Consider the following 241,141-nt stretch of genomic DNA (forward strand, 5'->3'; position numbering starts at 1 on the left):
CACTGCTGTGATGTTTATATTACTGAAAATGGACGAATGGGGTATCAAAATGCGCGTAAATAAATCGTCCTTCTTTCTATGTTGAAATATTGTGAACACAATTATTAGTTCTGAAGATATAGGCGTATTTATAACAGCTGCGTTACTTTTTGTGCAGTCTTTATAACTAAGGCTTGATATGGATGCAGTATTTTCAACACATGTGCATGATCTTTCTCAGATGGGTGAAACGCCCTAAAACATTCGTTTTGATGTATTATTGGCCTTAACTCAAGAACTGCAGGACTGATGGAAATACAAGTGTGATTATTGGCCGCCTTGGCTCATTTCCTATAAAATCAATCTGTCCCAAAAAAGAGGCCCCTCATTGCGCAATCTTTTTCTCCTATTTCAACAAAAAAGTTGATGAAGTATATGTTGGTATATAAAGAAGCCTTTACCCGTTAGCCTTAATAAACCGAAACAATTATTTCAATCGGCTCATAACTTAAGATATGCCCGTTTAAAGAAATGTATCCGTTTTTCACTCTATCCACGGAGGTTTGGCTACTTACATATACCATGTATATGACTAACAAAAGTTCATCTGTGAGGTCCAATTTGGACCAAAATGCTCATTTTTGGCCCCAAATCCCAAAAAAACGGTTTTTTGGCCCACTTTTTTTTCGTGCAACGTAAAAAAAAAAAAATTCTTGGGCCAAAATTTTTTATTAATTTTTAAAAACTAGATAAAAATATCTAAGAGCCGTTTTTTCATTTTTTTTTTCAATTTTGACCAACTTCACCAAAAATATTTGAAATTTGGACGAAAATCGGGCTTTTTATGATTTTTTGAAAATTCAGCATTTTTGACCATTTTGGTGCAAATTTCTCGAAGTTGGTCGAAATTCAAAAAAATGAAAAAACGGCTCCTAAATATTTTTATCTACAATCAACGAAAAAAGTCTTGAAACGCTTGCGTGTAAATAACGGAAAACTGTCACCCCCTCTCCCCCGTGCAATGTTGAGAAATACCACAGTCTTCAGCGGTTTCCCAATGTGTTCCAACATTGATTGATGGGGAGAGGGAAGGGTAAATCATTGTTGTAGATGTCATGCTTGTTCCCAGGCAAAATATACGTCATTTCCATGATCATATGAAATTCTGCACGGAATTTCGACAGAGTGTACCAAGCGTTCCAAGGACTTTTTTCGTAGATTGTCTCTGCCGAATGCAAAATATTTCATCTAAATTTCGTTTTTGTCTCATAACTCAAAAATGGAATGTCGTATGAGCTTCTCATTGCACACGATTTGAGAGTGGATTATATGCTTTGGAATCATAACAAAATTGTTGATAAAGAAATTGGTTTCTTTAGGAAGTGGTCACTGGAATCACCCCTATGCTAAAATACACACATTTCGCAATTATAGCTCTAAACTGCTCTAAAATGTCGTTTTTGTCCCATAACTCAAAAACAGAATGTTGTATGATCTTCATATTTCACAGGATTTGGAGGTAGACCATGTACTTAGGAATCATAATACAATTGTTGATAAAGAAATTGGTTGGTTCAGGGAGTGGACACTGAAACACCCCATACCCTAACATACACGCATTTAATGAAATTTTTATGCTATATCTCAAAACCGAGAAATCGTATCGCGGCTCTAAGGTGCATGATTCCGAGTTGTTTAATTTATTTTTGAAATTAATATTTAAAGTTCACCTTCATAGCACTTGTCAGATAGGTGAACGAACGTTACAAAACAGAAAAATGAGTTTTAATTAAATATTAAAACCGCATGTACGTTAAGATTGTAAGGAAGTCAATAATAAACTACGACTATCTTCAGTAGATAGCATTGACTTGTTGTTGACATGATGTAACAACTATCTTCAGCAGATTTGTGCTTCACATGTTTGTGTATGGTGTGTGTATAATGTGGGGGTGTGTGCGTGCGAGGTGTTGGGCGTGGGATGTATGTGAGGTAGGGCGGAGGGAGTTTGTAGGACTATTATAAGATCACATTTAAATCGGAAAGTATTTCATTTGGGGCTTTTGGGAAAGAAAGAAAGAAATAATTTAATTAATTAATCAAACATAGAGAAAGAAAGGAAGAAAGAAAGACAGAAAAATTAATCAAAATGTATACTTCATGTATTTATAATAAACAAATATTTTCACCGGGTTCACCGTCACAAATGATAAATGAAACAGAAAAAGTAATACCGCCTGGGAATCGAACCCAGGACCTCATGTTTACAAGACCTATGCCTTAACCACTCGGCCACGTGAGCTTCGTGATTAAGCTGCTTGCAATTTGAACATATAAGCGGTCACTTCAACCTTTTTCCACGTTCATGTTTTTATTTATGTCAAATGTCTTTCGTTCATTCATTCATTCATTCATTCATTCATTCATTCATTCATTCATTCATTTTTCTTTCCTTCTTTCTTTCTTTTTTTTCTTTCTTTCTTCTTTCTTTCTTTCTTTCTTTCTTTCTTTCTTTCTTTCTTTCTTTCTTTCTTTCTTTCTTTCTTTCTTTCTTTCTTTCTTTCTTTCTTTATTGATTTATTTATTTATAATACAAAAAAAAAAAAAAAAGAAGCATTGAAAATAATGAATGCATAATTTAGCGATGATTCACGCAATTCAAACACGAATAGTCAAAGGGTGTAAAGTAAACCCATAATGGTAATCTGTAATGGTAAACTGCTGCATTGAATAGCGTGCATACTGAGCAGTTTGCCCTGCATTGATATTAATATATACGTATAGATATTTATTTCAATTCAAAATGGCAAACTGTTAACAAATGTCATAAATGCGATCAATTTGTCATTCCTTTTGTATTCAAACATTCTCAATTGCTGTAGCCAAGGTAAACGAACGTCAGGCTCCATGAGATACGGCCTAAAAACCATAAAATGTGGATTTTGGACCATTTTGTCATTATGGTAAACTGATCCACTTTGCCATTTGCACTATGCAGCTTTACACTTTCCCCGATACCTGACTACTATAAAAGACCAAAACTGATTACTTCGATTGCGAAATGGCAGCGTGGCGCAACGGCTTAGTCCTTCGACTGGTAATCTTTTGACTATTCATTGATGCGAATGGTTCGAGTCCCCGTGGTGGTCGATTTTTTTTCTTTAAGTGTATTCAATTGTTGTTTTCTTTTTTCTTTTTTTTTCTCACCGCAAAAGCGTATCTTATTATAAATAATATTCAGAAATGAGTTGTTTCAAATTGTTACATCACAATCTTTCTGATTCGTTCGGATAAGCCTATACTCAGCAAACGCAAGTTTTACAGAAAACATTTACATGTTGGATTATATTATAAAGGGTACAGAACGTTTTAATAAAATTCAAAAACATTTTGGAAAACATGCTGCAAAACATTGTAATATTTTTAAACCTATATTTGTAGTGTTTTTGAATTATGAGACAAACACGAGATTTTAGTAATAATTACGAAATGTGTGTAATTTAGCATAGGAGGTGTTTTCAGTGACCATTCCTAAATAATCCAACATCTTTATCAACAATTTTATTGTGATTCAAAGGGATATTATATACTCCCAAATCGTGTGCAATATGACGCTCATACAACATTTTGTTTTTTAAGTTATGGGACAAAAATGACATTTTAGAGCAGTTTAGAGCCATAATTACGAAACGTGTGTTGTTTAGCATAGGGGATGATTTTAGTGACCACTCCCTTAATAAACCAATTTCTTTATTAACAATTTTGTTATGATTTCAAAGCATATAATCCACTCTCAAATCGTGTGCAATATGAAGCTCATACGACATTCCGTTTTTGAGTTATGACACAAAAACGAAATTTAGATGAAATATTTTGCATTCGGTAGAGACAATCAACGAAAAAAGTCTTGAAACGCTTGCGTGTAAATAACGGAAAACTGTCACCCCTCTCCCCGTGCAATGTTGAGAAATACCACAGTCTTCAGCGGTTTCCCAATGTGTTCCAACATTGATTGATGGGGAGAGGGAAGGTAAATCATTGTTGTAGATGTCATGCTTGTTCCCAGGCAAAATATACGTCATTTCCATGATCATATGAAATTCTGCACGGAATTTCGACAGAGTGTACCAAGCGTTCCAAGGACTTTTTTCGTAGATTGTCTCTGCCGAATGCAAAATATTTCATCTAAATTTCGTTTTTGTCTCATAACTCAAAAATGGAATGTCGTATGAGCTTCTCATTGCACACGATTTGAGAGTGGATTATATGCTTTGGAATCATAACAAAATTGTTGATAAAGAAATTGGTTTCTTTAGGAAGTGGTCACTGGAATCACTCCCTATGCTAAAATACACACATTTCGCAATTATAGCTCTAAACTGCTCTAAAATGTCGTTTTTGTCCCATAACTCAAAAACAGAATGTTGTATGATCTTCATATTTCACAGGATTTGGAGGTAGACCATGTACTTAGGAATCATAATACAATTGTTGATAAAGAAATTGGTTGGTTCAGGGAGTGGACACTGAAACACCCCATACCCTAACATACACGCATTTAATGAAATTTTTATGCTATATCTCAAAACCGAGAAATCGTATCGCGGCTCTAAGGTGCATGATTCCGAGTTGTTTAATTTATTTTTGAAATTAATATTTAAAGTTCACCTTCATAGCACTTGTCAGATAGGTGAACGAACGTTACAAAACAGAAAAATGAGTTTTAATTAAATATTAAAACCGCATGTACGTTAAGATTGTAAGGAAGTCAATAATAAACTACGACTATCTTCAGTAGATAGCATTGACTTGTTGTTGACATGATGTAACAACTATCTTCAGCAGATTTGTGCTTCACATGTTTGTGTATGGGGTGTGTGTATAATGTGGGGGTGTGTGCGTGCGAGGTGTTGGGCGTGGGATGTATGTGAGGTAGGGCGGAGGGAGTGTGTAGGACTATTATAAGATCACATTTAAATCGGAAAGTATTTCATTTGGGGCTTTTGGGAAAGAAAGAAAGAAATAATTTAATTAATTAATCAAACATAGAGAAAGAAAGGAAGAAAGAAAGACAGAAAAAAAAAATCAAAAATGTATACTTCATGTATTTATAATAAACAAATATTTTCACCGGGTTCACCGTCACAAATGATAAATGAAACAGAAAAAGTAATACCGCCTGGGAATCGAACCCAGGACCTCATGTTTACAAGACCTATGCCTTAACCACTCGGCCACGTGAGCTTCGTGATTAAGCTGCTTGCAATTTGAACATATAAGCGGTCACTTCAACCTTTTTCTACGTTCATGTTTTTATTTATGTCAAATGTCTTTCGTTCATTCATTCATTCATTCATTCATTCATTCATTCATTCATTCATTCATTTTTCTTTCCTTCTTTCTTTCTTTTGTCTTTCTTTCCTTTTTTCTTTCTTTTCTTTCTTTCTTTCTTTCTTTCTTTCTTTCTTTCTTTCTTTCTTTCTTTCTTTCTTTCTTTCTTTCTTTCTTTCTTTATTGATTTATTTATTTATAATACAAAGAAAGAAAAAAAAAGCATTGAAAATAATGAATGCATAATTTAGCGATGATTCACGCAATTCAAACACGAATAGTCAAAGGGTGTAAAGTGTAAACCCATAATGGTAATCTGTAATGGTAAACTGCTGCATTGAATAGCGTGCATACTGAGCAGTTTGCCCTGCATTGATATTAATATATACGTATAGATATTTATTTCAATTCAAAATGGCAAACTGTTAACAAATGTCATAAATGCGATCAATTTGTCATTCCTTTTGTATTCAAACATTCTCAATTGCTGTAGCCAAGGTAAACGAACGTCAGGCTCCATGAGATACGGCCTAAAAACCATAAAATGTGGATTTTGGACCATTTTGTCATTATGGTAAACTGATCCACTTTGCCATTTGCACTATGCAGCTTTACACTTTCCCCGATACCTGACTACTATAAAAGACCAAAACTGATTACTTCGATTGCGAAATGGCAGCGTGGCGCAACGGCTTAGTCCTTCGACTGGTAATCTTTTGACTATTCATTGATGCGAATGGTTCGAGTCCCCGTGGTGGTCGATTTTTTTCTTTAAGTGTATTCAATTGTTGTTTTCTTTTTTTTTTTTTCTCACCGCAAAAGCGTATCTTATTATAAATAATATTCAGAAATGAGTTGTTTCAAATTGTTACATCACAATCTTTCTGATTCGTTCGGATAAGCCTATACTCAGCAAACGCAAGTTTTACAGAAAACATTTACATGTTGGATTATATTATAAAGGGTACAGAACGTTTTAATAAAATTCAAAAACATTTTGGAAAACATGCTGCAAAACATTGTAATATTTTTAAAAACTATATTTGTAGTGTTTTTGAATTATGAGACAAACACGAGATTTTAGTAATAATTACGAAATGTGTGTAATTTAGCATAGGAGGTGTTTTCAGTGACCATTCCCTAAATAATCCAACATCTTTATCAACAATTTTATTGTGATTCAAAGGATATTATATACTCCCAAATCGTGTGCAATATGACGCTCATACAACATTTTGTTTTTAAGTTATGGGACAAAAATGACATTTTAGAGCAGTTTAGAGCCATAATTACGAAACGTGTGTTGTTTAGCATAGGGGATGGTTTCAGTGACCACTCCTAAATAAACCAATTTCTTTATTAACAATTTTGTTATGATTTCAAAGCATATAATCCACTCTCAAATCGTGTGCAATATGAAGCTCATACGACATTCCGTTTTTGAGTTATGACACAAAAACGAAATTTAGATGAAATATTTTGCATTCGGTAGAGACAATCAACGAAAAAAGTCTTGAAACGCTTGCGTGTAAATAACGGAAAACTGTCACCCCCTCTCCCCCGTGCAATGTTGAGAAATACCACAGTCTTCAGCGGTTTCCCAATGTGTTCCAACATTGATTGATGGGGAGAGGGAAGGGTAAATCATTGTTGTAGATGTCATGCTTGTTCCCAGGCAAAATATACGTCATTTCCATGATCATATGAAATTCTGCACGGAATTTCGACAGAGTGTACCAAGCGTTCCAAGGACTTTTTCGTAGATTGTCTCTGCCGAATGCAAAATATTTCATCTAAATTTCGTTTTTGTCTCATAACTCAAAAATGGAATGTCGTATGAGCTTCTCATTGCACACGATTTGAGAGTGGATTATATGCTTTGGAATCATAACAAAATTGTTGATAAAGAAATTGGTTTCTTTAGGAAGTGGTCACTGAATCACCCCCTATGCTAAAATACACACATTTCACAATTATAGCGCTAAACTGCTCTAAAATGTCGTTTTTGTCCCATAACTCAAAAACAGAATGTTGTATGATCTTCATATTTCACAGGATTTGGAGGTAGACCATGTACTTAGGAATCATAATACAATTGTTGATAAAGAAATTGGTTGGTTCAGGGAGTGGACACTGAAACACCCCATACCCTAACATACACGCATTTAATGAAATTTTTATGCTATATCTCAAAACCGAGAAATCGTATCGCGGCTCTAAGGTGCATGATTCCGAGTTGTTTAATTTATTTTTGAAATTAATATTTAAAGTTCACCTTCATAGCACTTGTCAGATAGGTGAACGAACGTTACAAAACAGAAAAATGAGTTTTAATTAAATATTAAAACCGCATGTACGTTAAGATTGTAAGGAAGTCAATAATAAACTACGACTATCTTCAGTAGATAGCATTGACTTGTTGTTGACATGATGTAACAACTATCTTCAGCAGATTTGTGCTTCACATGTTTGTGTATGGGGTGTGTGTATAATGTGGGGGTGTGTGCGTGCGAGGTGTTGGGCGTGGGATGTATGTGAGGTAGGGCGGAGGGAGTTTGTAGGACTATTATAAGATCACATTTAAATCGGAAAGTATTTCATTTGGGGCTTTTGGGAAAGAAAGAAAGAAATAATTTAATTAATTAATCAAACATAGAGAAAGAAAGGAAGAAAGAAAGACAGAAAAAATTAATCAAAATGTATACTTCATGTATTTATAATAAACAAATATTTTCACCGGGTTCACCGTCACAAATGATAAATGAAACAGAAAAAGTAATACCGCCTGGGAATCGAACCCAGGACCTCATGTTTACAAGACCTATGCCTTAACCACTCGGCCACGTGAGCTTCGTGATTAAGCTGCTTGCAATTTGAACATATAAGCGGTCACTTCAACCTTTTTCCACGTTCATGTTTTTATTTATGTCAAATGTCTTTCGTTCATTCATTCATTCATTCATTCATTCATTCATTCATTCATTCATTCATTTTTCTTTCCTTCTTTCTTTCTTTTTTCTTTCTTTCCTTTTTTTCTTTCTTTCTTTCTTTCTTTCTTTCTTTCTTTCTTTCTTTCTTTCTTTCTTTCTTTCTTTCTTTCTTTCTTTCTTTCTTTCTTTCTTTATTGATTTATTTATTTATAATACAAAGAAAGAAAAAAAAAAGCATTGAAAATAATGAATGCATAATTTAGCGATGATTCACGCAATTCAAACACGAATAGTCAAAGGGTGTAAAGTGTAAACCCATAATGGTAATCTGTAATGGTAAACTGCTGCATTGAATAGCGTGCATACTGAGCAGTTTGCCCTGCATTGATATTAATATATACGTATAGATATTTATTTCAATTCAAAATGGCAAACTGTTAACAAATGTCATAAATGCGATCAATTTGTCATTCCTTTTGTATTCAAACATTCTCAATTGCTGTAGCCAAGGTAAACGAACGTCAGGCTCCATGAGATACGGCCTAAAAACCATAAAATGTGGATTTTGGACCATTTTGTCATTATGGTAAACTGATCCACTTTGCCATTTGCACTATGCAGCTTTACACTTTCCCCGATACCTGACTACTATAAAAGACCAAAACTGATTACTTCGATTGCGAAATGGCAGCGTGGCGCAACGGCTTAGTCCTTCGACTGGTAATCTTTTGACTATTCATTGATGCGAATGGTTCGAGTCCCCGTGGTGGTCGATTTTTTTTCTTTAAGTGTATTCAATTGTTGTTTTCTTTTTTTTCTCACCGCAAAAGCGTATCTTATTATAAATAATATTCAGAAATGAGTTGTTTCAAATTGTTACATCACAATCTTTCTGATTCGTTCGGATAAGCCTATACTCAGCAAACGCAAGTTTTACAGAAAACATTTACATGTTGGATTATATTATAAAGGGTACAGAACGTTTTAATAAAATTCAAAAACATTTTGGAAAACATGCTGCAAAACATTGTAATATTTTTTAAAAACTATATTTGTAGTGTTTTTGAATTATGAGACAAACACGAGATTTTAGTAATAATTACGAAATGTGTGTAATTTAGCATAGGAGGTGTTTTCAGTGACCATCCCTAAATAATCCAACATCTTTATCAACAATTTTATTGTGATTCAAAGGGATATTATATACTCCCAAATCGTGTGCAATATGACGCTCATACAACATTTTGTTTTTAAGTTATGGGACAAAAATGACATTTTAGAGCAGTTTAGAGCCATAATTACGAAACGTGTGTTGTTTAGCATAGGGGATGGTTTCAGTGACCACTCCCTAAATAAACCAATTTCTTTATTAACAATTTTGTTATGATTTCAAAGCATATAATCCACTCTCAAATCGTGTGCAATATGAAGCTCATACGACATTCCGTTTTTGAGTTATGACACAAAAACGAAATTTAGATGAAATATTTTGCATTCGGTAGAGACAATCAACGAAAAAAGTCTTGAAACGCTTGCGTGTAAATAACGGAAAACTGTCACCCCTCTCCCCGTGCAATGTTGAGAAATACCACAGTCTTCAGCGGTTTCCCAATGTGTTCCAACATTGATTGATGGGGAGAGGGAAGGTAAATCATTGTTGTAGATGTCATGCTTGTTCCCAGGCAAAATATACGTCATTTCCATGATCATATGAAATTCTGCACGGAATTTCGACAGAGTGTACCAAGCGTTCCAAGGACTTTTTTCGTAGATTGTCTCTGCCGAATGCAAAATATTTCATCTAAATTTCGTTTTTGTCTCATAACTCAAAAATGGAATGTCGTATGAGCTTCTCATTGCACACGATTTGAGAGTGGATTATATGCTTTGGAATCATAACAAAATTGTTGATAAAGAAATTGGTTTCTTTAGGAAGTGGTCACTGGAATCACCCCTATGCTAAAATACACACATTTCGCAATTATAGCTCTAAACTGTTCTAAATGTCGTTTTTGTCCCATAACTCAAAAACAGAATGTTGTATGATCTTCATATTTCACAGGATTTGGAGGTAGACCATGTACTTAGGAATCATAATACAATTGTTGATAAAGAAATTGGTTGGTTCAGGGAGTGGACACTGAAACACCCCATACCCTAACATACACGCATTTAATGAAATTTTTATGCTATATCTCAAAACCGAGAAATCGTATCGCGGCTCTAAGGTGCATGATTCCGAGTTGTTTAATTTATTTTGAAATTAATATTTAAAGTTCACCTTCATAGCACTTGTCAGATAGGTGAACGAACGTTACAAAACAGAAAAATGAGTTTTAATTAAATATTAAAACCGCATGTACGTTAAGATTGTAAGGAAGTCAATAATAAACTACGACTATCTTCAGTAGATAGCATTGACTTGTTGTTGACATGATGTAACAACTATCTTCAGCAGATTTGTGCTTCACATGTTTGTGTATGGGGTGTGTGTATAATGTGGGGTGTGTGCGTGCGAGGTGTTGGGCGTGGGATGTATGTGAGGTAGGGCGGAGGGAGTTTGTAGGACTATTATAAGATCACATTTAAATCGGAAAGTATTTCATTTGGGGCTTTTGGGAAAGAAAGAAAGAAATAATTTAATTAATTAATCAAACATAGAGAAAGAAAGGAAGAAAGAAAGACAGAAAAATTAATCAAAATGTATACTTCATGTATTTATAATAAACAAATATTTTCACCGGGTTCACCGTCACAAATGATAAATGAAACAGAAAAAATGTAATACCGCCTGGGAATCGAACCCAGGACCTCATGTTTACAAGACCTATGCCTTAACCACTCGGCCACGTGAGCTTCGTGATTAAGCTGCTTGCAATTTGAACATATAAGCGGTCACTTCAACCTTTTTCCACGTTCATGTTTTTATTTATGTCAAATGTCTTTCGTTCATTCATTCATTCATTCATTCATTCATTCATTCATTCATTCATTCATTTTTCTTTCCTTCTTTCTTTCTTTTTTCTTTCTTTCCTTTTTTCTTTCTTTCTTTCTTTCTTTCTTTCTTTCTTTCTTTCTTTCTTTCTTTCTTTCTTTCTTTCTTTCTTTCTTTCTTTCTTTCTTTCTTTCTTTATTGATTTATTTATTTATAATACAAAGAAAGAAAAAAGAAGCATATGAAAATAATGAATGCATAATTTAGCGATGATTCACGCAATTCAAACACGAATAGTCAAAGGGTGTAAAGTGTAAACCCATAATGGTAATCTGTAATGGTAAACTGCTGCATTGAATAGCGTGCATACTGAGCAGTTTGCCCTGCATTGATATTAATATATACGTATAGATATTTATTTCAATTCAAAATGGCAAACTGTTAACAAATGTCATAAATGCGATCAATTTGTCATTCCTTTTGTATTCAAACATTCTCAATTGCTGTAGCCAAGGTAAACGAACGTCAGGCTCCATGAGATACGGCCTAAAAACCATAAAATGTGGATTTTGGACCATTTTGTCATTATGGTAAACTGATCCACTTTGCCATTTGCACTATGCAGCTTTACACTTTCCCCGATACCTGACTACTATAAAAGACCAAAACTGATTACTTCGATTGCGAAATGGCAGCGTGGCGCAACGGCTTAGTCCTTCGACTGGTAATCTTTTGACTATTCATTGATGCGAATGGTTCGAGTCCCCGTGGTGGTCGATTTTTTTCTTTAAGTGTATTCAATTGTTGTTTTCTTTTTTCTTTTTTTTCTCACCGCAAAAGCGTATCTTATTATAAATAATATTCAGAAATGAGTTGTTTCAAATTGTTACATCACAATCTTTCTGATTCGTTCGGATAAGCCTATACTCAGCAAACGCAAGTTTTACAGAAAACATTTACATGTTGGATTATATTATAAAGGGTACAGAACGTTTTAATAAAATTCAAAAACATTTTGGAAAACATGCTGCAAAACATTGTAATATTTTTAAAAACCATATTTGTAGTGTTTTTGAATTATGAGACAAACACGAGATTTTAGTAATAATTACGAAATGTGTGTAATTTAGCATAGGAGGTGTTTTCAGTGACCATTCCTAAATAATCCAACATCTTTATCAACAATTTTATTGTGATTCAAAGGGATATTATATACTCCCAAATCGTGTGCAATATGACGCTCATACAACATTTTGTTTTTTAAGTTATGGGACAAAAATGACATTTTAGAGCAGTTTAGAGCCATAATTACGAAACGTGTGTTGTTTAGCATAGGGGATGGTTTCAGTGACCACTCCCTAAATAAACCAATTTCTTTATTAACAATTTTGTTATGATTTCAAAGCATATAATCCACTCTCAAATCGTGTGCAATATGAAGCTCATACGACATTCCGTTTTTGAGTTATGACACAAAAACGAAATTTAGATGAAATATTTTGCATTCGGTAGAGACAATCAACGAAAAAGTCTTGAAACGCTTGCGTGTAAATAACGGAAAACTGTCACCCCTCTCCCCGTGCAATGTTGAGAAATACCACAGTCTTCAGCGGTTTCCCAATGTGTTCCAACATTGATTGATGGGGAGAGGGAAGGGTAAATCATTGTTGTAGATGTCATGCTTGTTCCCAGGCAAAATATACGTCATTTCCATGATCATATGAAATTCTGCACGGAATTTCGACAGAGTGTACCAAGCGTTCCAAGGACTTTTTTCGTAGATTGTCTCTGCCGAATGCAAAATATTTCATCTAAATTTCGTTTTTGTCTCATAACTCAAAAATGGAATGTCGTATGAGCTTCTCATTGCACACGATTTGAGAGTGGATTATATGCTTTGGAATCATAACAAAATTGTTGATAAAGAAATTGGTTTCTTTAGGAAGTGGTCACTGAATCACCCCCTATGCTAAAATACACACATTTCGCAATTATAGCTCTAAACTGCTCTAAAATGTCGTTTTTGTCCCATAACTCAAAAACAGAATGTTGTATGATCTTCATATTTCACAGGATTTGGAGGTAGACCATGTACTTAGGAATCATAATACAATTGTTGATAAAGAAATTGGTTGGTTCAGGGAGTGGACACTGAAACACCCCATACCCTAACATACACGCATTTAATGAAATTTTTATGCTATATCTCAAAACCGAGAAATCGTATCGCGGCTCTAAGGTGCATGATTCCGAGTTGTTTAATTTATTTTGAAATTAATATTTAAAGTTCACCTTCATAGCACTTGTCAGATAGGTGAACGAACGTTACAAAACAGAAAAATGAGTTTTAATTAAATATTAAAACCGCATGTACGTTAAGATTGTAAGGAAGTCAATAATAAACTACGACTATCTTCAGTAGATAGCATTGACTTGTTGTTGACATGATGTAACAACTATCTTCAGCAGATTTGTGCTTCACATGTTTGTGTATGGGGTGTGTGTATAATGTGGGGTGTGTGCGTGCGAGGTGTTGGGCGTGGGATGTATGTGAGGTAGGGCGGAGGGAGTTTGTAGGACTATTATAAGATCACATTTAAATCGGAAAGTATTTCATTTGGGGCTTTTGGGAAAGAAAGAAAGAAATAATTTAATTAATTAATCAAACATAGAGAAAGAAAGGAAGAAAGAAAGACAGAAAAATTAATCAAAATGTATACTTCATGTATTTATAATAAACAAATATTTTCACCGGGTTCACCGTCACAAATGATAAATGAAACAGAAAAAGTAATACCGCCGGGGAATCAAACCCAGGACCTCATGTTTACAAGACCTATGCCTTAACCACTCGGCCACGTGAGCTTCGTGATTAAGCTGCTTGCAATTTGAACATATAAGCGGTCACTTCAACCTTTTTCCACGTTCATGTTTTTATTTATGTCAAATGTCTTTCGTTCATTCATTCATTCATTCATTCATTCATTCATTCATTCATTCATTCATTTTTCTTTCCTTCTTTCTTTCTTTTTTTTCTTTTTCCTTTTTTTTCTTTTTCTTTCTTTCTTTCTTTCTTTCTTTCTTTCTTTCTTTCTTTCTTTCTTTCTTTCTTTCTTTCTTTCTTTTCTTTCTTTCTTTCTTTCTTTATTGATTTATTTATTTATAATACAAAGAAAGAAAAAAAAAAAGCATTGAAAATAATGAATGCATAATTTAGCGATGATTCACGCAATTCAAACACGAATAGTCAAAGGGTGTAAAGTGTAAACCCATAATGGTAATCTGTAATGGTAAACTGCTGCATTGAATAGCGTGCATACTGAGCAGTTTGCCCTGCATTGATATTAATATATACGTATAGATATTTATTTCAATTCAAAATGGCAAACTGTTAACAAATGTCATAAATGCGATCAATTTGTCATTCCTTTTGTATTCAAACATTCTCAATTGCTGTAGCCAAGGTAAACGAACGTCAGGCTCCATGAGATACGGCCTAAAAACCATAAAATGTGGATTTTGGACCATTTTGTCATTATGGTAAACTGATCCACTTTGCCATTTGCACTATGCAGCTTTACACTTTCCCCGATACCTGACTACTATAAAAGACCAAAACTGATTACTTCGATTGCGAAATGGCAGCGTGGCGCAACGGCTTAGTCCTTCGACTGGTAATCTTTTGACTATTCATTGATGCGAATGGTTCGAGTCCCCGTGGTGGTCGATTTTTTTTCTTTAAGTGTATTCAATTGTTGTTTTCTTTTTTCTTTTTTTTCTCACCGCAAAAGCGTATCTTATTATAAATAATATTCAGAAATGAGTTGTTTCAAATTGTTACATCACAATCTTTCTGATTCGTTCGGATAAGCCTATACTCAGCAAACGCAAGTTTTACAGAAAACATTTACATGTTGGATTATATTATAAAGGGTACAGAACGTTTTAATAAAATTCAAAAACATTTTGGAAAACATGCTGCAAAACATTGTAATATTTTTTAAAAACTATATTTGTAGTGTTTTTGAATTATGAGACAAACACGAGATTTTAGTAATAATTACGAAATGTGTGTAATTTAGCATAGGAGGTGTTTTCAGTGACCATTCCTAAATAATCCAACATCTTTATCAACAATTTTATTGTGATTCAAAGGGATATTATATACTCCCAAATCGTGTGCAATATGACGCTCATACAACATTTTGTTTTTAAGTTATGGGACAAAAATGACATTTTAGAGCAGTTTAGAGCCATAATTACGAAACGTGTGTTGTTTAGCATAGGGGATGGTTTCAGTGACCACTACCTAAAAAAACCAATTTCTTTATTAACAATTTTGTTATGATTTCAAAGCATATAATCCACTCTCAAATCGTGTGCAATATGAAGCTCATACGACATTCCGTTTTTGAGTTATGACACAAAAACGAAATTTAGATGAAATATTTTGCATTCGGTAGAGACAATCAACGAAAAAAGTCTTGAAACGCTTGCGTGTAAATAACGGAAAACTGTCACCCCTCTCCCCGTGCAATGTTGAGAAATACCACAGTCTTCAGCGGTTTCCCAATGTGTTCCAACATTGATTGCTGGGGAGAGGGGAAGGGTACATCATTGTTGTAGATGTCATGCTCGTTCCCAGGCAAAATATACGTCATTTCCATGATCATATGAAATTCTGCACGGAATTTCGACAGAGTGTACCAAGCGTTCCAAGGAATTTTTCGTAGATTGTCTCTGCCGAATGCAAAATATTTCATCTAAATTTCGTTTTTGTCTCATAACTCAAAAATGGAATGTCGTATGAGCTTCTCATTGCACACGATTTGAGAGTGGATTATATGCTTTGGAATCATAACAAAATTGTTGATAAAGAAATTGGTTTCTTTAGGAAGTGGTCACTGGAATCACCCCCTATGCTAAAATACACACATTTCGCAATTATAGCTCTAAACTGCTCTAAAATGTCGTTTTTGTCCCATAACTCAAAAACAGAATGTTGTATGATCTTCATATTTCACAGGATTTGGAGGTAGACCATGTACTTAGGAATCATAATACAATTGTTGATAAAGAAATTGGTTGGTTCAGGGAGTGGACACTGAAACACCCCATACCCTAACATACACGCATTTAATGAAATTTTTATGCTATATCTCAAAACCGAGAAATCGTATCGCGGCTCTAAGGTGCATGATTCCGAGTTGTTTAATTTATTTTTGAAATTAATATTTAAAGTTCACCTTCATAGCACTTGTCAGATAGGTGAACGAACGTTACAAAACAGAAAAATGAGTTTTAATTAAATATTAAAACCGCATGTACGTTAAGATTGTAAGGAAGTCAATAATAAACTACGACTATCTTCAGTAGATAGCATTGACTTGTTGTTGACATGATGTAACAACTATCTTCAGCAGATTTGTGCTTCACATGTTTGTGTATGGGGTGTGTGTATAATGTGGGGGAGAGTGCGTGCGAGGTGTTGGGCGTGGGATGTATGTGAGGTAGGGCGGAGGGAGTTTGTAGGACTATTATAAGATCACATTTAAATCGGAAAGTATTTCATTTGGGGCTTTTGGGAAAGAAAGAAAGAAATAATTTAATTAATTAATCAAACATAGAGAAAGAAAGGAAGAAAGAAAGACAGAAAAAATTAATCAAAAATGTATACTTCATGTATTTATAATAAACAAATATTTTCACCGGGTTCACCGTCACAAATGATAAATGAAACAGAAAAAGTAATACCGCCTGGGAATCGAACCCAGGACCTCATGTTTACAAGACCTATGCCTTAACCACTCGGCCACGTGAGCTTCGTGATTAAGCTGCTTGCAATTTGAACATATAAGCGGTCACTTCAACCTTTTTCCACGTTCATGTTTTTATTTATGTCAAATGTCTTTCGTTCATTCATTCATTCATTCATTCATTCATTCATTCATTCATTCATTCATTCATTCATTTTCTTTCCTTCTTTCTTTCTTTTTCTTTCTTTCCTTTTTTTTCTTTCTTTCTTTCTTTCTTTCTTTCTTTCTTTCTTTCTTTCTTTCTTTCTTTCTTTCTTTCTTTCTTTCTTTCTTTCTTTCTTTATTGATTTATTTATTTATAATACAAAGAAAGAAAAAAAAGAAGCATTGAAAATAATGAATGCATAATTTAGCGATGATTCACGCAATTCAAACACGAATAGTCAAAGGGTGTAAAGTGTAAACCCATAATGGTAATCTGTAATGGTAAACTGCTGCATTGAATAGCGTGCATACTGAGCAGTTTGCCCTGCATTGATATTAATATATACGTATAGATATTTATTTCAATTCAAAATGGCAAACTGTTAACAAATGTCATAAATGCGATCAATTTGTCATTCCTTTTGTATTCAAACATTCTCAATTGCTGTAGCCAAGGTAAACGAACGTCAGGCTCCATGAGATACGGCCTAAAAACCATAAAATGTGGATTTTGGACCATTTTGTCATTATGGTAAACTGATCCACTTTGCCATTTGCACTATGCAGCTTTACACTTTCCCCGATACCTGACTACTATAAAAGACCAAAACTGATTACTTCGATTGCGAAATGGCAGCGTGGCGCAACGGCTTAGTCCTTCGACTGGTAATCTTTTGACTATTCATTGATGCGAATGGTTCGAGTCCCCGTGGTGGTCGATTTTTTTTCTTTAAGTGTATTCAATTGTTGTTTTCTTTTTTCTTTTTTTTCTCACCGCAAAAGCGTATCTTATTATAAATAATATTCAGAAATGAGTTGTTTCAAATTGTTACATCACAATCTTTCTGATTCGTTCGGATAAGCCTATACTCAGCAAACGCAAGTTTTACAGAAAACATTTACATGTTGGATTATATTATAAAGGGTACAGAACGTTTTAATAAAATTCAAAAACATTTTGGAAAACATGCTGCAAAACATTGTAATATTTTTTAAAAACTATATTTGTAGTGTTTTTGAATTATGAGACAAACACGAGATTTTAGTAATAATTACGAAATGTGTGTAATTTAGCATAGGAGGTGTTTTCAGTGACCATTCCTAAATAATCCAACATCTTTATCAACAATTTTATTGTGATTCAAAGGGATATTATATACTCCCAAATCGTGTGCAATATGACGCTCATACAACATTTTGTTTTTAAGTTATGGGACAAAAATGACATTTTAGAGCAGTTTAGAGCCATAATTACGAAACGTGTGTTGTTTAGCATAGGGGATGGTTTCAGTGACCACTCCCTAAATAAACCAATTTCTTTATTAACAATTTTGTTATGATTTCAAAGCATATAATCCACTCTCAAATCGTGTGCAATATGAAGCTCATACGACATTCCGTTTTTGAGTTATGACACAAAAACGAAATTTAGATGAAATATTTTGCATTCGGTAGAGACAATCAACGAAAAAAGTCTTGAAACGCTTGCGTGTAAATAACGGAAAACTGTCACCCCTCTCCCCGTGCAATGTTGAGAAATACCACAGTCTTCAGCGGTTTCCCAATGTGTTCCAACATTGATTGATGGGGAGAGGGAAGGGTAAATCATTGTTGTAGATGTCATGCTTGTTCCCAGGCAAAATATACGTCATTTCCATGATCATATGAAATTCTGCACGGAATTTCGACAGAGTGTACCAAGCGTTCCAAGGACTTTTTTCGTAGATTGTCTCTGCCGAATGCAAAATATTTCATCTAAATTTCGTTTTTGTCTCATAACTCAAAAATGGAATGTCGTATGAGCTTCATATTGCACACGATTTGAGAGTGGATTATATGCTTTGGAATCATAACAAAATTGTTGATAAAGAAATTGGTTTCTTTAGGAAGTGGTCACTGCAATCACCCCCTATGCTAAAATACACACATTTCGCAATTATAGCTCTAAACTGCTCTAAAATGTCGTTTTTTTTTTTTATCTCAAAAAACAGAATGTTGTATGATCTTCATATTTCACAGGATTTGGAGGTAGACCATGTACTTAGGAATCATAATACAATTGTTGATAAAGAAATTGGTTGGTTCAGGGAGTGGACACTGAAACACCCCATACCCTAACATACACGCATTTAATGAAATTTTTATGCTATATCTCAAAACCGAGAAATCGTATCGCGGCTCTAAGGTGCATGATTCCGAGTTGTTTAATTTATTTTGAAATTAATATTTAAAGTTCACCTTCATAGCACTTGTCAGATAGGTGAACGAACGTTACAAAACAGAAAAATGAGTTTTAATTAAATATTAAAACCGCATGTACGTTAAGATTGTAAGGAAGTCAATAATAAACTACGACTATCTTCAGTAGATAGCATTGACTTGTTGTTGACATGATGTAACAACTATCTTCAGCAGATTTGTGCTTCACATGTTTGTGTATGGGGTGTGTGTGTATAATGTGGGGGTGTGTGCGTGCGAGGTGTTGGGCGTGGGATGTATGTGAGGTAGGGCGGAGGGAGTTTGTAGGACTATTATAAGATCACATTTAAATCGGAAAGTATTTCATTTGGGGCTTTTGGGAAAGAAAGAAAGAAATAATTTAATTAATTAATCAAACATAGAGAAAGAAAGGAAGAAAGAAAGACAGAAAAATTAATCAAAATGTATACTTCATGTATTTATAATAAACAAATATTTTCACCGGGTTCACCGTCACAAATGATAAATGAAACAGAAAAAGTAATACCGCCTGGGAATCGAACCCAGGACCTCATGTTTACAAGACCTATGCCTTAACCACTCGGCCACGTGAGCTTCGTGATTAAGCTGCTTGCAATTTGAACATATAAGCGGTCACTTCAACCTTTTTCCACGTTCATGTTTTTATTTATGTCAAATGTCTTTCGTTCATTCATTCATTCATTCATTCATTCATTCATTCATTCATTCATTCATTCATTCATTTTTCTTTCCTTCTTTCTTTCTTTTTTCTTTCTTTCCTTTTTTTTTTCTTTCTTTCTTTCTTTCTTTCTTTCTTTCTTTCTTTCTTTCTTTCTTTCTTTCTTTCTTTCTTTCTTTCTTTCTTTCTTTCTTTATTGATTTATTTATTTATAATACAAAGAAAGAAAAAAAAGAAGCATTGAAAATAATGAATGCATAATTTAGCGATGATTCACGCAATTCAAACACGAATAGTCAAAGGGTGTAAAGTGTAAACCCATAATGGTAATCTGTAATGGTAAACTGCTGCATTGAATAGCGTGCATACTGAGCAGTTTGCCCTGCATTGATATTAATATATACGTATAGATATTTATTTCAATTCAAAATGGCAAACTGTTAACAAATGTCATAAATGCGATCAATTTGTCATTCCTTTTGTATTCAAACATTCTCAATTGCTGTAGCCAAGGTAAACGAACGTCAGGCTCCATGAGATACGGCCTAAAACCATAAAATGTGGATTTTGGACCATTTTGTCATTATGGTAAACTGATCCACTTTGCCATTTGCACTATGCAGCTTTACACTTTCCCCGATACCTGACTACTATAAAAGACCAAAACTGATTACTTCGATTGCGAAATGGCAGCGTGGCGCAACGGCTTAGTCCTTCGACTGGTAATCTTTTGACTATTCATTGATGCGAATGGTTCGAGTCCCCGTGGTGGTCGATTTTTTTCTTTAAGTGTATTCAATTGTTGTTTTCTTTTTTCTTTTTTTTCTCACCGCAAAAGCGTATCTTATTATAAATAATATTCAGAAATGAGTTGTTTCAAATTGTTACATCACAATCTTTCTGATTCGTTCGGATAAGCCTATACTCAGCAAACGCAAGTTTTACAGAAAACATTTACATGTTGGATTATATTATAAAGGGTACAGAACGTTTTAATAAAATTCAAAAACATTTTGGAAAACATGCTGCAAAACATTGTAATATTTTTTAAAAACTATATTTGTAGTGTTTTTGAATTATGAGACAAACACGAGATTTTAGTAATAATTACGAAATGTGTGTAATTTAGCATAGGAGGTGTTTTCAGTGACCATTCCTAAATAATCCAACATCTTTATCAACAATTTTATTGTGATTCAAAGGGATATTATATACTCCCAAATCGTGTGCAATATGACGCTCATACAACATTTTGTTTTTAAGTTATGGAAAAAAAATGACATTTTAGAGCAGTTTAGAGCCATAATTACGAAACGTGTGTTGTTTAGCATAGGGGATGGTTTCAGTGACCACTCCCTAAATAAACCAATTTCTTTATTAACAATTTTGTTATGATTTCAAAGCATATAATCCACTCTCAAATCGTGTGCAATATGAAGCTCATACGACATTCCGTTTTTGAGTTATGACACAAAACGAAATTTAGATGAAATATTTTGCATTCGGTAGAGACAATCAACGAAAAAAGTCTTGAAACGCTTGCGTGTAAATAACGGAAAACTGTCACCCCCTCTCCCCCGTGCAATGTTGAGAAATACCACAGTCTTCAGCGGTTTCCCAATGTGTTCCAACATTGATTGATGGGGAGAGGGAAGGGTAAATCATTGTTGTAGATGTCATGCTTGTTCCCAGGCAAAATATACGTCATTTCCATGATCATATGAAATTCTGCACGGAATTTCGACAGAGTGTACCAAGCGTTCCAAGGACTTTTTTCGTAGATTGTAGTTTTTAAAAATTAATTAAAAAAACTTTGGCCCAAGAATTTTTTACGTTGCACGAAAAAAAAAGTGGGCCAAAAACCGTTTTGGGGGATTTTGGGCAAAAATTGAGCATTTTGGCCCAAATTGGACCTATAAAACTTTGCCATTCTAAATATGTATACTTTTAGACCAACAATTTAGCAGTTATGAGGCCCGAAAGTTTCCATAATTCCAGGGTTCAGACCAACCTTAAGTGTCATGGCGAAATTTTTATGTGGGATGGGACTTCTTTTGCTATTATAACAAGGGTTATTTTACTAAATTAATAGGTGTATGACTTACTCTGATGACGGCAATGATTTATTATAATATTGTAAAGCTTTTATTAATGTTGCCCTCCACACCTTTATTAAGACTAGGTTAATTGAATGTACAATTGTATTATTGTTTGATTCCAAGACATGAGTTATTATTATTTCCCTGAAACATCAAGACAATGCATAACCTTGCATCAGTGACATCACACATTCTTAGGCCATGTTTGGTGTCCTTTGTCATACATAAACAGGAAGCTATTATGTTCCTGCTCACATACCATAACTTTGGGCCAATCAGAGTTAGTTCATCTGTTACTCCCACACATATTCTATTGTATATTAACTATGTTGTATCAACCAGTAGTTAGATAACATTGGAGATCGGCAGTAAGGAGTTATGATTGGAGATCTGTCGAGTTAACATCATTATGATTATTAAATACTACTTCTACAACTTTACATCTGATTCCTCGTTTGATTCATTTATATCCCGGTTATACTATACTTGCAATTACTTGTGTTTTTCTCGGTTATTTTATGCCTTTTTCTTTTATTATGTTTCTCACTTTCTTACTTTATTGTTTCCTGCTTTCTTTTTATTGACAACATAAGCCATTTCTCTTTTTGGAATAAAAGGTTTAGTTTGTCTTTGGTTCCTTTGAAGTGAGTTTACTGTGCTGCTCTGCCCTCTACCTGCATGGTTGCCTCCTTGACGAATACAGGTTTCAGCCCTAGTCCTCATTGCATCATTTGCGTTGCGTACCATCCTTGTGCGCCGGATACTTGCGAAAGGTAGCCCTGAAAACATATATTCTGTTAAATATACCAATTAAATTACGTTTATCACACCAGTGAATGTGTTCCGAGGCCTTATCTTTCCATGCCATTAACCTTTTTTCATTTAATCTTTGACGTAGCCAAACCTTTTCTGTGGACAGAGTGAAAACGGGTACATTTCTTTAAAAGGGCATATCTTTAAAAGTTACGAGCCGATTGAAATAATTGTTTCGGTTTATTAAAGCTAACGGGTAAAGGTTTCTTTACATACCAACATATACTTGATCATCTTTTCTGAAATAAGAGAAAAAGAGGGCGCAATGAGATGCCTCTTTTTTTGGACACCCTGTATTAATATTAAAATCTCCCAATGCACGATTTTAGTTCAATGGTTACAAACTGTAAAAATATGGCTCTTGCCATCTCATTCGCCTGAAGTCGTCAATTAAAGGTGGGTAACTAGTTCCTAGTAACTAATTCCCTCACTTTACCCCATCAAAATGCTGATTTCGGTATCAGGTAAAAGCTACGGAAGTAACTAAGGGCCATGCGGGTTGCTTTGTAACACAAGAAGTCAGGATCATGTGATACCAAATCCCGACTTCTTGTGTTCCTGACTCAGCCAGTTTGAAATAAAGAGAAAGTAAAGATATCAAAATAAAGAAATAGTTAAGACAACTCAGGATCTCAAGAACTCATGAAATCTGTTCAATTTTTGCGGCGTTGGTATTTTAATTGTAAACCCATCCACGTTAGTTATCTCGAGATCCTATTTTCTTGACAGGAACTCGTGAACTCAAGCCACGCTTGAGTTCCTGACTTCCTGACTTCAAGTCAGGAACACAGGATCACGAGATCCTGACTTCAAGACTTTAAAGTCAGGAACTCGTGAACTCAAGCCGCGCTTGAGTTCTTGAGTTCCTGACTTCAAGTCAGGAACACAGGATCACGAGATCCTGACTTCAAGACTTTAAAGTCAGGAACTCGTGAACTCAAGCCACGCTTGAATTGAGTTCCTGACTTCCTGACTTCAAGTCAGGAACACAGGATCACAAGATCCTGACTTCAAGACTTTAAAGTCAGGAACTCGTGAACACAAGCCGCGCTTGAGTTCACGACTTCCTGACTTTGAACTCAGGAACACAAGAACTCAAGTGCCGCTTGAGTTCACGACTTCCTGTCTTTGAAATCAGGAAGTCACGAACACAAGAACCCAAGCACGGCTTGTGTTCGCGACTTCCTGACTTTGTCGCGTGACCTATACCGCCTGCTAGTCCAGGCTAGTCCAGGCAAAGTCAGGAAGTCGTGAACACAAGCGGCGCTTGAGTTCTTGTGTTCCTGAGTTCAAAGTCAGGAAGTCGTGCACTCGAGCGGCGCTTGAGATCTTGTGTTCCTGAGTTCAAAGTCAGGAAGTTGTGAACTCAAGCGCGGCTTGTGTTCACGAGTTCCTGACTTTAAAGTCGTGAAGTCAGGATCTCAAGCGCGACTTGTGTTCACGAGTTCCTGACTTTAAAGTCATGAAGTCAGGAACTCAAGAACTCAAGCGCGGCTTGAGTTCACGAGTTCATGACTTTAAAGTCATGAAGTCAGGATCTCGTGATCCTGTGTTCCTGACTTGAAATCAGGAAGTCGTGAACTCAAGCGTGGCTTGAGTTCACGAGTTCCTGACTTGAAGTCAAGAAAATAGGATCTCGAGATAACTAACGTGGATGGGTTTACAATTAAAATACCACCGCCGCAAAAATTGAACAGATTTCATGAGATCCTGAGTTGTCTTAACTATTTCTTTATTTTGATATCTTTACTTTCTCTTTATTTCAAACTGGTTAAGTCAGGAACACAAGAAGTCGGGATTTGTGATCACAAGATCCTGACTTCTTGCGTTACAAAGCGAACTCACGTGGCCCTTAGTTACTTTCGTAAAAAGCTCAGATTTTTCTCATTAACATATTGAAATTAGGCGTTCCAAATTGGTATATTGCCGGAGAAATCATCAAAAAACTGTCGAATTAGTCTCCGATATGGTATACCATATTTTAGACTAATTCAACAATTTTTTGATTATATCTTCGGAAATACACCGATTTGGAACTCCTAATTTCAATATGTTAATGAGAAAAATAGGATCTCTCATTTGATATCAATTTATTACATGATCATGATGATTATCATTAATCATGTTAATAAAAACACTGTAGACTACCAAAATCACGCTGTATAATATGTCAGTAATTCCATAAGGAATTAGTCACATTTACAAGGAACATTTACATGTTCTTTTTGCATGCATGTTTGAAAGGGACGACATTTTATGTTATAGGTAAGTTTTAAAGAATTCGATTTTCCAAATATATCAGGGCACCTTCCTTTAATACGTAAAATGCAATATAAAAAAAAAATTTGTCGTTACAAGGTTGTACTTATGAAGTAAAATAATATCATAACGATTAATTTAAAGGAACAATTACTGATAATGTAAGATTAATTAATGAGGTCAGGTTTTATATGTTTGAAAGTACAATCACATTGTTACACAAATTGATATTTCCAGTCATAATACGCTATCAATTATACGAAATGACAAGTGGCCATAATAATTAATAACCATGATAACTAGGCAATATCTTTTATAAAACGTATGTTCTCAATCTCTCAATGTATTTTGGAAGTTTGATATTTTACATTACAAAATGCACATTATTTGTTTGTTCGTATGCTTGTTTGTTACCCCTCTCTTGAACCAACTTCATTGGCTCCCCGTCAGAGAGAGGATTGCATACAAGACGCTGCTTTATGTGTTTAAATCTCTGAATGGACTCTCTCCCCAGTACTTAACTAACTGCCTCACTGTGAAAAGATCCCAGAGCGTAATGAAGACTAGACTATGCCATAGTCGAATTTTATTAAAAATATGTTATTATTAGTCATGATCAACCCATTTCGTTGAACTCAAAATTATACTGATGTTTATTAAAATTAAAGTATTCAATAGTAAAATGGTCATAAAGAGTTAAAAATATCAGACGATTAGTGACAATAAAAGTAATTGAATGCAACATTATCTTGCATAATTATAACGGCTCATTTTAATACTGAACAATACTGATTTTGGAATCTACCAGTTTATTGATAGCGAACCCCGAAATTTCGACTATGAACTTTGAATTGTAAGCAGAAGTTACCCCCTGGACTTTGCTCTCTAAAAACACACTGTCAAGCATACTTGTTTATCAGTCCATTAACCACAAGTACGCGCTAGATGTTTGATGAGAGATTAACTTTACAAAAGCGCCGCAATGGTAATGGCGCGGGCCCAGACGATTTAAACCATAGCGAGGTATGGGCGACCAATCACAAGGCAGATCCATTTAAAGATGCATTACATCATGCCCAATTTTAGTTAGGCCAGAAATTGGCCTAACTCTCCATAGAGTCCCGTGTTAAAAATCTTAACCGCAAGGCAATGTCAGTAGTCCACTTGGGAAGCTAACAAACAGAGGGAGTAGGGTGACTGATCAGATGTGAAAATCTATCAATTGTGCACACATTAATTAAATCAGAGTTTTAAGCTTAAAGGAGTATTTCGTGATCCTAGCATCCTCTTTTTATGACATTTTTCAGTACATATCCACGAAAAAGCATATTCCCAAAATTTCAGTTGATTCCGATTTTGCGTTTGCGAGTTATGCATGATTATGTGTATTACACTGCTCCATAGACAATACGTTGTAATTTCGTTCTGGTGCACCAGAACGAAATTCAAATTTTGCGATATCTTTGCTAAACGAATTAATCTGCAAGAAATATTTTGTACATAAACATTATGTAGCCAGAGGTATCCAGTGATATAAAAATCTCAACTTTTTTTGTGAAAAGTGGGGGGATGAGGCTGTGGATCACGAAATGCCCCTTTAAATACAATATCCAGAGTATGCACAATGGTCAAGTCCCCGGGGGGGGGGCCAAGTGGACTACGGGGTAGTCTAAATGAAGACCCGCTCGGCAGATAGTATTTCCTTTCTTGTGCCTTGTTCTAAGAAGGGTGCTGGTGATAGAGCTTTTTCAGTGGCAGCTCCACGTTTGTGGAACACCTTACCGGTTCATATCAGAAATGCCGCTACTCTTGAATCATTCAAAACTATGCTCAAGACATATCGTTTTCCATAATGTTGTTTTCTGTATTTGATCATGTTTGCTGTTCTTTTTAATATGCTTGTTGCGCTTTGTAGCCACAGGAAAAGGCGCATTATAAATTATGTTAGTTAAGTTAAGTTAAGTTAAGTTTGTTTACTAGGCTGGACCGTAGGGGACACGGTTATGGCAAGCCAAGGGGTCCAAAAGCGTGGAACTGCTACGCGTAGCTTCTTTCTCGTTACGAGCAGCTGTTTGACCAATCAAAATAGTCAAATTTAATCACGTGGTTGGGTCGTTAGCTGCGCGTAGTATAGTGCTAGGAATCCTCTTTCACAATTATTATCTTGTAATTAATTTACGGAATTAGCATAGATAACGAGCGGGTAAGGAGGCCAAATCACAGCACGTGTCAAGAGAACATGTTGGTATTAAATGCCTGGCTAAAATGACACAAAGCATATTTATTTAGTGTTTCCAAGTTTACACCGTGTTTAATAGCAAGTAACTTTATACTCGGGCTGTATTAGCGGTGCAGGGGATATGAAGGTCAAAACAACAACTACTCCTGATGTAAAGCGCTGTGTAAAGATATTGCAGGGAAAGCGATATCACATGCCACTGTGTAAATATGGAGAGAGTAAAATGGGTCATCATTTTTTTTTTCGAAACCTAAATTTACAAAAAGTCGGCGTCAATAAAATTGCGGCCCTCACTATTTCGGCATCAAAAATGTTATGACCCCCGACTCCCACCACGTACGATACACCTTACCCCCTAGACAGGCTAAATTGTATTGAAATCAGTCTTTTTGAATACAATAAACGCACTATCTGTAGTCATCTTGTGACTCCCTACATGTTGTTATTATCAATTTATGACCCCCTCCCCCTTATTTTTCTTTCCAAAAAGTATGACCACCTATATTTGGGACCCTCTTCCGAAGAAAATGATAGCCCCCTAAATATAGAACAATCATCATTCTGTTCAGATATTACTTTAGTAGCACATATACCATTTTTTGCTGATATACTACAGATATTTTCATTTACAAAAATTAACAACGTAATATTTGTGAGAGAGGATGTTTACATCAGCTCCACGTGTTTAAAACCGCGAATCTGATTGGTTAATAAGCTGCACGTAACGAGAAAGAAGCTGCGCGTAGCTAGTCCCACGTTCTGACCCGCTTAGCTTGCCATACACGGTTGGGTCCATGCCGATTAAAAAAAAGGAAACCATTGTCATAAATGTGTTGTTGTTGTTTTATGTCAGGCAATAACAGCTGAAATCAGGGCGATAACGCTGGCTTTGGTTTGGGTGGGAGGCAGGGATGGATCATAACTTTTTGGGGCACTATAGCTGTAATCACCCACTTGAAATCACCTGACTCGCTGCACTGACCAAAGTTATGGACAGATATGGGAGCTGTTTTTGCTGTTATCTGTCGTTTACATATCAGGGAAGTACGAACATTTGCAGATGTCCCACCTACCCAGGTTTTAGCCTACATGTAATGTACATGTATACATCATTCTTGAATGACAGCAAGTACAAAAAATATCCGTCAAGTGGTTTAGCTTTAATGCCTTTCGGAAGAGAGTGGTCTACAAGTGAGTGATACTAAAAGTTGCATTCGATTTACACAGGGAATTTTGCAGGCCATGTCGTGCCCTTCCTTAATACTAAAACACCAAAGTGCGAATATTTCCAAATATCTAAATTAGCTAAAAATTTAGGACATGTTACAAAACTATATTTTCTAGAATTTCAGAGAGTACAATAAATATTGGCCGGTTATTTTTCACACAGTGACGTTAACTAGGCAAAGGCATAATACCTCTAACAATGTTAGTAACATACACTGCTGTTTGTAGAGGTCACATGCACTTCAATGGTGAGAGCACTATGTATTGTGTATAGGAAAATGAACAGTAACTGCAGTATGAATGGTTTGCTTTTAACTTTTATAAGTTTTAAAAACTGGCCTCCAGAACGCTTTAAACTTTTGTCCGTATTCACCTCCCTGCCCTGTCCTGTCCGTGTTTCACAGTCATTGGTTTTAGGAACAAAAACAAGAAAGACCAGTGAGATATTACCCCAACGTTCATTATGCCGGAACTTTATTTGAATCCCATAAGTCTTTGTGAGTACACCGAGATGTCGTTATTTGACGTCACGGCGCGGCTACTTGAAATGCGCAGTATAAGTATATTCGCTAAACGATCGGCGTGACGTGTACTGACGTCAAATGACGACATCTCTCAGGTGTACTCGCAAAAGCTTATGGGCTTTACCGAAAAGGTCAATTCCGCATGAGCATAATTCCAAATGGTGATTAGCAATTTTTGGCCATCGAACTTTGCCTGTTTTGGTGCCTGCTTACATTGGTTGTTTGATTGATCGTATCTGTTTATGTGCACAGTGATATATTCATCACTTGTTCTCAGGGCCGGATTTACCTTTTTGGGGGCCCTGGGCCAGGCCAAAATTTGGAGGCCCCAAACGCACCGTGAGGAAGGCATGTGCACTCAAGTGGTCAAGTTTTTAGATCATACTAGGGCATTTGCGCGCGAAGCGCGTGAAAAATTTCAATCTTAGACTATTTTAGCCCAAATTGAATCTGAATTTTGCTATACTGGGCCAGTGCGCGCGAAGCGTGCAAAATTTTGCAATATTTGTACCCTATTTTGGCCCAAAACGTGGTATTTTTCAGCTAAAATGGAAGATGCACACTGCACAAGGCAATTTTGGGGGCCCCAAAAATGTGGGGGCCCTGGGCCCGGGCCCATCTGGCCCTATGGTAACTCCGGCCCTGCTTGTTCTAGTATACTTTTGTATTCCCATTGATTCATATTGTTTCTAGATTTAGCACTTCTGTGGTACTTGGAACTGGTCATTTTTGGCTATCGAACTTTACCATGTTTCTTTTACCTAAGTTCTAATGCCTAATGCTGTTTTTGTCCCCCTCTGCGTACCGTCTACTAAAAACGGTAGTCTGTATTTTATTTGTTTCCCCATGTCAAGTTGGTGTACCTTGCTCTTTTTCTTTCCAACTAATAACAGCTGAACAATAGGTACACATTTTCTACCAGAACTTCCGTGTTCCAAAATAATGGAGTATAACAAAGGCTATTGTTATAGTAACCCGATTTAGGGTAAGTCACACGGATAAGTCATGTTAATACGTGTTAAGATTAAAATTTGTTCATCCTATATCAACACAGAGACCTACGTATAAAAACTTTCAAGCATCAATCTATTTCGTTTAAGATATTAAAATAACAATGACTCTTGAGCTATCTTCAGTATAGCAAAAGCGTATGAATTCAACATAATAGTAAAAAACTCTGTAAACACGTTTTATGAGCAGAAACATATTTTAATTGATCTTTAGTAGATAGCACCACTATCACAATTCTATTCTAAAAACGTCAATCTATGTCGTTCAAGAGATTAAGATAACAAAATGCTTAAAATTTGATCCATCTTCAGTAGATAGCAAAAGCATACGGTATATGAATTCAATACTTTGCAGTCCTAACGTTCAGAATTAACTTGATCTTCAGTAGATAGCATTACCGGAAACAAAAATTTACACCATCAATTTCATTTAAGCTATTTCCAGTAGATAGTAAAAACGCCATATCGCATTTACGCCATGATTCCTTTTATTTTTACTCTAAAAAGCAAACTAAGATGCAATTGCTATAACCATCATGATCATGAAAGTCAATTTTAGGCGATGCAAGCTTGATATGAGCGAAAATGTTAAAAGTGGTCCAACTCGTTTTGAACGATTTTTGTTGAGTATTGCGTTTGAGCTTGACCTAGTAAAGAAACAAAAGTAAAGTTTTTTCTGGTAGCCAAGATGTTACTCATTCCACTGCATATAACATTATCGCCATGATCTCCTTTTTCTCTCTAAACAGCGAAATTACCATAATTGCATAATTTTCATTTTTTTATTTCACTTTGGAAAATTATTCATAACATTTATCCTACAAAAGTTTTATTATGTAAAATGGGGAAAGAAGATACAAATTTGTGCAATTCCTGTAATGCTGTTGATCATCCAGAGCACTTCTTTTTTCATTGTAATAAGACCACTCCTATTTGGGAATTTGCTAACAGGGTTATTACACAAAGGCTTGGTAAGAATTTTAGGCTTTCTGTTGAAAATGTTTTACTTAATTATCATAATGACATTACCAGTGATCGGTCAAAATATATCAATTATGTTATATGTGTTGGCAAAATGTGCATTGGCAAATACAGATACGGGGATCATCCTTGTCTTCTGTTCCTCTTTAGGCAGGAACTTCGTGTGAGAGGTTTGGTCTGCGATGACTTTAGCTAGTTGATCGCAGATGAACAGTTACTTGGATGACTTCCGTGTCTGTTCTTGGCTCTGTCATTTTGCTTAAATTATTTGTTTGATTTTCTTATTATATACATGTAAACTGCTCAAATAAAGAAAGTCCGCAGTCATGTAACCCGTCCTACACCAAAACCTGATCTTGTTATGAAAATTTGATTGATACGGTTGTGTGCAGAATCTTGTTAGCTCTAATTTGATACCAAATTTGATACCAAACACTCAAAAGTGACAAAGACTGATACCAGTTTATGGCATTTGGTGCATTTTCAAAAGTTGCAAATCAAAACGATAACGCGGTCGAAATTGCTTAGCGTGGCAATGTGGTCAAGCTTGCTTGCCCACGATGAACCCATGTCGACTATACCAAGTGCGCGCTTTATTCAATTGTTAATTTAAAACGCATGGATTGCTACAGTGCTTTAAGCGCGCTTCAGACTCGAGTATTGTACGTACAATATTGTATGTACAATATGTACGTTATTTAATCTATTGCCATTCTATTTCCAGTAATGTTTAAGTTCTAACGAATGTTTGATGACGAAAAATCAATAATATGTTACATACAATATCTAGCAGAAATATATTATCGATTTTACGTCATCAAACATTCGTTAGAACAAAACATTACTGGAAATAGAATGGCAATAGATTAAATAACGTACATATTGTACATACAATATTGTACGTACAATAAAAAGTCTGTATACTGCTTTACTGATGAATACTAGGGCACGATGCGATCGATATGACCTAGCGGTTGTTTCGGGCTATGTCAATGGTCGCGCTGTGCCATTCAGCTCTACAGCTCCGCGTGGTCCATTTTTAATTTGCAACTTTTGAAAATGCACCAAATTTCATATACTGGTCTCAATCTCTCTGAATTTAGAGTTTTTGGTGGCAAATTTGGTATCAAGTTGGAGCTAACAAGATTCTGCACACGACTTTATCAATTAAATGTTCATAACACGATCAGGTTTTGATGTAGGACGGGTTACATGACTGCGGACTTTCTTTATTTGAGCAGTTTATGTAAATTTGTCTTATAACATCTACTATTATATATGGATTATGTGCAGTGCAATAACTTTTGTTGTTATAATATTTATAGTGTATTTAATGTGAATAAAAGGCATTTTGCCTGACATACTATGTCAAAAGATTTAAAAAAAAAAAAAAAATTTACAGTCTGTTCGATCTGACTACTACAGCCTAGTATCACATGTACTGGCGGTAGATATAGATGCAGCTGGTCGGGTTTTCTTCGACTTCACAAAACATCCGCAAAATGCTTCTTTGAAAGCGTCCCGATAAAACGAACTGATCAGGTTGTATACAAACGGATTAAGAGAGGAATTCAGGTACAACATGCATCGCCCGAAAACCAACATAATCCCGTAGGTTTCCTCTGATTTGTAGATCCGTTTCCCGAAGATCTCTGATATAACGTTGTTAAGAGTATTTGTTCGGATCCATACTTGACAAATAAAGAATAAGGTACCATTGATAACCAGCATACGAGCTACTTGAGTGCGTACCCGAGCGGCTTGAACCTGCAACTGCTTTTGTGCTTCGTTCTCCTCCCCGTCTTTTTTCGTCAACATTTCGCGATGGCTAAGACTGTACAGGATTCTAGCGAACATATATCCATTCCAAATCAATGCAATAAAGAATGGAATAGTCTCCGTCAAGTCGCTTAAAATAACCACTTTTTCGCTGATTGTGACACAAAATTCATTTTTTTGAGGCCATCCAATGAAATCAGGAACTTGAGGCCAGATTGTGCAATACCGAATGAGTTTACCGTATTTGAGCGTGCGAATGGCGCTCAAAATGCACGCAATGATCCATGTGATGCCTATGAGCTTCTTCGTGCGACCTTTGCTCGCAATTGCACGATGTTGCAACGGGTAACAAATACCATAGTACCGTTCAAGAGTCACTAAGCTCACAAGTCCAAGAGAAGCATAGTACATTACATTTGCTATACCAAAGGATAGGGAACAACCAATGGAAGTGCCATACGGTACGTCATGTCGAACTGGGGAATCGTTAAAGGCGTAAAGATACGTACTTATTGATGTTACAATAAAACCAACATCAGCAAAAGCTAAGTTTGCCAAGTAATAGTTAGTAATGGTATGAAGTCGTGGTATTTTTGCCACTACGTATAAAAAGGCGCCGTTCCCAAGAGTGCCGATGATAAGAGCTATTGGCAAGCCGATGGTAAAGATTCGAACCTCAGCGGTGGAATACATCCAAGTGTACGCATACCAAACCAAACTGGTCAAGTTGGAGTGGAACCGGGGATCATCACATCCTTCTGGAAATGTTGTTAAGTATTCCATATTGTGCAAGTTCTAAGCTATGTTATGAGAGAAAAATAGATTACGTTTCTCTCACATAAACACTTGTCGCTAAATGGTATAGGACTGACCTTTGATGACAAAATGGCAACATTTTAAGAGCTATATTAATTGATTACCCCGATTCATTTTACGGTAGAAATCGCTAACGACTTGCGACTTGTGGTTAACTAATAAAGTGGACTGCTCTTGAAATGCAATTAGAAACGCTCTACCTGATTGGTCAGAAGTCAAACGCTCATAGCTATCATCTGACGTTTAACCCAGACGTATAATAGCTTTAATAACTCATGCAGAATTATATTATATTCTGCATGATGTTTGTTCAGTTTTAAAAGCTTCAAGGCGTACTTATCATGGTTCAAGGATTAATCGCCAAAAATTAATATGATTATGAGTATCACAAATCACAACTTACTGGTATTTGAGCAGTGATGCGTGAAGCAATCAAATTGTAAGGCGGGTCGGGGGAGGGAGCATGACGCAGTGTTTGTACTCCAATATTGAGCCAAATAAAGCTGACACACACGAGGAACGGTATATCATGTATCCTATGGGATCTATAAAGGAGATCCAGGCTTGAAATGGGTGTAGTATTTTCGCCACATGTGCATGATCTTTCACAGGAGGGGAAACGCCCAAAACGTTCATTCTGATGTATTATTAGCCTTAATCAAGAACAGCAAGATATGAAGAACTTTGTTGCAAAACCCCTAACGTCCACTTCAGACTTGAGAAAACATCCAAAAATCATCAAAAATAGTACTGATATAATGGTTTTCAATAAAAGCAGTTTTTGGCGGGATGCTTGGGTATATAGGATGAGCATCCTGTCAAAAACTACTTAATTTGTTGAAAACACCCTTATACTCGTATCAGTGACTTTTTTGCTCATTTTTTTTATATGTTCTCAAAATTGAATAAGTGGATGTAAGGGGTTTTGCAACAAAGCTCTTCATAATATATGGAAATATAAATGTGATTTTCTATAAAATCAATACATTAATATTATGCCATCTCATTCGCCTGAAGTCGTCAATTAATACGTAAAATGCAATATAAAAAACAATTTTGTCGTTACAAGGTCGTACTTATGAAGTAAAATAATAACGGGAACAATTACTGCAGCTTAATAATGTAGGATTAATTAATGAGTTCAGGTTTTATGTTTGTAAGTAAAATCCAATTGATATTGCCATTATAAGCTATTATACGAAATGACAAGTGGCCATAAATATTAATAACTAGGCAGTATTTATAAAACGTATGCTCTCAATGTAGTTTTGGAAGTTTGATATTTTTACAAAATACCGGGTGTCCCAAAAAAAGGTTACATGTAGATTTTTGAAAATAATCGAAGTTATTTTCTTTCTGCTTGAAGTCTACAGTTTCTTTCCGCTTGAAGTCTACAGTGTCTTTCTACTTGAAGTCTACAGTGTGTTTCTGCTTGAAGTCCACAGTGTCTTTCTGCTTGAAGTCCACAGTGTCTTTCTGCTTGAAGTCTACAGTGTCTTTCTGCTTGAAGTCTACAGTGTCTTTCTGCTTGAAGTCTACAAGTCTACAATGTCTTTCTGCTTGAAGTCCACAGTGTCTTTCTGCCTGAAGTCCACAGTGTCCTTCTGTTTGAAGTCTACAGTGTCTTTCTGCTTGAAATCCACAGTGTCTTTCTGCTTGAAGTCTACACGGTCTTTCTGCTTGAAGTCCACAGTGTGTTTCTGCTTGAAGTCTACAGTGTCTTTCTGCTTGAAGTCTACAGTGTCTTTCTGCTTGAATAATAGAAGTCTACAGTGTCTTTCTGCTTGAAGTCTACGGTGTCTTTCTGCTTGAAGTCTACAATGTCTTTCTGCTTGAAGTCCACAGTGTCTTTCTGCCTGAAGTCCACAGTGTCCTTCTGTTTGAAGTCTACCGTGTCTTTCTGCTTGAAGTCCACAGTGTCTTTCTGCTTGAAGTCTACAGTGTCTTTCTGCTTGAAGTCTACAGTGTCTTTCTGCTTGAAGTCTACAGTGTCTTTCTGCTTGAAGTCTACGGTGTCTTTCTGCTTGAAGTCTACAATGTCTTTCTGCTTGAAGTCCACAGTGTCTTTCTGCCTGAAGTCCACAGTGTCCTTCTGTTTGAAGTCTACAGTGTCTTTCTGCTTGAAGTCCACAGTGTCTTTCTGCTTGAAGTCCACAGTGTCTTTCTGCTTGAAGTCCACAGTGTGTTTCTGCTTGAAGTCCACAGTGTCTTTCTGCTTGAAGTCCACAGTGTCTTTCTGCTTGAAGTCCACAGTGTCTTTCTGCTTGAAGTCCACAGTGTCTTTCTGCTTGAAGTCCACAGTGTCCTTCTGCTTGAAGTCTACAGTGTCTTTCTGCTTGAAGTCCACAGTGTCTTTCTGCTTGAAGTCCACAGTGTCTTTCTGTTTGAAGTCTACAGTGTCTTTCTGCTTGAAGTCCACAGTGTCTTTCTGCTTGAAGTCCACAGTGTCTTTCTGCTTGAAGTCCACAGTGTCTTTCTGCTTGAAGTCCACAGTGTCCTTCTGCTTGAAGTCTACAGTGTCTTTCTGCTTGAAGTCTACAGTGTCTTTCTGCTTGAAGTCTACAGTGTCTTTCTGCTTGAAGTCCACAGTGTCTTTCTGCTTGAAATCCACAGTGTCTTTCTGCTTGAAGTCTACGGTGTCTTTCTGCTTGAAGTCTACAATGTCTTTCTACTTGAAATCCACAGTGTCTTTCTGCTTGAAGTCTACACGGTCTTTCTGCTTGAAGTCCACAATGTCTTCCTGCTCAAAGTCTACAGTGTCTTTCTGTTTGAAGTCTACAGTGTCCCCATTCTGCTTTAAGTTTATAGTGTCATCATTTTGCTTGAAATTTACAGTGTCATCATTTTGCTTGAAATTTACAGTGTACGTCATCATTTTGCTTTGTGCAAACGACACTTCTGCAGGCTGCTTCCTAGTCCTAGTGGCGGTTATTTGTGAAGGCTTAATATGAATATCCTTTTCGTGACAGAATCTATGTACCCTCTACTAGTACAATGTCAAGTTCACAACCTACGTACTTAGCCCGCATTCCAGACATTCCTGGCCGAGCTCTTTTCGTGACTATGCAACACGAAGTTCAATGTAGGCCTATCACCGTTACAGCCACCGTGCATTTGGCGGGCGGGGCACTAGAGTACAGCCATAGCATGGCAGATGCGGTATTTTAATCTGATAAACAAAGAATAAAACTTGTTCAGTTTTATTTCAAGAGTTCAGTCAGAAATGTAAAAACAAACAGCAGCGATTTCAAGTAAACAAAATCCAAACAAGACCTAAATGCAAAAGATTGTTATTCATTTCCCTATGTTGATGACAGGAGATATACAGCGTGCAGAACTGCTTTCACCAAAAATGTGTTCTTTTCTAATGACCATCTTCATTTTGTTACCACCAAGAGTTAAGAAGCTCTAAAACTGATTTATTTTTAGTGTACAATATTTAATTTTTCAATATAAGCTCAACAATAAAAAATAAGAGAAACATAAAAAGTAACCAAGAAAGAATCTCAAAACAAAGGTGTGTGTGTGTTCAACATGCGTTTTTTGATGGTTAGCCACTCTTGACACCCCTGTCATCTTGCGCTCATAAGTTAAGTTGCTTTTAAGATACAGAATTGAAACTTAGCAGACAGTTACAAGAAGGATGAATAAATAATATCTGAAGAAATGACATTGATTTGTTGTACCATTACAAAATGCGGTTCATTTTCTACGTGTAACCTCTTTATGGGACACCTTGTACTTTATATGCATTATTTGTTTGTTTGTATGCTTGTTTACCATGTTTACCCGGGTTGGTCAGTAAGGGACACACGGTTAAGACATTTTGGGCTCAGACAAACAAGTGGTATATGTCTATGATTTAGGGTCTGTTTTTTGTTGTTGTTTAAAGTCGGGTAGTTTTTCACTCTCCCAGCCTCACATCCCCACTAAAATTGATAACCCCCGGGTACTTTTACACACTAGATTCATCAAAGCATAAGGTTAAGGGCTGGGGTATGAACGTTTGGACAGTATTTATTGTGGGACATTAGAGCACATCAGACATATCGAATTGCATTCTGAATACGAATGTCATTCTGATATCAAATAATTTTGATTTTTTGAAATTCGCAATTTAATACACATTTTATGGCAAATCATTAAAAATTGATATTTTTGATATTTAACAGTACTTGAAGTAAACTTTATAAACCTGATGATTTATACTTAAAGTGTATGTAGGTGGGATGAAAAGCCGACGATCAATTGAAAATTTTGACCTTTCGTATTGAAAATCTAGGTCTTTTGGGGAAAAAAATCCATATCTTCAATATGAAAGGTCAAAATTTTCAATTGACCGTCGGCTTTTCCTCCCTGCTACATACACTTTAAGAATATGTCATTAGATTTATATAATTTACTTTGAGGACTGTTATATATCAAAATTTTGAAAAATATCAAATTTTTATAATTTGTCATAAAATTTGTATTATAGGCTATTGTGATTTTCAAAAAATGAAAATTATTTGATATCAGAAAGACATGCTTCGTATTCAGAATGCAATTCGATAGGTCTAAGGTGCTCTCATGTCCCACAAAAAATACTGTCGAAACGCAATAAACGCTCATTTTAGATCCCTTAAAGGTATGTGACCAGATTGACAGCCCCATTTTTCCTCATCAAAACTGAGATTTTGGTATCAGAATATAGCTATTTTGGTTTTATGTTCCGTTTAGACGGTGTGAACCACAGAATTCTAATATATTTGGTGTGAACAATAACGTGATGAAAAGTGGTACCCACTCCCAAGGGGCGTAATGGCATCCCAGCGTTAGGATTTTGCAAAATGCAGACCAGTTTTGCACAAAAATCGGCTTCGATGTAAAAACTGGACTTTACCCCTCCCTCAATGGACTGATTTCCCCCAAAATTTGAACCTTTTACAGGTAGGTTTTCCTTTTACTTAAGGATAACAATAACAGTTTTAATTAGGCCTAATAGTTCACTACTGAGTCGAGTTTGAATGATTTAGTTTTAGGGATGAAATCAAAACTCGACCAGCGGTTGACCGCTGGTTCTGTCCGGTTTGTATTATTCTAAACAATGGAAACCGGACAGAACCAGCGGTCAACTACCGGTCGAGTTTTGATTTCACTCCTTTTTTTTTAGCTTAGCCCAATAGGCCTACACTGCAAAAACTCGGGTGTTAAAAGTATAACACCGGTTGGAGTCAATAGAGGCCGCACCGTACCCAAGGGTGTTATTTTTTTAAATAATTTTGGTGTTATTGTTATACCTTCCAGGTGTTAAAAATGACACCAAGAGTGTACAAATAACAACCAACACTGGCCAACCATGCCAACAGTGTTATAAAATAACACCCCTGGGAGCAGTCCTCTATTGTCTCCAACCGGTGTTACTTTTAACACCAGAGTTTTTGCAGTGTATAAAAGTTGTGATCAACAAAAAGCACTCATATACTCAGAACATGTTACCATAAGCACATTCAAAGCCATTCATGCAGCACTCGAAATAAGGCGGTCCTTGCGTCAAATACCCGTGAAAGTAGGCGAGGACCCGCAAATTTCCTACGGTACAGGTCCGCGTGACCCACAAAAATTGAACAAGCAAAGAGCAGAAAATCCTAGTTTTGTTGTTCCACTGGAAAATCTGGCTCACACAATACGTCCACTTTCATTTTAGTTTCCCATTAAGTTTTCAACCCGGGTTTTCAATTTTCTACAACAGGGGCGTAGCCAGCTTTCTTGGTCAGGGGGGGGGGGCAAAATAAAATTTTTGGGGCACAGACGAAAAAAATTGCAGTTGCATCATACAATACATAGAGACTGTATGTCTTCGAGCTTCCCGAAAAGGCCCTTATTGGGATGATGTGTGCGCGTAGCGCGAAAAAAATGATATTTTACACTATTTTCGCCCATTATCCGGCTAAAAAAGGGCTTTATTGTTACAATGTGCGCGCGTAGCGCGGAAAAATGTTGTATTTTACACTATTTTGGCCCTGAATTTTGCTAGAAAAGGGACTCCTTGCCCTTTTTCTTTTCCTTTGCCCTCCTGATTTTCTCTTTCATTTTTTGTCAGAGGGGCACTTTTTCTTTCATTTGTTTCGTCAGGGGGGGCACTCTGCCCCCCCTGCCCCCCCCCGCTGGCTACGCTACTGTTCTACAATCTACATACCGTGATGGGGCTGCTAATTCTCTCACTTGAAATTTCAAAGGCAAGGGTCCAGCTCGGACCCTTAAAATTTCACATTTCGAGGCCAGCATTCACGTACCAACTTTCAAGAAAAAATTGAATATATTTCACTTTGGCCATTAGTAGTTACTCCTAGGTAGGAAAAAAGAATGTTAGAACATCATGATTGTACCTAACCTAATCCCAAAGTTCTAAAACATGTTATGATTATTAAAATTATAATTTGATTGCTGTTGAGTTCTTGAATTCACAATCTTTGAGATTAGGTAAAGGACCCTTAAGATTCGACTCGGAATAGCCCTACCACAGGGCCATTTTCAAAACACGATATACTCCCGAGATGAATGCCAAACCCACAGAACTAAAACTCAATGACCGCTCCACCCAAGAAATTTCTCGGCTGGAGCGGTCACTGGGTTTTAACAGTTCTCGGGATATAGCCGTCTCGGGAGTAGATGTTAAAAAAAAAACTTGGGATCACTGAATAAGCCTTTTTAAAGGCCTCTTTTAAAAACTAGTATCCTTCATGAAAGCATGGAGGTATGTACCTCCATGATGAAAGCATACACAAAATTAGCATATTGTCACGGCCTTTGCCAACAATGGATCAGACAGCCTTATTCTGTAAAATCCCAAGGTTATACCATGGAAGATCTCCTTCTTCCATGGTTATACCGAGATTTGCCTGCAATTTGATTTCCATTTTGAACCTAACTTCACGGAAAAATACATCGAAAGTGCCCAAATACAGAAATGGTCTATCAGTCAACCCAAGCACTTATCAATGGAGTGCGACTGTGCGAGCGAGGTTAAAATAAAAATTTAAACATTAAGGTCCTTCTTTTGGCTAGGGTACCTAATTTAAGTACGTGAAAGCTCTAACTTGTCCTGGTTTTTTTTTTGGCAACGTTTGTAATGTGTTTATTTTTGACCAAGACTAGTTGTCAGGTTAGTTATTTACATATTATGCACAAATTCGCAAAATAATGTTTTCAGATACAATAAGAATTGTGGTACCAAGATAAAAAAAATAAACGATTTGCATAATTATTATGCATTCAATTACGGTAATTTAGACACAAGGTTGCAATCTGATAATTTTCTTGAAGATGTCACAAAATAAGAACTATTTTCATATCTCTAAGCCTACACAGGTTTCAGCTAAAGAATTCTTAATTGGAATAAAATATTTAAGATTTTGGTTAATTTTTTGTTTTAAAAAGTGTTTTTTGAGTCGGTCATGTCTGGGCAAACAAACACATTTTTTAGACCTTACTGTTCTGAACAGTTTGCGGTTTCTTTTATTCAGTTTAAACTGCAACACATCAACCCCAGAGCACTACCTGCCGATCTAACATTGCCTATGATTGGTCAATTACGTGATATCTTCATTTTAATCACCAATCGGAATAGAGTTTTGCAAATAATTCATCCCAATTTTTTTGCATGGTAAAATTATTGTAACAATGTTGCTGATTGGTCCAATTGATAATGAAAACTTCTTTTTGACCAATAGGCAGGTAGTGGGGTTAAAAAGCCTCTGTAGAGGTCAAACTATTTTTGAGGACTTTAAAATTTCCTACTATACAGCAATCAGTTTTCAATAAAACAATTAAAACCTTGTGTTTTGTTACTACCCATACACCATTCCACAGTGCCACAGCTCTGAATTCGATATGAAAACTTCTTTGCATAATTTGTGCATTTGGAAAAAAATAAAATGTTGACACTTTCATACCTTGGCGCAAGCTAAGTCCAATTCAAATAAAACATTTCAGTCTTGTACTCTGGAAGAGCACAAACTTTCGCATTACCGTAAAATGGGAAATTTTTCGAGCTACATTAATTTTCTGCCGTGAAAATAACACGCTAATACATTCCTTTTGTGTACTACAGGTCAATGTAAGGCAAGGTTGGCGATTGGGCCGGACTCCTCCATGTAATGTTGCTATAGGGGATCGCTACACCTCCTCTACAGCGAGTCTGTTACCTTCCCAGCATTTAAGAATGCCGGTACCCATTTAAACACCTGGGTGGAGCGGAGTAATCGAGATAAAGTGCCTTACTCAAGGGCACAACACGATGGCGTCGCCTGGGCTCGAACCCGCAACCTTCCGATTATGAGTCAGTGCCCGTTCCGCTAGGCCACCGTGCTCCGTAAGGAAACAGTTAAAAATTGGCAGAAGGGTGAAAAATTAATCACACCAAAAATTTCCACTTTTAAGGTGGAAAAAATCTTTATCCCATTAAGGTGGTACTACACCCCTTCATAAATTTGTGACTATTTTTGCATTTTTCTCAAAAATAATAACAAACTGGTAACAAAAGTTACAGTAAAACCTCATTATAACGAAATCGGATACAAGAAAAACCCTGTTATAAATTAGTATTTTTCCAGAACCAAGATTGTTTTTACAACCCTGATGTAACGAAATTTGGATATAAAGAACTAATTTCTCTGTCCCTGACAACTTCGTTATAATGAGTTTCCACTGTATATATATTATAGGGGCAAGGAATCCAATTACTTCACTGAAATTTCAGTGACTCAAGACAAGCAGTACCTTATTAATAAGAAATGAGGTACCCCTAAAATGTACCTCATTTCTTAACATATATAATGAACCACTTGTCTTGAAATTTCAGTGAAGTACCATAATTGGATTCCTTGCCCCTATAATATTATACATAACCTTTGTTACCAGTGTGTAGTTATTTTTCGAGAAAAATGCAAAATTATTCACAAAATTTATCAGGGGTTGTAGTACCAGCTTACAGAAAGCTAAAATATAGCACTATTTTTACGAAACAACAACAAATAAACACCAATGTCACTCGTATAAGTTTCCAGTTGACGCACAAGCAAGACTTTTATTGTTCAAGATCTACTTGTAAACATTTCAACCAGTTGTTTGTAAAATATTTCTGATGATACTGTGCATGGAGTTTAGCGCTTTCCTCCCACTCTGCCTGGTCCACCTCCCTTCACTGCTTTGGATGTTTTACCCTTGGCCTTCTGTGTCTGTACAAGAAAACAAAAAATAGAGAAAAACAAATTAGTCCAACCTCACTTATCTAAACATCTTTTATAACGAGGATTCAGAACCGGAAGGCGTAACTCACTATGACCAGCTCTCACAAAATGAGCATAAAGTTGACTCCTTGCTTTGGTCTTCAAAAATCAATATTTCCTCCACAATGTCTTTTGTTTTCTATTGAATTTTGTTATCTTCTATCTAAAGGCCCTGCATGAAATTATTGATTGGCTCCAAACAAAGGATTTGAACCGTGTCCTTCACCGTAGTTATGGCGAGTACAGTCCATTCAATCAAATGTTGTCATCAACCTATTTGATCGTAGTGCAGGGTTATGTGTGTGAGACTTAACTGTCACGGTAGATTGCAATCATGCTTTTGTTGAATGCATTTGAGTAGTCCGCCATATTTACGGGATGATGCATCACATGCAAGGCCTCTATAGTGCCCTGGCGACTTTATGCTTATTTTGTGGGAGCATGTGATTGTGAGTTGCGGGTTTCTGGCTCTCAACCCTCGATATGGATCTGTTATCCACCTAAATGATCTTCAATGGAAAACATGTTTATCAATGGCATGACTGACTGTTGACACCTTATTGTCATTGCTTTGAAGCATCCGAAGATCATCTTGCTCTTGTATGACAGCACTGTGTCATACTGAAATACATACAGGTTGCTGCAAAATTGCACTTTTATTGATGATGTGAAAATTTGTAGATTTTTGGATATAACTTCAAGAATCAATAAATTAAGGTGTTAAAGCCTTAAAATGTACGATTTCCGTCAAATTTTAATTTTGTTATTCTTTATTCAAAATGTTGAAATAATATTAGTAATAACGGGAAGGGTTGATCATTGATGTCCATTTTAAGTTGAAATAACAAGGTAAAGTGAAAGAACCCCCACTGGTTATTTTGGCCATTTAACATGCAGTTCTATAGGACATCATAATTTTTAAATTATGATAATATGTCAAACTTTGCTCTGTTGATCTACAAAGACAACAAATTTTGGCCGATTCCATTTAGGTGCAAGTTGGGACATGTGTAAACATTACAAATATGCAAAAAAATCAGGTTTGAAATAAATTAACCAATTTCATATTAAAAGATCGTACATCATGGCTTTAATATGAGACCATTTTAATGTTCAAATTTATAAATTCTTTGCGATAATGGATTCGCAATTCACACATTTGAACATGTTGAAATTGAACACCAAGGTAAAATTAAATTGCCTAAATTAAATTGATTGTTTTTAACGATCAGATTGTCCAACCGAATAACACAGATATCACTACTCTGCAGACTTGTAGTATTGGGACCCACCATGAGTAAGGGTACAGGTTCCGGACCATGAGTACGTGTATGGGGCCCAGGCCATGGTTACGGGGTCCAGGCCATGGGTAAGGAAATTTGGACTCGAGTATACTACAAGTTTGCTACTCTGAGATCACACCTGACTCTCTCTCATAGTACAATGTAAAATACCGTACCAAAATTTTAAAACTTGTTCTTCACTGGTTTATAGGGCATCTGGTCTCAAGCTGTGAATAACGTCACTTTAAATATTGCAGATTTGAATCGGTGCATGTACACGGTTGCATCGCTAGCATTTATTTTCCGATCAGTAAAAAGTGCTTTGCATATTTATTTTGTGTAGCAATCCAAAAAATTTCACAGCATCTTTTGCACTACTACTAACTTGATCGAGGGGAAAATAGCGGAGATCTGTTCATGTACACGTGCAAACATAAGCTTGTAATGCATGCATGATAGCTGTCAAATTTAGCACACCCCAATAAAACCGTGTGATCATGATTTTGTAATGAAGCTATTTTTGCATCTATTCTTGAAGATGGTCGAAACTGTCAGGTCAGCAAATAGAATCGATTTTGACAAGGACAGTCCTATTATAATTATTTTTTATATCGCATTGTTATAAATGCTATGCAATATTTAGCAAAACTGATAAGCAAGTAAAACAATTGTGTAGTATTATGCTATGCGAATCCAGACCTCCAAAGCTGGCAGCGTATGGACAAATTGCCCTAGGCTTACGAGTATACATACCTCAAATCTGCTACTGCCAATTCCAACAAGGCTTTACTCTCAACTTGAGATGAGATGGAGTTTAATAAGTATATTGTCACATTTCCAAGTCTCTGTCTAATATTTAATTGAGCCATTAAATCTTCCATTCATTTCAAAAGTCATAATTGATGGTAAAAATATTGCAATATACCCCCCCCCCCCAATTGCTGTAGGTACAACATTTTAGTGAAAAAGAAAGTTTGAGAGGGTAGTACTGGAGCCATTTTTTGAATTGACATGGAATAACCCAAAAATCAATTAAAATTCGGTAATCAAAGACCAAAATTAATTAGACCAGTTTGCCTAAGGGTAAAAGCTCAGTGTGATTGGTTGCTAACCTGCACAGTACGGCATTTTCGGTCTGGTTGACAGGCCGTCATACACAAAGTAGTCTTTTGAATTTGGTCTTGAATTATACATAAAAAGCTTGCATTTTCAAAGTTGATTTAAAATTGGCATACCTTAGTTTGCTGTTGCGTAACCTTCTTTTGTGCTTTGCTTGCTTTCGTCTTCTCCTTAGCAGCTCTGTAAGGAAAAAAAGAGGAAACATGTCAATTTGTTTTAAAAGGTGTCACTTAATGTGAATGGTTAGAACTCACCAGGCCTCGAATTTTAATTTTTTGGGGCACCCATTTTCAGCCCACTGAGCAAAGACAAAGACAAAGAAGGGCACCAAGGCCAACAAGTGATGAAGAATGCCTTGAAGTTGACAAAGAATTTGGGGCACCAAGGCCAAAACTGAAAAAGGGCAGGCAATGGCCTTGGTGGCCCCCCTAAAGTTCAAGACCTGGAACTCGCACTGCACTGTGATATTGCTGGGGCAAGTGCATTGCACATACATCAAAATTCAGCGCATCTGTATTGATTTGGCAAATTTCTCGAGCAACAACAAATACACATTGGCCACAAAAAAGAGGTTTTTGCTCTTTTTATATAATACACAATTTACTAAAACTGTCGGAAAATATAAGCAATTAAATTGCATCCACATTCCACCAGAAAAAAAGTAACTTCATGAACCAAAATTCTATGAAGTTTCTTTTCATAGAGCAAAAATTTCATTCAGCAAAAATTTTACAATTTGACAATCTCCCAAATAAGCAAGCCTGACCTGTTAATGGGCTGTTCCATTTAAAATCCACACTACCCCTGTGGAAGATTTTGAAAATATCTTCCACAGGGGGAGTATGAATTTCAAATGGAATGAACACATTAGGCAGTTCCATTTGAATATCATACACCCTCTTTGAAAGATTCAACCGGAATCTTCAACTGAGGGAGAGTGAGTTTCAAATGGAGTTACTAACATGTCCATTCCATTTGAAATTCATACTCCCCCTGTGGTAGATATTTCCAAAATCTTCCACAGGGGTAGTGTGGATTTTAAATGGAATAGCCCAATGTTGCTACTTACTTGACTGCCTGCTCCCTCTGGGCCTTACGCACTTCAGGCTTCTGGTTCCTCTTGGCCATAATCTCTGTGAGGGAAGCACCGACGATGGCACGCTGGAACTTGTGCGTCCTCCTGGTGCGCTTCTTGGAGACCTCCTCCTGAGAACCCTTCTTGTGCTTGCGGCGGTATAGCACGGTCCAGTTGATCTTACGTGGGTTGCGCTTCATCATGAAGGAGGCAAGACACTTGTTGTTTAAGAAGCTGAATGTCTGTTGAGAGTCAAAATGTAATAAAATTATAATTCTTATTAATATGATAATTGTGATAATTTGATTGTATTTGAAGATTCAAGGTGAACTTAGACCAAATGTTAATTTATAAACTAGATGTATAGACCACTTGACATCACTGTTTATCAACAAAGGCGAGGGACTCATCTATCGATATGCTCGAACGAGCCGCTACACTGTTCAATGGCTTTCCTGTACTATATGAAATGTGGCGGGCGATTTAAAATGCATGTGCCCTTAGCAGACTATGATGCGTACGCACACTGCAGGGCAAAGAACAATTGAAATTGCCATAATGCGCGCGCATACTGCCGGGCAATGACATCAGATGCCAAGTGGTCTATACACAATCTACATAGGGCACTAAATGTTGCTCAAAAATCAAAATGACAAAGAGTTTAAGTCTAAAGTCAGATCGTAGATTTGCATTGATCCGCTAAATAAATTTCAGCTAACTTTATCAATTCAAAAGTGCATCAAGGTTAGAATAGTCGTCATATTAGTTGCTTGTTTCAGGGATCTAAAATGGCGTTTATTAGCGTTTACACAGTATTTTTGTGGGACATGAGAGCACCTCAGACCTATCGATTGCATTCTGAATACGAAGCATGTCTTTCTGATATCAAATAATTTTCATTTTTGAAAATTACAATATAATACAAATTTTATGACAAATTATAAAATTTGATATTTTTCAAATTTTGATATATATAACAGTCCTCGGTAATTATATAAATCTAATGATATATTCTTAAAGTGTATGTAGCAGGAAGGAAAAGCCGATCAATTGAAAATTTTGACCTTTCATATTGAAGATATGGATTTTTCCCAAAAAGACCTAATTTTTTGTTGGTGTTTTGGGAAAAAAAATCCATATCTTCAATACGAAAGGTCAAAATTTTCAATTGATCGTCGGCTTTTCATCCCACCTACATACACTTTAAGTATAAATCATCAGATTTATAAAGTTTACTTCAAGTACTGTTAAATATTAAAAATATCAATATTTAATGATTTGCCATAAAATGTGTATTAAATTGCAATTTCAAAAAATCAAAATTATTTGATATCAGAATGACATTCTTCGTATTCAGAATGCAATTGATATGTCTGATGTGCTCTAATGTCCCAAAATAAATACTGTCCAAACGCTCATACCCCAGCCCTTAATGACAATTAGTAATTCAGTATCATTTATCTTGGGTCTGTTTTTTTTTTTCAATCACTTTTTTAGAAGAAACCTTGTACAAGTCCGAAAATTTGCTAAAGATTGACAGACTTTGTGCATGTTTTTGCAGCTGTTTTTGACCAAAACTGACACGGAAGACTTAACTGGAGATGGAATATCACGGCGAAAATGCACTTTATTTTATTTCAACAATCAAAATTTGATGAGGTTTAGACCCAGGGTATCTGTGTAGCACTAGCAACAAGGGGTTGCCATTCCGATGAATCTGATTCTGATCATGGCATTCCGCGGCGTTTCCTGGTATGATTGTTCGTGAATTTCAGATGGACGCACAGTTTTTGTAACATTGTCAGCAAACTTGCGTCACAAACATACAAAACTGTGCAGGGAATTTCAACGGACATAAATTATCTATCATATCCAAATTATGGTAGCTCGTTTAAAACCAAATAAGGCACTGCTCTGCTCATCATGACGTCATGCGTCATTGGGAAAATCTGAACGCTGGGCGAATCAATCGATATCCCGATTGGCAAACATTGACTTCCCATTGCAAACCAATAACGATACCCTTCCGGTGTCGTCTTATCTTGTACATGTGAGCCCAGCACTACCGTATATGTTTTGATCAAGATATTTTACCCCTGCGAATTTGGACAAATATTACCAAAGTTACAGCAATTTTTTCATCGCCGTTTCGAGACGGTTTTGCAGCTCAGAACTAGGTCTATAGTATTGCAATATTCAAGTAAATTAAACTATCGATTTTTGATTGCTTCCTATCAAATATGTTTTTTTCAGCAATCGGGTATCATGTTTTTAGTGTAAAGTTGAGAGTCATATTTTACTTTTGGTGCCGAATTCAGCAACAAGCACTACCAGGAAGTGATTAAGCACAATCGATATGCATGATGGATCAAATGGTTGTTGTGGACGATAATTCAATAAAACGTACGGTGTGCGCCATTGACGTGCATGTGGGCGAAGGCTGCTCATTAGCTATGCAAATTTCAATCTGCGCATGCCCAGACTGCTGATCGAAATTATGTACAGTGACGGAGCAGTTTTGTAAGTGCCCTGGCCCCTGCCATTCTGCGGGCACTGCCACTGGACTCTCTGGAGTGTTTCGTTCTAGCGCTACCCCTGGTCAAGCCTTCCGAATTCGGAAGCCTTGTTTCGTGATTTAGCCTTGGCACCTTGCTTTTTTGCTCATCATGATCACGTCAGTTTTGTTTTATTCCCGACTTAAAAATACAAGTGGTACACATGTATTTATGTGTACGTACGCATTGTACGTGTAAAAAGCATGTAACTTACCTTGCCATCCACCCTGGCGAAACGTTTGCCATGGCCAGGGTAAATTCTGTACCCACTGAAATAGCACAGTTCGTTCCTGGAAATAAAAGAAAAGATATCAAAGATAAAGTTTAAATAATAAAATTTAATATCATTTTATTGTTTGCATGATTCGATTGCTGAATACTTGGATGTTAGGGGATATAATTTGGTATCTGTTTCACGACTTACTTCATCTTGTCCGAAACGGGGAAAAAAGGGCTGCTGGGATAGGAAAAACAGCCTCATTGTGTGGATAAGAGCACAGTTCATTACGCTCACACACATCGGGATATGAAAACGTAGTTAGGCATTGGGTATGATGCTGTGCAGTGATGCCAAATTGAATGTGAATTTTCGATATTGATTGAGGTTCAAGATTCAGAACATTTTTTTGAAAATGCCAAATACCGTAATACAGTGGCTGGTTGTGGCACCATATTTGTAAGAAATTTTTGCCGAGCAGAAAGTGGGGCAAGCAATTTGTGGCAAGCCGAGAGGGGGGCAAGCGATTTTTGGCACACATTCATGGGGTGCCAGGCTCTAAAAAGGCTTAGGAAAACAGTACGTAAACGCGTAAATAGGCCTAGGCCTACCTTTGCAAATTTTCCTGCTCGCTATTTTCGCAACATAGGCCTACGTCTATTCCATTAAGGTTTGCAAATTGGGATCCCAAAATTAGAAATGTTCAAGGGGGCAAAGATTTTTGGCGGGCCGAGAGGGGGGAAAGCGATTTTGGCGGGCCGGGGAGGTGGGGTAAGCGATTTTTGGTGAGCCGTTTGGAAATTTTACCCCCCCCCCGGGCTCATATTTATTGCACAGCCCCTAAAAGTGATGCATCACACTATACTTCAGTTTAAAAAGTCTTTTTTCACAGGAAATTTTATTAAAATGTTGACTTTTCTATCTGGTTCATTACTCCGCTCCGGTAAGAGCTGGTAAGGTGCCTTCAGCCCCGCCACTTTCAGGAGTTATAACTCAACGAAAATTTTTATTTTTTGCAGTTCCTTTAAGGCCTATAACATCAAAATATTAAAGAAGTTCTTATTTTCGAGAAAATTGCTTATAGGCCTACAGGGTGTCACAACCCATTGGGGTCATCAAAACTTAATGCTGATATCTTTTAGTGGATTAGTAACTTCAGCATCGTAAAAAACCGTCGGCTGGAATTACAAATAACTTTGTATATTGTATTAGCAAAGATTATTTTAACAATTTCATAGCCAGGAGTAAATATAATTTCACCCTTTATGTCTCAAATTTCCTGTCTCGATGTCTGGGCCTGGGGGGGGCACTCCAACTTTGGAGGTGACGCGTATATGTAGGGCTAAAAGACCCCCTTTTTCACCAACACATGCTCTGTCACCCGAAGACCCCCTATTTTTCCATTTGATCTGTCGCCCAAAGACCCTTACACTAGTTCAATTTGAACAGCAACTTTCATTTATCACTGATTTTGTTACTTATTTTGAAAAAAACAAAGAAATTTGAAGCCATTTTAGAACTAGAAATTCGATTTTCGAGGTTTCTGTGGCGCTGTTTCGGTTCTCACCCAAAGAACGGCCATTTAAAAAAAGGTCACTGTTCTCACCCAATGACCCCATATTTTTTTACATTTTGCTCTCACCGAATGCCAAAAATCATGCATGCTTTCACCCATTGACCCCATATTTTTTACATTTTGCTCTCACCGAATGACCGGTGCGAAAGTGCCAGCCCTACACCTATATCCATTTCAAATTGAAGTGCACCCTGGAGAAAAAGACTAATTTTGTAAGGTCATATTATTTGACCAAGAGAGCACGAGTCAATCTGCAGTAAAATGGAAATAGGGGCTGTGCAATAATTATGAGCTTGCCCCCCCGGCCCGCCCAAAATTCTTTGCCCCCCCCCCCCCCTTGCACATCCCAAATTTTTGGGATCCCAAATCTATACATGTTGCGAGCGCAGCGAGCAGGAAAATTTGCATATTTCAGCGTTTCTGTCACCGTTTTCCTATATCCTAAGCCTTTTTAGCGCATTTTATTTAAAAGGCGCCCCATGAATGTGTGCCAAAAATCGCTTGCCCCCTCTCGGCTTGACAAAATTGCTTGCCCCCCCCTTCGGCTCGCCAAAACTTTCTTGCCCCCCCCCATTTTACCACCCCCAGGGCTCATAATTATTGCACAGCCCCTAAGAGAATCAGTATTCTCTTATTTCCATGAGTAAATTCATTTAAACACAATTAATTAATCAAAACTATAACCATTTGTTCACTCATACGGGTGGGTACCTTTATTAATCATCATCTCCGAACGCTTCCGATCACAAAAATGTTCGCATTATTTATTATACTTTTTTCAAAATTACAACAGTTGTAAGTTTATGTGTACTGTAATACAGGCCCGTAGGTAGGGGGGGTGCGGGGGTGCGACCGCACCTCCCCAAATTTGCAAAAGTATACAAAAAGTCCCAAAATGTAAGAATTTTCGAGCGAAGCGAGCAAAAAAATCAGTTTTTTTACGTTTTGGGGTTTTTTTTGGGGTCAAAATGGTCCAAATTTGGGGAAGAAAGTCCACTTTCCACAAAATCGCCCCCCCCCTTGGAAAAAAGTCCACTTTTTCAAAATCAGCACCCCCCCAAATAAAATCCTGCGTACGGGCCTGCTGTAATATATTATAGTTTTACCACTGGGGTCGTAAGTTTGTTCATTTCATAATAGGCCTATACCATCACGTCATATCCGTCACAATTTTGTGACGGATATGATGTTCGGAGATGATTTTACCATGAGAGATTTTTTCCCGTCACGTGACGGATATGATACAGCAGCATTTCCATTCATTGACATCATCTCCGTCACCACTCTACAGATAATGCCCTGCTTTGACCTGAATGGAAATGGAAATGAATGAATGATATGTTGCTTAATATTGGTTATTATAGTCCCTTCCTCTGTAGGTAAAAACCAAAATGTTCAATGTCCGACACATCATCAGTTGAACTGCGGTGCAATTGTGACGGGAGATGACGACGGTGATGGAGATGATATTAGCTGCAGAAAAAGCCAAAAAAATACATTAAAAGGGCATTTCGTGATCCACAGTCTCATCCCCCCACTTTTCTCAAAAAAAGTTGAGATTTTTATATCACTGGAATACTCTGGATACATAATCTTTATGTACAAAATATTTCTTGCAGATTAATTCGTTTAGCAAAGATATCGCGATATTTGAATTTCGTTCTGGTGCGACAGAACGAAATTACAACGTATTGTCTATGGAGCAGCGTAATACACATAATCATGCATAACTCGCAAACGCAAAATCGGAATCAACTGAAATTTTGGGAATATGCTTTTTTCGTGGATATGTACTGAAAAATGTCATAAAAAGAGTATCACGAAATACTCCTTTAAGCCAAACACTTTTTATTACACATTTACTAAACCTTCAAATATGCACCTTTTGTATACGTACGCATTGTACGTGTTTAAAGCATGCAACGTACCTTGTCATCCACCCTGGCGAAACGTTTGCCATGGCCAGGGTAAATTCTGTACCCATTTACACATTTACTAAACCTTCAAATATGCACCTTATGTGTACGTACGCATTGTAGGCCTACGCATTGTACATCTATCTTCAACCACCATAGGAAAATTAAGAATGTTTGTAAATTTCTTCCCTCGGTAGGCTATTATTATAAATTAAAAACTATCTGCTTTCAATAACATAAATTATAAATCCATTAGTTTTGGGAAAGGGTTGCACTTTTTAACTTTTTTTTATTTGAAGTTGTAGGCCTACATTTTCCATTTTCAATGGGAAATTGGGCAGTTTTTTGAGCGAATTATTTGATAACTAATTTCAGAACATTTCACTAGAATATGCTAATTTATATCACTGAAAACAAAAACTTGTATTATGTAAGCTGAACTAAGCTTTTGTTTAGTAGGACCACTAGTTTCCCCTGGTAAACTAGTTTTTAATGTCGGACTAAACGTCCATCTAGTAGGGGAGAGCGGGGAGTGTTCGCCCTTTTTTTTTCTGACCAGCCTAGCGATGTCAATTTTAAGGTTAGGGATGACCTGATTAGCCCATGTGAAAGCCCTATGTCTTTGCTATATACGGCCACAATCCCAGAACTATAGGCCTTACAATAGCAACAGGATAGAGCAAACAAAAAAGTTTTGCAAAGTGGTGGGGTAAGTTCACCCTAATATGGTGGGGTAAGTTCACCCTAATCACAAAAAAAAGGTTTAAACATTGCATAACAATAACATTATTCAATGCAAACATTTAGCAAGAGTACACAGGGCATTCATTCTCTTCTGGGGAGTCACTAAATTTGTTTGCAGGGGTCGGGTCAGGGTAAAATGTAGGGGTCCAAAGTGAGCTTAAACGTATCATGTTTACAACTTTGGGGAGAAATGGATTAGGACATAAACGGTGGTATGAGTAATATCGATATCACATAACTTTAAAAAAACATGTTTTCAGTAGTTTTACCTTGTTTAATGATTTAATTATCAATATTTTGCATAATACGCTGATGGGGCAGGTCCGCCCTCCAGTTTGGGGTAAGTCCGCCCGGGGAAGATATAGGGCGAACATGCCCCATCCTCAAAAGGGCGAACGAGCCCCTTGTGCACATTTTTGTATTTTCTTCGGGGTATGCAAAACACAAATCGAATAAGGAGTTTATAACTGCATTAAATCTTTGACAAATCCCATATGTTCCCAATACAGATTTCCATTAAAACCATCTGTATTTATGTATCAATGATAATACAACATTATGAATGCAAGAAAAATTACGTTTTGGTGTAATTTTTTGTTTTGGCTGCAGTTCGATGAACACGTCCCTATATGTCGCGTAGCTAATATGAGAAGTTTATAATGACCTATGTCACCTAATTTTGCCATCACCAAATTCCCTGATAGCCGTAGTGCTGAGAAACAAGGGGTGGGCGAACCTACCCCTAGGGCGAACACTCCCCGCTCTCCCCTATGCTTGGCTAGTACAGCATGCAGTGAGGGAAATTGTTAGTACGGACATGCCGAACTATGCCAAATTATGGTACTTTACTAATAAGTGAAAATTAGTTGCACCGCAAAAGTTGGTCCAACTAACTTTTCTGGCTTTACGAATTGGTAGAACGAATCATGGTTGTGGACCGAAGGGTTGTACTAAAGTTGAATTTACCGCCCTTTTGATCACATGACATGACTCTTATGACAAATTAAGCTAGTAGAGCTAGTCTCTACTAGCTTATAGACGACATTCACGCATGCAGCTGTAGACATAGCACATCTAGCGTCTTGAGATGGACATTTTAGCCCCGATTCTAGCCCGTTAGAAATGGTCGAAGAAATGGAAAGGTATATTTTATCGCGGCACATACCCGTATAGCTGGGAAATGTGAGTGCCCCCCCCGGGCATTTTTCCCAAGCTTTTGAATAACTTACAAACCGTTAGAATTTGAAATGAGATTGTTGACACAAATGTCATGATCATGGACCGTGGGTTTGTGCATGCATGGTTGAGGCTGCCATGGCTGCCGAATTCGTGGAAACCTTCATCATGCCGTGTGTAGTAGAAAACAGGGCTCAAAAAACGGGGCCAAATCTGTTTTTCAAATTCTAACCATGCTAAAACGGTTTGTAAGTTATTAAAAAATACAAGGTTGGGAAAAAAGGTCAATAAAACGTAAGTTTCCATATCTTCGACCACTTCTACCGGGCTAGAACTTGATTGGGCTAGTTCCACAGACTAGTTCAGTCAGCTGAACTAGTCGAACATTAGTACAGAATGCCCTATTAAAAAAAATGGTCGTACTTGACATCGTTTTTGATAGTAGAGCCCATTAGTAGAACACCCCAATATATTAGTAGAGTCCCTAGTAAGCTCTAGTAGGTCTAGTTGAACTAATTTATTATATTAGTAGGTCAAGGTTGAACTAGTATTTTGATAGTTAAGTCCCTAGTGTATCCTGACCTACTAACATATAGTTTAGTCCAGTCCAGCCGTATTAGTTACAGGTTAGTCGTACTTGACATTGTTTTAACTAACTTTTCCTTAGTTAGTCACCCCAAGTTTATATGATGATATGAATTTCATGTAGTGGATAGCAAAAGGTGGGCACCTAATGTGGCACTTGATCCAAAATAATAATACATAATTATAATCACTATTTATTCGATGTGCCGGGCCGGGCGGGGCATGACTCTATTGGAATTGAAAGTACAGGGTGTCCCAATAAAAACAGAACCCTCATTGCGTCCGATTTTTCTCTTATTTCTGAAAAGTTGATCAAATATATTTTGATATGTAAAGAAACGTTTAATCGTTGGTTTTAATAAACCGAAAAATATTTTAATCGGCTCATAACTTTTGAAGATATGAGCTTTTAAAGAATGTAGGCCCTATCCGTTTTTACCTTGACTTAGGGGCGGTGCAATAATTATAAGCCCTGGGGAGGGTACAATTGGGGGGCAAGAAATTTTGGCGAGTCGGAAGGGGGGGCAAGCAATTGTTGGCCATCCGAGAGGGGGCAAGCGATTTTTGGCACACATTCATCAGTGATGTATCCGTTTTTACCTTGACTTAGGGGCGGTGCAATAATTATAAGCCCTGGGGGAGGGTACAATTGGGGGGGGGCAAGAAAATTTTGGCGAGTCGGAAGGGGGGGGGCAAGCAATTGTTGGCCATCCGAGAGGGGGGCAAGCGATTTTTGGCACACATTCATCAGTGGCGTAACTGTGTGCCATGGTGCCCGGGGCGAAAGTAGATCGGGTGCCCCTGACCAAGGATGTGCGCATAGTCCGACGTGTAGGACAATGGCGTAGCTAGGGGTTGTGGCGCCCAGGGCTAAGGATACATAATGGCACCCCTCCCCAATTCTTGGAGCGGAGCTTGCGAAAACTTGCACAAACATGACAAATAGGACCAATCACGCATTAATTTGTGGTCATAATGAAGTTGAATATCGGTCTTAAATGATCTTGCAAATAATTTTGTGCTGAAATGTGCGCGGAGCGCGCGAAAATGTTGACTTTTATCACTGGATGGAGAGCACATTCGACGCTGAATTGGTTAATTCGGCGCCACGTGCCCCTTCGCTACGCCACTGGTGTAAGACCTATTTTCTTAGTTAACAGACTACATGTATGCTCAGCTCAGACTAGTAATGATCACCCCACACATGGCGCAATAAAGACGAATCACGAAAGTCTATTGACCAGTGTGGCGCGCCGCCCGAAAAATTTTTTCTGGTGGGTCAGACCGGTCAGTTAGTGGACTTTCGCTGTTAATCTTTCTTGAGCGATCATAGTCTTTAGTATATAGTTGCTAACTAAGAAAAAACACGTCCTACTCGTCGGACTATGTGTGCATGGTGCAAAGCTAATCAATTTTGGCCATAGACCTACCGAATAACTTCATGTTAATAAAAAAAATGTTTTCATCTTCTCCGAAGTCTTTACCTTTGAAGATTCGTCACTAGCTGTAGTGACGTAGCTAGGGGTTGTGGCGCCCAGAGGAAAGATACACAATACCAGTGGTGCGGGCACGCAAAAATGTGCATACAAATGTCGTATAGCCTAATCAAGTTGAATTTTGGTCTTTCAAATGACAATTTATGTGCAATGCGCGCGAACATTTTGTGTTGAAGGGGGCACCCAAATCAGAGTATAATTCTATAAATGGTGGGTAAAGGTTTCCACTTCTTTCCGTTAACAAAGTATTATCGTGTCCAATGGTATCCGGTCTGCTTATTAGTACTGGTGCCCCTTAGCCCGGGTGCCCGGGGACGCGGCCCCCAGTGCCCATGGGAGTTACGCCACTGCTACAAATTAATGCATGATTAGTCCTATTTGCGCACATTTTCGCTCCAAGAATTGGGGAGGGGTGCCATTATATATCCTTAGCCCTGGGCGCCACAACCCCTAGCTTTGCCACTGTCCTCTGCACCCGATCTACTTTCGCCCCCGGGCACCCTGCACAGTGACATCGCCCCGATATCTTCATAGTAGAAATCGCCATGGTAGGTTGAATCCACAGCCACCTATGACCATTTTATTCGGACCTTATGAGATGCATATTATTAGCGAAGTGACTTGACTAAGGCTACTGTATAGACGGGGTAATTGATTTCTCGCTCTGTGAGCAAGCTTGTATACGACATTGCGGTCAATGGTTATACTCTCTCCACTTGAGTGAGTGCCGCTATAGCCTGTTGCGCGCTGTTAGTCCATATAGGACCAACGCAATATAAAATTGAGAGTTTTGGTCAAATTTTGACTTCAAAGCGCACGGCCAATTTTCAAAGCGCACGCTAACGACTATAATATCTGTTCAACACGTATTTTCAAGTGTATGAGACCACATCTGGTTTCTTGAGAAAATTCATTTACGGGAGATATTCATCATTTTGTAACCCAGTATCCGAAGATTTTCGTCTGATAGCAAGATCGTGCATAGCAATTCACGTGTATGGATCCCGTGTATTCATTTTAATGTCTCTGCTGCACCAAATAATTATTAGCCAGGCGATGTCGGTGTGCCCTGGCCCAAAGTAAGTTAGCGCGCTGTACTATGAAATACTTTTCTATTTCTTTTCTTCTCTTCTTTTCTGTCGTCTTTCTTTATTTATTCTCCTCCCTCTCACTCAGCTTCTCTCCTCCCTCCACTCTTTCTTTCTTTCTTTTTATTTGATTGATTGTTTTTTGCCCGGTTTTTAAATTTTATATAGGCCTAATTCAGAAATTTGTAGGCGTAGGCCTACTTAGTTTTAGGAAACCACACACCATTCCTTTAAAATGAAATCCAAATCAAATTCCACCGAACTAAGCACATATGGCACCTTAAAGATAAAGGCATCACAGACTTTAACGGGCAGCAATAAAATGATGTAATCTATGCCTGTCTGAGAAATGCTTCATCATGGTTTCTAAATACTCATCTCTAAACGCGCTGAACTCATCGCAAACTGTAATCACAAAAAATTTTTTATAAACTCATCAATTTTAGCATCACCTGAGTAAATGTCAGACGGCAACACCATCGAGCTATTGAACTGATTGAACTGTTTTGTAGGCTTTATCTTCAAGTACTGTAATCAATAGCTATCAATAAGTTTATTATTGTTTGCAATCAATAGTTGTTCTCCTTGTTATGACTTGCTTGTGGTTTTGATATCAGTACTGATCATGATTGCCACTGAGAACACTCGTTTATCTATCATGTCTATTGGTCGTTATATGACTATCAGGGTGTAGTGCTGGCATGAAACTGACAGTAACTGAATAACTGATAACTGATATATAATATCAAAAACAATCTGCCTTTTTGATTATGTTAGTTTTATACATGATTCGAAATTTGTAGTGACCAGACAGTAGAGAAAACTACTTCTATGCTCACAGAATACTACAGAGAGCGTACCACCAGTCAAAGTCTCCGCATCATCCGATAATGAGGGCCGATTGTTCCATGAAATGCGACAGGCGAGACAGCTACGCAATTTTCGCGTGTTTCCATGGTCTATCACGTAATCGCGAAAGCACGCAACGCTATATCGTGTATACGCGAAGGCACGTAGCGCTGGCGTGATTATTAGACACGGCGTGATCGAACATCGGCCCTCATGAATATGCGAGAACTTACATCATATAATACACGGGGATTTTGACTGGTGGTACGTACTCTGTAGTACTCTGTGTCTATGCTACAACTGGGTTACATTCAACATTGTGAACTACACAAATTCTTAAGCAGATTGAATTTTTAAACGGGTAAATTCTGCAGGAAGAGTGAAGTGAGAGTAAGATTTACTAGAACTAGTATGATCCCAATTTCATGATCTCTGTAAGATGACATTCGTTTTACTGTCTGGTCTGCTACAGTTCCAATCCAAGCAAAATTCAACTTCCCTGAACCAAAGTCATTTATTTTCATAAATCATTCAGCCGGCTTTTAAATTGTTAATTGGGGCTTGTCGTACCATCAGTTATAGTAGTCTCCCAGGCGGTTTAGGACTGAATCAGCAGCAGGCATTTACGTACCCTTTTTACCGTAGTCTCCTCCGCCGCCGGTTTGTGTTGAATGAGCGGAATCATCTCGGCTGTGGAGGAGACCAGTGAAACGACCTTTTGAGCATTAATTAGCGCCCCCTAAAAAAATGTTTTGGAAGCAAAAACTAAAAATCACAAATCTTTTATGACGTTGATTTAGATCAACTTATGATTTGTGATGATGGGGGACGTTTTACTTCCTGGAACCCCAAACCAGGCGTCCTCTACCCATCAGATGGGTAAAGGCTTAACTTCAATCACAATTTTAGAAACATTCACGAGTTCTTATAAATGGTACAAAAAATACGAAAATATAATCCATGGTGTCAACACGAAAAATGCATTTTCTGTCTCGAAATCGGCGACACATCACGAAACGACCCCTTAAAATGCGATATCGTTGATTGAAATTGTTTTGGCCCTCTATTCATGCCAAACGAGTTCGACGACAGAGGTCGCACTTCTAGTTGTCTATGTTTTTACCTTCAAATCAAATGGAGAACAATGCCTTCTGTTATATACTCCAGTAGCTAGGGACGAGCGATAAACAGATACTAATGAGCTTGAATGTTACATTGTTGGCCAGAAAGTACAATCGATCTCATTGGATCAAATTTAGGACTTTGCAAACAAAACTTCTTCGGATTGCAGTATTATGCAATAACCTATCAGTTATTCACAGCCCATTGAGCAGTATCATGCCTGTATCTGACTCAAACACGTTGAAGTAAACATACATTGATTGTCTATGGTATGTGAATTTATAGCTTGCATTACAATGTATTGAAATGTATCAACTGTTACTGCGAAACATTCATGAAAATTGGCATGCATGTTATTAATTTATGCCGTCCAGTGAATACCAGTTGTAGTAACTACAAATTTCGAACGTTTGAGGAGCAGGGAGTTTAAATTATTGGAACTGAGTGAATACACATAGATGGAACCATTTTTCCCAAGTCGTATGACCACAGATAAACATGGCTGTCTAATTATTGAGTACCGAGTTCGTTCTGCAGTCTATTTGCATTATCTTCTGGGCGCCGGACCTCTTTGCAAAGTAAGTCATATCAGTGATTAATGTCTCATAATTTCAGACAGAATACTCTGTCGCGGGTGAGAATTTTATTATTGTTGGGCCCAATTGTGTGCATCGATAGATTCATTTTACTGTCAAAACGTATGCAGAGCATAGTCGAACAAATCGGAGGTCACGATAAATTGCCACTGTAAACCTGTTATTTCTGAGATAAATCTCGGGCAAATAGTTTGATTTCATATGTATAAATAATTGTCATCGCTCGATATCTCAAAAATTCTGGTTCTGGTTCTGGTTGAGTCGGCATTGCCAGACATGCTGTACTTCACCAACTTCGCGGTCAAAAAGGTCTATGCGCAAATTAAGGCGTCGCGTCGCGAAGCTAATCAATTCCCGGGACAGGTTGAAAAGCTCTAGTTGCAAAGGGAAATGTGTGACGGGGGAAGATGTCCAAAGTTCGATTCAGTCAGGACATAGCCAAGGGGGCAGCTGCCCCATGTGTAACATCTACGAGTTCACCAGAACGCCATACTAAAAGTCCCACGAAAACCCCTGCAGGGGAAAGGGCCTACTCACCATTCCAGAAAAAAAATTTTGGATTAAAAAAGTCTAAAGACTTGTACGAAGTCTAATTTCAATTTATGCATTCTAATTTTTGGAAAAGGCATGTTTCTACGGAGCCTCATGGGTGACATGTAACAAATATTTTTTTGAAAATTATCCCGGGATAGTCAGGTTATCTCGGGATAATTATCCCGAGATAATTATGTTATCCCGGGATAATCAGGTTATCTCGGGATAATTATCCCGAGATAATCATGTTATCCCGGATAATCAGGTTATCCCGGATAATCAGGTTATCCTGGATAATTATCCCGAGATAATCAGGTTATCCCGGGATAATCAGGTTATCCCGGGATAATTATCCCGAGATAATTATCCCTTGATCCATTACCTTCTTGTATTTTCAAGGAAAGCATCCCTGAACTTCTTCCGATGGTGACTAAAGTTGTCAATCATTCGCTGGCATCTGGTTATTTTCCAGCTACCCTTAAGCACGCTGTTGTGTCTCCTCTTCTTAAGAAGGCTAAATTGGATCGTGATGATCTTAGCAACTATCGTCCGATCTCTAATTTGAAGTTCCTCGGTAAACTGATCGAACGCATCGTCATCAGCCAATTACAGGTTTACCTCCGTGAACACAATCTCATTGCCACCATGCAATCGGCCTATCGTCAAAATCATGGCACGGAAACTGCATTGGTGCGTGTACAAAATGACATCCTGTGTGCACTCGATAAGGGTAAGGAAGCATTCTTGGTGTTGCTAGATTTCTCCTGCGCATTTGATACTATTGATCATCAGCTTCTACTTCAGCGTTTTGCAACAAGATATGGCATCAATGGCACCGCACTGACGTGGATAAAGTCTTATCTTGAGTGTAGAACCCAATCTGTTGCAGTGAATGGCTGCATCTCAAAGAAAGTTACCTTAGATTGTGGAGTTCCCCAAGGATCAGTTGCCGGTCCTTTAATGTTTATCCTTTACAGTGCTCCTCTCCAAGATATCATTACTTCCTATGGCATTTCAACAGTAGCATACGCTGATGATACTCAACTTTACATTACATTTAAACCTGAAGATCGTGAACATGCTATCCGTGTTCTTGAGAAATGTATCGCTGAAGTGAGGCGATGGGCCGTTGATAATAGGCTGGTGTTAAACGACGCCAAAACCGAGCTTCTTTATATCCGTTCTCGGTTCACCACCGTCAACATGCCTTCACCGTTTTTAGTCATAGGCGATTCCGTCATCTCCCCTTCATCTTGTGCACGGAATCTTGGCGCCATATTCGACTCCAACCTCTGCATGAAGGATCATATTGACAGTATCTGCAGGTCTGCTATGGCGGCCATACGGAAAATAGGGCAAATACGTCATTTCATCGACGACGAAACTGCTGCCAAATTAGTTCACGCTTTTGTCACCTCTCGGCTGGACTCCTGCAACGCCTTAGTCTATGGTCTTCCTGATTCCTTCATCACAAAACTTCAGCTGATTCAGAACACAGCAGCCCGGTTAGTCGCTCGCACTCCTCGATCTCAGCACATTACCCCAGTCTTACAATCGCTTCATTGGCTTCCCATCAAGAAACGTGCAGCTTACAAGATCTTGCTCATGACATACAAGGCTCTCAATCAACTCGCCCCTCAATACATCTCCGATATCGTCACTTACTACAAACCAGTTCGCAATCTTCGTTCATCAAACAAGTTATCTCTAACTGTCACAAGTCGACCATCAACCAAATTCTATGGTGAGCGTGCATTTGTGTATGCAGCTCCTTCACTCTGGAACAATCTACCGCTTCAAGTTCGCTCTTCTATTACGGTGTCGTCCTTCAAGAGTCGTCTGATGACACATCTTTTTAGTATTTAATTAATTTTGTTTTCAACCCTGCCTGTTTTCCATCTCACAGGAGCGAGATGCTGATCATCTCGCTGAGAGTGATGTGCTGGTAACCTCTCCTCTCCAGGGTTATCATTTCTGCGTGTTACTTCTGCTTTGTTTATGGCCCTGCTGCATTTGATTGAGCGACTTGCTGATGAAACCGCTGAGAGTGAAGTGCTGGCAACCTCTCCTCTCCAGCAGGGCCCCCGCCGGTCGGGTTTGTTATTTTCGCGTTTTGATTCTGCGGGCCAAATCCACGCTTTTAAATCAAATGTTTCTATTATATATATATGTATCGATGTAAATTTGTTAATGATATTTAATTTGTATATTGTGAAATTGCTGTTTTTGAATTATTATGTCTTCACATTGGGACCTGGATCACTATTTGAGTCTCTGGCGTGTTTTGCTTGGGGACAAAAATTTTTTTTTGGCTGGCTCGGGTGGACGATTGTTTGTCATGTGCTGGTCAACGGTTGTCTACCTTGGTCTGTCGGGGTGATTTCTGTGGGCTTCAAAATTTTCAGGGGATTCGGGTAGTGATTTGGATTTTAGTGTGTTGTTTATAATTATCATGCTTTTGTTCATTATATGATATGCTATTATGTTTCTCTTATCAAGTGTAACTGCTTTATAATGTTTCTAATGTGTTTTCTATATTTAATTTGTATTGGTTGTATTATGCCTTATAGAATATGTACTTTTGTAGTTTTTGCATAATGTATTAGTAAGTTTAGTTCTCTGTTCAGCGCATTGAGGCCTGGCATAATGCGCTTTATAAATTTCTTTATTTATTTATTTTATTTATTTATAATCAGGTTATCTCGGGATAATTATCCCGAGATAATCAGGTTATCTCGGGATAACATGGTTTCTCGGGATAACATGTTTATCTCGGATAATTGTACATGTGCTATCTCTTTAACATGTACAATTATCCCGGGATAACATGTTTATCTCGGGATAATTGTACATGTCACAATCTCTTTAACACAGAAACGTTACGCAAATAGCTATCTACAGAGGATAGCTGTATTGATCTATATCTACTGAAGATAGCTATATATTAACCTGCTATTTGCTGAAAATAGCGGTATTAATCTGCTATCTACTAAAAATAGCTATAGTGATCTGCTATCCACTGAACATAGCTATATTAATCTGCTATCTACTGACGATAGTTAAGCTCCTATATTGATCTGCTATCAACAGAGGATAGCTGTATTGATCTGCTATCTACTGGAGATAGCTATATTGATCTGCTATCTACTGAAGATAGCTATATATTAAGCTGCTATCTGCTGAAAATAGCGATATTAATCTGCTATCTACTAAAAATAGCTATAGTGATCTGCTATCTACTGAAGATACTAATATTCATCTGCAACCTACTGGAGATAGCTAGGCCTACATTGATCTGCTATCTACTGAAGATAGCTATATATTAACCTGCTATCAACTGAAGATAGCTATATTAATCTGATATCTACTGAAAATAGCTATATCTGCTTTCTACTGAAGAAATCTATATTAATCTGAAGATATGTTATCTACGGATAGCTAGGCCTATATTGCTCTTCTGTCTACTTTTAAGATAGCTTTTTTGATCTGCTATCTACTGGAGATAGTAATCTGCTAACTACTGGATATAAGTATATATTGATTTGCTATCTACTGAAGATAGCTATATTAATCTGCTATCTACTGATACTAAAGATAGATCTGAAGATAGCTATATTGATCTATATCTACTGGAGATAGTTATATTGATCTGCTATCTACTGGAGATAGTTATATTGATCTGCTATCTACTGACGATAGTTGTATTGATCTGTTATCTACTGGACATAGCTATATTGATCTGCTATCTACTAAAGATATCTATATATTAACCTACTATCTACTGAAGATAACTATATATTAATCTGCTATCTACTTATGATAGGCCTAGTTATATTGTCTGCTGTCTACTGAAGAAAACTTGGTCTGCTATCTACTGAAGATAATTATATTGAGCTACTGATACTGCAGATAGCTATATTGATCTGCTATCTAATGAAGATAGCTATATTAACTTGCTATCTACTGAAGATAGCTTTATTAATCTGCTATCCACTGATACTGAAGATAGCTATATTGATCTGAAGGTAGCTATAGGCCTTATATTGATATGCTATCTACGGAAGATAGATAGGCCTACATTGATATGCTATCTACTGGAGATAGTTATATTGATCTGCTATCTACTGGTGATAGGGGTAGCCTATTGATCTACTATCTAGGCTATAAAATACTGAAGATTTTTCTGCTATGTAGGCCTACTGGAGATAGCTATATTGATCTGCTATCTACTGACGATAGTTAGTCACCTATGCCTATATTGATCTGCTATCTAGGCCTACTGAAAATAGCTATATTGATATTCATCTGCTATCTACTGGAGATAGTTATATTGATCTGCTATCTACTGGAGATAGTTATATTGATCTGCTATCTACTGACGATAGTTGTATTGATCTGTTATCTACTGGACATAGCTATATTGATCTGCTATCTACTAAAGATATCTATATATTAACCTACTATCTACTGAAGATAACTATATATTAATCTGCTATCTACTTATGATAGGCCTAGTTATATTGTCTGCTGTCTACTGAAGAAAACTTGGTCTGCTATCTACTGAAGATAATTATATTGAGCTACTGATACTGCAGATAGCTATATTGATCTGCTATCTAATGAAGATAGCTATATTAACTTGCTATCTACTGAAGATAGCTTTATTAATCTGCTATCCACTGATACTGAAGATAGCTATATTGATCTGAAGGTAGCTATAGGCCTTATATTGATATGCTATCTACGGAAGATAGATAGGCCTACATTGATATGCTATCTACTGGAGATAGTTATATTGATCTGCTATCTACTGGTGATAGGGGTAGCCTATTGATCTACTATCTAGGCTATAAAATACTGAAGATTTTTCTGCTATGTAGGCCTACTGGAGATAGCTATATTGATCTGCTATCTACTGACGATAGTTAGTCACCTATGCCTATATTGATCTGCTATCTAGGCCTACTGAAAATAGCTATATTGATATTCATCTGCTATCTACTGGAGATAGTTATATTGATCTGCTATCTACTGGAGATAGTTATATTGATCTGCTATCTACTGACGATAGTTGTATTGATCTGTTATCTACTGGACATAGCTATATTGATCTGCTATCTACTAAAGATATCTATATATTAACCTACTATCTACTGAAGATAACTATATATTAATCTGCTATCTACTTATGATAGGCCTAGTTATATTGTCTGCTGTCTACTGAAGAAAACTTGGTCTGCTATCTACTGAAGATAATTATATTGAGCTACTGATACTGCAGATAGCTATATTGATCTGCTATCTAATGAAGATAGCTATATTAACTTGCTATCTACTGAAGATAGCTTTATTAATCTGCTATCCACTGATACTGAAGATAGCTATATTGATCTGAAGGTAGCTATAGGCCTTATATTGATATGCTATCTACGGAAGATAGATAGGCCTACATTGATATGCTATCTACTGGAGATAGTTATATTGATCTGCTATCTACTGGTGATAGGGGTAGCCTATTGATCTACTATCTAGGCTATAAAATACTGAAGATTTTTCTGCTATGTAGGCCTACTGGAGATAGCTATATTGATCTGCTATCTACTGACGATAGTTAGTCACCTATGCCTATATTGATCTGCTATCTAGGCCTACTGAAAATAGCTATATTGATATTCATCTGCTATCTACTGGAGATAGTTGTATTGATCTGCTATCTACTGGAGATCGCTATATTGATCTGCTATCTACTGAAGATAGCTGTAGGCCTATATTAACCTGGTATCTAGGCCTACTGAAAATAGCTATATTAATCTGCTATCTACTGAAATAGCTATAGGCCTATTAATCTACTATCTACTGGAGATAGCTAGGCCCTATATTGATCTGCTATCTACAGAAGATAGCTATAGGCCTATGTCGATCTACTATCTACTGACGATAGTTAGACCCTATATTGATCTGCTATCTCTATTGAAGATAGCTAGGTCTATGCCTATATTGATCTGCTATCTACAGACGATAGCTATAGCCTATATTAAACTGCTTTCTACTGAAGATAGTGATATTAATCGCCTATTAGGCCTAATGGGGAAGGGTTTTGTCCCTTAAGCTGAAGTAGGCCCTAACGAGGTAAAGTGAAAGAAATCCCACTGGCTATTTTGGCCGTTTAAATTGCTCTGGTTGGCCTACAACAAGACCTACAAACACAATAAATGTGGCTGATTCCATTTATGTATTACAAATATGCCAAAAAATAACCCAATTTTATATTAAGCCTATAGGCTAGGCCTAAGATCATAGGGCCTACACTATGGCTGTGATCAAACGTGTGTGAACAAGGGTGTGTGAATAAGCGTGCTTGTTCAAATCGTGTTCGAATCAATTCAGAACCATAATTTAGACAAGTTTTAAAGCCTGGTGTAAAAAATGTGGTGAAACCTCATGCAAAAGTGTAAAAAGCAAAAGTCAGAAGTGTAACGGCACTCCAGCCGGCAGCCCGCGGGGGCAACTACCGGGTCGGTCCCCGTACGAAGCCAATGTATCATGTGTATGCTCGCTCGACTACTCTCGCGTTAAACTCGGGTGCTGTGGTCTGAAATGACCCTGCAGTCCATTTTGCTTCGTAACTTTACATTTATTTGTCCAGTTCTGCGTTTCAAGTTATGCTTGAAATAAAAACCCGTATTAAAGCTTATTTTTAATTTCCAGGTTTCAAAATCAAAAATGGAGACCACAATAGACCAGTTTGGTGGGGAATTTCGCGCGAAATTTTGTAATATTTTTTGGCGTGATTCGTGCCCGGATTTGTGTGAGGAAAACTGTCGATTTTATCTTTATTTGAGCCAATCAAGCCAAATCATTCGGCACATATATAATTTTGTTTACACTTTTCATGAATATGTTATTGGTTTTATCCGACTGTACTTCTGATGAAAATAAAAGGCTGTATTTTGTGCCAATTGTCATTCAATTTCGGCAATGTTTACGTCCGAAATGTCATTTCCTGGATGGTTGCGCACCACGTAGCCAGTGGCAATAGAAGTTCATGTATACAATTGTACACAATATGTACGAAGGGGTTATACAGTCTCCTACCCAGATGTAGGCCTACACTCCATCGCCGTACATCCTGTACGGACGTCTATTACAAAATTGACGCTATTTGCGTAACATTGCTGTGTTAAAGAGATTGTAACATGTACAATTATCCCGAGATAAACATGTTATCCCGGGATAATTGTAGGCATGTTAAAGAGATTGAACATGTACAATTATCCCGAGATAAACATGTTATCCCGGATAACATGATTATCTCGGGATAATTATCCTGGGATAATCTGATTATCCCGGATAACCTGATTATCTCGGGATAATTATCCCGGATAACCTGATTATCTCGGGATAATTATCCGAGATAACATGATTATCCCGGATAACATGATTATCTCGGATAATTATCCCGGATAACCTGATTATCTCGGGATAATTATCCCGGATAACCTGATTATCCCGGGACAACCTGATTCTCTGGGGATAATTATCCCGAGATAACATGATTATCCCGGGATAACATGATTATCTCGGGATGATTATCCCGAGATAACCTGATTATCTCGGGATAATTTCAACAAAAAAAAATTGTTACATGTCACCCATGAGGCTCCGTAGAAACGTATGAATTGTTAATCAAAAAAAAAAGGAATGCAGCGCAGTCTACTATGGACTCGGATGCCACTTTTAACACTGTCTCTTTTTTACATAATGAACCATTCACTGAACGCAATGACGTGTGACGCCATGTGTAAAACGAATATGGCTACTTATATCTTTTTACACATTTGCATTTCGTCAAATATGTTTCGATTTATCTTAAAAAGTATTTAGGGGGGAACTTGTGGACCCTATATATTTTATTTGGCAGAACTTGATAACAAATTTTAATCCCCAAAAAAATGAGTGCTGTATTTTTCTGCAATAGGGAGTAATTTGCGTAAAACCAAAATGGCTGATTATCCGGGCTCAAATTTTAAAGTTGATTAAATCTGGTTAAAAATCATAACGATGCACGCATCATAAGGATTCCGAAAAAGAATAGTTTGACCTTAAAGGTCAAAGGTCAAATGTTTGGTTCTATACAAGGGTAAAAAACCCGTAAAAGTGGTTCGATTTTGACGGAACATAGTACAAATAGTACAAAAATAAAGAATAGTTTGCATTAGGGGCACACCATTTAGATTTCCATGGTGTGGCTTGCGAGTTTTTTAAACAACATTTGCCCACTAGTGAAATGAAAATTAAAATCGCCCACGGTGAGATGAAAAAAAATTGCCTCGCCCAGCTCTGTAAAAAAAAAAAAAATCTGCCGCCTTCGGCGGCGAAAGAAAAAATGCCTGTCCCAAACTTTCATATCCCACTGAGAATCAAACTTAACTAGGTAATAGAAAAATAGGTAAAGAAAGTCGATGGGATTTGAAATTTTACTGTGTTGTCTAGGTAACAAAACATCCTAGATGATGCAAACTATTCTATATTTGAATTTGAATTAGCGAACCTTTTTTTTGGACTAGACAACGTAACCGCGTTTGCACAGTATTTTTGTGTGACATAAGAGCACATCAGATATATCGAATTGTATTCTGAATACAAGGAATGTCCTGATGGTAATAAATTTAGATTTTTTGAAATTGGCGATGTAATACAAATTTTATGGCAAAATATTCAAAATTGATATATTTTTTTATTTTTCATATTTAAAAGTCCTCGAAGTAAAATTTATAAATTTAAAGATATGTACTTAAAGTGTGTGTAGCTGGGAGGAAAAGCCGACGATTATTTGAAAATTTTGACATTTCGTATTGAAGATACACATTTTTTCCCAACAGGCCTCAATTTTCAGGCGGTGATCGGCATGATGGGCGGAGAGACGGCAAAACCTCTCAGCCGTATGGCATTTTACCATCACTCGGTTAGTTTTGTGGGGTTCATTATCGAACCCCAACGGTTTTAGCTTGTGTTAATATTTTTTATTAACATAGGCCTATTTGTTTTAAGCGTTTTAAAATTTCAAAATAATCCTATTCAATTACACGGTTGACAACGGAAATGTACTGAATTTAGAGAATTCGTGGCGCTCACCACCTGTCAATTTTCTAGGTGGTTTTTTTTTCGGGGGGGGGGGGATCTAGATCTTTAATACAAAAGATCACAAGTTTCAATTGATTGTCGGAGTTTCCTCCCGGCTACATATTAAGTGCATGCCCGACGGCCCAGTACTATAAACATACTACCCCGCATTGCCGGGAGTTCAAGCAATCGATCGTGCATCAATCAACAGCATGACAGCAGCACAATACCCGCGGTATAAAAAAGGGGGCGAAAGTGCACGGGTGCGAAATAGAAAGGGGGCGAAAGTGCACGGGTCCGAAATTGAAAGGGTGCGAACCGTCCAGCATTCCATATCATTAGATTTATCAATTTTTCTTCGAGGACTGTTATATAGATGTCAAAAATATCAATTTTGAATATTTTGCCATAAAATTTGTATCATATTGCGAATTTAAAAAAAATCTACTTATTTGATATCACAAGGACATTCTTAATATCTTCGTATTCAGATGTAATTCGATATGTCTGATGTGCTCTTACGTCCCACAAAAATTACTGTGTAAATGTTCACACCAGAACCCGAACAGTTGTTTTTCATATGCGCAAATATTGACCGGTACCTACATGGATAGGATTGCACCTGAACATTTTGCGAGTTTTGATTATCGTAGCCAACTTGGAGGGATTCTTTAACTCTTTGTAATTTTTTTCAGGAAATGTAAATCCCTGGAATTCGTTAGCCCCAACAATTAGAGATCATTCACTGAATTCAATTGAATGAAGACAATACAATTAAGTGGATGGTGCGAATCCGGTAATAAACACTTTTGTCCTGGCCCTTTAAGCAGCTCAGTTTACTCACGTCACACACATACCAGATTTGATTTGAGCGAAGTGGGCTATTATAGAAGTGTGATATCTATAAAAAAAATCATTATATCAAGTTGTTCGTAGAATTAGAAGCTAGGTCATATTTTGCCAACCATGCATTTTTATAGCTGGGTATTTCTTTATAAAATCTGTGATGGTCCCAGAACAAAAATCGTTATCAGTATTAGAGCCTATATCAAAACCTCAGACTTGTAGCTTGTTATCGATTGAAAGCTCATACACTGCTCGTACAGCTCAACTTACCGTACTTTGCCTAACCAGACAGTCCATGCCAAAATTGTTACTACACCTTTACATTTCATCGAATCTCTTTTTGATGTCTGTCATTTTGAACATCACACTTGAAAGATGTATGCTATGTAGAAACTTTATTTTGCAATTTCATAATTTGCATATTATTAGCATATTTGCAAGAAAAAACATGAAAATCAATAAATACCTATTTATATTTTTCACAATTTCAATATTTTATTAGAAATTAAGCATGTAGGCCGTTTGTTATGACTTGATGAATGAAGCTGTTAAAACAGATTTTGATATTTTTGCTTATTTTTCCTTTTTTGCCCCAAAATGTGTAAAAAGCAAAAATTTTTGGATGACCTATATTTTCTTTGAATATTTATCAAATTTCTTAATTTAGGTATAATACAGTGCAGAAAAGATGTCAAAAAATCTGTTCAACAGATTTCCAATAAATTTTCCATTTTGGGTTAAATCATCAATTTTCATGCGCGGGATATTTGAAACATAAAATGAAAACATGTCCATTGCACTTTTTCCTCGAGATGTACTATAATATCAAGGTTACGGATATATTATAATCCCTTCTTATCTTCACTGATCCATCAGATACCTATTGTTATGAATGATCAATGAAAAGGTTCAGAACTGGGCTACTAATGGTCTGTCAAGTATCTATAGTTATTTTCATGACTGTGTCAACTCAAAAATCATGCAAGGTCGAATGTAGGAAAAGTATGATCAGTTGAGCTGTACACTCAGAACGTTAGTCAGTTGCTGGCTATTGTTATACAATGCCCATTCAGTCATATACTGCGCCAAAAAAGTATCCTTACATTTGGAAAAATAATCACAATTTCCAAACTGAGCCATATTGGGGTAAATTTGTTCTTTTAATAGATGCACTATCTAATCCTGCACATTATGACACCACATTGAATCCAATGTGACTTCAGGAAGCAAAGTTACAAGCATTTGATTAGACGAAGGTCCCGTTTTAAAAGTGACAAACTGGCCTATTCAAAACTCCACAGACCAGACATATGGTTTGAGAGTGGTGAATGACTAATTTATTCGTTTGGCTTTAATTTAAAACAAAAGGAACAAAAGAAAACTGAAACAAAAGAACTGACAAATAAAATGAAAGTTATGAAAAGTACAGAGAAGTAAAAACTGAACTAAAACTGCTTTAAATAAACGCTTCATTGGAGAAACTGTGTTGTCTCTTTGTTGCGCTTGTTGGAATCTTTTTGCGCCTTGGATAGGCCAGTTTGTCACTTTTAAAACGGGACCTTCGTTTATTCAATTGAATACATGAATCCAAAACCCACCCAAGTCCATGGGAAGTGATTTTGAGAAAAAAACCTGTGTATCATTTTAATTCCTTCAGTTAGATTTACCTGGTCAATATGGTATGTTGTACCTGCAAATGGGTGGGTTAAACTGTATTAGGTATGACGATTAGCATTTCAGGGACTTCGTGGGGTTCATTTTGAATTCTGGACTTGGGTGGTTTTTTGAATCATATACTAAGACAATAATGTTGGAATGAGATTACCACTAGTAAGATAATACAAAATAAAGCACACAATTATGTATAATGTTGATAAGCATTCTGCCATGTAATATAAACCACACACTTTCCTTGATTAAACCCTTTTTTTTCAAAAGTCACTCTCCAGCAATGAATGTGTTACAAGTGGACTTTTATACATACTGGATTTCAATCAATGTGTTACAAGGCTCAAATCATGGACTTGGGTTGATTATTTCATTCATCTATTTTTCAAATGCTCAATAGACACAGAGGATGAATTTGAGTTGTTCTTTCATACATATGACAGACCTATGTATAGCAACACTTTCCCATGTTTAACTCAATTTGGTCAAAGTATGGACTTGGGTGGCTTTTGTATTCATATATTCAATTGCTTATAACTTTACTTCTTGATGTCACATTGGATTCAATGTGGTGTCATAATGTGCAGGATTGGATAGTGCATCTATTAAAAACTAAAATTTACCCCAATATGGTTCACTTTTGAAATTGTGATTATTTATCCAAGTGTAAGGATACTTTATTGGCGCAGTATATTTATAGGCACTGGAAGCGATCGAATTAGTTGAAATGAGCAAAATTTTTGACCTACGCCTTTTCACGTTATGATTTATTTTAAATTAAAAGTAATATAGTTTTAATATTTTAGTAAATGTCAGAATAAAAACACAATGCTTGATACTGTATTTAAAAAAATCACGGTGTTAAACTCATGCATGAAATTTTATCATCTATAGAGTGCGTGGACGGAAGGTCATTAGTTCAAATCAAATAATTATTGTATTGTATTCCGATATCAAAATGCGCGTAAATAAATCAGTCTTCTTTCTATGTTGAAATATTGTGCGTGAAATTATTGATTGGCTCCAAAGAAAGAAATTGAACCAGTGTCCCTTAATCATGGCGCAGTGCAGTCCATCAATCTAATGTTATCATCAACCTATTTTGATCGTAGTGTATTTGATATGTGTGTAAAGGAGGTGGGCATACACGAGGAAATTTCAATTGCAAGGCCCATTACTTAGTAGGTGAGATTATGTGCTCACTGACCATAAAGCTATGCAATTGATCAAAATACACGAAGCAATGGGTGGCCTTGCAATTCCTTGAGCGTGCTCATAGGTTTGGGGATATATATAATATACTCAAAACATAAGTAGTGGCTAATGATTTTCGTAATGATATCCAAATGACTCATGTGTTGTCCTGAAAGCAAAAGATGGCCATCCTCTCCTGTATATCTATACAATTTTCCATAAAGAAAAGGCTAAGGAAAACTAAGATCAAAAGGGCTAAACACCACAAACAACGTATGTATATAGCATGTGCACACATTTATCATGTTGTGGATGCAGGTGAATCAAGCTGGTCCCTACACATTCCCAAATGAATGCAGTGACCAGCCGGTGTTCACTCAGCTGATTGGCTGAAGGAGGTTAGATTGCATGCAACAACCTTGAAAGTAGAGCATGTCTCTACTTGTTTGCCTGTTGCTCGGGGGATTAATTTCCCTGATGCTTGGGGGATTAATTCCTTGCAAATCCAAAATACACGGAGCAATCTTTTTGCAAGGTGTGTGCAACAGGCAATTGCTTGGAAAATTGCCTCGTGTATGTCGGCCTTTAAATGTGAAATGGTGTGGCCTTGGCGGGGATATTAAACTGCATTTCATCACCGTGTTATACGTAGACAAAATCATGATGAAAGTTTACAACACAAACAATTCAACATCGATTTTTAAGCGGATTTAATCCACCCATTTCCATGCTGGAATATAGGAGATGGAGATGGTTGACAGAAATAGTACAAGGTGTTTTATAGCTGAATAACAAAAGAATCCACACATCCAACACGTGTGCAACTTTGGATTAGAATCGATGAAAAGTCTATGGTCATTAGTGTGTGACCTTGTAGTAAACAGAGCGAGCATTCGATCAAGTAAAGTGTGGTATAGGCCTATAATAAGAAAAATGGCTATAGGTGTAGTAAACAGAGCATTCGATCAAGTAAAGTTTGGTATACAGTAAGCCAAAAAATACCAGTTATATTCACCCACTGTATAATCTTAAACAAAGAGAGATACAGCCCGTCTCAAAAAAAAATTGTGCAAGTGAAAAGCGCCCTCTTTGGCAATTAGAAAATATGGTTGTGACATTATGATTACATCAGCGTCAAGGGTACAGTCTTACCTCTCAAATACCGTTTGTTCTGTTCAATTTGCTTTTTTAAATCTCAAGATATGTTTAGTTAACAACAAAAGGGTAAAATCACAATTGTGCCACTTTTACTAGGGAATATGGCTGTACATGTAAATCAATGATATCAATAATGGCTGATGTTGATGCGTCTAATGCACTCCCCCCTTCGGGGCTTGTGCAGTAGATGCTTCAACATCAGCTCGCGTGCATTATTTTGTCTAATTTCATTAATTTGTCAAATTTCATGAACTTGTCTAAGTTCATTAACCTATAAGTGTGCAATATTTGTTTGTCTTTTAACATGTCTTGAGTGGCAAAGAAAACAGTATTTACCATGATAAAATCATGCACATGTATTTAATTTTACAGTCGAATGTGAAATATTTATTTATCTTTTAACTTGTCGTATTTGGAAAAGGGAATCATTATAGGCCTATACCTTTATCATGATAAAACAGTAAAAACAGTAAAAACAATTTTGTATTGTGTAATTGATGCATTCTTTTGATTTCACGAAGGAAATCTTGATAAACTTGATGCTATCATTGATTTACATTGTACAGCCCCTTTTCCTAGTAAAAGTGGCACAATTGTGATTTTACCCTTTCATTGTTTACTTAAAAGTAAGCATATCTCGAGATTAAAACAAGCAAATTGAACAGAACAAACGGCATTGGAGACCTAAGACTATGCCCTTGACGTTGATGTATAAGCATTATGTCACAACGGTATTTATTTTCCAATTGCTAAAGAGGGCGCTATTCACTTGCACAACTTTTTTTGAGACAGGCTGTATGTCATAACCAGCAGCATCTTTTAGCTCGAATTTAAAACCTCATTGTCGAAATTGAAATAAAAACACGACGATCCAAAAACCCAAGGAAGATGCCTATTTAAAAGTTGCAGTTTGTTCCATCGCATGCCCTACATGTATATCGATTTGTACACAAAGCGTTCGCGAACAAGAGAACGAGCGCCGTGCTTCCATTGATTAGCACGTAAAAACTAGCGTCGTGCTTTCATTGATTAGAACACACAAGTGAAACTTTTGCCATTTCGTTTCTTCGTTAGGTTTTAGATTACCATTTCTTTAATTCGTAACTAATTTCAACAAATATGGTCTTAAATCGGAGCTAAAGAGTACAGGTATTGGCTGCTTGTTTTAATTTTGCCATACTTGTCTTTATTTAGGATATACGTGGGTGAACACAACTAGTACCTTAATTCTTTGGCTTACTGTATATACAAAGAAAAATGGCTGTGTGGCTTGGTAGGCCTACCTATATGTAAAAAGTTCTTTATTTTTACCTAGGCCTATGTAAAAAGTTCATTTTTCATAACAAAATAATGTTGTATGGTTGTTGAGAAAAGGCATTACAGATTTTGAAAATCCAGTTTTTTTGCACAATTTTGTTTGTGGAGCGCTCAACGAGTTGACAAAAGCATGCTATGTACAATTTCCCATATAAGCTAAAAACTACCATGCATGAGTGGTCTATTATAAGTTGACTGCGTATAATTATGGAGTTTGTCCTCTGATAGTTTATAATGCCATATCATGTTGATCACTCGCACCTGTAAGATTGAAAAGAGCGGTATATTGTAATTAATCTATGATTGCAGACATACAGATGAGTGCAACCTGCTTGTATAGTGCCGGGCGATATAGTCACAATTGTTTTCATCTATAGACTATGCTATAGTCTATTTTTGATGTTAATCATGATGAAAGCATTCAGTTGAACTCGAAATTATACTGATATTAATTACATCAAAATACTAGTATAAAATTGTTATGAAAAAGGTTATATAATTATATTAGTGACAGTAAAAGTAAAGTGTACGTAGGCTTATATTATTGAATGCAACATATCATAATGTCGTAATTGTATTGGCACTTCAATACTGAACAATTCTGATTTTAGAATCTGCCAGTTTATTAATCGCGAAATTCCATGTTAAAAATAGACTATGGACTTTCAATTTTAAACGTGATTTTGAACGGGCAAAGTCCCTAACACTCACACTGTCAATCATACTTGTTTATCAATCAAATTTAACCACAAGCAAATACAAGACGCGTTCATGCACTTATTGACGCGTTCATGCAATTACACAACACAAAGGCGGGGTCGGCCACATACTTGTGTACCATGTAGTTATTAATGGTAATGACAGGTACCCGGAGGATTTAAACCATAACGAGATCGGGCGACCAATCACAAGCCAGATCCATTTAAAGATGCATTACATCATGGCCAATTTTAGTAGGCCAGATTTCCGACAATCTCATCCATAGAAGCTCATAGACAGCCGTGTTAAGCATCTCTGACCGCAATCCAAAGTCAGTAGTCCACTTGGGAAGCTAACAAACAGAGGGAGTAGGGTGACTGAAAAGAACAGATGTGAAAATCTATCAATTGTGCACACATTAATTAAATCAGAGTTTTAAGCTTAAATACAATATCCAGAGTATGCACAATGGGCAAGTGGACTACGGGTAGTCTATTTCATCTATTGCTATAATGGTTCATCTCAAGTTTGGTAGTGACGTATGTGCGTATTTTCCATGCCGCAGTATTAAATCGCGCGAGTTAAGTTAAATGCCCTTAGTGTACACGCACGCGTACATGGGCGTTTTGTTGCCACGCTTGCAACGCAACCGCGAAGTGGCATTGACGTCACTACCAAACTTGAGGTGGTAGTTAATCCGATTTATTATGTCACTTATACAGCGAATTGGCCCCTTCATAAAGAGTTCAACACTAGTTGTTAGTTTACATTAGGAGCTATAATTAAGAACAGGGTAAACATTTAATTTATATTAATATTGATTTTGTTAATTAATTACACTATATTAGTTTAATTTGAAATTAATAATTAAAAAGAATACAATTAAATGACAACCAGGGATCTACCGGGTACTCCTAGCTCGGTCCGTGGCACCAGTTTGCGGTACAGTGACCGCTCTTGTTGAGAAACTGGATACAGGAGTCTTTTGTTACATTGGACTCCGGTGGATCTGTAAGTGAAATATTTAAAATATATATGCGCATCTTCTGGTGGGTAACAGACTACAGTAAAATCATGTTCCAAGTATAAAGGCATAAATACAGTACAATGATCAGTTCATTAGTTTATTAAAACAACGTTTACCATGCATAGGCATACAATGTATTCCACAATGTTCGCTACACGATTTTGATTTGTTCCAAAAACCATGGCATCTCCCACAGCTTCCCACTGCACTGCCAACGAAGATAATTTGATGCAACCAGTTCCTTCTACTAGAATCTGTGATGCAGCATCACCGAAGGCTGTCGAGCGGAAGCACGCAGCCCAGGGATGACATTATTTCTATGATGTAATAATTTTAAATCATTATGGTTTTAGTGTGATTCCTTGGCTTTCGTGAGATTTACATCAAAAATGCAGCTGCTACGGGACAGGCTACCGGACTGGGAACTGCACTTTGTGATGAAGATTACCACACATGAAGTACAACAAGGTCCTACGTTTTTTAAAGGTGTGGAGCAATTTTGAATTTGACCTCTGGCAGGTCACGAAAGGTCTTACAATGTCTAATCACAGGCCTATTATACACCACATTTCGCCATACTGCATTTTAGAAACGCTTGCTGTTAGAATAAGAAAAATTTTAATTGTAATTATTGCACAGGTCACGGCGACCCTGTGACCTTTCCGGAAAAAAGCCGAGTGGCAGGTTTTTCAAATAAATATTTTCTGTGTAAAAACTGTACCATCAGATAGGTAATGGAATATATGAATATTAACTGTACATCTACCACAACAATTTTTGATAACAACTTGCGTCACAATTGATCTAGTATAGAAGGTAGAGAATTTATTTCAATCCATACGCCATTTTTTTTTTGGAATTAAGTGAAAATTAATTCTGTAAAAACTGTAATTTTTTATGTAATTTTCACATTAGACCCGACAAAAGATTACCGTTTTGTTGTTATGATAATCTAATCTTTTGATTTCGTAAATAAAATTAGGGGTCTAATGTGGACTTAGGATGCAAACTGGAACAATCCAATATCTTGTCAAAAGCATTTGCTTCAAAATGGAGTTCGGATGCACTTCGTAATACAACTTCCGCGGTCCGCCACTGCGGGAAACCACATGCACAGCAGAGCACGTGGCCGATATCAATATCGATTTTATGTATTGTGCATGTAGGCCTATTCATAGGACCCTCGTATTAATTGTCTCTATGCGCTTGAGAATTCAACAATATAAATAATGGTAGCTTTATTATAATACACATTAATGTTTTAAGCAGATAAAATTCCAAAATATGATGTAGTAATGAAGTTGCGATTTATTAATATTATATGTTTAAATTTTCACGATGACACTATCAAGTCCTTCGTGGTCGAGCGGTCTAAGGCGCTGGTCGTATGGTATACGTGATAGCGGCGCAGTGCAGCGTGGGTTCGAGCCCCGCCTCTGCCTAATTAAATTTCCTTCTTTTTTTAAATTTCATATTATGTTAGGGAAATGTGGCTGGGAGAATGTATGTATGGCGAAGAGTGGTGTGGCCTATTATAGACTGTATAATCCTAATCCAAGTAGTTACTAGAATGAAGCACTGAGCATTCGAACTGAGCAATATAAAACTTTACAAGAATGAGGCACTGAGAAATATAAAACTTTACAAGAATTTTAAAGCACTGAGCATAGGGGCACCGACCCGTTACAGAATAGCCTACAGATCCGGCATAAGTTCTAGGGACACCTGAATAAGTCTGATTTCATCTGGAATGCATCGCAGTATGCGAATTTCGCAATCAAACTATGAAAAAAGTCTTGGAAGTTGAAAGGGGCACATTTTTGCCGTTGGAATGGAAGGGAAATCTTAGCTGGAACCAATGGGCACCCAAGCTGAGGGGACACCCTTTCGGGTGCCCCCTCAGCTCGGATGCCCACGGGCTTAGGAAAACAGTACGGAAACACTTTAAAGGAGTATTTCGTGATCCTAGCATCCTCTTTTTATGGCATTTTTCAGTAGATATCCACGAAAAAAGCTTATTCCCAAAATTTCTGTTGATTCCGATTTTGCGTTTGCGAGCACCAGAACGAAATTAAAATTTCATGATATCTTTGCCAAACGAATTAATCTGCAAGAAATAATTTGTACATAAACATTATGTAGCCAGAGGTTTCCATTGATAAGAATCTCAACTTTTTTTTTGTTTTTTTGGGGGATGATGCTGTGGATCACGAAATTACGGTGTCTGATCTCCGCCAAACTCCCCCTTTTATAATTCATATCCCCAAATTTTTAGTTTTCCCCCTTTTTGCGAAATGCTTTCCCCCTTTTTCAAATATTTCCCCCTTTTAACTTCCCCCGTTTTCAAATAGTTTCCCCCTTTTCGACTTTCCCCCTTTTCGACTTACCCCCTTTTCAAATAGTTTCCCCCTTTTCGACTTGCCCCCTTTTCAAATAGTTTCTCCCTTTTCGACTTTCCCCCTTTTCAAATAGTTTCCCCCTTTTCGACTTACCCCTTTTCAAATAGTTTCTCCTTTTCGACTTTCCCCTTTTCAAATAGTTTCCCCTTTTCGACTTTCCCCCTTTTCATACAGTTTCCCCTTTTCGAATCCCCCCTTTTCAAATAGTTTCCCCCCTTTCGACTTTCCCCTTTTCAAATAGTTTCCCCTTTTCGACTTACCCCTTTTCAAATAGTTTCCCCCTTTTCGACTTGACCCTTTTCGACTTGACCCCTTTTCAAATAGTTTCTCCTTTTCGACTTGACCCTTTTCAAATAGTTTCCCCCTTTTCGACTTTCCCCTTTTCATATAGTTTCCCCCTTTTCAATCCCCTTTTCAAATAGTTTCCCCTTTTTAATTTCCCTTTCAAATAGTTTCCCCGTTTTCAAATTACCCCTTTACAAATAATACCCTTTTTATTTTCACCCATTTTGTAAAATTAATAGTTCCCCTTTTTACAAATAATCCCCTTTAACTTTCCTCCCGCTTTTCACAAATAGGTTCCCATTTTAAATAGTTTCTCCTTTTTAAATAATACTCCTTTTTGTTTTTAATACTCCTTTTTGTTTGGGTACTCCCCGTTTTCCGTGCGTAGGCTTTACCAGTATGCCTGGACCCTGGAGAGTACCGTGCACTCACTAGAGCTCATTTCGCTACATCCATTATTGGAAAGGCGTTCTACATGAATTTGGATACCAACGTAGGTAGATTTATAGCCTGTTGTGCAAGCGCCGCTAAATTCAATGGGTTAGGGATCCGTCAACTTTTATGCACGTTTATAGAGGGGCTGTACAAAGAGCAAATCCGATATGATTGATAAACCAAATGATGTTCAGAATGTTAAACGGGTGAAATGGCATGCATAAATATTTATGCTGGTCAAATTCATAGCAATGATGTTTGAAAGTCTGTGAAGAGTGTGAAGAACTTGTCTATAAACAGGGATATGTCAGAGACAACAAACAACTGGCTGCCATGCCATTGTTACAGAAGCCTAGATAATAAGAATTGTTTGTGCTATATAATTATTCAAAAGTGTTTTTTTTTAAGTTAGCACCAAAGTTTAAAACAAGCGGTCTTAACAGTGAAATGACAATAAAAGCATACATTTATAAAACGGGCCTGGACAAAATGGGCATTGCATATTTATGACAAGTGTGGCTGTGTGATTTTATGCAACTTTATTTTTAAGCCAGTTCCGAGTAATTTTCTCTATTCTTTGTTTGTCAACAATCCCGTTAACAATAAAAATGTGCTTTCTAATCAAAGGCTCTATGGCGTATATTCAATTGACCAGACAAATGAACCAGGGACTTCGGTCAGTGGTGCACGCCTCAAAAATCCAAAAAGAATTAGTAGGCCCTATATGTTAGATGAAGAATTAAGTAGCAATTAAGGGGGTACTACACCCCTGCCCAATTGTGTGCCTATTTTTGCATTTTTCTCAAAAATTATGGCGCATTGGGGACAAGTAAGATATGTATATTATAGGGGCAAGGACTACAACTACTGCACTGGAAATTTTATTTCAGCACAGCCAACAGTTGTGGAGTTACAGTCAAAAATGAGGGAAAACCAATATTTGATCAATAAATCAATAACTACTTGCTTTGTGTTGCTGTATTTTCAAAACAGTAGTTGTAGTCCTTGCCCCTATAATATACATATCTTACTTGTCACCAATGTGCTATAATTTTTGAGAAAATTGCAAAAATAGGCGCAAAATTGGACAGGGGTGTAGTACCCCTTAAGCCTAGTCTTTTTTTTAAGTCGAGACAAGTCCAAAATAATAACGATTAATAAGCCAATCTAATTGATTCGAATTCCAATCTCCTGGCCTTTTCCTGGGTCTTTATTTAGTTGCATGATATAATTCAGATTATGATTTTTCTTAAATGTAGATCTATATCCTATAGAATTCATAAATTACATAATAAGTATCATTTTATTCATTTTATTTAGCTCAAGAATTTGTATCAGACAATCACGTGCTTTCAACGTGTAGGCCGGACCTATTTCAATATCGAAGTAGCCTACATGGGACGTGAATGCACGGTACTATAGATGGTACGTGCCTACTGGTAAAGCCTACGCATCGTGAAAAGGGGAATAAAAAAAAGGGAGTAAAAAAAAAGGGAATAAAAAAATAAGGGAGAAACTATTTTAATGGGGGGAAAATCTGTAAAATGGTAATATGTAAAAGGTGAAAAGAAAATTCGAAAAGGGGAAACTATATGAAAAGGGGGAAACTATATGAAAAGGGGAAATTCGAAAAGGGGATACTATATGAAAAGGGGAAATTCGAAAAGGGGAACTATATGAAAAGGGGGAAATTCAAAAAGGGGAAACTATATGAAAAGGGGGAAATTCGAAAAGGGGGAAACTATATGAAAAGGGGGAAATATATGAAAAGGGGGAAATTCGAAAAGGGGGAAATTATATGAAAAGGGGGAAATTCGAAAAGGGGAAACTATATGAAAAGGGGAAATTCGAAAAGGGAAACTATATGAAAAGGGGAAATTCGAAAGGGGGAAACTATATGAAAAGGGGGAAATTCGAAAAGGGGAAACTATATGAAAAGGGGAAATTCGAAAAGGGGGAAACTATATGAAAAGGGGGAAATTCGAAAAGGGGGAACTATATGAAAAGGGGAAATTCGAAAAGGGGAAACTATATGAAAAGGGGGAAATTCGAAAAGGGGAAACTATATGAAAAGGGGAAATTCGAAAAGGGGGAACTAGAAAAGGGGAAAGTCGAAAAGGGGGAACTATTTGAAAAGGGGAAAGTCGAAAAGGGGGAACTATTTGAAAAGGGGAAAGTTAAAAGGGGAAATATTTGAAAAAGGGGAAAGCATTTCGCAAAAGGGGGAAAACTGAAAATTTGGGGAGATGAATTATAAAAGGGGGAGTTTGGCGGAGATCAGACACCGTACGAAATGCCCTTTTAATATGCAAATTTTCCTGCTCGCTGCGCTCGCAACATTATATATAGGCCATTTCAGGTTTGCAAATTGGGATCCCAAAAATTTGGCATGTGTAAAGGGGTGGGGGGGGGCAAGATTTTGGCGAGCCGCCGGGCAAGCGATTTTTGGCGGGCCGAGAGGGTGGGGAAAGCGATTTTGGCTAGCCGTTCGGAAATTTTACCCCCGGGGGCTCATAATTATTGCATGGTCAACATGGTCAATGGATTTTGTGCCATTAATTTGGGCAAAATCATGAAAATGGATGTGCGATGGGACTTCTTTTGCTATACTTAATTATTTACCGTGTTTTTTATTTACTAGGCGGTTACCCGTATTTGGCGGTTCTCGGCTGTCGCGATTACCTGGCTGATGGTGACTGTACTCACCAAGTTTTATGCCCATAGTCCACAGTTTTTACTAATTTGACCTCAGATGACCCCTTGTGACCTCGAAATGACCTTCCAAAATTTGGCTCTAAATGTTGACTGTACCCACCACGTCTCATGCCCATATGACAGTTTTTAGTAATTTGACCTTGGATGACCCCAAAATGACCGTCCAAAAATTTGACTCTAAAAGTTGACTGTACCCACCAAGTTTCATGCCCATACGACAGTTTTGACTAATTTGACCTCAGATGACCCCTGGATGACCTCGGGTGATCTTGGCCCACTAATCGAAACAAACTTGTTCTGTCTGAGGTCCAGATGCACCCACCCACCAAGTTTGAGGAACGTGCGACCCTAGTCTCCGAGAAAATAGGCGGAAAACAGTTTTTACTAATTTGACCTCAGATGACCCCTGGGTGACCTTGACCCACTAATCGGTATAAACTTGTTCTGTCCTAGGTCATGATGCACCTACCCACCAAGTTGCATGCCCATATGACAGTTTTTACTAATTTGACCTCAGATGACCCCTTGTGACCTTGACCCACTAACCAATACAAACTTGTTCTGTCCCGGGTCAAGATGCACCCACCCGTCAAGTTTGAGGAACGTGCGACCCCAAAAAACCGAGAAAAACAGTTTTTACTAATTTGACCCTGGATGACCTTGGGTGACCTTGACCCACTAACCAATATAAACTCGTTCTTCCTCATACCAAGCTGCACCCACCCACCAAGTTTGAGGAACGTGCGACCCCCGGTCTCCGAGAAAAGAGGCGGACAGACAGACAGATGTACAAACATATGTACAAACAGACGTACAGATCTGGCAGACGATGGTGGACTACATTATTCACTGTGGCAACAGCCAATATCGTAAACAAAACAGACAATATGACGGCAACACTGCCTGGACATTGGACGCCCCGTGCTGAGTTGTGTTTTTAGCTCTATTGGCCCTGTTAAAAAAAAAAAAAATGCACAAAATATATTTCTCAGTGAATGTATAAATTTTCACATAAAAATAAATATTTTTGGATTCAAAATAAATGTGAAGAAAAAAAAAAATTATAGCCGGGAGTGAGCGGGACTCGATCTCGGGACCCTATGCACCGCAGGCGAGACCCGTTACCGTTAGACCAAGCGAACCGTGATACACACTGGGGGAAATTTTAGGTATATATCATAAACATACCGTGCGTTATTCATACAAAACATTCAAAAAACAGTACTTACAATGAGGTTCACTGGCGAACCTCAACGGATTTAGACTGATAAAATAGTGCTTAATAACATACGTACAGTTTTGGAATAATTTGAGACATTTTTGTGTTTACGTGTAAAACCAATGACAACGTCAAAATTCAGCCAATCTTGGCCGGCCCCCCCGAGATCTGGTGAATTATAGTATGACCTTGGGTGACCTTGACCCACTAACCAATATAAACTCGTTCTTCCTCATACCAAGCTGCACCCACCCACCAAGTTTGAGGAACGTGCGACCCCCGGTCTCCGAGAAAAGAGGCGGACAGACAGACAGATGTAGGCCCTACAAACAGATGTAGGCCTACAAACAGACGTACAGATCTGGTGAATTATAGTAAGATGCCTTTTTGATTTATTTCCGTAGGCCTATGTTTCTTACTGTCTTACTTCCTTGTTTCTTGCTCTTTTTGTTTAAAACACAAGTTATTTCTCTTGGGATAAAAGGTAGTCATAAAAAGCTGTTTGCTTTGCCTTTGGTAGTGAAGTGAGTTTCCTGTGCTGCTCCTCTGCCTTCTACCCTATTATAATACATGTAGGCCTACCTCCTTGACGAATTCACTGAGTTTCAGCTCTGGTCCCCGGTCCTGGTCCTCACTGCATCAATTGTTTTAGACTTCACCAAGTCTTTTTGACATTCTTAGGATAGTAAAATTTCAATATTAATGAAAATTCATGTGGTCTATGCCCAAGTTATTAAGTTATGAGAGGTGAGGCCTATCATATTCCATCTATATATATGGCCTACAATCATAACGCCTTAACGGTGTTTTTTGTTTGTTTGTTTATTTTTTGAACGAAAAACGTGCCAAAAATCTTTGTTTTTACAGTCTATACCCTACACATGATCTAAATGATGTAGGACCAAGTACTAGTTTAGGGATAAAATAATAGTGCCCTCACTATTTTACAGGTCAAACTCAAAAATTATAATGATTAGGCCTATAGGTCTACTCTAATAGCTTATATAATGAGAGGTTTTTTAACTCACTAATTTTGTATAGACCTACATGATTTTTTAATTTTTTGATGATTTTTTTATATTCAGTGATACTACTGTATAAAGTATGTTATACCACATGATATGGGATGGACCTATAATAAAATGAGGTAAAACGAAAGAAAATTGATATTTCATGTATAAAATAAACACAAAATGTTTGATAAATTATTGGTTTCGCGCCCTCATTTTTGCAATTAAAAATGAACTGGCAACACAGAATTTCCCTAGCGCGAAGGTTTCAAAATGGCGGATGGTCGATATCTTGAAAAAGGTAAACAAACATATTTTCATCATGTATTTTGCACCTTTCTCAGCTTGTAAAAGATCTCTCTTTAGGGCAGTTTGATAGGTATTGCTATTAGCTGTTTAAACGAATGCGAATTATATGCTTGTAAATGTGCACCTTCACACTGTCTTTGGTTTTCATAGGACATACCATACGGGCATACCTACCAGTACCACAGTGCCAGTGCCAGTGGCAGTACAGTAGTACTAGTAGCATAGCTAGTGTGCAATGGCTACATTCTATAAGCTTTATCAGTTATATGTACCGTATTCATTCCAAAAAGCGCCCAGGGCGCTTAATAAAGTCATTTTGGGTGGGTGCTAAATTTTTACCTGGTTTACCCCCGGTACCTAATTTTTCGCGAGGCCGAGGGGCGTTTATTATAGACAAATTTACGTACGTTTTAACGTTCTACTACTACTACTAGTAGCTTTTCTGATGGATGTAGAAAATGTATTGTAGGTTTACACAGGATGTGTAGTAGTCCTCCAGCTATTTCCCTGTATCAATGTCTATCTGTCACTTCAATATTAATGGTACCCTTTAACAAATTGAAAATACCCTGTCCATGGGTGGGCGCTTATTGGGGCATGGGCGCTTATTGGAATGAATACGGTATCATAATATCATTCTAGGGTAGAACTAAAGTTAATTTTTTATTACTTCCGTGGTCCGAGTACGCGCTGGTGAATTGCGATCGCGTAGAAGTGACAAGGTCGCCTACTACGCGCTAGGGTGCATCAAAAGCCCCTCATGTCAACCATATTTTTTCTACCTAGTGTCAAACTGTGCCATTTAACTAGAAAATCATCCCCTCCAAATTTAAATTCAATCAGAGGTCGGGAAAGGGGTCCACCGTGAGCTTAAAATTCGGACAGAGGCAACCAGTAAAAGTTCGGCTGGCAGCTATTGAATTATATATACAGTTATACATACATATTAATAGCTGCCTTTAGTGAACGTTTTTATATTACCTCATATCTCAGACAATACTCAATAAAATGCAAATCCATTTGAACTAAGCAAAAAGGCAGCTATTTTCAGACATATTGGAAGTTATAATAATAGCTGCCATGTGCACGTTTCTCTATTTACAGCCATTTCTGCATGGAAAATGGGTCCATCGTGTGCTGCGAGCTTAAAGTTTGTGCAGTATAGGTGCCTTTTACTAATGACAAAACAATCAGGCAGCTATTTAGTTTTCATTACTTTATACTGAACATCACTGTGGCTGCCATATGAATAACAATCATGACAATGTAATAAATGTACTTATCTATGTTGCTTATCAATCCATATGATATTGGCAAATTAGGTAGCATCATTCAGTTTATGCTCTCTCAGATTAGGTGTCTGTTTTCTATCTTGCTCCACCACTTGCAAGACATTTTGATTATGTTCGTCACTCGGGGCAGCAGCTAGGAAATCTGCACTGAGTTTCACGCCACATTCTACTGCATCATTTACCACACTGACGGCTCTAACATTGCTAAGCAATTGCAGATAAACTGAGGACTCGGGCCAAGTGTCAACATTGTCTGCTAGGAATTTGTTATTGATCTGCAGGATGTTCATAGTGAACCTTGCCTGCAAAATCAGCTTGGATGACTGTTGACTTAGAAGTGATATTCTCAGGGTCAGGGAACTTTGGCTTTCCAAAGCCTGCGCCAAGTGAATACATGGCTTTAGTGCTGCTGCATCAGGTTTAAGATGAAGTAGCCTTCTCGCTAAAGCTTGTCTCTATTGTACTGGTATCTTAACACTGAAGACAGCAAGCGGTGCCATCTCTTCGGTGAGATACATGTACCACAGATGTCTGTTCAGGGCTTTGTGGGTTTGCGTGCACTTGTTGCAACACCGAAATTGATATCGGCATACTGCAGGAGCTAGGGGCTTGTACAACTGAAGATCGTTCCATGGCGGGCCAGAAGCAACACTGCATGTTATCCAGCAGGAACTTTAGATTATTGTTGCAAATACAACAAATTCACATATCTTTATAGTAGCTGGTGCTTTGTTGTCACAGTGCCTTGCGGAAGCTGTTCAATGTGATTCTGCATTAGAGAGATTTTGATACTATACAACAGCTTGGACATATGTGACTGCTTGAATGTAATTGATTGGCCCGAGTCCTTCGCTTTACTGCTATCGCTTAGCAATGTTAGAGCCGTCAATGTGGTAAATGATGCAGCAGAAAGTGTTAAGAAACTCATACAGATATCCTAGCTACTGCCCAGAGTGAGGAACATAATCAATGGACTGATAAATATTAAGCAATTTATTACATTGTTATTCATATGGCAGCCACAGTGATGTGCAGTATAAAGTAATGCAAACTAAATAGCTGCCTGATTGATTTATCATTTAGTTAAAGGCACCTATCATACACAAACTTTAAGCTTGTAGCGCGTGATGGATCCATTTTCCATGCAGAAACAGCTGTAAATAGAGAAACATGCACATGGCAGCTATTATTATGACCTCAAATATGTCTGAAAATAGCTGCCTTTTTGCTTAGTTCAAATGGATTTGCATTTTATTGTGTATTGTCTGAGATATGAGGTACTATAAAAACATTCACTAAAGGCAGCTATTAATATGTATGTATAACTGTATATAATTCAATAGCTGCCGGCCGAATTTTTACTGGTTGTCTCTGTCCGAACTTTAAGCTCACGGTGGACCCCCTTCCCGACCTCCGATTGAATTTAAATTTGGAGGGGATGATTTTCTAGTTAAATGGCACAGTTTGACACTAGGTAGAAAAAATATGGTTGACATGAGGGGCTTTTGATGCACCCTACTACGCGCCGTGGCCCGTGCCGAAGAGCAATGGGCCAACTGTCTTGTTGGCAAGTGCGTGGATCAGCCAATCAGCGTGATTGTTTATTTCTTCTGTGTGCACGCTCGTCTACGCTAAGCGCACAGCTCCGACCACGGAAAAAATAATAATTAAAAAACTTTAGTTGTAGCATCACGTTGTATGTGGAATAGAGTGTGGACAAAGCAGTGTATTTATATGAAAAAAAATGTAAGCTTAAAGTTATAGTTACATAGTAACTACTAATTAGGATACCACCGTTCTTCCGTGAACGGCGGTATACTAAAGCGTCGCTATAATTCACCAGCGAATGTTGACGGTTTTCACTCATTGTTCAAAATGTGACATGCACAACAAATACAGCCCCCGAAATATCATGGTCTACTTTTAGCGGACCTTAACTCCGAAACAGAAATAGTCAAAGTTAAAAATGCGATCCCCAACCCTTTGCTTACCTTTGGACGAATTTGTAGTAATCTCTGTGTTGAAAAATGTCAGGTACTTGCCCGGTACAAACATAGAAATGGCCACATTGCTTCAGTCCTGGTAATGAATATTTCTTCCGTAATCCAATGGTTCCAACTTCCAACGTGGGTGTCACGATGATAGTCTCCTGCACAACCAGATTGTCTCGGCCTGACGCTCGTCGATCCTAATCGCTAAAGTGAGGACAGCGTAAGCTCGGTACCTGCGTAAGAGTCTGTTCGACAAAGGTGATTGTGAATATGTAATGATATGAATGAGCTATATTAATGTGACGTAGCTACGAAAAGGATGATTGTCATTGACAGCGCCGTATATGGTTCATTGGGCGGAGCCATTATATTTATTATTAGGCTGTTGTTGTGCAGACGTCACGCTCTGCGAACGGTACAAAAAGGTGATATATTACGGCATGGCAGCAGACATGTTGCGCTGTCATCTGACCCTGACTGTTTGTCACGTAGACAGACTGTGACCTGGGTAAACATGTACAAAGCAGGGGATGCGACACTGCAAGCCGCCATGACACATGAGTTCTACTCTTCAGAAAAATTACTTTTGTTGACGTTTTATATCAAACAATTTTCGATAACGGGTCATACTAGGATTTCAATTTTTTATTAATGAAGGTACCTGTAGTTTTGAGGAATAACACGGGATGTTTAGAGTTTTTTCAACTGGTGGTGTAGGAAGGTGAGTAAATTCGTGATTGAGGTTTTCTTGTTTCAACGATCCATAGATGAATAATAAAAACGATCCGATAGTAGGATACAAAACGTAGACTAAAAATGTCATACGCATGCGCGGTGGTGTTCTTGAAATCATCTAGAAACGCTTCATTCGCTGGTATCATTTCAGGCTGTCTTGGCACGAGTAACTACAAATTTTGAACGGTGAGGACTTGTTCTCAAGTTGTAGATACTCCCGTATGGTGCCTCCGGTTTTATTTTGGCTAGTTTGCATTAGTATCTAGTAGAATACTCACTTCATAGACCTGTGTCACTGATGTCATCTGTGAATTGCTCAACTTTAATATTCTACGCATCAGCTTGAAATTTTAAAAAAGATGATTTTTGAGTGATTTTTATGAGCAGCGAAAAGTCCACTCCACGACTATGTTCATGTGAATATGGTGATGAATGCATGCTAAATCGGGGCGACACATACAAATGTACACGTAGCTCCTTGGAACTCACAGTCGGAGCTGTGCGTTCCAATTATTGGAACTAGTATGCTTTAAAAGCCTTAAGCTTAGCCCACCTTCAGTAAGACCGCCTGAAACGATACCAGCGAATGAAGCGTTTCTAGATGATTTCAAGAATACCACCGCCCATGCGTAAGACCTTTTTAGCCTACGTCTCGTATCCTACTATCAGATCGTTGAAACAAGAAAAGCTCATCACGAATTCTCTCACCTTCCTACACCACCAGTTGAAATAAAACTCAAAACTTCCTGCGTTATTCCTCAAAACAACATGTAACTTCATTAATACAAAATTGAAATCCTAGTATGACCTGTTATCGAAAATTTTGTTTGATAAACGTCAACAGAAGGTAATTTTTCTCATGATCATTGAGCAGAACGCACATAGCAAAATGGCGGCTCTAATGCTGGTAAACCTGTACCGTACATTTATTACAAATTTCATTTGAATGAACACAGCTAGCTTTTTATTCTTGAAATTTACGCATATTATTTTCACTCAATTTGAGCTTTTTTAGCATAATTTTTGTGCTATTTTCCTCTTTTTTTAAAGCATAATCCTCTTTTTTCACAAATTGGTCAGTTTCAGTGATGAACAGCTGCTGCGCGCAACACATTTCAAGTGAGCCAACTCGCTCATGATTGGTTAGTATTTTCATTAGGTACCGGTATTTTCACAGTAAAGGGTGTAACTTTTGATTTTTAGGGTCAAAATTTCAAACCACTTAAATATGTTTTTGTTTACTGACATCATGCATAGAAGCAACTTAAATTCCAGTAAAATAATGTTTCAAGGCTTAAACCTTTTGATTTCTGATAAGAAATTTGACATTTCCATAACATTTTGGTTAAAATCTAAGAAAAAATGTATTTTACATAAGCTCAGAAAATTATGACATGAAAGCTAAAATACATGTGAAATCCCATTCCAAAGTAAGTCAACAGATATAAGTTAAATTTTATACCATGTTTTGCTATGTTTGTAATTTCAGTTTTGAAAAATTTTAACATCAAGGGTCATTTGCAGTGGAAATTTTCCAACCTTAAACATATTTTTAAAGTTTTAATTGGGTTCCTAAAATAATTTGAATGTCTAACTTCATGTACAAATACTACTTGATGAAAGGAACTTCCCAGCCAAGTTTCACAGAAATTGGAGTTATTTTTTAGAATTGGCAATTCAAGCAATTTGTGTTTCGGAGGCTTCAGTTAACAACACAGGTGATCATAAAAGTAAAATATTTGGCTAACTACTACAAGTTGACATGAAAAAATAGGTAAAAAATATCACAATTACCAATTTTCATGCTTTGCTTCTAAGTATTGAATTTCAGTTGTGACCAAAATTAAATTATCACAGCAAGTCATTTTTTTTTGTTTCGGAGGCTTCATGTTAACAATTGTTAAATATTGCAGAAGCAGTTTTTTTGAAAACAACAGTGTTGGGATCATCTAAGCTGTTATTTTCTTGTGTGTATTGAATCAATGATTCTATGCGGCAGATATTGTAGATTTATCACATGGTAATTTTTTCACCCATTTGTTAAGTATGGTGTTAACTTGCATGTGAAGCCTCCGAAACGCGCTTTCTTGGGTATCAGTATATTTTTCAAACATTAACCATAATATCAAAAATTTTTTAAATTTATGACATTCTGCACATATCATGTAACAATTACAATGCAGATATCAATATGGAACACACCAATTTAGATATGCATAGATGATAATTAACCTTATTGTTGTTTCGGAGGCTTCATTTGTTTCGGAGGCTTCAATTGTTAACGGAAAGTTTGTATTGGGTCCCATTTTCAAACGGTGATATATATCTCCACGATTTAAAAACAAGTGACTTGAGGATCTACTTTGCTACATTTTGATAAATAGATTTGATGAGCTCTTTTATTTATATTTGCCCAAGCTTGCTGAACAGTTTGTTTCGGAGGCTTCAAAAAAGTTAACGGAAAAACGGCTCTTTGAAGTCAAGATTTTATAAAAATTTTAAAAGCTTGCAAATCGACTAATTTTTGTTACCCATTTCAAGTTAAGATATCAATTGTTATGAATCAAGAAGAAGTGAAGAAATAACCAATAATTATGAACCAAAGCTATACCCACAAAGTTTGTTAACAATTGTTAACGGAAAATGAAGCCTCCGAAACGACAAATATCGAAGTCCGGTTCTCAAAAGTACAGGGCTGTTCACAATTAAATCTAATGTGGCAGTGTTTACTGAACATATGATCGTACTTTCAGGATAAGAAAAATTATCCATTAACTAACAGAAGAAAACACAGGGTTTTACAAAAATGTTACTGTTTTTTATAGTTTTTCAAAATGGCAATATTAGGTACATTTAAGCCTGCTAAAACTGAACGCAGTAACTCCCGAAGATGATTATGCTACCCAAGGTAGCTGCTAACTAGATGACTTAGGTGGCCAAAAATCATAGAATTATGTGGCTTTATTAGAACACTACGGATCAAAATGTTAAAAATCCAAAGTTACACCCTTTACCGTGAAAATGACCGTATGCAAAACTGAACATTGTATTTAAATTTTTACGATCGCAGTCGGATCGCATACAGCTGGTGGCAGCTTTGTTCATTCAAGTAGCAGGGATCTCAATTCAAGCTTTTCAGAGTCTGATTACACTCCTGGATCACTGAGGAAGCTTGGCTATTTTTTGTTGTTTTACTTGACACTTACAGGTGTTATGATGTTAAATTGTGAGCTTATTATTTTAAAATGATCATGAGAGTGAGTTTTCTAGCGCTAGACTAGCCCTGGCCAGGCTGAAACAATTTGTTTTCAAAAACAGGAACGCTCCTTGCAGAGTACACATCCATTCCTGATGGAGCCAGGTCAAGCAAAATGCTCATGCCAGGCAGAAAAGCATTAAGCATGCCATGCCGGTGTCTTAGCTAGCCACTCTCCATCATTTTAGACAGGGTGTTTGCTCTTGGGACGGACAAAATTAATGCTTTGACAGATGCTACATTATAATTGTAAGAGTTGTGAAAGGAGTAATTGACTTGTTTAGTATCTAGACCAGATTTGCAAAACAAGGCCATAGCAACACATTTGAAATCTTTGAAACCCGTTGGGCTGTAGAAGTGTGGTAAATGTTCTAAAGGTCAAATTAGGACAGGCAAATGATTCAAATAAGGGCAAACCTCAATTTCTAGCTGAGACCCTGTGCCGTGCCCATGCTTGTCGGCACTCAACACTTTACTGTCAGCTTTTAGGTGAAGAGAGAAGAAAGTCTTAATCTAGAGTCCGAAGTTTTCCGCTTTCACGAAAAACAGAAAAAATCACGGAATCGGAGGTACAACACAGAAAATGGCATTTTTGTATGATGTGACAAAAATTGTTAAAAGATAAGAGAAATTAATGTTAAAAATAATCATGAATTGTGTGTGTCAATATGATAAAAATACTGTCTAATAATTCCGAAATAAAGGTACTATATTACCAAGCCTAAAGGTTCGTTCATACTACCACCGCATTTGCGATGCGTTGCTTTGCGATGCCGATATATCGATTACTTTTGCCGCAACTCGGCGCAACTCGTCGCATTTCCAAGTTAAAATGTATTTAACTTTATTGCGATATCGCAATGCAGTATTTTCAGTACAATGCGGTGCGATACCGCATCGCAACGCAATTGCGGCGTAGTATGAACGAACCTTAAGGCATGAACCCCCTACATCCCTCCAAACATCGTTTACGTATCATCGTGAGAATATTCCAATCACTTCAATCAGAGCATATTGATCGCGATATTGAACACTTTATTGTGACATTTCAATTTAAGCTTTATTCATGAAACACAGATTTACAAATTTTACAACACAGATTACAACACGGTAAATGGATTTTTAAAAACAGTAAACTTCTGACTCTATCTTAATCCATGACTTTACTAGGCTAACACAGTTTGTTGAATTTGGTTACTTTAAGGCTAAAAATCGGGTTTTTTTTGTGTCAACTTTGGCCTTTGTCGTTTGATATGAAGGAGACAAATTATACCATCAACGTTGGGGCATGGTGGATATTTTACAACACGCAAAATGGCATTTTTGTATGATGTGACAAAAATTGTTAAAAGATAAGAGAAATAAATGTTAAAAATAATCATGAGTTGTGGGTGTCAAATTTATATGATAAAAATACTGTCTAATAATTCCGAAATAAAGGTATTACCAAGCCTAAGGCATGATCCCCCTACATCCCTCCAAACATCGTAACAGTATTATCGTGAGAATATTCCAATCACTTCAATCAGAGCATATTGATCGCGATATTGAACACTTTATTGTGACATTTATACAATTTAAGCTTTATTCATGAAACACAGATTTACAAAATTTACAACACAGATTACAACACGGTAAATGGATTTTTAAAAACAGTAAACTTCTGACTCTATCTTAATCCATGACTTTACTACATGTACTAGGCTAACACAGTTTGTTGAATTTGGTTACTTTTTAAGGCTAAAAATCAGTTGTTTTTGTGTCAACTTTGGCCTTTGTCATTTGATATGAAGGAGACAAATTATACCATCTAAAATATATGAAAATATGAATGTCCGCAATGACAATTAATTATGAATTTCTCCCAAAAGATAGAGTCAAAATCTTTCTTTGATTTCGGTACTGATATTTCAACAAAGTTGATCCCTCTTGTCTAAAAGAGGTTTTTGTTTTTAAATAGTCATATAGGTACTTCAGGAAGATCTTGTTAAAAACACAAGAAGTCTTTATGTCACATTCAGTATGTTGTTAAAATGCCAGCGATCATGTGTAAACAAGCAAATATTTGCAGTCAAAATTCCTATGTAAAGATTTTGACATTTTCATGGCATCTTTTAGTGAGAAGTTGTAAAAACAAAGAGGGTCTTTGGGTGACAGCAGACTAAAAATATTAGGCCTTTTTGTGAGAATTTGATTTGAAATATGGAAGGTATTTTAAAGTTATATACAAGGGGGGCAAAGTGCATAAGCCTTTAGAAGTTACGCTTAGTGTTTAATAATGCAAAATTAATTTTAGATTCAGGACTATATTTTAAAGTACCGTAATGCTGTTCCTGCCATATTAATGGATTATTCCTTCCTGAGTTACACTCTCTGAACCAATCACTGATAGGGAAACAGGAAGAGATGTCTACAGCAGTATGACAAGTTTCCACCATGATGCTTATTTTCGCTGGCCTTTTATTTTTGTGTCATTAAAAATTAAGAGACCCCATGTGATGTGTGATCTTGTAAATTTGGAAAGTCACACTTGATCTATGGTTGATTACCTCTGTTGAACATTGTACTTTGTATACATTCTTCTGAAATCAGGGACTGTCTTTTGAGGAGAGCGAGAGCAATCACTCTCTACTGCTCTCCTTAAATCTGATATAGGAGAGTGATTTTTAGCTCTCCTTAGTTCTCCTTACATTCTATTGTAAATGCTATAAACAGCTCTCCTTGAAGGCTCCAGAAGAGCTATTATTGCACTCCTGCAAATACCCGGAAAAGAAAGTCCTTGTTTTGTACATCATGAGCTTGCTAGTGCTCACCATCAGTGTCATATTGGCTTGTGCTCACCATTTGAGGGCTTCACACTATCTAGGACCTCAAACATGCTCATCTATCTGTACACAGTTCTTTAACCCCAATAGACTTTTGCATGCATAGAATGACCTCTGAGTGTGTTGGGTACAAAAACTCATACTCCACAACAAGAGGTCAATTTTTGAGCTATACCTGTTGAATGGAGGTTATTGAACTTTCCACCAGGCCCAAGTACAGTTGAATAAAAATGAAAAAAAAAAAGAGTTGAGATCAATTTGGCTTACACTAGGATATCAAACATGCTCATCTATCTGTACACAGTTCTTTAACCCCAATAGACTTCTACAGGCATAGAATGATTTTTGAGTGTGTTGGGTACAAAAACTCGTACTCCACAACTTGTGGTCACATTTTAAGCTATGATTTTTAATGCTCTTCATGCTAGCCATAGGTTTCAACATAAATGTCCAAGTTTCGAGATATTTTCTCAAAATATCAAGAGCTATCTTAATAAAAACTGAACCAATACTATACTTGTTTGTACTCATTTAAATGCATTTTTCATGCCGATTCCAAATGTAGCCATGAAAATGTATAATTCTGAAATTTTTGAAATTTTTTAAACTTGTCGTCTGCAGTCGACACCTGCTTGGAGAGGGTTAATGGAGCTTATTGAACTTTGCCATTGGATGAGATCATTTTGCCTCAAAGCATCATGGTCCATACATTTCAAGCATCCTTTTTGGTGAAAAATATACTTATAGTGAAAAATTATCACCACAAAAATAAACCACAAATCACATCACAATCAGCAGGCCGAGTCCAGAAATAAACTCACTAGTGCAACTCTTGTCCGTCAAAGCCAGTCAAGAAGGGTCTTGTTTTTTAACGGCCATGTTCCTGACAAGGATATCCTCTATTTTCGCCGCTGTATTGCTCAAAACCGAGTCGAGCCTTTTATGACATGAATGTCAGTCATGTGTGTGGACCTATTGTGTGGAATATAATATAATATAGCTGGATTTTATACATTTTAGATTTGTTTGATGCTTGAATTTGTGGATTTATAGCGGATTTTCAAACATGGAGGACGAAGCAGGCGCACCAACTATGATTGTCAGCACGGAGTCATGGTTGGATTTGAAACCTCCAGGTACATGTACAGGAATTTAGTTAAATCTTAGGCCTGTAATTCATCAGCATTTGAATACAATTAAAGGGAATCTGATCTTGACAAGGTGGTTGTATGGGATTGCATAATGCATGACAAAGGCTGAACTGCTGGTGTTATCTGTTGCATTTTGTTTGGTCAAAATTTGCTCAGTTCTGTCAGATATCCAGTAGCATCCACAGGATTCCCAAAAAGGTTGACCCAATAGATGGTTTGAAAAAGTGAAGAGCAAAAATAAAAAAGATTATGTAGGCGCTAGTGTCCAAAATTGTATAGTTCAATTGGTTTTTTAAACCTCCCAGGGTCCGCAAGTTCATGGACTTTAAGGTTTTTTAAAACCCCAGTAAGCCCAGTTCCCCCGAATGACCATTTCCCCGACTGATAGTTATAACTGGGGGGGGTGCACTCCACTGGATATATCCTATGAGATCTAACCCAAGGCAGGGAACTTTGAATCATGAGAAGGGTTACCGTACTGAAATTACATCACAATTTAAGGACACGCATCTTAGGTCTCTAGACAATAGGCACCATATTGCAGGAGGGTTAGAGTTCATAGGGCAAATGTTAAAGGTTTAGTAGATTCACTTATAATTTTAATGCCCCCTTTAACTCAAGTGCATCATGATGCTGGTTCTGCTGTACCTATGAATTTGTACCTTATGTTATGTTGTCAAATTGATTATAGGTGAAAGTCTATACAGATGAGGTCAAAGGTCATCTAGGGTTCTTTGAGGTTTGTTTCTTTTTGTTATACAAATGGACGTCTTTCCAAAATTACTGTATGTTGGACGAATGTTTATATTAAATGTGCTCACAGAATACAGATACAAACAAAGTTCATGCGAGGGTCATTTGAGGTCAATACTCTAAGCATATGATACTGTTTCTGTTATCTGAATGGTATTTTACCAAAATGTCTTTGTGTTTGGCTTTTCACTAAATTTGGTCAGAATGATCATTGGGTGAAGGTTTGTAGATTTGGTCATGTTCCAAAGAAACATAGAAATATTTGACAATCAGCACTTTTTGAAAGGGGGGGTATAGAAATGTTAGGTATCTATGTGTGCATTCCTCACACGATATATCTCTTGGTCTACAGGTAAGCGAGTTTGGGTGTCCATCTTTGCAGCAGAGGTGGTCAGTGGTGTAGCGTGGGTCATCATTGGGGTGGGCACCGACCATGATTGGGGGGGTAACGCCAGGTCTGATGGGGGGGGCAAAAGCCATTTTTGGCAATTTTCCTATGGATTTTCTAAATTTTGCAATCGATTGGGGGAGGGGCAAGTGCCCCTATGATGCTACGCCACTGTAGGTGGTGGTTAAGTTTGTAAGCGAGTCCGGGAACCATCTCTTATTTAAACTTGCAGGCATTTCCCCCAAAGCCTTTAACTACTGCGACAGCCGAGGGATCTGGTTGTTCTTGAACGTCCTTGTTTAAACAGTTGCTCATTGCAGAGACACGCTTCGGTCCAGATGGGACTAGGCTAAAACAAAATGCTCAAGCCAGGCTAAAAAGCCTATAAGCTTCATGATGCTGGCCTATGTGGAGAGAAACAGATTTGAAGATACAGATTTTAAAAGGAAAAGAAGGCCACTCCTAATAATCAAGTGTACATCTGACTTTAAGTCTTGAAAATAGTGAAAAGTGTTTCGAAAGTTGGAATTCGAAGCTCTGGTGTAGGTAGAGATCATATTATTGTATGTAGGACAAGATTATCCAAGTCAATCCAGGCAGTATACATGGTAATACAGGAAACTGTACTTTAACAAGCATTGCTTGATAGTCCTACAGGCAGGGACATGGAAGGGAGAATTCATAAGGGAAGGACTTGTAGGTATGAGCTTTAAATTAGGTATTGTACAATATGATATAATAGAGAATGATAATCCTTGACACTTGACAGTGTGGGTTGCCAAGAAACTCTTCATAGTAACAGCCACTGTCGGTAAGATTCAGACTCTTGTGATTCAAGTGCGTCATGGATTTTCTTTAAAAAAAATAGGATGATGCAACATTGGTCCGAGAAACTATCCCCAAAGTTTTAGCTTCCTCGCTCATTTCGTTTGTCCGAAAAAAAATAATGAAATTTTGGCTCCCAAAACATCGTTAAATGGTTTATCAATTAGCAGCGACTACAAAATTGTGCCAACGTTGACCCAGTAAATAGAAAACAGTTTTTGAATCCTTCTATGGGTGTCATTACAATTACACACAAAAATGGTTGGGTTACCATTGGCGCATCGTAATAAACAAGTTTAAAATATTAGTGAAAAGCGCCCTCGTGTTGTTTTCTGTGGCTTGAAACTTGTTGCGCCATTAAGCACCCATATAAAAAGCAAGCTGAAATGGATAAACTAATTATTTAGAATCAAATGCAAATGCAAAATTGATGGGTACTCGTTGGCGCTAGGAGAAAATTGGGGTCAAAGGTCAAATTTTCTTATTTTGTGTCATTTTCACGCCTCATTAATTTTGTGCGCCAAGGTCAAAGAACATTAAAAGTGGTGTTCAGTGGTAAAGAAACTATAACTCTAATAAAAGAAACAGAAACAAGCTTGGGTCCTGTTGGTTCACTATTTTTAATGATTTTCTAAATATCATCCTAAAGCCTAGTAAATAGCATATAATAGGCCAAATAGGGGTTCCATCAATCTTCAAGCATCCACAACAGGACGTGCCAACAGGTACCCATGGTGTTTTTACTTCATTCAACATATTTAAGTGTTGTTATTTGCATTTATGTAGAAATTAGTTTGGGCACATGTTGGCGCAAGGATATATTAGGGGTCAAAGGTTAATCCAAAACCATAAAGTGCTACTTTATATAGTTCATGCAACCAATATGCAATCTTCAAGCATCCACTACTAGATGTGCCAAAAAGTACCCATAATGTTTTTACTTGATCAGTTTATCTAAGTGCTGTTACTTGCATTTATGTAGAAATTAATATGGGTTCATGTTGGCCCAAGGATATTTTTAAGGTCAAAGGTTAATCCAAAACCATAAAATGCTACTTTTTGATAGTTCCTGCAACTAAATACGCAATCTTCAAGCGTCCACTACTAGATGTGCCAAAAAGTACCCATAATGTTTTTACTTCAATAAGTTCATCTAAGTGCTGTTACTTGCATTTATGTAGAAATTTGTTTGGGTTCATGTTGGCGCAAGGATATTTTAAGGGTCAAAGGTCAATCCTAAAGCACAAAGTGCAACTCTTTCGCGAGTTTGTGCAACTGTGAAAATGTGCACAAACATTGTCCCAATATCTACCTCAAATGGAGCGTATATTTGCTTGTTAAGTCTTATGGATGCTCATGGCACAGTGATATTTAAGAGTAACACTTTAATACTGTTGAATGCAGAATGTGTATAAATCAAAACTTACCCTGCATTTTCAGATCATTTGACCATCCACAACAAACCAAGTGGAAGGTACACATTTTTAAGTTTTCATGGTTTACAAAAATGTTCTCCAAAATATTATAAGCCTGCACATATGTTATAAGTATAAGTATATTGATTCATTGCAGTCAAAATGCAATATTGTTCTTCACTTAATTATTATACATTACAATGTAAGCTTGCACAACTTCTGCATTTTAAATAAAAATGCAGAAGTTGGTCTCATAAGTTTGTATTATTGGGCTCTTTAAATATTCATATAATGCCAATATTATCCCAACTTCAAGGCTTTTTATGAAGAAATTGAAGAAATCGAGTTGGCATAGGTAGTGAAAAAATTATGGGATCTTGTTGGCATTGAAATTACCAACACTCAAAGAATGCACTTTGTTACATTATGATTTTTTTGTATTGACCTTTGACCCTCAAAATATCATTGCGCCAACATGAGCCCAAGCATATTCCTACAGATACACAAGTAACAGCACTTGGATAAACTAAATGAAGTTTAACACCATGGGTACTTGTTGGCACATCGAGAAATGGGCACTCGAAGATTGCATATTGGTCGCACAAACTAACATAAAAGTAGAATTTTGTGATTTTGAATTGACCTTTGACCCTTAAAATATCCTTGCGCCAACATGAGCCCACACTTATTTCCACAGAAATGCAAGCAACAGCACTTGAATAAACTAACTGAAGTTAAAACACCATGGGTACTTGTTGGCATATCTAGTGGAGGATACTTAAAGTTCGCACATAGTACGGCATGGCATATTATTTACTGTTTACTTGCTTTAAGATGATATTTAGAAAATCATAAAAATACTAAACCAACAGGACCCAAGCTTTTTACTGCTTCTTTTAGTAGAGTTACAGTTTGTTTACCACTGAACACAAATTTTTCTGTTCTTCGACCTTGGCGCATGAAATTAATGAGGCGTGAAAATGGCTCAAAATTAGAAATTTTGACCTTTGACCTCCATTTTCTTCTTAGCCAACGAGCACCCATCAATTTTGCATTTGCATTTGATTCTAAATAATTAGTTTATCCATTTCAACTTGCTTTTTTCGTGGGTGCTTAATGGCGCAATGAGTTTAAAGCCACAGAAAACAGCACGAGGGCGCTTTTCACTAATATTTTAAACTTGATTATTACGATGCGCCAATGGTAACCCAACAATTTGTTTGCATCATTGTAATGATACCCATAGAAGGATTCAAAAACTCTTTTCTTTTCACTGGGCCAACGTTGGCGCACAATTTTCTAGTGGCTACTAATTGGTAATCCATTTAACGATGTTTATGGGGCCAAAATTTCAATAATTTTTTTCGGACAAACGAAATGAGCGAGGAAGCTAAAATTTTAGGGGTAGTTTCTTGGACTGATGATGCATCATGTTATTTTTTTTAAAGAAAATCCATGACGCACTTGAATCACAAAGTCCCATTTCGGTCCCATTCTTACTGACAATGGCTGGTAACAGCTTTTAGAGCAATCCTGCAGGTTAGGTACAATTAAATTCAAATTATTTAGAACTCTCCTAATATTTCTTGTTCACACATGGCCACGGGGGGCACCCTGTCAATCAGAAACACTGTAAATCCGAACCCCCATCAGTCCGAAAACCTGTTAGGGTTAGGGTTAACCCTAAACCCTTACCCTAACCAATTCCCTGACCCTAACCCTTCGGACTGACAGGAGTTCGGATTGACACAGGTTCGGATTGATGGTCTTTCGGACTGACAGGGAGACCCCGGCCCACTGAAATGTAGCCTTGATCAGGTTGACCAGAATCACAGAGCCCATCTCTTTGGTATATGATTCTACAATAATACTAACACTAGTAACAGGATATGTTTGTGAATGTTTGCAAGTATGTGGGAGAATGGAAGATGCCTCCTTTGGCATGATATATAAATTTATCATGAAAATTAGGAACCAAAAATTAGCACTGACAAATTTGTGAGTCAATTTTAGATCAGTACCTAGAGTCTATGGGCAAACTTGTGAATAATGAAATGTTTTTTGACCCGAACATCAAAAACCTCAATTCATAAAGCATATCCATGCACTGTTATCCCATGTGATGTGATTGTGTCATTATGCGAACAGTCACATGGTCACCGAAAGCTTGGCCTGACAAGCTAGACCTCATGGCAAGGTAGGCCTTGGCACAGGTGTGGCACCCAAGGGGTCGGGGGTTCAAAACCGAATCCGAGAAAAAAGTTTTTTCTTCTTTCTTCCTTCCTTCCTTCTTTCCTTCCCCCTGCCAAAAAGCAACCAATGCCAATTCGCAAAATGCACCTTTTTCGGTACTGATGAACATTGGCAACCTTTAAATTTCCCCTGTGTCCAAAGTCAGCGTTGCCTGCATGTGCCATTCACCTGTTATTCACCTGTTATTAGGAAATGGAAAGGATGTATTTCAGGTACGGGGACAAATCCAGGATAAGCCAAGTGGACTATTAATATTCCAATTGAAATCAATACACCCCCTATATGAGATAAGACCTTAATCTAGAGTCCGAAGTTAACCATTTTCTAACATCTATTTTAAAATTTGTGTTGTAAAATTGGTAAATCCATGTTTTGTGAATAAAGCTTAAAATGTATAAACAATGATTATGAATGATATTAATGTCACAATAAAGTGTTCAATATATCGCGATCAATATGCTCTGATTGGAATATTCTCACGATGATAGGACGACTGTTACGATGCTTGGATGGATAGGGGGTTCATGCCTTGGTAATAATATACCTTTATTTTGGTATTGTTAAACAGTATTTTTTATCATAAAAATTGACACACATAACTCAAGATTGTTTTTAACATTTATTTCTCTTATCTTTTAACAATTTTGGTCACATTATGCAAAAATGTCATTTTCCGTGTTGTACCTCTGATTCCGTGATTTTTTTCTGTTTTCCGTAAAACGGAAAACTTCAGACTCTACCTTAATCTTCCACATAGCAGTTACACGTGTATTGATTTAGTTTCCCTGTCTGTACAGTGTACAATATAATTATTTATCAGGCGGTGTCGCTGTGGGACAGTCCTTCTATCTGAAAATTTCAGTGATGGCAAATTCAAATGTAAGAACAGCAGGAAATAATGCAAATTTCACTTTGAAATTTTGCAGATAGCATTCCCTTTTCGTCTATTGTCTAATTTAGACCTGCAAAACCTTCCCAGAATTCTGAAAGTATCAAACACCTCAACTTTTGAATTTGTCTATTATAGTGTACATGCATGTACAAGGTTTTGGCCTCAATGTCCCTCTTTCAGAAGTGTAGGTAGGTTGGCAGGTCTGATATAATTATTATCAGAACCAGGGCTGTAGCAAGCAGGGCGGCCGGGGATGCTATGGCCGCCCCACATTTTTGGGAAATTTGTTATGTTTTTCTTTATATCTTTATTTCAATTTGGTCATATATTTGTATTTTGGGTGCCCCACATTTGTCATGGCCGCCCCACATTTTACAACCTTGCTACGGCCCTGATCAGAACAAAAGTACCTTTTTAGTTGATTTTAAAATGGCTTATAACTTTCACGTACAATTATTTTCGCAAATGTTATTTTCGCGATTGCACATGTTCTTCCCTATACATGTAATACATTATTGCGTATATTCGCAAGGTGTTATTTTCGGAGTTGGAGCTCTAATCGCAAAATTCGCGAAAATAAAACCCTCGCGAAAATTACCACTTCTACAGTACCCCATGTACTACCAGGAAACTAGCACCATGCCATGTATGACTATGGTAGGAGTGGTTCCTTATAACTTCCTTAACAAGGCATGGATGACTCTATGAGTCATTATTAGATCCTATAATATTAACCACACATTGAAATTAGGCCAATATTTCATTATACAGTAATTAATATTGGTAGAGAGAGAGAGATAAGTTTGTTTAGTTCGTCATTGTTGGTTTCACTGGGTGAGGCAATGCTCGCTGAGTCCAAATCCAAATCTGACCTTGTTTATGTCTTTCTTTATGTTGGTTGCAGGTAAATATAGCAGAACTATTTATAAACAAGAGTTTGACTCTGCTAGATTGCCCTTTAGGCCTAAAAAAAAAAGATTGGTGTAACCCGACCTACCCTAAAAAAATCAACAACAAAAATCAATAAATTTAAAAAAGAAAAGCAGAAAAAAAAGTTCCAATGTCTTTTTCAAATGCAATTTACACACTTTACAGCTTTAAAAGTTAAAAAACACCAATCAAACAATTTTCTTAGACCTTATTCATGAAGATTTCCATGATGGGAGGTTTGCAATTTTTGCAGGGGCAACATCTCCCATGGCCCCTTCACTATTTTGAATTAACCCTCCAGCTAGGTTCAAATTGTGGGTAATTTAATTCAAATGAATCAAAGTTTATTAAAACCAAAATTTGAATATTTTATTCAGGCATACATGTTGAAAATAAAAACATTGAAATAAATGAAACAACAAACAAAGAATTTAATAGGAGCAAGTTGCTGCAGTTCTTATGACTCAAAACAAAAGAACATGTGACAGATAATGTTCTGTACTCATTGTATGTGTATGTACAATACTATTTGCTACCACTGCTCACTCACTCTACTTACTACGCATTGTGTACCGTAGCCTGTGCATAATAATAATATGGAGGTATATACGATGCTCATGTTGAAAGATGCACCAAGATTAGAAAAGAAAGATGCCGATGAAACCAAAGGTAGACTACCTGAGATGCTAAGGTTAATTAAAAGATGCAAAAATAGAGCTCTGCATTTGGCGATTGATTAGTATGATGGTCTGTCGAAATCGGAGATAATCCACAGCAATATTGTGAGCATCATTTTTGCTCAATTTTGTTGAGTAGTCGAGCTGTTTATAGTAACTCACCACATGTTCGTTTTCAATGATGTGCTCTCTTACAGAAAACATGGTCATAGTGGACCTGTCGGGCCGCGGCCTGAAGAAATTGGACCGAGCGGTGCAGAATTCTGCACCTGAAGAGCATGCCACCTGCACAACCCTTATATTAGACAAGAATGGCATCTCCAAGATTGAGCATCTGGAATATTATGTTAATCTACAACAGGTATAGTTATTTTCTGTATTTTGTTTACAATTGAATCAATGCAAGTATAGTATAGCCTAATTGTCAAAGAGTGTTTTTTGTTCTTGAATTGCCATACTGTACATGTATGTAAAAGTATAATATTTGTGTTACAATCTGCTCCATGGGGCCAAAGGAGGCATTTTGAATATGGAGTTACTATTATTATTACCTTACAACAAATGTTAGGCTATATACTGAAAACACCAAAGGTCTAGCATGTTGGTTAAGTTTTGAGATGTGTATTTTCTTATGTATTTTATTGTTTTTTACTCCATATTTTTGCCTTTATCTCAATTTCAAATTTGCTGCATCTGGCCCCCATGGACCAGATCTACGGTATTATATACCTTTGTTTCACCTCAAGTGACGTAGGTGTGTATATTTCTGGTTGCATTATCAAATCACACATGTTATATCCTAATTCTGCAGAACATACATTGTACACACTTGTACAAGATTGTTTTGTCAACACACTTGCAGTGCCAATGGATTAAAGGCACTGACATCACTACCAACTGAAGGTGAAATGAAGTTCAACGGAATTAGATATATCATATTGAAAGAGGCACATATTAATGTTTTATTAATAGCGAGGAATGATAATGGAGTCTTTAATGACAGGAATTTACAAATTACATAAGGTTTAACTATATAGTTGTGATATATTATAATTTGCTTTTAAAAAGCAGGATTTCAAGAAGAATTGAACCCAGGACCTCGGGTCTGTTTACCCCTGCTTGCCCAAGGAGCTTTATATAGCTATGCTTGACAATCCAAAATATATATTGAAGAGAAGACCTGAGTAGTGGTGGGTATTGCCATGAACAGAGAAGAGGAGATAATATATTTGTTTAATTTGGGTTGGATGGTTGAATGAGTAAAATCATGTCAGTAGATAGCACATATTACAGAAGACAGTAGCTTTAGCTCCGGGCTTTAGCTGTTATGAAAGCGTCCATTTGAAACTTGAACCCGGGTTTGAACCTATTCCCCTCAAGCCCTCGACATACTATCAACATCGATTCAATGCCAATGATTGACCAAACAAAAGTATGACCTTAATCATTGGCATCGAATCGACATTGATAATATGTCGAGGCTTGAGGAAGGTACATGTAGGTTCAAGCATCAAATTGACGCTTGCATTAAGTGACCAACAAGTATGTTAATATTCATGTTGTTTTTATTTCCCTCCAGTTGTCTGTTGCCAGTAATCGCCTGGTGCGTATGAATGGCGTTTCCAGACTGCACACGCTACGTGTCCTCAACATGCCCAACAACAGCATACAGAGTATTGAAGGTCTGAGAGAACTAACGCAACTAGAATGGCTCAATTTATCGGGGAATAGTATCAAGGTAAAGATTTTAAGTGTTTTTTCTCGATGATCTTGATGTAGATTATTCATCCAGGTCAAACTACCACCAGTTGCGTAGCTAGAAGGGAAAGGGAGGGCATACATGTGCCTTGGGTGCCATGGGGGTAGCACCAAATCATCCCATTCAGCGCCACCTATATTGGTGCAGCCCTCCTCCAAACAGTGAAAGTCAAAATTTTTGAACATTTGAACATAATTGAAAGGCAGTTTTAAGGCTGAAATTCAACTTGATTATAACTTAATTTGTGATATTTATGCAAATTTCCAAGTGCTCCATGCACAATTGTTTCAGGATTTATTTTTTTTTGGGGGGGGAGGAGCCATTCTGTATCCTTTACCCTGGGTGCCACAGCCCCTGACTATGGCATTGACGACCATCACACCATGTGGGATGCACGCACGAACAGCGCATATATCAAGTAGTATTTTGTAGTACTCGGGCGGGTTAGGGTTAAGGCTGGAAAATAATGTAATGCTTTTCCAATAACATTTGTTGTCGACCAAACACTCAAATAATATACTCGTTTACAAAGTTCTTACATTGGGTTACAGAAGCTAAAAATGTCGGGTGACCGAAAACACATAATATTTATCCATCCTTAGGCAAAAAAAAAAAAAAAGGTTTGTCTCACGAACATTTGCCAAAAAAGCTAAGTGCTATGCTTTTTTTTTTTTTTTTTTTTTTTTGGTTTAGAAGCTATGCTAATGCGTTTTGTTTTTTGTTGTTGTTTTTTTAGCCTGAGACAAATGAAAATCACAAGACAGGTATTGGAAAACTACAAGTGGTCTTACAATGAAAGAGAAGCAACAAATTTACAATGTTAATATTTTTAGGGCATTCAGAGTAACCGAATCGGCGCACCGATGCAGTGCCCAATTCCTCAGCACAGTCCCCCTGTTTTAACTATACGAATACTGAACAATCATGTTGAAATAAGCGGTAAAAAATTCGTTAAAAAACAGCTACAAAAAATACAAAAATTTATGAAAACAACATGGCTTCACTCGATCGCAGAGTTCTCCGTGAGGCTAAGTCCTTTTATATTGCATCCACTTTGCTTGTCGGCTTTACGCTCCGTGCCGTTGCAAGGATGGCGTGAAACTAGCGAGACTGAGGCTTCTGTGTGGGTTACGGGCTATCTGCAACACTAATGGCATACTGCGCTGCCTGACATTTTCGATGGTTTTCTGACATTGAGGAATTCATTTTTACTACGTTGGTCGAACTATCGGGAACCGGAAAATCGGGGAAAAAACAACCCTTTAAAAAGGCGGTCAGCAGCGTGAGACAAACGCAGCTGTATCGCTTTCACATACTTATCTTGCGCGGGTTCGTGAGACAAACCTTTTTTTTTTTTTGGCCTTATAACCAGTAGTTTAAAAATTATTGAAAGTAAAAGCTGGATATCATAATTTGCAGCTCGCTTTTCTGTGTTGTGTATATAGCACTGGTCTTCATCAGACATGGTGATTGGTAATGACGTGCAACACAGGGGAACTCCACTGCCAGACACCCACAGGACCCAGGATTAAAAGGGTCTTCCTGTCACCTTGCACGTCATTACTTTGGTAGTACCGGTACTGCACATAGCATGCTCAACTGAGTTGTAAATTTTAACTCCCTATCATTAGAAAATGAAGCTGAAGAAATTTTTCAATAGTGTTCTATGCTATGCTGTTGAAATTTTGTGTTTTAAACTATGATATATGATATTTTTGCTGTTGTGCCTAAAATCGGACCAGATTATTTATTCTTGATTTGAGAGACCTTTACATATATATTGAGTCCTGTTAACATAATGCATGACACTCATACATGTACCATCAGAACAAAATTAGACTCAGTACACCGGTCGATCTTACCGTTTCCGATGTTGATTAAGATACTTCTTGCATCGAACCCGAGATGCGGAAAAACCAATAGTCATTTTGTCCCACATAAATGAATAAATAACAAAAACCCCCGATCCCCGGTGGACTCACCCAAAAGGTGACGTCACACCATATGATCGTCCTTATCCTCCTTGGTCTCCGACTGACACAGACGCGTGCCTATCGATTGTTCATAGCACTGTGTATCAATTTCTCGACCAAAAGCGAGATATACGGTTGTAGTTTCACACCTTAGGTAAAACCAAACCGGTATTGTTCGGCTGAGGATAGTTTTGACGGCATTTTCTGGCGAAAAAGTGACAAAAAAAACCGATCCAAAACTTAGCTACATATCGTGCCTCCGTTTGTATCACGGGACACACGAGCAATTCAAAATGGCAGCTCGTTGGCGCCATTCATTTTGTTTCCCGTAAAACAACCATTGCAGCCTGTAAGTTACAATAGATGTTTGTACATACACATTGTATTTCATGTACGGTAGGTTATTGTTGCTATGTTAGGGTGAGTACTCTATCGTTATGTCTTCATTACCGTCCGATAAGACGAGTTAATCAGATATTCATACGGTGGGGATTGGTAGGGACCCGTCTGACATTTTAGTAATAAAGTTAGCCAGTCCTTACTTTACCACTAACGTTAGCGACCAGCCTCCGTGCTCAGGTTTGCTTACTGGGCTTGAGTCGCGTGTTGGGGGGGTAGTGCCCCCCTCCCTTTCTCCTCGCTTCGCCTCGGCCCTGTCGGGCTTGCCCTTCCCTGGTGACGGAGCGGGACCCACACCCGCTCTGTTTCACCCACAGGGAGTGCTCACGATCTTCTAGATGTCTTTCTTTTGCTTAGGACTCTCCGAGTTCCAGCTTGACGATTGGGATAGGCTCCATCATCGCCATAAGACGAAGAAGAAATCTACCAAGGGCACTGGTAAGGTCGATCGGTGGATTCTGCTGTGACAGCCCCTATGGGTCATGGCAGGTCTGCTTAAGGGGCTCCGGTCCCGGACAAGCAGGCAGTTCCTTCGGGACTGCTAAGCGCGTCCAAAGGCTCAGCAGCCAGCGAAAGCACTGACTATACGTCGGAGCAAAGTAGCAGGCAGCAGAGCGGTAACCACCAGCGAAAACCCTAGCGGGTTTTGCAGCAGGAGGATACCAGTCGTCGGTAGATTCTGCTGTGACAGCCCCTATGGGTCATGGCAGGTCTGCTTAAGGGGCTCCGGTCCCGGACAAGCAGGCGGTAACCACCAGCGAAAACCCTAGCGGGTTTTGGAGCAGGAGGATACCAGTCCTCTAGCCAAAAATCCTCACGGGTTTTTAGCAGGAGGACACCCGTCTGTTGCAGGCATATCTACGGGCTCAAACAGCCACAGTAGTAGCCAGCGACGGGCAGCATGCAAGGGTACCCGGGCTTGCCTGGGTTGAACCCTAGCATGCATGGGTTCAGCAGAGACGATACCGCTGCTAACGCTGTGGGTGTAGTCTTAGCAGAACCAACTGGGGTTGTCACACGGCAGCGTTCCATGGCGGGACCGCCGAGTGATACCCTGGGCCCTAGAATAGCTGCTGGCTGTCCACAGGGACTGGCTGGCGATTATTCAGGGGTTGGGCTCGCAGTCTCTCACGGGACAGCGACCCAGGTGCATTCGGTGGCAGCTACAAAGGCGAGCTACGGCTTGACTTCAGTGGTAGCCGCTATGCACCCGCCCATAGCTGCCGTGAGTGGTCCGCCACACACAGCCACCTTGGGCGAAGCTCTAGAGGGTACAGTAAGTAGCTTGAACAGCCTAGCTGATCAACAACCCACTTATGTCCTCGAGAGCCAGCGGAGCGTGGGTGATCCATTATCGTCAATGGGTCAATTACCCTCTCTTGATCGATCACTGTCAAATCAACAGGGCATAGCTCCATTGATTGGCGCTGCCTATTCAGGTGGCGAGGTGATTGATCGGGGTATCTGCACGCTCAGCTACCCGTGGTACTAGGCAAGCTCCCTCTAGCCAAGGGACAGCCGGTATAGCGGGTACCCATACACACGGCTTGATCCCCTTGCGGGGAGCGCAGTGAGGCATGGGTACAGGGGGACACAGCCGGGAGCCCTCACGGGCACCTACGCTGGAACCACGCATACAGCGGTACACAGCCGGGAACCCTCACGGGTACCCATGCTAGTACCGCGCGGTACTGCGCCAGCACACAGCTTGATCCCCAAACAGGGAACGCGGTGTGGCGAGGGTACAGCGGTCCACAGTTGGGAACCCTCAAGGGTACCCACGCTGATACCGCACGGTACCGCAGCACCGCCTTAGTCGCCACAGTCTCTGTGGCAACAAGGGGGGAGGCGGTGCTGGTACTGCAGTACCATGGAGTTACCCTGGTGGCGGATCCTTTCAGGGTCAGCTGCCGGCTGGGTATGCCCCGTGGTACCCGCCGCAGGGTGTTTCTTCCACGGCCTAGCACCGTGGCAAGTGTCGCCTAGCGATGGCCACGCAGTACCAACATCAGCTGTTGACCAGGCCAGCCGGCATGGGGCTAACCCAGATCTTGATCAGGGTAGGCCCCGTGCTGCTAGCGCTAGGACGACGGCTGCGAGAGCATGCGGACCCAGTGGTGCCATGGCGGATACCTCAGGGTCTTGCGGGAGTACTCCCTCTTCTGCTGGCAGGTAGTCGGCGAGCCACACAGTGGTTATGCCTTCTTACCCGCTTTCAGATGCCCGTCCTCAGTTACCGTCATCATCGGAGCATGATACGGATACTGTGGGCGAGGAAAGGAGTCGGAAGCTGAGTCCGGTAGTGACATCACTACAATCTCCTTCCCCGCTGCCCCGCGAGGAAACAGCAACACTGATCTTCCTCCGGACACCCCCTAAGGGGAGTCCATGGAGGAGGACCAGGGATCCTTTCAGTAGGATGCTCAGCTGCTGCTTCCTCACAGGGGACGCCTGCACTCTCATTCCCGCAAACCTCACGGGTAGATATCGTGGGGCTGTCGAGCTCAGTAGAGCTATGGCGCCGCGTGCTTGCACGCTTCCTCTGCGATGTAACGCGGGAGGACCACGGACCTACCTGAGGGGATCCGAGAGGGACCCAGATGTCGTCAAGCGTATCACGCTCAGACAACATCTGAGCTCTTCCGCGAGGTGAGCCTATTAGCGGTGCTAACAGCTAGCCTCAACGAGAGCTCCATGGGCCTAGCCCATAGGGTGTCCACTCAGCGCCGGGGGGTGGGGCCTGCCACTCCAATCGCTCAGCGCGATGGAAAGGCAGGGTCCTTTTTCTCTTTGGATGCTTCTGCGCTACGGTGGAGGACCGTGCAAAGAAGCTACCAACGGAGCACTCTGAAGAAGTCGGAAACTGCCCTTACCATGGGTAGGAGCTCCGACTTCAGCAGGCCGTGCACCACCAACAGTACCCGAGCCCACTACCTCTGTAGCACCCATTTCTGGGAGGCGCAAGGGTAGCACAGGAACAGCTGGCAAGCCCGAAGAAGAGCAAGCGCTCTTCCAAGGGAAGCTAGGCAGAGCATTCCTGGGGGCTCAGCGGTTTTTCCACAGGGGATCTCCCAGTGGGCGACCGCTTATAAACTTTCACCCAGAGGTGGGAAACCATCTCTTTGAGTGCCTGGGTATGGTCAGTGGTGAGTGGGGGTTACAGACTGGCAACCCAGTCTCCCCACATTCGTCTGCACATTTCAGAGGTCCGCAGTACTGCCGTCACACGGCCCCCAGCGTCGGGCACTACTGACAGGGATCACACAGCTTCTCACGAGCGGGCGATTGTCCCGGTCTACCCCCGTTCTACGGGTGATCTTGGAGCCATTGGCTCCAAGGAAGACAGCGACGGAGCCCCATCCGGAACCGCAGGCTGTTGAACACGTTCTTCAGGCCCAAGAGGTTCAGAATGGGGACTCTCGCCTCGGTGCTAGCCTGCCCCATCAGGGGCATGGGCACAGCATCGCTAGCTCTCTCGGACGCGTATCTGCATATGCCAATCGCCTCTCAAGATCGGAGGCATCCGCGCTTCTAGGTACAGGCTCAAAATTACCAGTTTTGATACCGCCCATCCGGCCTGTCCATCTCTCCCAGGGTGTTTAACACTCTTGGTCAGAGCGGTGGCAGCGTACCTGAAGCACAGGGGTGTCAACATCAGTTGCTACCTGGACGTTTGGCTCATATCTGGACGCACTCCACTGAAGACTACGGGTCTCATGGGGTTGATAGTCCGTGGGTGCGGGACCCTGGATTTTTGATCAGCTCAAAAAAGTCCAGCGTGGTCCCGACGCAGAACACCACTATTTGTAGGGGCCCAGATCACCCTCACGGAGGGGTTCGCGGTGCTCTCACCCGGCGGGTGATGAACATGGTGCGGTGTGCCTGACTCTTGGCCGAGTCTCGGGCAAAACCCGCTGTGGCATGGATGAAGGTGGTAGGCCTAATGGCCAGTATGGTAGACCTCGTACTGTACTGCCGTTTCTCGTTAGGCTTACCCAACTACACCTTCTAGCCTGCTTGCAGACCCAGCCGTCACCCACTATCCCTCGCGGTTCCGTTGTCGGAGATCGCGCAACAGGAACTCTAGTGGTGGACCCATCAGCCCAATTTGACCCAGGATGTCAGGTTTCCTGCACCCCGGTATGTCACGTGGTAGCGACCATAGCGTCAAAAGCGGGGCTGGGGGTCCACATCCACGGAGACTCCGTCTCGGGCCTATGGGGGCCATAGAGACAGAGTTTCACATCAACCTCCCTCGCTCACGAGGAGGTGATCGTGGAATCACATACCGTTGTCCTGACGGATAACACAACCGTGGTAGCCTACCCCAACAGACAAGGGGACTCCAGGCCACCACGATTGAGCCTGCATGCACGACACCTGATAGGGTGGTGCAAGTTCAGGCAGATTACGATGAGAAGCGATACACATCGCGGCGTCACCAGCATCCTCGCGCACAATCTGTCACGAGGAAGGGTGTCGGGACCAGCAGAATGGTCCCTTGCTCCGCAGGTCGCTCAGACGATCTTCAAGGGATGTACCACCCTCGAAAGATCTGTTCGCATCTCATCGCAATCATCCACTGCCGGTGTACTGCTCAAGGGTCGCGGACCCCAAGCATTCACCGTGGGCGCTCTGTCCATAGACTGGGGAGGGATGACAGCTTATGCAGTCCTCCGATCTCACTACTCATGAGGGTGGTGACCAAGATCGGGTGGGAAGACTGCATTGTCATTCTGCTAGCGGCAAGGCCGCTGGCACTCCCAGTACCAGATCTACTCCGGATGCCGGAGCGGAGGTACCAGTCTATCACTAGAGCACCTGCAGTTAGCTGCATGGCCCTTACCAGGAAGCAGCAGCGAGGGATACTTTTCATCAGAAGCTGTTTTTCTCATCGCCGGGGCTGGCGGAAGTCTACCCTCCGTACATATAGCCAGAGTCTGGCTCCATACTACGCTTGGTGCAATGAGACAAATAGCTCTCCGCTAGAAACCTCTGTGCTGCTAGTTCCGGAGTTTCTGACAGAAAAGTTCCAAGCAAGACTTCAGCGGGCCACTGGGGCCAGCTATAAGTCAGCTGTCCTCTCCATTCACCGAGGTTTCGAGGCGGTCGACTATCATAACCGATGGTTACCTTATTAGTCTACGCCTCGACGGTATGTTCAGCGAGTGTCTACCAAAAGGAAAGTGATCCTCCTAAGGGATCCCAACACAGTCTTAGATTACTTTAAGGGTCACCCTTTTGACCTTCCGTCCAAAGCGGCGCTTAAATACGTAACTCTCAAGATGGCTTTCCGGTTTGGCGTTGGCTTCGGGGGCGGTGCTGAGTTGCACACGGTCTCGAGGTTAGCTTCCGTGTTCACAAACACTGGAGCGACACTGTTTCGGGCGCTCTGTTCTCGTGACTACTGAGCGGCGCGGTGCATACCGACATTCGTCCCTCTCCAATCCCCAGGGTTGGGCAAGGTTCGGCTGAAGCCAAAGATAGGCTGGGGTGTCCGATAAGGCGCTGCAGCACTATTTCTTCCGAACACAAGCCTTGCGAGGGACTCACGACCGCATTCATCACCCTTACAGAGCCTTTCGGTCCAGCCGCTGTCGCAATGGCTGGTCCAGGTGTTGGTGGGGTCCGGGGGATCGCGAAGGTTTCGCGTCCCACGACCCACTCGACACGAGCTATCTCATCATCTTGGGTATACCGTTCGGTTGTCCCTTGAGGAGATCTAGCAGGCGGTGTCCCGGAAGCCACCTTCGCCCTTCTCTCGATACTTCCGTTTACGTTAGTAATCAGAGACGGGCGGGAGGTTTACCGGGACATTGTTCGGCGATCATAATACGGTGGTGTATGGGTACCAGGTTTTCAGACTATACAGAATACTCAGCATGGTAAGAACCAGTGACGCTATTCTTAACCACCAAACTTATTAAGTAAGGAGGTTTATGTCTGTGATCGCGTGGTCTTTTTTGTTTTCCCGACCGTTGGGGGAAAATATTTCTGACCTCGCGAAAACCATCGTGACCCGCTCCCGATCCCTGATCAGATGCTGACCAATCTTGTACCTCCATCCGTCGGTTACTTGCTAGATCGATCTTTCAGATGTTGATGCAAGAAGTATCTTAATCAACATCGGAAGCGGTAAGATCGACCGGTGTATTGAGTCTAGTCCCAAACAAAAATGTTTGGTAGACTCATAACCGGTGCGATCTTACCTTTCGATGTTGATTATCCCGACCCCGCCACCCCTACAAGTTTGGTCCGGTAGGGGATCCCAAGTCGGATAAGGGATTCGATCATATGGTGTGGCGTCACCTTTTGGGTGAGTCCACCGGGGATCAGGGGTTTTTGTTATTTATTCATTTATGTGGGACAAAATGACTATTGGTTTTCCAAGCATCTCGGGATCGATGCAAGAAGTATCTTAATCAACATCGGAAAGGTAAGATCGCACCGGTTATGAGTCTACCAAACATTTTTGTTTGGGACTAATTTCAAACACAGTAATATACAGTCCAGCCTCTTTCATTCGGCCATGATGATACCAAGCATGGGATAGAAATGCCCCCAAACAAACAGCCCCATTAGTAGTTCATTAGAGATGTCAATTATATTGTGCCAAATCTCATTTTCACTGCCAAAAATTTGATACATGTGGCTTCAATGTGAAAACATTGCAATTCACTTCTGTATATTCTATGGATGATGAATTTGGTGTATTGCTTGATTTTGCAAATAGTGCTAGCACATTCACCCTGTTTTATTTTGTATCTAGCATTGTTACTCCTTCATCTAATTATACATGAATTATTACATGAAGGATCAACCTCTAGCACTTTAAAGTGATACAAATGTATGTATTTCGTCTTTATCATGTATGATTTCCAGTTGAAGAGAAATCACATGAGCAACACACATATCACATGCAATAAAGTTAATTAAGCATCAAATAGAAGCGTAATAAAAGAAACTGATCTGCCGTGATCTGTGAGGTATACACAGCATGCTGGTGCAAGCGTGTGTATTTATATTAGCTGCTGTTAGTTGAATATCATTGGGCTATTCCATTTAAAATCCACACTACCCCTATGGAAGATTTAGCTGAAGTCTTCCACAGAGGGAGTATGAGTTTCGATTAGAAAAGACAAATTGGGTAACTTCCATTTGAAATACTCTCTCCAGTTGTAGACGATATAGGTAGCTATAATACAGGGGGAGTATGGGTTTTAAAATGATTAGCTCTGACCAATCACATTAGAAAAACATACTCCCCCTTTTGAAGATATTTCTAAAATCTTCCACAGGGGTAGTGTGGATTTCAAATGTAATAGCCAATTCAAATTTATGCTATCAAGCCAAGTGAGCTGGATGTTTTGATGAATTTTACCAACTCTCAAAGCAATATTTGTGCACATCTGAGAGTTTGTTGACAAAGCTTGAGAATGTGTTGCCCAAGTAGTGATATAACACTGGATTAATTACCATAGCAATGGGTTTACACTATTTTTGAATGTATTGCCCTGCACTATAAGCAAGATGCACTCATCACCTGTGATATGTGTAGTGATAGATTGACTATATATAATACCGCTCTTTTCAAAGACATTTATCTTTAGATGCGAGTGATCAGCATGATGTGAAAATCCTATAGAATTACGATCCAGGTCTTTATCCCTGTTCTATGATGTGGAATGCAGAGGAATGGTGTAATGTCTAGTGCAAGGCAATACATTCAAAAATAGTGTAAACCCATTGCTATATAGTAATTAATCCTGTTACATTACACTACTTCTACAGCAACTTGGGTTTTATTATAATTTGTCTAATTATGTCACAACCAAATATCTAAATGCATCCAAGTACTGAGTGAGTTGGTTGTTGTGAAAATCTGATTTTGAGATGCAACAGAAGTGTGGGTATAGGTGAGCCCATTAGCAGTTCATTCCAAGCTCTATTATTTCGCAAAGCAAAACTATGTGAACAGAGCTTAAACTTGCATTGCCACACACTTAATTTATGCAATGTCGGATTCTAACACCTCATAGATGGAGCTAGCGGTTGACTGCTTTGAATTATAAGAGAAACCGGTGAAAATACATTTCCTTTCCCCCTAGTTTTATTACAACATACAAATCAAATAACAAGAGGGAGCTTTTGCCTCTCTGACTTTGATTGGTGTAGCAAATATATGAAATGTTATGAAGTAGGAAATGATTGATAAAACATCTGTATGAAATTGTGCTTTTGGTAATATGTCTAATTAGATTGAGCATGATGTTGCGTCCCTTATATCGAAGTGTAGCATGAACATTTGGCATGATCATGTTCACTTTTTTCAAATTATCGTAAGTGAAAATATGTAAAGAAGAGTGCATGTAAATAGTCCATATCCAGTAAATTATATATTACCTCGGTGCAATACATTACCAAATTGCAATTATTTGGCCAACTGGTGGATCAAGTTAACTAAAAGTTACCAATTTAGGAGCTATATGATCAAGGGTTCTTGGGTGGGTATTTAGGATAGACCACTGATCATAATTCTTTCTATAGTACTATCTGTGTTTAAATCTGAGACTAGTCTCGGGTTTAATTATGGCTCTTTGATTGTAATGGTTGGCCCATTAGCAGCAATCATGGCAAGGAAACACATGCTATTCCAGTTTAAATCCACACTACCCCTGTGGAAGATTTTTTAAATATCTTCCACAGGTGGAGTATGAATTTAAAATGGAATGAACACATTAGCAACTCTATTTGAAACTCAACCTCCTTCAGTGGACGATTCAAGTTGAATCTTTCTCAGAGGGTGTATGAAACTCAAGTGGAGTTGCCTAATGTGTTCATTCCATTTGAAATTCATATTCCCCCTGTGGCAGATTTTTTCAAAATCTTCCACAGGGGTAGTGTGGATTTCAATTGGAATAGCCCAATACAGACAGATTTAAGGTACATGCAGCATTCGAAATTTTGGTTGTCCGTTCGCCCGGGACAACTAAAAAAGACGCCGGACAATCAAAAATACTGTCCGCCGGACAACCATAAATCTGTAGCCAAAACTCACCTTTGTAGGCCAACGGACAACCAAAAACTTAGACGGACAACCAGAAATTGTAATCTGGTTGTCCGTGGGACAACCATTTATTTTTCCTTAATTCGGACACTGGGTACATGTATGTAGCTTAAATATGCACATTAATTGTGAATTCATGGAGTCTACTTCTAAGGCAAGTAAAGTGTGTGGCCCCAATATTAAGAAGACCCATTTTGTTATTTGATCCAATAACCATAATAATCAAAATATACTGTGATAGCATTTGCTAAAAATAAAGTGTTACCTATCAAAAAATAGAGTTGGTTCCAAAGCAGTATGATTATTATGATAACATGCATACATGTACATACTCTCTCTAGAGCTACATGTATAGGAATTGGGGAGCCAATACATGGGTATTTGTTCTCTTCATTGGATTGCTATATATTCTTATTTATGCAATTTCAAATTTCAAACATTTTTGTTGAAACTATTTTTAAATGGATCTGCCACCTGTTCAAGCCTCATTCTATGGGTTATTCCTGTTGAAATCCATACACCCCCTATGGAAGACATAACCTTAATCTGCAACACAGGGAGTGTGAAATTCAAATAGGTTTCCTGAATGGGTGACTCCATTTGAAATCTATACCCCCTGTGTGGGAGACTAAGGTCATGTCTTACAAAGGGGGTGTATGGATTTTGTCTGGAACAGCGCAATGAAAGAATATGCATTTAATGAAATACTATTTGTCTGTGCAGATAAAAGCATGTGAAAGTCTCATTTTGATTGTGTATCATACCAAATTTGACAGATCTCAATGTGTACATCCCACTAGCATAAATAGAATGAAGCTACTTTTGTAGGTAGCTATAGGCAAATGTCACATCAAAATGGAACAGTGTCTGGCGTGAATTATTTTGGCATTTATCAAACTATTAACTGAAGTCAATGCTTTGTGTGTACATTAGTCTTAGTGGTAAGGGGGGTGATAGAGTTACGCAATCTAATGTTCAGATATCGGTAGGCCTATATTTTTTTAGAGAAAAGAATGGTATAGCTATATATTTTACCTTTATGCAAATAAATTGCAAAGTTTTAGGTAAAAGAAGCTAAGTTTTGCTATGCAAAAAATGCGTATAGAGGTTGTAATATGGGTGGTTGTGAAGAAATTCCAACCAAAAGGCCACTAATTCCGTATAGGAAAAAAGACACTTGAGTTTCTCTATTTTTGAGAAACTATAGAAAGCTATCGTGGGGCGCGTTTAGATTAATGGTGATCAAGACTTAGTTGATCTTTTTATTAATCTCATTTGCTACATTTTGCTCAGCTTAATTTTATGATCACCTAGTATTTTGGTATATTTGTTCACAGTAGAAACATGGATCTGCATACCTAATTAACTTAGGTCCAAAGTGCCTAACTTTATGACATTGTCAATTTGGTCCATTTTTAGTGACAGAGGTTTTTTCTAAAAATGGAAAATGCAATGTCAATTATGGCATTTTGTAGGCCTATGCTAACATTTAGTGACAGAAATTATATTTTACTATGAAAATTAAGCATGAGTGGTTTTGATTTCATTAAAATGGATATCTTTTCTTTATTAGAAAAGAGTAGACCTATTAGTAGGCCTACAAATATCATGATAATGAAAATCTAGTTGGGTACAATAGGTATAAAGTTTTTATTAGGTATAAAACTGAGGAGTAGGCACTATTATATAAGTGCCTTCATAGTGAATCAATAAGTAGGCCTTTATGGTATATATGCTATTTTTTGGGTCCATTTAATGAAATCCATATAATGTTGCGTTGCTTAGGCGCAATTTGTATGATGGAGTCATTAATGGTCTCAGTGAAAAAGCATGATGTTTGAAAAGGTCACAATAAAGAAATCACAGGCAGTTTGACCTAAAATAGTGTCATGAATTGTCATAAACACGCTTTCATGAGATGTAGGGCATCAGCCTAATCAGTTTTCGCCTAAAAGATCTAGCAAGTCTTTGAGTGTCGGAGACATTGGGCATGTTTCAGAGCTAACATCATCCTTGCTTGGCAAGATAGGAGTCAAAGATAACTCATCATCATGGTTGTTGTCGTTTGAAGTTATCTTTGCTCTGATAAGACGTTCTCCTAAGTTTTGGGTACGTCTTAATGCAAGTATAGGAGGATGGGGAAAGATCTTATGCAGGTTATGATTATTAGATATGTAGTGCCAGTTCCTGAGAAGAGCCTGTTTGATAGTAGCATTACTTCTTTGGGGGAAAGAATCGGTGCTAAAGACAAGAGGTATATCATCAGAATGTTTGACATCCTCCAGATAGATGTTTCTTCGATTGTATGAAACATCAGTTAGGCAATCCAGCACTTCTGATTTCTCATATCCTCTCAATAGAAGTTTAGAGATGAATGAGTTCAGTTTGTGCTTATATTCTTTTCCGAACTGGAATTTCAATATATCTTATTGCTTCACCTTTAATCATGCCGTGAAAGCACTAATTTGGGTGAGACGAATCTCTGGAAAGATATTGGAATGTGTCACAGGGTTTGCTGAAACATTTCATATCTAGAACCTCGTGTTTTGGAATCTTTCACCTTTGAAAAGAGTTAGGTCTAGAAAATTAATTTCTGTTTTGACCACTCATGAGTGAATTTCAAAGTCGGGTGCATAGAGTTAATTTGACTTATGAAATTAATTAGCTCATGTTCATCTCCTGACCAAAACATAAGAATGTCATCACGATATCTGAACCATTTGAAGATTTTATTACTAAGGAAATGAATTTCTTTTCCAATGAATGGAACATTATATCACAGAGTTCCGGGCACATTTTGTCCCATTGGACGCCTATGGTTTGCAAATAATATTTCTCATTAAATGAGAAGCAGTTTCTTTGCAAAGCTAGTTTTAATAATGCTTCCATATGACGAACTAGTGGCATTCTAGGAAAGTAAATTCCAGGATTGGTATCAGATAAGGTTTTCAGAACTTCTTTCTCCACTTCATTTTGGAGAACATTTGTGAACATTCCAATACAGTCTATTGTCACCAAAAGACTGTTTTCTGGAAGTTTTATTTGCTCGAGTTTTCTTATCACGTCTTTCATTATCTCTTAAGTAAGTGCTTTGTTTTTGCACGAGAGGTACAAGAAAGAAATCGATAAATTCGCCTATTTTTTCACATGGTCCCCCGCAGTTGCTGATTATAGGTCTTCCTATAAAGACTCTGTACATCCTACTAGCATAATAGAATGAAGCTATACGTAAAGTGTAGGTAGCTATGGGCAAATGTCACATCAAAATGGAATAGTGTCTGGCGTGAATTATTTTGGCATTTATCAAACTATGTACTGATGTCAATGCTTTGTGTGTACATTAATCTAATAGTACATAAGTGTTCATATTGCTGCACTCTGATGACACCTGATGACACTTATCAATTTTTGGATGTATTCTATCTTTGAAGAATGCAATAATATATATTATAGATATGCCATTATTTCTGCCTTCTTTCCCCCTGAATCTGATTTTAGTCATAAAGTGGGTAGGTAGTGATTCCTACCATGTTGATGACAAGTTGGAAGAAAATGTTATCCACATCAAATTAATTATTATTTCTCCCAAAATATAATCTAGTGAGTTAGACCATGAAAGAGAGCGAAGGTGAAGGCAGATGGAGAGAGAGGGGAGATAAAGAGGAGGGAAGTATGGATGGGGATAAAGGAAGAGAGAAAAGAAGAGAAGGAAGATAGACAGATAGATGAACAGATTATATTACAATTGCAAATATAATTTGGTTCACCTCAAGTTTGGTACACTGTAGTGACATCAATGCTTTTTTGTGGTTGCGCCGCAAGCATGCCGAAAAACTGCCCCTGTACGCGTGCATGTACACTCTGTGCGTTTAACTTTATCGTGCGATTGGATACTAGGGCGAGTAAAATATGCACGTGCACGGCACTACCGCACTTGAGGTGAACCAAATGATGGTGGATTGATGATATTTAGGCAACAAAAGAGGGTGGCTGTACTCAAAATGGATATGTGCACAGTGTCATTGCATTTGCTGTTGTTTGTTTTGCGCATATAGATGAAATTTCCAAAAATAACCTGATAGAAATTGAAAGTGCCAGGATTGTGTGTTGATGGAAAACAAATGTGATGTGATCACAAGCAAATAGGAAGATGTCTGTCTGGCAGTCAAATTAGCTCAGTCAATAGGTGGTCAAGTTGATTTAACTGGTGAGGTCCCCAACTCCTCTGCTTACAGTACTAGAGTGATGCGTGTTTGAGCCACAGCAAAATTTGAAATCCTTCTGGGCAAATACATGCAGCTGATTGTGGCTGTGAATGTTATTCTATGTTTAGGCTGATTAGGGTTCTGTACTGTATCCCTAAATGAAGGGATGACTTCGGGATTCAATCATGTTTCACTGTTGTTCATCACCTTTTAACAACGGTGCAATATAACGGATGCATCCTCATCGTCTGCATGGTGTGCTTCAGTAAACCATGCAGTTGCACCGGATAAGAGTTGTTTAAACAGTGATGAACAGACGGTGAAACATGATTTCAGTTAAACATTACAAGAAAATCAATGATTTCTCTGTTGATATCAGCAATGAAAGTACAGAATAAACCAGCAATGTTTAGCATCAAGATGTTCCTCCAAAGTGATGAGTTCAACATTATGTAAGAATTTCAGGCATGACGAATAGTATGTGCTCATGTGTAACAGGTATTTCGGTTAACTTGCATTTGCGTATACACTCTAAAGATGTGGATTCATTGCCAACAGCAATTGGCGCCAGTACAAAGGTATAGGAAGAGTTGTTGATATGCAATTTATATTGCTTGATGGCATTACAAATATATTTTTATATGGCTGTTGGTAGATACATCTTTCCTTCTCACATAATACTTCAGAGTCTTGTGCGCTGAGGATAGAGCTGTGCTGCATTAGGCTGATCAGGATACAAATACAGGTCATTCATAATGTTCACAACATCCTGAAGGATATAAACCTTAGAACTGTTCATCAGTACCCACATTCCCCATGGCAGTTTGATGAAACTAGCAGAAGCTAAGAAATCCTGCAGTTTGCTATTATGATATTTGACATTTGGTGTCGGTACATGTGGCAAGAAACGAGCAACAAAAACAAGAATCAAACTAATAAACGAGACAGTTTCTGATTAGAATTTGATGCAGTAAATGTGGTATGACATACAGTTATTGCAGCAGTGCATCATCGTGTGTATGTGATTCTTGCATGGGATAGACAGATTTTACTATACTCACACCCCACATGCACTATTGCACCCCCACACACCCCTACTTGTATTGGCCTGTAACCATTAACACCTACCATATATACTGGTATAAACGAGGACATGAAAAAAAATTGATATTTCACGTTTACACCATGAACATTAATACACAGATTTAACAATTAATCACCACATTGTGGACATCATTTTACACCCATAAGGGGGATTATAGGCTATCGCCATCTTTAATAGGTCTTGTAATCGAGGTCAGCCACGGTACTTGTGTTATGGATAAACGCTCATAAAACATTGAACTCGAGTCCATGGTTCACTTGGAAAATCAACGCACTGAACGCACACACATACACACCACGCAATTGCAAGCAAGAAAATTATAAAGGAAGTACACAAAGGCCACAAATACTTACAAAGAATTAAAGCAGCATTTCCCTAAATACAATGCAACTGTCACTGCATGGATTATAATTCATATTATAAGTGACTTACACAAAATAAGGAAGAAATTGACAAAAAAGATGAAATTAGAGGTAAAAAAAGATACGATCAGTTCTAGCTTGTGTTGACCAGAATTCTTATTCCCCAGTGCAGTATAATTGATGCTGTGCATATTTTGTTGCCATAGGTACACATCAGATAGTTTGGGATAACAAAAAACAACAAAGACGCAACACAGAATTAAGACAAGATAGAAGCTAGCAAAGCAATTAGCTATACCCTTGAACAGCTTTAGAAGCCAGCTCTATAATTTGGTTCAACTAAAGTTCGGTAGTGATGTACGTGCATATTTTGCTCATGGCAGTATCGAATCGCGCACGTGAACTTAAACGCTTTGAGTGTACATGCCCGCATTCAGGTGCGACTTGTTGGCACGCTTGCTTGCGGCATAACCGCGCAAAAGCATTGACGTCAATACCAAACTTGAGGTGAACCAAATTGTAGCATGGATTTGTGACAAATGGGCTATTCCAGTTGAAATCCATACACCCTTATGGAAGACATGACATTAATCTCTCACGCAGGGGGTGAGAATTTCAAATGGGGTTGCTCATTCAGGTAGCCCATTTAAAAGTCACACTCCCTGTGTGGAAGATTAATGTCATCTTCCCTTCCATGAGGGTATATGGATTTCAACTGGAATAGCCCTTTGTGGTAATTGATAGGGTCTTCATTTCAATACCTGAGGCTTACATCAGCAGTTTGTAATTAGATGAATGGGTAACACAACCAATAGATAAACAAATGAACACACAAATGAACAATATGGCAGAAACTGAGACAAAACTTGAATCGGATCTAGTGTGCACTAGACATGCTGTAGAGGAGTAATAAGGATTGATGCAGTATACCTTTAGTGCAGGGTATTTGAAAGTCTAAGTTATCATGATTATAGATGAATAACAAGTGTTGTTGCTGGGAGGCAATTGTCCTCCCCCACATCAATTTTTCAGAGATAAAATGGGGACGACAAAGAGTAAAGTGTCATTAAAAGTACTAAAAATGGGACGAAAAATTGACAAATGAGGACAAAAATTTGGCTTTGCCCCCTCATACTAAAATGAGGACCAAATAAATAAATAAATAAATAAACAAAATGTTTTGAAAAAAGTACCTTTAATTCTGGGATTATAAACAAAAACAGCAGTTACTCTAAATCACTCAGTTTTTGGTTCGGGAGAAGGTGTTTACCACATCTTGCATGAGCACAGAAAACTGTCAATACAGTACTTGCTCCCATAGAGACATTTTTCTGTGACCAGCCTTAAGTTATCGCATATATTATGTATTTGGCTAAGCCACTGCTGACCGTAAGCATTTGTAACAAGTATCAAGTGTAGGATCTAATTGAAGCTATATTCATTACACTGTATACCTGAGGCATGCATTATCAGTGGATATTGTTGGGAAGATTACAAATACATGAACGCAATTAGCTGCAATGTTATATGCAAACACATGGTAAATCATTCAAAAAATCAACATGACATTTTTTGTGAGTTGTATTTTTACTATAGCGTGTGCAGCGATGAGATAAACTGATATTGTATGTCGGTTGGTGCAACAGTATTATCTTACTGAGTGTTTATGTGTGTTTTATGATATGATATGATATGATTTTATTAACCTGCACAACATCGCGGCCAAACGGCCGAATTGCATTATACAAGAGACAATAAACAAATATTATGAAAGAAATCAAATACACATAATTATAAAGCAAAAAAAAAAGCAACTTGGCATGGAAAAACAGCAGAGAGATGCAAAAAGGGCACAATGGGAAGCCACCAGCACACAAGCTACTACTGCTTATTCAACAGATTAATGTAGTAGGGAATGGGGCTTTCAGCAAATCTGCTTGTGCGTGCACGCAATTTGGAGATATGGGCTGCATTTCTCAGCTGTCTTCCATGGACTTCACTTCTACTAGGAGGGAGCAACATGTTGGTACGCTCTGATTTAGCAAGCGATTACTTGAACTTAAGTGAGTGTTGTTCCTCCTGGCAGAGAGAGAGAGTCTAGCTTACAAACACTAACTGCATTATCATACGAAATATAATTAACACCCAAAATGATTCTACATGCCCTTTTTTGGACTCGCTCAAGTGTATTAGATTGTTTCACAGTGAGCGATGAATGCCAAATGGCATCAGAGTATTCCAACAGGGGACGTATGTAACCAACGTAAACTGTGGTCAGCTCCGAAACGTTGAAACCAAAACGTTTCAGAGAACGGAGCATGAAGAGGCGTTTGTTAGCACACTTGCACATGTGATCCACCTGGGCATCCCATTTAAGATCTTGCTGTATGAAGATGCCCAGGACTTTGGCAGATGAAATAAAAGAAAGCAATGAATGGCCTATCTTCAGAATGGGATGAGAAGGTGGGTTTCTCATGAAACAGATTTGAATGGCTTGACATTTGTCAGGGTTGAGTTTCAGGTGGTTACTTACAGACCAGTCCAGGAAGTCATCAAGATCAGACTGAAGGTTGCCTTTCTCACTACACGCACGGTTCTCAACGAATGTGAGATCGTCGACATATTTCCAGTAGTGAGAACTGCAACCTTCAGCAGCGTCGTTGATGACAGCCTGGAAAATGATGGGACCAAGTTTGGTACCTTGCGGGACACCAGCACACAAGGGGGCATACTCAGATAAGGTTTGGTTATATCTCACACACTGAGTGCGATTATTGAGGAAACTGCAAACCCAAGGAACGATAGCCCCCCGGACCCCCAAAGCAATCAACTTTTCAACAGCTATATTGTGGTTTACCAGGTCAAATGCCTTGGAGAAATCCGTGAGGACTACCGTTCCTACATTGTTGCGTTTGTCTGAACCTTGGAAAAGTGTGTGCACAAGATTGATCAGGTAATGGGATGTTGATATACCACTGACATTCCCAAATTGATTAATATCTATGTATGGTTCAATATCATACACAATCCATTTTGCCACAAACCCTTCGGCAACCTTGGCAAAAATATCAGTAAGTGATATAGGCCTCATTTTATCAATGCTGGGCGGGTGTTGCTTTGGAATGGGGACAACAATGGCAGATTTCCATTGGTGTGGCACAATTCCCTCCTCAAAAGAACAATTCAACACATCTGTTAAAGGGCCACTCAGTTCATAAGCAAATTCCTTTATGATTTTGGGAGGAATTCCATCCGGGCCACTTGATTTCGAAGTTTTAACTCTCTTAAGCTCGCTATACACATCCCATGGATAAAGAACGGGGGCAGGTTTCACAGCGGGCAAGAAGGTTGGAAGCTCAGAATGATCCAAGGGATTAACATGGGAGGACACGCTCACAAACTTGGAATTAATGGCATTAGCCATTGCCTTGTGGTTAGCCCTATCCACTCCTGGGATGTGCATGTCAAGATCAGAATTGCTGGAATTAAGCATACACTTGATTTGTTGATACCATTTACGAGGTTCAGTCTTTTGCAACTTTCTCACTCTGTTTGCATTATAATTCACTTTAGCTTTCTCAATTTCTCTCTTCACAATTTTATAATTTGTTAAAAGAAAATGAAAATTTATGGATTATTTATAAAAAGTTGTACGTATGTCAACCTTATTTATAAAATTTGCAATTTTTTTGCTGCCCTATCAGCAGAATTTTCTAATACTATAAGTTCAGTTTTTGCTTCTCAGATATGCATGCTTATTTCATTTGTTTGTCTTAAAAGCGGGGGAATCAGTTGTAAATTTGGCAGAAACCAAACATGTAAAACCCAGCTTTATAATTGATAATGCAGTAAAACAAAACAGAGTAAACAACCAAGGAACTAACCAAACAAACAAACAAACAAACAAACAAAAAACAACAATTTGTTATTTTCTCTGTTTTGTGAACCAAGCCTATTTTATGATGTATAATTTGTACCAGCGAAGTGAACCATTTTGCCATACAAATGTACCAGTAGTGGCATTTATAGCAAGATATTTTAGCGGTATTAATTTTTCACAATTTTAACAGTTCTGAGCAGTTTTGTGGTTTCTAAATGGCAGCTAAATATTGAAGCCTATGGGTCCAAATATTTCACTTGTTTTATATTTGTTATTCTGAAATTAATTGTGAATAGCATGAACATTTCCGGTAATGCAGTAACTTTGAAAGGATAAACATTGACATTGATGTTAATTTAGATTCATCTTTCAATTTTATTCATAATACACATAAAAACAGATATATATTGAAAAGCAACACAATTAAGGCCAGACAGGAGGGTTGAAAAGGTACAAGACCAGGTTCAAACCTCCGCAGGAACAACAGTACAATACAACAACAACAAAAAAAGAATTACAAGTGAAAAGGAAATATAAAGTATAGGAATTATTGTAAAATAATAAAGCAAATATTAATATGAATAATACTTTAAATCATGCTATTTTTGTGGTATTCAAATTTAACGTTTTAAAGAGAATCCATTTTTCTTTGACATGATATTATCAGAGAACCCATCGGACATGAAATATAAGAACCCATTTTTCTTTGACATGAAATTTTAGGAGAACCAATGTTTCTTTGACATGACATTTTTTGAAGAACCCATGTTTCTTTGAAATGAAATTTTTGCAAATTTGTACATTTCTTTAAAGGCCTAAAAATATTTGCGTATGGAAATTTCGCTAATCAACTGCACTTGTTCAATTTTCATGCATATGAACATTTCACACTTTTAACCTAACCTAATTAGGTACTAGTGATTAGAAACTTGCTTGAAACACATGTTTCCAATGTAATACTTTGTGTATGAAAGCAAATTTAACCCATTTGTGTTACAATATTCTTGTAGTGGTTGTACAGCCTGTTTGACATTTCATGCATGATATGGCTTTGACCTATGTGCCTGTTGAAGCATACAAGATTTAATTATTGATAGCAGTCTGCTCGTCAAATCATACATATCCCTCGCGGTCATACAACTTGGGTACAAAATCCTATTCCATTTAAAATCCACACTACCCCTGTGGAAGATTGAGCTAAAGTCGTCCACGGAGGGAGTATGAGTTTTGAATGGAATAGAGAGTTGGGTAACTTCCATTTGAAATACTCACTCCAGTTGTGAAAGAAATAGGTATACTACAGGGGTAGTATGGGTTTCAAAATGATAAACTCTGACCAATTACATTTGAAAAACATACTCCTCCTGTGGAAGATGTTTCCAAAATCTTCCACGGGGGAAGTGTGGATTTCAAGTGGAATAGCCCAATTCATGGAAGCAATCAATTTATCAAATGAGGAACTTGAAACTCTGTACATGTATATAAGGGAATCTCAATTTTAGGTATTAAACCTATTTCAGATCTATGTCATCACATCATTCATTGAATCTTGGTGGTGTTATCATCGGGAAACAGGTGCATGCACTACATGTATTACAAATACTATTCCTGAATATTTTTATCTGGCCTCAATATTTGGCATGAAAAAGCAGGAACCAAAATAAGCATTGATGAGTAGCATTTGGAGAAGCATTATGAAATGGAAGTTGCTTCACTGTATATTTGCCAATTTATTATGTAATTGAATTCTTGAATAAAATTGGTGCTGAATTGTCAAATTAAGGCAAAATGAATTCTGAGCACAGTAACACAAAAATCAAGTTGAAAAGAGCTGTTAGAAAACTGAATATGCACACAAGTAAGCATGTGTAGTACATAAAATTTTAAGGTAAAATTAGTAGCCTGGGCTTTTGATCCAATGAGAATCTTTATCAAAGACAAAAGACAAAAATTTACAAATTATCAACAAAAATTATAAAGATCGCAGAAGAAGAATAAAAAATAGGGACTCTATTGGCCACAAAAGCCTCAGACAATTTATTTCTTTTCCTATTTTCAGTTTTTCTCTGTCTTTTGTACTGTGTATAATAGATATATCCACAGAACATCTAATCTGTTGAAGCTAATGTGCAGAACCTGTTTTAGACCATTAAAGCATCCCTGATTAAAGCAACCGATATAGGGAAAATATCAGATGCTTATTACCTACACAAATACCTATAGATAGATTAATCAATGTAATGCAAATGTATTAACCCTAACAGGACGGTATACTACAAAATACTACTTGATATATATGCGCTGTTTGTGCATGCATCCCACGTGGTGTGATGACGCAATCGCCCTAAGTGATATATAGGCACGGTTTCGCTGGCCAGCGAAGCCCAAGACCCGTGGCAAAGTGTCGCCGACCCAGTGCCTGGCATGCGAGGGGTCTCGGGTTCGAATCCCACCCAGAGCAAACAACTTCTTTCCTTCTTTTCTCTCTTTATTCCTTCCTTCTTTCCCTTCCCGTCGCCAAAAAGCCCTCAGGCGGTTAGGGTTAAGGTAGCGCTAAGATCTCAAACATCATCATCTGTTAGGGCACAGTTCAAACCCCAATATGTTTGTAAACATACATAATGACCTTTGAATGTTTTGGGTACAAAAACTCATACCTCAGAAGTTCAGGTCAAATTTGAAGCTATGCTCAATGCTCTGCATGCTACTGCTTCAAGATACATTAGCTTCAAAATGTATAAAAAAAATATGAAGGACTATCTCAAGAACCACTAGGCTTGTTTGTACTCATTTCAATGCATTTTTCATGCTGGTTCCAAATATGGTCATGAAAATTTTGACATTTTTGAATTAAAAAAATTGAATTTGAATTGCAAAATTACAACTTGTCCTCTGCAGTTGAGACCTGTGTGGAGAGGGTTAAATGGATGTTATTGAACTATGCCATTTGAATTGATACCATTTTGAGCTCCTAGTGCAGTGGGTACATTATGTTAGTTTTAATTGGATTAATTAGGAGATATTTATATTGAGATTTTACATTATGATCATGCAGTAAGAGTATATTAATTGTAGTCAATATAAATCGTGGACTGACCATTAATGAAATTCTAACAGCACAAAAGTGCATGTTGTATGAGGTACACGCGCAGGCCAGGACCATTCATTAATGCCATTGATATTGATATTGTGCTAACACAAATGTACGTGTTTGTGATGTGGTCAAAGAGATGATGAGCATTTATAATTGGATCAATTTTAGGGTTGTAATGGATTGAGCTCCACCACAAGATATCATGTAAAACAAGATATGTGATTGCTATTAGTCATATTTTGACCATTTCGTAGATTAAAATGTGAGAAGTGATTTGTGGAGAGAGCAAGAAAGAGAGGATGAAAAAATGGAGAGAGACATGAATCTGAGTACCAGAAAATACAGTTGATTTAATTACCACCATGTAAAAATATGTGCTTAATGGCATTTGCTAATTTTCCTCCAATCAACATTTAAAATGTTACATTTTTTACCTTTGAATGTCACAGTACAATATTTACTAGAAAAAAATGTGTTGTAAAAAACTGGTTTTGTTGTAATCTGAATTTAGGGACCGTTCACAAACACTTGTAAGGGGGGGGCCTGATGCAAAAAAAATTCATCGCGAACATTTTTCGGGCCCCCTTTACAGACCTCAAAAATTTCAGGGCCCCCTTTTTTACATGAAAATTATGGGTCAACCCCATAGAAAAGCATATAAACTTAATTTTTCCTAACAAGTGTTTGTGAACGGTCCCATAGTACATTAAAATGCTTCAAATCCCAGTTACATGGCCTTGTCCTTTAATACATAATTCTTTGCATTAGATATCCTGCTTTTAGAACAAACTAGCACACCAGGTACACAATTTTGAAATACATGTCAGCGTTCACACATCATGTTATGATAGTCTTGTTACACGATAGGTTTGATGGCACGTAGTAGCATACAAATGCATTGTCAGCATAAAACAGTGTGATACGATACTGTGTTATGTTAGCCTCGTTATATATTAGGTTGAATGCCAGTTTAATAATAAAGGATATTTAGATTGATGTAGGATAAAATCATTTGTGATGAAACAAATCAATATGTTAGTACTAATTTGGTGTCACTGGATAGGGGAGAGCCATAGCTACATGGGTACAAATGGTATACAAATTAACATTTACTAAAGAAATTCCAGAAGATGAGCAACCTCCTACCAGAAGAGGCATCTTAGCAAGTTCCATCTCCCCTTATTCAGAGAATTTGTTGACAAAATTTGCCTCAGCAGGACAATAAGTTAAAAGATGTGATGTGATCTGTGATAACCTGTCACATAGTGACATTTTTGAGTTTTGTAGACAAAAACATGGAAATTTAGAACTCTTTAGATCTGCTTTCATTTTATGACTTTAACATCATAAGTTATGAGGCAAGGATTTAAAGAGAAATAGAAGAAATAGTTGTAGCCTTTCTTATCTTTATAAAACATAAACCTGACAGCTTGATTCCACTGGAATGTTGGTCAGTATCAACCAAGAAGAAGAAATCAAATATGCTGTCGAAGTGATGTAATAATCGGATTTACTACCATAGCAATAGGTGAAAACAATTTTTGAATATATCGCTGCACTACAAGCAGGTTGCACTCATCACCTGTGTATGTCTGCAATCATAGATTGAATACAATGTACCGGTCTTGTCAAAGATACTAATCTTACAGGTGCTGGTGATCAGCATGATATGGTTCAATGCAGAGGTACCGTGTGATCATACCAGTGCAGCGCGGTATATTCAAAATTTGTTTTCACCTATTGCTATGGTAGATAATCTGATTGTACATCACTTCGCCAGCGTACATGTGTAAAGGATAATGCAACATGTTTTCACAAATCACAAATGTGTGTTGCATTCAGAAATAAATTGTGCAGCCATACTCATGTTTGCATCAGTTTTTTTTCTCATCTAAAACAAGTGGTTTGCTAATACACCATTTCTTTTTTCCTCTCTTTACTACAGGGCATTGATCACCTGAACACCAATGTGAAGTTACGGCATCTAGACCTGTCAGACAACAGTATCTCTTCCATATCAGATATCTCTATGCTCAAAGAACTCAAGGTAATGTTACACAGTAATGGACATTGGATGCAGTGACCATGTAATAGGAAATAGTAATGTGCATTCTACACAGCTGAATTCCCACCAAAAGGGTTACATGTACATACATACATACAATATTTCTATAGCGCTTTTTCCCAGTTCAAAGCGCTTCACAGTACAAAGAAAAACAAATGAAATTACAACAATTCAAAAAGGTGGGTTTTAAGATGCCTTTTATAGATCTGCAGTGACGGGGCCTCTCTGATGGAAGTGGGCAGTGAATTCCAGTGGCGAGGACCATACACTGAGAACCCTCGGTCACCTGCAGATCTTTTGGTCTTGGGAATAGCAAGTCTGGTAACGTCCTTGGAGGAGCGAAGATTACATTTGCTGGAATGGGTGTTATACATAGAAATTAGCTCAGACAAGTAGGTAGGGGCACTGTTATTAATACACTGATACACGAGAACGAGAATTTTGAAGTTAACTCGCTGCTTGACTGGGAGCCAGTGAAGACGGGCGAGATACGGTGATATATGATCGCGCCTACGAATACCGAAAATGTAAACGCTATACATGCAGCACATGGGTAATGTTGCAATGTAATGGACAGTGGATGCAGTGACCATGTAATAGGAAATAGTAATGTGCATTCTACACAGCTGAATTCCCACCAAAAGGGTTAAATGTTAAAGCTCTGTATTTGCAGCATGTGAGGTAGCGTTACACTAATGGACAGTGGGTGCAGTGACTGTGTAGTATCAGTCAATGAAATAGTAATGTGCATTCTACATAGCTGATCTCCTTCCCAAAGGGTGCATGTAAAGGCTAATATATAGCACTTGAGGTAATGTTACAGCGTAATGTGTAGTGACCGACCAGATTCATATTGCTGCACACCTCAGAGGTACACTGCATGAACAAACTAAAAAAAACACCAGAAAATCATACCTACATACACAATATATGGGAGTAAAAGCCATGTACTAAATAATGATTGAATAATGTCTCCCATGTTGTGCAGTTGATAGTTGTCTTGAGGCGCACAGGATTCACTAGATAATGCACAAATCCTGTACAGAAGGTTGTGACCTTTACTGTAAGTACATGGTGATGTTACAGAAGTGATTCAGATTCCTGTACTGGATTTGACCTAATTAAGGCCGCAGACACCTGTACATTGTAAATGCCACTGAATGCATCTAATGAAGGCTTAAAAATCTTAAATAGTGGGCTTCACTTAATTATGATCTTGTGATGAAACACTAGTTCAACATACTGTAAAAGTGGATGTTTTTGCAGTACATTAATTTTGGCGCATTTCACGTGCAACAAGTACATGCAGCTATCACGAAAATAAAAACACACAAATGTATATTCTTTTAATGTATAGGTCCATGTAAGAAAACTCAAGATTGTGAAATTAAAACAAGCAATGAAGTTCCAAATTGGCAAAGTGCAAAAAAAATTACATGTGCAAAAATTACCACTTTTACAGTACCGTAGTAAATTACAAAACGGGGTAATCCCAGACAATTTTCTATGATTTTATTCATAATTATATCAAATTTTTGTGGTTAGTGCTCTGAAATTTGAGGAGAAAGAGTGCTTGGATGGATTTAAGATAAGATGACTAGCTGAGTGCATTTTTATTTCAAAGTTGCAAGCAATTATTTAGGCTAAAATATATCTAGAAACACTCCTTGAAATATAATTGAAATTTGGTACATCGATATCATATTTTTGTTGCAAGATGATGTAGGCCTGCGAGGGCAGGATGGCTTAGGATATCAACTATGCTCATCTATCAATACACAGTTCTATTACCGTAATATATTTGTACATATTCATAGAGTGAACTCTAAATATGCTGGGTACAAAAACTCATTCCCCATAACTTGAGGTCAAATTGGGAGCTGTGATCGTTGGTTGGAGGTTATTGAACGTAGCCATTGCTTATGAGATCATTGAGATGATGTTGGCTCATGAAGTAGGCCTGAGGCGGGGCCTGAGGGGGCTGAATGTAGCACTGAGCATATCTCCTATAGGAAGTGTGCAGATTGCATTTCTTGTCAGATATGCAATGCGCTATTCAATTTAAAATCCACACTACCCCTGTGGAAGATTCAGCCAGAGTCTTACACAGAGGGAGTATAAATTTCTAATAGAATAGGCAATTGGGTAACTTCTATTTGAAATACTCACTCCAGTTGTGAAAGATATAGGTAAAACCATATACAGGGGGAGTATGGGTTTCAAAATCATTAACTCTGACCAATTACATTTGAAAATCTTACTCACCCTGTGGAAGGTGTTTCCAAAATCTTCCACAGGGGTAGTGTGGATTTCAAATGGAATAGCCCAATCATAATGACAAATCTGTATTAGAAAATATGTGTGCACGAAAAAAATACTGATGTGCCGAAAACTGGTAGCATCAACAAGCCACAGGGCTGATTTATGTTTTGAGTTGTGACTACCAGGCCCAGGAAATCTATGCACAGTGTTTGTCAATGTTTTTGTTCTGAGATTGCTTTGTGGCTGTCACTCAATATCACTCAATATGTACTGGGATGAAATTCAATCTTGTCAATGTAGTGTAGTACATGGGAATTTGATTCTTGGTAGAATAAATCAGGATTCTAAACATGTTATGAATAGAAATATTTTAACATATACATGTACTTCCAAAATATCTGTTGGAGTTGTTATAATTGATGCATGTATATAGAAAATACCTCAGCCTCGGTCTATTTTGAGTTGCGGTGTAAGTTTAATTTCTGGGTTGCACAATACATTGTACAACTAGCATGTGCACTGAAATTCAAGTTTCAAGCACAGATACACCTTCTTACACACACCCCTGCTTGTTTTCATCACCGACAACCGTAGACCTGTATTGTGTGTGTTAATCAACTAACCGTGGACCTGGTATGACACCTATGATAGAGGACCGTACCCCATACATTGTATGCAAAGTTATGCTGTATAGCACCCTCTTCCACTGTCTAAGGACTGTGGGCGTCTATGTTTCGCTATGTGGTTTTTCACTACATAAGTGTTGACTCAAAGTACATATTTGTAGGTGAAAACACCCCCCCCCCCCCCCCACCCACCATTCCCACCCTAACACAAATGCTGACAAACAGAGAAACACACATGTATTGTGTTTTATCGCCTACCATGGACACTGTCGGACACACATATTTGAGATTTATTTGCCTAACCACAGACATTTTAGAATGTTTACTACTGGGCATGGACTGACATTACATCCAGCTACAGACGGTGTTTTCATGCTAAATTTTGACCTGTCAATCAACATCGGCCACCAAGCATGGATAATGCGGTTTCTGTGCGTCCGCCTTCTTTACACAGCTATTTCTCATGTATCCCTGATCGATAGCTTTTACAAAACACACATACACACACCCCCACACATTTTTTTTTCATTTGAGTACAAGAACTAAAAATTGCTTGAGGCACCGGTAACTTTAACAGGTCGGAAGTTTGCTACAAGCAAATGACTCAGTTGCTCAGGAGAAATCAAACTGATCTGCTTTAAAGAAAGTATACATATGATTTTATATGTAAAATATTTACCCCTTCACCCTCCTCGACTAGCAGCTTCATTGGGCTTTTCCATTTAAAATCCACACTACCCCTGCAGGGGAGTATGAATTTCAAATGGAATTTAATAACACATTAGGTAGCTCCATTTGAAACTCACCCTCCCTCTGTGGGAGATTCAGGTTGAAATTCAAAGGTGATATCTGACAGCCGTGAAACTAACATTTTGTAGTAAAGAAATACAATTCTTTTACTTTAAGATGAAAATGTTACAATATGGCTTTAAATTCGCTGTGACATGACACCAGGAAGTAAGCTGGGTGAGGGAGGAAGATGGGATCACATATAGATATTGGCAGGATGTACTAAATGGAGAATTGTCTATCTAAGCAAATTAATATCAATTTGATCTGATTTTTGCCATTCAGAATTATCAAGTAAAAGAAACACTTTTATTGCTATATTGATCAGCTTGTAATAGGAGAGAATTGTTTGGTTTTTGTTTTTGTATGTGTCAATAAAATCTCAACTTACACCCTCGTAGATACACAAAAATGTGTGTGCAATACACTAAGTGCATGTGCCGAGCTGTGTGCATGCTATCTGACATGTAATCGGCGGAACTTTCAACATCGTGGATCAATACTGATACTACATTTGTATACATTGATCCACGATGTTGAAAGTTCCGCCGATTACAAGCATATCATAGTATAGACCATATTCATCAACGCACGCTAAAAGCCCTGCGCAGTTATAAAGTCTCTCAATTTTGACACTTGAATGCAAAAAGGTCATAAGTACTTTGATATTACTGGGCACTTACAACTTTCTTGCATTCAACTGACAAATTGCCACCAAGCAAGTGCCCAATTTAAGCCCAGACTGAAACCACAGATCCTGGATCTGTGTTGAAACATAGCAACATTGCTGTATGTCCAATATATAATAGTGCTTTTGGTGCCCAAATGTCTGTATTTGTTACATTTTGTCAGTTTGTCATGACATTCATGTCTCATCAAGACACATAAGCCACATATCAATGGGTCCAATCCTGTACCAGTGGTATGAGGTACAGATAGTACAAGGCAGAGCAAGGAGATGACTTATCTCCCATGGAATATGCATGGCAACCAAGAGAGCTAGCAGCATTTTGAGGATAGGTTGAAAGGTCAAATGGGGGACAGGGTGAAAGACATGCAAAAACTGCTTCATGGTGGAAAGATTTAAAGAATCTCAATGAAGAAAATACATTTTGTGTGTTTTGATTCATGAAATTCAAGTCATTGAAATAGTATGTATACAAGGTACACACACACCCCATACACACAAAACTATAACATTAGAGCAAGTCGCAAGTAAATAGGGGCCATGTTTTGATGGGTGTCAGGGCTCAAAATAGATCTGGGAAAGGTTGATTTGCTACAAAATTTAACAAAATAGGCCCTGAAAAAATATTTGCCAGCTGGTGAAATGTTCATCTTTCATTTAGCTGCGAAGCTGGTGACTATAAGTTTCTCCATGTACTCCGATTTGAAGCCAAAGTGGTAAGCATCTGGCAGTAAAAAGTTGTCAAACTCCCTCAACAGTTTTTGCACAAAAGTAGGATGTTCTTTGCCTTCCATACAGGTCTTCTTTTACCATGTAATGGGGTGTGGATGCATCCTCAGGATATGTCCCAAAAATCATAGTTTTTGTGATTTGACAGAGTTGATAAAGAGGCACAGTGTTGGTAAAATGTAAACACCCGTGGGGGTTCCTTTGGCTAGAATTTGTCAACACAAAAATGTAGTCCCCAAAACCAAAAAGCGTATTTTGAGCCCAAATGGATGGGCTTAAATCATCCTTAAGTCAGAGTGTTATCACTGGTTGTATTATTGTAAGAACTTTTAAAAGGAAATAGTCATAAATATCTTGTATAAACAAATTGATTTTTTCCTTTCCCTTGTCTACAGACACTTCTATTACATGGCAATATCCTAACCACTCTTAGGAGTATACCAGCATACTTCCCAACATCACTAGAGATTCTGTCGTTAGCAGAAAATGAAATATCAGATCTAACAGAGGTAAGTGAAGCTGAATAGTCAGACTACTCCATGAAAATATGAAGTCAAAAGAAATTAGACAACAGTCCATATGCCTTCCTCGAGACAGTAAAGTAAAATCAAATTTTGAAAATAAAAATATTAAAAGTCTACTAATTTTTGCAAGAGTATGTCATGCTTGTTGGATTCTGAAAATGTAGGCCTATACTTTTATATACTTATCATCAATATTATGTTTAGAGATACAGTAAAAAACAAAAATTTAAATTACCGTCTCGAGGAAAGCATACAGACCATAGGAGAATTTGCACTTTGTATAGCCCTACATGTATGTGTAATGCTATACTGCTATATAGGATTGTTACACAAGGGGACTAAGATAGTGTACCTCCTGCATTTGTGCTTGCATCTTCAAGCATTTAGTGTGTATGAGACATCACAACATGTTGTACACACTGATTGCAAGTAAGCATGCACTAAAGGGCACATCATACTATACCATTTACCACCCTGATGTGGCAGTGACGTCGGCGCGCATTTCAGTTGACGGAGTTTCAAATCGCAAGCGTTCACTCAAAGTACTGCCAGTACATGCACATGCTTAAAGTCGCCACATAGATGCATGTGGGAAACATCTGCCTCAACGCACCGACGTCACTGCCACTTCAGGGTTATAAATGGTATAGTAATCACAGCGTGTGATTTAAAAACTCAATATCGGCAATCGTAAAACAACAAGAGTGCCACAATTTGACCCATTTCACTGACTGCATTTGTATAACTTATAATAGAACTACCTCCATAGCCACTCCCCTGCCTCAAAAGTATGTCCATTTGTTTTTCATTCTTCCCTTAACCCCATGAGAACTACCTGCCAATTGGCCAAAAAGAAGTTTTTATTATCAATTGGCCCAATCAGCAACATTGTTAGAATAATTTCACCATTCAAAATATTGGGGTGAATTATTTGCAAAGCACCATTCTGATTGGTGATATAAGTGAAGATATCATGTAACTGACCAATCAGAGGCAATGTTAGATCGGCAGGTAGTGCCCAGGGGGTTAACCTAGCACACTTTTTCTCATAGTTGAGTGGGAATATACATGTAGGTGTCATTCTGTGGAAAAGAAAACCTTCAGATTTGACTCATCTGAGTTCAAATGTTAGCAGTTTTATTTATTGAATCCTGCCCTAGTTATCCAACCATGGGCTATTCCAGTAATTAAAGGCACCCCCTAAAGAAGACATGGGACTCTCAAAATGTGTCACCATTTTTTGCTCTGAGAATTTCCCTCCCCCCCCCAATAAAAAAGGTCATTATTTTCACAACCCTAAAGAAGACATGGGAATTCCCAAGAAAAAGACACCATTTTATTTTAGGCTTAGGAATTCGCAAAAACTTTGGCAAAAATTTACCTGTCTTCTTTAGGGACACTGGGAATTCCCAATTTTTCAATCATTTTATTGTCAAAATGGGAATTTCCATTTTTTTTTTGGATAAAATTTTGGTCTGGGAATTACCAAAATTTATGGTACAATGTCTTTAGGGGGTGCCATTAATTTCTGGAATAGCCCAACGTTGGATAATTTGAGGAGACACCGTATCTTTTCATCTAAGTAAGCTTGTCATGGTATGACATTCATCTATTATACGCACAGATAAAGATGTCTAAAGAGCATTAAAATTGTCTGATCCTCGCATTACAAAGATATATTTTTGGTGTTTCATAGATCTAAAAGATGAATCCTAATATAAATCAAACTTTTGTAGTGCACCACAAGTTGCTATGGCATGTTTTATGGACATAGGAAAAGGGCGCGAAGACTGTCTGATCCTAGATTATTTATCTGTTGTCTTTTTTACATGCACATACATTTTATTATACCCATTGATTTATGAAGGCTGAAAAATAATAATGTTGTGTGTCTTTTAGGGAGCGTACATGCATTTGAAATTGGATGGATTGCAACTTTAATAGCCCAAGTGACTTGTAAATACGGTGAGGTGCAAGCCATCTGGATAAAAGATAATCTAGCACACAGTCAGATTTGAGCATGGTGCTTATCAAAATAAGGCCTTATAATTGTTCTTGGCATCAGCATTAGATATACCCCCATGTTAGTCTGGATGTGCATATGGTTTCTAATTGCTTGTCAGGTTTCTGGGAAAAGCTGTAAGCATATTTTTGCAAGGAAATGTTTTCTGAAATGGACAAGAAGTTACTTTTATAGCAGGAAACCTTAGAAATTTGAAATATCTATGATATTCGAACTATGTAAGAAATGCATATTACTTATTACTGGTATAACAGTTTGTGAAGTGGTAAATACATTTGGCCGGCTGCAGAACTGAAAATAATCTTTAAGATCAAGTCTTGGTACAAAGAATCTGTGCTTAGAGATTACTCGCACTCTTAACTGACAACTAAGCTTAGGGACAACTGTCTTGTTTAAATCATCTAAATGGTTCCAGATGGTGGGAGGTACTTTTACAGCTTAACTTCAAATAACTACATAGAACACACATTATTGATACTAAATGAGTCAAGGCTTTTGTGGTCATAAGTCTGCCTCAAAAAGCCAATAATCTAAATTTGATCCACTTTAAGACTATACATCTTGTGTTGTATTATAAATTTTTGTTACAGAACCCATACCATTCCTCTTGTGTGTCAGCTTTATGCTCTTGGTTTAAGGGAGCAGGGTGGCCGAGCGGAACATGCTCCGAGTCATAATTAAAAGGTTGTGGGTTTGAGCCCCGCATTTTCCCCCTTCCAAGAAAAATTGTGCACATGGGGTGGAAATGACACCCTGTTATTTATTGAGCCTTGGGATCTTCTTTACAGAACCCATACCATTCTTCTTGTGTGTCAGCTTTATCTTGATTTCAATATTTGAGTGCAAACACAGCTAGGTCATGCTTCCCTCCAACCCATCTTAAAACAGAGTCCCAGATAGTCCTTCCTGTTTAATTTGTTTGCTCCTCATGCATAATTTTGCTAACAAAGACATCTTATTGCCCCTGAATATCACTTGCTCCAAGGAGATCTAGACACAACTGATCAGACAATAGAGGCCGTCAGCCTTTCGCCATCTTGTGGGTACAAATGATACGCGTGTTCATGCGTAGGACACTACGCGCAGGGCGCAGCTTGCCACGCAGCTGTTATCACGCTCCGACATGGTGATGTTTCTGTTCACGCATAGAGATCGAACGACCATCGCAGCGTGTACCCACAAGATGGCGGCATATGACGTCACGCTGACGGCCTCTATACATGCAGTGTTCTCATAAAAGTTCTTGTTTTTACTTTGTCTCATTCCAGGTGTCCTACATGTCTTGCCTGACTCATCTAAAGCAACTCTCCATAATGAACAATCCATGTGTGCTAATGGCTACTTCATCACCATCAGTCTTGTATCCTTTACTGTATATTCTTAGTCAGTGGAAGTGGTCTAGTTCGTAGACACATAATCTGATAAGACAATGGCATGATTTTGAGTGCACATCATCATTAGCCTTTTCAAAGTATGGTATACACAAATGGAGGGCAGTCTTCAATCTTGGTAAAACCCGGCAAATTAAAAAGACTTTACCCACTTCATGCAGCGCCATCCTATTGTGTCCGCCATATCTCGAAAAGGCTAATGAGTATTGATAATGCTTAACATGCTTGATAAGGTGTGTGTTTGTAGCACATAATCACATTGTACATGTAGACTTAATGTGTAATACTCGCACACGATTGCAGTACGCACAACTGAAGACGTGAAATTGTAAACAAGTTTCGCTCAATGCTCTTCCATGTGCGACAAGCAGGTCAATATTTTATCATAGTGATACCAGCTACACTGGCATCCACTACTCAAAATATTGGACCTGCCTATCGTCTATCACACATTAGAAGATAGTGAAAACGAAACTTCATATTGTTTATTCTCTTGTCTAGTGTATAAATGACCAGAAAGAAAGACTATATGAGACTAGATCTGATCCAATCAGGCTCATGTCCGCAATAATGAAACTGAGATATAAGCAAAAAGTGAGGTGAAAAATAAAACAATAAAAAACATAAGAAGGTTCATAACTTTGCAACCAAGTAGTCAAGAGTCCTGGGGATTCAACATCAGTAATTGTATATAGGTACTGAGCAAGTTGATAATGGAAGCAACTCAATTTTCAAAATTTCGGACTTAAGCTGGAGTGGATCAGATTGGTTCACATAAGTCGTATACTGCTTTGCTTATGAAACAAATAGGTGTTGCTGGCACAAGCTACTTACCTAGACTATAATAAGCAGTGAACATTGATTCAGACAACTTATGATAATATAGGGCAGTTGTTCCTAGAACTTCTGAAAAAAATTCAACAGAACTGCATAGTCATATGATAAGAGATCTAATAACATTTGGTACACTGAACCATGTTAAATTTGCACACACATAAGTGATTATGAATCAAGCTACTATAACATACTGCACATGATGATATGGGTGGGCATGATTTGGCTGCTATTTTTAGCTTGTATATATTAGAACATGACATATAGAGGTCATATTTGATATTTGAACATTTTATAATGTGACATTTTGCAGGCACAGGGTACATTTGTCATGTCAGGTGTATTGCTTGTATCAAAGACTTTAGAGAACCTGAATAAATCAACAATGCATATCAGTAAGATAGACTGTAGTCTTGTTGAAGACTCTCTCTCTTATACTACATGCTAGCTGACCACCCGTGTTTGGCAGTGCATATGCCTAAAGCATATGGAGCACTGTCTCGGGACCGATGTCAGTTTACGAACCGCAGCAACCTGCTTATTTCTTGAAATCCATATACCCCTAAGGAAGACATGACATTAATCGCCCAACTCAGGGGTGTAAATTGTAAATCCAGGTAACCCATTTGAAATTCACCTTTTTGGTAAATCCAATAAGCCTTGTGAGTACACCTGAGAACTTGTCATTTTATTTGAAGTCACGCCGACTTGCAATACGCAGTAACGACATTCGCTAAACGATGGGTGCATCGGCCTGATGCGTACTGATGTCAAATGATGACATCTCAGGTGTACTCGCAAAGGCTTATGGGATTTACCGAAAAGGTCAATTCATACCCCCTGTGTGGGAGATTAAGGTTACATATAGTGGGTGTATGGGTTTCAACAGGAATAGCCCATCACAGACTAATACCTGCAGGTACCATATAGAAACCTGCACCATAGAGAACCTTCACAGCTAAGATGTATGCAGTATACACTTGATTGAGTTGTACAGGCACATACTGTCACTATCTGTCATCGTACACTTCCCGTATGTAATTCCCATGGGAATGACTTAAGTCCTTATAAGGGATTTATCATGGTTCTGGTGTATGGAGAAGGGAAAAGGTCAAGTTTATGACTGCGATGGTCACAGTGAGGAAATTGTGATTGAAAAGTAAAGAAGGCTGAATTCATGAGGAGGTGTTGCACGCATCAGAAAATAGCAAAGTTTGTTAGAATAAATTGGCCAATCTGCTGCTGATTATGTTTCAGCAAATTTGTTTGTTTGTTAGGTGTATTGTTCAAGGCAAAGTTTATCCTTTTTGTGAAAGTTTTCAAACAATTCTCAAAAACTTGCAGCAAAGAAAATGGGCTCAATTCTGTCATATAACTGATTCTCATCTGTTGAGAAGCAAGTCAGATTTGACTGCTTGGAATAACTTATATACTCTGTGCATAAGGGGAGAATCAGCTTTTGAGTGTTGTTGAAATTCAAGTTTTGGGAAATTGTTACATGAATTGGTTATCTGATTCTCATACAATTTGCAGTCAGAAAGTAGTTTTGCTCCTTTCATGTGAACATTTTGTGGCTCTTTGCAGCATCCCTTCTTCAGGGCTAGGTCAACTGGTTGCTGACTGTGATTTCACACATATCTTTGCTTGGAATGTGATCCTCGGTAGAAGTGCTCACAACCAACATTTGGGTCACGACTCACAGTTTGTGAAGCCCTGTCTTTTTTTGTTATGTCAAGCATATCTATGGATTAACAGCTCAAATCTAGGAGATAACGCTGACGAAACTTCGGCCAGGTACAAGTGACCTGGTGAAGGGGGTCATGTAGATATCTGATCAGGGCATTTTTTTTACAGGACAGGCAAGTGTAGCCTACAATCGGGCGTTAACCTGATCGGAACCGACTGTAAGGAGGTCTTTTATCATAGGTCATCTGCCCCGCCTTTACCAGATAAGTCACAGGGAGAGTGGAATTGGGATTTGTTTTTGGACAAACTATAGCTGATATTTAGGGAACAAGATCCCTACTTTTATACATGTATGATTCAGCTTTAGTGGGAGTAAAAGTTTGTGTGATGAACTGTTTTAGAAGTCATAAATCAAAAATAGACTTTCATTATTAGATGTCAAGAAACTCTAATATAAAATCCCAATCAATTTGTGGTTTGGCGATGACCCCAAAATAGTAAATAGGGAAAACTCTCGCTAACTTGGCCAAGCAAGTTTGATGTTATCATTTTATATCATCCTTAACCATATTCATGACTAAACGGATAAAATTAAAAGGAAAGATGCGATAAAATCTTGCAGTATCACTGACACGTTTAAATTCCTAGTGACTCCTTAGTAATCTCTGTCACTTTAGGTAGGGATCATATGAAAAAATACTGAAAGTTTTGCAATAAGTTATTGGAAGTTTTTATTATTATTATGATGACGACGACAATGATGTCATCAAGCATATGTAGGCATTCTAAAATATAGGAGATAATGGAGATAAAACTTCGGCAGGCACAAGTGACCTGGTGAAGGGGGTCGCCGTAGATAGCTGGTCGGGGCATTTTTACAAAACAGGCAAGTGTAGCCATCAATTGGGCTTATTACCGATCGGAACCAACTGTAGCAAGGTCTTTTATCATGGTCATCTGCCCTGCCTTTTCCAAATAAGCCACAGAGAAAGTGGATTTTATTTTTCATTTTGTCTTGCAGAGATTTGGACCTGGAGCTCTCAAAGGCAAAGACCTTTAAAACCAGTGTGCCATGCTGCTCCCTCAAGTAATTTGGGTTAGAATAGAAATTGTGGAGTAATTTAGAAGGTGTAGTCAAACCTTAACCCTATCCCGCCAGGGACTTTCTGGTGACTGGAAGGAAAGAAGGAAGGAATAAGAGAAAAAACAAAGTTGTTTGCTCGGGTGGGATTCGAACCGAGACCCCTTGCATGCTAACCACTGGCATGGCGACACTTTGCCACAGGTCTTGGGCTTCGCTGGCCAGCGAAACCGTGCCTATATATCACTTAGGGTGATTGTGTCATCACACCATGTGGGATGCATGCACGAACAGCGCATATATCAAGTAGTATTTTGTAGTACTCGGGCATGTTAGGGTTAACTGAGCCTATATTGAGTTTGGATAGTGGTCACCTAACCCTAACCCACCAGGGGCTTTTTGTGACGGGGAGGGAAAGAAGGAAGGAATAAAGAGAGAAAACAAAGAAAGAAGTTGTTTGCTCCGGGTGGGATTCGAACCAGCGAAACCGTGCCTATATCACTTAGGGCGATTGCGTCATCACACCACGTGGGATGCACGCACGAACAGCGTATATATATCAAGTTGTATTTTGTAGTACTCAGGCGTGTTAGGGTTAAGAAAGAGTTAACACTTCTTATGCACACTTTTAGTGATTTCCTAATTTGTAAAAATTGCAGGTGCACTTAATAGTAAACAGATCCCTCAATGTGCTCAACACCATGAATACAAAATCCCTTGTATTAGACTTAATTTATTGGCATAATTGTCCACAGGACTTGCAGAAATGCAATGACTTTGCTGTAGCTCTTTTCCTTTTCTTGTCTTTTCTCTTTTAGTGATTTCCTAATTTGCCAAGGTGCATTGTTTATGCTTGTGTTTACATAATAATAACCATAAAAGCCAACCACATATACTATTCAGCAAGTTTATAATATTTATCCCTACTTTATATATTTCCCATAACAAATTATCATTCATTAATGGACATCATGAAAACACTTTATTTCCTTTACTAAGAACAATTCAAGTCTATGTGGACTGCTGCTGTTTTTTTGTATGGTCAGTGGTACATGTAGTAAACAATTCCAGGTGCATATAGTAAAAAAAGATCCTTCAACGTGCTCAACACCATGTATACAAAATCCCTTGTATTAGACTTAATTAATTGGCATAATTGTTCCCAGGATTTGAGGAAATGCAATGACTTTGGTGAGCTAGTGGACTTATGAGGTGTTAATTCATGTTTGTCTCCGTTCATCCGTCTGCAGGTAGGCTTATCAGGGCATTGAACTATTGTGTCATACTGTGCCAAATGAGTACAACTGACATTGGATTATTTCTTGATACAAAGATTGTACTTGGTTTTCATTGATTTATACATACACAAATACTTTAAATGGTTGAATTTATGGATAGGATTTTGAAATATGTGTATTAATGTGATGTTATTTTAAACATCACATGGTTGTTTGATTTTATGTAGTTCATTTTAAAGCAAAGTTGAACACTGATGGCGCTATTTATTTTATATCTTTGACACTTGTATAATGGCAATAAAACATCATAAAAATGAGTAACATATTTTTAGCATTCAACTTTCAAACTACTTTGTATCATGAAAGGAATAAGGTAAAATGTTAATATGAAAGGAATAACTTATATTATTGGGCTAAATTAAATTTAAAATATAAACAGTGCCCTTAATTTGCACACAAATATACAGTTGATAGAAAATTATCACAAAAAGGCAGAAAAAGATGAAAATGTGAGAAAAGAAATTCTATGTTGAAAATAGCTAAAGAAATGTATATACGATCAAAAAGTTTTAGAAATCGCCCAGAAGTGAAAGAGCTATGTCAATGAAATTTTGTCGGTGCAATCACTGGTCCTTATGTACACTATGGTGCAAAAATGGTCTCATAAGTATGTTTACTTTTTTTACAGGAGCTAGATGTCACTACCTGCCTATGTAACGGATAACCAGCAAAATGGAGAAAATTGAGGCATGCAGCATGATTAAGTTCCATTTAAAGGGTTACAGTGCCCAGAAAATCTGTGATGAAATAAAAATTACTTTTCCAAAAAGCGACAGTGGCATATCACAATCACCACCGAAGATAACTTTCATTTCATCATCAATTTTCTAGGCACTGCAACCCTTCAAAAGCAGGATCTTAATAATGCTGCTTGCCTCAATTTCTCAATCTTGCAGTTTATGCGCAGTAACTGGGGCAGCGGGTTATTGGCATCTAGTGCCACCTGTAAAAAAAATAAACATACCTATGAGACCATTTTTGGACCATAATAATGTAGATAGGGACCAGTGATTGCACTGACAAAATTTTATTGATATAGCTCTTTCACTTCTGTGCGATTTCTAAAACTTTTTGATACCCCCTCGTACATACTTTTTGTGGCGCCCTCTACGGAGGGGCCACAATATAGGCATGACTTTGTGAACGGCTTCTAATTTCACTCTTGCTAGATTGCCTTCATAATTGTTTTGCTAAAATTATGCCCAGCTCAGAAATAAAACCACAATTTGCTTGGATTTTATTTTATTATTGTTTTCTGATATGCACGGGATAAAATGGTGAGCGTATATTCTTTGTTTAAAATACAAAATTAGGATTTATAAAAACACCAAATAAATCCTGACCTTTGTATGCGTTCAACCAGTTTACCGTGTGCCTTAGAACCCGATAGACGGTGACATTTGACCACACACTAGGATCCACAACATGCTCATCTATCATGGGAACAGTTCTTAAACCACATTTGTACATTCATCCTTTGTACACAAACTCATACTCTGCAACTTGAGGTCAAATTTTGCACTATGATTATGTAATTGAGGTTATTGGACTATGCCATTGGGATGAGACTCTTATGGTCCATAGTGTTAAGATCAATTAACGAGCTTTCTTAAACTGATGGCTTTTGTTTGCTAATTACCATAGAATCTATATAGCGGTTACTCCATGATTGGATTAAGTAAATAACTAAATCCTGTTATCTATCCAGCAATGTTTGCTTATCTTAATTATTGTAACAAACTGTAGTGTACTAAATGGCACAAGACAGAAAAGGCAAACAGACTGAAATTTAAAGTTTTAAATTAGAGAGTTGACAGGAAGTTGTAAGAGTTAAATTGTTATGGATATATGATTGGTGTAAGCCTTGAAAATGTTGAATGTCATATCAAAGTCATCCGAGGTGAATTAAGTAATGTCAATCACAAATTGTTACAGGTCATTTGAGGTGGACTAAGTTTATATTTGGATTGTCAGAACACCTTCCCCAATCAAACACATTTCTCTTGCATTTGATCATCTTGTACTCTTCCCTAGAAAAATCATTATAATACCAAATCTACACACCATGGAATTCACCATATCACGTCCAAGTTCACATTGGGCGCCACATTCCTTTTTTAAAGGAATTTTTATTGTGTATATTAGTGTGACACTTTTGTGGGCTCTGGAATTGGCAATTTTTGGCCATCGAACTTTGCCTGTTTTGTGCCTACTCTGGATGTTTGGTTTAGCGTGTCTGTTTATATATGCACAGTGATTTTCATCACTTGTTCTAGTGCAGTTTTGTATTACCATTGATCCTTGTTGTTTTTGCAGGTTCAGCACTTACTTCTGTGGGCCTTTTGAACTGGTAATTTTTGGCTATCGAACTTTGCCTACTTCTTCTGCCTACATTCGCTGTTTTTGCCCCCCTGCATACTGTCTAGTCTGCATTTTACTTGTTTCCCCACATCAAGTTGGTGTACCTTGCTTTTTTCTTTCCTGTTGTTCTTATTCAAGGTATCCTCTTGTATCATTTATTGATCCTTGATGTGTTTTGTGTCCTCGTCCGTTGGATTCACCATTACCCACTTTTTTAGTGTGTTAGCTGTTTGTCTTGTAAAGGTTCAGAATTGAATGTTATGTAATTGAAAAATGTGGCAGCATTATACTCCCATCCTTCCTGGTGTATAGGTACTAACAGGTTGAATAGACCTGTGAACATGTGTTATGTTCAATAACTGCATGTTGCACTTGTTCATAAAACACATATATAGTGTAACATTTGTGTCATCAATCAAGGTTTATGTTCATGGTTGGCACCTGACATAGATTACTCCAGTATTAGGATATGATTAGTTAATTTGATGATAGATGTCAACAGTCACGGACAACATGATACATATATACAGTAACACATCGTAACACGCCTAATTTATATGTTGAGTTACACTTGGCATGTGTTATTGTTGCATATCTTTCTGCAAAACTCATCTTTCCTGGAGGTAGCATTCCAAGATGAGTCCACATAAACTTCATGCTTTGTTCAGCCTATATTACACATTATTATAGGCTTGACGTTCTTTTGTCAAGAAATATGAATTATCTTTTCTTGACTTTCAATGATTATAAAACTGAATAGGCAAATTTCAAATATCTGTACCTTAAGAGATTTGTGATACATTTAATGGATCATACAAAGCAGCAGCAATGAGTGTATTGGGTTTTTAAAGTTGTGCATGCCACTGAAAACATGCTACGCTGCAACTATTTGCAATACAAGACTTCTATTGCTGCCAATCCCAGAGATTCACTGCTGCCCAGCTACTTTATGGCTACTCTAAGAGTACCAGTGCAGTACCTATCCAGTACCAGTATGTGTAGGCCTACTGATGTGATGATATGTGTGTTTTCTAGACACTGCCTACAATGGTACTCTAAAATATCAATTTAGAAGCTGGGCAGCAGTATACCTCTGGGGGAAGCAGCAAAAGGATTCTGGTACATGTAGTATAGTATGCTTCTGACGTTATGAAACCAATGCATACATATTTTCATCAATGAAAACAAATTAATGTTCCTTGTTAGAATGGAAAGCACAACAGGTGGATCACACAACAGGTACACATGTATGTACAGATGTACACGCAAGCACGTATTACGAGTTGGTCTTATCAAAATCGCACACAGAACAGATTAAAAATCTGGGTCAGGATATGAATAGGTAGTTGTGAGTTGACAGGAATATATTTCCCTAAACATTTATAAGATTGATGTGAACTCATGAGATGAATGTCAAAGGCTTCCTTTTTTTACATTATGCAGTACTTTGGTTAGAGGCTAATGACTGAATATAATTTTGTTGTATTGTTTTATTTCAGCAGAACAATGGAAGGCTCCGAAGGGGTAGTGTATTGTGATGGGGAAAATTATTGTACACATGCTCTGTACAAAGGTATAAGATCTACCCAAATGTATTTGACACCTGTATAAATGTATATGACTGCAAACTCTAACGCCCAGCCAGCACTTGAAGTCTATGGTACTACCATCAACCATGTCACAGACTTTAAGTACTTGGGTTCTAAGATGGGCTCTAGTGTTGGAGACCTAAAAAGAAGAAAAGGACTAGCCTGGGCAGCTAAACTGGGATGCCTTTGGAGAAGTCCATCCCTGCCAATCAAAACAAAAATCAAGCTGTTTGAGACAACCTGTGCTACTCTCTTTCTGTAAGGGTACGAGTCATAATCAGCAAGGACATGGAAAACAAGATCAATGCATTTGCAACATCTTGCTACAGAGTCATGTTAAACATCAAGCGTGTGGAACCATCTACAAATGACCAACACCACTCCACTGGTTGCCATATACTGCATCTTAAAGATGACAAGCCTGTGAAAGAATATGCCCTTTGTATTCCACCACATGGGAAGAGAAAACCGGGACTGCCACACACACTGTACTTACAGTATGTCCAGCACCTCCTGGGAGATACTGAAGGGATGCTGCAGCCAAACAAAATTGTTTCGCTTGTCCAAGATCAAAATAGTTGGAGCTACACAACCAACTGATGATGATGATAATTAATGTGTAGAAAAATACATTCATGTCACAAAGTTCTGCAGAATTTAACTTTCTGTCCTTGGTTTACTAGCATAGCAATCATTCTCACATGCCTGAGCTTATAATCTGGTTTTTGTCCAAAGTGTCATAAGAAACTCATCATCAAGATCCTATTAATTCACCTAATTGTCTTAGGTTATAGTGCTAATTAATGATGACTTATTGACCATTATTCTTTGCATGATATTTTGAGTCATGATCATAATATGCAGAAATGTCAACTATGGCTCAACACGTATCCACACTTTCCACTTAAATTTGCATGTTTTTATTGAAGGCTTACACTAAAGGCTTGTGCGTAGATGCAACATTTGGATAAAAATGGTGTTTTTGACTTTTTGTGTTTCACTATACAACTTTCACACATGAATACAAAGGATCACACTGAACAACAAAGATTTTGCCACTGGGGTAAAGGTATATGTGTTCTGCACTAGCTCAAGCATGCTGATTCCGAATCTGAAGTCGGAATTTGTCCATCACATCAGAATTTCAAGATGTATGCGAGGGCTATCAGCAAATTTGCTTAAAATGAGTCTTAAATGTACTTCTTGTATTCTCACCTTGATTTCTTTCCACCTAATAAGGGTGATGTAATGAGCATGATGAAAGGTTCCATCAACACATTTCGATGATGAAAACTAGGTATCAAGGATGGTTTAAACCAAACATGATGATGGATATATTTTATAATGTCTTTTTACATAGCATTCTCAGTAAAAACTAACTTGAAAGTGTGATGTGCTGGGTAAATTCTTGCTTCATATTTGAGAGCAGCAGCCCTGATTTAGCCAAGAACACATGGATTTTCCTTAGTAACAGATAAAAAGTTTTCATTTGTTATCCAGTAATAATCTATCAATATCAGGCTCATGTACTCCAGGGCACGGTGTATTCCTGAAAGTAAACACATAAGGGTGACTATGCGTGGGTTATAATTTTGTCACACATGACAATAATCAATCTTGGAGGATTTTTGTGATTTGATTTTACCAAATTTTTGTTTACACTTTAAAATTTATAAGAATAAACTTTTTTCATGAATGCAAATATATTCTGAAAGCTAAAAACTTGTAATATCCTCAAACCGAACAAAGAACTGTCAAGCTAGGTGACCAAATTATCTACTGTTTAAACTTTGAAAATTATAAGAATAAAGTTTCTTCTGAATGCAAATATATTCTGAAAAGCTAAAAACTTTAAATATCCTCAAACCGAACAAAGAACTGTTATTATACATTACAGATGATATCTAAATAAATATGGAAATAATTCATAACCATGAAGGATATCATCAATTCTTGTAAGGTGTTTTTGTATTTCAAGATTTCAGAAGATGGATGTCCTCAATTGGTTATAATTAGATAATCAAAATTCTTCACAACAACTTGTTGACTCCCCAAAGCAAAGTTCCAATATTTGTGTATGTAAGCTTCTTGACAGATGCATTCTGGATATGATGTAGACTGATAATCAATGCTCAGAATGTAAATGTCAAGTTTGGGGAGTGGTCTGATCACGTTGTGGTCAGGGAATTGTTTCCCGGGAGATGAGGATATGACCCCTTGAGGACACTTCCTGTTGTTTTGGTTTGTCGTCAAGTTCAAATTGATGTGAAGTGACAGTGTATTATATTAAGAGAGTTTGTTTGTAAACAAAGACATCTGTGTTGATCTATTTTTGTGCATATAGGAAGCACTAGCCCTAGTGCCAAAGATAAAATTCTAGAGATAGCAAGAAGTAAGGTTAAAAATATTTGGAAATCATCACGCTGAGGTTTTCAGTTCAAATTGATATAATGTTTTAAAGAAATATGCACAAAAATGTAACCATGGCTGCCCCTGCTACCCCATCGCTATGGCTGATGTACTATAGGTGCTTATTTTGCTGCTTGCAATATTGAGTGTGACTTCTCTCTAGTCCGAATGGTCGTTAGTCTAAAGGTTCTCTAGGCTGAAAACCAAATTAAGTTTGCTAATCCAAAAGTTCTCTAGTCCGAATATAGAATTAGGGTTAGGTTTTAGGTTAGAGTTAGGATTAGGGTTAGCGAGCCTTATTCTATATTCGGACTAGAAAACCTTATTTATTATTCAGACTAGTGAACCTTCGGACTAGAGAACCCTATATTTCGGACTAGCAAACCTTTTCCAGAATTTGGGCTAGCGAATGGTAAATTACGTGTTCGGACTAGCGAACCTTCGGACTTGGGAGCCTTCGGACTAAGGAACCTTCGGACTAGAGAGTTATCACCATATAGAGTGGCACATGCGGACCTAATCTTGGAGAGTGTATAGGCATATGTGCAAAGGCCCTAAGAGGATGAGAGGCCCTAAGAGGATGAGGTGGCTGAGCGGTTAAGCCATTGCGCTGTTGGCCGGGAGAATGCAATCAGCGAGAGTTCGAGCCTTGTCCTCACCTTAGGTGAGAATTCTCTTCCTCTCCCAAAATGTTTTTTTAAGGTCAGGAATCCTGCAATTATGTTCAGTTGCTTTGCAGAATATAATTGTAGAATTTCTTCTCACTGCTTATAGCATGTACAGATATTTGATGTCTTGTGGTTTGGAAGTTACATACAGGTACATGTAAAGCTATATTGGTCCTGGTCCCGTGTACAGGAAGAGTCATCCGTGTGCATATGAACTGTCAAGAGCTATGCGAAAAGAGAAGGGGAACAGGCAGGCTCTTATATCTGCAAACAATCCTAAGTTCCAGGATCGTGCACAGGTAAACTGCACGTAAAGCCTGTGCGATAATCCTCAAAAATTGAGGTACAGCATGTATAGGAAGGAAGGAAAAGAAGGAAGTTCTGAAAATTCTTAATTCAATTTACATCCACTAATCCAAAGTTGACCATTAAAGAAATTGTACAATGTCAGATCAGGAAAGAACTTTTCTGACCAGATCCAGCAATAAAATGCTATCCCTAAGCTCTAACACTATTCTCATTCAGGTCTGACTGCCATGTTGACTATTTTGACAGCATTTTGCCCGAGGATTCCATTACAGTATTTTTACAAGTGACCTAACTGTTTATGCATGAACAGTGAGATTTCCATTTTAAATAAGTGATTTCCCTTTTCGTTAGAACTGTGTAATCTAACTAACTGCCCTGGTCAAAAGGATTTGTTGAGTTCATTTTCAGGTAGTTTATAAGGGTAGCTTTTGCAAAACATGAAAAATAATATTTTTTATGTGTTCCCAAATAATTTGTTTGGGCACAGATAAGTCAAATTGTAATCTTAGATAATGTACTGCCTTAAGAAAAGAAAATATAAATAGGAGTTTGTAGATATTTTTGTGGAAAAAGGATAATTGAACTGAACAGTATTGGTTGTTTATAAATGTATCATCTAACAGCGTTTGTGATTGGTCCAGAGGATGGCATAAACAATGTTAATATATGGCTGCTTTCATGTGACGATCATAGTATAGAAAAAGGTACAATTTTAAAGAATGATAAATCACATTTTAATTAATGGTATCTTCATGTTTGTTATAATTTGATGAAATACAATCACCAAATGTTGGGGAATGTATGAATGAGGGCATGATCATTGTTAATTTGTTTATGCCCTGCCTCAGGCCTAAACATCGATCATGCCTTCAATAATATTAATGAACTCCTGATGATTATAAGTTCCATGTTGTTGTTAAACATTATACACATTATATGATATACTTAAGTGTAAGAGGTATACATTTTATTTTACAAAGTCATATGCATGTTATTGGCTTTATTTTGGAGCAGTGATATATATATATTGCATAGTTGTATCCAAATATTTCCTTAACTATAAATATTTTCAGTGTGACTGGATTTGACTACAGACCATATGTTGTCAACTGGTGCTTAACATTACAAATACTGGATGGATGTTCAGTTACACAGAAAGAAAGGTTCGTAGATTTTCCATAAACTTTAAAATGAAATAGTCATGCGTTCGCCGAGCCATTCAAAGCAAGGACAAGATATACTAGTAGTTTCCCACATTCAAAGTGAGGACATTCAAACACCTGGGTGGAGAGGAGTAATCGAGATAAAGTGCCTTACTCAAGGGCACAACACGATGGCGTTGCTGGGGCTCGAACCCGTTCCGCTAGGCCACCGTGCTCCCAAAGTGTTTTACATATATCTTAAATAACATAAAGTGCTTGAGTGTTTTACATATCTTAAATAAAGAGATATTTTGCTCCACGACCTCGTTTTCCCCAATGAAATCGGACATTTTAAAAGCGAAGATATTGAGTTCATAAGTTATGGTATTATAAAATTGGAAATTGAGATATCAGCATTTGAAAATATTATTGACAATGTTGAGAGTATAGGAATGACTTGTAAAATGTCTGAAAAATACAAGATGCCAGTTACTAGTATATTCCGGTCTGAAACTATCAGACAATATTTTAAACATTATTAACATCACAAATTCGCAGCAAACCCAAATTGTGAAAAAATCACTCTCGGGCAGATATTTTGCTATTTCTCCATTTATGACCCTGGCCAAAAGTGTCTCCTTTCGATATACTGTACCACATCACAATTTTTCAAGTTCACCGATAGACAATGTGATATAGAACACATGCAAAGATTTTGTCACATCTCATGTCATACAAATCTAATACAAATCCACCACGTAAATGTTCTTCATACCTATATTTTTTTTCTTTCGACTTAAATCACAACTTCCTGTCAAAACCACATACAGACAATATAAATCATAGAATGACATTGACGGCATTCATCATATAGCCTGATGGTATTAAACAGGGATGATTTGAAACATATGAGAAGATTTAGCATTAAATTGAGAACTGTATGAAATTGATATGCCTCGTGTTGTATTCTTAAACAAGTGCGTCACCCTGGGCCCGTATAGTCTTACTTTTGCTCGCCAGGGTTTAGAAAGTGACATTCATTGCTAGTGTATTTAAAGTCTACATTCCCCCTGTGGAAGATTTTGGAAATATCTTCCACAGGCTAGCTGAGTATGAATTTCAAATGGAATTAGCACATTAACCAACTCTATTTGAGACTCGCCCTCTCTCTGTTAAGGGGGTACTACACCCCTCCATAAATTTGTGTCTATTTTTGCATTTTTTTTTAAAACTAATAACACAGCGGTAACAAAAGTTATGTATATTATAGGGGCAAGGAATCCAGTTACTACACTGGAATTTCAGTGACCCATGACAAGCAGTTAGTTATTTATGATAAGAAAAGAGGTACCGCTAGGATGTACCTCATTTCCAATCATATATACTGAACCGCTTGTCTTGAGTCACTGAAATTTCAGTATAGTAATTGGATTCCTTGCCCCAATAATATACATAACTTTTGATACCAGTGTGTTATTATTTTTTGAGAAAAATGCAAAAATAGTCACAAATTTACCACAGGGGTGTAGTACCCCCTTAAATATTCAAGTTGAATCTTTCTCAAAGGGTGTGTGAAATACAAACAGAGCTGCCTAGTGTGTTATCCTCCTGTGGACAATATTTTCAAAATCTTCCACAGGGGGAGTGTGGACTGCAAGTGGATCAGCTTTATAGAATCTGATGAATTTCAATCATGTTTTATATATGTATGTAATACCTCATCAGCAGCTATTTTCAAGCTTTAAAACAAGTAGATAATGCGACCTACTCCCACAAAATGAGTGTAAAGTCGCAAATTGAGAGTTTCAAGATCTGGCTGCTGAGTTGATATTCTTTTTTTGATGTACGCATGTACAAGCTAGTAGTATGTCCTTTTTGAATGCCCTATTGTGCATGTTGTGTTCCATCTACAAAGGATATACTACTGGCATACAGAATGTCCCATTCACAAACATCAATTCAGCAGTGAGGGGTCTTGAAACCAATTTGCGACTTCATGCTCATTTTGTGGGAGCAGGTCACATATAATTATGCAGCTTATGTCCTGGAGTGTTATAAGTGAAAGTCCTCCTTTGAAGTTAGTGGCATACATTAGAAGAAGGGAAAGCTGTTTCTTTCATAATTTAATTAGCATTGAAGCAAAACCAAACTGGTACTTTTACTACCGGTAGCAAACTTTTGAATAATTATTGGGTGTATTCCAGTTGAAATCTATACATTCCCTAGAAGACATGACCTTAAGGGATCTAAAATGAGCTTTTATTGCGTTTCGACAGTATTTTTTGTTGGACATGAGAGCACCTCAGACCTATCGAATTGCATTCTGAATACGAAGCATGTCTTTCTGATATCAAATAATTTTCATTTTGTGAAAATCACAATATAATACAAATTTTATGACAAATTATAAAAATTTGATATTTTTCAAATGTTTGATATATAACAGTCCTCGAAGTAAATTATATAAATCTAATGTTATATTCTTAAAGTGTATGTAGCAGGGAGGAAAAGCCGACGGTCAATTGAAAATTTTGACATTTCATATTGAAGATATGGATTTTTTTCTCAAAAAGACCTAATTTTTTTTGGTGTTTTGGGAAAAAAAAATCCATATCTTCAATACGAAAGGTCAAAATTTTCAATTGATCGTCGGCTTTTCATCCCACCTACATACACTTTAAGTATAAATCATCAGATTTCTAAAGTTTACTGCAAGTACTGTTAAATATCAAAATATCAATTTTAATGATTTGCCATAAAATGTGTATTAAATTGCAATTTCAAAAATCTAAATTATTTGATATCAGAATGACATTCTTCAAATATTCAGAATGCAATTCGATATGTCTGATGTGCTCTGATGTCCCAAAATAAATACTGTCCAAACGTTCATACCCCAGCCCTTAATATAATATAATACACCTCCTATGGAAGACATGACCTTAATATCCTGCACAGGGGTGTAGATTTCAAACGGAGTCACCCATTCAGGTAACCACATTTGAAATTCACACTCTCTGTGTGGAAGATAATGGTCATGTCTTCTTGGAGGTGTATGGATTTCAACTGGAAAATTAAAGATAGTGCAATACTGCCTTATTCTTATCTCTGGTAGCTCCTGTGGGTAATGTTATTTCATAAGCGCAGTTACATTTCTGCACAACATACATTTTGGGCCATTCCATTTAAAGTCCACACTCCCCCTGTGGAAGGTTTTAAAAATATCTTCCACAGGGGGCGTATTAAATGGATTGAACACATTAGGCAGCTCCATTTGAATTTTATACACCCTCTGAGAAAGATTCAAACTGAATCTTCCATGGAGGGAGGGTAATGTTCAATCCATTTGAAATTCATACTCCCCCTGTGGAAGATATTTCCAATATCTTCCACCGGGATAGTGTGGATTTGAAATGGAATAGCCCATTACCCAGGGGAACTCACTAAAACAAGGCAAGAGTTGCACTGAGTCCCTGAGATGTTTTTTTTTTCATATCATACTGTAAAATAAATCTATTTTTTGTCTTGTTTCAGCACTTATTAAAAAATGTGTTATTATATAATTTCTTCGAAAATCATATTTTGTCTTTTGTTTTTGTACACAGTTTGAAAGGTGAATGGTTATACAGCCAGGGCAAAGGTCGGATGTTTCATCCTGGGCAACATGCTGGGGTTGTAGAATACCTCGGTGGAACATGTCCCCTTACATCAATGTCTGAGGTAGGTCATTTATGCAGGTGTGTCAATAAAGGGTTATCTTTTAGAAGATATGTCCAAACACTAGGAGACCATTTTCTGTGAAAAATCTGTGACTGGTTGAAAAATCCGGGAAAAATCTGTGTTAGATAACAGATTTTTCACTGATTTTCAACCGATCATGGATTTTTGTTTCCTTATAGTGAAATGTGGGCCATATTTTCCTACTTATACCAAATTACATTTTCAATAGCTATGGTTATTCCAGTGCTCTAAAATTATCTTCCACTTTTCTGAAAGGGCACTACGATCAAATAGGTTGATGACAACATTTGATTGAATGGACTGCACTATGCTATGATTACGGTGAAGGACACCGGTTCAAATCTTTTGATTGGAGACAATTGATAAAAGCAAGCAGGGCCTTTATATGTGCACTTTGTGCAGGGGACAGCCATTATCCTAATTTATGACATCGCCATTGGCATCGCCAAAAACGTCTGAATATGTGGTACATTGTACGTTTTAAAACAATACATTTTCATTCTAAATCCATTGGATTCAAGAGTGAACCCTCCTGTAGGGACTCCTGTGGGAACTGTTTAGAATCTTTTTGCATGACTAACGGTTGAAATACATTGCTGGCCGATCTGGATCGCTGCCAAAGTGAACAGGGCTGCCATTTTGGTCTCCTTCATATAACCCCCTGAGCACTACCTGCCGATCTAACATTGCCTCTGATTGGCCAATTACATGATATCTTCATTTTAATCACCAATCAGAATGGAGTTTTGCAAATAATTCACCCCAATTTTTTTTGTGGTGAAATACTTATTATTCTAGCAATGATGCTGATTGGTCCAATTGATAATGAAAAACTCCTTTTTGACCAATAGGCAGGTAGTTCTCATGGGATTAAATTTGTACTTGCAGAATGATTTTGCCCTTTACGTTGTATGTGCTATATTTTAACATTCCCCTTTCCAAGGTCCATCCCCCTGGCAATACTGGCACTGTCACTAAGAAGAAATGGGCTATTCCAGTTAAAATCCATACACCCCCATGGAAGACATTACCTTAGGGGGTGCTTATTTGAAATTCACACTCCCTGTGTGGGAGATTAAGGTCATGTCTTCCATAGGGGGTGTATGGATTTCAACTGGAATATCCCAATACAGTTGAATCACTGTTACAAGAAATGGGCTATTCCAGTTAAATTCCATACACCCCTATGGAAAACATTACCTTAAGGGATGCAGATTTGAAATTCACACCCCCTGTCTGCCATAGGGGGTGTATGGATTCAACTGAATAGCCCCATACACTTGAATCACTGTTACATGTCTCACAATTGATTTCAAATTCAGAGACTATTTTCAGATCCATGTAGCCCTTTGGGTGTTTGGTGATCTAATTCTTGACATATATCCATGACTTTAAATGGCTGGGTCATCATGTGTTAAATCAGGGTCAGGTTAAATCCATATGAATAGCATGCACAGATGGTTTGCTTCACAGGCTGTGATTCATTTTTGAAAAGTAAGAATATGGTGCTGAATCCAGGCTTGTGTATGTGCCAGTGGAAGACATATATTGAGCTATTCCATTTAAAATCGACACTGCCCCTGTGGAAGATTTTGGAAATATCTTCCACAGGGGAGTATGAATTTCAAGTAGAATGACCATATTAGGCAGCTCCATTTGAATTTCATACACCCTCTAAGAAAGATTCAACCTGAATCTCCCACTGATGAGGGTAAGTTTCAAATGGAGTTGTCTAATGTGTTATTTCAATTGAAATTCACACTCCCTCTGTGGTAGATATTTCCAAAATCTTCCACAGGGGTAGTGTGGATTTTAAATGGAATAGCCCAATTTTTATGAAGATCAAATTAACAATTTTTGCAATTACATTTTATGAACTTTGCTGACAAAATTTGTCCACTTTTTCTTTTTATGCATCTTTGTATAATTGGTACGTTATTTGAAGACAAAAACAAGAACAGTAAAATTTTTGCAAGATTTTTCTTGCCGACAGCCAATTTTGGTACAGTTGACACTTGTCGTTGGGCAGGAAAAACCTCTTATGTGTCATTGATCCCTGAACATGTTTAAAGCAAAACCTCCTATGTAACCTGTTGGCAGTTTTGCTTTAAACATGTTCAGGGGTTATTCTAGCACACAGGAGTTTTTTTCCTGCCCAACAATTGCTACAGATCATCTCAGTGGTGCACAATATTTCTTATCATCCTCAATACCTCATGCAAGATTGTATACATCACATTTTAATTTCAGCTCCAGTCGAAAGAAGATGAGAAATTAGCCAAAATTCTACATCTACAAAAGATCCATCAGTCTGAAATAGGTGGTGCTAATGGGCCAGGGAGAGGTGGATCGGCAAGCAGACCAACACAGCTTAAAACACATGCTAGTAGATCACCTAGGTCACTCACACCAGGTATGTTAACAAAATATGTAGAATAAATGTTGGTGATTTAAAGTGCAGTTCAACGTGGGGTACCAGCACATCTCAATAATTTATTCTGCTGCTACTAGAGGTATATCTGAATCATTTCACTTTAACAAGGGCACATCTGTAGCGCAACTCCTGTCGGCACATATATATTGTAATTATCCCCTAACTACTTCCCATTACACCTAGGTGTGGTGAGGCATGCCTTGCCAAAGTGCACAACATGTTGGTGCTGGAGGGACTCGAACCCATGCCATCATCATTATCTGTCGCCCGTAGACGGAATAGCAGAAGCGGTTGAGACAAAGTGGTACTATCAGGTTGCATTATCCTTCATGAGCTGTTTAATTTCACAAGCCTCTGGTCCAATATCATTGGTGATATCGGTATAACCAAGTTTCCTTTTACCTCAACTGGTTCTCCTTCGGAAGGAACCCAGAAAATCAGATGGGAGTTTCCAATGCCATTCAACTCAAGGAATAGCTATAGTATTTGTTTTGAAGTAGCCCTGACAATTTGTATATTACATTGTTCACATTAACCCCCTGATGCCTACTACCTTTCTTACAATGTTTTTGATTGGTTAATTTAGAGATATATTCTTCCAAGTGACCAATACAGCTTCTAAATATTTGAGCTCACTAAATCCACTTCAGCCCTACCACCATTCTTACGATGCTGCTGATTGGCTGAATAAATCATAATAGTCTTCTTGCAACCAATCAGCAGATAGTACTCATTACAAATAATCTCTCTATTTCCTCAACAGGTGGGAAGTCACCCCAACGAGTCAAATCTCCAATGAGGATGTCATCTCCGCACCAAGTACATCATAGCCCCTCTAGCACACCAGGCAAAGCGTGGTCAAACAGTGCTGATAAAGAGTTTATGCAACTCAAGAAAGGAGGTGGGGAGAAGGGTAATCTACTTGATGTGGTGCTACAGGATATTGAAGGTAAGGAAGATTGGGCTATTCCATTTAAAATCCATACTCCCCCTGTGGAAGATTTTGGAAACATCTTCAGCAGGGGAATATGAATTCATATGGAATGAACACATTAGGCAGCTCCATTTGAAACTAACCGTCCCTCTGTGGAAGATTTGTGTTGAATCGTTCTCAGAGGGTGTATGAAATTCAAATAGAGCTGCCTAATGTGTTAATTCCATTTGATATTCATACTCCCCCTGTGGATCTGTGGAAGATATTTCCAAAATCTTCCACAGAGGGAGTGAGGATATTAAATGGTATGGCCCATTCACACATCTTTTGTGGGGCAATTTTGCATCCAGGACATATTTTTGTAGCCATGGAATGGATGCATGAAAATTTAAGGTTGGTATTAAGCCTGGAATTATGAAAAGTTTTGGCCTTAAACTGCTAAATTGTTGGTTTAAAGTATATCAAAGTAAACATATTTAGAATGGCAAACACTTGACAAATCCTTCTGTGACATCAAATTTTGGTACAAATGATCAGTTTTGGTGATAATGTCAAAGAAACATTTTTTGGCCGAAATTGTTTGGGCAATTTTCAAAAACTTCATATAAATATCCAGAAAAGTTGTGTTTATTTTATTTAAATTTTGACAAACTTCACCTTATGGGATGAAATTTGGGTGAAATCATACTTTTAGTGATTTTTGTTACAATATTGAGCATTTTTCAACCATTTCTGGTGAATATTTCACAAAGTTGGTCAAAGCTTCTCAAAATTGCTGGAAATGGATTGTTTAAAGGTAGGCCAAATTAGAAAACAGATATGAAAAAATCTCTGCCCACCAGCAACTACCATATATCTATAATGCGATTATAGTCTGTATACCTTCCTCGAGTTAGTAAAGTAAACTCAAATTTTGTGATTTTCTCAAAAACTTTTTTAACATTAAAAATTAAAAATTTTGCAGGAATCTGTTATGCCAGTTGGATTCCTTGCATCATTTCCTTTCCGAATATGTATACTTTTATATACTCCTCATCATTACATTTAGAGATACAATAAAAAACAATATCTAAATTACGAACTTGAGGAAGGTATACAGACTATAGTCTTTCATTTTATTCACATTATTGTCTTTTTTTTGTCCACAGATTATGAGGAAACTAACCAAGAACAGCTGGCCTCTGAATCATTCTATCTACCCCTCTCAGAAGACACAATGCCTCAAAGACCATTTGAACTCCGACCAAACACAGCGCCCCCTTCTGATATGCGCACTGCCTCACAGAAAGATGCGCCATCGCATCGCCATTCCAGCCACAGCTTTCAATTTGGATGATCTGTCAATAGACCACGATCTTCCCGCCTTTGTCGCGATGTTAAAGAAAGATGAACTTCAGATGACTAGAGACACTCAGGATAAAGTCAGTCCATCTGGACCATCAAAGCATGATGAGTACGAAGAGAGACAACTGCCAAAGGATTCTCACACTATGAGAAGTCCTGGAATGTCTAAATATGAAGAGTATGAAAACAGACCAATGAAACCTCTGAGTAAAATATCACCCAGGACCAACCCAAATCATGCGCCAAAACCACGGACAGCTTTCAGTCCAGAACGACGCAGTAAAAGATCGGCCTCGCCAACAAAGAAGCATCATACAGAGGTTAAAAAACCAGATGTTAAAAAACAGGAGGTTAAAAAACAAGAGGTTAAAAAACATGAGGTTAGAAAACCAGTGGTTTCTGGTAGTAAAGAGGATGAAGTGTTTAATAGTTCCGAGGTGGAGAGGATTAGAGCTATCGCTAATACGAGGCGAGGACGGAGGGCGATAGCGTGGGTCAGCACGACGAGGCACGTGTGGAAGCAGAGATGCTGGCGTATCAGGCCAAGAAGAAATCAAGATTGCATCAGCAGCACACGACAAGGAATGAGGCGATACCGTCATGGAGTCATAATCATCACCATCACCAGCATCATAACCATCTTAACTATGATGAAAGACCCTTGCCAACATTAGCAATTGCCAAAAGGTACGTGTAAGGGACCAGTCACTATTTACGCCTGGGGAATGGGGGATTTCACACAGACAATATTTTAAACATTAATAACATCACAAATTTGCAACAAACTCAAATTGTGAAAAAATTGCCCCAGGCAGATTTTCGGCTATTTCTCCATTTACGATCCTGCCCAAAAGTGTCTCCTTTTGACATGGCACATCACATTTTATTAAATTTCTCCATCTAAAATTTCATATTCCCCCCCTCTTTCCTGGGAAATATGTTTGGATTCTCCCTCCCCCCTTGTTCACCAAAAAATTTTGCATTCCCCCTTAAATCCCCCATTCTCACGTGGTGTAAATAATGACCACTCCCTTATTTATTAAAGTGTATTAATTTATAACAATAATTCTATTACCTATGTGCCCATTATTCAAAATGGCGCCCTGTTGTCACAGCATTATGCGGGTACATAAATTGCAGCAATGTGCCCTGATTGCCTCTGAAATGCATTAAAAGCGTGACACATTCTACGCAGAGCATTATGCATGGTTACACATAAATTGTTCCGCTGTACGTGCCACACTAATGCTATGGATGGGCATATACCCTTTATTACATTGTTGTAAACAATTTAGAATATTTGAGCAGAAAAGGTGATATTTTGTCTTTAAATCAGTAAAAATTGTTTAAAATATATTATGGGTTCAACCTTGCCTACTGCCTCACACATTGGGTGTGCATGCACTGCCCTTTAGTTCTTATATAAATGTCAGACATTTTTAGCACCTTTTCAGTGTGTTGAAAGTACTTTACATTTATTTTGTTGCCATTATATGACACCATGTGGACGCCAACAACAATGGCGTTGGTATGACAACCCCTAACAGCTAAATAAAACAATGGTGTTTGTATGACAACCGCTAACAGCTAAATGATTGTTGTTGAGGAGGCATAATGGGCTATTCTATTTAAAATCGCGCTACCCCCCTGTGGAAGATTTTGGAAATATCTTCCATAGGGGGAGTATGAATTTCAAATTGAATGAACACATTGGCAGATCCATTTGATTCTGGTTGAATCTTTCTCAGAGGGAGTATGAAATTCAAATGGAGCTGCTAATGTGTTCATTCTATTGGAAATTCGTACTCCCACTGTGAAATATATTTCCAAAATCTCCCACAGGGGGCGTGTGGATTTTAAATAGAATAGCATAATTGGTGAGAGACAGCGGTCTCTTTTCATTTCCTTTTGAAATGGCATGCTGTCAAACAAATGATTCCTTTGTCATTAGCATTATATTTGATTTTTGTGTTTTTGACATAACCTAAAAATAAGCAATATCTCAGGAGCATGTTCAGTTCCAATTGGAGATTATACTTTATATATGTGACCCAATCCAGTCCACTCAGGCTAAAGTCATACATCAAAATTGAGTTATTATCAGGTTTATATGAAGTAAAAAATTCATTTCTCTCAGTGCAAACCTTGTGTTTATAACTGATTTGGTTGCGAAGTTTACAAGTTCATAGTCAAACTGTGACTAACTTTAACCCTAACCTATTTCTGGCTATATCTCAGTTTTGTATTGGCCGACATTAACCTGAGTGGATAAAATCGGGTCACATATAGTGCATTAAATTTATGCAAAAATTGTACTTTACTTGCATTATTGTACAATTAGCAAGCAAACAAAGTGCTAAAAAGGTCACTCCAAATAGGATTTATGGTGCAGATGCTCTAAACAAGGAAAGCCTAAATCTATTTTCATATGGAGAACAAAACTGTACATAATAATAACCTGGAAGATTCTAGGTGATTGAAACTGTCAAATTGCAGTGTCCCTGTGCTTTATAGCTATTATAGTTCATAGCCACGTGGCTTGCAAATGTGTACTGCAGAAGTGTGATTCTTCAGGATTTTTCCTGATTTCAGGAATTTTTGAGGCCATAATTGAAGCAATTGAATTGATTTTCAGCCTGTTTTGGGGTATTAGCCCAATTTGATGCTGTTTTGAATCTTCCCCTGAGAAGCCATCGCACATAAATGTTTGAAAAGACCCGGTGCATTTGACTGGATTCGAACTGGCAGCTGGAGACCTTCGTAATATTAGCACGACACTCTAGCCAACTGAGCCACAGAGGCACGCTGGAGAAGAGCGGAAGATAAAAATTTATAGGTATTAGGTTTTAATGTTTTTCAGGACTTTCTACTACTTCCAGGATATTTCACAAGCTTTGAATCACACCCCTGGTAGCTAAATTTTCATTCTCCTGCCCATGTCTTTGTTGTAGAAACATTTCTAATCTCTACACAATATCTGTTTCAGCTATGAAATTCCGCATTCTCAACCGTCAAGGAAAGAGACAGAAGCAGCAACGAGAATCCAGGCAGCTTGGAAGGGTTACCGAGCACGACACTACAACAGTAAAGTTATCAATGCACGCAATAACATCAGATCACAGAGAGTTGAAAAACACATCAAATACCTCAACAAAGAACTTGATAGGTGAGTATACACAGTAAAATGTTTAAAGGTCCATTCATACACTATGCCGCAAATGCTTTAAACTACTGCATTGCGATATCGCAATTAAGTTTAATACATTTAGACTTGGAAATGCCACAAGTTGTGTTGAGTTGCGGCAAAAAGTAATCAATATATCGGCAATGCACCACACCGCAATTGTGGCGTAGTATGAACGGACCTTTAATTGTACTTTTATGGTTGTGTGGGATGGTGATGATTGATCATGTAGAAGAGGCAAGGTCTCATCCTCTTCTACTTTGCCGATGACCAAGTTATGATAAATAATAATAAATAAACAGCGCCTTTCACATGTATTAAAGCGCTTTACATTAATTCTGCTGTCGTTAGAATATATGTCAGCTGCCATACATTGCCCAAGCATTCTACCTTAGGCAATAGAAACAAATTAGTTTGATCTTTTGATCGACTATTGATGCTTGGTCGATCCTTATTATTTATGAAATCATTTAATTGACTATTTTTAATTATGATATCATTTTGAATCTTTGCCTGCAATGATATTAACAAATACAAATTTAGCATTAATTCTGATTAATTAGTTGTTAGTTCATTAATAACAAGCATCGAAGCAGCATCGACGGTCGATCTAAAGATCAAACAAATTTGTTTCTGGTGCCTTAGGGCAGTGCTCAATGGACAATATTCCTAACAGCTCCCCATTTCACCCCTGGGTACAAAGAGGCAAGTAAGGTAAAGCAGCCTTGCCCAAGTGCACAACGCGATGGCACCACTAGTGCTCGAAGTCACTACCCTCAAATTACAAGGTAGAGCCTGTACCGGTCCGCTGCGCCACTGTGCCCCCGTCATGTTGTCATGCCTGTTGAACAGGTAAATCAGCATGATTGTTTATCACTTCTGTGTTTACGCTTGTTTATCACATCTGTGTTTGCACTTGTTTATTACGTCGGTGTTTACACTTGTGTGCACTAGTGTATAGTGCCACTGTGCATGTTTCCATTGATGGCAAATGCTGCATTTTCTCTTAGCTTCTCTGCTGAAATTTTCTGCTGAAATAATTAGTTTTGTTCTTCCATAGGTTTTGTAAGAAAATGGGCTAATCCAGTTGGAAATCCATTCCCCATATGGAAGACATGATCTTAATCTGCTACACAGGCAGTATCAATTTCAAATCGGATTACCCGAATGGGTGACTCCACTTCTGTTTGGGAGATTAAGGTCATGTCCTCCATCTAGGGGGTGTATGGATTTCAACTGGAATAGCCCAATGCTGTAGCAGATTGGTGTAGCTTTGTGGCTAGGAACAATGCACACTGTACATTAAACTTTATAAACACAGCACTTATTTGAGTTAGTCATAATTTTTGATATGACTTATTAAACACAGTAATCAACTGCACTTGCAAAACTTGTGAATTTGTCAGACACATGAACATCACATTGCTTATAGTATTCAAGGGTTCAGTGACACAAAGACGTAACTCCGTTTTGGCCATTCTGAGAAAAATGAGTTAAGATAATTAGTCCACATTGACTTAATGTAGTTAAGTCTTTTGTTTCACTTGCCACTGATTTCAATGGGATGCTAAATGGAGTTACTTCTTTGTGTTTATTGGAAAGTGCTCATGTTTCTGAATATTTTGGAGTTACGTCTTTGTGTCTCTGACCTCGTATTGCTTTATTCAATTGTGAACTGAAATATTTATATTTCATCAATTTCAGGACAAGACAGATGTATGAACAAGAGAAGCATCTTAGAACATTACAGATGGAAGCTCTCAAGTTACTCTGGAATCAGGTTAGTCATAGTGATTAGGGTTCAGGGGTCAATTTCACTAACCGTTTAACCCTTCGTAACTCAATGCACCATTCGTAAAGTTAAGAATACCCAATACTAGACGTAATTTTACGAAGGGTCCCTGTAGTAAATCACTATTACTTACGATGGGTACAGTTCGTAAGTAAGTCTAGTGAAATGAAACTTACGACTTGTCGTAAGTTACGAATGATTTCCAGACTTACGAAGCTTCATGAAGTTTAGTGAAATGGACCCCAGATCTTTGTAGGACTCAATATTGTGCTATTCCAGTTGAAATCCATACACCCCCTGTGGAAGACATTCATGACCTTAATCTTCCACACAGGGAGTGTGAATTTCAAATGGGGTTAACTAAATGGGTGACAACATTTGTAATCTACACCCCTTGCGTGGGAGATTAAGGTAATGTCTTTCATAGGGGGTGTATGGATTGCGGCAATCTACACCTGATACTAAATCCAGGTCAATTTTGTACTACTGTAATCTAGATCATAACGTAACAACAACATGTATTTATATGCGCCTTTGCCTAGGGATTCAAGGCGCAAGAGAAAAGAACACCAAAAATATTCAAAAATACAGAAAGCAATGGCAGCAAAAATTAAGGAAATAAGTAAGTTTGATCAATGACTTATTGGAATCCAGGCTGATGGCATTCTTGATTGTAGATGGTAAGCCATTCCAGAACTTTGGAGCAGTCACTGAAAAGGCTCTATTCCCAGCACATTTCCTGGTGCGAGGAATGGTAAAATTAACACTCTCATAGCATGTATGGAGCTTTTGACAGTAAGGCAGTTGGAGATGTACTGTGGAGAGCTAGAGAGCCCATTCAGGGACTTGTACACAAGCATGAGTGTCTTATACTTGATTCATGAGCTGGTAGCCAATGAAGATCTCTTAAGAGTGGACTCACATCAATATACATTTATCTATAATGCAAATTTCATGCTGTAACAGGTTGAGTTGTGCGACATTTGAACAGTAGCATGTAGCAGGCATAATGTGTATGTATATTCATTCTTTTTTAGGTGAGGACACTCCATGAATGGAAGCAAGATGTTGAAGATAAAGATCTGCTCTCACCTCAAAGGCAAGCTGAGACCAGGACTGTGTCGACCTCACCTATTGATACTCATAAGTCATTTGAGTTTCCAGTGCAAAGTGAGGAAAAAATAGAAACATTACAATCCCAGGTGAGATTAGTCAAATGTAGGATGTTGTAAAATTAACTAAGACTAATACCAAAACATGGTTCTCCCTGCAAATGCATGCACAATAAGTGTTATTTTAATTTGCAGAATTGGCCTTTGCAAAGTGTATGCGGTATAATTAAAGCCGTATACACACACAACTTTGAGGATAGAAACTCCTTTTGCGATTACTGTGCAATGGGTCAACTATACACTTAAGGTTAGCAACTATTTTAAACTGTTGCGATTCGGTAGTTCACATCATCTTGCAAATGGTAGTGAGCTTTGGCAAAAATTGCATTGATCATTTCATACCGAGTGTGTACAAGAATTCAAATATCACAGATATACTTGTGGTTCCTGAGTTAAGTTGTAAAGAGGGCTGGAACAACAACACTTTTGTAAAACGTACATAACTCTTTACATCAATAAATTAAGCAGGTTTTCAAAGTGTATGATTTGTAGAATGAACTTTTGCAAAACATCAAAGTGTTATTTTTCAATAATATATTGATTTAGATATTGAAAATCGATATTTTGGTAGCTTTGACTTACAATACCATGTATACCCTTAATAACAACGGTGGTTTTATAATGTTTATTACTGATCAAATACATTACAAAACAATTGCACGAGGAATTATTTATTGACTTTTTAATTATTATGTTCTATTTTTTTTCTTGTTGATGTAGGTTAGCAAGATGCAAGGGTCATTGGATCATCTGACTAGCCTCATAACCTCAGGAATTCTCTCAGCTAATACATCACCAATGTCATTATCATCTTTATCATCACCATCTGCAGGACATTCGCCATCAACATCCCCTCAGAGCAAGAAAAATGGCAGAGTGAGTATATTGGTTATAGCGTTGTTGGTCAGGAGTAGTTGGGGGGGGAAAGTGATATAGGTTTTTTTATTCCTTGTTATAGAATGATGTGAATACATTTTTCCACTAAAACTGATATATCAATGATGGACTCGGCTTCTAAAGATGACCAATTTCAAGAATGTGTTTTTGACCCTCATTCAGCATTGGGCATTTTGAGATACAAATTGGTTAAGTTTATACAGCAGTCAAAGCTCAAATGTTGTTACATGTCTCCCCAAATATTTCTCTGGTCATAAGGATTCAGAAAAAGTATAGTTTTACCTATATGTGAGGTACTGTTCTGGATTTGTAAGCAGAAAGTCGAAGGTCGCATGCATATTCCACAAGGGGAAGAACCTGTAAACTGCTCTGATCTTCAACAAAAATAGTCTCAAACTGTTCATTATAAAAGAGCAATTTAGAAAATGTAGTTTGTATTGTGTTTTAACACAATACAAACTACATTTAAAAATGTTTTAAAATGTTTTAGAAATGTTTTGTTATAATTCAATGGGAATTTACCTTTTTCGCCATGGTAAGGACATATCTTGGCTGTGACAAACCTATCTTTATTTGAATTTATATATTAGACAAACAATTTGCAACTATTTTGATTAAAATTGATACAGTTTTCAGGTTTTGACCCCTGTACCATGCTGAGACCAAATTGTGACTTTATTAATTCCAGAAGGGTACGTCACAAATAGGTAATTTCTAGATCCTTGCGACAAGAGGAATTATTTGGTGAAATTGTCAACAACATTCAGGCAGGTTTGAATTTTTACCTTTGTATGATCTTTGACCTCTGTATCACAAAATGCCTAATGTTGACAGAGGGCAAGTAAACTTATCTTTCAAATAGGATGTCTTGAGAAACAAGAAATATTCAAAATTTTTATCAAAACCAAACTTCAGATGCCAAAGCAAAATAAATATGGTAGGCATCCAGAGAATTCTTGGTTTCTGTTTTATTCCAAATATATATGAGGGATTGAGTTTTTTTTAATCCAGGGAAAGTTATAAATTGTTGCCCTGAAGGTATTTTGGAGAGCAGTTTGAGAGTGACCTCTCATGACAATGTTAACTTATGCTTAAAAAGTTACCTTTTTCAGAGTCTTCATTGAGCAGCGACGTAGCTTGCGACACCATCACGGCATCTTCATTCAGCGTAGTGATGTTTTGTTTACAATCCTCCGGTCACATGACCACCCGATGGGTGGTCAAGTGTCAACAGATCATTGTAGATGGCGGGCAGGTCGTATCCGGCGTCCCTGTTGAGCGTGGGTCTTTGTGTCTTAATCTCTATGGCTTCCCTGATCTTTCTGTTCCAAAAATGGTCTTCTCTACCGATGACTTCCACATCTTCAATACTAATATCATGTTTATGATCAGCTTTGTGATCACCGACTGCTGTTCGGGGCAGTGGTTCTAGTATGTTCTTTGAAACGGGTGCCGAGAGATCTGCTTGTCTCACCAACATAAGTGTTCTCACAGTCGGGCAACTGATTTTGTAGATTACACCACATTTGTTGGGTTTTGGGGTTTTGTCCTTCGGATGTACTAGGAAAGATCTGATGGTATTGACCGGTTTGTGGTAAGCGTTGACCCGTGGTCACGGAAAATATAGGATAGTTTCTCAGAAAGTCCTTTGATGTATGGCAGCGGGACATTGATTTTTCTCTCATACTGTCCAGTTGTTTCTTTGCGATCTTTCTTTTCTTTGGTTTGGGGTTTTAAACATCCAGGACTTATAGCCGTTTGCCTTGAGTGCAGATTTTACATGGCTCGTTTCCTGTTGTTTGTCCTCCTCTGTAGTGACTAATTTGTCCACTCTGTCCATTAGCGTTCTGACCACTGACCTTTTGTGCTCCAGATGGTGGTTCGAGTCAAAATTCAGGTATTGGTCAGTGTGTGTTGGTTTGCGATATATGGTGACCTTGGTGCTACCGTCATCCTCAACATGAATACACGTGTCCAAGAACGGGAGTTTACCCTCCTGTTCGGGTTCGTTTGTGAACTTAATGTTCTTGTCCAGGCTATTGATGTGCGATGTAAATCCATCTATGTCATATTCGTGGATGAGGACGAACGTATCGTCGACATAGCGAAACCATTTCGACGGGGGGCGAGGGGCTGTAGCAAGAGCCTTGACCTCGAAACTCTCCATGTATAGGTTGGCCACTATGGGAGAGACGGGGGAACCCATCGCCGCACCATGGGTTTGCTTGTAATATTGTCCTTTGTAAACGAAATAGGTGGTATTGAGACAAAAAGTGAGGAGTTCCAGGATATGGTTAATTTTGAGGGGGGTGCGATCCTTTAGCGTAGCGTCTTTCTCCAATTTGTCCCTGACAGCTTGAATCGCGTCTGGTGCGGGAATGCTCGTGAAAAGGGCAGAGACATCATATGATATCAACTTCTGCCCTGGAGGTACTTCCAAGTTCTTAACTTTTTCCACGAACTCACCACTGTTGTGGATGTGGTGTTCAGTTTTACCTACTAAGGGACTGAGGATATTGGCAAGTACTTTGGCTGCATTGTAACTCAGACTGCCAATGCTAGACACTATGGGTCGGAGAGGAGCTTCTGGTTTGTGAATTTTGGGAGTGCCATAGACTTTAGGGACTTCCTCAGTTGTGGGGTAGATTTTGTGTTTAATGTCTTGAGGAATGGGATCACTGTGTTGCCATTCGCGTATTATACCAATAAGCTCACGTTTGTATGCTGGCGTGGGGTCTTTAGCTAGCTTTTGGTATGTGGTTTGATCATTGAGCAAAGACTCCATCTTATCTTCATAGTCACTGGTATTAAGAACTACAGTGGCACGACCTTTGTCGGCCGGTAAGATCGTGATATTTTCATCTTTTTTCAAGTCAAACAGAGCTTTCTGCTCACCTTTCTTGATGTTACACGGCGGCACTTTGGATTTGCGAAGACACTTAACAACATCCGCTCGTAAGCTTTGAGCTTTTGCTGGGGCGAGTTGGCGACATGCTACTTCCGTGTTTACAATGTATTCTTTCATCGGAATTTCCCGCGGCGTGACGGCATAGTTAAGTCCTTTTTCAAGCACAGTTTTCTCATTTTCACTCAGTATCCTGTCCGATTTATTGATGACCCATCTATTCCTATCTATGTCATTCTCTTCCGCTCGATTTTTGAGCAAAAACTCTTGCTTGGCTGTCACCAATTTACCGAATTTCTCACGTTGTTTACATTTCACTTTGTCACTTTGCCACCCATCGGGTGGTCATGTGACCGGAGGATTGTAAACAAAACATCACTACGCTGAATGAAGACGCCGTGATGGTGTCGCAAGCTACGTCGCTGCTCAATGAACACTCTGAAAAAGGTAACTTTTTAAGCAAATGTCAAACATGACAGAGTCCAATATCAGTATACACGCTGCTAATGTTAACTTACTTCCCCCCACCCCCCAAAAAAGTTTTTCTTCCCAAATTTCTAAAATAAAAATGATTTATCTGTCTTTTTGTCCTGATCAGCCATCTTCTCCAACCAAATCAAGGAGTCCTCAGACCAGTCCTAGATTAAGCAACATGACATCACCCAAGAATCTCAGCATCCATGTACGCTCCGACACCAGCATCAGCCTCAGTTGGCAGCCCTCACGTTTACTCAACGAGAAAAGCGAGCCGCTATCGACCCCAGTCAAGTTGTATCGTTTGTCTATCACCGTGGGAGGGCGCCAGAGAGAAATGATGGAAGTGCCGCATACACAAGCAATATTAGGTGGATTGACACCGGGTTTATACAAGTAAGCTTTACAAGGCAGTTTGTGATCATATAACATTGTTGGGCAAGAAAACCCTCCTATGTGTCATTGGCCCCTGAACATGTTTAAAGCAAAACCTCCCATGAAACTGGTTGGCACTTTTGTTTTAAGCATGTTCAGGGCCACAAACACATGGAGGTTTTTCCTGCCCAACGACGTAATTTGCACCACATATTGACTCCTAATTAATTGAAGAAGATTTTTATTTATGCAAATTGGGCTATTCCATTTGAAATCCACACTCCTGTGGAGATTTTGCTGAAGTCTTCTTCCACAGAGGGAGTATGGGTTTCAAATAGAAAAGATAATCGGGTAACTTCAATTTGAAATACTCAATCCAGTTGTAGACAATATAGGTAAAGCCATGTACAGGTGGGTTACAAAATAATTAACCCCTAGCTAATTCCATTTGAAAAACACACTCTCTCTGTGGACAACTTTTCCTTAATCTTCACCAGAGGTATGGCATGTTTCAAATAGCTCATTATTATCAGGGATGAGATTTCTCAGCAGATCCATGGAAATCCACCGATTTGAGACCAAAATATAACCACCCTGAGATTGATGTGAATCTGGTGAGAAATTGATAGGGAGGGGGGCAAGAAATTTTATTTTAGTAGTTTCCCTATATTCATCTATGGTCATGTTTTTTATACTGGGCACCTAAAAAGGGTGGCTCTGTTGCATTTTTACTCATCAAGACATGTTTACATGTATGTCGTTTATTTATTTGATGTTTATTATGAGCTTGTCTGGTACTATTTTGTTCCTTAGACATTGGCCTTTCAATTTCTGAAACAAAAATTTATGATTTTCATTTGTACTAATTACTGCAACTCGTTCAGGCTAATTAGTCAGGGGTGGCTCATGTGATGGAGGATCATGTGGTGGAGGATCACAATGCTGTACAATGGTGATCCTCCGCCACATGATCTTCAATAAATATTATTGATGGATTTCTATTTTCTACTTGTTTTTATACTTGATCTCGGCTAAATGATATCATGTTTAGCATTCATTGCCTCAGTATTTGTTAATTAGACAATTAAAATTTACTAATTACTTGTTGCTACACTAATAAAGTTCATTGACCTCTATGCATTTGAATAGGGATTTAATGTAGGGAACATTCAAAAGGGTGCTACGGGCAAACAAAACATGATAAAATGCTCAAATTTCTTAAGCAGACCTTGGTTGTGATCCTCTTTACTTTAGTAAACTAAAAACTAGTAAAACATAGAAGGTTTATGCGACAAATCTGAAAGAGCGCCCTCACACTCAATTTGGTCCAAAAAGTCAATTTTTACAAAAACGCTTTGTCGAATTCCCTTTGTAACTTTCAAAACTGGATTGTTGAGCTTATTTTACATCTAGTTACATACCTCAATCATGAAAATTTGCATTTCCAGTGCCAAATAAGGTATGTTTTGAAGAAATTTATATAAATATAGATAGATTTTTGACAACACTGTATCTACATTTTGAATTACTTGACCGCCATAAGTTCCATATGACTGGGTGGGCAATTAAGTTAGCTATTTTAAACATTTGTCAAATTTTTACATTATCGATGTACGTCGGGGGTGACACCCCTAACTGAATTAATATTTTCATACTTATTTTGCTTGTTACACCCTGTATATTTTATGGGCCACCCTGTATAATGACTCCCATTGTTTCGTTTCTGAAATCATCGGAGTATATGCTCTCAGAATATATACTTTAATTGGGTTCTAATGTAAACTTTTGAAGTTATAGTACCAAACCTGTAAAAACATGTGATTCGCTTGAAAAATACACATGCAACGCAATTGGTGCCCAACATAAAAAACATGACCCTATATTTCATTGTCAACATTGCATTAATACCCAATCAGTAAACTTGTACTATTCATGCATGCATGACATCAGCATGCAGGGACTTTCCCAAGCATTGGGTGAGAATGAGGAGTTAGCGTGATGCAATTGATACTATTTTATCGCCAGGATCCACTACTCAAAATATTGGACCTGCCTGTTGTCTATCACACGGAAGAGGATAGTAAAAACAAAAATTCCTGTTGTTTATTCTCTAAGAGAGTCATTCCAAGAATATTTTGACAAAGCTTCACCATTCTGAGGACATAGCGTCGTGGGCAGGAAAAACCTATGTGTCATTGGCCCCTGAACATGTTTAAAGCAAAACCTCTTGTGTAACCGCTTGGCAGTATTGTTTTAAACATGTTTAAGGGCCACAAGTACATACAACTATGAGAGTTTACAAGGCTGTGTCCTCTGGTAGGTGGTGATGTATGTAGTGGGGTGTGTGTGTTTTGGTTTAGCTATACATCATAGGTCTTGGGTCTTTATAATTGAATATGCACATTATATTCATTTCAGATTCTTCGTTCGTGGTGCTAACAAACAAGGCGAATCACCAGCGTCCAACATCGTCAAGATCAGACTACCAAGACCCGGTGGCCAAACCAAACGCAAGGGGAGTGACGGAGAAACTGAAGCAGTTGCCAAGGAGACCAAACACGAAGACGATTCAGAAACTTTATCACAGTCGGCATCAGAGTCTCTGCCCGAGACAATTCATGATGTTGATGGAGCGGCAGATAAAGTTGAAACCCCAGATGTACTTTCCTCCGCAGAGGAAGAACTTGAAGGTGCTGCTGCTAAGGACGTAGCACGAGAAATGAGCGTTAAGATTGTTGAGGCCGCCATCGAGAATGCTCTTGATTCTGTAGAATCAAAAGCTAACTTGGAGCAAATGAACAACTCAAAGTCTAATTTAGATTCAACTCAGGACAGTGACAAGAAAAGTGCAATGACCCCGTCATCGGAGAACTCCGAGTCGTCGCCTACCATTCCAGAAGCAGTGAGCGGTGAGGAACATGTTTGTAGTGAGCCAAGTGGCACCGGTGCTGTGTGTGATGTTGCAGTGTTGCCAGTAGGTAGTTCTTGTGGTGATGGTATTGATGATGGAGTGATAAATAATGATGACAATGTTGATAATAATGATGTGCAGGGTGTGCCGTGTGCTTCTGATAATGTATCTCCTCCTTTACAGCTCCCAGGAAACGATAACGACGAAGAAACGGATGATGACGGTGCGCCCTCAAATGAGACTAAATTGCTGAATAAAACATTTTCGGTTGACGATGATACAAACAAGGCAGCATCTGAAGAAGAAGCAGGGTGGACATTCCTGTCTAAACCATCTGATTTGACCAAGGACTCTGATTCAGACACAGAACCTCAACGCTCTCAGAGTGCACCAGCTACACCAATGCCTTTCACCACCGCAGATGGTGCTAGACAAGACAATCCATTTGAAGGTGCTGATGACATACTCAAAGATCTAACCACCGCTGAAAAGCAGGAACAGCCAACAGCACAGCAGCCTGCAGTGCAGCAGCCTATAGCTAAGTCTTTGACACCTCCGGGAAGTCCAAAACTGAAAGAAAGATACCCAAGTTTGGTTCAGGGAGAAGGTGCTAAGAAAGAGTCTGGAGCCTCACCACCTGCCGCTGCTGCTACTGCTACTGCTACTCAGAAGGTTGCACCTGAGCAACCAATCAAGAAACCCATCGTCGAGAAGCAATCCACCAAAAGTAAACCTAGAATTGGAAAACTTGCGGCCAACTTCTTTGGTAAATCATCTCATAAAGCTTCCAAACAGTCTCAGAAAGCAGAGGATACCAAGTCCTCGCGTAAGCAACTGAGAGATGCGCCGTATTCAAGAGATACTAAATCAAAGAAGAATAAAGACAAGCTGTCGTCCAAGCAAGGCCTGGCCAAGACAAAAGGAAAGAGTGCTTCGCTTGATAAAGGTAATAATTTAAAATCATTCAGCAGTTCAACTGATAGCGCACCCGGCGGTACGCGCGAAAGATCGCAGTCAATTGGACCGATCGAAGAGAAAAGTTGGAACCGACTGAAACACCGAAACTTAAGGCGATTGAGCAAGCTGCAAGCACTGAAGGAAATGAACCATCTCAATCCGGTTCTCAATCGGAGCAGACGGGAAGTGAAAAGACTGGTGAGCTTCACACAGATGCTAACGCAAATTTAGAAAATAAAGCTGTTGCCGTGGTAGCTGAAGCAAGTGCTGCTGATAGTTCCACAGGAGAGTCTGGGAAACATGAAGGTTCAAAATCTGACGAATTATCTGCTGAAAACGATGATGCCTCCCAGCATAATGTATCTAAAAATAACCACAAGGAGAGTGGTGCAAGTAATGACCCGACCCAGGCCAATGGCAAGAGTCGCTTACCTCGGATGCAAAGTGGAATACCCGAACCCAAAGCAAAAGCTGCTCTAGCCAAGAAGACTCAACCGGGAAATGGGGGTGGTGGAAGTGGTGGTGGTAACAAGTTTGATCAGGTAAGCTTACAGCATCCAGCACAGGAATGGCTGACATATATAACCAGCAGCAGCATCTCTACTGATCTACATCTCCTATTAATATATATGCATGCTGCATGTTCTGTGTGTTTAATATGTATATTCTGTTTGCATGAGAGTTACTTGCATATAAATTATATACAACAGTATCTCTATTCCATCTACAAGCATGTGTACCTCTAAACAAGTGATTTCTTTTTATGAAAGACACAAAAGTGTTACATTACAATAGATTGGTCTTACAATAATACTTGTTTATACTGCTTCCTGTATCAGTGATATAATTTGCTCAAACTACAAGTAATGTTTTCTGGAGGGGCGTGCCTTTTGTCTTCTTCGTCAAAATACCCCACTCATTTGGAGGCATATGTGACCCATCATATCGAAACACGGCAGTTGTCGGAAATCCACATTTAAAGATAATAAAGAAAATGTGTCCCGAAAAATAAAGAAAATAATAAGAAATTTGAACTGTATTTGTCACATAAAATCGCCATTCTACATGCGATATTAATGAAAAAGGTGCCATTTTAAAGCTTAAAAACAGTCCTTTAGTTTGGTAAAGAAATCTACAAGTTCATTTTTGACGACAACTGCCGTGTTTCGATGTGATGGGTCACATATATGCTTTTAGATGGAATTCTTTGGTATACATATGTAGCAGTAAAATGTAAATAAGAAGCAAAATTAAACTCTACACTACTCAAATTTAGTGTGCTCACTGGAGCACTTTCTCTGGCTCAACCAGTGTCTTCAGCAGATGTTATTGCTCTGATGATTTGTTGTTGCTAGTGATGTTGAGATACCTCCAAATCCGTTGACGTCACAGATGTAGATGACGTCAAACAAGATGTTGTGGCACCACTTGGATTCCTGTGTCCCTGTCACAAAAGATTCAGAGGTATCTCATCATCACTAGTAACAACAAATCACACAGTAGACTGTAAAATCGCACCAGCCAAATTTGCACGCTACAGAGCCTGAAAAAAAGATCCCGCGAACCATGGGGTGCTAATGGGTGCTGGGGTGCTAATGAACGCGTCGCCAGCACAAGCGTCCAACGCGATCAATAACGCATACAAGTGCGCCTACGCGACCGGTAGTTCCTGGCACGCGATGACATGGTCAATGGCCGCTTCCACGCAGTAACATACTTCTGAACTGAGTGTCAGGGCCCAGAACAAATCTTCAAAGCAATAACATGCTGAAGATGCTGGTTGAGTTGGTGAAAGTGCTTTGGCGAGTGTACTAAATTTGAGTAGCGTAGAAGTTAAATTTTGCTTTCTAACTTTACATCTGTTTGAAGTAACTAATAACTAACACATGAGAGTATCATATAGAATAGTTTCAAAACTCATGCATCATAATTTCAAAAACAATTTTCATCTTACATATTATGAATTTCAATGCCAACCCAATTTGTTCGGTGTATTTTAGAGAAAGCCTTCTCTATCATCAGCTGGTGGTATCTGAAAGTTAACTGGTCGATCCTCTACCAATTCTAGATATCTGCGTTCTTGTTGCTTGCAGCAGGTATCATATTATACGGAGGGTTTAGTACAAAAAGGCCCTATCTGACAAGTTTTGCATTTTACATTGTACAGATATGACACCTGGCCATTATTGCAGATAGGACCATTTTGCACCGAGCCTGGATTACATAAATCCTAGGCCATTTACAAAATTGACCCTAGATCTGTTTGAACTGCCAGTAGATTACTGCATATCAGAATACCCTCTACCAATTACCACCAAACCCCATCATAGTAGTTACACATTAACTTGTATATATGCATCATTTCTAAAAGTCTGATTGAATGAACCATAGATTAATATTTAACACTTACATTGGAATGTTCCACTCCATGTGCTCTCTAAGCGTACTTGAATTCAGCTGATGCCGGTACAGCATTTGAACCTGGCGACATCGCTCATCTGAGTGCTCAACTTGTCAGCACTTGCGCTCGAACTTTCATTTGTATTTACTCACGTTATTTGCCTACACCCCTAACTTATCGTCGGTCCCCGTAGGCAACATGCCTACCTTCCGCCGCATGGAATAAACAAAGTAGTTTGGTACAATGTATTTAGAAAGAAAGTACATAATATGTATACCTCCCGGGACATATATGAAGCAATTATAGCCAGGATTTGTGCAAATGTTTATACAAATCCAGTTAGTGCACTGAATGTGACAAATTTGTAAAGCAACAGAAATCTTGATCAAGTCACTATTATATTTAATCCCACTGTTGACTACAACATTTTATTCACCAACCTAAGTAGTAACTAATATTTGAATGTTGTCAGATCTTGAAATAGTATATAGTTTTATTGTATCAGTATTGACTGATAGTTCTAGTCTAGATCACATACATATAATTATTCAGTTCTAGTTCATATTGCTTGCATCAATATGTTAGTATGTGATATATTGTGCACTAGAAGCTCTCCTATCTTCAACCAATTCATCATATATTGATTCATGGGTAAAAGTTTCAAGAGATGTTTACTTTTCCATGACTTGACATATTTTTCAATGGGTAAAAGTATTTTTCCAAAGTTCCAAATGCATTTATTTTATCCATAAGTTTGGAATTTTCAAGTTTATAAACCCCTTATTGATTCTGTTTATTAGTTTGTAACCTACTCCTCTCAATTCAGGCTCATTTTATTCATTTGTTGAGTTTGTAAGCTGTTTTTTATCTGAAGGTGTAATTTAGACTTCATCTGGAAGTGATCAAGTGAAAGTCTTTTTTTTCTTCTTTTTTTTTAAAGTTGTATCTGAAATAAGTTCTAACTGAAAATTGGTGAGAAACTTATTATATACATGTTTGGAATTGTTCAGAGTGTCTTTATGAAAATCCTTTTGGGGTCCACAAATTATATATAAAAAGTATGTGCAGTAGCATATGAGAGGGCAAATACCAAAATACCAGTGGCGTAACAGGGGAGGGGGGAGTACAACATGCCCCGGACGTCATCCTTAGGGGGAGCCAAATTGACCAATTCAGCATCGATTCTGCGCCCCTAAGCGATGAAAGTCAAAATTTTCGCGCGCTTCAAGCGCATGTCAGCACATAATCAATTGAAAGAACATTTTAATACCGATATTCAACTTCTAGTAACCAAAATTAATTAGTGGTAGGCCTTATTTGTCCGAAATATGGTGCGCTCTGCACGCAATTGTTCAAGAATTGGGGGTGCCATTATGTATCCTTAGCCCTGAGCACCACAACCCTATAGCTACGCCACTGCCCGCGTCTGAGATATTCTCGGGTGTGGGGGGTAGGGGCACCAATTTTGTTTCTTGCCCTGGGCGCTACCAACCCTAGTTACGCCACTGCTGTGATAATTGTGTGTAGGATCTGCAAAAATTTTCTTGGGACTTGAGTTAGCAAAGCAACTCATTTTGGGGTACAACACCCCCATCAGCAACCCACCTGTTCCTGCAAAGACCACTCTGCAAGGCATTCCACTAAAATGATAGTAACCATCCATAAACTGTTGAAATGTAATATGTAGGTCCTATGACAGGAATGTAATACCCTGATTATGATGACTTGCAGTTAATGTGTGTGGACCTTATTATAAATATCTATATCCAATCATAGGTAGACAATATTATATTGAAAGAATTGTGCAGGCTGTCTCAAAATGAGTAATAATCATCTATGTGACAATATCCATATTTTCCAATTTTACAAGACCATTTAACATGATAAAGGTCACAACATTTTTCCTGTAACTTACAATACATAAAATCTGTTTTGCTTGGAACCTTTGAACTTTTAGAATCAAAGTTGGATATTATTTCAAAATTATGATAATAATCAAATTATATTTTTGTAATAGTAATGTCATTTCTTATGACATACACCATTCAGACAGCCTGTAAAGTATGCTACAGCATGGACTCTACATAGTTTTAAATAGTAATCATTTGTCTCTCTTGTGAAAACTATAATCTCTTTCTATCATAGATGCCACTTTTCCATCTTTTGCCTGACACCATCTAAGAAAGATTCACTCCATTTGAAATGCACACTCCCCCTGTGGAAGATATATCCAAAAATTTTACAGGGGTAGTGTGGATCGCATTTGTGAAATTTGGGGGCAAATAGCCATGCACTTTGAGCCCTAAACACAATTATGATTGAATATAGCTATTATGCATTGCCAAGATAAATTTCTAATATATTCTATATTTGTTTTTGTATTCTTAATCGCTTTCCATGTGGATTAGGATGTTGACTATCTCCAAGGCTAAGGTAATGTGAGCGTTGTCTCAGTTTTGAATTTGATAGTTTATTCGCCACACCGTTGTTCATGTAGTGCATTTGCACCCATGTTATTAACTGGATTTTTCCATTTATTTATCTTATCGTATTTCATTCTTAGTTAACCTGGGTTGACCTTTCAATGCGCTAGCATTGTTCTCCCAAGTTTTTACTTTATTTTTGATGTTGTAAAATTGGTGTAAAATGAGTTGTAATATCAATTTGTTGAATTTCATTATTTGTTGTTAGTATTTATTATAAAAGTTCCATAGGAGACTTTATCTCCAATTTTTAAAACTAACAAGTGACTTTTTTAGCTTTTGATTAAAGGCCCATTCAGTGATTTGCTCATCCGGACGACTGTAAAAATCATCAATCATAGACGTGCTATAACAGAGCCTGCTAGTGGTTCAGCCGAGATCTGTGTATTTAAGATAAAATAAGGCATTTACATGAATGTGTAATTTATATACTGACAGTATATAAATTAGCTACATGTATTTGAATGGGGCTTCATCTTCGTAAGTACTGCTGTTTTCTTTGTTTTTTGCCAAATTGTTCATTTCAAAAATACCAAATGACAATTTGAATGACTTCTCTTCACTTTTAAGCAATCCATAAACAAATTTTATTTTTTGCACTTGCGCTGGGATCACTGAATGGGACTTTTAACTCATGCTTGAATGTTATGGTGGCTTTGAAATCATATAAAAAAATTGTGGGTGTGTGTTTTGGGGGAAGAGAAGGGTGTATGTTTTCATCGACAAACATGGACCCACCTATGACATTTCACTCATAAAGTGTGGACCCACAGTAACCGTGGATGTCCACGGTCATAAGAGAGCAGCAGCAGAGGGCTCTACATGCTGTAAAATACATGGGATATAGGTCCTCCATCGTAGGTGCAACACCAGGTCCACGATTTGGCTGTTAAATATCATATACCACAAAAGTCCACACTTTCAATAGTGAAATGTCAGTGCGTAGAGGTCCACGGTTATGCTGTAAATTACATGGGGCTCATAGGGTCCACATTTGTTGGTGAAAAAGTGTAGGGTGTGTGTATCTGGTTTGTGGGGTGGTGAGAGGTTGTACATGTTTGTGAGTGAATCGTTGTATGTGTATTTGCATGGACATTTTAACAAGTAGCCAACAAGTGTAGAAACCTCACCACCCATCAATCAATACACATTCACATAGGTATCAGTGCTGTAGCCAAGTCCACCGTATCCGAGTCCCAAGTCTAGATCCTGCACAACTGAGTCCAGATCCTGCATAACCGAGTCCACGTCCTTCAAAAAAGGACTCAAGTCCTCCAACACTGATAGTAGAGTTGGGCGACTATCACTTTTTCCTAGTCAACTAGTCGGCAGCAAATAGTCACGACTATGACTATTATAAAGTCACGACTATGACTATAGTAGTGACTATCTGTGGTCAAAATTGGACCGAAAAATCTGGTAAAGATTGGTGAAAATTTACGATAACAAGTCAACAACACCAATTTAATGATCATTTATGGACATACTGATTACTTGATGGTTTAGTGTTACTATTGGTAAGACAATGACTAACATTTTTATCACATTTTTGCAGTTTTATGTTAGTATTTGGTTGGTTTTGGTTTAGATATCTCGTGCTTTTAACATGATTTTTTAACATAAAAATGTAGTTGTGGTAGTCGACTTTTGGTTTTCAATAGTCGTAGTCGCGACTACCAGTAATAGTCGTGACTAAAGACTATTGGCGACTTAGTCGCCCAAGCCTAACTGATAGGTATGCGTGCACAGACCTCTCCTCTGCACAAGTTATTTTGAATTATTTTTCTGTGTGCCACAGTGAGCTGTAGTAAGAATGGTCTAGTGCCCTCTTGTGGTTATGTATAAAAAAAATTTGTTAATCCCAGTGATGGCAATGTTAGTTTTTGTTAGATACTTACTATGTACCTCATATAGGAATTTATACAGGTGCAGATCACTCTGTAGTGAATGCCATGGAAATTCTAAGCAGCTATAGTCTGTCTCTGAAACATTTTGGACCCTAGCTTTGTCACCAATACAAACCCTTTCTTCATGTGACAAACCATCTGGAAAAGATAATATTAGTGTAAATTTTGACCGTTCACACAAGCAATTGAAATAACACTTACGTGTAATTTTCGTGGCTCATCCGAGCTTCACTTCTTCAGCACTGATGGGTCGCTGGTACTTGTCGGTTTTCCGCGAATCGGATCATGTGACCTGGATATTGATCCCAAGTCACTAGACCTGATAAGCTTCTGGAAAAGAGACTGATTCTTGATTAAAGTGTGCCACAGAATCAGTGGCGTAGCGTGGGTCATCACATTGGGTGGGGGGCACCGACCACGATTGTGGGGCACCGGATCTGATTGGGGGGCACAGGCGTTTTTCGGCAATTTTCCTATGGGATTTGTCAAAATTTCAGATCGATTGGGGGGGAGGGGCACGTGCCCCTGTGCCCCTATGATGCTACGCCACTGCACAGAATTGAATGAATGTGGTGTAAACTTTTATGTACCATTGGCAATCAGATGACAGTGCATAGCCTTATTCACACAAGTCAAACTTTGGTATTATATAGATGCTGGCTCTTCATACCTAGAGCAATGTCCTGCACATCTTGTTCTTCTCTCCCCGATCTTATCACTGATTTTTGGGATATCACCATATAATATCAAAGGAAGCACATTATTTCCTGATGCTTTTCTCTATACTTGTATTTGATCAGTTATATTTGGCTAAATCCCAAATTGAGAAAATGGATATATCGGTTTTTGGATCTGAACACTTTATTTGTTCTATTAGGCTTTTATTGTGTTCTACAAGACATTTGTGGCAATTCTAATTATGATATGGGATGTTAAGTATCAGCACCCGGTGGTATGCTGACTTGTTTGTGACTCATTATAGAGCTGACATCGGTCAGGATATCAGTGTTGTATATCATATTTCTGTAATCTCAGGTTTAGACAAGGAAAATGAGTGTTAAAAAGTGCAATATTAATAGTGTAATTTGAAACATTTATTTTAATTTACATTAAAATACAGATGATAATTTAAAGAATACAATTACTAACTTACCATACTAGTTTACATAATTTACAGTAAAGGTCCGTTCATACTTCCACCGCATTTGCGATGTGTTGCTTTGCGATGCCGATATATCGATACTTTTTGCCGCAACTCAACACAACTCGTAGCATTTCAGTCGTTTGCAGTAGTTTGCAGTACGATGCAGTGCGGCAACGCAACGCATCGCAGAGCAACGCATCGCAAATGCGGTAGTAGTATGAATGGACCTTTATATACATAAGATTATATGGTAGTCTGGGCTTTTTTATAGGTTTCAGCTGGAGCTTTACATATATAATTTTATGAACACTGATTTTTCGAACACTGATTGTATCCATAAATAATTGTGACCTATGATACCCAATATGATAGCAATTGTTGCTAATCCGCATTTAAAGATAATGAAGAAAAAATATCTTGAAAAATAAAGAAAACTAGTGCACCTGCAGCTGTAATGGCCCTGTAGCTATTAGGGCACCAGCTGGATGATAATGATACTGCTTGACCCCTGATGAACCTTTTTGACATGTTCCTGACATATCAATGATTCTTTTTACCAATTGGGCATACTCTAACATTTGACTCCATACGACCTTTGACTTCAAGTGACCTTGGTTTGATTTTGTTCATGCTCCCATGATATGGAGAATGTAGCTGTATAAGAGCACCTGTAATCGTGAGAATTACTTTCACCAAGTTTAAGCCAAATCAGTTTAAAATGTAGCCCCTGGATGACCTTTTACTTTGGATGACCTCGATTATATTTTATGTGTTCCCCTCATATCAAGGATTCCACCCACCAAGTTTGAGCCCGATTGGACAAAGTTTGAAAGTTGAACCCTCCGTGGTGACATTTGACCTTGGTTGACCTCAATTTCATTTCGTGCATATATTCCCCTCGTATCAATGATCATACTCACACCATATAGTAGGACACCGTTTGAATAATTATTTTGATCATATGAATCAAACGACATACACCATCGTTTTATTCAAACTGTAAGATTTTGTCACAAATACATCGCCTAAAAGCCTTGATTTTTGCAGGGTATATGTTAGTTTATTAAAGTACATTCAATTTTGTTTGCAAATCAGAATTTAGAAAAAATGAGGACATCCTTTTCAAATGTTACAATATTACTTAAAACCTCCTGTGTTATCTATTGTTTATTACATAAAACAGAATTAAAAATACATAATTATTGATTATACATGCCAACTTATTTACAATTATCATAAATATCAGTACATTCAGAGAAAATAATAGAGAGCTTGCGGAATGAAGTTACTGGAACTTTAACGGCAACTTCAAAAATATCGATTCGATTTCTTGCTCAACTTCACTTCAACGCGAACGTCAGATTGGTTTCTGTACCAACAGTGTCTTGTTGTTTAAAGTAGGGGAAGTGTATCAATGGGTGATCAAAAGAAGGGTATGTAAAAGCGACTGCATCAAATTTCTCCCTTTTGTTTGCTGAAGTGGTTTGTTGGTAACACTTATTACAATAGGCGCTTAGTTTGAATAAACATGGATTACAACTCTTGGCGATGACCAATGCAATGGGAATTAGGCCTATGTTATGAGCTATACGCTAATTATTATACTTCTAAACATGTTTCAATTAAATATTCTTGTGATATGCCTATATTATTGTCCCGGATTATTATAATAAAAGCTCAATTATTATTCCAGTAAACGTCAGCTTTGTCAATTTTATATTTCCATCAGGACACAAGCCCATTTTATCTGTTTGCTCTCCCTAGCCCCCCCCCACCACCACCACCACCACCATCACCACCTCTCCATATCATCCCCTCCCTCCATCTATTCATCTATCCTCACTTTCCCACTCCCCAGTGGCGTTGCCAGGAGTTTTTTTCTTTTAGGAGGGCAAGGACTCCTCTTTGCATCTGATCGAATTAAATATATCTCCCGAATGATCCTCATTTTGTTCTTTAAAACTCCCAGAATTTTGAATTTCAACCAACATATTTCTGGATGCTCCTTTTCTGACATTCTTATTTTTGTAACAAATAGGCCTCCTCTTTTAATAATGAATAATTTGGTTGACATACAATACCCATAGGCCTATAATATGCGTATAATAGCGTGGCACATGTTAGACCAGCTTTCTGCTGAATTGGGGTACATAATGTAGGCCTAAATGAATAAAATAATAATTAAATAAAATACCTGAACAGTACAAACATATTTGGTTATATAGAGGTGTAATTATAAGACACATAGCGTTGTAAAAAATGTTCACAGTAGCTGCAATTACATGAAGTTCACTACACTGCTGGGTCGCGTAAAATCAGTCCATTTTACTGGAACTTAATCCCCTTGGCGTTGAAGTCAAGCCAAAAACTTGGTTCCGCAAGCTGATTTGGTGTACGTCATGAGCACACACAAATGTATATATCAAGTGTGACGTTTGGAACAAAATTGATTTTGATCTAATTCAATCAGTAATTTTTAGCATCATGTGGCATGTTTTTTACCCAAACCAAATTAGATTTCCAATAATTGGTCTATTAACTAGATAATACATAAGTGGTAATTATGTAGTCTATGAGGAAATATGCAAACCATTGTTTTAATTATGACGTATTTTCATCATAATTTACGGCACACTATAGATTCTGGCGTTAACTTTAACTTCAAGCGGCTTTAATGGCAGAGTGGTTTTGAATACATAATCCTCTATAATCCTCTAGACGTTAAAGTTAAAGTTAAAGTAACTCCATTTCGCAAGCTCTCTATTGCCCATTACAAGTCAAACTTTTCATAGAATTTGCTTGCACAGAAAAAAAAAAAACCCACTACAAGTAATGCCCACTATAAAATAATGCCCACTTCAAGTCATACTTTTCATATAATTGCTTACACAGAAACAAAAACAGTTTTATAGAAATGTAATTTTCTTAAAATCAGTACATGGTTTGGTTAGGGGAAGGTTAAACATGACAGTGTTTAGAAATGCAATTTTCTTGAAATTAAGAAGTTTGTTGAATATGTTGTACATCATGATCAGAACTTTGCCAAACATTTTTAATATCTTTACCATATCATGCACTTAAGAGGAAGCCCTGCCAAAGCATTTCTTCTGGGGTGAACCAAACCTGCCTGGTTATCAAATTAATCAGTGAAAAGATTATTTCTGAATTTGACAGGTGCTAATTGATGTTTTAATATTATTGCATCAATTAACACCTGTCAAATCAGAGATAACTTCTGTCACTGATTAATTTGATAACCAAACAGGTTTGATTCACCTAGAAGAACTGCTCTAACATGACTTCCTCTTTAACAAGATCCCTTTTTTCGCTGTGAACTCTAGAATGAAAGATATAATTGAACATTGAACTAAATTTGATACCGATACCAGGCCTGCATGGTTTGGTCAAGGGCTTTGAATTTAAATCTTCATTCAACATGTTTATTTATAAAACTAGCTAGGTTTGGAAGCAATGCATCCATGCTCTCATCCTTTCCTGAAAAAAATATGTTCACAATATTAGCTTTGCACCATCTATTTTAAGATCATTGTGTGAAATTGACCAAAAAAAATGATAAGATTAAGAGAAATGTATCATGACGTTTGATTAACTTTAGTCAGTTAGGCCTACATGCAATCAACCCCACAATAGGCTTTGACCGCTTTTAACCTTCTCTTAATTTAACCCAGTTCTGAATGTTGCATGGGAAAATAAATAACTAGTCCAGGTCATAATGTTTAATGTTTGATACTTTGATACCTTTTTAAGGGCTGGGGTATGAACGTTTGGACAGTATTTATTGTGGGACATTAGAGCACATCGGACATATCGAATTGCATTCTGTATACGAAGAATGTCATTCTGATATCAAATAATTTTAATTTTTTGAAATTACAATGTAATACACATTTTATGGCAAATCATTAAAATTGATATTTTTGATATTTAACAGTACTCGAAAGTAAACTTTATAAATCTGATGATTTATACTTAGCGATGTATGTAGGTGGGATGAAAAACAGACGATCAATTGAAAATTTTGACTTTTCGTATTTAAGATATGGATTTTTTTCCCAAAACACCAACAAAAATTAGGTCTTTTTGGAAAAAATCCATATCTTCAATATGAAAGGTCAAAATTTTCAATTGATCGTCGGCTTTTCCTCCCAGCTACATACACTTTAAGAATATATCATTAGATTTATAAAATTTACTTCGAGGACTGTTATATATCAAAAATTTGAAAAATATCAAATTTTTATAATTTGTCATAAAATTTATACTATATCGTGATTTTCATAAAATGAAAATTATTTGATATCAGAAAGACATGCTTCGATTCAGAATGCAATTCGATACGTCTGAGGTGCTCTCATGTTCCATAAAAATACTGTCGAACCGCTCAAAACGCTCATTCCAGATCCCTTAAGTACTTCAAATAGCTGTATCCTAGCTGATCCAAATCTGGTTTCATTTCTCGCTTTTACAAAGTCTATTTTGTCCTATAAAGGTTCAGGTTAAGTTATAACAGAAGAACTTTTAGGAGGTATTAAGCCGAATATCTAGATTATCTCGCCAGCTGTTTCCAATTAATTGTTTTTAATCAAGTTAAGGTGTTTCTAACATTTGCTAAAATAAAAAATTGAAATCAAATTTTTTTCAAAAAGTAAACACTTATTCCAAAAAATCTAAAGAGAGTGTTGAGGTAACTATAGACCACTTGGCATGTGACGTCATTGCCCGGCAGTATGCGCGCGAATTATGGCAATTTCCATTGTTCTTTGCCCTGCAGTGTGCGTGTCGCATCGTAGTTTGCTAAGGGACGCGTGTATTTTAAATCGCCCACCACATTTCATATAGTACAAGAAAGCCATTGAACAGTGTAGCGGCTCGTCCAAGCATATCGACAGACGAGTCCCTCGCCTTTGTTGATAAACAGTGATGTCAAGTGGTCTATAGCACCTAGCTTGTAGGCTAAAATAAATTGAAAACTGGCAAAATTTAGGGAATTTTCAAACAATAAAGAAAAACATTAGAATTGTTACAATTTCTACTAGACTTATCAAATACTTTTCTTTGGTATGTTTAAAGATTTAAACGAATAGCGATGATTGATATGACATAGGAGCTATTTTCTGGCAAGAGCAAGGAATCTGAAACCTAGAAAAGAAGCGTAAATCGGTGATTTCCCCATCCAGGGGCCTGTAATAGTAATGTCTAGATATATTATTCTAAACTTTTGATAGGACACTCCCAATTTCACTATATATATATTTCAATTTGGGAATGACAGTGCAGCAACCGGCCTGGGACAACCTGGATCTGGAGTAGCCCTACTAGTATAGGGCCTTTTGACTGTGGTGATCCAAAGTCATGCTATATCATAAAACCGGGCTATATCCAGAGAACTGCTAATACCCAGTGACTGTTAATTCCCCAGAATTTTTTCGGGTGGAGCTGTTAGTGGGTTTTATCGGTTCTCGGATATAGTGTGTTTAAAAGGCCTTATAGTAGGCTAATCTGGACGAGGGTTTTAGTTACTTTACTCAGTACAAATGGTCATATGGGGATGTGCTGCAAACATGGGTAGCATTTTCACCCTTTTGGTATATCAATGACCTGTTTCGTGGCCAATTTTGGTATAAGGTTGTTTTTGAGGGGGGTTCAAAATTTTGTCAGAAAATAGCCTAATTTTGCCTTGATGTAGCCATTATTTTTTAAATTTCTCAAAAATTGGGAGGAAATTTGCAAAAACTAACCATTTTGGTTAAATTGGGCTAAAAATGTTTACTTTTGGTGTATCGATGAGTCCAGATTTCTTGAGAAATTGGTTTATTGAATGGGTCCACTTTCAAATTCTCAGCGGCACACCCTTACCCAAACCAAACTTGAGTCTGGGCCTGCATCATGGTCTAAGTTCCCTAAATCTTTATCATGTGACTGAATATGGAGTGTGATCAACGAAAATTAGTCTGAAGTCGTGCATATTCAATTTTCAGTTTTTTGCATGACTGTATAAAGCATTTGCAAAGCTAAATTTTGCAGAAAACCCCATTGAAATTGAACATTTAGTTCCAAAGATAAGAACAGTTGAAAAGTTTCCAAAACAATATGCAACAAAAGAAATTATTGTTGTTGTTTGGCTATATCTGAAAATCAATATATCCGACTTCCCCCGGGCCGACTTCGGACTGAATTTGCTTGATCTCATCACATCGGCCTATTTATAGGGAACTAGGCAAGGATTCGATTCAGGTTATTGCTATGACAGCCCTTGTGACTTGGCATTAATCATGAAACACATTATTTTGTAACATTAATGATGAGGCAAAGGAAAATAAATGTTATCTCAAAGTCCCCACACATGTTCATTTTTCTTAGCGTGTCCATTTCAACTGAAATAGCTAAGTCATTTTTGATTTCTTTTCTTTTTTTTATGGGTTTTGCCTTATTATATATTTTGAAGAAAATTTACTATGTTTGATTAATTGTAGCTATGAAATAATTGATATCTGTACTTTTATGGTATAGCCTAAATGAACCACAATTTTATGCTGTGTAGGCCTACCTTTGAACACTCGCAAATGACATTTTAATTTAAAATTAGTTTTAAAAAAGTCTTGGAAAAAAAATGGATTCCGCATTCGTTTTTTGAAACTGCCTTTGAGACATAACATTTATTTTTTAGCCTAGGGTAAAAAATGTAAAATTTTATCTTACTGTTTAATAAGCTGTTTAACTAAACTTAACAAAATGAATGTCACCTAAAAAAAAAAAGAATCAAAACTAAACAAAGCGGAAAGGAAATTAACAAAGGAAGGAAAGGGGAAAAACACCATAAATAGATTTTTTGCATAAATGTGTACGAGCGTGTGGTAGGAATTTCACTGTGCATAATATTATGTGAATGAGTGGTTGGCTATGTTTGAGCAAAGGGAAAATCCAGTTGCTTTATTTTAGATGTAATTATCTATTGCAAACTGTGAATTTATATTTTGTTAAAAATAATTTTTTCTTCAGTTTTGGGTTTCAACGTTTGATCCACTCTGGCTAAAATTGGCAATAAGTTCAAATAGACATATCATTGTAACACTGGTAACTGCATTACAAGTAGAGGTGGCTACGTCGGCATGAAAAGTTAAGATAAGTAGGTTCCAAGTAGAGTTTCTTCCACTGATTCAGAGACATGACGCAAAATAAGGCCATAGACCTTGAAATAAAATGCTGTGTCAGACATAATCCTTGAACACGGCAAATGTTCCAAGAAAGTAGAAATACTCGATTCTGACTAGAAAACATTTGCACGAACATGTTTTTGTTGACTTGGAACTAGGAACTTTTGCTGTGTTCAAGGATTATGTCCGACACAGCATTTTATTTCATGGCCTATGGCCTTATTTTGTGGCATGTCTCTGAATCAGTGGAAGAAACTCTACTTGGAACCTACTTATCTTAACTTTTCATGCCGACTTAGCCACCTCTACTTGTAATGCAGTTACCAGTGATCTAATGAACTTATAATTCTTTATACCATATATCCTCTAATAGTCCAAAAGGGGGCCATTTATTAGATGTCATTTTTAGAACGATAATTCCCATTAAAATCATTAGGTAAGCTTAAAACTCACGCTGAAATGACAAACGATGACTTCCAGTTCACTTCCGGGTTTACGATCAGACTTTTGCCAACTACCGATGCCATATTAGCGATCGTGTGTGCACCTTGGTAAGCTTACTACACAAGATAGCATATTTGGAATATCAGCATTTTTTAAACATCTCGGTTGAAAAAAAAAATGGTGGGGCGGTTAATTGAAGGGGGACTTTTCAAGGATATACGGTATCTGTAACAATAGAATTTTGTATGGTGATTGGATATGGTGCTGTATAGTATTGTGTCATGTTATTTGCATATTTATGAATATTAATCAGCTTATTTGCATATTTTGCGTACATTTTCATTAATCCACTCTGCAGCTTAAGTGCAATAACCGATCAATTTCAAACTTGTTATTGTGATAGCATATGGTGGCTTGATGTTATGTTATGTTATGTTATGTTTTGTGTCATGTTATGTTTTGTGTCATGTTATTTGCATATTTATGAATATTAATGAGCTAATTTGCATATTATTTGTATTTACAAACCTGTATTATTTACACACCTTTGTGGGGGAAGCACCTTAATTACGAACTGTGTGATTCTAGTTTAAGACTAAGGTGCCACAACCTTCTTGATACTAGAGCAGGCATGGGATTTTCCAGTGGAAACACTGGAACCAGACTTTTGTGATGTTAAAATTTCCGCAATTTTATTAATTTTCACCCCTTTTTCAGGTGTCTTTGAACAATTTTATGCGCTTTTCCAGCTTTTTTGAAAATTTCCAGACTTTTTCATGAATATATAGTCTCATGCCTGCTAGAGGTCTTTGGTTCAAATCCCTCGTTCAAATCATGGTCTGTAATGAAAATTTGTCTTGCTTGGGCTCATACCCAGCAAACACAAAACATTTTTGACATCATTCGCAAAAGGTTATAAAAGGTTGCCAGAAAACGTTAAAATGTCGGGGTTATATAAAGGGTACCTAAAGGGTATAAAACATGGTTTATAACATTAAAACACACTTTTTGATAACCTACTGCAAATATTTTAAAATAATGTTATTTAAGTGTTGACAAAATATTTGGAAAAAAATGTTTGCTAAAAATTGTTTACAATAACATTTTGAAAATATTTTGAAAATATTGTTGTAGTGTGTTTTCATATAAAACGGTTAAAACATTTACATGACCTTTATATAACCCGACATTATTTTAATGTTGTTAAAACGTTTTTACCTAAACCAAAACCCAAAATATAACCCATTTAAAACGTTTTAAAAACATTTTTGTGTTTGCTGGGTAGTATTAACCTTTTGAGTACTAAGCAAGTTTGTTTCAAATCAGTTTCTCCTGTCATCCAAGTTGTACATACTGACACAGGACTGAATCTTAATCTTCATGGTCTGTATCGGTAGCGTAGGGTTAGAGACCGGTATAATGACAGCATCGACCAGACGATCTTTGGACTCGCAGGTTACGTCATCTAGGATTGGAGAGATGGGGTACTTGCATTTTTCCTCTAAGAACCACTGCTCCAAGTTGACCTCTGGAAACTGAGGATAGAAAACACATACAAATAAACATATTATTTTATTATTGCTCAATGCTGTGATATTATTAACCACTTGAAACTGTGGATAGATCCTACACAGAAATAAACTTATATTTAGAAGTATTGTCTGGATTGTTTTTACACAAAAAGATAATTTAGGGTTCTTTTGAAATTTGGATAAATGTCAGAGGCTCATCGGGTGCTATGATTGAAAGTCAAACTATTGTAAGCTCCTCACGCTCTTAGGTGTTATTGCTCATTGGGCTGTTCCAGTTGAAATCCATCACCCCCTATGGAAGACATGACTTTAATCTTCCACACAGGGAGTGTGATTTTCAAATGGGGTTACCTGTATGGGTGACTCGGACTGACTCCATTTGAAATCTATTACCTCCCTGTGTGGGAGATTAAGGTCATGTCTTCCATAGGGGGTGTATGGATTTCAAGTGGAATAGCTTATTGCTCATTGGCAACTTTGACCATTCAATTGCTGCTAAGAGTGTAGGCGTTGCATTCAATAGCATCTGGTTTATATGAGTAAGACGTTTTAATTACTTTGACAAAACAGCCTGACATTACCAAGTGGGTTTTCAGCTTGTAAGAAGGGTATTTTGCTTGCTAAACAGCAAGTGAGCAAATGATCAGTTCATTGGCTTGTATGTGTTGGTTTATTGATTTATTAGATTGATTGGCTGCTTGGTTTATTGATTGATTGCATGATTGATCAAACGATCAGTTCATTGGCTTGTTGGTTGATTGATTGATTTAGATTGATTGGCTGCTTGGTTTATTGATTGATTTATTGATTTATCAATCTTTATTCATCACTTTTATTTAATAAAAAGTAACACATAAAATATACAAGTCTAGATAAGTGGCCCAGAATGATGGTAGCTTGCAACTTCGCAAGACAGAAGTATAATCACACACAATAACATAAAAGGTCTATAGTATAATATTACAATCAGAATTATGAATGGAAATAAAATGAACAGCCTAAAAAACAGTCCAGACATCCAGTTAAAAAAAGGGATACAAATATTAAATTTTGGATTAAATGGGATTAATCCAGGAAGGCTTTTGTTTTGAATGAAAAATGCTGAAAGACGGAACAGTTGGCAATTTTGAAAGATTTGAGGATATCAGATTATTACACAGTTTCAAGATTACTTTATGAAGTGTCCTGTCTGTTTAGATGCAACACTGACAAAGCTGAAGTTGGCAAGTTCAATAAATATACCATCTTGGTCGTTGACATTGAAATCTGTGGTTACAAAATTAGTCTTATTGGGTTAGAAATAGGTTCAAGAGGATACATTACACCAGATAATATCCCCGGGTATCCACCGTTTCAAAAGGCTGACTGGTTGGTCAAATCAGGAACTTGTGAACATAATTTATAAGCCTTGTGTCAATGTTGCATTCAAACAGACAGGACACTTCAATCAAGCAAACATAGAGCAATCAATCAGAAGTCTGTCTGGTTGATCAAATCAGGAACTTACAAACATAAGCTCCAGGGGGGGGGGGCACTCCAACTTTGGAGGTGATGCGTATGTAGGGCTGTTAAGACCCTTTTTTCAGAGTTGCTGTCACCCAAAGACCCCATATTTTTTTTCGAACACATGTTCTGTCACCTGAAGACCCCCTATTTTTTCATTTGATCTGTCACCCAAAGACCCTTACTTGTTCAATTTTAACAGCAACTTTCATGTATCCCTGATTTTGTCACTAATTTTGAAAAAACAAAGAATTTGAAGCCATTTAGAACTATAAATTTGATTTTGAGGTTTCTGTTGCACTGTTTCGGCTCTCACCCAAAGGTTCCATTTAAAACAAGGTCATGTTCTCACCCAATGACCCCATATTTTTTACATTTTGCTCTCACCGAATGCCAATAATCATGCTCTCACCCAATGACCCCATATTTTGTACATTTTGCTCTCATCCAATGCCTCTTAGTGCGAAAGTGCCAGCCCTACACCTATATCCATTTCAAATTGAAGTGCCCCCCCACCCCCGGCATAAGCCTTGTGTCAATGTTGCATGTAGACAGACAGGACACTTCAATCAAGCAAACATAGAGCAATCAATCAGAAGGCTGGCTGGTTGATCAAATCAGGAACTTACAAACATAAGCTCCAGGGGGGGGGGGGCACTCCAACTTTGGAGGTGATGCGTATGTAGGGCTGTTAAGACCCTTTTTTCAGAGTTGCTGTCACCCAAAGACCCCATATTTTTTTCGAACACATGTTCTGTCACCTGAAGACCCCCTATTTTTTCATTTGATCTGTCACCCAAAGACCCTTACTTGTTCAATTTTAACAGCAACTTTCATTTATCCCTGATTTTGTCACTAATTTTGAAAAAACAAAGAATTTGAAGCCATTTAGAACTATAAATTTGATTTTGAGGTTTCTGTTGCACTGTTTCGGCTCTCACCCAAAGGTTCCATTTAAAACAAGGTCATGTTCTCACCCAATGACCCCATATTTTTTACATTTTGCTCTCACCGAATGCCAATAATCATGCTCTCACCCAATGACCCCATATTTTGTACATTTTGCTCTCATCCAATGCCTCTTAGTGCGAAAGTGCCAGCCCTACACCTATATCCATTTCAAATTGAAGTGCCCCCCCCCCCCCCCCCCCGCATAAGCCTTGTGTCAATGTTGCATGTAGACAGACAGGACACTTCAATCAAGCAAACATAGAGCAATCAATCAGAAGGCTGGCTGGTTGATCAAATCAGGAACTTACAAACATAAGCTCCAGGGGGGGGGGGCACTCCAACTTTGGAGGTGATGCGTATGTAGGGCTGTTAAGACCCTTTTTTCAGAGTTGCTGTCACCCAAAGACCCCATATTTTTTTCGAACACATGTTCTGTCACCTGAAGACCCCTATTTTTTTCATTTGATCTGTCACCCAAAGACCCTTACTTGTTCAATTTTAACAGCAACTTTCATTTATCCCTGATTTTGTCACTAATTTTGAAAAAACAAAGAATTTGAAGCCATTTAGAACTATAAATTTGATTTTGAGGTTTCTGTTGCACTGTTTCGGCTCTCACCCAAAGGTTCCATTTAAAACAAGGTCATGTTCTCACCCAATGACCCCATATTTTTTACATTTTGCTCTCACCGAATGCCAATAATCATGCTCTCACCCAATGACCCCATATTTTGTACATTTTGCTCTCATCCAATGCCTCTTAGTGCGAAAGTGCCAGCCCTACACCTATATCCATTTCAAATTGAAGTGCCCCCCACCCCGGCATAAGCCTTGTGTCAATGTTGCATGTAGACAGACAGGACACTTCAATCAAGCAAACATAGAGCAATCAATCAGAAGGCTGACTGATTGATCAAATCAGGAACTTACAAACATAAGCTCCAGGGGGGGGGGCACTCCAACTTTGGAGGTGATGCGTATGTAGGGCTGTTAAGACCCTTTTTTCAGAGTTGCTGTCACCCAAAGACCCCATATTTTTTTCGAACACATGTTCTGTCACCTGAAGACCCCCTATTTTTTCATTTGATCTGTCACCCAAAGACCCTTACTTGTTCAATTTTAACAGCAACTTTCATTTATCCCTGATTTTGTCACTAATTTTGAAAAAACAAAGAATTTGAAGCCATTTAGAACTATAAATTTGATTTTGAGGTTTCTGTTGCACTGTTTCGGCTCTCACCCAAAGGTTCCATTTAAAACAAGGTCATGTTCTCACCCAATGACCCCATATTTTTTACATTTTGCTCTCACCGAATGCCAATAATCATGCTCTCACCCAATGACCCCATATTTTGTACATTTTGCTCTCATCCAATGCCTCTTAGTGCGAAAGTGCCAGCCCTACACCTATATCCATTTCAAATTGAAGTGCCCCCCACCCCGGCATAAGCCTTGTGTCAATGTTGCATGTAGACAGACAGGACACTTCAATCAAGCAAACATAGAGCAATCAATCAGAAGGCTGGCTGGTTGATAAAAGTAGGACCTATTTTCAAATGTCCTGTCTTTTATTCATATTGGAATTTTATATAGGCCTATAACATGGTCAAAGCTTATATTGGTCGTTGACATTGCAAACTCTGGTTACAAAGTTATTAAAAATAGTCTTATTTGGATTTTTTGATTGATTCGTTGGTTGATCCCATCGGACCCATTGAAGGAAACAAATATTCACACCTTTCTGAACTGAAATTTCCTGAATTTTACCACATTTCAAAATAGTTAAAGTCTAAGCATGAAGTGACATAAAACTTGTCCATACATTGTATTAATAAAGCTCCAAGTTGAGAAGCTTGTCATAATGTTGAGTGCATTTGTATGCCCCAGATTCAATAATTTCACAAAAACCCACAGAAGTTGATGATCATGAATGCCTGCTCTCAGGCCCGGGCACGATGGGTGGATGAAAATTCAGATTCATTCTAAAATAGAGACACTTGAAAAAATTCCTGTTTTTAGTAAATTCATACAAAGGGTGTGCAAAAAATTGGTCCTCTAAAAGACTTTATCTGCTCTTGGCCTTGGGGCCCATAAGGTGGTGTACCGACCCGGAGGGGGATGCAACAGGGGAAATCCAAAATTTGCAATTTGCATCTTGTTTTAGACCAAAATTAACTTAGTTTTATTAGGCTATTTTAGAATTAAAAATTGTGTGTGCTTTGCATGCATTTGTCCAAATTTGTCCCAGTAAAGTCATTATATGACCAAGTCATTGGGACAATTTTAATTTTACTCCCCTTGAAAGTTTCACCCAGAACTCCACTGTGGCGGGCTGAACCTCCATGTTAGTGTTATACAACTACTTGGGATACTTAGCAATGTATAAAGACAGAAAAGAGAACTAGCTATATACGTCCAGCACTTGCTATGTAATTAGGGTAATATTATGGAACATAGCTTAGGGATAATTTTCTGGTGATTTTATAATGGGGTTTGTTCCATGGTACGTTGAAATAAGTGAATATTGATTTGAGCATGGATTCAGGGGATGTGATTTCTAGGATGAACTTGTGTGAAGAATTGATTAGGAATTCTGGGTAATGTGGATTGGGTGCGATCAGTGCATACTTTAATTTAGAATACAGAATCACAGAGAAGATGTCCGACCCTTCCCAGAGTTCTTTGCAACATGATACATCACCTCATTTCATTCATATTTCTTTGTACATGATCCATTTGTGTTGAGAATAGACTGGCTAAACATGAGTTGATAGTCATGAAATGAACATAATTTGCAAGCTCTTAATGTGCTCTGATCATTGAGGTATATTTTGACACTATTGACCCATGTCGCACTGGATAGCAAATCCGTGCAGATTATTGAAATGGAAGAAATGCATTGTGGGAAGTGTAATATATCTTCTCTGACAAGAATCGTAAGCCAAATTAAATTTAGTAACTCAAGTTTATTAAACTAATAGATGTGTACCATGATTACTCAGAAATATTTTTCCAGGAAAGGGGGGGGGGCAAGTTACTGGGTAGATCAACATTTGACAAAAATTGCATGAAAATCTAAAATATCATGATGGCCAGCATTCCACCAGAGGGGGTGGGCAAGGGGTGCTATATACATGTATAGCCAATGAGGCATTGCAAAAATTGTGTCTGATTTTAGCAACCAATTGGGACATTTTTCATAACGATATGTTCATTAATTGCAATTATGATTAAATAATGGTCTCCATTTATTACTTTTCATTATCCATATTTTTGAATTTCTATTTGTATTTATAGCTAAATTAATACACTAAACTCAAATATGAATAAAGATAATAAAATTAATAGCTAGTTTCTTTCAGGTTGTATATAAAAGTATTTTATATTAATTTTTTTAATTTTTTTGTGTGTCTATTTTTGCTGCTATCAACTCACCTGTGCTATTTGTACCAAAGTACCATTAGCCGTCTTTGCCAGCACCAGATTAGACCAAGACTGGACCACAGGGCAAACTTGTGTCTTCATCACCATCCTCTTCCCCCGCCTCCTCCTCCTTCTCTTCCTCCTCACTTCTGGATGCCCGTATCCATGGTAAAACTCATCCCCATCTCTGCCACCAGAATTCAGCTGCCACTGACGCGATGCCTCAGCCTTACGAAATTGATCCACTATCGATTGATAGTTGGTATTTTCTGGAAGTCCTGAGATCCCCTTCCCAACAACAACACCACCTCCAAGTTCAAATATAGATTGACTTCTCCCTGAAGCATTTTTTCGTTCCATAGCGACATCTGATAAGTGGGTGGGGTAGTCTATTGCATTAGGCATGTAATTATCCTTGTTGCTATCGGATAGCATCGTCTCCGGTCTACCGATAGAATTGAATAATTCCGACTGAGTTCTGAATTCTATTCTGTTATCAATGTTTTGATTATACACTTCGTCTGCATAATTTGATTCTTTATTTTGTAAAATAAGTCGTAACAGTTTTCTCCCGTGACGCGTCTCGCGTTCACGGACACTAGCAGCACATTTTCTGCAAAGAGCGTTGAATAAAACGGCATCTGGAAGTGCTGATAAAATTTGCTGAAATTTAACAATATCTATTGTGTTTTCTATTTCAATTGTGTTCTGTATATATTCCTCTGATACCACATTGGTTTCATCCCATTTATGGCTGTGTACTGATTGAGTTTGTGCAGAAATCTCCCTTGGAGAAATGTTGTTGTGGTGGCTCACATCTGGCGAAAATCTGTCATTTAAAATATTCATTAATGAAGTTCTGCGTAGTAAGTTGTGCTCTTTTAAATCCGCATGATTCCTCATTTGTTTGTCAGAAATGAGGTCTGTATGTACTGAATTCAAATTTTGTTCTTCATCAAGACCCACATTTGTGTCTTGTACCTGCTGGTCGTCCGTGCGGGCATCCGGCGATGAGGTCACCGGAGTCGCAACCTGGTCATTTTTGTTCGGTTTTGCAGTAGCCTCGGGTAAAGTTTCTCGGGGATGAAAGAAATCCTTGTATCTCATTAAAACTAGAGCTCGTTGGTGCTCCTCAAGTTTCACAAGTGCTGTATGCTGCAGTTTATCACTATCCTGAAGGAGCTGTGGGAAGGACTGGAGTGTGGCTAAAAGTCCTTTTCGTTGCAACAACATTTGTTTCTGTTGTAGACTCAAGTAGACATCGGCGCTGCATCCAGCCGGAAAGGGACAAAACAGACGGCAGAATTTGTGCCAGAAATCAGCTGTTTCGGAAGATGAAACTGGGCTCATTGCACATGGCAAAATATATAGAAATGTGGGGAATAGTAAACAGAAAAGCCAGGAGGGAGCCATCCTTGAGTAGGCTTGTGTGTGCACTCTATGGCTGATCACTGAGTAGACGCCATTCCACCTGTTAAATAATATAGGAGAAATAGGAACAGGTTAAAAATGTGACAAGATAGTTATTACAAAATATGTATGGATGTGTAAATTAATGAAGAATAGCTGCCCTTCGTCAAATATCAATTTATATCATATGCGGCATGTTCTGACCCACTCAGACCAAATTAGGACATTTGAAAATGGGAGGTTTTTAGTAACTTACCCAGTAACTCAGTGTTTAAATCTCTATGTCCCTGACATCTTTATGTACATTTCCTTATGTTTTACACACATTATTTTTGCCTGTATTTCAATTTTATTGTTGTTGATTGTCAGATCAGATTATGCTAAGTGGGTAAAATGTGCCCAAAATAGTCTGACTTTGTGTTTTTGGCACAAAACCAGAGGGGGGGGGGGGTGCTTAAGGGACATATCCCTTTTCTTTTTTCATTTTTTTAAGTTCTTTTTTAAATCTTCCTCATCAAATCTGGAAAGGTTTTTTTTTCAAATTTATTTATCCTTTGACATGGAATATCGATCCGCAATCATTCCATTGATTTCAAACCAAATAAAACCAATAACTTGAGTTTCCAAATAGTGATAATTAAAAAAAATGGATACAGATCCTAGAAAAGTAGGTGGGCAGCAAATGTACCTGTACGTTTTTGTGAAACGTATTATTTATATTATATTTTCAGAAGATGTTACTATACATGTATATTCTTTGAAGTTCCTGTAATTACCACCTTAAGGCCATATTAACAACCTCTGCGAGCAAACTGACATTTATGCGTAATCACTTGTAAAAACCCGACTAAACATCCTAATCAAAATGACCATTAAAGTCATCTCCTCAAAACGCAGACGTTTCACACTCCATCACACGAATCAACGCCCACTTGCAAAGCTATTTTCATACCCAAATTTACCCCGTCTCCTCCGATCAAGACAAGTTCATCAGCTGTTCCTATCTTGTGCAAATTGTTGCTGATCATGTTTACCCCAAGGGGGCGCTCCGGAGTGACATTTCATACCGTAAATATCTCCGGAGCATGGTTAGGTTTTAATTTTATCAATGGGACGACACGATTGTCACCGTTTAGCTATCCGCCCACTGTTTACTGCGAAATAATAGAGCTAGGGTTAATGCTTCGGTATTTTCAGGTGGCTTTTGATTATTTTGGGGCTATAGAATATTTTTCTTAATTCACAAGAGGATGTAGAGGCATTTAAGCATAGGTTTCAATGTCCGGTGTTGAATGCCAGAAAGCTAATTGTTGTCACCCATGGTTCACTCATCTATCTGGCAGGTATGATGTTCATCTTACAGTACTAAACAAGTTTGTCTATTGATGCAGGGTGTCCAGGCTCGTACGTAAAGGGGGTGGTGGCAGTACCCCCATAAAAATCCACAATACACTTTTTGCTAATTATTTCTAATAAAAAGGTCCCAAAATGTGAGTCACTTTAAAGATGTTGTATAGTATTCTACCTCTCAGGACCTTCAAATACAGATGGCCACATCATTTTCCAAGAATGTGTTTAAAAGGATTACAAAGTTAGTAATGCCAATTTTGCACTATAAAAAATAAACAAAAAAACATCTCCCTCCCTCATCACTTTCCAAAATTCTCTGGACGAGAACCCCCCCCCCCCCAAAAAAAACACTTTAAAAAAATGAATGTGGCTTATGGGATCGGATAGCAATGTTTGCACAGTATTTTTTGTGGGACATGAGAGCACATCAGACACATCAAATTGAAGAATACGTTTTTTTTTTCTCAAAAAGACCTAGGGAAAAAAATGTATATCTTCAATACAAAAGATCAAAATTTTCAAATGATGCTAGTGTGCTCTCAGGTCCCACAAAAAATACTGTGCAAACATTGCTATCCAATTCCTTAACATTTTGAATTTTTGTTGTTGTTCATTTATTTAATTTTTTTAATTTTTCCCTTGAGAAGTTTACATACATTCCATATTTTTTGTTCTGTTGGTTGGCTTAGCACAATATGATCATTATTTTAAAAACCACGCTGTTAGTTATACATCATTAACCATTATGATTTTCTGTACTATTTGGATGAAATTGGCTATTCCACTTAAAATCCACACTACCCCTGTGCAAGAATTAGCATAAGTCTTCCACAGAGGGAGTATGAGTTTCAAATAGAATAGACAATTGGGTAACTTGCAATTAATACACTAACTCCAGTTGTTGACCATTTAGGTAAAGCCATATTAATAGAGGGGGAGTATGGGTTTCAAAATGATTAACCCTGACCAATTACATTTGAAAATCATAGTCCCTGTGTGAAAGATATTTCCAAAATCTTCCACATTGGTAGTGTGGAATTCAACTGGAATATATAGCCCAATTATACTCTAAATAAAATGCCTGTTAATTTTTAAGTTGTATGCCATGTATCATGATACCAGCTTGTGTAACCAGGATCTTATAGTAAACTTGGCTGCTTTGTATAAAATTGCTTTGTTGTCCAAATTACACCAAAATGTAAAATGTATACATTTGTTTTGATTAAATTTCAACAATAAATAATCTTACATGTAATCTGTAGTAACTTTGTTCTTAAACAAAAACTTTAAGCTTAGTGGTGAGGTTTAACTTTCTTTTTTAACAAAAATATATTCAAAGATTATTGGCAGACATCTTTCTCAGTGTACTGCATGTAAATGTGTTGATTCAATTTAAGGGCTCGGATAGCGGCAATTTCACATATTTTTTGTGGGACCTGAGAGCACATCAGACATATCGAATTGCATTTTGAATACGAGGAATGGCCTTCTGATATCAAATAATTTGTTTTTTTGAAATTCACGATATAATACACATTTTATGACATATGATTAAAAATTGATATTTTTGAAATTAAACAGTCCTCAAAGTAAATTGTATAAATCTAATGATATGTACTTAAAGTTAAAGTGTATGTAGCTGGGATGAAAAGCCATCATTCATCTGCAAATTTTGATCTTTTGTATTGAAGATATAGATTTTTTTCCCCAAAACACCTAAAAAATGTAGGTCTTTCTGGGAAAAAAATGAATATCTTCGATATATGAAAGGTCAAATTTTCAAGTGATGGGCAGCTTTTTAATCCCAAGTACATACACTTTAAGTATATCATTAGATTTACATTTTACTTCAGGACTGTTAAATATCAAAAATATCAAGTTTTAATAATTTTTTGTAAAATTTGTATTATATCTCAGATTTAAAAAAATGATATCAGAAGGACATTCCTCGTATTCAGAATGCAATTTGATATGTGCTCTCAGGTCCCACAAAAATACTGTGCAAACATTGCTATCCGAGCCCTTAAGATTAAACAGGTGGAGATGTTGTGTTGCTGATATTTGTGATTTTAAAGATTTCTCTAATGGTGATCTTATGATAATATAATATCTTAGGGCTTACATTTAGGAAAAATTCGGATTTGCAGAGGCAAAGCTTTTTTTTTAAACAAAACTGTCTGGGGGTCCTCGGACCATTTTAGTAGAAGTTACAAATCAAGTGGATTTCCTAAATATATATATATTGCAAGTTTTAATTTTTAAACAAAATTTCACCATATGATCTGTAGCAATGCACATGCTTTGGTCTAATGAGCCCACAACGTTGCTATAAATCCACATGATGCCCAAATTAAATTCATAGTGCACCCAAAATATACAGCATTTCACTTGATCTAGTTCACTTTTTTTGCCAATTAAGCAGCTTGACAGCAAAAGACTATTCCATTTGAAATCCATACTCCCTCTGTGAAAGAATTAGCTAAAGTTTTCCCCAGAGGGAGTATGGCTTTCAAATATAATAGACAACTGGGTAACTTTGAAGTAGTTTTTGGTATTTTTTTGGTTGGGTGATTGTTTTAGAAAATTTCAAATCTATGGTATTCAAAATTCAAACCCCAAAGTTATTACAACTTGCAAGCCCACTTTCATCTGATAAACATTTATTACTCTGTTTTACCTTTTGAAATTAAAAGAAAAAGGTCAAGTTTCATTACTTGTGGTTGAAATAATGTAAAATAATTCAAGACTTGAATCACAGATATTGTGTTCCAATATCTGTGCTTGAATGTAGGGATGTTTGTAATAGGTTTGTGTTTTATTATTCACATACAGCCTTGTTGCATATTAACTATTACCTGAGGTATCAAAACCTGGCTCTGCCCTCTTCCAATATCTGTGCTCTGCCTACTTCACTTTCTTGTTGACTTCCATAATTATCTTGTCACCAAGAAGGTAGACTTCTCCGTAGTCCACTTGCCAATTGTGCACTACTCTGGCTATTACATTTAAGCTTAAAGCTCTGATTCAAGTAATGAGTGCACAATTGATAGATTTTCACAACTGATCTTTTCAGTCACCGTCCGCCCTCTGTTTGCTAGCTTCCCAAGTGGACTACTGACTTTGCCTTGAGAGTTAGGCCAATTTCTGGCCTAACTAAAATTGGTGATGATGTAATGCATCTTTAAAAATGAATCTGGCTTGTGATTGGTCGCCCAGATCTCGTTATTGTTTAAATCCTCCCGCCGCGTCCTGGTACCATTATAATTATACATGGTACACAACTATCTAGGGAATGCGGCGCTTTTGTGCTGGTGGATGAACGTATGCATCTAGCGCCAGTATTGTACCACCATGCTTAGTCTTGTGGTTAGATTTTATTGATAAACAAGTATGATTGACAGTGTGTGAGTCCCGGATAAAGTTCTGCTTAAAAGTGAAAGTCCATAGTCGGTTTTTCGGATAATAAACTGGCAGATTCTAAAATTAGAATTGTTCAGTATTGAAGTGTCATTATAATTATGCCATTATGATATGTTGCATTCAATAATATAAGCCTACGTCGCCAGTAGTAGGGCCTATACTTTACTTTTACTGTCACAAATATAATTATATAGCCTAAACTTTTTCATAACCATTTTATACTAGTATTTTGATGTACTAAATATCAGTATAATTTCGAGTTCAACTGAATGCGTTCATCATGATTAATAACATTTTTATTTATCAAAAATCGACTATGGCATAGTCTACCAAGAAGGTCGTAAGTGCTTTGTTATTATTACATACTTACAACCATCCCCCATTCAATGGACATAATGTATCTTATACACATCCAAAATAAAGTGAGTCCCCACTAGTTTTAGAAGTCATAAATTTGAGCGTGATTAATTATAAGCAATGAAATGTATATGAAGGGTTTTTTTATTTTATGAATTTTGTTAGCCATTTATAGGTTAATAAATGCGTATCACTTGTTGGGAGTGCAATTGTACAAAATAATTCACAAGCACCGAGATGTTGATGCATCTAATGCATGAGTCCCAAATGGAGGAGTGCATTAGACACATCAATGCGTCCAATGCACGAGCCCCGAATGGAGGAGTGCATTATACGCATATCAACATCTCAGTACAAGTGCATTATTTTGTACAATTTCTCGAGCAAGAAGCAATATGCCTTTATTAACCTATTTCATACACAAGAAAAAAATTCCATGATTATTGCTATTTTCATAACAAAATTATCACTAAAGCGTTGGAAAATTTCAACAAATATAAATGCATCAACCTGCAAGATAAGTGAATGTGTCTGAAAGCACTGCGCGTACTACGGGGATTGCGCATCCATGCACACAATCAATGCATGGTTTGTGTTTTTATAATGCTTCCTCTGATTGGTTCTCGCTGTGTAAGAGTATATGAAATTATGATACTCCACTTGTCACATACTTGTGCAAAACAAAAAATGAAATTTAGTGCGATATGCAAAGTTACAGTATCATATACTGCATAAAATGGTATGTTTGAATGGGTGTCAACCATCCATAATTCTCTCCCAATTAAAAAGACTGTGATCAAAGCAAAATAGATCGATGACCCACTTCAGCTGGAGTGGAACGTGTTAGGCTATGAATTTCACACAGCGTATGCGTATAAATCTATTTGAATCTGCAATTTTCCAAGTTGCACCAAAATTTGTTAAATCATTTAATTTCTCGATCATTCATATTTGTTTCTACACAAGTTTGGTATCATTTTGCAGCTAACAAAATTCTCCACACAATTGTGCAGAAAGTTATGACCACTTTTAGTGGGCGACTTTATTTTGTTGATGTGTTTATTAATTAGCATTCTGTACCAGGCTATTTATGACATCATTTGTATCAAAATTTGCAAACCAAATTAGCTGGTTGTTATAAAGGTAGTTCTTGTTATTCTTTGTATCCTTTGTCAAAAAGTGGTTGAAAAAAACAAAAAATTGGCCATTTTGCAGGAATGTTGCGGGCCTCTGTCTCCCCTCCCTGGATTGACACCCATGCATGTGCTGAAATAGGCAATAACTTTTTTCTCAAGTTATTTGTCTTTTGTCCTGTTAAATATAAAAGCAAAATTAAAAAAAAAAAAAAGGCAATAATTGTGAAGGAATGCTTGTGAATAGGAAAAAAAAGTTGTGTTTTTTATATAAAACAATTTAAAAACCGTTTTCATGACTTTGAAATATAACCCAACATAATACCGTTTGGATCAAAACCAAAACATGTTTATGACATGTTTGTAATGTTTTGAAAATTATTTTTTTATGTTTCCTAAGAACTCACAGATCCTAGTTAATAATATTTATGATCTCATGAATGAAATATATTGATAGCTCTGCTTTGTTTTATGCATGCTTGACAGCTTTATAGTAAGCTTTTTGGGATAAGCTGAGAATCGGGATATTCCACTTAAAATCTATACACTCCCTGTGGAAGATACGACCTTAACCTTCAAGACAGGGTACTGGGTGTGTGAAGACATGACCTTAATCTTCCAGACATGGAGTGTGAATTTCAAATGGGGTTGATACCTGCATGGGTGACTCCATTTGAAATATAAATCCCTTATGTGGGTAATGCCTTCCAAGACTTGGCCTTAATCTTCCAGACATGGAGTGTTAATTTCAAATGGGGTTGATGCCTAAATGGGCAACTCTATTTGAAATCTAAATCTGTTATGTGGATAATGTCTTCATACAGGCAGGGTGTATGGATTTCAGCTGGAATAACCAAATTTTTGGCTCTTCTACTAAGTGTACTGTGGGAATAGCACCAGAAACTTTTGCAGGGAGGAGGATAAAATTGGCAAATAACATGCCCACCTGCCAACACCCCCTTACCACCACTAGTGATAAGGTGTTGAGCAATAATTATGAGCTCTAGTGGGAGGGTAAAATTGGGGGTAAGCCAAAAGGGGGGCAAGCAATTTTTGGCAAGTCAAGGGGGGGCAATTTTTGGCAGGGAGGGAGGATAAAATTGCCAAATAAAATGCCCACCTGCCAACACCCCCTTACCACCACTAGTGATAAGGTGTTGAGCAATAATTATGAGCTCTAGTGGGAGGGTAAAATTGGGGGCAAGCCAAAAGGGGGGCAAGCAAATTTTGGCAAGTCAGGGGGGGGCAATTTTTGGCACACATTCATGGGCACCTTTTAAATAAAAGGCTTAGGAAAACAGTACGGAACGCTTAAATATGCACATTTTCTTGCTCACTACACTCACAACATGTATCTAGACCGTATATTTTGGCATATGCATATGCAAAGGGGGAAGCAATTTTTGGAGGGCCGGGGGATTTTTGGAGGGCCGGGGTAGCAATTTTTGGCAAGCTGTTTGCCATAGGGGGCTCATAATCATTGCACAGGATAGTGTCCACCTGCATACAGACCAAAGAAAGACAAAGTATTAAAGAGACCTAAAGATAGAGATAAAATCACACCACACCATCCAGGTATGGCTGGGAGACAAATACCTGGCATTAGGCTGGCAATGTTGACAGTGTCATCATATTAATGAAAAGACATCAACTTGTCTATTTTAGTCAGTATTTGTGTACATTTCTGGTCAGAATATATTTTATTTATTTTGCTTGTAAATATACAACCAGAAGAAGAAGAAGAAGAAACAAAGAAGAATTTGATTGAAAAACAATACCTAGCTGGGGGTGTACGTACCTTCCCCTCAGCTAGGTAATAAACATATGATCATTTCTTAGAGGGGAATCTTTCTTGTAGATATCACAAAAAATCATATAGTACAGGTATTATAGCTGCAAGACAAATAGCTCACATTGTTGGCCTGATTATTGTAGTAAAAGACAATAATTTGGTCTATTTTTGTCAATATTTATGTACATTTCTGGTTAGATTTGTTTGTGTTGTTTGTAAATACAGTTTTAAATAGAACTATGATTAATTCTTAAGCATGGATTCATTTCTTGTATGTACGGATTGTACGGTTCATAATCATGTCACAGAGGTATATGACTTTGAGACAAATACCTCACCTGGTTGGCAATGTCTTATCAATTGACCTATTTTAGTAAAAGACAACAATATTGGCTATTTTAGTTAACCTTAACTTTCAAAAGAGTTTGCCGAATGGAAAGGAAAGAAGATTGGAATAAAGAGAGAAGATGAACAAAGAAGTTGTTTTGTTTGCCCCAAGATTCGAACCAGAGACCTCCCGGGTGCCAAGAACTAGGTCACTGACCGGTAGCCACTGGTGTTTTGCTGGCCTGGCCAATAATATTGTATGGTGCTAGCATCATTGCATCACATGTGATGCATGCATGCGCAGTGGCTTGACACTGTAGCATTTTGTAGTACGCGGGATGGTTAGGTTAGGTTAGAAAACACACATTTTTAGGGGCATTTTTTTTTATTATTAAGATTAAAATAATTAGAAATGGAATTTTGTTTTCTCATCCGAAATAGATTGTGTTGTTATAAAGTTTAAAAAAAAAAAAAATCAAAAATTACAAATTTCAGAATTGTAAATTTTCATGGCCATATTTGGAACCAGCATGGAAAATGCCATAAAATGAGTACAAACAAGCCTAGTATTGGTTCAGCGGTTCTTAAGAATAGATAGCTCTTGATATATTTGAGAAAATATTTCAAAATGGGGACTTTTTATGTTCAAAACCTATGGCTAGCATACAGAGCATTAAAGGTGGGTAACCTGATTGACAATCTCATCCCCCACTTTACCTCATCAAAATGCTGATTTTGGTATCAGATGAAAGCTCATATTTTCTCATTTAAAAAACATATTGAATTTGGCGTTCCAAATCGGTATATTTCGAAGAAATCATCAAAAAACTGCGAATTAGTCTCAAATAATTATGGTATACCATATTTGAGACTAATTAGGCAGTTTTTTGATGATATCTTTGGAAATACACTGAGTTGGAACAATATGTTTATGAGAAAAATAGGGCCTTTCACTTGAAATCACTATATTACATGATCATGATGATTATCATTAATAAAAACACTGTAGACTACCAATATCACGCTGTATAAATGTCGGTAATTCCATTAGGAATTAGTCACATTTACAAAAAACATTTACATGTTTTTTTGCATGAGTGCTTGAAAGGGATGACATTTTATGTTATACGTAAGTTTTAAAGAATTTGATTTTCCAAATATATCAGGTCACCTTCCTTTAAACTAAAGAACTGCTCCCTGACAGATGAGCATGTTTGATATCACAGTGTCTCCCATAGCTGATATATTTCACACACTGTTTATTGATATTTATCCATTTACGACAAAACAATCAAGAAAATCAGCAACAAATCGCAAAAAAGCAGCAAGAATTGGTTACACAAAATCATGTCTCCATAGTTGATTGGAAAGATACAATGCTTTCTTGTGCTTTCCAAGTCAAGTGGTTTGTGGAACTAACACATCTTTTCAGAAAAACAAATTGGTGTGTGTGAAAAGTCATGTATGGGAAATGTATATATTTGTTGACAGTGACACCCACCACACCACCCCTACCTACAGGGGCGGATCCAGGAATTTTTGATAGAGGGGGGCGCCTTTTGGTCGACGACGAAAAAATGGTGTTAAGGGGGTTACCCCCTCGAAAACTCAACGGTTTTGGCCCATTGTTTGCTGTTCGTGGCCGAATTTGTTCATTTTTTTAATTTCTTTCATTTTTTGTATTTCTAAGTTAGGCCGGTGCCCTTTGCTAGTCAAAAAATAGAGGGGGCGCGCGCCGGCTGCCCCCCCCTAAATCCGCCACTGACCTACCCTCACACCCACCCATCTATGTGTAACCCACGGGTAAACATTACCATGGATATAGTGACATTTTTACTATCTAAATGCAGACTGACTGCAGTGGCAAGTCATTAGATGCTTTCTTATGCTATTTTGTATCTAGAAAAAATAAGTGTCCCTATTCTAAAAAAATACAGCACTATAATTTTCTTGGATTAAAAAAATATTACCCATTTTTTTCCAAATGAAACATAGCTAAATCCTAATCATTTTGTCAGTTCTAACTGGCAGTGAAAGTCATTTAATATTCATATTTAGGGCCAAAAACTGTTCTGTACAAAAAATTTAACTCATGAAAAATGATGAACATTTTATCATTTCTTTCCATTAGTATCTTATTGTGAAAAACCAAGTAGCTGAGGTGTTAGCTGAATATGCTACAAAAATAATAAAACCGATGACCCCATTAATAAACAGTGTTTTCGCGCAAAAGGGTACCATAATTCATGACATTCCTTGTCTGCCGGCCCTCTGCCAGTTTGGATACAAATTGACCCCCTAGCTTACTGAATAAATAGCATGGTTTTCTGAACTTTTCCGATCTTGATATGGAATGGTCTATGCATAATCATAGCAATCCTGACCCAATACATGTGTGTAACATCCCTAAGGCATGTGCAATTAAAGAAACAAATGAATATATTGACTGGTAGGTTGTGCCTATAGGAGGGCTATACTTAATAGACCGCCTGTGTTGAAGAACCAAGTTGGCACTAGAATCATGTAAACTGACAGAAAAAAAGTGCTTTATAGTATTAGTTTCATGTTACTTTAGAGAAATTATCCATATTACTTAGCTACAAAATGATTATACACTACTATTTTTAATTTTGTTTATTTTACAAATGTATTTTTAATCACCATTTGTGCTTTCTTCTGTATTTACTTAATTTGTGTTATTTTATTTTTTATTATTTTCCATTTTAAGTTTGAGTACCATATTCAAACTAATTAGTGTCGATCTTTTTAGGAGGGTTTATTAAATATATGAAGTGAAAGTTACTTATGGGAATGTTTAGGCACGAACATCCAAAATTCAGTGTATTTGAAGTCAAAATCACCCGCAAAATCATAATCCTGAACTGGAAGGTTTAGAAGGAAAATAATTTTATTCAGACATTAAGTGGAATTAATTACTGATTCCAGAACATTACAGCACTAGTTTATTTTTTTGGAAAAAAAAATCCTGTTTTGCCACATGAAACATAGCCATTAGTTTTTTAGTTTGTTCTAACTGGCTATAAAAGTCAAATTGTAATGTTTTTGTAACTTGAGGGAAAATGGGCCAAAAACATGCAATTTTACATGCTTTCCAACAATATTATCATGGTCAAAAAATTCTTGGAATTTCAAAGTTTGCTGATAATTTTAAATTGTATTTTAACTTTTTTGATAATTGGTTAAAAAAAGATAATAGAAAATGTGTTTACAAAGCGCGCTTTGAGGAATCTGAGTATTCAGAAAGCGTGGATAAATGCCGTTTTATTATTTTTTTATTATTATTGTCATGTTTTTGGCCCTTATTTTCAAAAATTGGCCAGATGTTAAAATTTGACTTTTATTACCAGCACTTTAGAACTAATTAAGGATTAGGATTTAGCTGTGTTTCATTTAATTGGCAAAACGGCAGAATATTTTTTATCAAAAAAAAATTTGCTGTATTTTCTGAAATCAGGAGTCGGGCCTAGTTACAGTATAATGCGTGCATTGAAAAGAGGGTGCTTATGCAGTTATCACTTGTCAGTCGAAAAAGGTAGTAGTTGGTATATAGCATGCTTAGTAAAGGGGTGATAATTATAAATAAAAAGTAGTGAAATTTTAATTTAAAAATACTCCCAAAAATAAATAATGTGCAGCCAACAGGACCTTTTTTATCTTCAGAAATAACATTTGGTACAATATACTGAGTCTTTCTCAAAAATGTATTTCAAAATAAGCACATGAATGTGGATGTCTTTAAAATGAAGATGGTGACCAGTAAATTTGGTTTTCAGCTTCAGTGTGATAATTGAAATCATGAAATTTGAAAGCTGTTAGAAGAATTTGCCATTTGAAGCTGGGATGTGCATCTTCTCACATCATCTAATAACAAGTTAAGTGAATAACAATTGACATAGCATTTGATCCCTGTTTAATTTCTTGTTCTCATGTTTTAAAATAACCCCAAAAATATTTAATAAATTTATCTCAAGTATAAAAAGATATTTTTTTATATTTTATATCAATTAAATAAAGTTTCTAGGAAAAACCGCAGAAACTGACTCTGATAATCATAGAAAAAGTGAAGAAAAAGTTTGTAATTACTTACCGTTCTAGTTTCTACACTCCTCGGCATAGTCATAGTGAAATCCATCTGTAAATCTTTACCTAACAAATAAAAAACATTATTTTCACTCGTTAATCCAGGCCATAGTAAATCCTTGACTGCTCAGGTCCTCTGGTTGACTTTAAGATGAATGAACATGCTTGAATGAATGAACAAGCTTGGTAAATCGCTGATTGGCGGTGTCTGCTTCACTGACTGGTTGCAAGGTTGCCAGTTTGTTTTTGTAGTCTCTTGTTAGCACCAAATATTTAAGCCACTAGTACACAAGAATACTTCGGCCAAATAAAAAATAAAACATGTTTCACGTCCCATCCCGCTTCCTTTTTGGAGGTTTCTTCATTTTTATTTTTATTTTTTGAAATTCAGTTATAACTTTTTTTTAAATATGTCTAGGAAGTAGAGATGCTTTCTATAGCCTTGCTAATATACAAGGAACACTTTTATAAGGTTTTGTGATAGTTAGAGGGGCCTATCTCTCAGAACAACAAATAAAAAGAGGCCTCTTCCTTTTCCAGGCATTATTGTATATGCTAATACAGCTCTAATTATGGGTATTTACACCGATTTTGAGATAAAAAATAAAAAATAAAAAGCCCCCTCTTCCTCCTTTTTTTCAAAACCCCGGACGTGAAACATGTTTTTTATTTTACTTGGCCTTAGCTAGCACCTGAGATGAAATTACTTAGCATAGGAGCCAACAAAGTTGCTTATCATCATTTTCAATGAGGTTAACATTTATGTGAAGTCATCGTTCCTGAAAAAAAAGGAGAATCTGGGAAGCTCCTTGCTTAATATTTTTTATTATTTTAGCTTTTTAAGTAAGTAAAACTTGCTCAGTGACACATCAAGCCCAATGTCCTGTTATTGGAAATGATCTGAATAAATGTAAATCTCACAGCTGTTGTGATGGAGCTAAGCCGGCACAGCACATACATTCACTAGGATCCGCAACATTCTCATCTAATAGTGCACAGTTCTTTAAACCCAATACATTCGTTCATTCATTGAATGACCTTTGAAAATTTGGGTACAAAAACTCATACTCTGCAACTTGAGGTCAAATTTTGCACTATGATTGTTTAATTGAGGTTATTGAACTATGCCACTGGAATCAGGTCATTGTGGTCTATAATGATTGTCAAAACCATGAGACGGCAGATGAGAATAGAGATAATGGGAGCTGATTTCTTTGTTTCTTTGACTTTTTTACCTTCAAGCTGTTACTTAGTCTTGACCTTAATTTGATCATTCAAAAGACAAGACAGTGAAATAGTTCCAAATATATGACTAATCAATTATTAGGGCAGTGTTGGAAACTTGTACTTGCTACAGCTGCCCTGTGCCATGATAGAAAGTTGCATTTGCCAAAACTGCCTGTGTCATTGTTAAGGGTGGTCTTAACCCTGGAATTAGGAAAACTTTCGGGCATTGTAACTGCTAAATTGTTGGTCTAAAGTATATAAAAGAATTTAGAATGGCAAAGACTTGTTGAATTCATCTGCGAGGTCAAATTTGTGCAAAAAAATCACATTTTTGGAGAAAATCAAAAAAAACACTGTTTTTGGTCCAATTTTTTTTGGACAATGTAACAAAAATATTCTTGGGTATTTTTTTTTATATTAATTTTTAAAAACTAAATAAAAATATCTAGGACCTGTTTTTTTTTACCAACTTTGCCAAAAATATTTGAAATTTGTGCGAGAATTGGTCTTTTTATGCTTTTTTTTTTTTTAATTGAGCATTTTTTGCTCATACAGTAAATATAAATTATTATTATTATGTACAGACAGAAAAGGAATTAAGCTACCCATTATTTTCACTGCTGTATATCCTAAGCAAAGATGGATTAATTAAACAGCCAATAAAATACATCTTTTAACTCAGATTTAAGACATTTTTTCATTTGGTGGAATCTGTCAAGAAATAAAGATACGGTGATCTAAAATTCCAAAGATGCAAATTCAAAGGTTGCAAGTTGCTTCATTGGATGCCCTGTTGATTTAAGCATAACTAAATGTTGCTGAAAAACATTGTCCTGGCTTTGAAGTTATGGGTCATTAGTACAAATGCGCTATTCCGTTTAAAATTCACACTACCCATGTGGAAGATTTCAGAAATATCTTCCATAGCAGGGTCGGATCCAGGAATTTTTGATAAAGGGGCGCCTTTTGGTCGACGACGAAAACAATGTGTTAAAGGGGGTTACCCGCTCGAAAACTCAACGGTTTTGGCCCATTGTTTGCTGTTCATGGCGAATTGGTTCTTTTTTTAAATTTCTTACAATTTTGTATTTTTAAGTTACCGGCGCCTTTGCTAGTCAAAAAATAGAGGGCGTCGCCGGCTCGCCCCCCTAAATCCGCCCCTGCATAGGGGGGAGTATGAATTTCAAATGGAATTAGCACATTAGGCAGCTCCATTTAAAACTCACCCTCCCTCTGTGGAAGATTCAAGTTGAATCTTTCTCAGAGGGTGTATGAAATTCAAATGGAGCTGCTTTGTTCCATTTGAAATTCATACTCCCCCTGTAGAGGATATTTCCAAAATCTTCCACAGGGGTAGTGTGGATTCCAAATGGAATAGCCCACTTAACAACAATAGACTTGCAAAATACCCAGGGCAGCTATTCCAGAGTGCAGTGACAGATATCATCTTTTTCTGTATAAATGTGTCACAGCTGGGCTTAATTAATCTCATTCTTTGTCAGTTATTTTATTCTTTTCAAATCAATGAATAAATTCTTTAAATGTGGGCAATTAGTTACCTTCATTGATTATTTTAATTTGAACTTTTAGACAATAAATTCATTGTTAATGGCCATTTCTTAAAGTCAGTGATGTGTGAAAAGTCACTTCATTGTTTGGATGGGTAAGCAGGTTGCCAAAAAAATTCAGCATGAATCGTGGGTCAAATAATTGAAAAGTTGCCCAATTTTTCTTGTAACTATTGGTTTCTATGAGATCGGAAACTACTAGTCGCAGACGCCAATGTTGAAAAAAGTCACCCATATGTTTTTCTTAACCATTGATTTCTATGGGTCAGAAAATGGTCAAAATCGCCCAATTGGTCTACCAAATTATAGGCCTGGCAACCCTGTGGTTAAGAAACAAATCCAATGCAGTGTTGCCAAACCCACCAGTAGTAGCCCAATTGGGTGACTTTTGAAGATTACCCCTCCCCCACAACTTTGAACAATTTCCTGTCTGATAGAGCCAATAGGTAATAAAAAATGAGAAATTTTTGACATTGCCCCAGCAATTTTCAGTACTTTCATGTCCATGAAACTACTAGTAATGGTTAAGAGAAAAATTGGATGACTTTTTGACACATGATTCTAGCTGAAAATTGGTAACAATCTGGTAAGACTCAGAAATCCAATGCCCCAGTAGTCAAGAAAAAGAACTTTTTTGTATCTGATCTATAATAGGTATAAATAGTTCAAATTATCTCACAATATTTTTACACTAATCATATTATAAAATGTGTCACTTTATTTTGCATTTAAGAGAAAACAAAATTATTTTCTCACACAAGAATTTTGAGCTCAGTGTGAGAACTGGTGAAGATCATTGAATACACGAGGGTGTTTAAAGGTGTAGAGCCGAAAAAACCCAATCTCACCCTTGTCCTGGAATTTGTTCCACTTGTCTGTGTTTTTGCAGCTCAACTTTCTTCCAATTTTCTGCTGGGGATCATTATGGCAGGGGCAGACTGGTAACCAGGATTTATTTGGGGGTGGGGCTGATTTTGAAACAGTAGACAGGGCAGATTTTGAAAAAGCAGACTTTTTACTAAATTTTGACCTTTTTTGACCAAAAAGGCACAAAAGCCCTGTATTTTTTTTCGCTTGCTACGTTCCCAAATGGGACTTTTAGGGTCAAAATAGGGGACGTTTTGACCTCTGGCAATGGGGGGCCACAGGCCTGGCAGAGGCAAATTTCCCACTCTAGCTCAATTTTGACCAACATTTGTGATGTTTTTTTGAAATGGTCTATTTCATTGCACAATGCTGTTGGAAAAAGCAACATTGTAGTATACTGTTAAAATATAAACACAGATTTTATAACATTTCATTAGACGGTGTTTCACGCAGGCGATCTTCAGGTGAATAACTGAAGCACACGATGATCCAGGGCCTTTCCAAATCAAAAACCTGGCAAAAACCTGGGGGTGGTTTTTGATTTGGAAAGGCCCTTGATCATTGCATTTTTCATTTAGTCACCTGAAGATCGCCTTTGCGTGAAACACTGTGTAGTGAAATGTTATAAAATCTGTGTTTATATTTTAAAATAGCTCTACCATTTATTGGTATCGAGCACTGTATAGCTGTCTGTGATACTTTTACTTCTTAGTAGTATACTGTTATATAATTGAACATCATCATCAGACTTATGTGTTAAAATGTATAACTCAGTAGCATGTCAAGATCAACGACAGTCTAACACCTCATAAATGAAAGAAACTTGAAAGTACTTCCTATAAACAGGTGGTACCTGCACATGTAGGTTATGTAACTATTTAATACGACCAATCATGGCCCAGAAAATGTTTGAGAACACTTGTTTTGTCTTTTACCATATTATCAAGTGCCAATTTTGGTATTGGGCTGTTCCTGTTGAAATCCATACACCCCCTATGGAAGACATCTTAATCTCTGACACGGGAGGTGTAGATTTCAAATGGAGTCACCCATTCAGGTAACCCCATTTAAAGTCACACTCCCGGTGTTGAAGATTTAATATAAAGGTTATGTCTTCCGTAGGGGGTGTTGCTTTCAACTGGAATAGCCGTACAGCCGACTCATTCCTATGATATGTATCGGGTGGGCACCCAACTTTGGAAGTGACAGGGATGTGCAGACAGCAGTTTGAAACTATAGGGGTCTTTCGGTGAGAGCCTAGACACCGAAAAAGGGCGGTCTTTCAGTGATACTGGGAAAACTTAGGGTTGTGATATAAAAGTTGATACAAGATTGTCAAAAATATGAAAAAATTTGAAAAATTTTAAAGAAAAATTATGAAAAAATTGGGTCATTCAGTGACAGTGAGACTGAGAGATTATCAGAAATTTCCCCATTTTTTCAAGGGGTCTTTTGGTGACAGGAAAACAAAAAGGGGGTCATTTGGGTAAGAGGGAGTTCAGTAAAACAAAAAAGGGGGTAATTGGGTGAGAGGGAGTTGAAATGGAGGTCAATGTGGTCGCACATCCCCGTCACCCATTTTTAGTGAGTCCTCCCCTGGGACATGTATGAGGGACTTCCGCATTGCTTACATGGTGGGGACTTTTCAAGACCTATTGCCCTGACACCTTCAGCAACGTAATCCTCAAATGGCCACAACATGCAAAGGCATAAATTTCTTTTGACATTGAGGGGTTGGGTGTGAATATTTTTTTAAAGTATGGTGAATCCATGTGGCAACAGTTGACTAGCATCTTCAGCAGATTGTGATGCTGTGATGATGGACTGTTCCCGATTGCAGACAGATATCATCACAGCATCACCATCAGCCTAGCAAAAACATTTCAGGTGAGCAAATAATAGTTAAGAATAGTGTATGTAATGTTGAAGTTAAATTCTTTAATCAAACACATAATAGTAGTTTGGTGGATGGGCCCCTGTGACACTTATATTTGCTTGTAGAATCCAAACCGCTGGAGCAGTTTAACTCAAAACGTGGAATAAGAATGTTTGGGCCTCAATGTGAGGTAGAAAACGCTGTGTGTTACGATCGAACCAACCACCTTTAACAACAAACTGTGACCTGATCTGATCCACTCAGGCCACAGTCGGAAATGTTGAAAATTGAGTTACTACCATTACTAACTTACTCAGTATATACAATTACTAATGTTGAATCCCCAGGTCTCTTCAATACTTGGTGGCAAAGTTATGAACCTTTTATCCATTTTCTTATGTTTTTTATTGTTTTTTCTCCTCACTTTTTGCCTATATCTCAGTTTCATTATTTGCCAACTTTAGTCTGACTGGATCAGATCTGGCCACAATTCTTTAATCAAACACATAGTAGTAATGGTGGATGGGCCCCTGTGACACTTATATTTGCTTGTAGAATCCAAACCGCTGGAGCAGTTGAACTCAAAACGTGGAATAAGAATGTTTGGAGGAGGGGCCTCAATGTGAGGTAGAAAACGCTGTGTGTTACGATCGAACCACCCACCTTTAACAACAAACTGTGACCTGATTTGATCCACTCAGGCCACTGTTGAAAATGAGTTGCTACCATCACTATAACTTGCTCAGTACCTATACTTACTGATGTTGAATCCCAAGGTCTCTTGAATACTTGCTTGCAAAGTTATGAAACTTTTATGTGTCAATTTGCTTACGTTTTTTTTCTCCTTTTTGCCTATATCTCAGTTTCATTATTGCCAACTTAAGCCTGATTGGATCAGATCTGGTCACAAATTGAAAACAAAAATGGTTCAGTTGAAAAATAAATTTATTTTAAAAAGAAAAAAATATCACTGTTGCTTCATTAGTATTGTAGTAACAGTAAGTACTTACGAAGTAATAGTGATTTTTTTTCTTCTTTTTTCAAAAGTTCAATCCGTATTTTTAATTTGAAGAGATTTGTAAATTGATTGCCAAAAAGATTTCTTTTTTGGAGGATAAAATTATGTTTTAATAGAAGATTGTGGTAAGTTTTGAGTACTAGGAGTTATGCATGGTATGTTGTTGCAAGAAGCCTGAATAAGGATTTTTATTAGTTTTGTGGATTTTTAAGTGGCTTTCTATGTCTGAATGTAAAGTATGCACTTTTAAAGTACAATATATTTGACTTTGATGTGAAAATGAAAACTGAATGAAATGGAATCTTGATTCTGTGAAAATTCTTGAAGATTAAAATGCGACAAAATGAAAATAAGGTTTTTGAAATACAAAATGAGGAAATAGTACAACCACATGAAATTAGTATTAAATTAGGAAATAATTTGTAAAGAGAAAGCGATTAATTCCCCAATTAAGTCACCGCAACCCTTCCAGCAAGTTTGGGATTAGTGGATTTATCTTGTTATATTAGTGTTAGAGATTATTTAAACAATATTTTGTGAGACTTGCGAAATAATTTCTGTATAGATTTAGCGTAGTATTGATTACTTGATTCAGAAGGCCAAGGTTTTGCTTAGGGCTATGTTGCATTGGTCATCGACATTGTGACTACGTGGTGTATGGCTCACCGAAAACTGTATTGTAGATCAGTGGGTTTACACACTGATGGAATGGTGTGCAGGGGGTGTATGTACATAAGATGTGGGTTTGTGTAAAGACATGTGTATTTGTAGTTGTAGCTCATGGGTAGGTGGGTGCGTTCTTGTGTGTTCTTTTGAGCTCCTGAATTGTAAGTTTTGAAATCCGATAGGTTATAATATAGCTTCATTTGTGCAATCTTAAGGTGGTATATGAGGATATTTCTGGAAATCAGGAAATGCTCTAAGCATGTTTTCAATAGACTAATTGAGTTGGGCAAAGTACACTGATCAATATGCCTTTTGTTTGCAGCAATTGGACGTCACGGTTTTTCATAATACATCAATTTATATTCTCTTCTCTTTGTATCTTATTGTTTTCAATAATCATTGTAGTTAATGAGCTAAAATGACTGTTATGCTCATTAATATGTAATTTTTGCCAATATTTTGCTACAAATCCATGCATAAATGTTCAGGATACTTTTATTTTGCATTTTTTTTGTCTTGAAACTTGGTCAAAGTGTTTCTGATATGGTCTAATGTATTATATAATGAAGCCCCCTCTAATTTGCATAATTGCATAATTAATGAGCTAATTTGCATAAGTGAGCATTAAGAAACCCTCAACTTTAAATGGGTTTACCCACTTGGGTCCATTTTGGATTATAAAATCTAAATGAAAATCATTCAGTCCTAATATTGCACAGGCTTAATGAGAAATATATGGGCTCTCCACAGTCACCATTTTGATGAGCAAAAGGTGGAGATCTGGTTGTGGATATGAGCATCCTCCTTTAACCATAAAACTTCAGTGTGTAATTTTCAAAAAAGTTTTTGCAAAAGTCAAGCAAATGATCAACTTCACTAATTTCCCTCTAGTCATTGTTACGTCATTGTTACATGACGTTAAACATCATGTGACAATATCCTCTGTGGTGTTATTTTCGTCATTTTAAGTTCAACGATCGTAACCGTGGATCGTATCCTAGCAATGGTAGCACTTAATCCTGCCGTGACTGTGATCGTTGATCATATTCAAAACCCGACTTTGTCCTTAATGGTATAATGTTCAACCGCATCACAGCATAAACACTTCCCCCGTAACCCTCCCAATTTAATTAAGCACACATTTTTGTCATCTTCGGGGCAAACCATTATAGAGACTCTATCCGGCATAAGGGGCAATGAGCTGTTCCATTCAACATCCTCACCCCTTCTGTGGAGGATGACACTGGTATCACAACTGGTAAATGTTGAAATCCCCAATATGTTTGTTATTCCAATCTTCCACACTTTTTCCACTGATTTTGGATCTGAATGACTGAATGCAATGAATATTGAGTTGGAAATCCAAAGTCAGGGGAGATGTTATTCGAATAGAAGAGCCCAATATCAGTCCGCTTTACACGCTCATCTCAGCAAACAAAAGGTTATGTCAACACCGCTGCTTCCATTCTGCGAGTTTCACGTTTCTTTCATTCACAAAAATGTGGGCCACAATCTTCTTTTGTATCATTTAACAAGTGCAATTTTCATTCAACAAAATGTTCATTTATCAATTTAAAAAAACGTTTACAAGTAATATTCCCTTAAAATCAACTATTTCTATATCAAATATCAGTATAATGATCTTTATTTAAGTTACACAGCATGTGCAAATGTTTTGAATCGGCACTTCTTCACTGAAATGAGCAAAGTTAAATATTAACACCTGGTGAACAAATGCACTTCCTCAACTGTCCGCCTCCTCGTGACGTAGACATCACTTGGGGGACACATGTTAAATAAAGTCAGGGATGACATCCTTCCGTCCACTCAGGTTACCTTCCTTAAAAAAAGTTCTCCCTCTTGCTGTCTCTCGTACTTGTTATAAGATGGTTAGAAGTGACAGTTTGCAAACGGATAGGATGAAGAGGCAGAAATTGTTTTCTGTTTTACTTGTGTACTTTTGTATTAACCCCATGAGAACTACTTGCCTATTGGTCAAAAAGAGGTTTTCATTATCAATTGGACCAATCAGCAATTATTAGAATAATTTCACCATGCAAAAAAATTGGGGTGAATTATTTGCAAAGCTCCATTCTGATTGGTGATTAAAATGACGATATCATGTAATTGACCAATCAAAGGGAATGTTAGATCGTCAGGTAGTGCTCAGGGGGTTAAGCACGTGATGGAAGGAATTTGAATCTTGAAGTGGTGGTAGAAAGTAGATGATTAAATTTCTTACAGTAAATGATTGTTTGGAGGAAAAGAATATGTGTTAGGTTTTCAAAATTATGCGGGTAATATTTCCTCCTTGAATTAATTAAAATTGCACTCCTGACAAAGAAATAAGATTGTTTTTAAAATCAGATTCATTGATTTTTATATGAAAAAAAAACAAACTCAAAACAATCAGCAGCACTGACAAAAAGAGAAGAAAAAAGAAAGGAGGAGAGGAAAGGAGTAGAAAAATTAAGAGAAGAGGTGAAAAGGAAAGAGAAGATAAAACAGGATAGGAAGAAGACAGGAAAGAAGGAAGACAAAAGGAAAAGGAGGAGGAAAAAGTGAACTTATTGTGTAACTTACACAGCATTTAGGCTAATGAAAGTCAATTTCAAGTTTCCTGTTACATATTATTCAAGATTGAGTTGGTAACTTTTTCATTATTCATTATTTTAAGATTGCGGCACATAGTTGCCCAAAACAGCATGTGGTAAAGAAAGTGCAAATGCTAGCCACGAATGATGTCAGTTGAGTGCATTATACCCATATATCATATATATACTTAAAAAGATGCTTAAAATACATATTTCTTGATGAGGAATAGTTTCAAACAGTTTTTCTGTTTCTCTCTAATTCGACAAAATATCAAATAATGAAATATTTTGAAATAATGAATTATTTGACCTGCAGTTTTCCAGGACCGGGTCAGGAAACTGGGAATTGACTTTCATTAGCCTTATGTAAATATAAGTGTGTATTAGAAACTGCACTATCTGCCTTTTGACATTAACCTGAGTAAGTTTTAATTTCACCTTGTCTATTACACCTACACCTTAATCTGGCATTAAGCAGTCCTTAATCTATTGATTTTTAATTAACATAGTTTCACGAATCCATCGTAACTTTTGAAAAGACTCCTCCAGAACTAATTAAATCTGCAATTCATATTGGTGTACTGCGCTTCATAAATGACTGGCGTGCTATGAGGTGTTCAAAATAGCTGGGGGCCAGAGCAAACAGCTGAGGGGGCTTCTAAGTGAGGCATCAAGAGGGTGACCTTTTGATCAAATGACCAGAGTTATAAGCTGTGTGCACACAGGCATTGACCCTCAAGGGTTTGAAACCTCCAAAGGTAGAAGTGCAATATACTCTGGATGTGGGTTTTGCCTGTAGAAACTCTGAGCTGGCCCTGAGTGACTTAGGTTGAATTTATACTCCATCACTGATCGACGGGACATTGGTTTCTGGCCAATGAGGCAGCACACATTTTGTTGCATTGGGAAAAGGCATAAACCTATTTTTGCCCGGTTTAAACTGGCAAAAACTTACATATAGTCACTAAAAACATATAGTCACTAAAATATTAATTAAAACGTAACACAGAAAGCTCTTATACAGCAACACAAAAGTTTTAATGAACCATTCAACATATTTTATGTCTCATCAAGTCCTTAAAATGAAAAAGTTTTGAATTTGATATATGCCACATTTCGGTTAAATCCACTTGAGCAATGAAAACGCATGCCTTTAATTTCGTAATATGTCACTTATAATTACAAAATCTGGCCTTATTATGCTCAGGAAATTATTTTTGTAACATAATAATTTGTTTTGAGATGAAAAAATTGAACAAGAAATCGCTCTTTTAGTTTTTGCCATTTTTGCCAGCAAAAACTGTTTTTGCACGCAGGTTTTTTTCCACCTGCGGCAAAAACCTGCGAACCCTGATTGCTTACATGTAACATGTGAGCATGGTGCAGAAACAAGAATTGACCAAGCGCTATGTGTGAGCCTCTGAAGGAAACTCTCAAATGTGTCTGCATGGCACAAACCTCTAGTTTCTTTTGACTGGGCTTGGTAGTTCAACTAAACCCTCTAAATATCTTGGGGGTTTGATGTGGCTTGAACCTCCCAAGTTTACCTTGGAGTGTCAAACATCTGAGTGTGTCTACACGGGTGAACCTTCAAGAGTTGTGATCCTCTGAGTTTCTGTCTCCGGGTGAACACCACTATATAATTTTGTTCCACAAGCTTCGTCAATATAACACCCACTTGACGTTAGTTACGAGGTATTAGTTGTCAGTACTTGACTCAAATTAAAAGAAAATAAATAATAACTTCTTAAATGTGTCACTGCTAATTGAAAGTTCAATATTTTGTTGTTATTTGAAGAAAAGCGCATTTTTATTTGCAAAAAAAGTGTCATAGTTTTTCCCCTTTTTACCAAATCATGGCAGCTATTTTTTCTAATAATACTCTTGGTGTTGACATTGATTAATGGCAATAACTTGAGAATTGATTATAAAAACGTGAACAAGGGTAACATTACATGTAATTCTATCAGTCTATACGAAAATTGTGTTTTTGTTAATCCTCTATACTTTCAACACATATTGTAAATGAATCATTTACCTGTTTACAATATAGGCCTACACAACATGGTGAAAGTTACATGTAATTCTATCACTTTTAAAGCTTTTAAAGAAATGAATTACGCCCAATATTTATAGCACGATCCAATTTTATATCAAATTTGTCGCAAAAAAGTGGACATTTTTGCAATTTGGGGTTATAATGCCGGGTTATAATGGGGGTGGAGGCATCTGGGGGCATGCCCCCATGCCCCTCCGCTTGAGGTGTCACCAATGTATATGATTACAAAGGCATCACGGTTTGCGGATCGGGGCTAGTTCTAATTGGGACCAGTGTTTCCACTAAGGCCAAACAAAGAAATGTTCATCACAAAGCTCACGAGTGGTTTGAAAACAAATGCAAATTTTTTTTTTTTTTTTTTTTTAATATTCCCGACTTGGTATTTTAGGGAATTTTTGAGAAAAAAGTCAGAGTTTTGCAGAATTTTTCCGGAAAAAACTAAAAATAAATTTTTGCATTTCTTTTTTTTTCAAATCTCGCGATTTTACAAATACGCGCGCAAGCTTTGAGATGAACCTTTTGTTTTTGTTTGGACTAAGGAATTTGCACTTGACCAATTCAGTGATTTCAAGAGTATTTTGGCCCAGTGACCAAATTCAAAGCATTTTCATGTTATCATTTGCTTTATTTATCCTCAAATTCTTCTTTGCCAATTCCTGATTTTCCTACCAATTTTGGGCCATATGGCCTTAGAGGAAATATATGAATTAGGACAATTCTCAAATAGATGGGTAACCCCAACCAGAGGCCCCCCCCCCCCCCCCACGCAAACATAAGCAAAGGAAAATTAATGTGTGCTGGCCATATTCTCCAACATAAAAGTCCCAAGTTTTGGGGTTATTTTCTCAAAATAAGAACCAATGAACCAATATCTCATTTGAACCACTGAACCAATTCCTCATTTGAACTCATTTTTATGCATTTTTTCATGCTGATTCCAAATATGGTCAATTCTGGTCATGAAAATGCACAATTCAGAAACTTGTGCATTCTTAAAGAAAATTTGAAACTTGTTGTCTGCAGTTGATACCTGCATGGGTTAAAGAAGTTGATAACTAACAGACTTGTATGTGTTATATGAAAATACACACTGCACCTTTAATTGCCGCCTGCCATGTATATGCTCCCAGACAGTGAGGAAATTCAAGTCCTGTTCTCCTAGGAAACTCATTTTTGCTCTGCCTTCACTATATGACCTCATCTGTCAGGACACAGTTCCTTACCACAATATGCTTCTGCACTCATAAAGTGACCTCTAAATATGTTAGGTACAAATCTCATACTACAAAATTTAGAGGTCAAATGTTGAGCTGTGGTTGTTGTATGGATGCCACTAAACTGTGTTACTGGGTATGAGAATATTTTTGCTATCTCTTGTCATTCATTGATTTTGCTAGCAGATATACCATGCTCATGCATTTTACGGTTGACTGACATCGGAGTCAGTTTCAACTGAATTGCAGAGAATGTGTGGTGGTGGTGGGGGAGGGGCAAAGTAGGGACAATTCATCGGTAGATGTAATTCTATGTTAAGCGACGAAAAAAGAAAACCCTGTTCTACAGGCCCGACCGACCCAGATTTTGAACAAATTCATTAGGCGGAGGTGCCGTATTTAGCGTTAGCTTTGCATATTTAATTATTTTCTTTATTTTTCAACCGGGTAAGTCGGGTGTTAAATAAAGAAAAGAGTTAAATGTCCAAAGCTAACGTTAAATAAGGCGCCTCCGCCTAATGTGGGGGAAAATATTTTCCTGAACAAATGAATGCCGACCCAAATTTCCGAAATTTCAGGAACAAATTTTTTTTTTGTATTTTTTTAAATTGCACATTATTGCAAGGCCGACCGACCGACCGTACTTGAAAGGTCCATCCGCCCGTAGAACATGGTTTGTTTTTTCATCGCCTTAAGGGATCCAAAATGAGCGTTTATTGAGTTTCGACAGTATTTTTTGTGGGATATGAGAGCACCTCAGACCTATCGAATTGCATTCTGAATACGAAGCATGTCTTTCTGATATCAAATAATTTTCATTTTTAAAAATCACAATATAATACAAATTTTATGACAAATTATAAAAATTTGATATTTTTCAAATTTTGATATATAACAGTCCTCGAAGTAAATTATATAAATCTAATGATATATTCTTAAAGTGTATGTAGCAGGAGGAAAAGCCGACGGTCAATTGAAAATTTTGACCTTTCATATTGAAGATATGGATTTTTCCCAAAAAGACCTAATTTTTTTGGTGTTTTGGGAAAAAATCCATATCTTCAATACTGAATGGTCAAAATTTTCAATTGATCGTCGGCTTTTCATCCCACCTACATACACTTTAAGTATAAATCATCAGATTTATAAAGTTTACTTCAAGTACTGTTAAATATCAAAAATATCAATTTTAATGATTTGCCATAAAATGTGTATTAAATTGCGAATTTCAAAAAACCAAAATTATTTGCTATCAGAATGACATTCTTCGTATTCAGAATGCAATTCGATATGTCTGATGTGCTCTAATGTCCCAAAATAAATACTGTCCAAACGTTCATACCCCATCCCTTAAGGTATGTAACAACTTGATCCATTCATCAAAGTTGTACCTGGAATGGAAACTATAAATGGTTTATAGCTGATGGGTGTTGGTCCTAAATTGATTTGAAATATTATTCCATGGAACTTGCAGTTGAATCATAGGATGTGACATGCTCATCAAACATAGTGATATTCATGTAAAATCATGTTCATTTAAGGTGAGGTGGAGGGGCGCATGACCCAGACTGCTGCCCTCAGTCGTCAACCGTCTGGATTGACGACTGAGAAAACTACGTGGAAAAAAAGCATGCGCAGTTGTGTCCAAATTGACCTTTTGACCGAGTTTGTTGTTTTTAGAAGTTCAGAGCGCGATCTTGTCACAGCGGCGCGGTACAGCGACAGCGATGCTGGCGCCGCTAGTCAGTCGCGCTCGGCGCATAACTGAAGTCGCATTGAATAGTTTTCAGAAGTCCGTCATGATATTGGCTGTAAGATAATCAGTCGTCACTACGAAGCATACACAGTACATGCGAAGTGTAGACGGCTGATTGGAATTAGTCTACGCATGACCTAGCAGTGTCCTCCCTGTGGAAGATTGTGCAAATATCTTCCACAGGGGGAGTATGAATTTCAAATGGCATTAGCACATAAACCAAGTCACCCTCCTTGTGTGGAAGATTCAGGTTGAATCTTTCTCAAAGGGTGTATTACCAGTAAGTCCAAATGGAGCTGCCTAATGTGTTCATTCTATTTGAAATTCATACTCCCCATGTGGAAAATATTTCCACAGGGGGTAGTGTGGATTTTAGATGGAATAGCCCATTGAGACAAATAAAGTGGACACACAAGATAAATGGTATGGGTTCTATAAAGGAAATCAAATCCCAAGGCTTGACATAAGTGGTGTCATTCCCGCCCCATATGTGTGATTCTTCTCAGGAGAGGACAAGGCCCAATTTTTTTGTTTTGATATATTATTGGCTTTAATTCAAGAACTGCAAGATCTATTAACCCCCTGAGCAGTCATTGCCGATCTAACATGGCCTCTGATTGGTCAATTACATGACATCTTCATTTTAATCACCAATCAGAATGGAGCTTTGCAAATAATTCACCCCAATATTTTTGCATGGTGAAATTATTTTAACAATATTGCTGATTGGTCCAATTGATAATGAAAACTTCTTTTTGGCCAATCAGCAAGTAGTTCTCATGGGGTTAAAATATGAGTGTGATTAATATTGGCTTTCTTGACTCATGTCCACTGCAGTTTTTTAGTTACATGGCTATAGCTGGAAAAATATGGCTCCTGCCAGCATCCCACTGGCTAGTGGTTCACTTTTATCACATGACAGTTTATACTGTACACCGGAAGCTGGTCAATCCAACCTTCCCTAATTTTTTTTTGCGGCTGATGAACATTATTCATTCATAATTATAAGAAGTTTACATCAAAGGAGAGCGCAAATGTGTATCCTCCCCTCAGTCAGCATAATTGGCAGTGTACCACAGAAAATTGAACACAAAAGTACTATTTGCAAACACTCAAAGTTGAAAGAATCACACTTTATTATGATGCTCAGGATACGGTATTTTAAATAATGTTCCCCCAAGGACCAATGCAGCTTTTTTTCTTTAAAATGAAATATCAAACATTGCTGTCACATGTAGACTATTGCTTTCTTTATTTTTCATACATAATTTATTTATATATAATAAGGGTTTCCGACAACTGTTTTGTTTCAATGTGATGGGTCACATATATGCATGTATTAATAATAGGTTGAAGGGTCATTTCGTGATCCACAGCCCAGTGGGGGTGGGTCATGGGGGAAATTCCCCCAGTCAGTCAGAACTCTTGTATATGTATTGCGCGCCCATGCATTATTTATAGGTTAATGAAGGGGGGAGTGCATTAGATGCATCAACATCAGCGCAAGTGCATTATTTTGTCTAATTTCTCGAGCAACAAGTAATACATGTTCATGATTTCATACACGAGAAGAAAAAAAACATGATTTTTGCTGTTTTTCTTCTGATGTTCCGTCGACAGGGCGGCTTTATAAATATGCCACATTTCGTCAACACTTTATAATAAAATTATCACTAAAAGTGTTGGAAAAAACAAGCAAATATAAATCATCAGCCCGCAAGTAAAATGAACGAGTCCGAAAGCACTGCGTGTAGTATGCGGAGTGCGCTCCCGTGCATATATCAATGCACAATCAATGCATGGTTTGGATTTTTCTAACGATGGCTCTGTTTGGTTCTCGCTATCTAAGAGTGTATGAAGCACAATTAATGCATGGTACACATTTTTCTAACCCTCGCTCTGATTGATTGGTTCTATCATAGAGTGTATGAAAGCATGTTATGTGCAAGAATGATTGTGTTATGAAAAAAGTGAATTTTGATCTTGTTTGATAAACCACTGTTGTTTGATGGCATGTAAAACTGAGTCATTTTTAAGAAAGGTTGAACAATGATGGCACTATTTAGCTTAAATCTTGTTTGCATCTTTACAAGGGGTAGACACTTGTATAATGATATTACAACATCAACAAACAGACTAACGAATGACAAGGGAATTTTCAAAAAACTTTTTATCATGAAATGTAAGGTATAACTCATATTATTTGGCTAATTTAAGTTTAAAATGTATGTAAATAGCGCTCTCAATTGGCAAAATTTGTACAGTTTATAGAATAAAAATTACCACGAAAAAGATGAATAATTTGATATAGAAATGAAAATCTATGTTAAAATTGGTACAAAATATATTTGTATACAGTTAGTGTGATAGCTGTTGGTATTAGTCTGGTCTAGAATTGAAGACCTGAGTGCAAGAAGACAGTAAGTCCACTTTTGGCCCGTCAACATGTATACACTCAAGTTGCGTATAGTTTCGTATAGTTTGGTAATGTTTTATACATGTTCAGGGGCCAAAACAAATCTTTCACAACCTGGCATGATGTTTTCACCCCGGAACATGTATTAAACATTATAAAACCCTAAGAAACTATACGTAACTTTAGTGTATACATGTTGAGGGGCCAAGTGGACTTACGGTCTTCTTGCGCTCAGGTCTTCAATTGAACATTATATAATGTTTTGTTAACAAATGATCACATGAAACTACTTACTTAAAAAATAGGTTATCATGATTAAGCAAAGTGAAAGCTGTTACACATGAATGAGGGTAACATAGCATGTCATGATCAGCATTTTATTTTATTGATAACACAAAGTAAAGTAACATTATAGAGGAAAGCATTTCATAAGTACCTAGATTAGACCACCTTAATTAAATCCGGAGTTACAAAGCTTGGAAGTACAGGCTTTGGGACAAGCATTTTGTGCAGAAACTATCCAATGTATGTTGCAAGTATTGAAATAGTAGGCAAATAAAGCCACTGCTACAAAATAATAATTCTCTGTTGAAAACTTCAAAACTTGTTGAAAACTTGAAATCAAGTAGGAATTTTGAGGGTTTTTTGCCTCCCCCCCCCAAAAAGACATAAAAAATGAATTTCTTAATTTTCAAAGCCGGGGAGGGCACTCAACTTTGGAGGTGACGCGTATGTAGGGCTGTTAAGACCCCTTTTTCAGCATCGCTGTCACCCAAAGACCCCATATTTTTTACGAACACATGCTCTGTCCATGCTCTGTCACCCCGCAAAGACCCCCTATTTTTCCATTTGATCTGTCACCCAAAGACCCTTATACGTTCAATTTGAACAGCAACTTTCATTTATCACTGATTTTGTTACTTATTTTGAAAAAATAAAGAAATTTGAAGCCATTTAGAACTAGAAATTCGATTTTCGAGGTTTTTGTGGCGCTGTTTTGGTCTTACCCAAAGATTCCATTTAAAAAAAAGGTCATGTTCTCACCCAATGACCCCATATTTTTTACATTTTGCTTTCACCGAATGCCAAAAATCATGCTCTCACCCAATGACCCCATATTTTTTACATGTTGCTCTCACCGAATGCCCCTTAGTGCGAAAGCGCCAGCCCTACACCTATATCCATTTCAAATTGAAGTGCCCCCGGGTTTCAAAGAGGACTGCATGCATGATTTTACTAACACGCACGACAGCATTGACAAAAAATAACCAAAATATTTGACAAACTCCAACAAAGAATTTCATAAGAAATCCTTCTATAAAATATCTTTCCCCTTTTTGTATTCTCTACAGGTTGACCAGTCTCCACCAGACAAGCTTTGCGATTCCAATCGAGCTCGATCAATTAGTACAACAAACATTCCGTCACTAACAGCGAGCACCAGCAATATACCTACAGCAAGTAGCAGCATCCCTACAGCAGGTCGACTGAAACGACCCACCAATGTGCCGTCGCTCAACCTCAAACTCAGCGGATCGGATCCCAACCTTTCCTTCCACAAATCCGGAATTTCATCCCCGAAGAGTCCTACAGAGAGTGGCCTTCCAACGAGGAGCAGAGCTCGTAAAAGCTCAGCAGGAACCCTCGTGGATATTGGCTCCAAGATCCCAATGAAACTGTCCATGAATACGAGTCCTCCAAGAAGTCCGGGGACTCACAAGCGATCTTTAAGCCCTCAGAAACGATTTGATGACAGTAGAAATGGCAATTTGAAGTATCCACAAGTGACCCCATCAGGAGGGTTCAAAAGTCAGGGGTCATCATCGCCTAATGGTAATAATAACAATGCCGCTGTATGTGATGAAAGTGTTTCCATCGGGTCTCTGAGAAGTCAGAAAGCAGAGGAGCTACTTTTGAGATTGCAACAGGAACTGCTTGCATGAGACTTGTAGTTTTGAGTTGGGAATTTATTCCAAATTGTCCTAAAAAGGAACCTATTCACAATAACATATATCCAGTATATAGGGCTATTAACTCCCTGAGAATTACTGCCTCTCTTACAGCATTTGTGATTGGTTAATTATGTGAAATATTCACCGAGTGGCCAATTAAAATACAGCTTCTAAATGTGTAAGCTCAATCCTCTTCAGCTGTACAACAATGTTACTGATTGGCTCAATAAATTATATATGGCCTTCTTGTAGCCAATCAGCAGGTAGTATTCATGGGGTATTATTGGGAATTTTAGATATCAAAACACTTGAAAACAGATTAAAACTAACTCTTTGCTTATCTTGCCAATTTTATACTGAGATAAATGTGTAGTATGTGTAAATAGCAAGGAAAGTATTATTATGAGGGGCAGAATGAACGAGGGCAGACGTGGTTAGTCTAGACTAACACGTAAAATGTTACCGAGGTTTACGCATAAATTCATTATGCACAGATCGCAAATATGTGACATGATCAAGGGGAATGAGTCACATGTCGACCCTGGTCGAAAATGAGTTTTACATATGTTTCTAAAGATGACATTTAGAGCTTTCGGAAACTGAAAACCCCATGTTGATACGACTTTTCTTTGCAAAGCTACATCAATATATCAATGGCTGAAAACAATATAAAACAAAAGAATTTTAACACTTTCTTTGCCAATATCTCAAAATCAATATTAGCGACATCCGACTCATTTCCCTTGATCGTGTCACATACCGTAAAATTCCATCTACAAGCATATATAAATCAGTCCGTATTCCATAGTGGCGTATAGTGGGCGCCGCGAATAAACAACTTTTCGAGAAAATCGGGTTTGAAGAAATGCCAATTTAAAATCGAGTTGTGTAAATCAGACATTCATTATATTTTGTAAATGATGTGAAATTTCTGTAGTAAACTAAATAGATTTTATTGTTATATATTTTTCAAAAGAAATAAATACATACTATTGCTGGCAAACTGAAAGTAAAACTATACGTCACTATGGAAAACGAACAAAACGCAATACCCTAACCTAACGTTAACCGTGACGCCACCTCGGTCGCCGTGTAATCCCTATGGCGTTACTTTTCGTCGTTCGTATTCCATAGTGGCGTATAGGTCCGATGCGTGTACGCCACTTTGACATACGATGTTTTTCATTTTTGCAGATATTTCATAATTATAAAATGTGTATAAAAAGTGGCGTATGGTCGATACGCCACTATGGAATACAAAAAATGTCACTTTGTAACTATACGCCACATTTAATTAATTAATTACTAATTAATTAGCTAATTATGACGGATGAGACTTAGAAAAATGAAAGAGAACATCATTAAATACATATGTGCCGATTTTCAAAAAAATGACCAAAAATCACTATACGCCACTATGGAATACAGCCGACGATATATGCCTCGAAACGAGGTTTTTTTGACACAAGAGACAAGAGGCAGACACTCTCAACAAAAACGTTATTTGGAGTTTGAACAACTATATATTACTGATAAAGGCGGCTGTACAAACATGTATATTTGTAAGACCAATCTATTGCAATGTTTTTGAGAAGGATATTGGCCTTTCATATCTTTCGTTAAAAAAAAACCCTCGTTTAGAGGCATATATGCTTCTAGACGGAATTCTACGGTATGTGAAATCAAAATTTGCTGGGTGCATAGCAAGAGCCTGGAATATCACAGACTAACCTCATGTTTGCTGTAATATTTGACCTGTTGGTTGTTGTAAATATATCTCGGATTCTACATGACCTCTGAAATATATATGTATTTTTCAATTGCCTGCAAATAATTGGAGTATGTTAGGCTATAGAACCAAATTAGTTAGATCTTTCTATTGACCATCAATGCTTGGTTGATCCTTATTATTTATGAAATCAATTAATTCGTTATGATAACATGTGAATCTTTGCATGTAATGATATTGATCAATACAAAATAACTGTTAATTCTGGTTAATTAGTCAATCTCTAATTAATAACCGAGAAGCATTGATGGTCGATCCAAAGAACAAACAAATTTGGCTCTGATAGTGTTAATTCCACCCTCATCATTTCATTTCTGATAATTTCATATTTGGAACAAAAGTTTATGGTCAGGCCTGAGTGAGGGAAAATGGAAGCCAAAACTTACTATTTCTTATATATTTCTTTATCATGTTTATTTGGGAAAGCAAAATTTTCTTCCAAATGTCAAAATTTCCTAGGAAGGAATGCTTCCAAGATTTCCAGCTACTTCACTGTGTGGGTACTCTTGAGTACAAATGTATCACATTTGAAATCACACATAACACACACATTTGTACTGATTTTACTGTATTGGTACTCAAGAGTAGCCACAAAGTAGCTGGGATTGGTAGCAATAGGCATCTAATAGTGTACCAGCTGTGATTATTATTATACTTTTGTAGCTGTCTTTGTTCCGTAGCTCTGTTGAATTTCCAGCATATTTCTTTCAAAAACAAAAGCAAAAACAAACAATAGGTAAAACAATCGCAATTGTTCCTTGTCAAATGGATCAAGCTCAAATAACTGGGTAACTTTCCTGTTGGCAACATATAATCCTATATCACAACACTTTGTATTACCTACAACATGAAATGGATAATGGTTCCTGCCAAGGTAACCATGTGGGTCCCTTGGCTTCAAGGAAGAATGGATGCTCACTTGTGTTTTCAACTGAATGAGTGTTCCAGGTTTAAAAAATAAAATAAAGCAAACAATCAAATAAAAAGGGGTAAACACTGTGCATCATGTTACCCATGTATGTTTCTATGAGTATTAGACTTACTTACCAAGATGCTTCTTTTCTATGAATTGATCAATCCTTTCTTTTGGCTCCTTAAAACAAATATCACAAAAAAACAGCCATTCCATGCACTCATGTTAGCATTGTTGTAGATATTAAATTTATTACATTATGGGTAATCAAAATTATGCAATATGTAAATAATAGTAATTATTATTCTGATATATATGTACTTCATAAATTCCTTAATATCTTCAGATGTCATTCCAGGCTAATTACACCCACCTGTGTTTTATGGGTCTGTGCATGAAGTGGACCCTTCACAGTCATTATGGTCATAGCGCCCTCATGATAAATCAATCTCAGGTTTGGTATTTTAGCAACTTCCATTAACAATGTAATAGAGATTATTAATCCAAAATAATTTTCTGAACTCAGAATGATGGTTAAAGGGTGGCAATATCTTGAAATTCAAGTAATAATTATGATTAATTTGTTATTGTAAGGTTAATATAAAAACTTATACAACCCTATACTTAAGAAAAAATTACCATTATATCAGTCATGTGGCACAGAGTGTTTTGGGATGTGAGTGGTGAAGCATGCCGGTATTAAGCCACTTGCAGTTCCGCCATTATGCACTATGTGGGGGAGAGCCTCGAACTGGCAGCATACATGAATGGGAATTGAACCAGTCATAACATTCTGTGTAATGTTACGTAATTCTTCCTTTCATGTATGCTGCCAGTTCGAGGCTCTCCCCGCATATAGTGCATAATGGCGGAACCGTGCAAGTGGCGAATGAACCTGAAGCCTGTACAAATATACTTGGACAGGATTGTGTAATAGCCCCCTCTAGTGTCAGTATAAACTTAATGTTAATTCTTGTATTTTGCGGCACTTTATGGGTGAAGTCAAGACAGTTTATTTTTTCATGAGCTCCCCAAAGTTGAACCATGAGGCTTAAAATATAAGTTGACTTGCCCGTATCAGGTGTTGGTATATACCTAAACGGCAACTATTTTTTTAGCCTGATTGTCATGTTACTATTGCAATGGTAGTTATAAAAATGAAAAATTAACATTGTTGAAATGTATTACCGTTCACAAACACTTGTTACAGGAGCCTGATGCAAAAAAGGGGGGCCTTGAAAATTTCTGACCCTCCTAAGGGGGGGGGGCCTGAAAAAAATGACCATACATTTTCCTGGGAAACTTGAGTTTATATGCTTTTTTATGGGGCTGACCCATAATTTTCATGTCAAAAAGGGGGGCCTGAAATTTTTGAGGTCTGTAAAGGGGGGGCCCGAAAAAATTTTGTGATGAAATTTTTTTGCATCAGGCCCCCCTTACAAGTGTTTGTGAACGGTCCCTAAGGTGGTTATAATGTATGTGCGCATTATAATAAAGCTCTTGAAAACTGTTTTTCCCCAATTTGTTTTTGCTTTGCCCATAATTTGCTTGATCAATCAACTTATCATACATTATTTGTATTTCTGTAAATAGTTACATTTGTATTCTCTTCAGTGGTTATTTCATTATAGCTGATAACACTGCCTACTGCTGTGACAATTGCCATTTGGGATTGGTGCAATCTTAATAATAGCCATGCATTGTTAACTAACTGATAGCCATTGTTATTCATTCCTAGTATATATGTACATTTTGTCGTATTTTGTTTGCATTATACCTTTTTCCTGAACTTGTGGTCATTTAAGTTCAAATATTAAATGGTGTTAAAGAAACAATACCCAAAACTCCTTTGGCAGATAACACTATGAATCCTGTTGTTGTGGTTTACTTTGATTAAAAAACCACCAATGAAGTAATTTCTTTTGTCGTAATATAGCCTTTTCTATTAAAGCAGGGAGTAAAATAATTATGTGACCTGACTCAAGTAATCAGGTCAATGTTGGTAAGGTTTATGCCTGGGGGTTTAGGCTTAAAAAATTGTTTGATTGGTTTAACCCGACCCACCCTAGAATTAGGCCTGACCCTAGAGTGTTTTTTTGCCAAAAAAAATAATTGATTAATTAAAAAAAAAATTGAATTTAAATAAAAAAGAAGAAAAAAGTTCCAAGGCCTTTTTCAAACGCAATTTACAGCTTAGCAGGACTATAAATGATCAAAGCTTTGAAATAGCAAACAGTTGATCCTTGGTTTGGTCTCAAAATGTTCTTGATGTACGGATTATTTACATTTCATCCACTTCAACATGTGCCTCATTAATTTGTTCTTGATCATATATTACAATATAAACCCCAAAGAAAACCACAAAGATAATGCAGTTTGACTGTGAAAAGGGATATTTACCAATGATGGCATTCACTGAAAAAGGAACAAATTAGAGCTGGTAAACAAATTAATGAATAGGTCATCAATTTGTTGTTTATTTGTTGACTGCTTATCATTAACATTTAAAGTTTCAAATGAGTAGCTGTTGGAAATCCCACCATGCAAATTTCCATATTTTGTATTGTCATGAAAATCCATACCCTTGTAAAGGTTTCTTTTCTAGTAGAAATCATTGGTTTATAAAGTGAACTTGTGATGACAGATTTTATTGAACAAATAATGGGATAATAGTTGATAAAACTTGTTTACCAATGGCTATAAATAATCACGGTATCAATGAATGGATTTTACTCATCGTTGTTACCACACATTGCAGAGTGATGAATTATTAGACAACATCAGTTTATAGTTGTTACGCATGAAATCTGATAAGAGAGATTGTAGCATTGTATGAATTGGGTAAGCTTAAGTTTGAAGTTTGAAGATGGCCATACAGTTGTTAGATCATCCCCTTCATTCCCCAACTTTGCTGTAGGATAATGAAAAGAGACATTGGGTCATATGTTTTGGTTCTCGTAGCTTCGATTTCTGGGATTTGTGAGATTTTAGATAGATTTTTCAAAAAAATAAAGACTTATGAAGAAGTTTATTAGAGAACTAGGATCACTTCCAACTGAGTTTTATTTGTGGCACTCTCTCAGAATCTCACATTTGAAGAAAGAAAAGAACAAGGGCCTCCTTTTCCTTGAGCTGCCCCGCTTATACGGGCCTGAAGCAGTCCATAA

At 37.5% G+C, this 241,141-nt stretch overlaps 5 protein-coding genes across 7 annotated transcripts; 3 read left to right on the forward strand and 2 right to left on the reverse strand.

Moving 5' to 3' along the window:
- Nucleotides 1–42,817: 42,817 nt before the first annotated feature.
- LOC140141020 (large ribosomal subunit protein eL24-like) lies at nucleotides 42,818–49,586 on the reverse strand. Its single transcript, XM_072162797.1, has 5 exons — nucleotides 49,507–49,586; nucleotides 49,297–49,372; nucleotides 46,522–46,769; nucleotides 45,569–45,632; nucleotides 42,818–42,999 (listed from the first exon to the last, which is right to left on the reverse strand). The coding sequence occupies exons 1-5, from the start codon at nucleotides 49,509–49,511 to the stop codon at nucleotides 42,925–42,927; spliced, it is 468 nt and encodes a 155-aa protein (XP_072018898.1). The 5' UTR covers nucleotides 49,512–49,586; the 3' UTR covers nucleotides 42,818–42,924.
- A 36,754-nt stretch (nucleotides 49,587–86,340) lies between these two features.
- On the forward strand, nucleotides 86,341–164,531 carry LOC140141021 (centrosomal protein of 97 kDa-like). Of its 2 annotated transcripts, none has more exons than XM_072162799.1 (11): nucleotides 86,341–86,377; nucleotides 105,966–106,129; nucleotides 107,348–107,506; nucleotides 133,558–133,659; nucleotides 139,167–139,280; nucleotides 142,587–142,678; nucleotides 156,018–156,107; nucleotides 159,692–159,806; nucleotides 162,078–162,240; nucleotides 163,025–163,210; nucleotides 164,344–164,531. In XM_072162799.1, exons 1-11 carry the CDS (start codon nucleotides 86,350–86,352, stop codon nucleotides 164,529–164,531), a joined length of 1,401 nt encoding a protein of 466 aa, XP_072018900.1. In that variant the 5' UTR covers nucleotides 86,341–86,349. The 2 variants fall into 2 exon arrangements, with proteins under 2 accessions (XP_072018900.1, XP_072018899.1); XM_072162798.1 differs by lacking the exon at nucleotides 86,341–86,377 and adding an exon at nucleotides 97,470–97,620.
- A 527-nt stretch (nucleotides 164,532–165,058) lies between these two features.
- LOC140140429 (uncharacterized) lies at nucleotides 165,059–179,437 on the forward strand. The gene is made up of 7 exons (XM_072162190.1): nucleotides 165,059–165,226; nucleotides 167,526–167,705; nucleotides 169,428–169,503; nucleotides 170,553–170,717; nucleotides 171,408–171,563; nucleotides 175,088–175,359; nucleotides 177,757–179,437. The coding sequence occupies exons 1-7, from the start codon at nucleotides 165,066–165,068 to the stop codon at nucleotides 179,435–179,437; spliced, it is 2,691 nt and encodes an 896-aa protein (XP_072018291.1). The 5' UTR covers nucleotides 165,059–165,065.
- Nucleotides 178,922–236,054, forward strand: LOC140141023 (uncharacterized). Of its 2 annotated transcripts, XM_072162801.1 has the most exons (3): nucleotides 178,922–179,748; nucleotides 184,016–184,040; nucleotides 234,673–236,054. In XM_072162801.1, the coding sequence occupies exons 1-3, from the start codon at nucleotides 179,708–179,710 to the stop codon at nucleotides 235,261–235,263; spliced, it is 657 nt and encodes a 218-aa protein (XP_072018902.1). In that variant the 5' UTR covers nucleotides 178,922–179,707; the 3' UTR covers nucleotides 235,264–236,054. The 2 variants fall into 2 exon arrangements, with proteins under 2 accessions (XP_072018902.1, XP_072018901.1); XM_072162800.1 differs by lacking the exon at nucleotides 184,016–184,040.
- On the reverse strand, nucleotides 196,039–203,626 carry LOC140140284 (uncharacterized). Its single transcript, XM_072162071.1, has 2 exons — nucleotides 202,182–203,626; nucleotides 196,039–196,295 (listed from the first exon to the last, which is right to left on the reverse strand). Exons 1-2 carry the CDS (start codon nucleotides 203,580–203,582, stop codon nucleotides 196,083–196,085), a joined length of 1,614 nt encoding a protein of 537 aa, XP_072018172.1. The 5' UTR covers nucleotides 203,583–203,626; the 3' UTR covers nucleotides 196,039–196,082.
- Nucleotides 236,055–241,141: the final 5,087 nt, after the last annotated feature.

This window comes from Amphiura filiformis, chromosome 19 (assembly GCF_039555335.1).
Source record: "Amphiura filiformis chromosome 19, Afil_fr2py, whole genome shotgun sequence".
Taxonomy (NCBI): domain Eukaryota; kingdom Metazoa; phylum Echinodermata; class Ophiuroidea; order Amphilepidida; family Amphiuridae; genus Amphiura; species Amphiura filiformis.

What these genes read in the sequence shown, in the direction of transcription:
- LOC140141020 (XM_072162797.1), bottom strand. An exon ending in TCGCCAGGGTGGATGGCAAG is followed by an intron (nt 46,770 to 49,296) that starts GTAAGTTACATG and finishes GACTCTCAACAG; the next exon opens with ACATTCAGCTTCTTAAACAA. An exon ending in CAGAGGGAGCAGGCAGTCAA is followed by an intron (nt 45,633 to 46,521) that starts GTAAGTAGCAAC and finishes TTTTCCTTACAG; the next exon opens with AGCTGCTAAGGAGAAGACGA.
- LOC140140284 (XM_072162071.1), bottom strand. Translation starts at nt 203,582, where the DNA reads ATGGCTCCCTCCTGGCTTTTCTGTTTACTATTCCCCACATTTCTATAT. An exon ending in CTTTGGTACAAATAGCACAG is followed by an intron (nt 196,296 to 202,181) that starts GTGAGTTGATAG and finishes TTCTATCCTCAG; the next exon opens with TTTCCAGAGGTCAACTTGGA.
- LOC140141023 (XM_072162800.1), top strand. Translation starts at nt 179,644, where the DNA reads ATGCAAAGTGGAATACCCGAACCCAAAGCAAAAGCTGCTCTAGCCAAG. An exon ending in GTGGTAACAAGTTTGATCAG is followed by an intron (nt 179,749 to 234,672) that starts GTAAGCTTACAG and finishes TATTCTCTACAG; the next exon opens with GTTGACCAGTCTCCACCAGA.
- LOC140140429 (XM_072162190.1), top strand. Translation starts at nt 165,066, where the DNA reads ATGCTGGCGTATCAGGCCAAGAAGAAATCAAGATTGCATCAGCAGCAC. An exon ending in TCAAGTTACTCTGGAATCAG is followed by an intron (nt 169,504 to 170,552) that starts GTTAGTCATAGT and finishes ATTCTTTTTTAG; the next exon opens with GTGAGGACACTCCATGAATG. An exon ending in TAGAAACATTACAATCCCAG is followed by an intron (nt 170,718 to 171,407) that starts GTGAGATTAGTC and finishes TTGTTGATGTAG; the next exon opens with GTTAGCAAGATGCAAGGGTC.
- LOC140141021 (XM_072162798.1), top strand. Translation starts at nt 97,551, where the DNA reads ATGGAGGACGAAGCAGGCGCACCAACTATGATTGTCAGCACGGAGTCA. An exon ending in GTTGGATTTGAAACCTCCAG is followed by an intron (nt 97,621 to 105,965) that starts GTACATGTACAG and finishes GCTCTCTTACAG; the next exon opens with AAAACATGGTCATAGTGGAC. An exon ending in AAATATCAGATCTAACAGAG is followed by an intron (nt 139,281 to 142,586) that starts GTAAGTGAAGCT and finishes GTCTCATTCCAG; the next exon opens with GTGTCCTACATGTCTTGCCT.